This window comes from Saccostrea echinata, unplaced genomic scaffold, assembly GCF_033153115.1.
Source record: "Saccostrea echinata isolate AGI-Se365-2 ecotype Australia unplaced genomic scaffold, CSIRO_AGI_Sech_v1 ptg000030l, whole genome shotgun sequence".
Classification (NCBI taxonomy): domain Eukaryota; kingdom Metazoa; phylum Mollusca; class Bivalvia; order Ostreida; family Ostreidae; genus Saccostrea; species Saccostrea echinata.
This window is the reverse complement of record NW_026889779.1, coordinates 7,877,940-8,163,278: the sequence shown is the minus strand read 5'-3', so window position 1 is coordinate 8,163,278 and position 285,339 is coordinate 7,877,940. Positions and strand designations below refer to the sequence as shown.

Below are 285,339 nucleotides of genomic sequence, written 5' to 3'. Positions count from 1 at the left end.
CTATGCAACGCCTAGTTTGGGTATATGAAAGATTGAAAAAGAGAGAAATCTCGTGTTTGACTGATGAGTGTAAATTTTGAGAGTGATGCAGGTAAGCACCAGGAAGGATAAACAGAATTTATTCTGATAACAGTACTTAGAGCTAAGTTCTCATCAAAGAACAGTTACTTTTGCTGATTTTTTTTTTATTGAAAGACTGATATGGATATATGCGAAACATCCCGAGGAAAATTGGAGTGTCGAGTGAAGTCCTTTAATTGCAAGCCAATTAATTTGGCTTTCAATAAAAATATAATTGTCCTACATGTACAATACATTGCATTGTAATGTTTGATGTACTGTCTAATTAAAACATACTTGGTCAATTTTTATTATTAGGCAAAACAGTGAAAAAAAACTTTCCTGTTTGACTGATGAGTGAGTATTTTGAGACTCAAACAAAGCGCCAATGACTTTGTAGAACAATCAAAGACGCTTTTCAATACTGCTTAGCAGTACTTATTTAATGAGATAAACTCACACTAAGTCCTTTACACGCGACATTACCCGTAACCGTTATTTACTCTGACTTTTAACACATGGTCATTTGTGAATATCTCTCTAACGTTTTATATATAGTATACAAGCTTGTTACTCGTTAGCATTGCTTAAATATTTACATAATATAAAGCAGAATTCAATGATCGTTTTGTCTACGTTGTTCAAAGGGACATAATTTGAGTTATCGAACTTTGAAACAAAACTTACATTATGCAAATTTCCAAATAAACATTCAATCACATGGACAAATTGTATATAAAAGCTGTCTTTGGAGGGTGGATGGTGGGGTATATTTCTAATACATTGACAAGTAAAATAATTGTGCTTGTTTAAATACAAGTAGAATTGCACCATACTGCACTCTGCTGCAATATTTTTAGACAACATCTCTAATGACGATGGCCTACTACAGCAAGCAACAAACATCATCTTAAATAAACCAGCTCTCAAGAACAGCATTATAGACAGACTGGCTAATGAAGTTAGGGATCTCAAAGATCGGGTATCGGAACTAGAGAATAGAGTTGACGATCTTGAGCAATACTCCAGAAAAACATGCTTAAAGTTCACTGGAATTCCCGAAATGTCGGATGAGAACACTAAGAATGTAATACTTAACACCATCAACAAATGTGTTTTGAATGAAGGGCAAATTTCATTAAATGTCAATGCTATTAGTACTTCCCATCGTCTTGGACCTCCTCGTCAAGACAGGCCAAGGGACATTATTGTCAGATTTGTACGATACAGCGACAACGCCCTTGTTTATAACAACAAGAGCAACCTAAAGGGCTGGAATGACAACCCTACTAATGGCTACAAAATCTATATCAACGAGGCACTGACTCAAAGAAGGTCCATGTTGTTCGCCAAGACCAGAGAAGCTGTCCGAAATCACCGGGCTAAAGGTTGTTGGACATACGACGGAAAAATCTATATTAAGAAAAACAATGACAAAAAGGCCGTTATTAAAAACATAACTGATTTGGACCGTCTTATAGTTACAAACACTCAGGCAAGGGAGACGATAGATGAGGCTGAGGACGACACACAGGAGGGGTTATATTCATCAGTGGTTAAGGCCACCTCTGTAGGAGCATCAACCAGCTCTCTTTCCGGAAATCAAGGTACGCCCCATGATGAGAATTTAAACGGCTGACCATTTGATCCAACATGTAAAATAAATTTACCAGATGTAATATCGTCTATTTTCTTCATTCACAAATCATAATCATCTAGCAGAATTGTGAGCATAAGCACTTTCTCTATGGCAATCTGCCTAGTAAGACTCTGTTTGCTTAACTTGTTTATCATTCTAAACTAAACCATAACCGTGTTTCGGTTTCAAACCCTTTATTCTCTTTGTACATATATTACTTGTCTTTAATTTTCACTAAAGTCACTTATTTTTGTATATTTCTAGCATTTGCATTGTTTGCTTCTTTTTTGTTACATCGTTTCTTTTTTAATGTTAAAACAAAAAAGTGTGATTGTCAACCTATTTTCCTACAATCTTTTCCCTTGTATTTCTATTTGACACATATATACTTTCCTATGTGCGACCAAAACATCAATCACTTTTTATTTTGCATAAATACAGTCATGGACAATGGGTAATACGGTTATGCAACATCGTGCCGCAATAGGAAATTTCTACCTTGCATGTAGAGGTATTTATACATCTTCAATGTTTGTTTTCTTTAGTTTTGTACAGTTATCGGAATACGTCCGTAAATTCTTCAAAAAACATTTGTCATGGGATTTAAAGAGTTATTAGAATATCGATGTGTGTAAACTTTTTCTTTCAATTTTTTACTTTTACTTTATTGTTGTCTGGTGATATCGAGATTAACCCTGGTCCCACTCATGAGAGTGTCCTCGACATTTTTCACTTAAATATTAGATGCATAAGAAACAAGATAGATTATTTAAATACAATTATTCATGATTTTGATATCGCCTGTTTCACTGAAACTCATTTAGACAATAGTATACTAAATGATGATCTTCATATCGAAGGATTTAAGGGTTTGGTTTTGTGTGCAGCCAAGTGAGACTCACTAAAAATAAAAACCTTAATATCTCAAAAATTAAGCCTTGTTAACACTTGAAAACTGGTCCATGTCATCTTCATAATGAAAACAATCTCTGGGTATATGCAGCTTAATTAACACTTGCAGCAGTTTGCAGCTATGAAGTGCACAATACACCTGCAGGACTGCGCAGCCACAGGTTTTAGTAGTGCACCAAAAAATCCAAAAAAATATGAAATAGTTAAACCAATTAAGTGGCTACAACTATTTGTGAAGAACCTTTGATTTAAATGTAAACTCACTACAATAGGTACATTTCTTTAAATGCATACTTGTTTGTTAAACAAGAAAATGTTAGCCATGAAAGTAGTCCCAACCACATGGCAATGTGTTAAAAATAGAATTAAAGAGACTCACTGTTGATCTAAAAATAGCACTTTATATGAAAGCCCAGATGTATCTAAAATATTACTCTATGGTGTGTACAAAACACAGTGAAATTAATGTTAGAAAAATAATTTTCTCCTTAAAAAATATGCCAAATAAGATGTTAAAAATCTGCAGGGATAATGAAAGTGGGCAATTTAAATAAGAGGCCTGGCCCACAACATTCACTTGAGTTACCTTGGTGTTCTTCAGATTTCTAAGACATTCTTATCCCCCTTAATTCTCATAAAAACAAATTTGAGCCAATATTGTGGCCCCACCTTGGGTCATAAGGCCATGTCTAATCCAAAACTGATTCCACAACATGAGGATATTTCATTATCAATATGGCTAACATGGCTTATATGTTTCCTAAAGTTTTTTTTCACATGTATACACGCATTTACCAATTTATATATAAAATCTGATCTCAGATTTATTTGAAGAAAAAAAAATGAAAAAAATACAAATAGGGAATATTTTAATATTATTATAATAATAAGTCTGGCAAATGATTTTGACCAACTTGAATCTTCACTACTTGAGGATGCTTGCATACATTATGAGTAAATCATTACCTTGTTGTTCATTAAAGGATGATTTTTTCCTATCTATTCCCATGTCAAACTTTGATACCCCTATTTCAGGGTTTAATTTTTATGGATGACAGATGGACAGACACCAGAGACTCTTTGATCAGAAAAGTTCAATAGAGCCTCTGCTCAGATGAGCTAAAATGTAAATGTCTTTGATTATTGTAAAAAAGTCACCAAGAAGAACAAAAGAAAAGGATGATAAATGAACTTTTTTTATTCTTAATCACTTCCAGGATATTATATTTCTTTTACTATGTTAACCAGTATATGTTTGACTATTTTTTGTGAAACTTTCTTTAAAGATATAAGGTATAATTTTATAAATAAGCTTCAATTCTAACAATATAACTCTAATATAACTCTCTAAGATATTTGAGACCTGTGTTCTTAGCATGGGTTTCACAAGAGTGACTTTAAAACATTTTTTTGCATTTAATGCACTAAACAATATGAATAAATTAGATAAAACACTATTATAATATCCTGTATCAAGATCCCAAAATGTTCTTCATTGTAAACTCGTGGAAAGTTCAAATTAATATGTATTTTTGTTTGGTCATCATATTAACTTTTTTTTAAAATGATGTTTGGAAAGTTCATAGCATTTGTTCATACAACTATGAAATCAAAAATATTAACTTTCTTTAGTCATATCATATGAAACTAAATCACAGTCTTCACATGTTGCTGCTATTTTCTCCAACACTGCTTTCCAAAAGATTAACTGTTGAGACAAACCAACATGGACCAAACCCTCTGTCATTTGAATGATCTCCTTGACTTTGAAATCTGTAAAATATTAAATATAAATAATTTATAACATACCACTAAAAAAACAATACTGTTGATCACTCTCAAAGAGGGAACTTGAATTGAAAGTTAAATCTTTACATCATGACTAAGTAAAAAGTATGCAAAGATAGACATGTAAATTTCAGGGTCAAAGGCTACACATCCCTCAGCAATGATGGTCACATTGTAAATCTTGGTTAACACTGATTGTTGGACTGAATATATCTTATTTTAATTTACAATTAGTGTAGATCAGAGTAGTTTAATCCATATAGAGATAAATGAGTCTAATCTGTATACAAAGAGGTCAAACATAAATAACATCAATTAAGGTAAACCCAAGTGATGGTCATGTCATCTTGCCTTGGGAAGTAGATGAGACAAGCATATAAGATCATAATGAAATAAAGCAAACAAGTACAAAATCTGAAGGTTAAATGACAAGGTAAGGATTTGATGGCAGAATTTTAAAAACCTGATATGATGACATGTGTGTTAGTAAGCTACAAGAAGATGATCAAAAACAGTTCCTTCCAAAAGAGATTGAAGTTTTCAATTATTTAAAAATAACCTCTGATGTGACTTCCTTTTTTCAGTCACTGTTTACCTAACAGTTGTTTTTTTATCATTAAAGTCAACTGCAATATAAACAATTACTTTTATTGGGTTATAACATGACATCACACATATTAGGTTTGATTATTCATGATAACGATACTTAATTCACTCAAGCAGCCTCGGGTAGGAGAGAACTGTAGGCGGACTCCAACCATGGCTTGAGACAATGTGATGGACACATACACAACATTCACTTAAACAAAATCTTTCTTTTCATCCAACCGCATATATATTTCTCATCATAAAAATTGTACATTCTTTCATTCTGTACACATAGAATAACATCTGAATCCAATTATACAAAATGAAAATGACTAGTCAGCTCACTGTGATTATAACACCTACCTTATACCCTTATACACATGTCTATTAAATTTACAGAATCATTTCATTGGGATATAAAACTTACCTTACAGGGGAGGTTTTTGGGAGGGCTCCAACACAGGTATCACATGATTATGAAATGCAGAAATTGACAGTCCAGAGAAAATATCTGTCAACAGTGTTCTTTTTTGTGAAACAAGGCATTCTGTAAACATGGTAAACATAGTTATAATAAATTTTAGGAAAAAAGTTCAAAAACAATTCTTTTAAATCTAGATATTAATATTAATCTTTGTTGAACATGTTGAAGGGTGTCAGTGTTTTAACTGAATGGTATTTATTTCCTGAAACTGTGTCCGATAAAACTTTTTTCTATGAGACATTATAAGAATAGAGTTTTGCTTCCATCTCTCAAAATTATGTGAATTTGAATTTGATTATTGTTTGTTATCTTCATATTTCATTGAAAGTCTCTTCCATTTTTTTCTTTAAGCATTTTAACCTCAATGAGTCAAACTATACCAGATTTCTTGATTTTTTTTATTGGTCCCATCAGGATAGAAATAACAAGGTTTGCCTGTACCATTAAAATGCAGGTCCTCCAAAAAAATATAATAATAATAACCTTTGAGATAAAGTGGTGGCTACATGTACATTCATTTTTTTTCTTCAATTTTATAGAAAAATCTTAGAGGTTTCTACAAGAATATTATGGTATTTATGGATCAATACCAAGGTTTACCCCCCACCCCACCCCCAGCACCTTATCTCTTCCTTACAAGTGCAACCAACAACCTAAGTCTGATTGAGCATATGAAAAACTTTCATAAAATGAACATTCAATTAAAAATAAACATGCATGCTTGGTAGCATTTGATTCAGCATGCTCAATGGTAACTTAAGATCAGGTAAGACCCCCTTATTGTACTCCCTTTTTGATGAAACCAATGCAGCTGCAGAAATTCAAGTTTTCAATCTTAACCATTTCAACTAGAGAATATTAATTATTAATACTTTATGCAATTTTCATCTTTAAAAAAAAGAGCTGTTTTTCAATTTTGCTGCACTCTTCATCAAATTGATGAACATTGAACAATTTACCTATCAAGCAATAAGCAAATTAAGTTGACATCCTTGAAAATTTTTATCGTTTAATTTACTTTTCCCCATGAGAACTACATATACTGCACTAATCTGCAAATCAGAAGGACCAAGTCCAAAATGATGGTTTGTATACAGTTCAAACTTATGTGAAAATTATTTATATAAATAATTAATAATACTTGCATCTCTTTTACAAAAAGTAATAAAATTTGAATATCAAAATTTTGATCTACAAATAACACATCTGATTTACCATATATGTGTACTACGTAGAGCCACTTCACTTAGCCGTCATTGGACATTTAACTTGGTGTGCCTGAGGCTCAATGAAGGATCTTACACAAAAATCGCTCATTAATGAAAACAAAATTTAGTTCTTTACTCTACTCATAATATTTGAAACCATGTTTTTGACTGAACTATATTTTTATACAATAACGAATACTTTTAGTATTTTGAAACATAGTAATATTTATTAGAGGAACCTTAAATATTGCCCGCTACCAAATTGTGGTCTGCAAGAAACACGTGGAAATTCTCAGATCCTTTGTATAACGTTTAACCTTTTTAAAATTGATGTGCATCAGATCGCAGGCGTTGTCATACTCAAAATGTATTACTGATACTAGGAGTTATATCGTATTTCTGAGATAAGGCTCATAAATCACAATAAACACAACAAATCGACTTACCAGCTCCTACTTTCACTTTAGCCGAGTATCGCATGGCAGACCTCAGAAATAAACTACGCTGAGTGATTATAGTTCTTAATTTTCGTGCAATATTTTTCAATATTATATGACATTGTCCTACATTTGTAGGATTAATATGCTTATTTGATAAAAGGTAATTAATAGCCTTACCTGCAAAAGAAATAACAGACGTTAAATTCAGTCGGAACTGCTAAAACTGGGCGCGTATTAATTTATCTGTCCATTGTAAAATCGAAGACGGAGCATTCCCTGATATGACGTAAACATCGATGTTACTTTTATAATAAACAATATTAAACATTTAGATCGAAACATTCTAATAGCTGGAGATGTTTTACGAAATATCTCTCTAATTGCTTTGTGTAATCGGGGTACTAGAGACATCAGATTACAGAAATAGTCAGTTGGTTTCAATACCGGAATGGCAGCCCCCAGATTTCGCATGGCGGACATGCCTAGTTGAAGAAAAACAGACAGTTATGGAAAAAGTACGCACAGAATTGTTAGGAACGAAACAAATAGTTGTACCCATGACGTTCAACTATCTGCACATATACAACAAATGTCATGTTATTGTTTTGTTAGACCTGTAGCTGTGCAGTCCTGCAAGTGTAATATGCACATTATTGCTGCATGACACTGCAAGTGACAATCAAACTGCATACATATCAAGACAACTTTCCCATGGAAGGTGTCATAGGTCAGTTTTCAAGAGTAAGCAAGAAGTATTTATTAAGATATTGAGATTTTTATTTCGTACGAGTTTCACTTGGATGAACACAAAACCAAACCCTTAACTGTATTATTCGCAAAGACAGGAATTCATTTGGGGGCGGTGTGATGATTTATCTATCAAATGCTATTTCTGCCCGTCGTCGGGTAGATTTAGAACCTACAAATATTGAATGTATATGGATTGAAATAGAAAACCCTACCTCTAACTATCTTCTGTGCTGTATATACCGCCCACCACACACTGAAAATGTTTTCTGGAGAAATTTTTCCTGGTCCATAGATAAAGCAGTCGAATTATCCAATCGAATAATAATTGTTGGTGACATAAACACAGATTTTTTAAACATTCCTCCTTCACACCATATATACGACATCATCAACAACAATAACCTCACAAATAGAATCCATGAACCAACGAGAGTCACGAATACCACACGAACACTTATTGACCCCATTTTAACAACACAAAACATTGAAGCAAACGATTCAGGTGTTCTATATATAGACTCCTTTATAAGTGATCACAAAGCAACCTACATATCAATTTCACAAAACTACAATCTTAATCGTGCATATAAACGTAAAATATGGCAGTATAAAAATGCAGACATTGAAAAATTAAATAATTTAATTGAATCTTGTGATTGAGATGAGCTAATCTGTAATGCAGAAAACATAAACTCCGCTACTGAGCTTTTTTCTTCAAAATATTTGTCATATGTTAGTGAATGCATACCCGAACAAACAATTACTATAAGACCTCAAGACAAACCTTGGTTTGATTCCCTATTAAGAAAATTTATTAGAATACGAAATAGATTGCGAAATAAAGCGTTGAAAACTAAAAATGAGTCTGACTGGGCTAACTATCGTAAAATTAGGAATAAAGTTAATAATATGAAAAAGCATGCGCTGTCAAACTACTATGACAATATTGATATACAAATCAACGATGCAAATAAAAATAACAACAAATTATACTGGAAGCTAATGAAAGAAGCTTTCTGCACTAAACTTTCATCAGATATACTGCCCATTCACTATATATCCGAAAGTGGAAATAATGCAACAGCATTTTCTGATCTAGAAAAGGTTGAAATACTAAACAACTATTTCTCGTCTATTTCTAATATAGATGACAATGGCAATGAATTACCGAAAAAATATTCATTATGTAATGATAGGCTAAGTGATATTGTGATTCAAGAACAGGAAATAATTGATATGATATCTATACTTCCGGTAAACAAAGCTATAGGACCAGATTGCATAAGTCATAAAATGTTGAAAGCAACAATCCAGACTATTTCAAAACCATTATGTAAACTATTTAACAGGTCTCTAAAAGAAAAAGTTTTCCCATACCACTGGAAACTAGCTCATGTACTGCCTCTTTTCAAAAAAGACGACCCGTCTTTAACATCAAATTATAGACCAGTATCATTACTGAGCTGCGTAAGTAAAATTATGGAAAGAATAATTTTTAAGCATGTGTATAATTATTTACATACAAATGATTTGTTCTACAAATACCAGGCAGGTTTTCTACCTGGTCACTAAACCGTTTATCAATTGCTAGAAACATACCACAGTATTGCTAAAAATATTGATGAGGGAAAATCATGTTGTATGATATTTTGTGATTTATCAAAGGCTTTCGATAGAGTATGGCACAAGGGTCTTCTTTTTAAACTACAAACGTATGGAATTTCGGGCAATCTTTTTGAATGGTTTCAAAGTTACCTGAACAATCGTACTCAAAAAGTTATGTACAAAGATACTTTGTCTTCTAGCAAGGCTATTAATGCCGGGGTACCCCAAGGCTCAGTCCTTGGTCCCTTGTTATTTCTAATATACATAAATGATGTTTCAGAAAACATGTTATCACTTTGTAGATTATTTGCAAATGACAATTCAATACAAAGTTCTTCGTCAAATGTTGCTAACATAGAATATAATATTAATCACGATCTAGAAGTTTTAGATGAATGGTCTAAAAAATGGTTACTAAAATTTAATCCTTCAAAAACTAAAGCTATATTCTTTACACTTAAAAAAATTTGAGCTTCCAAAACTATATTTTCAACAATGTCAAATACAGTGTGTATCCACGCATAAACATCTTGGTCTACTTTTTTCACAAGACTTAGGTTGGTCTGAATATATTAATAGCATAGTAAATACTGCATATAAAAAAACTTGGTCTTTTGAAAAAACTCAAATTCACTCTTGGACGTAACACACTTTCTAAAATGTACATAGCTTTTGTTAGGCCTCACCTTGAATATGCATCCGTTGTCTGGGATGGATGTACACAATATGATATTGAAAAATTAGAAAAAGTTCAGCTTACTGCCGCACGAATCATTACAGGTCTCCCCATTTTTGTTTCTAGTGAATCGCTCTATTCAGAAACGGGATGGGAACCTCTCGTAGAGAGAAGGAAGAAAGCTAAATTAACTACAATGTTTAAAATACATAATAACACTGTCCCTGATTACTTAAAAGAGATTTTCCCAAATACTCGAGGGAACATTTCATCATACAATACTCGTAATACAGAAAACTACACAATTCCGAAATGTAGACTTGAAATCTTTAAAAAATCCTTTGTCCCAGACGTAATTAATAACTGGAATTCTCTCAATCTGGGAGTAAGGGAATTAAAGTCCATCAATCAATTTAAGAAAAGTATTTGTACACCATCCTCTAAACCTCTCTCTTATTTTTCATATGGAAAACGTTTTTGGAATATAATTCACACTGAATTAAGACACAACTGTATCTTAAATAGCGACTTGTATCGGAGAAATATAATTTCTTCCCCCAAATGTACTTGCGGCCAAACTGAAGACATTTATCATTTTTTCTTTGTATGCAAGAAATATGAACGTCCAAGAAATGACTTAATAAACACTATTCTTCAACTTAACCAGCAAAATATAATAGATACTCATTTTTTTATTGTGCCGAAACGAATCTTTGTCTACCGATGTAAATATTAAAATTTTCTGTAGTGTCCAGAAATTTATTCGAGAATCAGATAGATTCTAATTTAAAACAGTGTCTTTGATTTCAATATGTATATGCAGAATGAAAATTTTAAATGTTTTATCAAATATGAAAGCTTCTTGTTCAATAAACATTGTAATCAGTGTATATGTAACATTAGAGCTCTGGTAGATTACTCTGAGTATGTGTCTTTATAATTTTCATATATATTACATGTACAACATAAAATTTCGTAAATTATCTCAATTTACTTATTATGACAATCATTCACTGTTTGTATAATAAGGAGAGGATTTATTAAGTTGAAAGAACTTGTATCCAATCCTTTTGTATGTATTATTACAAAAAAATATGTTCAAATCAAATCATTTTTAGATAACATTTTAGACATATAGAATATGTCCAATCTACAAGCTACATTTGTAGAATGCCATGTGGTTTTAATTACATTTGGATATAAATATCTGAAACAATCTACAAGTTGAAAATCATTAATAATATTTCTTAAAATTTCACTACCTATAGTGCCATAATTAGGATTTCCTCCGATTTTATCTAATTTAGTATTTAAAACGCAATTAAAGTCTCCGCCTAAAGTTAAATGTTTATTACATAGAAGTAGAGGATACAAATCTTCAAAAAATGTTATTCTATCGTTTTCATTATTTGGAGCGTATACATTAAAGATTCTATATTGAATTTCATTATATGTAATGTCTATAAAAATCAATCTGCCTTCCATGTCTAAATGAAATTTATGAACTGTAATGTCTTGATTTAAAATTATTATACCTACTCCTCTACTTCTATTGGAACCAAAACTGAAATAACATTTATTTGTATTAAACATTGACTTAATTGTTTGTAGATTATTAATATTTGTGAAATGTGTTTCCTGAAGCATTACGATAGAGATTTTTTCTTTTAAACAGTGTGACAAAAGTTCAAATTTAGACGGGGCGTTTAATAGTCCATTGATATTGAGGGTAGCTATCCTAGTAACCATTGTTATATATTGAAAGGAAAATCAAGGACGAACCGAGGTAGTAAAACAGGTGTAGAGAACAATAGTAACAGATCGTATGAATGAACTAAGAATTGTATTCAGGAAAAAATACAAAATATACAATCAATAATTAAGTCGAAGGACTTTCGCAAAGATACGTGTTGCTTTTTTTTTTTTTATCGAATGACTAGTTTGGGTATGCGAAAAAGATCCAAATAAAAAGAACACTGATGAGTGGATTTTTTTTTTGTTTGCAAGAGAATTTCTACTGTTTACCATAATAAGAATTTAACTGCATTTTATTGTACTTCAATACAATGCAATGTCAATCAATAAAATGAAGTCCATTTTTGTTTTACATTACAGTATTGAAAATAAGGTGTAAATTAACATATTTTCTAATATAATTTTATTTTTAAAAAAGTTTTGAAAAACAAACTGGATGGAATATTTTCATTCACATGTTCTCTTTCATATGAATCTAAATTAACAATGCAGTAATAATGTCGAAGGATTTTTCGACAAATTTTTTCATTGTTGTGTATTATTTTATGCAACGCCTAGTTTGGGTATATGAAAGATTGAAAAAGAGAGAAATCTTGTGTTTGACTGATGAGTGTAAATTTTGAGAGTGATGCAGATAAGCACCAGGAAGGATAAACAGAATATATTCTGACAACAGTACTTAGTGCTAAGTTCTCATCAAAGAACAGTTACTTTTGCTGATTTTTTTTTTATTGAAAGACTGATATGGATATATGCGAAACATCCCGAGGAAAATTGGAGTGTCGAGTGAAGTCCTTTAATTGCAAGCCAATTAATTTGGCTTTCAATAAAAATATAATTGTCCTACATGTACAATACATTGCATTGTAATGTTTGATGTACTGTCTAATTAAAACATACTTGGTCAATTTTTATTATTAGGCAAAACAGTGAAAAAAAAACTTTCCTGTTTGACTGATGAGTGAGACTCAAACAAAGCGCCGATGACTTTGAAGAACAATCAAAGACGCTTTTCAATAATGCTTAGCAGTACTTGTTTAGTGAGATAAGCTCACCCTAAGTCCTTTACACGCGACATTACCCGTAACCGTTATTTACTCTGACTTTAACACATGGTCATTTGTGAATGTCTGTCTAACGTCTTATATATAGTATACAAGCTTGTTACTCGTTAGCATTGCTTAAATATTTACATAATATAAAGCAGAATTCAATGATCGTTTTGTCTACGTTGTTCAAAGGGACATAATTTGAGTTATCGAACTTTGAAACAAAACTTACATTATGCAAATTTCCAAATAAACATTCAATCACATGGACAAATTGTATATAAAAGCTGTCTTTGGAGGGTGGATGGTGGGGTATATTTCTAATACATTGACAAGTAAAATAATTGTGCTTGTTTAAATACAAGTAGAATTGCACCATACTGCACTCTGCTGCAATACAATGCGATACATTGTGATGCCTGCCAAATTGTCCAATCAAAATTAACTTTAAGTTAGTCTTTTTTTTTTTTCTTAATTGAATTTAAAAACTGATTGAATACACACTTTTTTTCATTTTATGCTTTGAAAAAAAGGTTTCAAAAACAGACTAGAGAGCATTTCTTTTATTCTCATATTCTTAAATATTTGTTTTCTTTGATATGAATCAAAATTAACAATCAGTAATTAAGTCGAAGACTTTCGCAAAGTTAAGTGTTGCTGGGTTTTTGTTTTTTTTTTTTTATCAAATGACTAGTTTGGGTATGCGCAAAAGATCCAAAGAAAATGAACACTCTTTTTTGACTGATGAGTGGATTTTTTTTGTTTGCAAGAGAATTTATACTGTTTACCATAATAAGAATTTAACTGCATTTTATTGTACTTCACTACAATGCAATGTCAATCAATAAAATGAAGTCCATTTTTGTTTTACATTACAGTATTGAAAATAAGGTGTAAATTAACATATTTTGTAATATATTTTTATTTTTAAAAAAGTTTTGAAAAACAGACTGGATGGAATATTTTCATTCACATTTTCTTATATGATTGTTCTCTTTCATATGAATCTAAATTAACAATGCAGTAATAATATCGAATGATTTTTTGACAGTTTTTTTCATTGCTGTATATTATTCTATGCAACGCCTAGTTTGGGTATATGAAAGATTGAAAAAGAGAGAAATCTCGTGTTTGACTGATGAGTGTAAATTTTGAGAGTGATGCAGATAAGCACCAGGAAGGATAAACAGAATATATTCTGATAACAGTACTTAGTGCTAAGTTCTCATCAAAGAACAGTTACTTTTGCTGATTTTTTTTTTTTATTGAAAGACTGAATTGTTATATGCGAAACATCCCGAGGAAAATTGGAGTGTCGAATGAAGTCTTTAATTGCAAGCCAATTAATTTTGCTTTTAAATAAAAATATAACTGCCCTATGTGTACAATACATTGCATTGTAATGCTTGATGTACTGTCTAATTAAAACATACTTGGTCAATTTTTATTATTAGGCAAAACAGTGAAAAAAAACTTTCCTGTTTGACTGATGAGTGAGAATTTTAAGACTCTAACAAAACGCCGATGACTTTGTAGAACAATCAAAGACGCTTTTCAATAATGCTTAGCAGTACTTGTTTAGTGAGATAAGCTCACCCTAAGTCCTTTACATGCGACATTACCCGTAAAGCTCCAAATTTCGCCGTAAATTATCAAAAAAAGCGAAGATTAATTAAGTAGATAGTGATTTTTTTTAAACCCCACTCATTTCTGTTTAAAATCTTGAAAATCTTTCAGAAAATTCTGGAAACGCATTTTTATAGGACATGTTTTTAAAAGAAACAGATTATAGCAATTTCCTGTTTTAATACTGCCAATTTTATCTATAAAACCGGTTCTTCCCTATAACCTTAGAATGGGTCAATCTACACCACGTGTCTTGCATTTAAATCACAATAACATTAGTAGGGGTGATGGAGATAATATTAAAAGAAGCAACTGCTCGCGCGATAAATAATTGCGATCATAATAAATTACATTCACACATATGCGATGCAAGAAGAAAAACGTGTCAATGAAAGCATGGACCGTCAATACCAAATTTTTATATTTTTTTTTTTTGTTTAACATAAACTAATTATAGATAAAATTAAAATGAATTCCACATGCAAAATAGATGAAGAATGTCTGGTAGCAAAATGAGGGATCCTATCAAAGAAATGAAAAGCCATTGATGACATGTACAGAAATTTTAGATAGAAGGTCTATTTTGTTTATCCCTATATCTGTAACGCAAATGGGCACTGTTGAAGTTGTTGTTTTTGCCTATAAAATTCATCATTTCTAGGTACATGGAGCAATGACTACTAAACGTTCCAGAATGTTTCTATGGGGTCTTGACTACAGTATAGTAAAAAAATTTATAGATCCGAGATCTGATTTAAAATTTTGAGAAATCTTCTACTGTTATGTCGCCGTTGCGCTTAGAAAGGGGGGATTAGATCTACCTCACGCTCAGCAATTTTGCTTTGGATAAGTTTTGGCGTGAACTGAAGTCAATTATTATTACGCTAAAAATTGAATTACCCGTACTAAAGTGTACATACCATCATTTATGCAATAATAGAGTGCATTTCGTATGGTTTCTGCAGTAATATGCTCTGCATGGAAAGTTATGATTTCAATGAGATACATAACGTCACAATATTGATGACGTCACAAAAGTGAGCTGTCATACGTTCTCAGTTGTCAACAAACATTGTAGTGAAGGAAAAGGCAGGAAGATTTTGGTAAGATTTTCTATGATTTTTATAGAAACATAATTATCGTTTTAGTTTGAGCTGAAATTTAGAACGCATATTTAACTCCAAAATTAAAGTAATCGATTTTGTTCAGAGTAATCAAGCTCTAAAATTTTGTTTCACTGAAAATATACCAGAGACTGAGGAGAAGGGGGTATCTATTCAATTTTAGAACATACTTTGTTCATTTCCTTAGCTGTGCGTTGAAACTTTTTTTTTTATATTTTAGAAAACAGAGGATAAGTTGCAAATACTGAAATTCGATAAACAGTGGTATGTTATGGTGGAGGACCATGAGATGTGTCAGGTAATTTCAGACTACGTGTATTATTTATTTATTTTATTTATTTATTTATTTATTTATTTATTTATTTATTTATTTATTTATTTATTTATTATAGTGACTTGTGTAATACATCATGAAATACTTAAATACAAAAAAGACAAGTACTTTACACCCGGCCCTTTGGACCTATAAATCTTACATTTTCCCTCACGGTCTATAATTATGTATGTACAATATTGTGTAAATCGTTAACTTATTTATTTTGCTCCTGAGAATGATATAATATGTCTATCGGAATAACATTTTTCACTACTGTCACAGACCGAAGTCCAAATCAACTGATAGTTTGGTGATACAGCATTTGTCCATCGTAAGACACTTTTGTTCCAGTATCGAACCATATTTGTCCAGCATCGATAATGACTAGAAATGCTCTTGTTGGTCAATCTGCACGGTTTGTCGAGGTATGATTCGAGGTGTATGTCATGTATTCTAATATGAGGACAATGTTTACAAACTTGGAAGGATTTGTGTGGTTAAATGGGGAATGCATGAAATAGATCTGTCATAAATATCCGATCAGCAGTCAGGCATATGTATTAGATTAAGTCAAAAATAAGCGCTCAAATAACTTTGAAGATCTTTTTAATTTTCACTTCATGAAGTGTAATATCAGGCCGTCTTAAGTGTATCGCAAATATCGTACAGAATTCGAAAAGCAGAGACTGTGATCTATCGAACACCTCCTAAATATTCGAAGCGATGCTGCATGTCTCTCACAATTTTATATCCCCCCCCCCCCCTTACCAATATAAAAAAAAAATAAATAATTAAAACAACAATCTTAGCCAGACTTTTAGCCAGTTTCTTAAACTGAAATATCTTAATCTATCTGTTTGAAAAATTTAATCTCGAAAATGCGATTGACGAAACAATTTGGGTAGAAATAGACCTGAAACATCAAAAGTTGAATTCTGGAACAGACTAGAAATTTCTATTGGAAGAGCTTTAGATGAATCTAATAATCTAGTATTAAATGGGGATTGGAATATAGATTTCAGTAAAAAGCTTCCAACCCATGTAAATGATATAGTTATGACATATAACTTTACAAACTACATTACCGAGCCAACAACAGTGACAAATATGGCATCAACTTGTATTGACCCCATACTTATTACAGATACCCTTGATTGCCTTGAATGAGGAACTATCGATATAGATAAATCTATAAGTGATCACAAAGCAACCTATATAATACTCAAACTTGATACAGCGATCCAAAATACGTATGTCCGAAAGATTTTCCTGTACAAAAATGCAAATTTTGACCAATTTAGAAATGAAATGAGTGAAACGAATTGGGGTGAAATTTTAAATGGCGAAGATGTTGACGTCGATGTAGTAAAGTTTAACGAAAAACTTTCAGAATTGGTGAATGAACATATCCCACAAAAAGATGTAGTAGTAAGACCGGACGATAAATCTTGGTTTAATTCTGAAATTCGGAAAGAAATAAACTTGCGCGAAAAATATAGAAAAGCTTACAGAAAATCTAAAAAAGAGAAAGATAAAGAAAAATACCGTTGAATCATTTGAATTGCACAAACTCAAAAACTTATTGGCAGATAGTTCGCAGATTATTGAAAGATTCTAAGCCATCACATTCGGTTCCTCCACTAAAAAATCTAGAAGATAATGCCTATGTATTTACAGACGAAGGAAAATGTGAATTACTGAATGCTTATTTTTGTAAAGTTTCTTCTAATGACAACATAGATAAAGACCTTTCCGAATTCGAATCAAGGACAGAGGCTAAACTTGAAAATGTAACAATAAACGAAAATGAAATTATCGATATTATCGAAATTTTAGATTCTAAAAAAGCCTCCGGTCCCGACAATTTCAGTCATATTTCGATAAAAGAAATAAGAAATGAAATTGCAATCCCGCTAGAAATTATGTTTAATAAATCTCTGAGAACTGGGAAATTTCCATGTGTTTGGAAACATGCTAGTGTAGTTCCTGTCTTTAAAAAGGGTGAGAAATCAAACCCATCCAATTACAGACCAATTTCCTTATTGAGTTGTATTGGGAAAATTTTTGAAAGAGTAATGTTTAAATACATTTATAATCATTTATTATCACATAAACTGTTATATAACCTACAAGCTGGATTTATGCGTAACCATTCAACGGTTACCCAATTAATAGAAATTTATCATAATATCTGTATTGCTTTAGACAATAAAGAAGTCACGTGCTTTGCCTTTTGTGATATTAGTAAGGCATTTGACACAGTTTGGTTGAAAGTTTTAAAATATAAATTGGAAAAATATGGGTTTGTGGGAGAGATTCTTGCGTGGTTAAATAATTATCTTACTTGTCGATCACAACAGGTCAAAATAAAATCACCAAGTTCTTCAGTGGGAAGAACCAAAGCAGGAGTTCCCCAGGGTTCTGTTCTTGGGCCTTTACTTTTTTTAGTTTATATAAATGATCTGCCATGTGGACTCTCGGGTCTCTCTAGACTATTTGCAGATGATACACCTCTAAAAACTTGCAGGACTTAGAAAGATTTACTAACTATGATTTAGAAAAAAATTAATGAATTGTCAAAAAACTGGCTTGTAAAATTTAATCCTGATAAGACCAAAATATTAATATTTGGTTGAAGAGAAGATGAATTATCCAATTTACGTTTTAAGTTTGACAATCAAGAAATAATCCCATCCTGGACTTACGTTTTCAAATTCTGGCAAATGGACAAATCATATCGATAACATTATTTTAAAAAAAGACTTCAAAAGAAATTGCAGTTCTTCGTAAATTAAAATTAACATTGAATCGTGATTTTTTAACTACGATATATATTACATTTATTAGACCCCTATTTGAATATGCATCAGAAGTATGGGATAATATTTCCGCAGTTGACTGTAATAGGCTGGAGAAGTTACAATTAGAAGCTGCACGTATTGTCACTGGCCTTCCTATTTACACTCCTCGCAAGTCTCTATATTTCGAAACAGGATGGGAAACACTTGCCTATAGACGAGAAAAGCGAAAACTATGTTTAATGTTTAAAATAAAACATGGTCTCGCTCCAGAATATTTGTTAAATCTATTACCTCCTGATGTCTCACAAACTACCCATTATGATTTACGTAATTGTAATAATATTGCTATTCCCCAATATAGAACAAACCTACTAAAAAATTCATTCTTTCCATCTACAACAAGCATTCTGAGAGTATTGCATTAGCAATACTAGTCCCCTACCGGCAAGTGTAATCTGGTTCCCGTTAAAAATTGAAAATGCCATAATTCCGTCAAAAATCAATGAAGCGGGACGAAATGCAAACTTGATCTATAACTAATCAAGGTAAAGTCACATACCAAAAATCAGCTCAATATCTGAAAGCGTTTAGAAGAAAATTGCGGAAAACCCTTAAAAATTGAAAAGGCCGTAATTCCGTCAAAAATCAATGAAGCGGAACGAAATGCAAACTTGATCTGTAAATCATCAAGATACACTTACATACCAAAAATCAGCTCAATATCTGCAAGCGTTTAGAGGAAAAGTGCGGAAAACCAAGTGGGACAGACTGACAGACAGACAGAGGGACAGACGGACAGACAGACAGACAGACAGAAGGACGGACAGACTCAGAGGAAACCTATAGTCCCCTCCGGTTTCACCGGTAGGGGACTAATAACAGTATGGAATGCTTGCCTACAGAGATTAGAAACCTCGATACTGTAAATGCTTTCAAAAAAAGACTTTTTAAAGGTGAATCTCCCCCAAATTATTTTTCTTATGGTGATAAAAAAAACAACTCAATTTTAACTAGAATGAGACACAATGTAAGCATCCTTAAGTCAGATTTAAATTAAGGTTAGGCTTTCAGATAACACTCGGTGTTCTTGTGGATATATCAATGAAAACACTGAACACTTCTTCCTGTACTGTAAAAATTATGCTGAAATAAGAACAGAATTATTTCACACCATAAAAAATAACAAAGGAGCAATAAATCTGGACATAATTCTATTTCGGGACCCAAATTTGGGTCAACAAAATAGTATCAACATTGTTAAAGCCGTACATAAGTATATAAAAAAATCCAAAAGATTTTTATGAATAACCAGCGTAACTATTTTGAATCTGTTACAACCCCTTCCTTCTCTCCTTGCACTCCTATTCCATTCCTTTCTAATTTCTCTGCACCTTTTTTTCCTTTCTTTCATTTGTTGGTTGTACATCACGTGTATCTGTTTTTGTCATTTTGTTTGTGTTGGAGAGGACAATCGAAGTTGGAATAACTTGTGCCCAATCCCATTGATTGTGTTTCAATAAAATATGTTTAAATCAAAATCATTTAATTTTTTCCCTGTAATTTCTCTCCTAACTTTTATTCCCTTTTTAGTCCCCTACCGGTGAAACCGGAGGGGACTATAGGTTTCCTCCGAGTCTGTCCGTCCGTCTGTCTGTCTAGCTGTCTATCCGTCCGTCTGTCTGTCTGTCCCTCTGTCTGTCTGTCAGTCTGTCCCATCTTGGTTTTCAGCACTTTTTTTCTAAATACTTGCAGATACTGAGCTGATATTTGGTGTGTAAGTGTATATTAATGAGTAACAGATCAAGTTTGAATTTCGTTCCGCTTCATTGATGTTTGAGGGAATTACGGTCTTTTTTAATTTTTAAGGGTTTTCCGCACTTTTTTTCTAAACGCTTGCAGATATTGAGCTGATTTTTGGTATGTAAGTGTATCTTGATGAGTTACAGATCAAGTTTGCATTATGTCCCGCTTCAATGACTTTTTGACGGAATTACAGCATTTCTAATTTTTAATGGGAACCAGATTACACTTGCCGGTAGGGGACTAGGAATTGCTAATGCAATACTTTCAGAATGCTTGTTATTTTCAGGTGACACATAGAACATTTTTCCAAACTATGAAGAAAAGGCTCAGGAAGTTGTTCTTCAGTTGTTGTATTAAGCGAAGAAAGGACTGTGAAATGTTTTAAATATATGTTCCTGTTTTTTTTGTCCCCTACCGGTGAAACCGGAGGGGACTATAGGTTTCCTCTGAGTCTGTCCGTCCGTCTGTCTGTCCGTCTGTCTAGCTGTCTGTCTGTCTGTCCCTCTGTCTGTCTGTCAGTCTGTCCCATCTTGGTTTTCCGCACTTTTTCTTAAACGCTTGCAGATATTGAGCTGATTTTTGGTGTGTGAGTGTATCTTGATGAGTTACAGATCAAGTTTGCATTTCGTTCCGCTTCATTGATTTTTGACGGAATTACGGCCTTTTCAATTTTTAAGGGTTTTCCGCAATTTTCTTCTAAACGCTTGAAGATATTGAGCTGATTTTTGGTATGTGACTTTACCTTGATTAGTTATAGATCAAGTTTGCATTTCGTCCCACTTCATTAATTTTTGACGGAATTATGGCATTTTCAATTCTTAACGGGAACCAGATTACACTTGCCGGTAGGGGGCTAGTATTGCTAATGCAATACTCTCAGAATGTTTTTTTTTTAATTTGAATTACTCTTTGCATTATTTTTTTTAAATCAATCATCCCTAAAATATAAACATATATACAAAAAATAGTGATGTGTTTTCTTCTTTTTCGCATCTGTTCACTATGTATATTGTGTTATTAAAATGTTGTTATCCATGAAAAAAAAATGGGGGAAAAAACACATGTGAACTTTTTCAAAATCTTACATCTGCATGGAGATTCAAAGTAATGAATCTGGGGGAAGGGGTAGTACATGTTTCAAGCAGTTTCGAAGAATTTCGTCGCAAGATCCCCCGAATTTTCAGATTATCGTAGAAAGATTACACTCACCCAAAAATGTACCTTTCCTACAATAACAAGAGGCCCATGGGCCACATCGCTCACCTGAGCACATTGGCTAGGCAAAAGCACAAATCAGTTCAGTATTGAAAAGATTACCGGGGGGGGGGGGGGGGGCTTGAATTTTAAACTACCTGATGATGCTTCCATGTCAATATAACAACTTTGTTGTACTTGAGAAGATTTTTAAAAAAAAATTCCCATATATTCCTTTGTCAAAATTTGATCCCCAATTGTGGCTCCTCCCTATCCAAGGGGTCATCATTTGAACAAAATTGAATCTACACTACCTGAGGATGCTTCCATATCAATATGACTAAACATAGCTTTTCTGTTCTTGAGAAGAAATATTTTTTCTATATATTCTTATGTAAAACTTTTGATCCCCCATTGGGCCCCACCCTACCCCCCGGGGTCATGATTTGATCAAACTTGAATCTACACTATCTGAGGATGCTTCCATATAAATGACTCATCATGGCTTTGCTGTTCTTGAGAAGAAGATTTTTAAAGATTTTTCCTATATATTTCAATGTAAAACTTTGATCCTCAATTGTGGCCCCGCCCTACCCCCAGGGGTCATGATTTGAACAAATTTGAATCTACACTACCTGAGGATGCTTCCACATGAGTTTCATCTTTCCTGGCCCTGTGGTTCTTGAGAAGAAGATTTTTAAAAGATGCTATTAATTTTTCACTAATTCTTTATTATCTCCCTTTGAAAGAGGGCGTGGCCCTTCATTTGAACAAACTTGAATCCCCTTCACCCAAGGATGCTTTGTGGCAAGTTTGGTTGAAATTGGCCCAGTGGTTCTGGAGAAGAAGTCGAAAATGTGAAAAGTTTACAGACAGACGGACGGACAGACGGACTACAGACAAAATGTGATCAGACAAGCTCACTTGAGCTTTCAGCTCAGGTGAGCTAAAATGAATATTCGATGAGATATTTAAGTTTAAAGAAGATTGGTAGCCATTTATTAGCGATGTTGAGTTTGCAGTGATAACACGGTGGACATCCGACTTTACAATCATCGCAAAAAGTTGTACAGTAACTGTGCATGAACATAATGTCAGCCTCACATATTTAGTCATTTCCCCTTTCTTTATCAAGAATTATTGTAAATGTTCAGATTTTTTTAAATTTAGATTTATATTAATTTAGTTTTTTGTAATAATTATTTTCCTAGGTACCTTACACATCTTCAATCCCCAAATTTTCAAAGCAAAACAGCGACGTAGAGTATTTTTCTAACCTTCAAACCAGACTTCGAATCGACAAAAAAATTCAAAGGTATTGTAGACAAAACTCTAAAGAAACTTTCTGGAAAGTTTGATTGTAATTGCCCCACGTACCAAAAAATTGTAAACTTTATCGGCAAGAAGAACAAGTTCGGTAGCGGACAAAATTTGTGTACAGTTAAACGGAGAAACAAAGTGTACCTTTTATTTGGAATTTCTTCACATACCATCAATGGCATCTGATTCTTGTGATGTCATAAGATATTTTTGTGCTACGTATTCTGTCCTATTTTGTACTGTGAAATTTATTTAAATTTTACTTCAAATATTTAATCTTGGGAAAAATATCGAAATTTGGTATAACATATCATTGCACCAATTCCTTGTCATCTTTCTTTCTTACATATAATGCATTGAATTTAATTTATAAATACATCTAAATTTATTCAAACCGATGTTTTATTCAATTTTACCTATTCTTTCCGGATAGGAATCGCTACATGAACCATCCTTGGTTTTCACGTTTTCAATATCAACTAAACATGCAGCCTGGTCTCTATTTTTTTGTATTATTTCACGTGAGCTTGATTAATAATAATAATCGTATAAGATTTAAAAATAATAATAAACAATTTTACATTTAGCACGATTGAACTCGCGATCCCCTTTTCCCTGTAAGGTAAGAAAGCAAAAAGAAGGTTTAGGGAGACAGGTATTGTTACAAGAGGCCCATGGGCCACATCGCTCACCTGAGTAACTTTGGCTATGCTGTTCTTTACCAGATTTCCCCCCTTGTAATATCTATTGTGGTCCCGCCCTACCCCTGGGGGTCATGATTTGAACAATTTAGAATCTACACTACCCCAGGATGCTTCCACATAAGTTTCAGCTTTTCTGGCCCAGTGGTTCTTGAGAAGAAGATTTTTTAATGACCCCACCCTATTCTTGTCTTTTCTTGATTATCTCCCCTTGTTAGGGGACTTGGCCCTTTATTTTAACAATTTAAACTCCCCTTCACCCAAGGATACTTTGGACCAAGTTTGGTTAAAATTGGCCCAGTGGTTCTTGAGAAGAAGTTGAAAATGTGAAGTTTACAGACGGACGGACGGAGAGACGGACAGACGACGGACACGGAGCTTTCAGCTCAGGTGAGCTAATAAAAAGTTGTGTAGAGATGAAAATAGTTTTAGAAGACAGAATTGGTGTATAATAAAATTTATTAAATAAACATGTTGAATTTTTTTTTTTTACACATCTCTTATTCGAGATGTTAAATATTCTGAATGTTTTGAAAAAAGTAGTTTATTGTAAATAAAATATACAAGAAATGCAGAGGCGAGCCTGCTGAGATATGTAAAACTAAGTCTTGCAAGACCGGGGGTGGATCCTGAGTTGCATATCTGGAAAGAACAGGTAAGATTAAAATAGCATCTGTTTGCCTTGAACTAATTGCAACCATCATAAATACATGCATGCATGTATATACAATATAAGGCCATTTTTAATAACAACAAAAATGTTTGCTTGCCCTCTCCCGACTCAGGATTCAAGGACAAAAACGCTTGCGAATTTAAAGTTAAAATGGTCAATAATGGGACGACAAAACTTCGGAATGAATACAAAAAAAATTATTCCTCGAGGTTAAAAAGGTTTTGAGCCGGCCCATTTTTAGTCAGTCGGTCGGGAGAGGGCAAACAAATAATTTTTCAAAGATGACCCAATAAGAATAACGAAGAACGATAGCATTGAATGCTATTTAATACCGAAAATCGTATTTAATGCCCCAGTAACCGAAAATTCGGGGGCATATAGTTTTACCCTGTCTGTTTGTTTGTCCGCAAAAACTTTTAATCTTGCCCATAACTTTTGATTGGTTGGAGCTATAGCTTTCATATTTCATATGTGTATTACTTGTAACAAGACCTTTCTTTGGGTACCAACATATTTGACCTTGAGGTTTGACCCACTTTTGCAAAATTTTACCAATCTTTTAACCTTAGCCATGACTTTTGAATGATTGGTGCGAAGGCTTTCATACTTCACATGTGTATTTCTCGTGAAAAGACCTTCCCAAGTGCTCTTTTGTCTTTGACCTTGGAGTTTGACCTTCTTTTGAAAAACTTTAAACTTGTCCATAACTTTTGAATGGTTGGTGCTAGGGCTTTCATATTTTATGAGTGTATTTCTTGTGATTAGACCTTCCCTTCGGCACCATTAATTTTGACCATTTGACCTTTACCTTGATGTTGATCTACTTTTGAAAAACTTAAAACTTTGCAGTAGCTTTTCAATGGTTGGTGCTACGGCTTTCATGTTTCACAGGTATATTCTTCGAGACAAGACCTTCCCTTGGGTACCAACATTTTTGATCTCTTGATCTTGGAGTTTGACTTGCATTTGAGAAACTTTAACCTTTGCTATGAGCTGCCATATGGGGGCATCAGTGTTTCAAAAACACATTTTGTTTTGTTTTTAATTTTAAAAATACATCTAAACAAAATAAATTGCACATGCAAAACAGAAGAAGAATGCCTGCCAGCAAGTTGAAGAATTGTATAAAAAGAATTGAAAGTCATTAATGACGCGTGAAGAGATACAGATAAAAGATACATATTGTTTTCCCTTTATCAGTTTAAAAATTTTGGGTGCAGCACTGCCAAAGTTTTTGTTCTTGCCAATAAAGTTCATAATTTCTAGGTACACAGGGCAACGACAATCAAACTTTCCAGATAGTTTCTATGAGGTCTTGTCTACAGTGCCCTAAAATTTTGTCTTGATTTGAGGTCTGGTTTAAAGTCAAGAGAAATAACGGTAGTGTGCGTCGCCATTGTGCTGAGAAAGGGGATGGGATGGGGTGTTAGAGCAGCCTCATGCACAAGAATTTGGAAATTATTTTGCTTTGGTTGCATTAGGGTGTGTATCAACATCAAATTTCATTAAACACTAAAAATACATTGAAATAAAATTGCTTCACTTTCATTAAAAGAAAAATATTTTGCAACAATTGCATCACTTTGCATTACATTACAATGCCCAGCAGTTCTATTTGAAATATTTTTGGAATTTCAAATTTAAATTAATTAAATTCATTTATTTATCCTAATAACATCATACAAAGAAATTTATCAGAGCCACATTTATTACAGATTGCACACACAGCTGTACCATGTTAAAAAGATATCACAGTTCAACAAAGATCACAATGGACAAACAAATGGACGGAATTCACTAAAATTTAGCCCATTGATCATAAGCTGCAGTTCACAACACTTTCATATAATTATCTTCCACATGCTGGATAAAATATATGCATTTAGTCTCATCCAGTTTCAAAAAATTGCACTAGTGTTTGTAAGTCATAATTATCTAGGACCTCCAATAAGGCTGGCACTCTGCCCTTGACATTTTGACCTTTGAACTTGAATTTATCTATATACAAATCTGTGATCATTCCTGAAAAAAATGTAAATAATATGAAATACAGACATCTAATCTAAAGATTTATTATATACAGCTCATTATATACAGCTCATAATGAAAAAGTTCATATATCAGGCAGTGTTCTATAAATAAGTGAATGTTTAATGAAATACATATGTTAATTGCATAATCAAAGGGCTTTAGTTCCACATCTGGTACATTTACTCATACAAATGCATACTTTCATATACAATGTATGAAATACAAAAACTTTTAAAGTGGCTCATAATTTAGAATTATCTATCTCAATTACATAAACCAAACCACACATTCTTGGGGAGGTGGGGGGTGGGGGTGGGGGGTATTATTAGTAATCCAGGTCCAATCAAGGGTGTACCCTGGGTTTTATTCCATACACCCTGAGGCCAAAGGCTGAAGGGTGTATGGAATACAACCCGGGGTAAATCCCTGTTCACCCTTGATTAGACCTGGATAATGAATTTATTCCTATGTACCCAAATAAATTCTTTGTAAACAAGTCCAATCAACTGTGTTTCAAGCTATCGATAAGATTTACTACACCCTACAATGCAGAAAAACTATGCATTGTGACGTCACGTTTTTTACCTCCGGCTCAAGTCAGGTGTACAGAAATTTACACCCAACTTTGTAACCAATCAAAGCTTGTGTTACAAGCTACATAGGAAAAAAAATATAGTCTCCCCAATTTTGTCTAACTGAGCTAATAAAATTCATTATTCATGATTTCATCCTTTCTTTACTCTTGGACTTACATGTATCACAGATCATGAAAGTGATAAACTCGCTGCAAAAATATAATTCTTTTCCATTGTAACAGAATAATTTTCTGTAAGACCCACCATATAGTCTTTCTAGGTGACATGGCTGTTTTTTGAATTCTGCTTGCAGTTCCTCAGCATCTTCCAAAATCTGTCTGTATTCAGGGGAGATAAAGCTGGTATCATTCTCGTGAACCTGCAGTTCCTGTGAAAACACAGCATATGTACCTGGTACGTGTACAACTTGTCATGAACTAGGATAACAGTGGTCTGAAATAGCACTGATAGAAATCTATTCAGAGAATAAATAAATATTTTGAAATATTTGTTAAAAAAAAAATACAGAAGACACAGCATAGAGAATTTTTGCAATATTGAAACTCGAAATATAATATTAGGAGAAGTTATTCTGCCTTACTTTGAGAGCATCAATGAGCTGAACTTTCTTGGCCAGTAGAAGTTGGTATTCCAATTTGGGATGGATCAGATTCAGGGTATATGGAATGGAGTCTTCATTAATTTCTGTGAAGAAAATGTTAGGTGTTACTAAATATTGTTGAAGTTCTAGTTATTTATGGGGCAACCTTTGCAAGTATGGTAACTTATTCCACATACAGTTAAAACTCATTTTCTCAAACTTGATTGGGCCAAGAAAAAACTTCTAGATATTTGAGAATTTGAGATATTGAGGTTAAAATACATCAAGAAAAAAGTGGTTGGGACTTCCAACTCACTTTGACATATCCATGGTATTTACGATATTCATATTTGAGGTACCGAAGTTCAACTGTAGATTGTAGGTTCATGTGGAAGCAGTGAAATATTGATTTCGATTTTGCACACAGTTACACTAAAAACGGGATCTATGGTATTTTGTGTCCTGTAAAATTTCACTTCAGTATAATTCTTCAATCAATATTTCAATTATTAATATTCATTGCCAATATAACCATGCAGATCTAATCTGACAATAATTACTGTTGATTCTTTAATTTATGTGAGGCATTTATTATCACAAAATTTCTTGGAAGCACCACTCACAAAATAACATAACCAGCATTTATTTTTACATTGCTGGAATACATGTACATGTAAAACTTGAGATTAACTTATTCACTTGAGATCACTTGCCAATTCATATTCTCTTGACATCTACAAGTTATTTTGCTACATTAAGTACTTGCTTAAAATAAGGAATCTACAGTATTGGTTGAAATATTATTGATTTAATATCATATATGACACATTAAGGACATTCTCTACACAAGGTGAGTCCAGTAACTTACCATAGGTGATATTGAGGCTGATCTTTTTTTTCGTAGCCTCCTTGGTCAGTACATCCTTAAGGATGGAGATTGTAGAGATGTTGTCAGATCTAAATATAGCTTCACCTTTCTTGGTGACCTTGGCATTGCTACCACTGCCAAAAATATAAAACATTCTTACATACACACAGTGCTAAGAATACTGAAAATATCTAAAACATAAACAACAACAATAATTACCACAAAATACAGGTTTCAATTCACACATACACTGTGTGTAAATTGTGTTCTTCATCAAAAGGCACTGTATACTGCAAATTATTTCATTTGAGAGAACTTTATTTAAGCTCAATTTCACAACATTTTCTCAAAGCAAAAATCAAAGCTCTCTTCTACATGAGGGGAATTAACTCTTCTTCTTATCTTAAAGAGGATACACACAAATTATGACCCCTGTGTAGATACAATGTACAATGCTGTTCTCTTGAGAAAAAGTCAAGTAAAACATTATTAATTTTAAGTACATGTGGGTTTTTTCTTTCCTTTACATGTGTGATATAAATCATGCTGATGTCAGTATGCTAAGTAGATTATTGTTATGCAGTACAAAAATAGCTGCCCATACATCTTTATCCCTGGCAAGCTTTTATTACATGTATATTGTGTATGATAATTGTGTTTCTATGTTCCTGCACATCACCATGCAGGGTTTCCTTACATGCAGTCTCCAGCTGATGATAAACAGGCATTAGTATGTTCATACGAGTGATAAGATACAGGAATTGACAGGGTCATAAGTGATTTTTGTGACAAATAATAGACAAGCATTATCAGTGTTACAGGGCAAAAGTTAGATTTTTAATATATTAATCCATATAGAATATATATAGAAAGTACATGTAGTTGTATGCCTGCATATGAGTTTGCAAAGTAACCAATGATGACAGATGTTTACTTTGTGAAATAAATGAAAATTAAATTTGAAAAATGTTATTTTTGCTTGTACATGTACCAATTCAAGTCAAAGGACATAGCTTTTTCAGGTGAACACACTTGAATTTAAAATTTTAGCATGGAAACTACTTTTAATATACTTAATTTCTTCCATTCAAAACAAGGATCACTGGAATGAAGGCATTTTCTAGCAACTGGTTTATTAGAAATAGAACATAAAAATAAAATTTATCAAGGAATTAAAACAAAGGAATCTGGGTCAAACATGAGTTCAAAAGTGAAACGGTAGTCAAGGTCAAAGGCTCAAGATAACATCTAAAGGAACCAAAACTCCAATGTGCATAAACAGACACACGTGTGCAGGAATAAAATACAAACCCATCAAATCCAGTCCTGACAAAAGTTGACAAAAATTAATCAATACTGAAAAACTTACTGTTTAATTAGGACATTTATAGATTGAAAAATTACAATGATAATTTAAAACTAATGAATATAGATGGACACTACATAAATGAAAATCAATTTTGAAAAGCCTAAAAACCTTTAAAAAAAACATCAAAATATATACATTCAACCTTAGTACATGTATAATGTTTTTGTGTAAGACAGTGTGAACTATCTTACTGAATTAAATTATTTTACAAATGAACAGTACGACACCAGTACACTGACCACAAGGAACGGCCAGAATTCCTCTCTTACATCTGTTAATCTGTCTATACCCAGGTTGATATTTAATTATTATAAATTTGATGACAAACTTTGACTTCATTATACACAGGTATTTGGTTTAAGCATGTTCACTGTAAACATGTTTCACTGTATTTAACAACTTGATTATATATAACATCAATATACGAATTACTTTGCCAAGTACAACTCACCTGTAAACACATTCCAGCTGAGTGTCCAAGAATGTTGACACAAAATGAAACGTGATACAATCACCAGGTGGTGTTCTCTCTGGTAACTCAGGGAGACAGAAGCAGACCCAAGAATGAACCTCTGCCAAACTGAACGGTCCTGATAACTTAATAGTGTTCAAAGGCCTGTAAAACAGTAAATATTTACAAAGTATGATGAAGAATCAAAACTTTAATTATGTGATAAAATAAAATTGCAATTAAAATCCTCTCTAAATGAGATAAAATATCCCCATCCCCTTCCCAAATACAATTGTAAAAACAAAGGTACATTAGCACCTTAGACAGAATATTCAGTTTTCAGATGGATTAACTTAATGATGGTCATTAAAGATTTCAATAAATGATTAAAACAAGTGACCTGGTATCATCAAACACATGGGTTCTCTGATGGAGGGACAAAGGTTTGATTTGGTACTGTTTGACTTGACATGTCTTAGGTTGTACCCTGGGGGTAATGTAGGCCTGTAGTGTCCCATATTGACCCTCAATAGAGCGAATCTTCAGTTCCAGGCGTGTAGTGTTTGCCTGACAGCGATATGTGGCCAACAGAAAATTACCTTCCTATAAAGGCAATAATGATGTTTATAACAGTTTTATAAACATAAGACAAAATATCAAAGGGAAATATCACTGAATATATCAATATAAGATCAAGGCTCTTAGAACATGTACAAAAGAAAGTATCAAAACTTGGCAAACAAATAAGAATTGTTTTCAGGTCCATTTTGAAAACTTAATTACGATAGCTGTACAAACCTCTGGATTACATGCACTATAACTGACAACAGCTGAATTTTTCTCCACATCCAAAAGATCTATTGGAACATCACTCTAAAACAAACACCAGTAAAATATAGTACATATATTATATGATAAAGGAAATACATACACCTAATTGCTAATTTAATAATGATTACAGAAGTTTATTTTGGAAAATCTGAAACTTTCAGGTATGACAGACACAGTACCTGTAGAAGAACATTGTCAATAGGTAACTGTAACTCCAGACTGAGTGTGTAGCTGGCATCTTCACGATTTAACACAAACTTGTCATTGATGTCAAACTGAGGCACAGCTGATATTGCCGTTTTACTGGTTGCAGTTTGCTGGTACTTCTCTCGTTCTGATATCACTTTCTGTGTTAGTTCTTCTAGTTCACCTCTAAATAACAAAAAGTTCAACATATTGATTCCTAACAGCTAGGTAAAATGCTGTAATAATTATTGTCAAGGTAACTGAAATTAGTTAGTCATCAAAATACTCTGTAATTTTCAGTAAATTGAAAAATGACAGCAACTGTCTAAAATCTACATAAGCATTCAAGCAAAATTCAAGTATCAAATTTATTGTCATGGGCAGTTGTTTTTTTAAAAAGAAGTATAACCCATGTATTTCTATCAAATTGAAATAAGCAGTCAGATGAATATACCTATAAGGCTATAAATGAGATGTTAAAAGTACTTGAAATCATGTATATAATCAATTAACTTTCTAAATTTCAATCTGGATTTATCAGCAGTGATAGGTTGGGTACATTAACAGTAGACAATATTTTCTGTAACATTTATAGTTCTTCAAAATCAATTTAAACTGTATTACACATTCAGCTACACCTAACCTGTTACACAAGTACAGTGTATTGTGCTCCAGTGGATTAAAAAAACAACTCCTTTACCATAAAACTTCTCTGCTCTGATGATTTTGAGAGCCTGTTGATTACTTACCTGTAGACTGAAAACTAGGAATGCACAGATTTCTCATATTTTAAGCCATGTACATACTTGAGAGTGTTGATTTTGACTTTTGCTGCAGTTTCTGGAATAACGGAAGTGGAACCAAGTCCTTTGGACATTTGTTCTGAGGTCAACCCTAGCACCCAACCTGTGCACATTAACCAGCGTTATAAAATAGTGTGATGTTTCTCGAAAAATCATTCAGACATGACAGGAACTGTAACTCTTATAAACATCTTAGGAATATTTGAATTTGGATAGGAGCCCAAAATATATGTGTAAATTGCCCAAGCCTATGTATATTCAGTAATAATTTAACATAAATTTGATGAACCAATATATTGATTATTCAGTGAACTCAGTTCCTGTCCTGTACTGACCTTCTGTAGAATTGCCACCATAAACTAAACAGACAAGATTAAGTTCAAAATTCAGTGCATTTTTTAAATGTCTTTCCATACAGTATCAAAACCAATTTCCTTATAGATACTTGAATTTAATACATGTACTTTTGAATGAATTATCCCTGTTGGTCAGTTTGTGGCAACAATTATTTAGGTGAAAAGCAGAGTTAAATGTAGACTTGGTCAATTTAGGTGTAGGAGGCAAACATGTCATCACACACAGGTATTGTAGGGGTGAGTATATATGCATGTAATTGAGAAAAAGATTTCCAGGTTTGACCAATGGAATGCTGTAATTAGTAAATCATGGAGATTAAGAGGAAATTCAACCCGCTCTGCTCTAGACCCATAAAAATTAATTTTTTTTCAATAAGCATAGGTACATGTTATGTAAATAGCTTAAATGCTTTTTGGAAAAAAAAAGATATTTATTCACTTCTATTCTAACCTGTAAAAAATTTAAGGGAAAAAAAGCACAAAAAACATAAAAATTACTGGCAGTCTAGAGCATTGACTTTACAGGAAAGAGAGACACAAGCTCAGTGCAAGAAGCCAGCCAAGCCGTGAGACCCACGTTACCTAAGACCGATTATTTTTTCGCGACCATGCTCTGAGAGATGATAGACATCTGGCCCGGATTCTTTGATATTGGGCTCAGATGTCAGAGTACTGATCCAGCCTAAAATCATCCAGTTACAATTAGTTATATAGTCAATCCATCAGTTACAATCAGTTATATAGTCAATCCATTAGTTACAATTAGTTATACATGTATAGTCAATCCATCAGTTACAATCAGTTAAAAAGTCAAACATCCAGTTACAATCAGTTATAAAGTCATCCAGTTACAATCAGTTATAAAATCATCCAGTTACAATCAGTTATAAAGTCAATGATCCAGTTACAATCAGTTATAAAGTCAATCATCCAGTCACAATCAGTTATAAAGTCATCCTGTTACAATCACTTAAAAAGTCATCCAGTTACAATCAGTTATAAAGTCAATTATCCAGTTACAATCATCCAGTTAATATCAGTTATAAAATTCAAACATCATCCAGTTACAATCAGTTATAAAGTCAATCATCCAGTCACAATCAGTTATAAAGTCATCCAGTTACAATCACTTAAAAAGTCATCCAGTTACAATCAGTTATAAAGTCAAACATCCAGTTACAATCAGTTATAAAGTTAATCATCCAGTTACAATCAGTTATAAAGTCATACATCCAGTCACAATCAGTTATAAACTCATACATCCAGTTACCATTAGTTACAAAGTCATCCAGTTACAATCAGTTATAAAGTCAAACATCCAGTTACAATCAGTAATAAAGTCATCCAGTTACAATCAGTTATAAAATCATCCAGTTACAATCAATTATTAAGTCATCCAGTTGCAATCAGTTATAAAGTCAATCCATCAGTTATAATCAGTTATAAAGTCATCCAGTTACAATTAGTTATAAAGTCAATCATCCAGATACAATCAGTCATTATAAAGTCAATAAACGAAAAATGTTCTGTGTAATAAATTTGACATGTCCGAGTGAGCAAAAGAAGATATTGATCTGCATTACTTATTATCAGCATTTTTATGGATACTTTGATTAGAACTTTATGTTCTTTGGGAAAACAATATTGAGAATACACTGCATACTGCATGAACATAATCCTTTATTAAATTTTATATATCAAATATCCATCAATTCAAGAAATTAAAAAAAATGAATACAGCTTAGGGAGGTTTAAGAAAGAGTGTATGCAAATAATTTTTCCCTGGAATATCAATTTTATTTCTATTAAAAAAAACTGTTGGATTGTACCCATTACTTTCTTACCTGCATAGGTAGAACACACAATCTCATCAAATCCTTGTGTAGCAATCACTCCTCCTTGCACTGAAGTAACACTCTCACTCAATTGCTGAAATAAAAATCTTGTATGAAGAACATTTTGGTCAAAAATGACGCTTTGTAGCTTTTCCTGCAATGTGTTGAAAATTCTCTGAGATGGATACTTTCATTTTCTCTTACTAGTTTCTAACAAGGATGGCTTATTTGTTACATCTAAATATTAATAAATAGCAAAAGAAAATGTTGATGAAATAAATATGATATAAGAATCGATACAGTGACAATTAATTCCTTACATGTTTAAATCTGAATATAGGCTCATCAGATTCATCATAGCTGTAGACTTCCACAAGTCCATCATCTCTCCCCACAACTAGGTCAAGGACACCATCAGCTGTGATGTCATAACTGTCAATAGCTAACACTCCTGTGGATCAATAAGTATAAAAATACTCATTTAATTAATATCCTTTCAAAATAAAAACATAATATTTACATCCACTGAAGATTTCATTTTTCATTTCTTATGAAAACCACTTCTTTCATCACTCAGTAAACACCATAAGAACCTTTTCTCAAGCCATCTGCACAGATTTCTTATGCAGTGTGCTTTTCAATCAATGAAACGTACAATGACGTACATATTTATAATATAATATTTAACATACTTAAACCTAATTAAATTATTATTTATACAGGCATAAATATACACAATAAATGTCTTTCTTTGTTTGTTAGTACGGGAATTAATGGTTGCAGCTATTGCAGAAAAAATTAAATAACCCACATAACAGCTGCAACATTAAATTCCAATACTAACAAAGAAAACATTTTATTGTCTAAAATTAAAAAGCTGACACAAACCTCCACTTCGTTTCTCATTTGGTAATTCCCAGCGATGTGATGGAGCCATTCTGAAAAAAATTATTTTTTACAAGTTAATTTTTGTCTTGCATGGACATTGAGGCAACTAATTAGGAAGGTCAGATAGACCCTAAAAACTGAGGTTTCATGTCACATCAGTTATCACTTGTGGCACGTAAAAAGACCTCACTACTCAAATGCCCTTAGCCCCAAGCACAGGTCCAAATTTTGAAATCCTTCACTGGCAAGTGATGATTTCCCAAATTGATTCATGTCCCAATATGACTAAAATAGTCTCTAAGGGATGTGAAGCAGTCAATTAACTTAACCAAATATAATATCTTATCCCATTTTTACCCCTTTATCCCATGGATATCACTCATTGGATACTTTTTTCATATCCCAATGCTGTGACATCCCAAAGGATTTTGCGTGAAAGTGATGAAATAAAGTGCACTCCTATATAAAAACAGTGTAAAATATCGATAGTGATGTATAAAACATGGGATAAAAAGAATCTCTCATGATTTATAGTTAGATATGATTTTTATTCAACTCGATGTGTGTTTTTTTAATCCCCTCACCAAGGTTTGAGGATAAAATAACACACAACTTGTTGGATAAAAATCATATCCAACTATAAATCATGTAAGATCCTATATTTATCCTGTTATCCTTATGAAACAACATTTATATTCTGCAGTCTACAAACACAAAATGTTTACCTTCCAATCTGAACCAGACCAACTCTTCCATCTGAGGTCCCATATAAAATCTCATCTCCTTCATCTCCTGGTCAAAATAAAACACATGGGTACAGTACATAACAGAAATGTGCATAACAGCAGCACCATTTCACATTTATGAGTTTTCAGAAACAAATTTTGTTTCAAAAATGCAAATGTATACATTTCTCCTATTAATGTGCATATCTGTATGAAAATTTGTGTGGTAACTTGTCCTGATATGATTTTTTTTATTTTGCACGCACACACCAACACAATCTTTCATAAGAATTTAAGCAACAGGTTAATTATGTCTTGCAAGAATGACATAAATGTACATTTTTCTCTGTGATGACTCATTTTTATGACATCTTTTACTCCATTTCCATCAATTTATATGTACATTGAACATACATGTATACAGTAAGTTTCAGTTTTGAGACTTGAATATATCATATCTCAATTTAATAATAATTAATTCACACATCTGTTTCCCCATCAGATAAGGAAATATAGGCTATAGAAAATTAATCCTGATTTTACTTTACCTCCATCGTTGCCATACAGTTGCATCACAGAGGGTGGGCCAGGGACCTCTACTTCATAGAGCAAGTCAGAGTCCTACAACCAAATCAGATCATCAAGTACACAGGTACCAGGTACTTATAAATTTAAAAACAAAATTAATTTTTCTTTCTAATTGCTTACAAAACTAGTACATGTTTCTTAGTTCTATTGTGTAAGCACTGTATAGATACTTCTCACTTTTCAATAGTATAATACTGTATACCGGGTTATTTTCGCCCTTTCACACTTGCAAACAATTTTTCCCCTTTTAAATTTGCCCAGTCACAGCTCTGTTTTCAAAGAAATTATACCTTCTGCTTTGAATTTCTACCGTCTTAAATTTGCTCACTTGTGTCTTAGGCAAAAGGGGCGAAAATAAAACAGAGGCGAAAATTTCCATGTATACAGTATGTTGGACCAATTTTTCAACAAGGAGAAATGCAAATAATATATTTTTGAATATGTCAAAATCTTTTTGATGATACATTCATGACAATGTAGATATACGCAAGTCAATATAGTTAATCTCAGGGTTAAAAAGATAAAAAAGAGTAATTTTAATTCCGTAAGTGAATAAATCAATTATATTCTAATTGTAAAATGAATTCCCATTTTTTTAGTGAAAAATAACTAATAACAAACCTTAAGTCTGCAGAACAATTATGAATTTTCTTTGTCTATAAGAAATATACATGATAACACCTTCACCCTTCATGCAAATCCATACTGGGAGAGGAATTTTGCAGTTCCCTGGGGGTTGGGGGGTGGGGGGGGGGTGTTAAATGACTTACCTGTAAGACCCTCAACACCCTGTCCTGACATGCCAGCACTGGTGTGATCTCTGGGACTTTGTTGGTTGGTAAACAGATCACATCACAGATATTATCAGCAGACAGGAAGTGATTAGCATCCTTGCAGTCATGGTAATGATTATAAACAAAGTTACCACAGGTAAATAGCTCTGCTCCCTCCACATACCTATAAAAGTACTGGTTGCTCAAAAAAAATATATTTACAGCAATACAGCAACATACAATCAATCTGCAATCATAAAAATAAGTTTTGACATTTCTTTGCACAATGAAAAATCAATGACTTTATTAAAATAAATCACTCATTTACATTGTCTGAATTGGTTCTGCCAAACTTGTGTCAAAAGTGAGGAAGTTCTTTCCCTTCTTTGTGAAACCTTTAACCTCTGACCCTGAGGTTGCAAAGATTCTTTCCCGTGTCCCTCCAACAGGTCCACCTAGCTCAACTCTTGTTATTTTCTTTTTGAGGGTGGCATTAAACACAGGCTAAAGTTTAAAAACAAAAATTTTTAAAATAATTTTGATAATATAACTTTTATATTTATTAAAAAGGAAACTGATATTTTTATATTAATTTTGAATACAAATTAAAACAAGTTTTATCTTGAACATATAAATGTTTATTAACAAGGTTGCTGATAATGGTACGTTATCTTACAACTGATTCCCCTTTCTTCATTCCCAGACACTGAAGCTCTCCATTATTGTCACCAATAACAAACTAAAACAAAGAATCAGGTGTCATAAATATCTTTTTCATTATATTTCATACTAAATGGGAAATGTTTTATTATTAAAAATTGATACATTATACGGGTATACTGATTTAATTTGTAGAGGACATCAATGAATTTGGAATGTTAATCAGAATAATCAATTAAAGGTGATGCATGTACATGATTGAACATGTAATGATTAATAGCTAGCACAGTGAGCAGTGCAAAGCGTCCATTGCACTGCAAGTTCTTAGTACAAAACCTAGGCAAATAGAATTTTTTTGCAGTAAACCTCAATATCCACAATGCAATGTAAATAGGCTGTTTTCCCATAAGTGTGCTACTGCTTTTTGGCTCACATTCTCATGATAACCAAAGAAAAGTTCACAAATAAATTCTTAAAATGGAAATTGTAGATAAATAGTACATTAAATGCTTTTTGTTCACTATTTGCTCTTTTTAAAGACTTTGTTTATATGGGAATACAATGAACTTTTGGCTTCATGTGATGTCACAATCTGTCTTGTGTGGTTTGAAGAGGCAGATCTTATTTAAAACTAAATAGGATTCCAGTAATCTATTAATTTAAAATGATACACAGCTGAGCTTGGCCCCATGGTTGCACTGTCGACATATTAGGTTGGTTTTTTTTTTTTACTTAAAAAGTGATACATACATGTACTACATTATAAATAAAGTAAACAAACCCAAGTTACTGCGCAATACATTTAAATAGTTTTATCATATTATACATGTATGCTGAAATTTTGCTTCATATTTCATGATTATGTCATGTAAATTACCCTCTGTGGTTTTCCAGGAACCTGGGGAGGGAGCAGCCGCAGTGATTTACAAGAGGTGACACCAACCTGTGAAAATTATTAAAAAAAATATTTAAAAATCTCATTTTAATTGTTATCTAAAAATGTTTCTCCTGCATATTACAAAAAAAAAAAAAAAAAAATACTGAATCTGTATCTGCTCTTCGACGCTTTTCTACTTGAAACTTAATTATTATCTACTAGAATAAAAAAATTCCTTCTTTAAATCAGTGCACATTTATACAATGACCCAATATCATTACACTAAAATGAATAAATTACAATATACCGCAATAGATTATTTTATGGCAATGCTGATTTCCAGAGACATAAATAATGTCTTTGTGATTTCGGAGTCCGAAAACAAGGCTACTAAGACTCATCTCCCATTCCTTTTTTTCGCTACCTAGCAATAGAAATACCAAGAAAATCATTTCATATCGATATTTGCCAGCCTTCATCTTAACACTGAATTTACCTGTACATAGTCCACCCGTGTGAGATTTAATTCCATCATTTTGAAAGCTTTTCTTTTTGTGATCCAAGTTTTTCTCAAGAATTCATTTCAACCGGAAGTACTGTTTGTATACATATTCAGCAGAGAATCACTTGGCTGTCGGATTTTTAAATAAATTAATTAATCAATAGATATGCTTAAAGAGACACAATGCAAGGCAAATCTTGTTGATAAGAAAAATATCTGTCGAAGAGTTTTATATTTATTTGGTTATTCATTTTTTTTCACTATGGTAAATAGTTCGCGCAAAATATTATTCGTACAGGAGTTTCTTCTGGTTTGGCATTGCTAGATTTTGCAGAGAAGGAATAAAAATTTTAAATCAATTTTTCAATAATTTAGACATTTCCTAAACCAAAATGTTAAATCAAAAATCACGGACATATATACTATACTATACTTAGTATATAGCATTGTACTGTTGTATAGGTCCCTGACTATTTTGTAGTAACGCTTTTGCTGCCTAGAAAATAAGTTCTTGAGACTTCAAAATACTGTATAGCTGAAGAATTATGATAATTTGTAAGGAATTTTAGATTCTACGAAATTCTTGAAAAAATCAGGGACCTATATACTTAGTATATAAGTCCCTGAAAAAATTGAATTTAGCAAAATGAAAAAGAAAATTCGTAATAACAATTAAGATCATCGACTTAGGACATACCGTTATTTGACGGTCACCTGAGTATCACGAATTTCTCAAGATATAATCACTTCTTTCTTGCCATGCGGTCGACAGTTCAGTATTTTTACTTTTAAATGCTCCTGATCGTTTTTGCTTTTTATTCGGGCGGGGGGGGGGGGTTAATTTTTTATGTACCATCTCTTATATAATGCCAACCTTGTTAACGTTGGTTTTACAAGTTTATGATTAAATTTTAGCCAGATATATAAGCTTCATCAAGTCAAACAAATTTCTTTCTCCCCCCCCCCCTTTTTTTAAAGAAGAAAAGCTCCATACAATTATTATGCCTGGAGTAAATCCATTTTTGTTATGTTTGAATTTCATTACCACAACTATCATTTCACCATCAATATCCACATCACTATAACTAAAACAACAGAGATTATTTAACATTCCGTTTAATCACATCGTATTGCATGCATAGTGGATAGAAAAATTACTGAAAAATTGCAGCTAAAATTACCAAAGAACAGGAAAATATAACAATGAAGCAGAAAAAATTACTGATAAAAATACATTTTGTCCATATTCCTTCATGGTTGTCGCGGCAGTACAATGTGCCCAGTCTGATCACGGCCTCGAAAATGGCATAGACCACCTTAATGTACTGTATCAGCGACAGGTGCGAGTTCACTATCATTACTATACAGACAGCTATGGCGATCTGGGGGATATCTTCTAGCCAAGTCGTGGCAGCAGAAAATACATCTGGATTAAAATGACTTTCAGCTTTTGAAATTTCAATGTGCTTCAGGTAAATTTCTAAAATGAAGGTCACCGATCCTATAACACAGAAAACCAGGACGAGGTGGAAATAAGGTTCAAGGTCGCTTCGGGTTGACAGGTCGACCAGAAAAGTCCAATCCAAAGACAAGTCGATTCCTTCGAGGATGGCTAATCTCAGTAATGGCAAGTATGCCATCTTCGTGGTTTTGTTTTACAGTCCAAAAATCTGAAAATGAATTTTTAAGAAAATGAATACATGTAAATACATGTAGTAATGAGAAATTCCTTTTAACAACTTTTTGGATGGCACCAAATATTTAACAAAACTAAGAAAAAGAAGTGTTTCGTGGTGATTTATCATTTTGTTTAACGATTCCTCGTGAATTATCAAGTATGGCATGCGCGGATCTAGAGGGAGGGGTGTCAGCCCCCCCCCCCCCCCCCCCGGAATTTGCAGAATTATTGTATTTTTATATATATATATATATATATATATATATATATATATATATATATATATATATATATATATATATATATATATATATGGGGGGGTGTGGGGGGTGTGTACCCTAGAAAAATGGACTGGACCCCACCACCACGACATAGGCGTTTTTCACGTTTGTGAATGGACTTTACTTATTTTTTATTTTATCTTATTTTATTTTATTTTATTTTATTTTTTTTTTTTTTTGCTTGTCAAGAAATTTTCTTGGTTGGAAATTTTTTTTTGACTGGGGTGGACCCCCCCCCCCCTCCCCATCGAAAGATTTCCTGGGTCCACACCTGTAAGGATTGATTGTCACGTTTTAAGTTAAAATGCACCGAGTTCTGTGATCAATGAAAAATGTCGGTGATAAATTGTTATATAAACGTTCCTTTTGTCCATTGGGATTAAGCCTCTTTTACCGAATAGAATAGAAAAGGGAATGTACTACATTATATCAAAAAGTAAATAATGTACGCACAATATATACCATGTATACACTTATTTGTTTCTTTTAAGCATTGTCATGTAATGTTTCTATTTACTGCTACCTGGAAAAATATAAATAAAAATACATGACAGTATATATGAATTTTTATAACAAAAGTTCAGCCAATGTGTTTTGGGGTCATCACATGGGAGTAGCGTTATGCAGATAAAATTGTGAATTTTAAAATAAAAAAAATCATACCAGTCGCCTGAATGTGAAATATTTTCTACGAAGAACCTGACTTTGTATCTTTTATGTAACATTGTCAGTGCATGTAATCGTGAGTAATTTTTGCGTTAAATTAATGACAGTATTTTTTTTAAAATTTTTTTTGAGTAACAATCATTTAATTATCCTATTCCTGATTGATATGGTTCAATTATCTAAGACCTGTTTTCATTTTAGCTTCAATACTTGACATCTATTATGTAATTTACACCATCTCCCCAGTGGAAATTATCTTTGGATGGATTAAGTGTCAACTTTCCGGCCATTGTTCTCATGTAAATTACCCACTTCTGTACTGTTTCTGATTGTATTTGATTGTATATAATATACTGATAAGCTGTAAAGCTTAAAGTAACAACAAAGAAACAACTTTCCGGCCACGTTGAAACTTAAAAAATATAGAAGGAAAAGCATTTTCTGAAATTATAGCTATAAGGTATTCTGGGAGTGGAAAAATTACATCCGCCCTAACTAATTTGACCAAAAAAGTTATTATTTAGTTAAATCTGGTCGTTAATTTGTGGTTAATTTGTTGACCTCCCAGCCTCTTTAAAAGTGTCACGTATTTGCCTGCATCATCACACATATTTACTACGATAAAATCAGGGTCGTTTCCGGGTTTTTCTCGCCTTTTGTTTTTATATCTTTCTTAATTTTACGAAGAAAACCGGACTATAGAATGACGACGTCTCTTCAAGCATTGTCCGTCTGTATGTGTTAACAAATCTTTTTAAGGAGGCTGGGGGGTCAACAAATTAACCACCAGATTTAACTTAATTTTTTAGATATGATATCTTAAGCTGTCAACTATCATTTGGCAAAAAAAAATTTTAGTTTTAAAATTTGATCATTTTCTATATCTTCATATGGAGCTCTTCTTCTAAAGAAGATCAATATAGTCTAAAAATGGCCACAACCCCCCAGCCTCTTTAATTGTTAAGTTCTGTTCCAGAATACAGCAAGAAATATTACCAAATAGCATCCTTGATTTAGATACAAAAATGTACAATGAGATTCAACCCCTTTTCGCACTATTCCAGCTGGGTTAGGAGAGGAAAACATTTGTTAGCAATGGCCAGATATACATTTAATTAAAATTCCTGACTCTGCACCACAAGAGCTGTAAAGTGGTACAAAGTATGCAATTTATTGATAAGATTTTTATATTAATTTAAACTCTCTTTACGGAGACGAGAGGCATTCATAGAACAAAAAAAAAAAATCTCCATTAAAATCCTAAGATGTGGTCCATCGTCGCAAGTCACGGGTTTTGTATCTATTTTTTTTTTCCACAAACGTTTGTTGAAGAAGAATGGACACAAAACCCGTGGCTCTACTCATATGTGAAGATGGATGTGGTAAAACGAAGGTATTTTTTTTATCCGATTTGCATTTGATAAAATCGAGTTGTGTTGCAACTTTCAGCCAATTCGAAATTCAAAAGGAAAATTGAACAGTCGAATGGAAATCGTAAATGAAAAGTTGCATCGAATAATCGCACCATTTAGAGGATTTGGAACTCTTGCTGTGATAAACAGACTTTTCATTGAGACAGAAATAATTTAGAAAAAAATGTTTAACTGTAAACAGTTTGCTAGGCCAAATTGTGCCACGGTATATATACAAAAACTGAAATTCATTACTCCTGCCTAAGGGTACTGGTAGACAGGACTGTGTCTCATATGACGCACATTTTCATCCTTTCACCCCCCCCCCCCCCATATATATATATATATATATATATATATATATATATATATATATATATATATATATATATATATTTAATTTATAATTTTTGCTAAATCAAAGCCAAAAAATAATTTTTGCAGTACTTAGTTAATATACATTTCATTTTAAAAATTATTATGGCAAGTCAAACGCTGCAATATTCAATCTATTCTATTTGCATTGTAAAATTTTCCATTTTTATTGTATAATTTTTATTTGTATTCTATAATTTTCAATTTGTATTCTATAATTTAATATTAATTTTCCATTTGAATTTTATAATTTTCCATAGTTTCCATTTGTATTGTAAAAAATAATTTTTTATTTATATTATATAATTTCTTATTTGTATTGTTGCTTTTCTTATTTTTATTGTAAACTTTCTTATTTTTATTCGATAATTTTTCATTTGTATTGTATCCGAGGATTGTTCATTATGATTTAGCCTGTATCGTGTTGAAAATGAACGAGATGTTCCTGGTGCTCAAAGCAAACTGGGCCCCTATATGTATTTGCATGCATGTTAGAGGACGGCCATTTAGATGAAAAGGGGGCGCTGGGAGATAGCAAGTAAATAATCTGTCCTTAGAAATGTTGGCTGAGAAATTAAAATTTTTATCTTGACTGGCAGTACCTCAATCCCCACCCCACCCAAAGAAATGGAGTTTTCAGGTTTTGGCAGATTTTTTTTTGTTTCCTTCTTCTTCTCCTTGTCTCTGGTCATCTTGGACATAAATATTCTCTCCAGCAAGAGCATGAAAATAAATAATCTTATTTGATAAAATTTGCCAGCCCCCCCCCCCCCCCCGAGAATTAAATGGCCGTCCCTTAACATCCACGCGAATAGAGGAGCGCAGTTCACCCGAAACATCTCGCTTGTTTGAACACAATACTACAAAAAGACTAAACTTGATCAATGAAATCCTTCGTAACGAAATAAATAAACAATCCTCGAATACAATACAAATGAAAAATTATCGAATACAATAAGAAAATTTACAATACAAATAAGAAATTATACAACGCAAATGGAAAATATAGAATACAAATAAAAATTTTACAAAACAAATTATTTTTTTTTACAATACAAATGGAAAATATAAATAAACAATACAAATAAATATTATACAATCCAAATTGAAAATTATAGAATACAAATGGAAAATTATAGAATACAAATGAAAAATTATACAATACAAATGGAAAACTATAGAATGTAAATAAAAATTATACAATACAAATTGAAAAGATCGAATATTGCAACATTGACATGCCATAATATTGTTATATTTCTAAATGCATGCATCTAGAAGTCAAAGTGAGGGTTTTATAATTTATCACTTATCAGGCGAGTAGCTGCCTATACACTCTATACGCACATTTTTTTTCCAGAAAAAAATAGGGGAGAAAGAGAGAAAGATAAATTTGACGAAAAAACCTCATTACCAACCAACAAATATTTGTGTTTCGGATTTATTAATTTGACCTACAGGTTCGATTTGAATATATCATGATGACTACATAATGAAAGAAGATGGGTGAACATGACAACGGAAAAGCCTATAATACAGTGTGACAAACATGAAGGTGAAAAATTAAATCTCAACTGTATCAAAATTTTCCTTGATATTTCATCTACAAATGTAACATTAAAATTAAACATAATACACACATTACAAAAAGAGTCATTTTTCCATGCATACTATGACACTATTTTTTGATAGGAGTGGGTATTCTCTCCATTTTTTGGAAAGTTAATCCTCAAAGTGTGCAAAAATATATACATTTTTGAGTTACCAAAAACATGGAGCAAAGACCCACTATACCTTAAAAATATACTTTTATGACATAACATTAGCATCTTTTCGAAAAATAATTGAAATCACTGTTTATCAGGTCTTCACAGTGTAGTCTAGTGGTTTAAGCGTGCTAGTCTCGAAAGAAAATGATACATGTACTTAGGTTTTTTATTGCTAGGGTTCGAATCCCACGTATATCACATATTGATATTCTGTGCCCTGTAGATCAAACACAGCTTAATCTGAGCAAGTATCACACTGCAATCATTGCATGATGCAAAATATGTGCCATGTCTTTACTGTCTTTAGTCTATATTTTGCTCGTAATAACAGGAAATAAGCCGAACTTTTTTCCTAATCACTTTACATCTAAGAAATTTTTTTATTAACACCACATGAAGCCCCCTGAAAAAACAAACAAACAAAAACAAATAACATATTCTATATTGTAACATCCATACACTAAGCTTTAATATGATGTTCAGTGCATAATTTACATGCAAAGGAGAAATGTTTTGTATAAATTTTTTGGTATAAATTCACAAATGGTTCCGCTGCCACACAGCAAAAAAAAAAAATTAGAGATATATTAAATCACATCTTTGGTGCAAAAACCAAGTCCATGGCAAATGCAAGGGTTATGACATGAATCAACAATTGATGGTCATTCTTGTAGACCTAAATTGAATATGGGAACAATTTCCTATTTATGGAAACCTCAAGCTTCAAAAGAACCCAGCATATGAGAGATTTAGACAGGACAAATGTTTTTAAGCATTTATATCTCATGTGGTATTTAAAATGTCAAATTTGACATTAATAGTGGGTCAAGTTTGATATCCGTCAAGGAAAGGTTTCTGAAGATGTCTCCCTATCAGTGACGTAGCATCGTTTTTCAAAGTGGGGGGCCAAACCGAGGAAAAAATTTTCAAGACTTACCTGAAAAAAAAAACTTGACAAGCAAAAAAAAAAAAAAAAAAAAAAAAAAAAAAAAAAAAATTGTGCAAACTCGAAAATCTTAGGGGGGGGGGGGGGGTCCAACTTCTTTAAGTACCAATTTTTTTACTTAAACACTGCATTCCCCTTATATTACCCTTATTTGACAATACTGCAACCAAAAGTGTGGGGGGGGGGGGCAACCGGATTTTCAATGAACATTTCCTATAGAAAAACTTATGTCTGGAAAAAAGTGGGGAGCCAGGCCCGCCCCTGCCCCCCCCCCCCCCCCAGCCTGCGAAACTACGTACCTGCCTATGGCCCACGAATTTTGCCATTAACCTTTGAACTTGTGATCTCAAAATCAATAGGAGCTAGTCATTTGCTACTTATATAGGAAGTACCAGTCTACAAAATTTGATGTCCGACAAGAAAATGACCCTTATTTTATTTTGAGCTGGAAAAATCATCCTATATTTAGACTTGTTTGAGCCTAGCTTGACCCTTATCTTGTAACCTCAAAATCAATAAGGGTCACCTACTCTTTAAAAGTACCAATGTATCAAATTTTTGATTTATGTCAATGTTAAGTTTCTCAAGATACTGAACAGACAATATTTTCCTATTTTCATAATAGTTTAACACATGATCTTTGCCACTGTAACCTCAAAACTCAGATAGAGGCCATCTATACTCCATAAGATGTATCAGGTGTATACTAATGTATTACATGTAGGTCTGATGTCTATTTGATGATGACTGACTAATAGGTGCAAAACCAATATCCTTTTTTTTTTCAAAAAAAGGGGGGGGGGGGTTAGAAAATTCAAAGTGCCTTTTAAACAAACAAGTTATCTAAGGAAAAAAGAGACAAACTTAAGACTGCATAAAAATATAATCCCATGTTACCACATCACAAAGTTTACAAACATTATACATTACATAATTGATTATTACATATCCTATAATCAAATGATTATTATTCACAATGCACAGCTGATTTCTTCATTCTACAAAAGATACATTAAAGAGGGATTGTTCTAATATTTAACATATCAAAAATTAATAAAATTTTCATACATTGAAGAACACAATGTCACAAAGTACCGGTATCACTTAGATTAAATCTGACCTCTATTTCAGTATTTTTATATGCTTCATATATTTCAATTTTTTCTTATTTTCACATGATGAAGTAGTCATTTGAAGATACAAAATGATACAAACAAAAAAATATTGACCATTTAGTAAGAGAGAGAATTCACTTTTTACCGATTTTTTGCTCAAATCTGTTCTTATAGATTGTAAGCTTTCAAAAGCTAGCAAGACTGTACTTTGTTCAGAAAATCTTTTTTACTTGATATATTTTAAACCTTCACTACATAGTTATTAATTTCAGCCACTTCAGAAAATTTCTTTTCATCTTTAATTGTTTCAAAATTTTTAATAATTTCATTGTTCTGTACAGTTATTTTAAGAAGCAGAAAAGAGATATTTTCATATGCCACAGTTCAGCCAAAAATATAGTCCCTGCTAGAATTCAAACTCAGATTATCATTTCTATTCAAAGTTGTACAATTACCTTTCAGCAAATATAATTTGAATATTTCACTTTACAGTCATAAACCAGACAAGAATCCCTCCTTAAAAAGAACTCAAGACACTACTGATCATGCACAGAAATTATTTAAATATACATATTTAACATGCATAAATTACATATTCTAAATATCATTAAAAAATACACACACACACTGTACACACAAAAATGCTCGCCCTCTTAAATTCTACATTGTGTAATGCCTTGGAATGAACAATTTAACAATTTAATATTAAATAATACAGTTTCATATCTGCAATAAATCAAAATAAATTTCAAAAACATGCAATATATACTCCAATTCACACACACACACCCTCACACACAATCAATCACTTTTAAATTAAATATGACCATTCCCAAATCCCACCCAGAAATCAAAACTTGGGAATTAAGGCAGCACTACTAAAAAGAATGTATATGTGCTAATCACTACAATACAGAGGTCCCACCCTTGAGCAATAAAGATGCTGTACACATGGATTGTAGTCCAATATCAGTAAGGTGGTATACATGTATGTCTATGTTCACCAACATGAGACACTGCAGATATATACTGTAAATCAACTATTATTTGCGTCACCTTTTATTCACGATTAGTCCATTTAAAATCAATCTGAGACAATTAATTTTTGCGACTGGGGAAACATTCTCTACAAATACAAAGCAAAATAAATGGTTCATGGCGATTTATATTCATGAGTTAAAGTAGGTCGAGAAACTCCCAGATATTTCTCGTACTGGTAAATGAATTTTTCGTGAAGACAAAGTTATTATATGTAATTCACAATTAAAGGCTGATATATGTACTTATATAGGTCTGATCATAAGATCCAAGGGCATCTCACTTGTACGTTTAGTTTTTTTATCCTCAACTGCATGCATTTCCACAGTGGAAAATGGCAATATAGAATCAAAGTGCCTGTTAAATACATTCTAAACATTAGGATACAGCTAGAGCAAATGAAAACTTGCAATAATGTTCTACAAGAAGTTAAACCCTATCAGGGCATAGGTACATGTACTTTCAACACAGATTCAAAATAGTGTGCTTATATACATTAGCATCCACTTATCACATTGGCAAGAAATATGTAAAGTATCAAAATATTCAAATGGGACTTCAGCTACTATCACACCAAGCACACTTTTATTATTAATAGGAATATGAAGTCACACATAGAAATACTGTAATGCTTTCTCTACACAACCCAATCCTCCTTCAATGTAGCGGACCAAATGCATATAACAAAATGCTGAACTTGCAGGGAACCAAAGCCCATACACTCTCCAAAATGATGATGCTGTGCTACATTGTACCCTACATCCCCTCATAACCCTCCCTCCATATTGGGTAGGGTACTCTGGAGAGATTTAAGGGAGTGCAACTAACTACTAAACACTGTAAACCTATCCATTACAAAAATATAGTGTCTGTTAACTTGATACTTCCTGAACAAATTACAATGGTCACTATAAAAGAGGTTTCAAATTTTCCACAAAAATCTGTCCTGGCATACTCTAGCTAATCTAAACATGCAAGACATACAAAGGCAATCCAAGAAATCTGCATAATTTTCTACCCAACAATTGAAAAAAAAAAATTATTCAGCGACTGGAAAGGACGTTTACAGTCCCTGTATTTCTGAAGGTCACAGTGACCTATATTTATGTTTTGACCCACCTTCTTCAACATCAAATGATTTATATATCAATTACCTTAAGAATTAGTATACAGATCACTGCACAGTATGAACAAATTAAACATTATTCATAGGTAAGCATATTCTAAAGTTTAGTAGGTCATTATGTAAGCAATTCAATGAATGCTACAAAAAAAACCTTTTGTCCTTTAATGTATCAACAGTCAAAGATCAGAAAGACCTTGCTATAATAATCAATATGTGACAAAATAAACAGGTCATTGTGACCTAAAAGTAGGTATAATATATGCTTTCTGTAAGTTTATATTTGTACAGACTATCCCCAAAATTCTTCAAGAGACAGGGTCTTGAGCGGAAATGATATTTAATCCAAAATGAGAAACAGCAATCATCAAAGAGCCAATTTTAGAAAGAGGTAAGTCATTGTGACCTACTTTAGGGGTATATTATATCTCCATTTTGATATGATTTAAATAAGGATCAAGTATGAACCCATGTCAGAAAGGCAACATATTCATGCTAACTAAAAATTTTCAAGAACACATGAATTCCATAAAAACAATATAAGTATGCACACACCGTTTTAGCATCCAAGAAAATTTCAGTGCATAAACATGTCATCTCACTGGCCCAGGTTTCTAATCCTTCATAATTTACATAATTTCCATAGTGGAAACTGGCAATTAAGAAATTTGAGGGATACTTGTATGCTCTGTTTAATAAACACCAGAATATACAGCATAAATCAATAGCAAAAGACATGAACTACCTAACAGACCTCAAAAAAATTATGCTTATATAATCATGACTTACATAGTTTTAATGGTAGTATCAATACTTCCACACTTATTCATAGAAATACTGTAATGTAAACCCTTAACTTCCTCATAACAAAACCCCTATCCTTCAATGTAGTGCAACAAATGCACACAACAAATGCTCAACATGCAGTTACTTGACTTTTTCAATGGCATGTAAAGGTGTTGATTGAAGTATAAAGAGTTCCTTCATGTGGCAGGAAGCCTAAGCCCATGCACTATCCAAAAGGATAATAATGTTAAATTGTACCCACATCCTCTCACAACCCCTCCCACCATCCAAATCCCAATACTGGGTAGATCCTCTTGCAACCCCTCCCACCAGCCAAATCCCAATACTGGGTAGATCCTCTCACAAACCCCTCCCACCATCCAAATCCTAATACTGGGTAGCAATAGCAAGTTTTAAAGGATTACATCTAGCCACCATATACTGTCAATACATGTACAGCCTTTACTAAAATGTTACTTTCTTTTAACCTGATACTCGTGGCACAGTAGTTAGAGCATTTGGTCTAGAGTCACGGAATAAGGAGCTGATCCTTAAGTACATGTTCAAATCCAAAAGTGGGATGTGGAGAATGGTCTTTCGAATGAGACCGTTTGAAGAGAGGTCCCATGTTGAAGTAAGTGCTGGCATGAAAAAGATCAGCCATCACTGCTCAGTGGCCCTGATTGCTGAGAGCAGATATAAATTTGCAGCTCTCCACCGGCAAGCGTTGGTGCCTCAATATGAGTGAGAAATTCTTGAAGGGATGTTAAACAGACAAACAAACAAACTGATACTTATTTAAGAAATTACAATGGTCTCTTTTGTAAAGTAAATCAAATATCAGGACTATGCTTCATGGACCTGTATTTCTGATGGTCACAGTGACCTACAAATTGGTTGTGTTACCATGACTGTTCTCAACATCATGTGATTTATAATTTAATTATCCTAAGAATAGATCACTGCACAGGTTATGTGAACAAATTAAACATTATTCATAGGTAAGCATATTCTAAAGTGTGGTAGGTCATTAGGTAACCAATTCAATGAATGCAACAAAAGCAAAAAAAACCTGTCCTCAAATGTATCAACAGTCAAAGATCAATTATGGCCTTGCTATAAAAGTACCTGATAGCATAATAAACAGGTCATTATGACCTGAAATGAGGTAAATATACACACTATCCCCAGGATTATCCTAAAAAATTAGGTCCAATATCCAAGTCTTACAAACTGGAAATAATAAATACCGGGTAATCCAAAATGGGAAACAGCAATGAGTCAATTCTAGAAAGAGGTAAGTCACTGTGACCTACTTTAGGGGCATGTTATATCCTTGGAGTTTTGATATATGGTATGAATAAGATCGAATCTGAACCCATGTCAGAAAGGCAACATATTCATGCTAACTAAAAATTTTCAAGAACACATGAATTCCATAAAAACAATAAGCACACACCATTTCAGCATCCAAGAAAATCTCAGTGCATAAACATGTCATCTCACTGACTCGGGCTTCAACCCTTAATAGTTTGCACAATTTCCACCGTGAAAACTGGCCTCCAAGAAGTGCATGATGCCAAATCAGGGCATATAGTTTCATGGCAGATTCAAAATAGTATGCTTGCACGTATAAGCACCAGCTGGACTTGTTGACACAGATTTGAAATGTGAGATGTTCAAATGAGACTGGTTTATACCCAAACCAGCCATACTATTTTCTTGAATACAATACAGCATAGTTAGTATATATATATATATATCTGTACAAGCACCAGAGGTGCATGCATAGAGTATGATAAGCTTAATATCATATATGTACTGTAATATAAACCCTTTGCCTTTCCCCAAACAGGAATAGAGTTGTGCACAAAGATCAATATCCTATCACCCAAATATTTATAATCAAATACATGTACATGTACTTAAAAATGACCCCTAATCAATGGGACAAATGGGGACATTCAAAAACTCAACAGTTACTGATGACCTTTTTATCTGTACTCCCTACGTAGAGGGCCTCATATTCATCTGCTTTTTTTTAAACTTGCTGTTTTGGTGAGTATAGTTGCTCAGGGAATTATAAGCAATCCCAACATTGGATAGCAATTTGCTGAGAATTCAGGAGCTACCTACAATACATCCAGGACGCCCATACTTTTAAATATAACTTCTATAAACCTTAAGTCCTATATGCTGAATGAAACCTGTTCATACAATGGATCTCAAAGGAATGAAGATATGCTTCAATTTATGTACATGTACATTTTGGAGTCATTATGACTTATAATTAATTATGCCATAACACACTTTGTCCTCAACATTAAGTGACAAGGTCATTTACAGTAAGACTGACAAGTTAATTTACTAGCAATAAGAGCTAAACTTTTAAATGGATGCAAGTCATTGCGACTTAATTTAAGGGTGAATCATGACCCCATGTTTTTTACTTCCATATGAATATAGGGAGTATGAACCCAGGTCAGAAAGACAAAAAATTCATGCTAGCTAAAAATTTTCAAGGACACATTAACTCAAATCCACAAAATAATATGCACACACCGTTTTAGCATCCAAGAAAATTGCAGCGCACAAACTTGTTACCTCACTGGCTCAGGTTTTGCACACAATTAATTTCCTCTGTGGAAATTGACATAAAATTTCAAGAAATATTATGTATATGCTCTTTTAATAAACACAAGAATACAGCACAAAGCCAGAGCAAATGAAAACTACTGCTGTCCTCAGAGAAGTATGCGGAATCAGGGTAGTTTCAACAAAAACAGTGTTCATCAATTGTGCACATCTAAGACCAATATGATTACTAGAGATCGATGTTTGAATGGAGATCGGGTACCAAGAAGAGGTTCATCACTATCAGAATTCGAAATGGTCCCGGTATCTGTACTAATCACAATGGTGCTTTATTTATATGCCTTCACCTAGAAATACATAGAAATACTGTAATTTTATCCCTTAGTTTTCAAAAATAGAAGAAGTGTATGAAGTTGATATGCCTACCACCTACTCACAGAAATAGTACATGTATATTCCTACACTTAGCCCAGATTCACACCTCCTCCCAATATAATATTGACTTAAATACAGCACAACAATTGCACATATCAAACACTTAACAGTTGCTCAATTTTTCAGTTATACATATGTTGAAGCAATATTGAAGGGTGCAGCACAGACCGGGCTATAGTTAAACTCAGTATTAATGGGAAACCTTACAGCCCATATTCTTCTCACAGCCATAGCATAAAAAATTGCAATGACAAAAAACCCCCGAGATTTTGTACTCTGGCATGCCAGCACTGGACCCTAGGGGAGAGCATCATATTTAGTATGGATCATTTTTTTCTGCTCAACTTTAATGCCCTTGAATTATGTGATAGTTATTAACACAAGATAATGAATAGAACCCCTCTTCAAAATAAATCTCAGAATGGGATAAAGTGCTTACTTAAGGTTTCAGACTCAACCGTTTTAGTGTCTGTAGATGTGTTAAGTGACAAGGATTGAATGTTTAAATGAAAAAGGACTGAAAATTCTGACTATTACTAAAATATCCATGATGAAATTCCAATACAACACTCAGATATTTGACTTAAGGTCACAGTAACACAGACATAACCTTTGACACACATTGTTCCTAAGATGCATCAAATGAAAATTTCTCATAATCCTAGGTCTTATTAAATTATGTGACCCAGACAAGGATCAAGCGGTGACTGTGGATGGATCCCAAATGGTGTCAATGGGTCTTTATTATAATAGGGATTATGAGTGCGAAACATGCATCAAAAGATATCCTTTTAAAAAATTTCTGTCTCACATTGACTGATCTGAATTAGTAATAGCTACTACAGGGTAGAAAGGTTAATAAAAGGCCATATTATTTAACAATGCAGCAACAAAATGTGAAACTGTAAGGGCTAACACACCATTACGAGGCTTACCAAAAGCAAAATGTACAATGAACCTTATAAACTCATAAACACACACAAACATAACACTCTCAGACACACACACACATAATTATATGTAAGTTCAAGATGTATAATGTCCAAACATTGATATTTTTCACAAAGTCCACCCCTTAACCATTATGCTTTCTTCAGAGTCCTGTCAGTCTGGTATACCTCTCTTCCTCCTGTAAAAAAACAACCAATCATATTCACTAAAGATTTTATCCCTCCAACAGAAATAGTACCAACAGTGATTCAATTTGGAGAAATAGCAGTAAAATATAAATATTATAGCAAGAATTTATTAATTTCTATCAATTTGCATCCTGAAATTATAACATTAAAATAGAAATAAATTAAATTCCATGCATGACAAGACCTAAAACTAATATATATCATGCCACCCAATTATGCGGGTTATATGTATTTTTTTTCAGCAACAGCTGCAACATTAATTTCCATACTAACGACCAAATAAAGCATTTTATTGTTTAAGTATATCTAAATTTCATGTTTTTCAAGATGTAAGCCATTTGGAATATACTGCAGAATCATTAACATTCAAGGGGGCCAGTTTTCCTGGATTGTTTAAATTGAACAGGTTTATGGGGATGTAATTTCATGTAATTGCTTGTACGGGGTATATTTAAAAAAGAAAAAAAAATTCTGAAACTAAAGGGGTTTTTTTTCCGTTCATGGAGGATGTAAATTTGTGGATGAGAGGCACCCAGAAGTCCACATATATTGAGCCACCATGAAATCTAATGATACCAGAGTATGCTGTTTACAACACGCCTCACCAAAAAACTTAAGTCTACTTCCAGAAATCAAAGTTTTTGAAAACTTGTATGTTTCATACTTAGTGATTTAACAATGTAAATGCAGTATCATTGAGAAGTTTAAAGAGGAATTTCTAGTCTCAAAATTTTATAAAAATCAATGTTTTTTGGCATTATCAGCACCAGTTGTATAAGGAAAAAAACAATGATCATATTCATCTTAAAGCATGACAACTCGTAGTTTTAAATAATTGAGATATCTGTGTATAGACTCAGGTGACCTATTGAAGAAGTTTGCAAATGGACTCAGGTGACCTGCTGAGAAAGTTTGAGTATGGACTCAGGTGACCTACTGAGAAAGTTTGTGTATGGACTCAGGTGGCCTAATGAGAAAGTTTGAATAGGGTCTCAAGTGATCTACTGCGAAAGTTTGAGCATGGACTCAGGTGACCTACTGAGAAAGTTTGAGCATGGATTTAGGTGACCTACTGAGAAAGTTTATGTATGGACTCAGGTGACCAACTGAGAAAGTTTCGTATGGAGTAAAAACTGTATCTTACCTTCTGGTGTTCTGGTCAAGCCAATCTTCTTCTGTCCTACAGGTTCTTCTAAGACTGGTGTAGAAGGCCAGTCCAACTCTTTGTCTGTTAACAAAGAATAAAGGAAGGTTAATAACAAAAGAATGTTCACACTTTATCTAATGGCAAAAAAATTATATTTCAAGCAGAAAAAAAAGAAAAATATGTGTTATATCTTACTTTTATGTTAGGCAAAAGTTCCTCCCAGTTGAAACATGAATGCTCTTGAACTGGAACCAAGCTAGCGTAACTCCCTGTTATCAAAGAATATAAAGAGATTAACAGAATTAAAGTACTTAAAGATATGGAATCTCTCAGAATGAATGGATTAGAGCTTGTATATTACCCTCACTTCTACAGTGGGTTGCAGGCAAAGAGTATTCTTCAAACTTTTCCATCAACAAGAAGAACTGCTTTTAAACATTTGATGAAGATCAGCCTTGTCCCTTGTCTGTTAACACAGAATGTGTACAGATCAGTTAATAAAGGTACAAAGAAATCAACAGGTGAGAAATAGGGATATCAATTTACACAAGTAGTGGATCTAGCTTCTTACCGTCTCCTGCAGGACAAAGTCAATTCTGGCTCTCAGTACTCCTTTGGCTGATGTTCAACTCTTCCTAACCAAGAGAATGGCAGACTGCAATCAAGGCTTCTGTGAACATAGATAGTTTAGAGTCAAATATGTGTTCTAATTAGGCAGAAAATAGAAAACAGAAATCATGATAGTGCAACAAATCCAGCTTGTTTCTTACCACTTTGACTAATAAATGGCTGCTGGCATAATGGATACCCTGTACCCTGGCAATGTACTCCTCCTTACTGTGTGGCTATTTGGTATCCAGCTCTTGGTACAGGTGATGTAATCTTCCAGACTTTTGACAGTGAAAGGGTCTGGTTGTCCTCGTTTCTTTAAGACAGAGATTTTACATAAAAGAGGACCCCATCATAATCATGTGTGAAAGAGCACAAGCAATGGATTATGCACATTTGATTTCTATCTTACCCTTTCTTCCATGGCTGGATGCTGTGGATCTCTCTTCCCCGGACTCCTCCTAAAGAGTGATAGATGTGTTCTCTGCCACAAAATTGAAGCTTGCCTAACCATTATTCTGTAAATAAAGAGAGTCAAGAGGTGTAATGTGTGTCCTAATTGAACTGACTAAAAATAAAACATAGCAATCAAAGAAATGTAGCATATGTGGCTTGTTTCTTACCACTTTTGCCAATGTTGGCCTGTTGGTTTAGTGGATACCCTATATCCTGGCAATGGTCTCCTTACCTCCTCCTTGTTTAGTTCTCCTCTTCCTTGTGTGGTCCTTTTCTACTTTGTGTGGTCCTCTTCATCTGCATGGCCCTCCTCTTCCTTGTGTGGTCCTCTTCATCATTGTGTGATCCTCCTCTTCAGTGTATGATCCTATTCTTCAATGAGTGGTTGTCCTCAATTTGGCATCTGTCCATACCCGCTGTCAACTGAAAAATTGCCGGGAAACAGTTTAATTATTAAGCTCTTAGTACTTTAGTTGTACGATACTGAGATTTTAGATCAATGGAGGCTCATTCTACATCAGTTAAGATGAGCACATAAAATGGACCCCATGTGTGAAAGAGCAGAACCATGGATTTAGTACATTTATGCCCTGTTCACACGGAGAGTTTAATTTGAATTTAACGTGAGTTACTGCGAATTAAATATGATCCCCGTTCACATGGAGAATTTAATGCTAATTAGTTTAATTCGAATTAGTTTACTGCACATTAAATTACTTTGCATTAGCTTCATGTGAACATTAAGCGAAGCCAATTCGAATTAAATTTTGATGCACAGGCAAGGGCAGAATTAAGTCACAGGCAACATGTTGATGGTCAAAGATAGGTATTTGTGCTATTTTTGAGTGGAAAACAAAGGAAAATTATGTTTTAATCACCAAAATGTGTACAGACACTATGGCATTATGTCAAATGTATATCTGCTCTGCACAAAATGACGTGATTTGTAAATGACGTCATAATAGCCTCACTGAATAGCCTTGTTGTAGAAATAAAATTAAAATTTGCATTAGTTTACTTTGCATTAGCTGTCAAGTGAATGCAATTTGATTTGCATTAGTTTAATTCGTATCATTATACTTCGCATTAATTTACTGTGAATTAAACTCTCCATGTGAACAGGGCATTAATTTGTAACTTACCCTTTCTTCTATGACTGGCTTTTGTGGATCTCGGTTCCCTGGACTCCTCGTTGTGAATGATGGAAGTGTCCTCTACCATGAGATCAAAGCTTTTCTAAACATTATTCTGTTAATATATAGAGTCTAGAGGTCAAATGAGTGTCCTAATTGGACTGACTAAGAATAAAATATATCAAACAAAAAAATGTTACATATGCAGCTTGTATCTTACCAATTTGGCCAATGTTGGCCTGTTGGTTTAGTGGATACCCTGTATCCTGGCAATGGTCTCCTATTCCTTGTTTGGTCCTCCTCTTCTTATGGGTCCTCTTCTTCCTTGAGCAATCCTTTCTTCCTCATGTGGTCCTCTTCTTCTTTGTGTAGTCTTCTTTGTATGGTCCTCCTCTTCCTTGTGTGGTCCTCTTCTTCATTGTGTGATCCTCCTCTTCAGTGTGTAATCCTATTCTTCATTGAGTGGTTGTCCTCAGTTTGTCATCTGTCAATAACCACTGTCACCTGAAAAATTGCCGGGAAACAGTTTAATTATTAAGCTCTTAGTACTTTAGTTGTACGATACTGAGATTTTAGATCAATGGAGGCTCATTTTACATCAGTTAAGATGAGCACATAAAATGGACCCCATGTGTGAAAGAGCAGAACCATGGATTCAGTACATTTAATTTGTATCTTACCCTTTCTTCTATGACTGGCTGCTGTGGATCTCGGTTCCCTGGACTCCTCATTGTGAGCGATGGAAGTGTCCTCTATCATGAGATCAAAGCTTTTCTAAACATTATTCTGTTAATATATAGAGTCCAGAGGTCAAATGAGTGTCCTTATTGAACTGACTAAGAATAAAATATATCAAACAAAAAAATGTTACATATGCAGCTTGTTTCTTACCAATATGGCCAATGTTGGCCTGTTGGTTTAGTGGATACCCTGTACCCTGGCAATGGTCTCCTATTCCTTGTGTGGTCTTCCTCTTCCTTTTGTGGTCCTCCTCTTCCTTGAGCGGTCCTCTCCTCCTCATGTGGTCCTCCTCTTCTTTGTGTAGTCCTCTTCTTTGTATCGTCCTCCTCTTCCTTGTGTGGTCCTCTTCTTCATTGTGTGGTCCTCCCTATGCAGCTTGTTTCTTACCACTTTGGTCAATGTTGGCTTGTCAACGTAGTGGATACCCTATATTCTGGTAATGGCCTCCTCATCATTGTGTGGTCATCCACAATTTGGCATGTATGTATGACCTGCTGTTATCTAAAAGTTTAGACACAGTTTATTTTAGCTCTTGGTGCTTTAGTTGGTTAGATTCTGAGATTCAAGATCAAAGAGAACTCAGTTTACAACAGTTGAGATTAGCAGAAGAAATGGAATCAGTGATATTTACTTTACCCTTTATTCAGTGGTTGGCTTCAGTTGATCCCAACTCCCTGGACTCTTCTTCACAAGTGTGTTGTCTTTTTTTTGTATCGGGATTGAGACTAATTATAATTCTGTTAACATACAGAGTCAAGAGTCAAACTAGTACTAGTACCAGTCTTAAATAAAGTGAAAATATAAATTCAAAATCTAAATTGCAACAAACGCTGTCCTTTTCTTACCACTTTGGCCAATGTTGGCCTGTTGGCATAGTGGATACCCTGTATCCTGGTAACGGTCTCCTCTTCCTCAATGTAGTCTCCCCCGCCATCTGTCCATCCCCCCTAGTGCCCTTGATAATGATAGAAACTGACACAGGATTAGAACAGTTCCAAAACAATTGAAGAAGTACCTTTTAATGCATCATTCTTAAACAAAAACAAGTGACAATTACATATTTAGGAAAGACACAAACATTTATAAATGAAAAGAGCAAAAAAGTTTACGTTAGTAATGTAAGTAAGAAAGGGAAGGGGAGAGGATGGGAAACCAAAATACATGCAAAAGAAAAAAATACAGCTCACCTCGTCTTTGGCTTATAAGATCAAAATACAACCTTTCCTTGGGCTCATTGGGTACCACTGGCTCCATTCTGTCTAAATTACATTTGTAATATGTTTAAATAAACAAATAAATCTCATTTCTAAAATAAATTTTTTCATTGTACTTTATATGTTAAACCCACAACAAATGAAATTTATTTTTTTTTCTAACCTAATTAACTATTAACACATATATTAACTTATACATTTTTATATGTAAAGAATTACATCATTATAGGCTTACTTGGCAGTTGAAATTGGAATATTTAGTCTCAAAATTGGGAAAAATTAACTTTTTGGCATTGGAAATGGTACAATTTATCAATACCAGTTCTTGAAAAAACTTAACAAGATAAATATTAATGAAATTTTCAAATGGATTAATGCTAAATCAGAAATATTTATTATCACTATTATTGATGAATGCATGTATTGTTTAATAAACATCATGGGGACTTCAAGGTTTGAATGTAACATGATGTTTAAACCAATAAATTTTCAACAACCTTCTCAGAAAACAAGTAGTTTACTTGTTATTGATTTGAGCTTTATTTCCTTATTCCCTGTATTGTTAAAGAGTTGCAATAATTGAAGGACCTTTGTACCATTTTATGATGCCTGGAAATTTTGAACAAATCATCTGAATAATTTTTTTTAGGAAATATACCAGTTAAAAGTATAATTTTGTTTTCTTTTTATAAAAAACACACCAGGATTTTCATCATCGATATCTGTTCAAAACTCCTGTTAATGTATGCTGATTTTTTTGTCTAAGAACATCTAATGATACTATGATTTTAAATCAAAAATGTCTTGGATAATTATTGGTGGGAAAGGTACATTGAAAGTACATGTACTTTTTGTATAACCTTAAATTCAATACATATGGGTATCTGATTGCTTTTCACATATATATTTTTAAAAAAAAAGTTATTTTTTTACACTTAATTACCAAGTAAAATTAATGTCTCTATGTCCGAGTAACCAAATAGCAGTTTTACTAACTGATACTTATACATCGATGTTTGACACTGGTAACCAGGTGCTCAGTGACAACACTAGTACTAAGACTTAGTCAAATGGCAAAGAAATACAAACTTTCAGAGAGTCAAAAAAGAAGAGTTTGCATCTTACCTTCACTTCTAGGTAAAAGTAAAGTCTGTCCTTTATCTTAGTTCTCTGGTTCAAGCATAACTGACATCTCTAATACCTGGGAACCAGGCAAGCCTAACCTTTTTCCTGTCAACACAAGATATGGAGTGGTCAACAAAACAGAAATTTAAAATTATCAGACTTCATCTAATGAAAGTTATGAAATCTCTCAAAGTGAATGGAGTACATAGAGCATGTACCTTAACCTCCTCTATAAGGAAGCTTGCGGTCAATCAATACTCATAACTCTTCTAGAACATGAGGATCTACTCTTGAATATACATTGCAGGATCTAGGGTTGCCTGTTAACAATGTAGTTAGTAAATGTTATTTTAATCAAGTAATAAGAAAGAGTGATGCAACTGAAATACTTAAAGAAGTGCAGCTTTTGCCTTACCTGTAGGATTAGCACCAGTCAATTTCAGCTCTATGTACTCTTGCTGGCAAGTGATGCACTCTGCTTAATCTTAGGATGTGTCTGAATGCTTCTGCAAAATACAAATTTAAGATCAAGAGAGGTTCATATCTACATCAAGTATGAAAGCGCTTAATAGATGGAGTCTGTTCAAGGAGAAAGAGTAGGTCTTTGTATCTTACCCTTTCTTCTATGGTTAGCTGCAGTTGATCCTTGCTTACTGGACTATTGTGACAGGTAATTGAGTCTTTATTGTAGGATCAAGGCTTGTCAAGTCAATAATCTGCTAACAGAGAAATTCAAGGGGTCAAAAGAGTCCCTTATCTGAATCAACAGAAATCCAAAATGCAATAAATATAGCTGGTTTCTTACCACTGTGGCTAATGTTGGCCTGTTGACATAGTGGATACCCTGTATCCTGGCACTGGTCTCCTCTTCAATGTGTTTCTGGTTGCCATTAGTCCATCTGTACCCTTAGCAATGAAAGAAACTGATAAAAGATTAGTAGAGTTCTAGAGCAATGAAAGAGAAAGGACAAAAAATTATACCTATTTAAGGCTGCTTGACAAAGGTTCCATGTTCTGCTGCTTCAGACGGGCATTCTGTCAAGTAAAATTCAAAAGGTTAAAGTGGGACTCAGTCTAGATAATTTTTAATGAAAACGATGTAAAAATTAGAGGTAAAATGGTACAACCCCTCTTATATGTGTACAATGGCAAATTCCATGTTTTTTTATGGAAATCCCCAATTATTTGCACAACCAAAACATAAAATAGTCTTTAAAATATTCTTTAAAATAAAGATTCGGTGGAAGTCTCAAATTTTATTCAATGGTTATAGGTAGAGTTGTGAATAAGAGATGGGTACTCCAAATGTTAAAGATAGAAAGGCAGTGTCCACAATTACATATGGGAAACCCAATTATGTGTCAAATCAAAAGCACAGTTGCACTTTGAAATATAAAGACTCTCTAAAAGTCTCACTGAATTTTATTCAGTGGTTATTGGAGCAGTAGCAAATAAGAGACAGCTTCCTCAAAATGTAATGGATAGACAAAAGGAAGGACAGACAACCCTTAATTCAGATAACCCTCACTTTTCAAGCTGGTCAGGGGGGTATAATAAAGAATTTGTGTTAGAACAAAAAAGAGAGAACCTTACCAGATTTTTCAGGGTAGGCTTCAGTTTATGGGGTGACTCTTCTTCACTGCAGGGTCTAGGCAATCCAACCTCTCCCCCTGCTAAGGCAGAACAATAAATGCTTATATTTCTTCAACTTTTTCTTATGAACACAGCGTAAAAGAAATTAAGGAAGAGATAAACAAGAAGTACACAATGTATATTACCCTAGCATGGTTGGTTGTCACAGTGGATCCATCTGGTCTGGACTTTTTTTCTGTCTAACTGGACAATGTAAAACTGGTGATGGTGGACAATCTAATACTCTAAAAAAATAAATGAAGGTCAAAAAAAGAAAGGAAAATTTCAGCAAATGAAAAAAAAATATATATAATATCCCATACATAAACAGATTGTTTTTCAAACACAGATGCCCAGTCCATGATAAATTATTTAAATGTTGGTACCCAAAGAAAGACTTTAACAAGGAGTGCACATAAAACAAAAGGCCCATGGGCCACAACGCTCACCTGAGTCAATATGGCCCTGCTGTTCTTCGTTAGCAGATTTCTTCTCCTATATTTCTCCTATATATTCATATATAAAGCTTTGATCGCCTGTTCTAGGCATACCCTACACCAAAGTGCCATGTTTTGAATGAAATTGAATATAAACCTTCTGAGGATGCTTCTATCTTCATATAACTAATCATGATTTTGCTGTTCTTTAAAACAGAATTTTAAATATGTCTAACACCCTACCCTGGGGAGGGGGGGGGGGGGGGTCATGATTTGAACTAAGGTGAATGTACACTACCTGAGGATCCTTCCATATCAATATGACTGATCATGGCTTTGTTGTTCTTGAGATTGAAGAAGATTTTTAAAAATATTTCCTGTATAAGTTCTTCTGTAAAACTCTGATCCCCCATTATGGCCCCACCCTACTACTGGAGTATGCCTTGAACAAGCTTGAATCTACAATATTTGGGGATGATTCCATATCAATATGACTAATTGTGGCTTTGTTGTTCTTGAGAAGAAGATTTTTAAAGAATTTTCCTATATATTCCTATGTAAAACTTTGATCCCCCCTTGTAGCCCCACCCTACCCCCGGGGGTCATGATTTGAACAAATTTGAATCTACACTACTTGAAGATGATTCCGTATCAATATGACTAATTGTGGCTTTGTTGTTCTTGAGAAGAAGATTTTTAAAGATTTTCTCTATATATTCCTATGTAAAACTTTGATCCCCCCTTGTAGCCCCACCCTACCCCCGGGGGTCATGATTTGAACAAACTTGAATCTACACTACCTGAGGATGATTCCATATCAATATGACTCATTGTGGCTTTGTTGTTCTTGAGAAGAAGATTTTTAAAGATTTTCTCTATATATTCCTATGTAAAACTTTGATCCCCCATTGTAGCCCCACCCTACCCCCGGGGGTCATGATTTGAACAAACTTGAATCTACACTACCTGAGGATGATTCCATATCAATATGACTCATTGTGGCTTTGTTGTTCTTGAGAAGAAGATTTTTAAAGATTTTCTCTATATATTCCTATGTTAAACTTTGATCCCCCATTGTGGCCCCACCCTAACCCCGGAGGTCATGATTTGAACAAACTTGAATCTACACTATATAATGAAGGTTTCACATAAGTATAAACTTTTCTGGCTCAATGGTTCTTGAGAAGAAGATTTTTAAAAGATGACACCAAATTTTCACTAATTCTTAATTATCTCCCCTTGGAAGAGGGCGTGGCCCTTCATTTGAACAAACTTGAACCCCCTTCACCCAAGGATGCTTTGTGGCAAGTTTGGTTGAAATTGGCCCAGTGGTTCTGGAGAAGAAGTCGAAAATGTGAAAAGTTTACAGACGGACAGACGGACAGACAGACAGACGGACTACAGACAAAATGTGATCAGAAAAGCTCACTTGAGCTTTCAGCTCAGGTGAGCTAAAAAGAAAGCCCTTGCACCAGCTGTTCAGTTGTTATGGCTAATATTTAAGCTTTTCAAAAGAAAATCAAATTCCAAGGTCATGATGTCTAAAATAATTCAAAGGTCAAAATCATGAGGTAAAAATGTAGGCCATCAGAGAAAGGGATTTTGTCACAAGGAAAACAAATGTGAAATATGGAAACTGTTGAAGGAATCATTCAGGAGTTAAGGAAAAGATTAAAGTTTTTCAAAAGTAAGCCACTTTAGGCCAAGAGGTCAAAAATATTGATACCCTAAGAAAGGGCTTGTCACAAGAAATATGAAATGTGAAAGCCCTAGCACATACTTCTCAAAGTTAGGGTCAAGGTTAAAGTTTCTGCAGACATACAGACAGACAGATGGACAGACAAAAAAGTGATTACAGGGACCTTAACAGAGAAGAATTTGTGTCTTACCATCACTTCTAGGTTAGGCCACTGTTCATCCTTACTCCTGGCACTCTAGTTGAATCATGACAGTCTGCTCTGAAACATGGTTTCCAGTCTAACTCTCTACCTGTTCAAACAGAATGTAAACTCAGACTTCATCAAGTGAAATTCTTGAATCTCTCGGAGTGTATGGAGTAAAGATTGTGACAACCCTTTTTAGATTTCTGTACTCTTGCTTACACTCATCTGAATCTTAGGATTGGCTATCACTTCTGTAGGATTGGGTGCTGCTTACCCTTGCTTCTGTAGGATTGGGTGCTGCTTACCCTTGCTTCTGTAGGATTGGGTGCTGCTTATCCCTGCTTCTGCAGGATTGGGTGCTGCTTGTCCCTGCTTCTGTAGGATTGGGTGCTGCTTGTCCCTGCTTCTGTAGGATTCTGGTACTGCTTGTACCTGCTTCTGTAGGATTATGGTAGTGCTTGTCCCTGCTTCTGTAGGATTGGGTGCTGCTTGTCCCTGCTTCTGTAGGGTTCTGGTACTGCTTGTCCCTGCTACTGTAGGATTATGGTAGTGCTTGTCCCTGCTTCTGTAGGATTGGGTGCTACTTGTCCCTGCTTCTGTAGGATTGGGTGCTGCTCATCCCTGCTTCTGTAGGATTATGGTACTGCTTGTCCCTGCTTCTGTAGGATTATTGTACTGCTTGTCCCTGCATCTGTAAGACTAAATACTGCTTGTCCCTGCTTCTGTAGGATTAAATACTGCTTGTCCCTGCATCTGTAAGATTGAATACTGCTTGTCCCTGCATCTGTAAGATAAAATACTGCTTGTCCCTGCTTCTGTAGGATTAAATACTGCTTTTCCCTGCATCTGTAAGATTAAATACTGCTTGTCCCTGCTTCTGTAAGATTGAATACTGCTTGTCCCTGCATCTGTAAGATTAAATACTGATTATCCCTGCATCTGTAAGATTAAATACTGCTTGTCCCTGCCTCTGTAAGATTGGCTACTGCTTGTCCCTGCATCTGTAAGACTAAATACTGCTTGTCCCTGCATCTGTAAGATTAAATACTGCTTGTCTCTACTTCTGTAAGATTAAATACTGATTGTCCATGCATCTGAAAGATTGGCTACTGCTTGTCCCTGCTTCTGTAGGATTAAATACTGCTTGTCCCTGCATCTGTAGGATTAAATACTGCTTGTCCCTGCATCTGTAAGATTAAATACTGTTTGTCTCTACTTCTGTAAGATTAAATACTGATTGTCCATGCATCTGAAAGATTGACTACTGCTTGTCCCTGCTTCTGTAAGATTATGGTTACCATACTGCTTGTCCCTGCTTCTGTAAGATTAAATACTGCTTGTCCATGCATCTGTAAGATAAAATACTGTTTGTCTCTACTTCTGTAAGATTAAATACTGATTGTCCCTGCATCTGTAAGACTAAATACTGCTTGTCACTGCTTCTGTAAGATTAAATACTGCTTGTCCCTGCATCTGTAAGACTAAATACTGCTTGTCCATGCATCTGTAGGATTAAATACTGCTTGTCCCTGCTTCTGTAAGGTTAAATACTGCTAGTCCCTGCATCTATAAGATTGGCTACTGCTTGTCCCTGCTTCTGTAAGATTGGCTACTGCTTGTCCCTGCTTCTGTAAGATTAAATACTGCTTGTCCTTGCATCTCTAAGACAAAATACTGCTTGTTCCTACTTCTGTAACATTAAATACTGCTTGTCCATGCATCCATAAGATTAAATACATATATATATATATATACATATAAATATATACACAGTCAAACCTCTTAATCTCGAACTCAAAAGGACCATGAAAAATTTCAAAGCATCTTAGGATTCCAAATATCCAGGGTAAAATGCTAAAAAAATAGGGTAAAGACTTCCAAATCAATTAAACATAACCATGATTTTCAAGATATCAATGTTCGAGATACCAAAGTTCAACTGTATATTTAACTTTTTTTTTTTTTTTTTTGTTTTTTTGTTTTTTGTTTTTTTTTTTTTGTTTTTGTTTTTTTTTTGTTTTTTTTTTTGTTTTGTTTTTTTTTTTTGTTTTCTGGCATGCATATATACATATTTGTTAAATATTTTTCCTTATGTATAAGATGAACCCCAACACCATGATGTTGTATATACAACTAAACATCAATGAGTTGGTGCCCATCTCAAAGGGCCTCGCTCTTACTAAAGGATATCAGGATGAAAGGGCATTGCAAAGGACCTTGACATTTGACTTGCACCTTCAACCCAATGGCACTCTGGAAGATGTATGAGATGAAGCTCAAGGAAACACAAAATAATGATCATGACAATAATTTCACACAGATGTCTGCTATGACCTTGAAACCTGACCAAAATCTTGGTTTAAAGCTAAAGTACACCAATAAACAAATTGGAATTCTATAAATCTTTGGTTCAAGGACTCTGCAAAGGTGAGAGAAATGTGCTCACTATGATAAAGATGACAGGACCTCGACTTCTGACCTAGAGGCTGTTCGTTACTGCACATCCTTTACCACTGGGTACTATATATAGGTGAAGTATAAGCCAGAGAGGGCTAAATGAGAGAAAATATGCTCCAGATAAGGATTACACACAGATGTGATTTTTACTTTGACCTTTTACTTAGAAAACTGGTTCAAGGTAACTGCAGTTTAAACCAGATTGAGCCAAGGGGAGAGTATGTATTCTGGGTAAACAATATCAGACAGACAGACAGACAGACAAACTGATCATTATCTTAGCGGGCCCTAAATATTGAAAACAAAACCACTCACTTTACATCTACGTCTGGACAGAGATGCTGAGGCGAGGCTAGGGTTGTGGTGGACGTACAAACAATTGTGGGTGTGCAGATGAGACATTCAAACATTAAATAATATTGAAAACAATAAACACTGGAATTCACACATTGAACAATATACAAATACTTGCAAAATACAAAAAAATCCTTTTGTCAAAAAGGACATATACCAAAATTTGTAGAACACAGTACATATATGCTATAATTCAAATATTGCATAGAAACTTCTTTTTATGAAAAAAAGAAAGCACCTAAATCTTATCTTTCTCCTGATCACATCTAAAATGTAGGTTAAATGCAGCATTCAATGACTATGCAGCAGATGCAACATTGTAAAAGGCAGCATGAGAGCAGTTTTGATTCTACTAAGGAGACTGTGCCAAAAATAGGCAATACAAGTGTAAAATGTAGGTCAGATGCAGCATCCAAAGTAAGCATCAGAGTCAGCATCCAAAGATATATGATAAAGAACAAGATCAGTTTGGAACTAAATCTAAATAATGAAAACAATCCAAGCCAATAAATCAAGAAATGTAGGTCAGCTTCAGCATCAGAGTCAGCATTCATAGAAGCATCAAGTACAAATTTGGTTTAATTACTGCTTGTGAGAAGCTAAGGATAAATCTAAATAAGTTCATTAACCAAAGTAACTAAAGCATAAAAAAAAAGTTCATATGCATTAGCAGAGATATGCCTCAAATGAATGGTTGATATGGTCTCAGACTGAGACAGACAGACAGACAGGCATAGTAATAATATTATACATCAACACATTAATACAGTAAAACTCGGTTTTAGCGAAGTTCTGGGGACCTGCGAATTTACTTCACTATATCCATAATTTGTTATATCCGTATAACGAATTACTTAGAGTATACAAAGCGAGTTCGCAATATAGATTTTTTTCATTCAAGTATGTCTACCAAATGTGTTAACTTCCAGGAGACACAAAATCAGTTCATTATAACCGTAAATTTGCTACATTCGAGTTCGTTATATCTGTACATTTTAAGAAGGAATCGATATGAATTTCGACGTGAATTAAAAAAAAATCCTTTATCCATAAATTCATTATATCGGATATAATGAATTTATCCGTGTTCGTACTAAACGAGTTTAACTGTACTAGTGTTGAACAATATGGAAACTTTCAAAATTTATCATCACTTATAATCAGTAGCTTTAAATTGATCAAGGATACAAATTGTCAGAACTTTCAAAAAAAAATTCATGGCTAGTGGATGCCGTGAGAAAATTGAAGGTAGTCGGTTTGTGTCCAATTTGTTTTGGGAAAACATGAACAAAACAACACATACAGAAATGTTCATTATGCAAAGCACACTACATTTCATTTTCTCAGCAATGGAATTCATCAAATTCCTAATGAAAGATTTGAATCGGTAAGCGTATGTCGAGGGTCAACCAATTATCAGTGACAATCTTTTCTTTACTTATCATAACTTAATACAGTTATTGAATACATCAATCACAAAGTATAATTAAACAAATAATTAGATCTCAGAGAAGGAACCTATAAATTAAAGATAAGTAAATAAAGAGTGAAAAGAAATAGATCCCCACCTTCAATCATAAACGTTAAACTTTAACAGTAATCTTACTCCTAATGGAAAGATTTAATAAGGGAAAATTGATTATGAAATTTATTTCCTGAAATTGATACTGTTGTTTTAGACTTTTATTTACAGAGAGAAGAAAAAAATGTCCTTTTTATTTTTACAAAAATTAACCTCTAAAAAATTAACCTCTGAGCTTACTGACAAATAACAGATAACAGTGATGGGGTGGAAAACTGAAATTACCCACGTATTTAACGATTACAAAATACTAATAATTACTTAAATCTTAGAAAAATAAATAATAAAGTGAAATAATCTCAGTTAAGCAATAAATAATCCAAATTTTAACTGAGCTCACACAATCTTGAGGATAAGAAAGGGAAATTTATAAGCTATGAATTATTTATGAAGTTTAGAATACAGGGAATCCATGAGAAATTCACACAAACGCATTGGTACAATATATCTATATATCCATTACAAATCAATAAAATTTTAACTTTAACATTGATCACAGACACATCAGGGACATCTCAAGGTCATAACTAAAAATTACAGTTAATTGAATTAAAGGTACATTAATGAAAATCACACATATCACAATAGTAAGCCTAAATTTAATAGTTAAATGTCTAATTCATATCCCCAAAAATTATTTTTAAAAATAAAGAAATATTAAATTGAGAAAAAATTAGAAATCAGATTTGAATAATTATTTAATGGTAACAAATTTAAATTACTCTCATGAATGCAGTGGCTAAATAACGGTGTGTGCTTGAGTTGAGATATTTAACCACTAGCCTTCATGAGAAAATCGATCGAGAGAAAGGAGCCTCATTTTATCTTAATAATCAATTAAAGTATTAAATCTAAAAAATTTACAAAGGACTGAAATAAAGAAAGGAAAATTCAGAATGCTCGACTTTAGTTTAATTATAAAACAGAGGAAAGAAAGATAAGTTCTAACAATATGTTCTAATTAACCAAAATATTCAAGGGACAAAGGATTTATAAAGGATCCTTGAGATGCCCCCAAAAATATACAATCTATTTATATTACAACATAACCTTCATCTTCAAAAATATTTCCATGTGTTAAAAAAAATTAGCTTTTACTTCCTAAACAGTAATCCCAATTACAACTATAGCATCCCAATTACAACTATAGCAGGGGGTTCGAATCCCACTGTGGGACGTGGAGACCGGTCCTTCGGATGAGACCGTATAAACCAAGGTCCCATGTCGCAGTAGGTGCTGGCACGAAAAAGATCCCTCACTGCTCAATGGCCCTGAGTGCCGAGTATAGGTCAAAATTTGTAGCTCTCCACCAGCAAGTGGTGGTGTCTCCATATGAGTGAAAAATTCTCGAGAGGGACATTAAACAATAAACAAACAAACAACTACCGGTATAGCAGACCCGTGGAAGGGGGGTAGAAAAGATTATAAGTCCTACTTAATAAAGCAAATAAATACTTAGGTTTACAATCAACAAGGCCTATCATCTTATCTGAGATATACATAAAATGAATGCACAGTACAAAATAACATATAAAATACAAAATGTCAAACAAAATACTGAACCCATCATGCACACACAGGAAGTACATGTAATGAAAATGGAAATTTAAAATGGAAAAGAAACCCTCTTTACAATGAAAGCTCTAGATTTTACTTCTTTTCAGGAATTTAACGATTTTAATTTCTCTTTTCAGAAAATTTGAATAACTTTTAAACCTGAAAAATTGAAATTAATGGATTCTGAAAATAAATTTAACCCTATTTATCAATGAAAACAAGAAAGAGGGAATTAAGACTTAGTCTTAAGAAACGAATATAAGCTTTTATTATAACTTTGATTAATGTCAATGCCTGTATGATGGTGATACTAAGGTAAACTTTAAATGAACACAAAATCCAAAGAAAGATTTTAAAAATTAACCAAACCATTCGGTGTTTAGGAAAATTTAAAACTAATCACTAGTTGCTGTAGTTTCAGTGAAATTCACAGCTAATCACTAAATTATTGTTGTTTAAGGAAAATTTAAACCAAATCGCTGAGTTATTGTAAGTTTGAGAAAAATTCAAACCTAGTAACTTGATCAGTTGACTTATTTTAGTTGTAGAAAAATTTAAACTTAATCACTAGTTATTGTAATTTAGGAAAATTCATAATTTAATTAACCTCTTGTTAAATTTTTCATAAGTTTTTAATTTTACTTTTGTTTTAGATTTGATTAAAATTAAAGAACAGGAGGAAAATGAAGACCTTGGCCCTATTTATCAACTAAAACCTTAACATTTAGTTATTCTCCTGAATAACTACATCTAAATAACGGTGTGTGCTTGCATTGAGATATTTAGATGTAGTATCCAGGAGAAAATAAGGACAACTTTAAACTTATTTAAACTCAGTATGGTCTTACAAAATTAGAGTTATAAAAAAAAAGGGGGGGGGGGTATATTTATGTTATTAACAAAAAGTTAATAATTCCTGAATTATTTATGTCTGAATGACATTGTGTATTGAGATTCCTAGATGGAAATTACAATTGACTTAGGAGAAAATCTAACTAACTCAAATCTAAATCAAGTTTTATCCTTTAGAAATTGAAATGAAAGGAGAAAATTTAATAATATTTATAGTGAAAAAATTTAGGGAATTTAGAAAAAAAATTACTTTTATTTAAATATAAACATTAGTTTTATACCTAACAGACTGAAGGAAAAGGGGGGAGATTATTTAAAAAGATGTGAGAATAGGAAAAAGAATACCAGTTACTAAAGATACATCCACATTCCTAAACAAATGCCGCACCAACTCTCCTCCTAATGCTGCAAAGCCTCGCCTCACAGGTTCCCTCATGGGTGATGGCTGCTCAGGAGGGATCTCTGTCATCGGTGACCCAAGGCTAGAAAGCCGAGGATGACCCTCAACAACCTGGGGAGACGGCAGTTCCATCTCCTCAGTCTGCCCAGCCTCCTCCTCAACTAGAACCTGAGCAGGCTGAGGAGATGGCAGTGCCACCTCTACGGTCTGCTCAAGTTCCAGCCAAGGAAGGGCTATGACAGGCTGTGGGGATGGCAGACTCACTTCCTCAGGCTGAACAAGCTCTAGCTCAGGAGCTGCTATCGCAAACTGAGGAGATGGCTCAGCCACCTCTACAGTTTGCTCAAGCTTCTCCTGAGGTAGAGCCTGTACAGGCTCAGGAAGTGGCAGTGCCACCTCCTCAGGCTGCTGAAGAGCATCATCAACCTTCACCATCGGCTTCACCCTGGACCTTCGCACCTTAAAAGAGAAAAAATACCATATCAAAAAGAAGAATAGAAATGATAAATAAATATATATATATATAACTAATCAGAAGTCTCACCCACAAAAAGTCTGGTCACATGAAATACACATGTTCAATATAGAAGCACCAATTGTTCAAAAGCTATAGCCAATGCTAAAGTTTGGTCAAAGAAACTGGGGATAAGCCGACGAGCCATATGCCTACATAACAACAGATAAAAACATAGGTAATCAGAGATTACAGAGCTCACCTCAATGAATGTTGTCTTTAAGTAAAGCAAAGTCCCACACTAAGCTAATAATCTAGTAGTGTGCATCCCTAGATGCAACATTTCTGCAATTTTGGTCTGATAAGGCTTGCAGTTACTTGGGATATATGGACTTAGGCCAAACAAAAAAATATGTGTGGTTCCGGTTACACTTCCAAAAAAATTAGGGTAGGTAGGTAGGGATTTTTTTTTTTTTTTTTTTTTTTTTTTCAACAAAATGATTTTTCTTAATTTTTTCTAAATAATACCTATCACTGCTTTGCATATGGCATTTAGATGTGGTGTGATAATATACTAGTCAATATTGGTAGGGGACACCTACATGCCAGCTTGCTTTGGATTTAACACTATTAAACACTTGCACTACGTTTTGCAAGGAGGCCGTCATTGCTGAAACTAAAACTTAAACTGGAGCCATTGATGGAAATCGGGGAAAATTCCGGAAAAAATATGAAAATTGCCAAAAAAAAGTTTAGGGTCGGGGGTATAAAATAGGGAAGGTCGGGTAACCGGAACCACACATATTTTTTTATTTGGCCTTATCTAAAAACTTTAAGCTAATCACTCTCCCAGAAAATGCAAGTTAAACCCAGCATCTAAAGCAAGTTTAGAGCTAGTCACTTATCCAGAAAATATAAGTCAAATCCAGCATCTGAAGCAAGTTTGAGAGTGTTCATCCCTTGATGCATCATCCCTGCAAGTTTGATTCAGATAGACCTTATAGTTACTTGAAAATGAGATCTGCTCCAAAAACTTTAACCTGTCACTCATTCAGAAAATATAGGTCAGATCCAGCATCTGAAGCAAGTTTAGTAGTGTGCATCCTTAGATGTATCATCCATGCAAGTTTGGTCAATATAGGGCTTATAGTTACTTGGAAATGAAATCTGCTCCAAAAAATTTAACCTGGTCACTCATCCAGAAATTTTGTAGATCAAATCTAGCATCCGAAACAAATTCAGTAGTGTGCATCCTTAGATGTTTCATCCATGCAAGTTTGGTCAATATAGGGCCTATAGTTACTTGGAGAAGAGACCTGCTCCAAAAAGTTTAACCTGCTCCAAAAAGTTTAACCTGCTCCAAAAACATTAACCTGGTCATTCTTTAGCTGAAATTGCAGCATCTGAAACCTTGACTGGTACAATGAAATAAATCTTAAGCATCCTCCATGCATCTCTGATGAATATAGGGCATAGAAGTACTTGAAAAGAAAACTGCTCCAAAAACTTTAATCTGGGACGCCGAGGGTATTGCATAAAATTCCCCAACTTCGTTAAGGTGAGCTAAGAGATATGTTATGGACTTTGATGTTTTTTTTTGTTTTTTTTTTTTTTCCTTGTCAGGCTTTTTTCAGTGATGAAAAAAAATACAATCTGTTCTTAATCTTATTGGAAATAAATAATCTGTCATTCACCAACATGAAAATAAATAATCTGACTCAGTAAAATTTGCCCCCCCCCCCCCCCCCCCCAATCAAATGGTCGCCACCTAACCATGCAAGCTTCTAGTTTATTCATCAGTGCTAAATATACAGGGGGAGAAAAGAAGATTTTTAAAGAAATCATGAATTTTCACAGATCATTAAAGCCCCTCTGTTAACTTCAGAACCCATGACCCAGGGACCATGAATTTTACAATTTTGGTAGAGGATTCAATGCTTATTACAATAATGGGAACAGTTCAACAGCTTAAATTCCAGGATCAAAGAAGATTTTTAAAGATTACACTAATTTTGATGGTTTTAGCCCCACCCCTAAGGTCCAGCGAGGCAGGAACCATGATTTTCACAAATTTTGTTCCACTTTACTCATAGACGCTTTATGCCAAAATATGTTAAAATTATGGTTCAGTGGTTCTGTAGAAGAAGCTGAAAATGTTCTAAATTAATGTTAATGGCTGACTCATGATGACAGACAAAAACAGATACATTAATTATAGCAAAAAGATCACCAGAGTGACTCAGGAGGAAGAGGGGACATATTTCAGAGTAAATATTTCCATACATGCTCATCATGGAGCCCCACCCTAATTACAAAACCCCTGTCTCAGGGGCCTTGAATTTCCCAATTTTGGAAGAAGAACTCTAAGTGTTTATCATAACCATGCACTTAGTCTGTATTTTAAATACTTAAGAGCATAGAGGATTTTGAATGAATGATTGCATTTTCAACCTATATTAATCAATAGGTAGTTTTCGATAGGCCTGAATTTAGCAAGAGTTCTTTCCCGTTGGCTGCCATATTGTAGGTGCAACTAGTGAATTTTCCTCTTTGAGCAACCAATCTTAAACTTGTATGGCAGAAATATATACAAGGGCCAAAATCTTTAAAATACCAAAATTACAAATTAAAGGAAGCTTGTGTTAACATGCATTTATTCCTAAGAAAAATTGTGTTATCTTCCAACAAATTACCCAGTATGACAAGCTTAAATTGGTTGAATCATGAAGGAGTTTGGGCTTGTATATACGCCCAATATGGTGACCAACAGGAAATAACTTTTGCTAAAATTGTGTCTATCAAAAACTATATCTATAGCCTAAGAGCTAAAATTCTAACACCAAAACCTGACCAAGGGCAAGAGGCCATGAAAATCACCGTTTTCAGAAGAGCAACCTTTGCTCATAATATCTATAGATTAAGTTTGTCTGGTAAATATACAGGGGGCAAAAACAAGACTTTTTAAATGAAATTTAATATGGATTTTTACTAAATGATCTCTATGTATTATTTTTCCTACTAGCTAGTTTAACGTATGATTAAAAATATAATTATTAACAAATCCATGATACACTGTATATTGGAATAAACCTGCTAAAAAAGATTAACCAATCATTAAAGGTCACATAAACATCTGTATTACTTAACACGATTGAATTCATAGTTCAGATCCTTTTATTTAACAGAATTAAATTCTTAAAGTGAAAAAAAAATGTACTGCTTGGGATCTAAATTTTTTAACACTTATCGATAAAATGAGGCAATAAGATCGGAGATCAAATAACAAAAAAAAAATGATATATTGGAATAAACCAGTGCTAAACAAAGATTAACCAATCATTAAAGGTCATATAAACATCTGTATTACTTAATTAAGGAATGTTTTTAAGTTTTGTGTGAGTTATTGGTGTGTAAATCACACAGACTTGTCACGTTGGCATATTTCATGAAGTGCGCTAGTGCTTCATGAAAAATATGCCTACGTGCACGTCTGTGTGATTTACATGCAAATAATTCACACTAAACTTAAAAACATTCCTTATATTTACATTTTACAAGTTTAAAAGCACCAATAATATACTCAATATTTGAATTTCTTGCTGCACTATATCGTTACATTTTTATTTACGTCTCTGTAGCCTCATTGTGACGTCAGTTTAGTGCGAGTTTCTCCATGTATATTTCTACGCGTGAGTATACACAAAAATGAATTTCAAATTAATTTCACAGTTGGCTTAGTAGAAAAAACAGCAAATGTAAATATCACAATTTGAATTCATAGTTCAGATCCTTTTATTTAACAGAATTAAATACTTAAAGTGAAAAAAATGTAATGCCATTGCTGTGTATGAAAAAAATATCACATTGAATGCTTTTATTTATCGATGGTTAGTGATACCATACAACACAAAAATTTATCAACAACAACATTTACTTTATCAAGTGATTCTACTTTCAAGCGCAAGTCTCAGTACATCATGCAAGAACTGTCATGGCTGCTGAGGAGAACAATTGGTAAACAAGCAGATTTATTTTACATGGTTTTCGCTAAAAAAGGGCTATGTTGTTGACAGTGATTAACATTTCCGTCTTATTGGAAGTAAGTTATATATAAAAACAATTTTTGCCTGCAGTCGGCCGTATCTAAAAAATATATTCGCACCATTATGGAGATGCAGTGGAATTGTAGCCCTCTCCTGAAAATATCAGATTTAAAAAAATTGGAGAGGGCTACATTATTGCAGCTAGTATCTATGTTATGTCCCCAAAGGGACCATGAATGGCAAATAAATACCATTCTATTCTATTCAAAGTCCGGTCCAGAGGAATTACAGAGAGAGTGGGATATAACAACAAAATTCTATCTTGCTATAAAAAGTTTAAAGTATAATTAAATTTATTCAGAGAGGGAGATGTAAATCAAATAGCACTCTAATCCCCTCCCTCCTCCCCTTTCCTTCTTAAATAACATTTGTTACAAGTGAATCTTTTATCACTTATCACTTACAGGAAAGTCCACGACGTAGTCACTGAACCACCGGGGGCGCTGTCGAATTCTTGTAGATCGTCTTGGCTCCATTCTATAATAATAAAAACTTTATTACAAAACAAAGTTAATTTTCTTGAATTTCAATATACAGTAAAACACCTAATTAGCAAACACTTATTCCAATCACAACTTGAGAAAAAAAATCCTTACATTTTTGTAACACTGTAGGCCAAGGAATTGTGAAGAGAAACATCAAATATCAGAAACCCTTGGCTAGTGAAGATGTATACATTAGTAATGCAACATGAAAAGGAAATTGTATCTTGCTTCTTTGTTTAAAAGATTAAGATAAAAGAGTAATAGTAAGGTCAAGGTCACAATTATGGAAGGTTACGATCAGAAAATTATGACAGTTTTTAATAGCTCTCACAAATATATGTTAATAAAAGTATATGAAGTTTGATAAAAATATCTTCAATAGTTTCTTTGAAACTGATATTAAATGCAACTAGTAAGGTCAAAGGTCACAAGGAAGGTCAAGGACAGGTAAAAAAAAAATGAACAGTTGACAAGTTCTCACAAATATCTAAATTTAAGAAAAATATAAGGGTCAAAGGAAAGGTCAAGGTCGAAATTTTTTTTTTGTTGAGTCCCTCTCATCAATATGTGTCAGCCTATGAAGTTTGACATACCCCTTTTTAGCTCACCTGAGCTAAAAGCTCAAGTTAGCTTTTCAGATCACATTTTGTCTGTAGTCTGTCTGTCCGTCTAGCTGTCCGTCCGTCTGTAAACTTTTCACATTTTCGACTTCTTCTCCAGAACCACTTGGCCAATTTCAGCCATGCCCTCATTCAAGGGGAGATAATTCAGAAATAGTGAAAATCTGGTGGCATATTTTAAAAATTTTCTCCAGAACCACTGGCCCCAAAAAGTTGAAACTTATAGGAAACCTTTATTTAATAGTGTAGATTCAAGTTTGTTCAAATCATGACCCCTGGGGGTAGGTTGGGGCCACAATGGGGGATCAAAGTTTTCTATAGGAATATATAGGAAAATATCTTTAAAAATCTTCTTCTCAAGAACAGCAAAGCCATGATTTGTCATATTGATATGGAAGCATCCTCAGGTATTGTAGATTCAAGTTTGTTCAAATCATGACTCCCTGGGGTTGGGTGGGGTCACAATGGGGATCAAAGTTTTACATTGAAATATATAGGAAAATATCTTTAAAAAATCTTCTTCTAAAAAAAAAAGCCATGTTTAGTCACATTGATATGGAAGCATTCTCAGGTATTGTAGATTCAAGTTTTTTTTTTTTCAAGTCATGACCTCTTGGGTTAGGGTGGGGCCACAATGGGGGTTCAAAGTTTTACATAGGAATATATAAGAAAAAACTTTAAAAATCTTCTTCTCAAGAACAGCAAAGCCTTGTCTAGTCATATTGATAAGTAAGCATCCTCAGGCAGTATAGATTCAAATTTGTTCAAATCATGACCCCTGGGGGTAGGGTGGGGCCACAAGGGGGAATCAAAGTTTTCTATAGGAATATATAGGAAAAAACTTTAAAAATCTTCTTCTCAAGAACAACAAAGCCATGTTTAGTCACATTGATATGGAAGCATTCTCAGGTATTGTAGATTCAAGTTTGTTCAAATCATGACCCCCAGGGGTAGAGTGGGGTCATAATGGGGGATCAAAGTTTTACGTAGAAATATAGGAAAAAACTTTAAAAATCTTCTTCTCAAGAACAACAAAGCCATGTTAAGTCACACTGATATGGAAGCATCCTTGGGTAGTGTAGATTAAAGTTTATTCAAATGATTACCCCTGGGGGTAGGGAGGAGCCACAATGGGGTGTCAAATTTTTACAAAGGAATATAAATATAAGGAAAAATCTTTAAAAGTCTTCTACTCAAGAACAGCAAAGCCATTTGTTATATTGATATGGTAGCATCCTCAGGTAGTTTAAAATTTTCAGGGTTTTTTTTTTTTCAAGTAAGTTATCATAATTTTTCATTCCCTCCCCCAAAATAGGTTTTTTATGTCTGGTCAATTTTCCTTTCTTAATTTTTTGAAAATTTTTATTTTAAATTATTATTATTATTATTTTTACTAGACTTTGGGTGCACGGGTTGACATTGTTATGAATGCATCCATGTGCATATCGGACATTTACAAAATAGATACATCGACACATTCATATTGTAAGGTACTTTTGAGATAAACAATGAATGTGAATATAATTCTGGTGGGTTTTTGTTTTTTTGCAAAATTGTTGCGTAACGGCGTAGCGCAGAATGGGTTTGACCCCCAGTTAGCTATAAATCAAGTCATGAGTTCGAATCACGCCGGAGCTTACAAAAAAAGCTACATAAATTTCACCTTTCCTAACAAATTTAATAAAAGAAATTATGGATATTTATTGAAAATACGACGACAACAACAAAGAGTTCAGCACTGCTGATACATATCAAGCAAAGTAATGAAAATGAAGAAATGTGTTAAGCTGGTATTTTTACACAAATCAATTATTAAACTAAAGGTGTAACAAATTTTGAAACAATTTTAACACTGCAGGTCTCAACTTGTTCAAAATATGACCTCAACAATAAAAGAGTTACAACTCTTTTTGGATGATACAATATCATTCCATTTTTTAATTGAAATCATTTTTAACACTGCAGTGGGGGGGGGGGGGTTTACAACTCTTTTTGGATGATACAATATCATTCCATTTTTTAATTGAAATCATACAATGTAATCAGAAACATTTTAAAATAAATGTTTCTGATGTAATTATTCAGAGCCTAATTTTTTCCAAAATATTTAGTTTACTGACCTTGACTGATTCTATTTTGGAACAGTCAATGAGAATTTGGGAGCGGGATCTTGAACTGAATATGGGAATTTTTCTTACTTCATATGTAAATAATGCAGCAGAAATTAAAAAAAAAATATCTCATAAACATTTATATATCTGTTTAGTGATAACAAAAGGTAATCTACTGCAGTATTAAACGATCAAAAGTCATTACAACACTTGAGAACTGTCATGGCTGCTGAAGAAGACAACTTGTTTTCACGCTGGTGTATTTTTTTCTTGTGGCGATTTAATAAAACGTTAGTTTGTTTGCTACGATTAAATTAATTCATTTCATCAATGAATAATTTTTTTTTTAATCTTAGTTTTGTCCCACCTCATAGTTTTGAGATTTACTATGCATGGTTTATATTTTACAAACGATTGATATTTTAGCAGCATTGATAGAATGAACAGTACGGATCGCAAGGACTGACTTCACACTACCTATCAAGCATAGTTACCATGACAACCATTACATATTTAGAAGAACAGACCGTCCCTTCTATATAACGTACTGAAGATCAATAACAATAATTTACATATTTCACCCACTTTTTTGAAAGTTACAGAAATTTTTGGAGGTGAATTGAAATATAAACAATAAAATGCTTTCTTTGATGGTTCACATGGGAAATGCACGGCGCAAGCATTGCAAGGGGTGTTCACCGTATTGTTGACAGACCAGGGTCAGAGGTCATTACATGTATTTACATAACAAAGCTATAAACCTACAATAATGCTATTGATTTCACTACACTCCTAAAAAATATAATGTGAATTTTTTGCATGGAATCAAATATTTCTTTGCCCTTAGTTTATGTTTCATATTTACCGCGTTATAAATTTCAGCAGTGAAGGTAATAGTAAACATGGCGAACAAATTCAAGTTGCAATCATTTAGACACATTTCAAATTGAAAATATCGGTTATATTGACGTTTTTTAATTACTTCGATTTATTTCAAAGTTAAGAAATGAAAATAATGTTATTGTAATTTTTGGCGGAAAAAGAATGCCTACTTCACTAAGATGTTATTCTAGCTGGAGTTGTAACACCACTCCCCCCCCCCCTTTCACCTCAAAAAAGCATAAAAGAAAGGAGGGATAAAATAAAATCGGGTAGTTACATTAATATTGCTCCTACGATCATGAGCTTTTTGCCCCCGTTGAGATGGCCAGAGACATAAATAACATATAATAAATGTGTCTCCGAGATGGCGAATGATTACCCACGTTGCCACAATATCACATTTGTAATGGATAAACTCAGAAAGATAATACAAATATGTGTAAATTTTCATTGGAAATTTGCTACATATTCTGTTCATATATATTTATGATTTCTTATTTCTTATTAGAGAAATATAAAATAACAAATATAACTTAGTACTTGATTTAGCGTGAGTGTAACGCACATGCGCAAGATGGTAAAATCCAAAAAATCCAGATGATTTCCGGAATTTTCTGAGGAATTTTCGTTGATTATTAATTAGCGAAGGTTAATTGAGAAAAAATAAAAACAAATTGGTAATCTTCAAGTACCAATTATGTTTAAAATATATAAAACAAAAGACAGTACTCTTCCGATTTATCGGTATTAAAGGCCAAAAATTCGAGTCTATTATTTTAATATAGTAGTATAGATTGCTTTTCACAGTTTCATTAAATAAGCTTTCATATTTCTTCCTAGCTGCCCCCACCCTCCCTGATACTACACGTGTCTGCATCTGAAAATGCAACTCTAGAATAATTATGCACAGCACTACATGGCCAATGATGACTTTTGTTATTATTGGTTATAAAACAAACATGTTTTGGACACCTGAAATTTAATTAGAATGGAAGAAATTTACATCCCCCAAGAGCATGCACAGTCTTTATGCATGAAGACACTTCCCGCTATAATTGCACCTTTATTTAAACGGTATAAAGCACACAAAACTAATAAATAACTAAATGCATGTTTTGTCGATTTCTGTAAAGCTTTTGACACTGTCTTACATGATGGTGTAAAGTTAAAACTGCTACAAATGGGAGTAGGATGTAAATTTTACAATTTAATCAAAAATATGTATTCCAAAAGCAGGTCACATATTCAAATAGGAAATTATTTAACAAAACCTTTCTATACTCAACTGGGTGTAAGACAAGGGGACAATCTGAGCCCAAATTTATTCAAAATATTTATTAATGATCTACAAAGTATGTTGTCTAGTACACTGAACCCTGGTACACTTAATAGTTTAGAAATACATTGATTATTATATGCTGATGATGTTGTTCTGTTATCAACCTCAGACAATGGTCTTCAACAAAAGCTAAACACATTAGATGAATTTTGTCAAAAATGGTGTTTAAGTGTGAATGTTGATAAAACAAGTCTTAGTTTTTAATTAAGAGCCATTCTCTGTAATGACTTGAACTTTTATAAAGGAGCTGTGGCACACATAGTCTCAGAATTTCTCCAAACTCTCTATGATAAAAGTCTTTGATACTGTAAATTCAAATCAGGCAAAAATTGGTTGCTATGTGTTATGGTTACCATAGCAACATGTCCTAAAGTTTGAAAAATGGCATTTTTCAACATGTACAGAGTCCCATAGTTAATGTTTGCAGCAAAGCAAACAAGTGGCAATGACTGTTTCTGAAAGTTGAAGGTCTGGTGTCTTAAATGCATGATTAACATGTTTGGTAAATCAACTATTACATACGTTACTATGGAAACAAAGTATTTAAAAGTAATAATTTTGTTCATTTAATTTTATAAAGTCTTACACTTAAGAATAAAAACAACTAGATATCATTGAGATGGTGGCCATCTCAAAGGGCCCCGCTTTCAGCAACGAACATGAAAATGTAAGGTAGCTGAAAAGGGTTTATTTTGAAGAGGAACATTTGTGTACTATTAAGGGATGTGTTGTTTGAGTCTAAAGGGCTTCTATGTTATCCTTGTTATAATAAAAAAATGGCACGAAAATCACGAGTGCTCCATACCCTTTATCAAAAAAACGGCACAAAAATCACAAATGTTGCATATCCTCTATGAAAATTGTTGCATATCCTCTATCAAAATATGGAGGGAAAATCACAAATGTTCCGTACCCTAAGTCAATTAGTAAAGTTTGAGTCTGACTGGACTTACGGGAAAGAAATTATGCACCGAACAAAGATTTTAAACAGAGAGGCTGCTTTTTAACCTTGACCCTTGACCTAGAAACTTTGTTCAAGGTCACTGCTTATCCATTGACCAGTGACACTCTGTGAGTGAAGTATGAAACACATTGGACCAAGGGGAGAGAAGATATGATCTGGACAAGGATTTTTTTTTATATAATTCTGCTATGACCTTGTCCTTAGACCTAGAAACATGGTTCAAGGTCACTGCACACCCTTTACCCAAAGACACTCTGTGGGTGAAGTATGAGCCAGATTGGGCCAAGGAGAGAGAAAATATGCTCTGGACAAGAATTTAAACAGAGAGGCTATTTTTGACCTTGACCCTTGACCTAGAAACTTCATTCAAGGTCATGCACATCCATTGACCAGTGGCACTCTGTGAGTGAAGTATGAGCCACATTGGACTAAGAGGAGAGAAGATATGATCTGGACAAGGATTTTTCATATAATTCTGCTATGACCTTGACCTTTGACCTAGAAACATGGTTCAAGGTCACTGCACACCCTTAGCCCAAAGACACTCTGTGGGTGAAGTATGAGCCAGATTGGGCCAAGGAGAGAGAAGATATGCTCCGGACAAGAGATCTCGGGTGGACAGACAGACAGAAGGAGGGACGGACAGAAGGACGGACAGACTGATCACTATAGGATGCCCGCAGAGCGGGGCCCTAATTATAGGTTGAAATGCAAGCAAATAATAGACAAGAGATCCTTGTAACATATACCAAGGACGAAATATGATATTTCTTATAGGTTGGCAATGGTTGCCATGGTTTTAATACCACGAAGGGATTTTAAATTTACTCTCTTAGTGTTTAAATCTTATCTTATCTTTTAAAAAAGCATATTTCTCTATAGCTGATGATCAATTTTTAAAGGCGTTGGTGTAACCCTAATTTTCACATTTCAAAAAATTCAAATTCAATTCTTTAAATAGAGTGTTGCTATGGAAATAAGGTGAAAAAAAACATGCATACAAATCTGAAAAATATTCTGTTTCCTTGGATACGTACCCTTGTATGTAGATTCCCAAAACTTCAATGATTGATATATATAAACAACTAACCTGACTTTAAATTTTGACTACCATCCAATCTTTAACTGGATGCAAAAAGCTGGCACATAGGGTTTAATATTGACATAAAATTAACAAAATCGAACATTTTCTCTTCTTGGTAACCATAGCAACAGTGTTGTATTTTCAACAAACTTTATCAATATATGATATTCAACTTTAGTTCTACCAGATAAGTACTATTCAAGGTTTGTCAAATAATATGTTCCTTTGATTAAAAGGTAAGTAAATTCCTAAAGCAGCAAAAATATATATATATATATCACTTCAATCAACTAGAATGTTGTTTCCATGGTTACACTGCAAAGAAACAATTAATTCCAATTTTTCTTATGTTGTCAGTGTTGCAAGGTCCTAAGGATGTATAGTGCCAGTCATGAATTTTATTGTTTTTCCTCAAGATAGTAGCATTAACCCAATCATAGCAACAGATTTTGCATGGTAACACTGCATTACCATAGCAACCATGAAAGTTATTTTTTGAATAATATTGCCAATACCTGATTACTTAAGGTCAAATATTTTTTATTGTTTTTCTTAAGTTGTTGAATGAGTTTGATCATGTAACATCTATCATTTGTGAATGTTGTGTGTTTTTCAGCATTTTTCAGCATCAAAAATGTATTCCAAATGTACCCATGGTTACCACTTACTTAGAGATAAATTCTAAATAGTTTCTTTATAGCTTAAGTGGCAACAAGGTGTCATGTTTTTTGGAGAATGGTTTGTTTGTTTTTCTTAGTCTTTATTAAGGCTTAATAAAGATTCAAAGTAGCTGATAATCTCAATTTTTTCCACTTTTCTGGCTTTTACCATGGCAACCAAGACACATAGCAACGAAACTGTATTTGATATATGTTTCTGGTGTCAAGTTGTAATAATGGGCAAAGTTTCATCAAAATCGGTGACCATGCGTGGCAAAGAAGTTTAAGTGGTTACAGAGAATCGCTATTAATCTGGTAAACTGTTGAAGAATAAATTTTTATTGAATAATAGTATACTCGAAAATGTTACCAATTATAAATATCTTGGTGTTTATTACACTGCATCAGGTACTTTTTCGCAGGCTAAAGATGCATTGTACAAAAAAGGTTTGAAATGTTATTTTAAGTTATGTAAAGATATTTTAGCATTTTATCCTTCTGTTAAAACTAGTCTACATATTTTTGACCATACAATTAAGCCAATACTGTTATATGGCAGCGAAATATGGGGTGTGTTTAATCCTCATTCACCACGATTCAGAAATGGTATCTCGTTTGACAATGTATATAATTTTTCAGAACCTGACAAGCTACACTTGTACAATGCTTTTATTAATTCCAAAACACTTAGTACAAGTCATTGTCGCAAACCACGGCCAAAATGTACGATCCTCTCCCATTCTGGCCGTGGTTGAATCAGAAGAGAATATTTTGCAGCTCATTAAAATATTGACCAATGCGAGTAAAGCATAGTAGGATAATGGACTTTGCTGCGACCTTTCATTACCCAATCGCAGTTTATGGAACATTTTTTGTATACTGTTGATGTCAATTGTTGATTTTGATTGCGATGGAAACAAATATTGTCATTGGCTGAACGTGACGTCACAATATAGAGGCGTAAATATTCAAGATAACAACACTTTTTGTGATCAAGCAGCCATGGGTAGGAGAGAGCTATATGCGGACTCTGGACCGTGGCTTTTGAGACGATGAGTACAAATAGAGACTCCTGGTTCTCTTGTATACTTGAATTTTTGAAAATTTTAGAAATATCAAAAAATGCCTCAAATCCTCAAAAAAGTTTATTTGCTCTTGGTTCAACTCTAAAGAAAAAAATTCTCCTGGAAAATTGGATTCTTATGTAAAGCTGAAAAGTAATTTCCAATGTGAAGAATATTTAACATTACTGAATAACTTTGACTTTAGAAGGGACATAACCAGATTAAGAATATCTTCTCACAGGCTTAAAATTGAAACTGGTAGATATATTGGACTAGAAAGAGATAAAAGAATATGCATATGCGTCGGAAGCAAATTGAAAGTGGGGTATGTGGCTAATTGAAAGGGGGGGGGGCTAAACCAACAACAAAAGCCCCAGTTTTCAATGCCTATATTGTGTCTATCTTTGCAAAAAAATGGGGGGGGGGGCTAAGCCCCCCTAGTACCCCCCCTTCCGACACCTATGATATGTGAAAAATGTCATTTGAACGTAGTGGAAAATGAAATACATTTTACCATAGATTGTCCTTTTTACAAAGAAAAAAGAACCAAACTTCTAAATAAAGCACAGAAACATAATAAAAATTTTAATAGCTTAGATAGTTCTCAAAAATATTTTTGGATCATTACATGACTGTTGAAAATATGAATGTTTTACTTCAACTTGGAAACTACCTCTCTAATCATTTAATATGAAATTGTAAAGCACAACAACTTGCTTTGTATGTACTTTACTTTTACAATTTTTTTTTAAATTTATCTCCCTATTGATAATGTATTGCCTTTGTCTACTAATGTATCTTTCATGCCTCTCTAGGGGCCCTTGATTGGAAATAAATATTGTCTACTATCTACAGTCTAATAAATATGTTTAACTTACAAAATTTGGTAATGATGTAAAGAAATGTTTCATATACCAAAATGAATGTGTGGCTAACATTAGACAGTGACCTGAAATGGCGGCGGGAACAATCGAGTACTCACCGATGATCACGTTTTCAACAAAAACGTATAAAGTAAACAAAAAACTAATGATTACAATAAAAATCAACTTACCTCAGTCTGAAGTAATCTTCTTCTGTGTCTTTGATGATGAAAGAATGCTTTGATAGATTGCTTGGAAGGCTTTTGCAGAAGCAAATGCAAATCACTGCTATTCGAGTTAGACTCTAATATCAGTGTGACGAATTCTCACTCAGGGTCAGCTCACGTGACCAGTGCTGGTCAATAGAGCGTGAAAACTGTGAAAGGTGAGAGAGAGAGAGAGAGAGAGAGAGAGAGAGAGAGAGAGAGAGACTAATTAGTTTTTATAAATAACAAAAGAGCGAGTGCGCTTTTAAATTGTTTGAAATATGATGAGGGAGGGGACATGTGGGAGACAGTGACTTAAGAAAGTCGTAATAACGACTTTGTATCTCGAAATAACGACTTTTTATCTCGTTGTTACTTAGGGAATTCGTAATTACGACTTTTTATTTCGTTATAACGACTTAGGAAAGTCGTAATCACGACTTTTTATCACGTAATAACGACTTCTTATCTCGTTATTACGACTTTTTATCGTACGAAAGCCGGATAGGCTCATTTTTGACAAGATAAAAAAAAAAATAACTCGTTATAACGAGATAGTTATCTCGTTATAACGAGATAACTAACTCGTTATAACGAGATAATTATCTCGTTATAACGAGATACTAACTCGTTAAAACGAGATAACTTACTCGTTATAACGGGATAATTATCTCGTTATAACGAGATAACTTACTCGTTATAACGGGATAATTATCTCGTTATAACGAGATACTAACTCGTTATAACGAGATACTAACTCGTTATAACGAGATACTAACTCGTTATAACGAGATAACTAACTCGTTATAACGAGATAATTATCTCGTTATAACGAGATAACTAACTCGTTATAACGAGATAGTTATCTCGTTATAACGAGATACTAACTCGTTATAACGAGATACTAACTCGTTATTACGAGATAATTATCTCGTTATAACGAGTTAAATATTTTTTTTTGTCTTGTCAAAAATGAGCCTATCCGGCTTTCGTATTTATCGAGTAATTACGACTTTTTATTTTTTTTTTTCATTTTGAATTTTTTCCTTATCTCATCCTTTTAGTAACGTAAGCATAGAAGTACGGAAACGTATAATGGTCTCGAGTTGTTGAGTTGGAACGCGATATTTTTTTTTATTATAATATTGTCCAAAACGGTTGCTTCAAAGTTTGCAGATTTATCTGTGACAACAATCTCTAATGAAAGACACTTTTTTGACGTGTTTTGGACGACTTACAAACTTTAATTTATCAAAGTGGAATTCATCAATGACGAACTTAGATAATTCATATAAATTATACCGCTAAATATTGAATGTCGCAGACATTACTGCTACGCATTGCAGACATTATTTCAACATATTATATATGACACATAGGCGTCGGATGCAAATTTGAAACCGGGAGAGGGGGGCTAAACCAACCAACCAAACAAAAAAAAAACCTTTGGAGGCTAGGCCCCAATGTCTAAATTATGTTTATCTGTGCAAAAAAAGGGGGGGCTAAGCCCCTCCCGTTTTCGAAGTTTATGTGACCACTTCATATAGGCAACTAATCTAAATCAAAGAAAATTAAGTCATCCAAATTTGAACTACTTGTAATACTCATTTAAGCAAAGATGACATAGATTTGTCAATATACTATAAAGTATTGAATCGTTTGATTTGCAGTTCATTTTTTAATTGCCTCACAGTTGATACGAGTGGTATGCATAAAAAGAGAGGTCAATTTCGGCTATGATTATTTTTTTCAATACAGTTAAATTGTTGTTCAAACTTAGGATGACAAACGTACGTTAACAGACAAGAACTGTCAAAAAATCGACGTGAAAGCGTAATAAATGGAACCCTATTATTTATTCTCATTATATAAAACTGGTAGAATATTGCTACACATTTTATTAATTGCAACAACATTGATATTACGCAAAAATATATTATACTTTGGTTGAAGTCAACAGGGCATTTAAATCATCAAACAATTATCGTAATTTTCTGGTCTCATTGTACATCTTGACAAAATCATGACGCTATATATATTTTATTGGAAGATCACACTGATTTTATTTTGTCATTTTGAGGTAAAACACAACGACACGAGACGGTTATACGTTTCCGTAATATGGAAAGGTCAAATTAGGAAAACAAAAAAAAGTCGTAATAACGAGATAAAAAGTCGTTATTACGACTTAAGAAAGTCGTAATAACGAGATAAAAAGTCGTTATTACGACTTAAGAGAGTCGTAATTACGAGATAAAAAGTCGTAATAACGAGAAAAAAGTCGTTATTACGACTTAAGAAAGTTGGTATTACGACATAAGAAAGTCGTAATAACGAGATAAAAAGTCGTTATTACGACTTAAGAGAGTCGTAATTACAAGATAAAAAGTCGTAATAACGAGATAAAAAGTCGTTATTACGACTTTCCTAAGTTGTAATAACGAGATAAAAAGTCGTTATTATACGAGAAAAAAGTCGTTATTACGACTTTCCTAAGTCGTATCAAGTCGTAATAACGAGATAAAAAAAATATTACGACTTAATAAGTCGTAATAACGAGATTAAAAGTCGTAATTACGAGATAAAAAGTCGTTATGACGACTTTTTTTATTTTGTTCATTTTTCTTATTTGACCCTTCTAGGCTTTCGTGGGGTCGTGTCGTTATCATTGCAGACTAATAATATTGCATAGGGCTTTTTAAAACTGCATCAAGTTATCAGTCATCTCGAGATAAATCAATGCTAGGGGGATTTCTACGGAAGTCCATTTGGGACCTATCAAAAATATTTTTGAATGCGATATAACGAATTGTCGAATTTGTTATAACGAATTTAATTCGTTATCACAGTTTCTTTGAATTCTACATAATGAATTTAATCTGTTATAAGAAATTTGTTGAATTCGTCATAACAAATTCAAAAATTTGTTATAACGAAATAAATTCGTTAAAATGAATTCTGAAACTTGTTATAACGATGTAAATTCGTTAAAACGAATAGTCTAATTTGTTATAAAGATTTAAATTTGTTAAAACGAATTCGTCAAATCGTTATATCAAATTCATACATATTTTTCTATAGGCCCTGATTGTTGAATTTGATTTAACGAATTTAATTCGTTATAACAATTTTTTGAATTCGTTATAACGAATTTTAATTTGTTATAACAAATTTTAGAATTCGTTATAACGAATTTAATTTGTTATAACAATTTTTGGAATTCGTTATAACGAAATCAACAAAATTGTTATAACAGATTAAAATCGTTATAAAGAATTCAAAGAAATAGTAATAACGAATTAAATTCGTTATAACAAATTCTACAATTCGTTATATCGAATTCAAAAATATTTTTGATAGGTCCTAAATGGGCTTCCGTAGATTTCTCTTCTGAACTCTACAAGGAAACCACAGGCACCTGGGGTCTCACCCCCCCCCCCCCCTTTTCCACATCAACAAAATTTACCCTAGATGCGGTTGATTTAATCGAAATATTTCCAAATCAGGGGCACATAAAAATTAAATGGAAATATGAAAAGGAAGAAGAATGTGTAACAAATTTATTGATGTATGCATATTCCATGTGTTCTTATGCTTTAGATAAATAATCAGGCGAAGTTTAAGCGAGGTGAGGCAGACGACGAGAAAAGAGTTGCAAGCCTTCTCTCTTTTTATGTATCAGTCGAAAAACGGTATATTTAAAAACAGTATATAGAGACAAAAGAGTTACATTATTGATAACATAGAGTGCATATTAGAATACAAAAATAGGAAAAAGGTGTCTCGACCTCATATTTAAAAAGAAAAAAATGGAAAGGGGGGGGGGGGTCCAGACCCCAAGTGCCTGTGAAGGAAACTTGCGAGTAAGCAAAAAATACTGTAAAAGAAAAATTCTCTTATAATGTACATGCATGTATAAAGCGTTCTTTTAACAATCCACCATGATCGTGTGAAACACTGAATATTGTTTCCACAGCTTGATTTTTATTAACCCCCCCCCACAACTCATCCTCTCTCTCTCTCTCACACATGTGTTTGAGAAACACTGATGACCACGTATGGCAGCTTTTTCAAAAGGGTGGTGAACAAGGTAAAAAAATTTTGGTACACAAAGAAAATTTTAAACACCAGTGAAATATGAAAGCCTTAGCACAAACCGTTCAAAAGTGTTGGAAAAGTTTTAAGTTTTACGAGGGTAGGTCAAAGTTCAATGTCAAGGTAAAAATTTGAAATGGTCGTTCCCAAAGAAATTATATCTTGTCACAAGGAATACAAATGTGTGATATGAGAGCCCTAGCATTAACCATTTAGAAGTTACGGCAAAATTTGTTGTTGTTTTTTTCGAGAGTACGTCAAAATTCGAGGCCAAGGTCATGAAGGCAAAAACGTTGTGAAAGGAAAGGATTGTCACAAGAAATACACATATGAAATATGAAAGCCTTTGCACTAACCGTTTGGAAGTTATGACCAAGGTTATGGTTGTATCAAAGGGAGGTCAAACTCCAAGGTCAAGGTAATGATGTAAAAAATCTATAGTTATCCAACAGAAGGTCTTGTTACAAGAAATAAACATGTGAAAAATGAAAGCACTAGCAATAACCGTTCAGAAATTATGTCCAAATTTAAAGTTTTTTCATAAGTAGGTAACTACGAAGTAAAAAAATGTTGGTACCCAAACAAAGGTTTTGTCATAAGAAATGCACATGTGAAAAGACCTAGTACTAAACATTCAAAAGTTGTAGCCAAGGTTAAAAAGTTTTTTGCGGACAAATGTACTGCTAGACAGACCAAAAACTATATGCCCCTGAATCTTTGATTTAAAGAAATAAACTTTTCGCGGACAAACGTACTGCTAGACAGACCAAAAACTATATGCCCCTGAATCTTTGATTTAAAGAAATACACTGTAATAAAAATAACGAATTCTCTTCACGACACTTTTTTTTAGATTTCTAGGTTAGGCTGATCGTTGCTATTCATAATATGTTTGTTCCCCGCATTTGCGCATTTGTCGATCTGTCCGTCTGTTTGTCAATCCGTCTATACCACAGTCACAAAAAAAAACTTTATCCTTTGCCATCACTTTTGAACAAATAGTTCTGGAAAGTTATTTCACTTGCATCCAACTTCTACTCAGGTGACCATAACATTCAGGCACATAGAATCCGGGGTGATCGAGGGTGGGAGTGAGGGATGCCGGCCTGCCCCTCCCCCACCCTTTTTTTATTGAACGGAAATTTTTACTCTGAATTTAGTATAAAAGGTTCATTGAAAGGCTGGTCCCGCTGTTAATTGGCCTTGACAGTTGATATTCCCATTCCCCCCAAAATAAAAGTTGGAGTTGGGAGAATTATCCTATTTTGGGTAATTAATTTTTTTTCTTTACTTATATTTGAATCATATACTAAAAGAATTATAGCTGGGGAGGGGGGGGGGTTCAATCAAGGTAAACATTGTACTTTCATCGTATTGCCTGGAAAAAAGCAATAATTGTATAACGTTTTCACTATACTAGTATATCATTTTTCTAGTCTCAATTACCCAAGTATTTCAAACAAAATATGTTATAAATATGAATTCCCATGGCTGTTTGTTTTTCCTTTTTTACTGTAATTCTATTCAAGTCCTCATCCACTTGAGCATCGGCGCCGATGCGCCCCGCCCAGGCTGTCAATCAAAATAGCAGCATCACATAATCGAGATTATGGCAACAATAAATGGGATACACCCAGAACACTTTTTTAAAAATATCTTTAAAACAAAATATAGAAATCCACTAATGTAGATCATTCGGGAATGTGCTGTTATGAAGAGCAAGAGATACCATCCCCTGCAAATAATAGCTAAACGATTGTACAAGGTAAGTGATTAGTGCGCGATATATACTAACGAGGCTGTTACATTTCCTCTATACTCATAATGAGTAGATAACGCACTCAGCATCGCACTTTCAACAGGGCTTGGATCTCAAAATCAGGTAATATCTTACACTGTGTATTGGAGGGTTGAAATTTTTTAAGGAAAATCTTTCAAAATTCATGCATTGTGTTCTAGTTTTAACTCTTGGAATACTCTCTTATTTCTCTCTCTCTCTCTCAAATACCTTATTTTTGTAAAGTTTAAAAAAAAAAAACCCACCCAAACATCTGTATTGTAAAATGTTCAAAGTTCAGACCAATCACGCAGGCAATTAGCCATCTGTTTAAGTTTCTTTTTTTTCATTTTAAAGTTGATTTTATTGTAGATAAAAAGAATTATTAAAAAAAAATATATTATTCAAATACAACAGGTAAAAGTACAGGAATGCTAAATATTGTTCCAGATACCAGAATATAATGTATCTGGGAGGGTCTTTTTATTTATCAAAATTATTTTATGTTTTATTTACAAATGTTGTCGCATTACAATAGCCATGTGTTTTAATGGAACTTAACATCCTTTGTCTGTGAAAGGATGGAGCGTTTTTATACGATGGGTGTCACCGAGTTTAACTCGAAATAGTCATCATCAACTCTTCAGACTTTAGTATTTACAAGTGATGACTGCAGCGGTTCATTTGTGAAAACCTGCTATTTTTAGAGTAAAAATTAAAATTTCTTTGTACGTACTTACTATACCTTATCAGTTTTAACATAATATGATTGGTATTTTATTTTAAGATCATGGTAACTTGATCCCCTTCAGTAATGACGTTATCGCAAGTGCTGTCGCGTTATCGCAAGGGACACAGAACAGAATGGCTAAGGGTCTCTGGCGTGGCCACAAAGCGATACACTTTAATTGTTCATTGTACTAATATAAAAACAAGAGGCCCAGGGGCCACATCACTCACCTGAGCACTAGGGCTGTCACGGTTCCAAAATTTTTCGGGTCGGGTCGGTTCTGTAAATTTTCGGTTCGGTTTCGGGTTTTTCGGGTCGGGTATTTACATCTATTTTAAACCTTAATTTCATGAATTTAACTTGAAAAATCTTTTAAATTATTTGTTACATTAAATTTACATTGGAAACAAGTCTTAACCATGCGAACGTCTAGACATCGGTGACTTGGTCTACTATTACCCACAACCTGACCATTCCTGCTCGTTTTGATAATTATCTAATACTTCCGTGACAAGTGTTTTGTCATGGAATGAAGTAGATTTCAGTTGTGATGTTTATTTATCACTGTTATCGTCGTCATTCCTTTGATTTCGACGCCATTTTTTGTATTGAACAGACTCTAATATATAAACCAGACCCGAACCGAAATCCGGAAAAATGGAACCGGAACCGAACCGAACAACTTGGACCGCGGTTCTCGGTTATTTCGGGTACTCGTGACAGCCCTACTGAGCACTGTGGCCAGGAAAAAAGGAAAAATCAGTTTAGTATTGAAAAGCTTAAATACATAAATGGTCCAACCTACCCCTAAAAGGGAGTTGGGGGGGTATGACTTGAACAAAAGTAAATCTACACTGCTTACATAATTTTTTGACTAACTGTGACTTTTTTCTCTACAAGTTTGAACTTTCATTGTGGCCCCACCCTACCCCTGGAGGTCATGATTTGAACAAATTTGAATCTACACTATGTGAGGATGCTTCCATATAAATATTACAACCCGTGGCTTTGCTGTTCTTGAGATTTTTAAAGGTTTTTCCTATATATTCCTATATAAAACTTTGAACGTTCATTGTGGCCCCACCCTACCCCCAGGGGTCATGATTTGAACAAACTTGAATCTACACTACCTGAGGATGCTTTCAAAAAAATATATCCAATCAAAGCTTTGCTGTTCTTGAGAAGAAGATTTTTGAAGATTGTTCCTATGTACACCTATGTTAAACTTTGATCATCCATTGTGGCCCCACCCTTACCCTGGGGGTCATGATTTGAACAAACTTGAATCTACACCACCTGAGGATGCTTCCAATATAAATATGACCAATCATAGCTATGCTGTTCTTGAGAAGAAGATTTTTCCTATATATTCCTATGTAAAACTTTGATCGTCCATTGTGGCCCCACCCTACCACTGGGGGTCATGACTTGAATAAACTTGAATCTATACCACCTCAGGATGCTTCCAAATAAATATGACAAATCATAGTTTTGCTGTTCTTGAGAAGAAGATTTTTGAAGATTTTTCCTATATACTCCATGAAAACTTTGATTGTCCATTGTGGCCCCACCCTACCCCCAGGGGTCATAATTGGAACAAATTTGAATCTACACCACCTGCAGATGCTTCCATATAAATTTGACCAATCATGGCTTTGCTGTTCTTGAGAAGAAGATTTTTGAAGATTTTTCCTATATTCTCCTATGTTAAACTTTAATTGTCGTCCAGTGTGGCCCCACCCTACCCCCCCGATGGTCATGATTTGAACAAACTTGAATCTACACCACCTGAGGATGCTTCCAAATAAATAATACCAATCATTGCTTTGCTACATTTGTATTCTTGAGAAGAAGATTTTTGAAGATTTTTCCTATATATTCCTATGTAAAACTTTGATCGTCCAATGAGGCCCCACCCTACCCCTGGGGGTCAGGATTTGAACAAACTTGAATCTACACCACCTGAGGATGCTTCCATATAAATATGACCAATCATAGCTTTGCTGTTCTTGAGAAGAAGATTTTTGAAGATTTTTCCTATATATTCCTATGTAAAACTTTGATCGTCCATTGTGGCCCCACCCTGCCCCCGGGGGTCATGATTTGAACAAACTTGAATCTACACCACCTGAGGATGCTTCCATATAAATATGACCAATCATAGTTTTGCTGTTCTTGAGAAGAAGATTTTTGAAGATTTTTCCTATATATTCCTATGTAAAACTTTGATCGTCCATTGTGGCCCCACCCTACCCCCGGGGGTCATGATTTGAACAAACTTGAATCTACACCACCCAAGGATGCTTCCATATAAATATGACCAATCATAGCTTTGCTGTTCTTGAGAAGAAGATTTTTGAAGATTTTTCCTATATATTCCTATGTAAAACTTTGGTCGTCCACTGTGGCCCCACCCTACCCCCCGGGGTCATGATTTGAACAAACTTGAATCTACGCTACCTGACAATAATTCCATATGAGTTTCATCTTTCCTGGCCCATTGGTTCTTGAGAAGAAGATTTTTCAATAATGCCATTAATTTTTTGCTATTTCATAATTATCTCCCCTTTGAGGAGGGAGTGGCCCTTCATTTGAACAAACTTGAATCCCCTTTACCCAAGGATACTTTGTGCCAAGTTTGATTGAAATTGGCCCAGTAGTTCTGGAGAAGAAGATGAAAATGTGAAAAGTTTACGACAACAACGACGCCGACGACGACGCCGACGACGACAGACAACGGACAAATTTTGATCAGAAAAGCTCACTTGAGCCTTCGGCTCAGGTGAGCTAAAAAAGAAGATAAAAACATCTTAGGTTAAAAAAAATAATACATGAAAAAGATAAACTTTTCTTTTAAGTTTAACACTAGAATATTAACACATTACGTTTAAATAAATGAATTATGATTACAATGTTGAAATACTTAAAAACTTTCCGAGTTTGGAAGATTGAGTATAAAAAAATCGACTGTCAATCGGGAAAAAGTTGTTCCTATTTAGACAATTTTATAGATGTTGAATTCCTTGTCAACACGATTTACGAAGTCCGCCAAAAGCCGCGCAGTTCTGGGAACTGTGTACCTCGCATTCTGCTGTATTGAGTCCAGATCGATACATACAAAAGTAGATTAATCAACATTTTCTACATTATACGGAGATAAATCGGCTAAAGTCATGTTCTTCAGTTTAATGAGATTTTTTCATCTTTTTTGTACCTACAGGATTGTCTTTACATGGGAATGACACCTAGTAATTCCAGGACTTTTGCAATCATGCAGGAGTGATAATAATTAAGATCTCTTCGTTTTATAGGTGTGCAATACTCCGACAATTGGTTTGGTCATGTGGTGGCGAACAACCATTTATTTCGTTATGTTAGGTAATTATCCACTTCTAAATATAGTGATCTAATTTCTTGACTCTGCATGTCTTTAATAATATCCTGTTTTTGTCGGCGACCTTTACCTTGTTATGTTTTGAATTATTTTGAAGACAATTAAAATCGATGAATCAGTACATGCACTTTGCAATTATCAGGTTGTGTATGTGGAGATGAAACAGTTTCTGCTTCGTTGGAGGAAAACACCACATCATCCGTTCCAAAGTCTTCTATGGAAAACGTGGCATCAACGGTGAATCTGATAGCAACACCCACTACCGAATTTCCCTCCACACAAAATTTCACACTCTCGCCATCAACTGATGTCTTTTTAACACCTTCCTTAACTTCTTCGGAGGAAAGTGTGATCGGAATAAATGGGTCCGTATTTACAAAATCAGTAGACGTATCAAGTCATGAAAGTTTTTCAAATTCCCTGGACACTTTAATGGGTTACGATGCCAGATCTACAAACACATCGCAGCCTGAGGTTTCTGCATCACCCAAACCGTCACAATTCGTCAGTGTTGAGCCTTCACTGCTTTATTCAACCTTTTCTATTCCAATGGAAAGCACGACTGAAAATTTCACATCTAGTGAATCTACTCTTTCACCAAGTTCTCTTACAACACACCCATACATTTCTAGCAATGCCTCCAGTTTCTCAGTTAGCAGTTCGATTTATCTGTCATCTAGTGTAACAGAAAATGTATCTACCACTACACGGTCCTTGTCATCAGCTGATAACTTTACGACGATCATCAGACCTGCGTTATCCTCGGCATTTACCCTCACAGAAACCGTTCCATCTCCATCATCCAGTGAGGTAGTGCCATCACTACAATCTGTGACTACTAGTGTAATATCAACCTCTTATTCTGACATCGAATCGATGACTATTTTGCCAGTCTCGTCGCAAAATGACTTAATTTCCGGAGACATGGAGACGTTAAGAGACCTATCATCTGTTGAATTTTCTTCAGTATTTCCATCAATAAGTTCTAGTGTTTATTTAACGTCATTTCAAAATTTACAAAATGAAACTGACTCGATGGTAAGCTCTTCGCTAACAACTGGCAATACGAGTTCTTTTCTTCAGGTTGCAACAAAGATTTCACCACAAACTACGGGTTCCGATTTGGAAAGTTTTGCAACACAAATCACCGACACTACTTTCTTAATTTCCTCAACTTCGCCTGAACGCGCAGACTCGGCATTTTCGTTTATTTCTACAGACATTTATGCTGGCAAATCTCAAGCTGCGTCTAGTGTTTTCACTCAAGCTGCTTCTAGTATCTTAACATATCCAAAGGAATTAAGTACCAAAACATCCACTGAACCGAATTCTTTTGGAGAAATTACTCTCGAGACTCGACCTCCACCAAGCTATCTAGCTTCTATTTATCCAACATCGATTCCGCTTTCTTCATCAATTCTTAGTCGTGAATCGGCATTCCACGGTTTTACACATTCCATTTCTACCACTGAAGATACATTTGTTCCACAATCAACATCCCTCTATAGCAAAATAGTGACATCAAGTTCTGCGTATATCACAACCACTGAATCTATACCAACAACTCAAAGAACAGATGGAACATCTGTAGACTTGGTCACCGCTGAACCTATATCGACAACTCAAAGAACAGATGGAACGTCCGTATACTTGGTTTTTGTAAACCACACATTTGAGATGATATTCAAAGGAAACTGTGAGCCACTTGTACAAGACAAGATTTTGTTAAAAACTTTCTGGGATCAGTTACAAGAAAAGATTATCCACAGACTGAATTATCCGAAAATTTCAGTCAGCGCTTCAAACATCGCTTGTAATCCTTTAAGAATTTCATTCACACTTTACCAGATACCTGAGAAAAATTGCACATTGGTCTTTAGCTCTTTAAAAGAATTAGTTAGTTTTGTTGATATAAATGTCACCATATTTGGACGAATAGAACATTACAAAGCTATTCAAGTAAATATGAGGCCATCTGTGAAGGACAAGGGTAAAGATAAACTTGCAGGATTGGAAGAAATAGACCTCATTGTTCTTATTGCCGCCGGTGCCTTTTGCTTTGTTTTAATATCTGCAGGTCTTGTCATATGTATACGAGAATCTTACAGACGCAAAAGAACGCGAACATTTGAACTGGCGAACAAATATCAAGCAGAGGATTTTACCCTCACCAAAATTCCGCGACCTGCAGTTAATTATACGGAAAAAGGTGAGGACATCCACTCTAACGGTCATAATAATGGTGACCCAACTGATGTAGAAAGAGAAACACTTATGGACAGTTTACATCTCCGTGTCAATTCTAATGAAAATGGACTGATGGTAGGGATAACTGGGACACTGGAAAGACAGAAGGCCGAGCCCGACTCTTCTCCGACACCGTCAGTCACGGACAGTGAGCACCTGAAAGTTCCACTAGTTTCCAGGAAAGAGGAAACCCTTCAGAGTCAGGATAACCCTATCTACTACATTGATGATGAACATAATGAATAAAGAGACACATATCTTGCTTATTATACTGATTATGAATATGATGAATAGCAATCCATCTCTATGTCAAAGAGGAACAGAAAGTTCTCATAAAACTGTGGAAATCGACTTGATAATAAGCCTATTCTAAACCATTTCAGGATATTTACTTAGAAAATGAAAGTTTTTGAATGAAGAAGATGTAATTTGCATTAGACAGATATACATAAAACTGTTACCCCCTATTCTAGCTGAGATAAATTGAATTGTCAGTTTTGGCATTTTAATTCAATAAATTCATCATTTGAAACGAAAAAATTAAAATAATCATTATTTATTTATTATTAGATATAAGGCCTTGAAAATTTGGACTTTCCATAGACTTGAATAAAAGATATTAGTCCCAGAAAACTTGTGATCTAGAATTAAACTTTTCCTCCTATTTTTTCAGAATATTGTCAAAACTACCTAGAAAATATGAATAGAAAGAAGGGGGAGTGGCTTAAAAAAATTATGCTTACTTTGATGGATAAAACAAGAGATGTTTGGTAAAAATGGCTGACAGCTGAGCAGAAATGTCCTTAATTTAACCTTCATTTGCAATGCATCATATAACATTCCTGTAAATCATGATTATGTAGCTCCAAGAAGAAATACTCATCCAAAATTAAAATGGTGTCTAATTTACATAGAAATGAAGAGCATGAATGTACGCGTTTTATGGGAATATTATACAATATTGCAATATTTTTTTCATAACCCATATCTCCTTTAAGTGTTTATTGAATATTGATAAACCCGTTATCTATAAATATGTATATATTAATATTTCAATGCAATTCTAATATGTGCAGGCACATTTGTTACTTAACATAAAACACATATTTTGAAATGTTCTCTTTCATAAAATAAACCACTACATGTACAAATGTTTTATCTTATTTTTTGCAATTCTTTCTCTACTAAAAAAAGGGAAGCTAATCATTATCAATGTTATAGTTTATTAGCTATGATTCTATTTATAACAACAAATCGCAGTCCCCTTACAAATCCAGCATAATGCACTAAATATACAAGCAGACAAATGGTTAGAGAGTACACAACCAAACACGCTATGAGGGATGATAATGATATGTTTACAGAATTCCTTATCACTCATTTAATGTTTGACTTCTGTTAATCATATAAAAATTGTACCTCTACAAGAAAAAAAAAAATTTCATATTCATTTTGTTCAGTAACGAAACAACATGTATTTCACAGTGTGTAAAGTTGCTATGATTTGGACTTCAGTGGTCATAATAACAATGAAAAGTTCTAGAATATGAAAAAGAATACATTAGCACTTGAATGTTAATGTTTTGCTTATGTTTAGGTGCATGCAAAAAAAAAAAATATAAAAATTTCACAGAATACATATCTTTTGGTAATAAATTTCAGTTTAGAACTGAATAAAATCCATACGTCTAATATTCTCCTACAATCAGAGAAGCATATCACACCAGTCTATCATTGGAATGTTTCTATAACATATACTTTGTAAGCATATTTCTATAATAAATTATAAACAGTTTTTCACTGCACTTGTGAAAAAATAGAAAATTGTTCATTTTTGAAATAAATATTCTTCTACTAAACCTATCACAGTTTCCCTCCCATTAAACTAAACATCTATATCAATATACAATAGTATAGTAAAAACCATTTTTAAGTCCCTACAAAATTTATAATTCACAAAGTTAGCATTGCACAGAAGAAATCCACACTTGAGATATTGCATTGCAACCGTTCCTATGGAGAGAGACTTCTCTAGCTACTGTGTGTTATGGCAGCCTGCTGATATCACACTTTGGAATGTTGGACGACTAGACTGAGGAATGTTAGTACTTCTCTTGGTATTCGTGGTGCCACTTGTTGAAGTCTATGTTGAACACCAGTAAACATCCAGTACCAAGTCCTGCCAGTAAAAACCTACAACACAAAGCAAACACCTTAGGACTAAGTACAAAATACTGGAATTTTCTAATGAATCTCAAGGATGAATTATTGAAATTGGGATGTTATAAAAAAGACTCTGTGTAACTCTCCTGATACTAAATCCACTTTAAAGCCCTATTACAAAGCAAAAGGGCAAACCATAAGCTATTATTGAATTAATTCTGAAGATAAATTATGCCAAGTGGGACAAGGGACATAATCTTCATTAACAATGTCGTATTAAATGCTTAGAAAAAAGTTTTGTGTCTTGAGACTTAAAGTACAATAAATAATTACAGAAAAATTTAATAGAATTAACAAAACTTAAATAATTTGAAATAAAAAAATGTTTTATGGTGTTTTTTTTTATAATAATCTTTGATTTTTCAAAGTCATTTAGCATTTTCCTTGCAATTTGCAAAGCAAATATTGTTTAAAGTACTAAAGTCTCCATTAAGTGACTTAAGGCACACAAGCTGTTTTAATTTCTAAAAAGTTCAAGAGGGGGAAATATATTTCCAAAATGGCATATTACAATGAAACTTAGCCTGGGAATAAGGCCTCTGTTGCTTTAATTCAGATTTCAATTTGCAAATAAGCACTGGAAAGATTTGGGAAACAGGTCTCATAAATAAAATGTTCATAAACCTTACCCCATTTATATCAAATACTGCCATAGCAGAAAATTTACTTTTGTCACAGTTACTGACTTACTTGTGGTCATGGGTCAATGCCAGTGACCTTATGCTGCTATCACATGGGGGATATGTATATAGAAGGGTCAAGTCATGTGACCTCCAGACTTCTACGATGCCAGAATTACCACCCAGCATCATGTACTGCCCATCTCGACTAAGAATCATTGTCTACAAATAAACAAGATGAAAAATTGTGGTCTTGTTGTGTTATTCATGCTTAATTCTTAAAAAGATACATGAGTACACTATCTCTAGAGAGTTTTCAAACTGAGGATATACAAATCAATAATATACTTAAGAGTCTACTGAGCCCTTTAATTGATTTTTTTAAAAAATTATAAAAAACAAGAAGTCTGTGAGCCAATGCTCACTAATAATACCCCCGCTCTGATGTGAATACACAAGTTCGGTTATGGACACACACAGTGATAATCAGGAAATTGACATCGGATTTGTAAAAACTGAATCTCAACATATGGCATGCCTAAACAAAGATTGTGCTAAAATTTCAAGCATCTGCGATGAGTAGTTGCTGAGAAAACTACAACTAAAATTTGCTACGTATGGTACGGACAGACGAACGGATAAACAGGAAGTTGACATCGGATTTGTTCCAAAAATAAATCCCACCATATGGCATGCCTAAACAAAGAGTGTGCTAAAATTTCAAGCACCTGTGATGAGTAGTTGCTGAGAAAACTATGACCAAAGTTTGTTATGTGTGGTACGGACAGACGCACGGATAAACAGGAAGTTGACATCGGATTCGTACAAAAATGAATCCCACCATATGGCATGCCTAAACAAAGAGTGTGTTAAAATTTCAAGCAACTGTGATGAGTAGTTGCTGAGAAAACTGCGACCAAAGTTTGTTATGTGTGGTATGGACAGACACACGGATAAACAGGAAGTTGACATCGGATTCGTACAAAAATGAATCCCACCATATGGCATGCCTAAACAAAGAGTGTGTTAAAATTTCAAGCATCTGCAATGAGTAGTTGCTGAGAAAACTGCGACCAAAGTTTGTTATGTGTGGTACGGACAGACGCACGGATAAACAGGAAGTTGACATCGGATTCGTACAAAAATGAATCCCACCATATGGCATGCCTAAACAAAGATTGTGCTAAAATTTCAAGCATCTGCAATGAGTAGTTCCTGAGAAAACTGCGACCAAAATTTGTTACGGACGGACGGACAGACAGACAGACAGACACACAAGGGTAAAACAGTATACCCCCCTCTCCTTCGGAGCGGGGGTATAATAACATGGTATATGCAATAAGATCAACTCTGTCTTCCAGAAGAAAAGAACTTTAAATGAAGGCTCTATATCATGTACTCTGTTACAACTGTTGGAGGAAAAATTAATATATTTTTTAATTTGGGAAACTATCTTTCTAGAAGTACACTGCATAGATTTAAAGTCAAGTCTTACATGGATGGTATCCTTGTGGTTGACATTCTGTAGAAGACGTCCATTGATACTGAAGTTGCATATATGACCCTGGTCAAATTTGACCAGTACAAATCCTTCCCTGGACACAATGATTAGCTCAGGGGACAGGCAACCTTTAGGTGGGTCCAAGGATCGCAGGAGGTCCCCATTCAAAGAGTGGACCAAACAGGCTCCCTCTGCAAAAAAATTTATCAACACACAATTATTAATTTGTAACAAGTCATCTACATATTGTAAAAGATACAAGTCTGTCTACACTCTAAAATTATACAAGAAGTACACTGATTTAAAACAGATCTACAGGCCTTGTAAAATTGAAATACAGTTGAACTTAAGTATCTTGAACATCGATATCTCATCTACCATGGATATATCAAAGTGAGTTGGATGTCCAAACATTTTTTTCTTTATTTATTTTAACTTTTGCTATCTTGAATCCTCAGACACTTCAATTTTGAAGATTTTTCTTGGCCCCATTGCATATGAGATACGAAGGTTTGACTGTGTTATGATTTAAAAAAAAAAATCCTTTTCCAATTCATGTAAAATTTAAAGCTTTTGTGATCTCTACCAAGAGCAAGATAGTGTAAGAATTAGAGTTATTGCCCTTGGAATCTTTTATGGCAGATAGTATGTAAATGTTTTACCTCTAGATCCACTCAGTACCAGCCCCAGTTCAGCCAGAACAGCACAACAAATCACCTCCGAATCATGGCCTGTCAGGGTGGCCTTTGGAGTGGGGTGTTCTAAGCCTGTAAAACATCACAGATCTTATGCTACATGGCAAAAGGTTAAAAATTCATCTACAACAAATAACTTGTGGTGTTTTGTGATACATTTATTATTCTAATTTATTGCATTAATTCCTATAGAACTGTATCATTTCAGTCATGTAATCATACTGTAAGTTATTATAGTGTTTACAGTTTACCCCTGATATTCCAGTGTTTACAGTTTACTTACTTCCATTGTCTCCTATGATAGCCTGGTTACGGGATGTAAACATCCACACCATGGCTGTGCAGTCCTTTGATCCTGTGACAACGTAACAGTCCTGATTTAGATTACACTCTGATCTTGTAATGCAGGTCACCACATCAAAGTGCCCGTACACAACCTGGAGGATCTTTCCTGCAGTGAAAGTTTCAAAATATGTAATTATTCAACAATTTAGCTAAAGTGAATTCCAAAGTGGAACCTGTAATTGGTAAAAAGTTTACCAAACAAAAATAATTGGTAATAAATTTACACAAACAATTCCTCTTGTATTTTATTATACAGATTGTATAACATTGATCTTTCTGAGAGTATGCAAACTACCTAACTTGAGGTTTTCTCAAAATTTGTACCAACCTGAATCAGAGCTAAAAATTCTGAAGCTTTTGTCCCAGAATCCACAAGCAAATATGAATCGGTTGTCAGCTGATGTGACAAAACTCTGATGAGTGGGTTTTAATCTCTCGTCAAAGTTGTCTCCCATTGATCGTCGCTGTAGGCCAGTGTTTGTTACTGGTAAAAGTAATGAAATTAAATTTAAATTACATCATCTAAAATCATCTACAAATAATTATGTCAAAGTCCTTTAGGGGTATATCCAAGCACCAGTGGTAACCATTCAAGTAAGGCAAAGTACAATTTTTTAGACAGATCTTATTCACACAATTGCTGTTTTTTTTTCCATTCAGAAATTTTAAGAGTTGGAACTAAGTGTTCAAGTGATAAGAAAACCATTTCTGGAGGACAGGTCTTTTATTTATATAGTAAATAAGCCTATCATTTTTAATTATCAAATTTTTCTATGTTTTAATATCTAAATCAAGCAATGTGACATCATATCTGAAGATCTTAATACTATGGATAGCCGAAATGCTTCCATCAAAATATTTCTGTGCAAGACATTATTTAGAAATCCTCCATTATACTGAACAAAATAAACCAAGAAGAAAATGCAAAGTCTGGGTGAAAAAAATAATAATCAGAAATATCATTTTGTAACTACTATATAAAATATATGTACAAGAGAGGAATTCTTCTGGGTGTTAGAAAATTTTGACAAGGTTAAAATGCTCTCTCAAACCAAAATGTATATTTACACATATTTAAAGAGCTAGGTTCACTTTATGCATAAAATGGCCCTGTCCTTTTATCAATTAATTGACTATCACCCTCTGTCCTATTTCATATATCAAAATTAAGTAGAAACTTAGTGTTCTCATTTCCTATGAAAAAAATTTTCTTTTTGAGAATACAGGTAATGGAAAACAGGCTTTATGAAAATGTTATGTTCTTGAATTTTGCAGAAAACAGGCGTATTTGACTACCTTCAGCAAAGAAAATATAAGCACAGACCTCGATCCAAAAATCAAAACATGTTTTATTATCTTCAGAAACAGATCTTTCATTATGTAATTGGATATTTTGGATCAGAGGTTGTGCTCTATATGAAATATTGAAAAAATACTTCAACTTTTGGCTATTTTTAAAGAAATTTACAGGATATGGTAAAAATGACGCATTTCATGACGTCATAATGCATTGACTAGAGAGAAAATTATCTCATGTTCTATAGATACATAATCACCAAGGGTCCAAGTGATAAATACAGCATTTTCAACCAAAACTGAGCAGTTTCAATTTTTAAGAAATTCACAGGGCCAAAAAAGGCCCTAGGTGGCCCTTGCTCTTTCTGAGTATATCTACAACAGATTCACTGGAAATGAGTTAAAAGCAACGGGACCGACCAAAAACAGAAATGGAAAAAAGATGATGAAAATGAGTCAAGGACAACAATTATGTTCCCCACCACACACATAAAGGGGACAAAAGGATAACCAGCACTCCCAATATTTTCTTCTGATTTATCATTTATTCTAAATTATTGCAGAGGTGTTTACCCTCTTCTACAGCATACAGTAATTTAAATCCCTATCACTGCTTAAGTATTAATTGACGCAACATAAAAAGAACAATTTGGAGCATATCCTTGAAGCATAGTTTGTGGACGCTGATCCGTAATCTTTATTTTGAAACAAAAATCCAAGATAAATATGGAATTTCCATAATACTGGAAGTAAACAGCTCTGTTATTGTATTTTACACACTTGGAATTTAATGACCAATCCTCTTGTCATAGCAATATTCTGATGATGCAGAGAGAAAGGTCATAAAAAATATATACAGATAATTTTCAACACATACTGATTTTGTGTCAATTAAAATTATACATGTTCTGAAGTCTTCGTGTTATCACAAGTAGAAGAATTTATGAAAATACTTTTACATGCCAAAGACACATCCAACATTAACAGAAATTTCTCTTGAGAAATATTTAGATTATCATTCATGTTAGAGAGACATACATAAAAAAATTCTGTGAGTACGAATTCAAAAGATGAACAATACCATGCACAATCATAATACAGATAGACATTATATCTTTGGAAGATTTAACTACGAAATGTCACAGTAGACTTTTGGGTGTACACATAAATAAAACGATTACATCAATATTCCCTTATAGTGAGGTTACAATTAACATTGAAATTTACCAACTGATTAAAATGATAAATATTTACAAAAACACCAAAGGAAGACTTGTATGACATGATGCCTCCCTCACATTGACATTGTTTTGCCTATACCGGTAGATTACATTGTTCCTTACCTAACAGTTGGTCCATAGCCAGGGGCAGATTTAACTGTGGGTCAGGCTTATCTGAGGAGAAACTTGTGGGAGGGCCTTGTTCTGTAAGATTGCAATTTTCATATACCTCATTCAAAAATGGAAAGAAGACTTTAAAGGCAATAATAAGAGGTCAAATGCACAGCAGCCAAAATCATGCAATAGAGAAAATACCTCCAAAATGATGATACATGCTCTTTTTATTTAGGAAAACAGATAATTTATCATTACTTACGTTGAAAGGCAGTGTTCCATTTGTTGACGGCAAAGTTGTGGTTGCAGGTGATGGTTGTGACGGCGGGGACAGGGACAGCGGGGTGAGTGTTGGCCGCGATGTGAATGACAGGAGAATTGGACAGGAACTTCATGATCATACACACATCATCTTGGACCGTGGAAAACATCATTGGAGTCTGAAGTGTACAGGGAAAAAATGAAGTGAACAACAACTTAGTTTTCTGTATATATTTTTTTAGAGTAATTTACTAGAAGCTCTTACTGCCTTAGATTCTCTAAAGCTGAAAGGTAATTACTAGTCACATATGATAAATTTACAGAATTTAGATACTTTATATCTACATGTATTTGCTGATTCAGTTCTATAATTATCATTGTTTCAACATAAATATGGTATCAGTTACATGCCATATTAAGTTAGAGTACAAAAATGTTTTGCAATAACAATACAAATATTAAACATAAAAGAAGTACAATTTCTTTCCAAAAATTTATCCAACTCCACATAATTGAACAAAATAGACAAAGTAACTGAGAGAGTCAAATCATCTAATTCCTTACAATGAATTAGTTGTTACTTCATAAAATAGTTAGTTATAAAATATCCCATCACCTTTGTTATAAAATCATTCAATCTAGAAATTTCTAAACATTCCTCTCAAAGTCACTAATGAGAAAAAAAAACAATCTGGCATAATTAAAATTAAACGTAATAATGTCCTGTACAACTACCACCAAAAATGATTGATATTAAAGTGAACCTTTCTCCCTCTGAGTTTGTTCTCTTGATATCGCTCAGACATCTGAAAATTCAGCACATTAGTAGTTAGTCCTGACTTTCAGGGACTTTTCAATTAATTCATGAACATAAAGTCATTGTCCATCATACAATGACATGAATTTCTCATTTCCCCAAACAGCAACAGATTTCAATGAACAGAAATATTTTAAAGCCTGTGCCATATTACATGAACTGGTTAGAAACAGTATTATGGATGAAGCTGTGAGTAACAATCCACAAAAAGCACAACAATGATATGTTACTTGTTTACTGTGTCATGACCAATGTTGGGTATCAGCGAGGGTCAAACTTACCAGGTGCATCAGAGAACTGCGGGGTGGGTGTGGCTCTGTAAGGAGCTGGGTGGGGGTTTGTCCAAAACTGCGGATCTGGTTCTCTATTGCCTGTTAGTAATACATTTTAATTTACTCAAAACTTCAGTGTAGTGTCCTACTTCTGGAGCACATTGTCTTTGCAAAAAAAATGTGATTGTTCTTCTTTTTTTTATGAAAGATTTGAAATATATTATCTGCAATCAGTATTATTACACATGAGATGAATATGTTCAATATTACGTTCAAAACATAAAACCTCTTTCATGACAGGGTCTGTCATGTTTTCTAGGTTGACACTGCCTTCGTATGTAAGATAGTAAAAAACATTTGTAGATCGCACTGCTTCTGGACCTAGAACAAAGCATATCCATATACTGATACACTGTATTTGTAATTTTCTTTTAATAAACCTCTTAATTTTTAACATCATACTTAACTGTAAAGGTACAAAAAGTGATTGCAAATACATGTAGGAACCCATTTCTAATATAAAATACTAAGATACCTTCAATTAACTGCATTTGAAACTGAATGTAATTTACAATGTTTTACAATTTACATATTAAATTTCTAATTTCATGCATTATGATAGTAAGATGAATACCTACCTCTTTGTTTATATCCAAATATCAAATCAATCCAATGGTGAAGTTGACAAGACACAAATTCTGATTCTAAGGCCTGAAATAATTCAAGATTTCATAACACTTTCATATTTATTTTTGGGAAAGGGGGGGGGGAAGTTTGCCAACTTGATGCATGAACATATACCCAGAATAAAACAAATTTCATGGATGAAAAAGGAACTCTAAAATTGAAAAGGTTTAATACAGTTAGTCTTCTTGAACTTAACCATCACTGAACTGATAAGCTCTATTTACAGGGACTGACCATTCTGTTAATTCGGACGAAATCATCAGGGTTCTTTGCCCATGGTGGCATTTCTACATCGCTAACCTCCCCACCATCTTCCTGTCTACCAAATTTGAATCTGTTTTGATTGATGAACATTTCTGGGAGGAAGAAAAATTCAGGGATCAGCTCCTGTAGAAAGGATAAACAACAGTTTTTTTTTACAAGTAACAAATTGCAACCTATGGCAGTTAATGAAGTCAAATGAATTGCATTCTGCTTATTTGAAAATACAATTCATTCATAATAACTTTTTATTTAACAAGAGGCCCAGTCACCTGAATATCACAAGGTAAGTTTTTTTTTTTTTTTTACTATATTATTTTGTAAAATATGGACCCCTGTTGTAGCCCCTATCATTGCCCTTTGGGAACATACCAGTAGATTAAATCTCTCTACAAGATGAGTATGCTTGAAATAAATTTGAAATTTTGAATCCTGTAGTTCTTGAGATGATACCATTTATATTTCAATGTAAAATTTCAAATCTTTTTATGCCTCCACTATGACCCAATGGGGCTTGCATTAACAAAATTGAATCTTCATTATATAGGCAGCCTGCATATAAAGTTTTAATTCCTGGCTCGGTGATTCTTTAAAATAATTTTTTTCACAAGACTTCACTCTATTTTATCAATTTCTTAATTACATGTATATCCCTTTGACAAGACACAAAACCGTTCATTTAAGCAAATTCAATAGCAATTCTGAATGACGTTTTCGGCAATTTTGTGTTTTCAATAATTTTGTTTTTGTTTGTTTTTTTAACTTGACCCAGTGGCTCTACAGGACAAGTTTAAAATGTTCAAAGTTTACATACAAATGCCAGATACACTATGATCAGGAAAGCTTACTTGAACCAATGGTTCAGGTGAACTAAAATTAACACTATTGAGCAAACTGCTCTAATTGCATACCTTGACATCTGATGTATCCCTCTGGCAGTTCTTCCAAGATTGTGTTACAGAACTAAATGTTCTGTTGGCATGATCAAACTTGCCTCCTTGAAGGTTCAAAAACATAGTAGAAAATGGCTCCTACAAAAAAAATAAATACATGTAAATAAACAAAAACAAGAAGTCTGTGAGCCAATGCTCACTAATAATACCCCCGCTCTGATGTGAATACACAAGTTCAGTTATGGACAAACACAGTGATAATCAGGAAATTGACATCGGATTTGTAAAAACTGAATCCCAACATATGGCATGCCTAAACAAAGAAAAAATTTCAAGCATCTGCGATGAGTAGTTGCTGAGAAAACTATGACCAAAATTTGTTATGTATGGTACGGACAGACGAACGGATAAACAGGAAGTTGACATCGGATTTGTTCCAAAAATGAATCCTATTATATGGCATGCCTAAACAAAGATTGTGCTAAAATTTCAAGCATCTGCAATGAGTAGTTGCTGAGAAAACTACGACCAAAATTTGTTATGTATGGTACGGACAGACGCACGGATAAACAGGAAGTTGACATCGGATTCGTACAAAAATGAATCCCACCATATGGCATTCCTAAACAAAGAGTGTGTTAAAATTGCAAGCACCTATGATGAGTAGTTGCTGAGAAAACTGCGACCAAAGTTTGTTACGTGTGGTACGGACAGACGCACGGATAAACAGGAAGTTGACATCGGATTCATACAAAAATGAGTCCCACCATATGGCATGCCTAAACAAAGAGTGTGTTAAAATTTCAAGCACCTGTGATGAGTAGTTGCTGAGAAAACTGCGACCAAAGTTTGTTATGTGTGATACGGACAGACGCACGGATAAACAGGAAGTTGACATCGGATTTGTACAAAAATGAATCCCACCATATGGCATGCCTAAACAAAGATTGTGCTAAAATTTCAAGCATCTGCGATGAGTAGTTGCTGAGAAAACTACGACCAAATTTTTTTATGTATGGTACGGACAAATGCACGGATAAACAGGAAGTTGACATCGAATTCGTACAAAAATGAATCCCACCATATGGCATGCCTAAACAAAGAGTGTGTTAAAATTTCAAGCACCTCTGATGAGTAGTTGCTGAGAAAACTGCGACCAAAGTTTGTTACGGACAGACAGACGGACAGACAGACAGACAGACACACAAGGGTAAAACAGTATACCCCCCTCTCCTTCGGAGCGGGGGTATAAAAAGCAACACAGAATTTAAATATAAGATGCAGGGTTGTCGTTAAGATTTGAAATAGCAGGGGACATTAAAAAAGTAGAAAGGGGTCTGGAGTTCCTCCCCTAAGAGGGGCTGAGGGAGAATATCAGAATAACTGGAGGATTACATCATTATAGGTGGGGAAATTCCCCGGCCCCCGGGTCCTAAGGACAACCCTGAGGATGTGCAACTATGATGTGAAATACTGTAACTGTATTATATTTAGCGGAAATTGGTTTTTCATCAAGTTAGCCTACATTTAAATTAGCAACTTCTGTATATTCTACATATAAATATATATATACAACACAATTAACGATTGACTTGATTTAGCAGTAGCTGCTTTCTGCGAAAGGAACTAAATAGAATACACATCCAAATGCAAAACATTTACAAGATAAAGAATTATTTTATGAGAGTTCAAAAGTCTACTATACCAAAACCTTATTTTTCATCAAGAGGTGAGTTTTTTGGAATATTTTTTGGTATGTTGCATATTTATTTTGTGGCAATGACCATATTTAATCTTCAAAACCCAATTTTTGTGTTTTTCCTTTAATGAAATAAGGAGTTATCTCTATGTTCAGAAGGCATCTTATATAACATATACATGTATCCCTGTGATATTTTGTTATTATTTTTGGGGAACTCAAAAATTGACATTTAATTTTTCATGTAAAAATTCATGCCTTCCCTCCAAAGTTAGGGTGCCATTTTAAAATTAGATGTTTGAGTTTCAATCCCGATTTAAATTTAGATTTGTAAATGGTGTACTTGTATTGTCATTAATTTTTATGTTATACTTTGTGATATATGTTAAATTCAAGTTAAACATGCACTTTTTTTTTTTTAATTTACTTGTAACTAAACCTAAGCTTATATTTATTCAAGTGGTCTGTGTTATTGCCAGTTTTCAGTTCGTATCATGGCACTTTGGTAAACACACTTTAGCACATCTACCATGAAAGGTGTTCATTGCACTGAAGTGACTCAGGTAATATTGAGAGGCCAGATTAGAGGAAATGATTACCATTAATTATGAGCAATTGGGACCTATATGGCTGTTCAGAAAACAAAATAGACAGTATTTGAACTTCACAGAATTTTTCATAATACACTTGGGACTAAAATTTAAAGCTGAAATGGACGAAATCCCAGAGTACTCAGAATCCAGATTAGACAAATTATACTGTACTAGGAGGATCCACTTTTTACTTACTACTCGGATGAGCCAGTTGAGAGTAAAAGCTGCCGTAGAGTAATGAGTACCGTAGTGAAATGGGGGAATTTGATCGTGTTCCCAAGAATTGTAGCGCTCCTCAAAAAACTCCCTTCTGGTGGGGTTCAGAGCACCAATTGGCTGAATAAAGAGAAACAAAATTTAACTCTCACAATTTAGTAATGCACACAGAATTCCTTTAAAAACTAAATACTGTGGTTTCATCATTATTCGTAGAACACCAATTTTCGTGGATTTCGTCGTTGAATCGATCCACGAAATCAAATGTTCATCGAAATCTGGTGCCTCCATTTTGATTTATGATAAACCTTTAACACTGTTTAAAAAGCCCTTTCTCTTTCGTTAATATATGCTAATCCTCCCCCCCCCCCTCTTTCCCAACAGATTGACTTTATAAACGCGTATTTTATCATTTTAAGAATATTTAAAAAAGAGGAAGGTAAGAAATACTCTTACATAATTATCTGGACTTTTGAATAAAAATGTTTTAATATTCTGCAGGGATATAAACAAACAACACGTAGATCCGTCAACGCAGTGCATATACCAATCAGTGGTATTACCCCAAAGGATGATGTGTTAAATTTGTTATTCTCAAATAATGTAAGGGTCCAAACCCCATTATCTCCTGCACAATGAAAACAACAAATTATCGTTGACAATTTAATGCTAATTTGACTTTTATCTGTTTGTTTAGAGACATATTTTTTGCTAAACATGAGATAACTGGTATGTATGTTGCGAAAGTTATGCAATTCGAAGCCCATCTTAATTATTTGTCATCCATTTTGCATGTTTAAGCGTGAGGTCATATCCAGCGAGCGTGTATGTGTTTGTTCGGAGATTTACAAACAAGGGGGTCTGGATGTCTCTGTCAAGTCCAAAAACACACGCCGTGCATGTGAAAATAAATATCTAACACCATTTTGTAAATTAAAATACTTAATTGTTTTTAATATATCCTGTTGCCACACTTTATTATCGTCCGTATAAACATGTGTGCCTAAAAGATAAAATCCAAACTGTCTTGATATTTTGAGATACTTGCAAATCTTTTCCCCGAAGCGTTGATTAAATAAAAGTCTATTTTTTAATTAATTGCTTTTAATATTCTGTTTCAATATCCGATATTTAATTGGCCAATCGAGCTCATAGTGTTACACCAAAGGTATTTGGAATGCCTAACCCTTTATTGTTACACCACACTGCGTTGTAAACGCTTAAAGGTTCTGATTTCCAAAAATACAGATTAGTAAAATATAAATACAGTAAAACTTGTCTAATCCGGCGACCATTGGTTCCAAAATTTTTGGCCGGATTAGACAACATCCGGATTGGAGAAAATTGAATCGTTATAGCAAGTTAAAAATTACATAGAGATAAACAAAGATGGTAAATAAATACTTAATCAAATGTGTCATTTTTTACGTTTCACTTGAACACATCGTCTATTTCGTTTGTTTTGAACTCTGTTTGTTCTTCAGAATTTTCATTTCTGTTTAAGTTTTTTATTCAGTAACGAAATATATTATCTGTTGGTCATTCATTAAATTTGAAAATCGTTAAATGTTATAAACACACTCCAAAACCTCATCGTAGCTGTAAATATTATTTTTTTTGGGACAAATTCTTAAATTAACTTCTTTCTAAACTAGCGACACAAAGGGAAGTAATTCGAATTGCACGTCGTGCACGCAAAAAGAAAGTAGAAAGGAGGTCATGAATAAGTCTCCAAGTTTTTCTTTGGACATGCTACACGCAACCATCACTATCACTCGATCTTTTGCGAGTTTCAACGCCTTACTTGAGCCATTAATGATTTTTTTTTATCACGTTTGTTAAAATCTGAACTGTCGATACAGGATAGATCATTAACGGGACAATAATTACCCCACGCGAGACTTCTCTAATGACCAGCGGCCACAGGTAAAAATAAGTGGCCGGATTAGAGAAGATAATTTGTACTAATTATGAGCAGTTAGTTCTTTAAATAGCGGCCGGTTTACAGAATAGGCAAGATCCGGATTGAACAACATTTATTAAACATAAACTATAAAGAAAATTCAAGGGACTAAAATATTACGCCGGACTGAACAACATGCCGGAATGCACAACATCCGGATTCAACAAGTTTTACTGTAATAAATTAAAGTTTTTAGCTGTTAGTAATGTTTCTTAAAAATATTTACGTACTCTAAACATTGTAAATGACAGGACGGTTCCTTGCTAAAGCGTACAGAGAGAGAAAATATGAAAAGATGACCGACAAATTTTTTTTGTTAGGAACATTATCCACGAATTTACGTATCCTCGAAACTGTGATTTTTACTAAATCCACGAAAATTGATGCCCACGAATATTAATGAAACCACAGTATATGGTATGCAATATCCAGAAACATACAAATGTGCTTACTTTTGACAGATCTCTAAAATTACTTGGTTGTTTCAAATCTAATTCATCCGAGTCGTAGTTCACAATTACCCAAGGATACACAGGATACTGGTTTAAGTCATTGTATGTACGACCTGCAATAACAAATAACACTTAATGTGAACTGATGTTTGCAGCTTAGTATTCTGTGGTATTGTGAGAGAAAAAAAAAGCCTAGCAATCTGGGGTAAAGGAGATGGGAGTCTTGATTTCTCTGGATTTGTAAGGGAAAGAGCCTGACATTCTGTGGTATTATTGTAGAAAGAGCCTGGCATTCTGTGGTATTATGGAAGAAAGAGCCTAGCATTCTGTGGTATTATGGGAGAAAGGGCCTGGCACTCTGTGGTATTATGGAAGAAAGAGCCTAGCATTCTGTGGTATTATGGAAGAAAGAGCCTAGCATTCTGTGGTATTATGGAAGAAAGAGCCTAGCATTCTGTGGTATTATGGAAGAAAGGGCCTAGCATTCTGTGGTATTATGGGAGAAAGAGCCTAGCATTCTGTGGTATTATGGGAGAAAGGACCTGGCACTCTGTGGTATTATGGAAGAAAGAGCCTAGCATTCTGTAGTACTGTGGGAGGTAAAAACCTAGCATTCTGTGGTATTGTGGGAGATAAAGCCCGATAAACTGTGGTACTGTGGGAGAAAAGCCGGATACTGTAGATCACCAAATTTTCGGGACTCCTTATTTTTGTGAGATATGTACGTGGTATTTATTAGCAAGACAAGTTTTCACGAATTCTGGGTACTGCTGTATAAAAAATATATGCTTGAATTTTTGCGAGCAGACTATCTCCCATAATTACGTGAAAATAAAGTTCTTGTGAATAAAAAGTGTTTTACAGTAATCTGAGGTATGAGGTATTACAGGAGAAATAGCCACGGATTCTGTGGTATTGTAGGATATAGAGCCTGACATTCTGTGGTACTGTAGGAGATAGAGCCTGATATTCTGTGGTTTGTGGGAGATAGAGTATAGCATTCCTTGGTATTGTTTGATATAGAGCCTAGCATTATCTGATTTCTTTGGGGATAGAGCCTAGCATTCTGTGGTATTGTTGGAGATGGAACCTAACATTCTGTGGTATTGTTCGAGATGGAACTAACATTCTGTGGAATTGAGGGAGATAAAACCTGACATTCTGTTGTACTGTGGGGGATTTAGCCTGGTATTCTGTGGTAATTAGGGAGAAAGAGCCTAGTATTCTGTGGCATGGTGGGACATAAAGCATTCTGTGGAAGTGTGGGATAAACAGAGTCCAGTACTTGGTGGTATAAGGAGAGATAAAACCAAGCATTAGCAACCTGTGGAATTGTGGGATAAAGAGCCTAGAATTCAGTGGTATTGTGGGAGATAAAGCCTAATATTTTGTGGTGTTGTGGGAGATAGAGCTTAGGATTCTGTAGTATTGTTGGTGATAAAACCTAGCATTCTGTGGTACATGTGTATTATGGGAGATAGTGCCTAGCATTCTATGTTATTTTGGGAGATAAAACCTAGCATTCAATGGGAGATAAAACTAAACATTCTGTGGTATTGTGGAAGATAGAGCCTAACATTCTGTGATACAAGAGATAAGCCTAGCATTCTGTGATATCGTTGGATAAAGAGTCTAGCATCTTATGGTATTGTGGAAAATAACACCTAGCATTCTGTGGTTTTATTGGAGATAAAGCATAACATTCTGTGGTACTGTGGGAGATGGAGCTTAACATTCACTGATATTGTGGGAGCTAAAACCTGGCAATATGTGATATTGTGGGATTTAAAGAATTCTGTTGTATTATGGGAAATAAATTCTAGCATTCTATGGTATTGTGGGAGATAGCATCTAGATTTCTGTGGAATTGAGAGACATAAAGCCAAGCATTCTGTGGTACTGTGGGAGATAGAGCTTAACAATATCTGATATTGAGAGAGATAAACCCTGGCATTTTTTGGTATTGTGGACATAAAGCGTAGCATTCTGTGGTATTGTGGGACATAAAGCCTAGCATTCTGTGGTATTGTGGAATATTCAGCCTAGCATTCTGTGATATAAGAGGAGATAGAGCCTAGCATTCTGTAGAATGGTGGGAGATAGATCCTAGCACTCTAGTATTGTGGGAAATAAAGCCTAGCTTTCTGTGATATAAGGGGAGACAGATCTTGGCATTCTGTGGTATTAGGTGAGAATTAGCCTAGATTCTGTGATATTGATGGACATAAAACCTATTATTCTGTGCTACGTGGGATATAGAGTCCAGCATTCTGTGGTATAAGGGGCGATAAAACCTAGCATTCTTTGGTATATGAGCCTAGTATTCTGTGGTATTGTGGGAGATAAAACTTGAATTCTGTGGTACTGTATTTTTGTAGATAAAGCCTAGCATTCTGTGGTATTTTTGTAGATAAAGCCTAGCATTCTGTGGTATTTTTGTAGATAAAACCTAGTATTTTGTGGTACTGTAGGAAATAAAACCTAGCATTCTGTGAAACTGTGGGAGACAGAGCCTGGCATTCTATGGGTTTAAGAGATAGAATCTAGCATTCTGTGGTATTATGGGAGATAAAGACAGCATACAGCATTCTGTGTTCTAAATGGAAATAAAGCCTACCATCCTGTGGTATTTTGGGAGATAAATTGTAGCACTCAGTAGTATCAAGGGAGCTAGAGTTTAACATTATGGTATTGTGGAAGATAAAGTCTAACATTCAGTGGTACTGTGGTGGTATTGTGGGAGATAGATCCTAGCATTCTGTGGTATTATGGGAGGCAGAGCCTAACATTCTATGGCATTGTGATTTAAATTAGAGATTAATTTGGTAATATGCTGAATAAAATACATACTATGGTTTCATTTGAGATAGACAGAACAATTTTCTTTGGTAACATATTGATAAGTCTGACAATTGACAATCTATGGTATCACAGGGGATACAAACACTAATTTTGATTGATGATGTGATGGATATGTTTGATATTCCTTATTACCGCCATTACAAGATGGCATTCCATTCTATTGTAAGGTATAGTTTAGGAATTTTTGGGGTATCATGAGAGATGGAGGCTGACATTTTTTAATATTTTGGTATGTGTTTAAAGTCTGAAGTATGCAATTCTAGTTAGCCAAAAAGCCTGATACTTAACACTTACCTACTTTCAGCAGGACTGAGAAGTAGTTAGTCAATACAGTGTTAATTCTACAAACTTGGCCTTCAGTATTTGCAAGTTTTACAAAGAGTTCTGACACCCTGACATAGTGTTCCATCACAAAAGATATAAATTGACAATCTAGTCTGACAATCTATGGCATTGTGGGTAATCAAACACTGACAATATATGGGTAATGTGGTATATAACGGCAGGTATTGTGGGTTTTTGAGACCAACTTTCAGAGGTATTGTTGTAGTGTACCAATTTGGATATTCAAAGTTTTTTGGAAGACATTCTTTTGAATAAAAGATTTGAGTTCAACATTTTGTGTAACTTTGGTAATACGTACCCTGTGTTGATAAATCAAGTAGAGTATTCTATGGTATTTCAGGGAATGAGACGACATTCTATTGTATTAAATTTGTGGACATTCCAAGTGTATGTGGCAGTTATTGGGTTTGTTTTTTGTTGGGATTTTTTTTCTCCTTTTTTGTGATTTATATTTGCAACTTGAGCAATGAAACTAAATGAATGCATGACAATATACTACAAGCAAAATATGTAGCAATCAAAATACAGTATAATTTGTCCACACCAGATACCACCAGTTCCATAAAAATTGGCCGGATTAGACAGAGTCTGGAGTGCAGAAAAATATTAGAAATTTATTTCCATTGTTTTATCGACAAGCACAATAAATATGTTAGCAAAATATAATTAAGTGGTTAAATTTTTCGATATTTTTGGAGTCCAGATATTACTCTAGAGTATATGCATGACTTGCCGTCAATTTTTCTTTTTCCTTCAAAAAGTTCAAGACCTCAAACGTGAAATGTATACAAAGTCAAACACAGGTTTTGCAGTTCAAAAAAGCACATTCAACATAACCACAAACACAATTATTATTTTTGTGATTTGATAGTTATGGAATTGACATTTAAACTTTTTAAGTTAACTTGTACATTTTCCCTCCATAGAAAGCCATTTTGAAATTTGACAATTGAGTTTCGATCCCGATTTATATTTTGATTTGTAAATAAAGTACCTGTATTGTCATTGACTTTGTTATACTGTGTGATATGGATTAAAAGCAAGTTAATAGTGTAAGTAGTTTATTAATTTACTCGTAACTAAACCTTATACTTATTCAAGAGGGCCGTCTCCGCCAGGTTTCAGTTCGTATCATGTCACATGTAACACAAATTAGCACGTATATCACAAAGGTGTTAATTACATTGAAATGACTGAGGTAATATGTGTGGCCGTATTAGAGGAAATAATTACCGTTAATTATGAGCAGTTGGGACCAATATGGCTGTTTAGAATACAGAATAGACAGATTCCAGACTACACATAATTTTTTATGATACATTTGTTAAAGAAGTGCATGGAACTAAAACTTAAAGCCAAAATGGACAAAATTCTGGAGTATTCAGAATCCCGATTAGACAAATTATACTGTACATATTTTAGTCTTCATGGTATATTTCAGAGCCCCACCTGCTATGGTATTGAGATACATAAGATAGTCAAAGTTAGAGATCTCCCTCCTTTGCCACTTCTGGGTCATACTGGATAGTTTATACAATTGTTTTCCTGATGCCAAGGACAATCTCCTGCAAAACAAAAACACTGAGTGCAAAATGGAAATTTTAATTTTTGTAGCATTGATATGATTTGATATCCTGAAAAACTTTCGAGATTTCTTTTCCTAGATTTTCTCTCACACTGATGTGAAAAGTAACAGATTCTTAGAGTCAATTTCTTTCCTTACTATTTCAAAAAAAAAAACAACAACAAAACAAAACCATTTCTTGTTATTTGTTGGGTTTGCTTGGTTCTAATTAAACCCACTTCTTGCTGATTTCCTTTTTGATAAATGAACACATTTTTGCTGAATTTAATACCTGGCTTGTGGCAATCCATATTTGACTCCCACTCCAACACGAGGCAAGGCATTGACAACTCTTTTGACTGTTGCATGGTCCGGGAAGGCAAACATGACAGCAGCTGAAAAATATTAAAAATGATCACTGAAACTTCTAATTGTCATTGAAAATGGAGTATACTGATGGAAACAGTCTTCTACTGTCTCAGAGGAGAAACAACAGAGACATTGTGTTATAAATAACACTTTGTTTTATTTTTTACTATATCCTCTTTTTGTATATTCCTTCCCTTATTATACTAGGGTTTCATTCATTTTGTGAAGATCCTGTATAAAAACCTTTATCCAATTATTAAAACATAATAATCTATTAATTCTCTCTAATATACTTCTGCGTCAATATGAAAACAATTCTGTTTGATTTTTTTTTACGAGTGCCGTTGTGGTCTCGCATCTTTGTATTATAAAACTAAGTATCTAGCAAAATATACTGAGGGGTTTTTCATACGTCCTTGAAACAAAGCATTTTTCAACAAAATTACATGGCATTTTATAAGCACTGTTATTTTTTGCATCTTCGGTTGAAAACTTTGCATAAATAGATAAATCTATGTCACGTTGAACTCAGAAACTGTCTGAGGGCTAAATGAAAAGTGCAGCAAACAGGTCTTTACCTCACATTTTTCTTAAAACAAGTCATTTTTAATATTTATTATATTCTGAATAATTTCCTATTCTGGTGACAATTCGCTTAGAGGCTAATAACTGTGCAATTTATGCAGCATATTTGAATTTCAATGGCATCACAACTGCCATAGCTACACTAATTTAAGCTTCATGTCTCCATATCCCATTGCGAACATTGACTTTTTGCAAATTCGGTTACTGGTATCATATATACTTTAATAAACAAAATCAAGTCTAATTTCACTTATTAAAAAAAATTCAAATGTCAGCGACATTATCAAGATCAAAGAACAGGTGGTACCTGTAGTCTAGATGTGGTTGGGAATACGTTAATATTTGATCGACAGAAGTATTATAAATTGTTGACATGTCGCCATCTCCTGAGAAGTACCGCCACCGCCTAATGTTTAACAAGTCAACAAACAATTCCAAACTTTCCTTTGAAGAACTATGATTACATGATCTGTATACTGGATAATAAATATCATATTCCTATATGCTGTGAGCGAAACCACTTACAAAGATTATATTTGTAGAGTGTTGATGATGGTGAAATGTAATATGAAGACTGATTCTTCTTTTATTTTTTGCTTTGCAATCCATACTGTTCAGTATTTTCTACGTTTTCACCTTTTGGAACTTATTATATTAAAAGACTCACTCCTATTTGCCATGAAGATTTCGATCGCCACGTTCTGCAGCAGAAACAGGCGGGAGAAGATTGCCCGTATTTCGTTGAAGTGCCATTTCCCATGTGCATGTTCAACATAGGCCAACACCTAGATAAAAAATATTGCTTCATTAAGTCTAGGCAGCAGCGTCACGCATAATTACTATGCTGAGAGTGAAGGATTTTGTAATTTTATTAACATAATTCAGCACATAAATTATTCAAATCGTGACTTAAAAGTGACTTTTATCATATCTTTAACATTTTAAGATAGAATTTATGGCTAAGCACATATATGCATGCATATAAATGGATATCATAAAACTTATGCTAAAGTACAAAGAATACAGTCATTATCAATACTGCATTTCTACCATATAATGTAAAATGACAAAATATCTCATATCACATATCGTAAGCCACTGTGTGAGTTATCTCTAATGAGGTTTATTCTCTCACTGAAGATCAATCAAACAGGGTTACAAAGGTGTTTGTACAAGACATCAAATTCTTTTAAAACATAATCAACATTGACTTAAAACATCAAAATCAACAACATAATTAAATCTGAAAAAGAGACATTTTCATTGGATGCACAGCTATGATGCTAAATAATCAATTACAAAGATTTTCAAGCTTTATTCAAAATCACTATTAATGATTATTTAGAAAGTTAGTGACTTTTAAAAGACAAGTATATCTTTGTATTCAAATCTAAATCATCAATCTCCATACATTACATTGTCAGGGGTTGGAGGCCAAGCCATTCTGAAATAGAATAGAATAAAGACTATTGGAACACACATATCAAGAAAATGCAGATACATTAATTCATTGAGTTAAGATAATATCTTCCATACAATACATTTATGACTTTAATACGTACTTTCTTAATCATGTCAATATTTAAAAATACATTAACCTTCAAATACAATAACTTGATTGACAAAATAAGGAACAGAGACCTAACAGTCTCTAAATTTAGTCATCTTTCTGCTTTCTGTAACACTTCTTCAACAAAAGTGCATAAAATGGAACAAAGTGAAGTTAGCATCCATCACTTTGTAGTTTAAAAATCAAATTACAAGCACTGAAGCACACCATCTGAGCCTCAGTCTCATAATGAGATAAGTTACACATGAGTAAGATTCACTTAGGAATAACAGAGCATTGATTAGGTCCTGGCCCCTAATTGTCCTCAAATGGCATCAGTGATCAAGTCAAGAGAGACCAGCATTGCTTTACTTAATCAAATAATACCTGAATAATGTAATAGCTGCATGATTTGGTTATGGACATCTCTCTGTGAATTAATGGATCTGGTACAGGGCTTAATGGCTCCCCTAATCAGGGCTGAAGTGGCTGCATGCTTTAATCAAATATTTATTTTGATGGTGGGTTGAAGACACTGACAGACTAAAGCTCTTTTTTTTAACCATAGCTGTACTTCCCATCTCTAGCCTTGGCATACTAAAATGGATTAACAAATATCAAATAATATAATGTGTAGAGTTAACAAAAATATAAATTTTGTTTCCCCTTCTGATCCCAATAATCTTTCAATGTCTTAAATTTGTAACAATACAATTTATCACAGAATTCAATTACCAGTTCAACTGTAATTACCATATCAATCACTGCCCTTGTACACTTTGTTAAAAATAAAACATTTTCATGAGAACACCTTTTATATTGGAAGTTATCTGAAATGTCACTTGCACCTGCAATTACCAATAGGCATTTAGTTCACAAGATGAATTTTCACATATTCAAAGGAAGAATGCTTAGTTGTTGTCATTCTAGCATTTCACTTAGTCAAACTTTTCTTCAAAGCCTCACCAAGCAAGTCTTCCCTTGTCAGTTCAAATTCTGATAATATAACACAAAGGCTTGCCTTCATTACATGCACAGAGCAGATAAACAATGGAATGGAATCCCAGAGCTGTGGAAGTTCCAAGAAAATTGCCATGAAAAAGGCACCAAATTTGCACCTTTACAACGAGCAAGAGGAAAATAAATTCTGTAGCTACTGAATTTGCAGACATAAAAATCAATAGCCGGGACTCCAGAGAATCATAATTCTGGGGGAAAATCTAATTATCTCGCTCCAAAAAGCTAACAGCAAATATAAAGTCCCAGAGTCTTAACAAGATTTGACACCTCACTTTGAAAGGCACGAAACACCTCTTTTCTACAGTCACAGAGAAAATGCATCCTGAATATTATCCAAATTTACCAGAGCATTGTTTAAGTGCCCAATCTGATGTAATGTAACATAGTAGTTCTCCAAAGCAAATAATAATGAAATTTGTGAATTTTAACATGCTGCATTCTTAACCTATTCTTTACAGAGAAATTTACAGAGAGAAAGATGAAAGAAATCTTTCTGTCAAGGAATCATTTCTGGAATGAGATAACTTTATCCTTGAACAAAACAAAAGATGTCTTTAAAGGCCTCCTAAGAAATAAGTGCATTTTCTTATTAATAAAAATTCAGTTACAAGAATTTGGTTCATTTTGAACATTATCTTTTAAATGAGGTTTAAGCTGGGTCACATGTTGCATTTTCTTTTTGTTTCATTGATGGCTATTGCATTATCTGTAGACATAAAAGTCTATTCAACTTCACAAATTTCAGACATTTTGTTTTCATTGAGAGTTGTTGTTTCATACCATTGTCCCAAGTACATGTAGTATCACAAATCTGGAATTTTAAGATTGCAGTGAAATACTAGAAAAACTGTCCCAATGGGACTATACTTCCCATGGGGCAACTAAAAAAATGGTGTTCTATCAAACAGCTAAAAAAAAAAAATCTGCCATCTTGCTAAAAATTCCCATGTACTGATCTTGTGGAGATTTAATTGGTTGAAACACCTACTGATACAAAAAATATGACCATCCATTCAACAACTGATCAAGCAATCATGTGAGAAGACAACTTTTTACAGAAATGAACGGTTCAGAATAGAATTGAAAACAAGTTTTAAGCAACATAAGAGCTTAGTAATAAGTTATTCAGAAAGATCCACCAATTTACAAACTTGATTGTGTTATGCATGATATCTTACCAGGTAATTTACCAACTAGAAGTACTTAATATTATATAAAAGAGAGAAGTTTTCAGAAAGTCACTTTTCCTAACAAATATATTTTTAACTAAAATCTCAATCAAAAATACGCTACATATATAATTTTCACATCAAGCTTAATCATCACTGTTTTTAAAGAGATGCACCCATGATAGCTAAGAATTCTCATTTAAATACATGCAAGTACAAATCAAGTACTGTCTTCTTCAATTTCTAAATAGAAAGCAAACTAGAAATAAGTCTGCAGGACATGAAATGCCCTTCCCAGGGTACATTTGTATTGCAACATGAAAAGAAATGAACCTTCCTTCTTAAGTCTGAAATCAATAGCTAACACCCAAATAAAGTTTCATTGTTTGAATTTCATTCTATCATATTTAGCAACTTTATATATGATTTCTAATGTATGGTTATAATGCTCAAACAGACATTTATCAATGTATGGATTTTTCTGAAGTAATTCAGTTGAATGAAGAGCAAATGAAGGGATAAAAGTGAAATTCAAGGTCATATGAAAAGCCAAGGTAAAAAAAAAAACCCTCTCACCAATTTGTATCAATATACATTTATATAAAGTTTGATAGAAATATCCTGAACAAAATAAAGGAATAGACAGAATAGTAAGGTCATTAGAAACATCAAAGTAAGAAAATAATGACACAGTTGAATTTCTCTCACCAATATGCATCAAAGTATATGAAGTTTTATTAAAATTTTCAAAAGTGAAGTTCAAAGGTCAAAGTCTGACAATTTCCAGTTTGTTTCAAAAATCAACATTACAAACGATCAGAGAGCCAAATTGAAATTTGAATGAATCCAAAGTTACTTCTGCATTTTCAATTAGTTTCTTTTTTCAAGTTTGTGTGGGTTTTAGGTCTTACAAAACGTGATTTGGTCCTTTGTGTACACAGAGTACAAAGGACTGAATGTCTTGCAGTGTTTCAACTAATTTTGAAAACCAAGGGTCATTATGACCCATTAATTGTAATGTAAATTTCTGGGAGTCAAAGAGAATTTTTGAGGGTCAAAATATACTCTGGTTTAGCTTTCATTTCTTCTATTAGCTGTGCTTCCTTACATCATAATTTTATGTTTAAAAAATGAATGTTAAATATTATTGTGCTTGTTCCTTTATTTCCAAATTTTACCAAATTCTTTGTCATTTGGGTTTCTTGGAATACACGTCAATCAAATCGCAACATCTGAAAGTTGTTTGAAAGTTTTGCATAATTGTGAGATTCGCTGACCTTTCTATTACCAACATCAGCAATTTTGACAAAGTCAAACTGAAATAAACATGCCGATGTCAGATGTGATATTTTTTATTCGGACTTCTGATTTTCTTAAGAATTGGATAGATCGTTCGAAAATTTAAATAGATTGTTGACATTGAAATGTAATTCCAATCACTGCCACTTGAAAATTAAAGCCACAATTTATTCCTAGAAACTTCGAATGTAAGTTAATAAACCGGTTCCATCGACGCAGGCAACAACATTGAACTCTATTTTTGAAAATTTGTTTAAATTTGTACTTTTATTACATCATGATGACCCTTTGGGTGATGTTTTAGGGGGTGAAAAGTATTTTTTATGCATACATTACTAGGGTTGAGACGATATATTAAGATATCAATAATTTCGATTCTGTGTGTGGATGATACGCATACAATCTAACTGAAATTAGATGTTCCAAATCCGCTACCACTTCTCAAACATCTAACAACATCCCATTCGGGGTCACGTCAGAGCAACCTTTCGATTATGAATAAACATGAAAATTTTGGCCAATCAGATTCAAGATTTCGTATATGATTCTAAAATTCGTTCTACAGCTATATCTTAATATTATTGATGCTCAGTAGTCCGTCTTATGTTGAATTAAAGTAATTTTGGTATAAATTGAATGTACAGTCCACCAATCTTGCATTCTTACCTGAATAACACAAACGAAGATGCACAAACTATACAAGATATCCTGCACGTCACATTCCTTTGCCATGCATATTTTGTTTACTACGAAACTCCTTGGGCATATAGGTTTGGCAGTGAAAAAATAAATGCATCTAAACTATAAGCCAAGATTTCGGAGGCGGCGATTTCATTGGCTAATCGAAAGGTCGCTCTGATGTAACCCCGAATGGGATGTTGTTAGATGTTTGAGAAGCGGTAGCAGATTCGGAACATCTGATTTTAATTAGATTGATATGCATATCGATACGTATTAAGAAATATCAAAAAAAAAGTTCTGACATCTTTTTCATTTTATACTGAACATTTTGTGTTTAATATATAAAATAAATATGCCAAATATAAATATAAAATACATAATAATAATAAACACCACTTGTGTAAAAAAATTGTTTTACAACAGATATACAACTTCGAATAAATTATTCTTATTTGTAAAGAAATGTTTTGTTCATTTTAATGCAGAAAAAAGATTTAATAACCATACTTGCCAACCTCCAACATGTAAAAATCTGGTCATGACCAGATTTGGAAAGTAAAAAATCTGGTCATAGTGCGTAACGACATTCACGACACATTTAACACCATGATTAAATTAATATATATGTATATATATGTATTTGTGTATTGAAATTATTTTATTAAAAATAGGCTTTAATTACAATGATAAAAAATTTAATATATATTGATTAAATTTACATATTAAAAGAGCATTGAAGGTTTCATTATTCAGTATTGACCTGAATTAAGTGTGCAATTTTTATAAAGCAAAGTCTTTTCAAAATCTGCATTGCTGATTTGAAGTACATGGAAAGTTTGTGCTAAATTTAAAAAGTATTCTCATTTTGGTTTTTGAAGTTATTTTTCCTCTCCTGAATTAATTTAATGAACAAGTGCTATTAAATGTACAGTTATGCCGACACTATCTTCGAACACTTTATTTCATCTATTGAAAGTTGTTTTCCAAGATTCCTTGATATGTACATAAATATCGTTTCTCATTTTCTTGGTTCAATTTGTTCCTTCTTGACCTGATAACGATCTCTTTCTACCAGAAGCCATTTTAAATTGACTTCAAACTTTGATTTGTCAAAACAATTTATGCCTGCACTGTTTATTTACTGGTACACGGCCTACTGAACATAGCCATCGGCATTGTTTACGTATATCCAGCTTGGGTTGTAACTGGAAGTTAAAAGGGCAACCTAATTTACGAACCAAATCCGGAAATCGGGAGATTTTCTGGTTGTTTGGCAAAAATCGGGTGAAAAGCATGACCCGCTGGGTCATAAAAAATAATCATGTTAAGGGTAGAAAAATCGGGTGTAACCCGACGAAATCTGGTGAGTTGGCAACTATGAATAACCAATTCAACATATTGTGATACATATCATATCGTGGCTCTAATATTGTGATACATAACAATACATACAAAAAGTGGTATTGTCCCAGCCCTACTAATTACACAGAAAGTTACATTAACAGAAACACCTTATTTGACCTATGAACATTTTGCATTGCCCAGGTCCAAGCACAATCTGTTGATTAAGCTACACAGATTTAATAAGGTATTCAAAACAGCTTGATCAAGCTATTTAATTGCAGTTTTTCACTAGAATGTTTTTATATGAAATAGACAAAGTCACAAAAGACATCTCAAATTTGTGACTACTCATATTTGTACTAGTCTAAGAGCAATCCAAATTAAAGATAAGTTTACACATTTCTGCATTTAAACACTTTTAAGCATAAGGTGCATTTCCATTGTTTGAATAACTGTTCACCATTTTATGTGTGTAGCGAGGCATTGACAAGTACGGTCACTTCACCATGCTCGCATTGTGCCAAATTATTATCTTTCAAAATTTATCTTGTTAACTAAAATCGGTCTCCATCCTAATTTCAATTCAAGAAATAACTCTCTGGTTACAAATCAACAACTTTACTTATACAATCTGAAAACTTTTAAAACCTTTGATTGAAATTGCTCTTAAGAATGGTGGCTCAAATATCTTCAACGGCTATATAAAGTTTGTTGATTTGTGACTAGACAATTATGAATGTTCTATCTAATATTGTCCAATCGCAGAAGAAATAAGACGTTGAATTTTAAACATATTCCTATCAGATTTCTTTATATCGAATAGTTTTGCAAAAACAGCAAACATAGAAAATTAGCTGAATGGTGTACGAAGAAATACTTTACTACAACGATGTTATTTATATCATGACAGTATATTGATTTCCGGTTTACCACAGCCTTTGCATTTTGCTCTCTAGTTAAAAAAAAAACTTCGCTTTGTGACTAACGCCGAAATATATACCCCTATTCTTGATATTTTTCAGACTCATTCCCTCGATTACCTTTTTAAACACTTGGTAATTTGACAGAATATCGCTGCATATGCTAATTATTGAAAAATGACACCCTCGACAAACCGGATGTAAAGCAGTGCCATCTACAAGATGTTCAACGCCGATCCCGATCATAAAAGGGGGAGGGGGTGTAACAGAAATAAAACGATCATTCACTGATTCAGTCTGGGTGAATTTGAAAAGGAACAGGACTATTTTAAATACTTATTTCCAAGTTAGTTCGTTTAATCTAGAATGCAATTCTAAAACAAATCATTACTTACAAATCAATACATAATTACTCTATACATTTACATCTATAAATATGGATCTCAAAATGCTATCCATGACCATATCTTTAATAAGTGGATATTATTTCATATCCCAGACTTCTAAAAAATCCAACCTTTATTTATACATCAATATTACGATTGCGTCCATGCAGCGGCACTTCAAGGCCGGTGGTCCTCAGAACTTTTTTATCGCCTCATATAGATACAATTCATTGGACACGAAAAACCAAGTTTATGTTATTTTGTCATTTGAGTGTCGTTGCCGCTTTCTGTTATCTCCCCTGTTCTAATTACAGGTGTGATTTATAGAGCGCCAGGTGTGTTTTAGTATTGACAGGACAGCGACCGTGCATCTTTACTGTCTTCTTCTATTGGTTTGTGTGCAACACTGTCTGCGATCTTTTAAAGTATTAAACATTCAAGAAGAAGTAACTATGATAAACTTATGATAAAAACATCATCATAAATGAAGGGTATGCAGCGTGCCTTTACATATACATTTATCAAAGATTTTCGTGAATATTTTTTTTTGGGGGGGGGGGGGGTTACTTGATAATGTGCTACCTGTTACCCAATATCCCTAACGAACAAAACAATAGATGTATAGATTTGGGAAGATCTGTCATCTGATGCCCGCAACCAATTTTTAATTAATACAACAAAAAGGAAAATTGACACCATCAAGGGATTGAAACATAGAGATGACATTACAACGCCGATTTTTTTTTTGGGGGGGGGGGGTTAATTTAAAAGCAGTCTTTAAGATTACAATCGCCGACATCTGTATAAAAACTGAAATAAAACTTTCTAAATAACAAAGATGCATTTTCAAATTATTTGAATTATTATAGCACATGCATGTGGTTTGCAATCTTATTTCAAATTTGCGTATTTGTCTTCAAATACAATTTAATTTAAATAAGTCTTTGATCCGCTCACCGACGACCGCTACACAAACGATGCACTCGCATCTTTAAAGTTTAAAGTGAGATTGGTGGTGCCAATCCTCCCTTTTCGTGGTATTAATTGAAATTAGTAAGATTGCCTTCTACGTGCCTTATAATACATAAATTTTCTGTACATATATAGATTTTATTTGAAAAAGATATTTTATAGTTTAAGCCTTTCGATTCCACAAAGCACATACCTAGAGTGGGTACTCGGAATGACGCATTAGGAAATTCTACACGACATCATTACAACGCAGGGCTGGTAATACGGCCATTTTTAATATCCATTTAAATGAAATCCAAGAACATCCTATCAGTTTCGCTTGTAGATAAGAGATGCCAGAATGAAAATCCTTTGATTGAAAATTTGAATGGTTCTAAACGTGTATTCTGGTACATAGTTGTTTAAATCTTTTTTCTCTTTCTTTTTTATTTATTCATTTAGTTATCTATCTATTTATTTATTTAATTCTTTATTTATTTATGAAATTATTTTAATGAAAATTTTATTAAAGTTTCTGTTAAAAAAATAGTAATAAAATAAAATAAAAAAATAAATAAAGGCCATCAATATACATGTACATGTATATGCATTTCATACCACTATATTTTAGAATGTAATGCTTTAGGATATTTGAGGAAAAATTCCTGAGCCAGAAATTTTTTTGGAAGCCAAATATCATGAAGTTTTGTGGAACTATGTGCTCAAAATATGTTGAAATAAAAAAAAGGCTATATACTGTACATTTATTACTAAAATCAATTGTTGCCTCTTCTCATTCTAGCTATAGACTTGACTTACATTTCTTGCTTGACCCATTGTATTATATGTATATATGTTTTTGTACCTCATGTACCATTTACGTGGTTTTGAAAGAATAAACTGAACTGATCAAAACTTGTGCTAATTCGCACGACGAACGAATGAGCCTATCATTTAAAATGATTTAAATGTAAAACCCAAATTATAGGCTACATAGATTAACCTGGAAAATGTAAAACTTTCCTGGAACACGCACTTAAAAATTAAAAAAAAATAATGATTTGAGTCTGAAAATCAAGAAACGTTGACAATGTCCATTGTAACAAACGAAGACCAATTAACGACATCAATTTTTGTTCATCTGAACGACATGAAGCAAACAACTTTCAAAACGTATCCCTTTCACGCAGAATGATTGGTAGGTAAGAAGTTACAAAGAAGCACCCAGGGGCTATTAATAATTTGAAAATCCAAAACAAAAACAGACCAGATAGTAATTTTCCGGACTATTTCATTTTTGGAAATTTTGTTAACACATCATAGCTTCTTTCATGTTGCGGGAAAGTTATCAAAGAAGTGATTACAGATTAGAATCAAAGAGCTGCACGACCGTTTCAAAGTACGAAACAAACCAACAGTAACTGGCCAGATTCTGGCTTCTCTCCGATCGGAACTTCTTGTTGGCCTAATTGGTCATTATGATCTCTGAATCATAAAGCTATTGCTTGGGGAATCATATTCTAGGATCAGTTTCAAATAAATTCGCCAATTGATGAAGACAAATTTCTAATTACGACGTTGCCCAATTAAGCATCTGGTAAATCACAAGAGAAAATAAACATGATCATTTCAAGTGTTTACAGTTCGGAACATTGGACTTCTCCAAACAATGTCAATTCTGTTTGTTTTCGTCAAGCAAATTGAAAAAAATCTAAAAACTAGTAAATCCATTGGTTTCTTACCGAAAGAGATTGCGTCCTCGCCCATTTACAAATATAGATTGATGAAGCTTAAGTCATTTTAAGACAATATTCAAGAAATTCAAGACGGGCAGTTATAACAACATACATGTACATGATAAAAAACACCAATACAATTAAATAACAAACAGATAAATTGATTAATAATTGAATCTAATAGGACGGTAACAACGTTTACAAAGTAATTTCAGAATGAACGTCAGGAAAGATTTTGGTGAAGGACAAATTTTGGATAAGTTTGAGGACATTAATGTGGGTCTTGGTGCCAGGCACCGCCGGACCGATAAATCACCGTGTCACTTCCTTCTCTTCTATCCAATGTTACAAAACCTAGTTACATTAATGGCTTAAAAATTAAAAACTAACCATTTATGGAAATGAAGCATAATTTTAAGCAGGTACTCCATTTATAAAATGTTATTTTCATATTTTTATGGGACGAACCATGTCTTTTGGTACTCATAGAAAATAACACAGAATTGTGTCAAGTGCATTCCAAGGGAAAAGGTTAAAATCGAGAATTTTTAAAACTTTTACAAATAAAGGGAAACAACATTAATTAAACTTTTTTTCTATTGACATATGAAATCTGAAAATAGAATCTTCATTTCTTTTTCATTTTACAAATAAATACGTATCTATACAAACATATTTGATAATGCTATAGATGGAGAATAGGGGGGAAAACATTAATTTTCTTGTATTTTGAAAATATTGGAACCCTCTTCAAATAAGATCCTTTTTATGGAGGCTGGATTGAAAACAAATCACCCAATAGATCCACCTAAAAATGTAAAATAACGTTTTTCTTACCTTAAACTATTATTTTGTCGAAAAATACAACATTCAAGCGATGGTATTAAAGCAATTTCCTATATTTTTATACAGAAATCTTCTATTCCAAGAGGTTTAAATATTTTGAAAATGGCCATGACCATGGAGTCCTCATTTGTTCACATAAAACGAGAATACAGTGTATCATAAACATTCATTCTAATACTTAGAGTTTCCGAAACCCCGATTTCGACGTGGTATATACGATATTTAATAATAACCAACCTCTAGTACTTCAATTTTTATCTTTAAAAAAAAAAGAGAAGGAGAAATGTTCAGAAACTTTCCACACACATACACACAAATAATAATCTTACAATTTTTGTGTATAGATTTAAAGTCATTAAAAATATCTGCAAAGAGTACAATGAAACAATACATAAGTATACAGCATAAAACACATAAATATTTAACAATGATTTGTCATAACAAGAACTGACAACTGTTGGTTATATTTTATTTCATGTATCCTAGAACTCTTTCTTGAAGACCAAGAAAACACGTCAGAGAAGTGAAGCATATAACACATTTCCAATTCCATTAGTGTCAATCTTTAAAACCCGTGAAGCTGTCCTTCAAATTTATTGCCAAAATGTACACTTTTAAAGATTTTCTCAGACAAGATGCCACAGAAACAAGAAGATTAGAAATGATGAGAGTGTTATCTCTCCTGCCACCCGCTTCAACAAAATCGAGCCCGACATTATTTCTGGACGCATGGTCATACTAATAGACGTTATCTGGAAACATGTCTTAATTCAAATTCTCTAAATGCAGATTTATATGCTGTATATTTAAAGGAATCCAGTATATTAAAGTGGAATTGTCACACGTTTTATTCATTATAATTCAGATAAACGTTGAAACGTTCAACCCAGATCCCACAGGAAAATTGATCAATTGATATTATATTAAGACGATTGGGCTGTTTTGATACTATACAATAATGATAATATTTGAAGACACATAATCACCTCCAGGGGGTGATTAACCCTTACAAAGAGGAACCTGATACAATCTGTACCCCGCCGGGAAACCCCTCTCCTACAACAGACAAATATCTATATCCCCATACATCACAGAGAAAACACGCCTCCGTCATCACTGTACACCGGAGTAATTAGAAAGGTTATGCTAACATATAAATGAACCTGTTTCCGTCCGACTGGTCAATAGATGGGCTCAGCTTCCGCATTTTACCAACATCTTATGAGCATTACATGTTTCTTTACCAAATCAGTACATGTATGTATGCAGTACATTTAGATGTTAACACAATTGTGAAAACGATGCAAAATAGCTTTATCTAAAATCATTGAGAATTAGTAAAATATCATAGATTTTATCATTGACATTTATGCAAAACGATATTGTATTCATAAACCCATGAAGCAATTAATGCAAAAAATAATCAACATTGAAACGCATTATATCGCAAAAAGAAGTATTTTATTTAGATAAAATATGAAGTCAACTCGTATTAAAAGAATACATCACGAACAAGCAAAATACTGAATCTTTCTGGAAAATGAAACGAAAGAAGCGAATATATACTTAAACAATACATATCTTTTGGAGCGGGTCGGGAAAGGCCTTTCAGAAATTTGGTCGAATCCAGACATTTTTTTTAATCTAAAAAATGATTTTAAAAAATAATGCTAAATCACAAAAGTTTTAATTTTTCTATTAAATTATTTTTGGTGCGAAACAAAATAATCAAAATTATCATGTCTCCTATTTTCAACATATTTGAATCAATGCACATATTCGAAGCCAATCAAGTCCTATTTAGATTTTAGGAGCCCCCCCCCCCTCCCCTCCCCCAAGATAAATGTTACTAGGTGTTAATTAACAATGCACACTTGGATGCCAATTACCTTTTTTTTTTATCTTTCCTAAAATATGAATTGATACAAAAAATGTTCTATCCAGTAAGTTTGACTGTTTTAATATGTTACTTTATTTTTTTATTATTTTTTTTTTTTATAAAAATACAAATAAAATAAAAAATCATTGAAAGACAAGTAGTAAAATACAATGATTTTCGCCATTTAATTAAGAGTTTGTTCTCTACTTAACTTTTAAGAAAATTATTTATACATTTTGTATTTTTTCTCATTAATAATTTCCCTTGTAGATGATATTGAAAAGCAACAGTCGGCGTATTTTTTTGGGACAGATCTCATATAACAGCACATGACAGACAGTGCAATATATTGGACAGTGTATTTACTGACTATAAGAATGTGACATTGATTAAAACCTGCAGTGTGATAATTGCTACAAGATATAGCCCCCTGCCCTATCCATCTTAGTCCCCAAAATGTTTATTTGTGCGATACTTGTCCCCTTATCGTCGTACTGACACAGATGAGCTACGATCGGTCAGTCTTGGACATGACAGTTAGCTAAGTACGACAGTCATGTGACTGGACATCGCCCCGTGATATTAATGACCGATAAGTTTCTGAGTGACATCCACAGAGTGTAAGGCAACAGGTGGAGCTCGAAAAGAAAACCGCCAAAATTCCCGCACAATATTTCTGGATAGGTTTCCGATATATTTGTAAAGATTTTCTCCATACAATTTCTCATGAAACAACCTCGTTCAAAGAGATAGGTCAATCATGCTTCGGTTTGTTAACTTTAAAAAATACTTTAAATATTTTATCTTAAATATTAGAAAAAGTATGTTAAAAACACTTTCACCCCCCCCCCCAAATACGTTTATCACCCTTTTAGGGGGGGGGGGGGTGATAATTCAACAAAAACCTAGATAATGTACTTGTTCTGAAATATTTTTATGCTTTATGTACAAAGAAAGGAAAAAAAAATAATTTTCAAAAACACTAATTGACGAAAATGGCGATGCTGATTTTTTCCCCTCGACAAATTAAGCGTGAATTATGTTAAATAAGTTATATAAATTGTTAATATAAACCAGTACTTATTGATCATTAAAACTCCTGTCATTATTTGCATAGAAACACAAAACCTGTATATAAGAAATTTTCTGTAAAATTAGTCAAATTGGCAAAAATAGGCATAATTTCAAATATTTTTGCAAACATTAATGTTGCCAGGACAAATGTTCTGATACTGTGAGGAATTAAGGTTTCTCCACCCTTTTCACAAAACATAGACAATAAAAGTTTACTGACCTTTCATTTTCATTTTCTTTAAATGTCAAAAAATTTCCTTTTTTTATAAATTTGGTGAATTGTTGGTTATCAAATAAATTATCCATTATCCTTGACAAGAAGGAGTGGTTTCTATCGATTCTGTATGAGTGATTATCTCTACTTAAATGTTACAAAGAATTTGACAATATTTTATTTTGATTTAAAAAAAACAGGTGACATTTTTTCTCTCTCTCCCCCAGAATCGGAGACAGAAATTCATTTGCGCGTCTTTCTAAAGCATCCCGATATCTCACATAGAGAGCATTCCAGCAAACTGACGGCGCTACTTTGGTTGCATACTTCTGTTTATTAAGTGAGGATGTTAAAACAAAATGTTATTCCTACAAATGGAACCAATTTCTGTTTGGGCTATCTTTGCTAGATTGAGTTTAGAGAAGCGATTAACACGCTGATACTCTGTGATTCGAACGTTCACATAAATCACATTCTTCAAAATATCCACGACACTGTAGCATTTTATGACGATTTATTACTATCCCCGAATCCTCAACACAAAGAGCAATTTCTTTTAATTAATAAATTTAAAAAAAAAAATAACCGTAACATAACCGCATCTATAAATTTAGTGGACAATTTTCAGATTTAATTTTTGTATATTTTGAAAAAAATATTGTTTATTTGATATCAGTTAAAATATATAGTCGCCCTTCGGAATAAACATGCCCATATGCATGATTAATGAGGAAAGTTTTATAATAATTATATGTATATGAATTCATTATGAAAAGTGTGAAGTATGCATATTTAAACATATAAACCACAACCCCAAAATATTCGAGAGAAATATACACTAATATATACATAATTTTGCAACCAAAAATATATTTAAAAAAATAATGATAATAAAATAATTAAATAAAAATAAATAAATTGAAGAAAAAAAGTTTTTCTCTACTCCTTACCTTAAATATATAGAAATTTCGCAGTTAAAACTTTACATTATTTCTGACAGATTGGAATTAAATCGTGTATTTGCATAAGCGACTATCTAAATATGAAAATATTTTAACAATATATTTTCAAGAAATACTGGCAAAGTAATAAATACGTTAATTAATAAGTGCAACATTCTGCATTTTTCTTTCTAAAAATCGAGAGGAAATGCTTATTAATAAAAAAAAAAAAATAAAGCAAATTGAATTTTGTGCTGAAATTACGCCATGGATAATGAATAAAAATTAAAAGATGTAACAATCTTTGAATAAATCAACATTATTTTTTTCCCTTGAAGAGAATTTTTTTGATGGGGAAGAAAAGATGACTACTGTTTGAAAGAATTGCACAAGATAGAAGTTAGGAAAAATATAAAATGTTTACTGTAATAACACAAGGACTCGACACAGAGAGGGAGACCTCCTGCGTGGAACTGTATGAGGAGAACAGATATGGAGTAAATAATCTGCAAATAAACCTGTCGGCATTAAACCGAGTCAGTATTCCCTTGATAATTACCATCCCTCCCAGAACCCTTAACTGCATGTTAAACATGGAATAACTACTAGGGAGGGGGAACAACACAGCGACAGTCAGAAGGGATTTAGACCCAGTCCTATCTTTGTGTGGGGCTGGACTTTGTCAGAATTATACAGTGGTATCTTTATTGTAGGCTGAATTATGTAATACAACCAAGAATCTAGTCTCAACGCACTACACATTCTAATTTAGCGAGCTTTATATTTGTGGCATTGCATTTTGAAGATAAATTTTACGGAAGAGATTATTGAACTACAGATATTTATCTGTATTTATCTCAAGTTGCAACTTTTAAGAGGAATAAATCTTGTCCAGGATAAATTTTTAAATTTCTTTTAAATAAAATTCTTAAATATCGGATTGTTTCTTCTACAATAATTTGTTGTATACATAAAATAAACATGTTGAAGGACAATGGATTTTTTCTCATTTTTTTTCATATTACACTGTACTAAAATCATAAATACACATCGTTAGTTTTGGACAAGATTTTACCAATTAATGTTTGCAAATATATGTTTCCGTGATGTTTTCTCTTGGCACAATTTGTCAAAAATCATAAATCTTACCCTTTAAGTAGAGAAGCGATTAGTCAGCCCCTAAAAAACCGAAGATGTCCCGGGGCCGTGTGTTTGTACATATCCGAAGGTATCCGATTTTACATCCTAACTTCATTTGACCTGTTCAGATCATTAAAAATTCAATGAGCCGACAAACGATAATAGTTTTTTAAAAACCATTTATCTGATGTAACTTAAAAATGTATCGCAGATTGCATCAGTACAAGGGACTAACATGTACATCGTAAATGTGCCACATTAGACCCACGGGCGCGTGTAAAAGATTGACACATCTGGTTAATCCCGATTAGGCGAATTTATTCCACGTTGTTTATTTCAATATATTCTTAATTTGTTTATTTATGATGTAAAAGAGGTTAATCTGACATTTCCTTACTTCTGGATACAAAAGGTACAAAGCGCTAATTGATTTATTACAATAACGTATGCTTAGGCATCAATTTTGACAACAAATGAGAAAATAACAAACCTAATGGTGAAAATATTTATATACTTATAGAAAATAAATTGTTGAAGCATCCACAAAGATTAGAGTATTTATTATATGCATGGTCGTTTCGCTCGAAAGCATGTGATTTCATGTGAACTTAATTGTAAACTTAAACCACCTGCTCGGCCCATTATTCAAGCTACATTTCCACGTTTTGTCGCAAAAAATATACATGCAACAATGAATTCAAATTAAAAGACAACAATTTAGAAAATAAACATATCATTAAAAAGATTTCCAGCAAAAAGGCGAAAAGATAAGATCAATGATGTCGCCACAGCATAAACAACTTCTGTGTTCTCTTCTCAAATAAAATACCGAGATCTAGCCAAAAACGTCCCCTTGTGAACAGCTTATCTTTAAGTGAAACTCGTTATAGGCTTATGGCAAATATTATCTTTATTTTAGCTAAAAAAAATTTAGGAAAATACTTAAAATATTTTCTTTACTCAGTCAACAATAAAGAAAGAAAACCCTTTTTACAACTAGTTCTAAATGAAGTAGCATTTTCTTCATTCTTTAAAAATTCCAAGCCAAAAAAGGGCTTAAACTTTACACTATATACAACTTATCTAATAATAATCAGTGTTTTGAAATTAACAAAATGCAAATATTAAATATATTTTTTTTTAACATCGGACATCTGAATACTCTTTGCATACTTAGTAAAGATTTTTCATAAAAATGTTGGAAAAGAATAAAGAAAAGTTTTAAATTGAAAAAAATTTCAACTAAGATTTAAAAAAAAAAATGTTGGAAAAATGATAAAGAGAATGTTTGTAAATTGAAAATTGATAACAAAGTAAAGACGAGGAGGAAAAGGTCCAAAATAAAGCCAACATAAATTCTCATTGAGCTTGAGCTCCTAACTAGTGGGTTGGTGACTTATGGTTGGCTGGTATTAAGAGATGCGCTCTGACATATGATTTTCTCTCAGCTACTCATTAAGAAATCCCGTGTTCCCTTTTGATAGAAGTCATGTCAAAGGTATTCAGACTTTGTATACATCATTTCTCATCGCAAAAATGTTCCCGCCAAATGGAACAAAGATCTTGTCGACACAGTATACCCATGTATATCTTGCAAAAAAGGCAAAGATGTCTTGGTTTGTTTACTTTCTAGTTCCCTGACAATCGAACACGACTGTAAAGTTTTCAGTTAATTGTTAGAACTAATCAATCTTGTGGAATATGGAATTGGTGTGTGGTTCCCATAGAGACCCATCAAAAGACCACAAATGTCTACGTTATCCCTCCCTGACCGAGGGAAATGTAACGTTACCCGGGCTCTCCCGGGGTTCTGTAGCACCTGAGAGCCATGTCTGTCAAATCTTATAGTAATCAGATCACATAAACAGCTATTTAACCTCGAACAGTAGTTCAGTGGTAGCGAAATAGCAAGGGTCCAAACATATAAAAACACCAGAAACTTTGTTTCATCAAATGTCTCTAAATTTATTAAAATCAATGTTCTTTAACGCATGAAACAAGGTTGTTTCCATAAACACATTCAGTAAAGCCACACAATACATTACCTGCAGTCAAAGATAAATTTTGTTTAAAGTAAAATGCTCCCAACTTATAACAAAAAAGTATATAACGTCATATTGTACATGTAAATCTGTTTGGCAATCTAGTACCATCAAAGACTAACCCCGGCTATTCCCCTACATTAACAATAGAGGGAAGACTGCCAATTGTACTCACACAGAATAAGTTTCATGGTCAATTAAGCTACACCACCAGAAGGAATGCGAACAGTATTGTTTGTGTTTCTGTTTGTTTCTGATTACGCAGATAAATGTTTCACATGTGATAAAAATTATTCCTCTATGAAAGAGCGGTTCACTCAGATTCCAGCACTAAATCCTATAGTCTTAGTTTACATACAGACAATCAGATTAGTTTATTTAATAATCGATAAATAATGAAGGTTGTTGCACCGCTTTATCGATTATGCAAACCGGCCTCTCTTAATTCACTCATTTTTTCGATTAAAACACAATGAAACACGCTAATAAATGAAAACGTATAAATGATGGAAGACAAATTGGTTACTTTCACTGGCGGTCGGACATGAAAGGGCTTTGTGTTCCATCGGGCTAATGAAACGCAAAAATCTATTTTCCAGTAGTTGAGCACAAAATGAAGTACCCGAAACACGCACTATGCCAAAACTCTTGGGAAGTTATATATATTGCTTGATATGTCCTAAATAAATAAAAAACAATAATTATTACAAGAACAATTAATATGAATATTTATTTTTAATTTTATTAATTACGGTTGCAGCATTTGTACGAAGTAAGGTCCTTTAAAAAATAATCAACATTTTCAGATCCTTCTTGTCGGCAATGAAATATGCCAAAAACTCACCGGAAACAGAAAAGAGCATATTTTCAAAGTCGGTAAGTGCCTATGGCTGTTCATTTACCGGATGAGAGGGGAACAGACGACCCTTAATGAATTAGACGGAGTGGCGGTCAGAGGTGACGTCATTTCTGACAATCTACTGGATGTCGTCTGCTGACCTCGGACCGCCAAAGTAAAAGAAAAAGGGCTTCACAGAAAGTAAAAAAAATATTGCAATGTTAACTCGATTTAACTCTGGTTTAGCTTGTGTAATTTTTATATAGTCATACCCAGACAAGGAAAAATTGAATATGCCAGGTATGAAAATTCCAAAACATATCCAGTGTCGTTGAAAGATGGAATTTTTGACGACAGAAAAAAGTGTATCATTAAAGGAAACCTGATGCAATCGGGTTGTGCGACAGGTGATGGGTTTATATGGGCACTGTGCATTATATTACCTAATGAATGTATCGAATAGACATCACTTGTTCCGACTGCAGAGGTGTTGGTGATGAATGGGTGAAATAAGACAAAGAAACTCGTCTCCAAGAAAAAAATGTGTAAAATATCTACTGCCTGACAAGGAAATTGTGACGTATAGTTGCGAAAAGTTCCACGTGCTAGCAAGCCAGATATCCTGCCTTCTCAAAAGGTTCTGGGAATATTTGTAAGAATAATCAAATTAGGTACCAGAGACTAGGACACACGATATATTTTTCAGTCCCCCGGAGACCGGGCTGATCCGTTCTTGTGATTATTTATAATCATTAAGCTGCTCTTTCATCCATCAGTCCGTCTGAGGCAGAAAAATGCCAATATTCCGGGCTAAGGCACGCGGGTAATGATACCCACAGTGGAGGGATGAGCTTGCCATCAGGGAACGACCGTCCTCCTGTAAATGCACGTCTTTCTGAAGAGCCGGCAGTAGATGTATTTATGTGACCAGCTCTCCTATATCCAACACGAATTTATGAGTCCTTTGAAAGCAAGTTTATTCCGGCCTCACATACAGTCATGTTTTAATCATTTATACAGCACATAATTTCTTACATATAATTTCTTTCACATAAAGTCTTTTGTCTTCTTTATGATTGTCAAAGCACATTTATATATACCAAATCATAGGATTGGTATACATGTGGAACAATTATTGAATCATTTATATATTATTGTGGTTTTTAATGGAATTTTTATTCGTGTTTAAAAAGGCCACGTCTGAAAAAAGTTAATAAATTTTCCTACCTATGTAATTTTATTTTCAGTTTGTTTGAAATGTTTGTTTGACAAAGTCTTGAACATAACTGTATTTTTCTAATGATTTTTTTTTATTAGAAATCTGATGAATTAAGCATGCTACTGAATTCATATTATTATGAATTCAAATAAATATTAATTTATTTTATTATTTTAATAAAGGAAAATTGCAATATAAGTTTTTTTTTGCATAATGAATTTCGTGTACTGTTAAATTTCCATGTGATACATGCTATTATAATGAGATCCATTATTGAAATAAATATAGCTAAAATATCCCAACTTTGAGTTAAACCCAGACTAATAGATAATCAACAATTTTTTTTAATTCTAAGTGAAAATATGAATTGAAATAAAATTGATAAGTCCTTCCTCTTGGAAAAAAATAAAGCATTAGATTTAATGACCAGCCCCAAACAGTCAAAATAAAGTTTTCAAGAACATGAAATGCTAAGTGGGAAATATTAATATTTCTTGCAACATTTCCTCGATCGACTTTGTAGCACTGGCGTCTAAAGGAATACACGGGAAATGCTACTAATTGAGTCAAGATGAGGACAAAATACAACTAGACTAAGTGAAATAACAAAGTCTTCTATTTCATTCAAACAACAACAAAAAGAACTTCCCTAATTTGTTCAATTTATGAAAAGAATTTTTATTAAGTAGAAGAAGCATATATTGTTGTTACACACAAAAAGGCAGAGAAAAGCGATGAGAGAGAAGATGCTAGTTTATCAGAACCCCGCTAGGATTATTTGCCCGTTGAACGATGCATGGCTAATATCCAGTGCTCAACGCTGCGGGTGTCTACGGCTAATCATCCGCTTGATGAACAGATAGAGGGGGCGGGGCTAGGTAGAAAACAACAAATGGCTAACAGCAGGGTTTAATTAGGTGGGCGGCCGTATTCAGGTGAAAATCTGCATAAGGTATTCTCTGTTCTGCGATTGGTGCAGAATTAATGACAAGTTGATTTTTCAATTACCAGCAAATTGATAGTCAGCTACAGAACATTTGTATACGCATGACGTAGTGTAGTATGACTGTATATCAGCTCCATCCAAGCATACACCGTGGCTAATAAATACAAAAAAATATTTTCACAATCATAACACAGACAATAAAGAGAGCGAGTTCATCTTCCGCTGTGTCGCTAAGCATGCAACTGGAAAAGTGAAAGTAACGTGACTCGCACGTTTTGTTGCCCCTCATCTCTCGCACGAAGGACTAACGTAAAGTGCAATAATTATTAATTAAATGAATTGACTCGTGATTCAAGTGAAAACAATTTTGAGGATTTTCTGTGAAATTTATTAAAGACAAAAATACGAGTATGCTTCTGGAAGGGAGTTCTCCGGACATGTTAGCGGCCCAGTCCAAGATTTTATTCCAATTAAATAAGTACTATAACGAACGGGTACAAACCCGTCAAGGAAACACGATAAAGACTATACGTGAAGTATGTAAAGTAGTGCAGGATGTCCTCAAAGAAGTTGAGGTTCAGGAACCTAGGTTTATCAGCTCTCTCAATGAAGTGAATGGACGCTTTGAGGGTTTAGAAATAGTTTCTCCAACAGAATTTGAAGTTGTCTTATACCTGAACCAAATGGGAGTGTTCAACTTCGTGGACGATGGATCAATTCCGGGTTGTGCTGTACTTAAACTTAGTGACGGTCGGAAAAGGTCAATGTCGTTATGGGTGGAATTCATAACTGCATCCGGATACCTCTCCGCCAGGAAAATCAGATCGCGATTCCAGACCCTGGTGGCACAAGCTGTGGACAAATGTAGCTATAGAGACACTGTAAAAATGGTAGCAGACACAACAGAAGTCAAACTTAGAATCAAAGAAAGGTATGTGGTGCAAATTATTCCAGCCTTTCGATGCGCAGGAATTTGGTGCCGTTCTGCCGCTCACTGGCCGGTTCCACATCTCCAATGGCCAAACCCCAACCTCGTGGCTGAGGTGAAAACCGAGGGGTTTGATCTACTGTCCAGGGAAAGTATATACATGAAAGACAAACAGAGTGCTGCGGAGGGAGACGCTTGGGTACTGACGTTCAAGTACGCTGAGGACCGGCTATTGTACGGCGGTTGTCGACGGCGGTGTTTGAGCATTCTTAAAACTTTGAGGGAACGTCATTTAGACCTTCCCGGGAACCCAATCACAAACTATCACTTCAAAACCCTGCTTCTGTATGAATGTGAGAAGCACCCAAGGGAAATGGAGTGGGATGACACTTCTCTAGGAGACCGACTTAACGGAATTCTTCTCCAGACCATTTCCTGCCTACAAAATCGCCGGTGTCCGCATTATTTCTTGCCTAACGTGGACTTGTTTAAGGGCAAAGCCCCATCTTCTATGGACAATGCTGCCAAACAAGTGTGGAGAATTCTCCGCGAACTGTTAACCAACCCCAAGAGTTTGGAAAAACTCTGACAAAGTTATTTCGTGTTTGTTGTGATGTCCAGTTGTTTTTGTGTCGATTAAATATTTAAAAATAGTTAACCACTTTTATTGCTTCTAAATGGAATAGTTTTGCTAATAATTATTATACTTTTGATCAAATATTAGGTAAGATTTTTGGGATGTAAACAAGCTGCAAACCTTTAGTATGTTTCAAACAGATGTTTTGTTTACAAGATCAAGTCACTCTGAAATGACGAATGTTCAGCACTAAGAGGGCTTCTTTGGGTCAGCGATTGTTAATTGTGCAACCATGACAGTTGAAAGGGAATTATAATTTATCCGTGATATTTGGAGGATTATTGCTTGTACTTTGGATAAGCAGTTTCGGCAAGAGGCACGACCACCAGATACCTGAAGTGTGCCTTGGGTAAGTTGGTTTGGAGAATGTAATGCTTGGGGCATCCCGCTAACATTCCCGTATCGTGACTCTGAAGCGGTCAGAGATGACCAACTGAAATTATCTATGTGACGGGTCATCCTACAATGTCACAAAATTAACTGTTCAAGAGTTTAATTGTACTTCCATGTAAAAGATTTTGTTTTTAATTTTACAACTCTGTGTTAATGAGTTAAGATGTCAAGTGCAATAAAAATTTAGACATTTCAGATAAATATTTCTGCATTATAAATAGCAATAATTTGAATATTTGAGTTTCTTCACATAATTACGTTTATGCAAGTGACTAATGTGCTTGTAATTTACATATTACGTGGAAAAATAGGATATTTTTCATTCTGTCACCATGACAATTGATAAAGAAAGTCAAATTTCGGAACACATATACAATTTATCTTACACGGGCACTGTTGAGACAAAATCCCATAAACAAGAAATTCCTCTTCATTTTAAAATGCACAAGAAAATTTACAATCAAGCAGTGGAATAAGAAAATATTTATTTAAGAAATGTGTCTTTTTTTTTAATTCTTTGAGTGCAGGGATCCTGTTTTTTCTCACACGTCAGACCGACAGTCCGCTAAAATGCCACTTGTTTTTAAGCATTTCCTCGTCATAATAAGCCCTTCTCCATCATCACTCGACAAAACATTCAATATTTTGACTTCTGGTAAAATCTGCCACTTATGAAATTCACACATGCCGAGAGAGTTGTCAATCAAAAAAAGAAATGTGGGTTTTCACAATGTAGACGTTTTACCATTGAAATTAAAAAATATATATGATTTAATAGTACAAGAAATCATGTTCTTCAGGAAAAAATATTACTTCAATCTGCAAAAATATTATTCTTACGATATTAAGGGTTTTTAAGGATTTTTTTTAAAACCATCACAAAGAGTAGATATCAAAACAATTACCACGACGAAGCATTCGCATTTTTAATTACGTATGGAATAGTCTAAGTTTCACAAATAAAAAGCATTCTTTTTTTAAGTTCGAATTTTTAAAAAAAAATAAATAAATTTCCACGTTTTTCCATCACATCTCCCTCCTCTTTGGTCAATCTATAATCACCATGTACAACCGTTTGCTAGAAATCAAATAAACCATAATAATTAGTAAAAGGGCTTTACTTTCAAAAATTTTCCAATGTCTGATATGAAAATTTTTTCCTATGTTTATTCTATATTCCAAGTAGATAATGATCTGTCTCTCAAGATTTAAGGTGATAATCGATTGTAACATGAATATACATACATGATCTTTATACAAATTGAGGGATTACGTTCTGAATATTCATGACTTGTTGATCGAGGACGCGATAAATCCTCCAACAATTTTAAAGACTTCCCGTCTGCATTGATACCTTATAAAAACACCAAATAAACTCTGCTTTCATCCACTGTACAAAAAATTCCAATAGAATCCTGGATTTCTTTGACTGAATTTTTTTAATTATAATTTTTGAGCAGAAAATCAAATTTATTTATTTATTTATTTATTTATTGAATCATGTTAAATATTTTTCCACGGAGAAATAAAAACTGCATGTGAGTGGAGAAAAATTTTAAACCTGAAGAAAAATTAAAAAACAAATTATAAATAAAAAATTGAATCGTTGAAATTGAGTCAGAGTTGGAAAGAAGTGATTTTGGTATATGACAAATGTTACACAGAGGATATGAAAAAAAACCTATGATGGAACAAATTTCCTCAATGTTACATATATAAGATGATGAATTTGAGAGGAAAAGAAGTCCGTCTTACAAGATATTGCATCGAGGAATTGCGACAAGTACCAAGATGTACCAAGACTCACTGTCTGAAGTACAGGAAACATGGTCAACAATTATAGCATCTGTCGGGCGCGGGGTCACGGAGGTCAAATCTAAATATACCACTCTAAATGGTGTGTAAAAAATTTTTTTTCATGTATACATCTTTTAAAAAACACAAAATACAGAAATAGGTTAAAATGCCTTAAACTGAATGTAAAATGCCTTTGTGACAACGAACGACAAAACGTCAGAGGTAGCAGCCATGGCGAGCTAGAACACCCTACAGGGTGACAATGGATGTACCCGTACACAGCTGTATAAGTTTTTTGATTTATGGATCCGTAATCTCTCATTTTTATCTTTAAATGCTGAAAACTTGGCAATAAAAAGAATATAAAAGTGAAATAATTAACCGTCACTTTACCATGAAATCATACACTCCAACAATCTTCTGCCTTATCATATAACAACCAAGTTGGCCCCAAAAAACACCACACCGCACTTTCGCTGGGGCATCCTATTAAAAAAGCTCGGGGGCTTTTAATTTTCGAGCTATTGCTTGAAATACAAGTATATAGAAACACTCCACGGATTCGATACAAACAATACAAAGGGAGGGTTCTAAAAATTTTGGATCTTTAATTTGGAGGTAATTTGGGAGACTTAAATGGACAAAAAACATCAACGATCATATTACAACTGTAACTCTAAAATAAATTTCTAAATCGGCCAAAAATTCAAATGAAATGCTTTATTCATGTTTAGTATAATGTGCAAAATATTTACAAACCCAGTCAAATGATCGAGATGAACAAATGTTATAGAGATTGATCAAGATGAAAAATATTATAGAGACAAACTGAATTCTTTCTTCTTTTGAATTATTTACAGCTTCTTAAATAAAAGTACTAATAAACCATAAACAGGTAATTATGTATATATATATTTTTTTATATAACTCTTCATACAGAAGTTATTCTTGAAGACACATATTTAAGATCGGCCATTTTCTGAATTTCGAATATAGAAATTTTATGTATGTACATGCAAAAAAGGATATGATGAATAGGACATAATCTGTCAAAGGGAGATAATAATGACCTCACAACTTTTGTATAAAGAATTCAATTTCTCTTAATTCACACCTTTGCCCTGCTTGAATAACTCGATTCAAAGAATGCATATACTTGGTTATTTTTGTCTACTCACCCTACCCAAGAAGCATCGGTTTTAATTCCAAGACACAGAAAATATATTTAAAAAATTGATTAAAAAAAATCAAATCTTTTTTATGTTTGAAAGCAACAAAACAGAAACATAAAAAATGTTAAAATGAGGCTTTATTTCAAAATGATTTTTCCCCAGTGGTGCCGACAATCGTCATGCAGTGCCAGTCCGTGACAGGATGAATATTTATCATCAAATTAACATAAAAATCTCTACATGGCCTTTTGCTCACCTTGTTTTATTATTTTTCCTGATGCACTCATAAAATTTGTTTTGTATTTTTTTATATAGACAAAACTAAGTTACTTATTCTGCTCAATAAGTTTTATCTTCAAATTTGGAGGGGAAAAAAATCAAAAGTCAAAAGTTTTTTTTTCTCTCTTCACCAAGGATACTGAAACATGATGATGAAAACTGAAGGTGGACAGCTATGAAAATTCCTGTATTTCAAACTTTTGACGGAGAAAAAAACGGGAATAGGTAGAATAAATAGAGAAATCGTAAGACGTATTTTTAGACGCGAAAACCGCAAGACTTACGCCAAAATCGCAAGGGTTGGCAGCTCTGATTGTGTCATACGAATTTAAAAATCTAATACACACACCGAATCCTAGTCCAAAGAAATAAAAAATACAATGCACAATGCGAGTTACATAAATGTTATATAATCAAGATGAGTTTAAGAATAAACCCTTTAATTTTCTTAAGTTACTAACCATTACTAGGCTTCAAAAAATGTATTTATCTGTATATGCATTCGGTCATTTTATGAATACAATACAAATATTTCATTTATCCACGTCTCCCTTAAAATAGAAATAGAAATAAAATTCCTCAAGAAATGGTACGGACTGATTGACAACCAATATAAGTATTCTAACTATGGATTCTTGCAATTTTTAAAATTGCCCATCCATTTTTAAAATTGTCCTGAATTTGTGAACAATGAAAAAGATATAAACGTGAATACATCATACAGTGAATATGCAAATTAATCAGTGTTTATTCATCACTTCGTTGTTCACGCTAAAAACGACATTAAATCAAACGCTATCGTGCAGCTTTATCACACGGTGATAAATTTGACAGAAACAAGTTCTTCTAAGCGGTCTTTGACATGGTTTAATGAATACTAATATAGGGATAAAAATAACATCACAAATACTAGCATTTAAAACATAAACTCAAACAGAATCTTTAATTTGTTCCTTTTGCAAAACCAGCATCTTTCTTCCTCTTCTCTCGATCGAAAACAAACAAATCGAAGTAAAGGAATTTCCGTTTGAAACGCAAGCCAAGACGCACGTGTATTTAATTCAACAATATGAAAGCAATGTATCTAGTTCACTCACAAGGAAAAAAACATCTTCAAAATGTCTTATTTTTATGTCTCCTTTCCTTACATTTTCACCTTGTGTTGAAAAATAGAAGCTTGATAGAGCTCCGTATCGCCGCGCTCGAGACTTGAGCATCTGGAGGGGATGAACGAGATCTTGTCAATCTGGCATAAAATTGTTACCACACCTGGCGGAATGCAAAAAAAACACTGTGGAATCAAGCAGAAGCTCTTTTAATTACGAGTATTATTTCTACATTTTATTATATTTCCTGTGTTTTTGCTTAAAGAAATTGTACTCACCTACTGCAATTCATTACAGTCGAAATGTTAGTTTTGCTTCGTAGATCAATTAAAAAAAAAATCTAAACCAGAGTAGCTGACTCTGGTATCACTAAGCATTTTATTCACTAGATTATTATAAATATCATATAATAATTTATAAAGATAAGTCAGTTAAAAGTTACATTTTTGTTATTCATATTTTCTTTAAAAGAAACAATTCGATATTATTTTGGCAAGATGCTTTAATATTTCAGTATTTTTCCAAGCTTCTAAGCCAATAATTTTATCCATATTAATGAATTTCGATTTGAAAATAAGTTAAATATGTATGGTGGCATTATTAATGTCCGTAAACGATTCTTTTAAAAGGTCTTCTCCATAATAGAAACTTAAAAAATCTATTTAAAAACATTGTAAGATACTTGTATACAATGTTGTCTTACTTGGGTCACTCTAGTCGAATTGATAGAGGTGTGTTTTACTTATAACACCCATGACCAGAACACTTTTTTCAATGACCATGCAATGACCATGCATAAAAGACAAAACAAAAAACAAAAAACAAAAACAAAAAACAAATAAAAAAAAAACAACAAAAAAAACAACAACAAAAAACTTAAGAAATATTTAGCTATACTCAATCTGCAGTGTTCAACATGCTGCTAATTTTTATAAATGAAGTAATAAATATGTCATTATATTTCGTTAAGTGTTAAGGAAGCTTGGCCATGGCAAATAAAATGAAATTTACTTATTTAAAATCTTCCGAAAACATAAAACTTTTTTCTGAAGATACATGTGTAAAAATTTCGTGTTTAAAATAGACACTTCATATACACTGCAAGAGTAGAAATTTGTTAAAGTGTATCATAACATTTAATGATCATTTAATTTATTTAATTGTATTCATCTTTGCTAAATTGACCTTTCGAAATTAACAAGAAACTAGACAAAGGGTCAAATGATGAATTCGGAAACATCTCAACGTGCAAGTATTGCATACAGTCAGTGCAGAGTAATTCCAGAGGAAAACATGCAATTCTTGATCAATCCGACCATTACTTGCATTCATTGATCGACAAAATGAACCTTAAGGCCAAACACGATACAGTTCTGCATAATAAAGGGATTTTGAGAATTCCAAACAATCAACAGATTAAAGAAGATTATGGCATCGCACAAAATATTGGTATATGATTTTGGGATTAACCTGCTGGGAACAAATAAAATAAAACCTATAAAATAATGATGATGTCTGTTCAGTATTTTTTTCAAATATCATGCAAAAGTCTCTTTCGTCATTATTATTTTTAATTTATTTATTCATTTGGGTACCGATTTATGTAAAATAATTAAAAAAAAAAGAAAGATTTTTTTATCATTACTTTTGATACAACAAGCATAGTGTCATAAATTCTGTGAATTAACATGATCATTTCTTTACTAACAATTTATTCTTATGGTAATTTGTTTTCTTTTCTATCAGCAAATTGGCTCTCCAATTGTAAGGAGTTATAACAACACATTTTCCCATTTAAAGAATGAATTGCCCGATGATTAAAATAAACTTGTTTTTTAAGTTTTTCATAAGACAAAAATTCAATGCAAGACAAATGAAAAACCAAAATATTTTGCATGGTATATCATAATTTTTGCATATTTTTTTTTAATGTTTCCAAGAAGCTTTACAAGAATAAATTGAATGTACTTTTCACAGAAAGCCGTCGATTTCATCTTAACATATACATGTAACTTTGAGATTCATGTTAATTAATGACCTTGAAATGAATACTAATTACAATGCATAAGAAAAAAATGCCATTCATCAAAGTTTGTAATGAATAACCCTCTTCAATATTCATGAAAGTAGAGCTTTAAAAGGTTGATGAATATTAAAATCTGTCAAAAAAGTAAAAATTATGTCCCTGAACATCAACTTAACCATGTCGTCATATTTATCATCCTCTCGATAATATACTTCGACATTTTAGCGGTTTTGAGTGACTTTAATGTGCAAGAACAAAGACAAATACTTTCTAAAGACGACAAATACAAAAAAAGATGCATCTGTCGACTTGTTCCGTCCGCCTATTTTGCATGCGTCTAAATTTTTTGGTTTTATAAGATTTCACTTGATGATGGTATTTTTTTTTTTTTTTTTTTTTGCTTAAAAAAGGGGAGACATTGAATACTAATTTCTTTCCATATATTCCCTTGACCAAAGATCTGGTGCTAAGAATCAAGATGCATAAAAGAAACCAAATACATGTAGCGAAAATCAACTGCCGGTAGAGTATTGTGTCTACTGATGCTAGCGCAGCTTTTGTTAATCATAGCTTAAGTAGAATCAACGTATTCTAAGTGAACTAATTAAGACGTAATCCATTTGTGCATATTTCACTAAGTAGCATCACTGCCTTGCTGATACTTTGCTTCAGCACTAGATTAGGTCTAGGACGAACGAGATCGCACTCAATGCATGTCACTTTACGGGATCCTATGGCGCCATGACAATTCTACAGATTCACAAGGTCTTTTTACGTGATAGTAAAAAAGAAAACATTTTCTCCAACAATGCACAATTATCATACAGCCCGTGCAAGAACACTTCATAATGTTATCTGCCACAGTTGTAATGGATAGACACCAGGGATGAACTTTAGGAAGCGAATAAAATCAGAATGACAGACACAGAAAATATCAGGTTTATCATCTGGAATGAGGATTTTTTTTCTTTGGTTGTGATTTTTAACAGGTGTTTTTTGTCCGTCTTCCAATGAGTAAGGGTGCTCTGATGGTTTTAAGAAAGAAATAGAACTTTATGAAATAATGTATTTTATAACAGAGTGGCATCATATTGTTCCCTACTTTGAGGAAGCTGGAAATTATTATTTAATTTATGAGCTATATACAAATACGATAAAAGGACTGGTAAGAGGGCGACTTGTATTATATGCTTTCAAGGTCAAAATTTAATCATAGTGACCTTTGCCAAATTTGTCTTTTATAGATCGTGATAGGTAAGGATATAAAGTCTATTACCATACTAGTACAAGATCTGATTATGTAGAATGAGATCAATATAGCAATTATATTACAAAGATAACATTTAAGGCCAAGGTCACATTATCACCCATCATTCTTTCATACTTAGAAGAGAGAAATGCAGATAATTTGAATACTGGTATGTGAACTACTGGGTTAGTGTTTGTTTCCATGGAAATACTAATATCATAGGTTGGTATACTTACTTAAGAACTGCAGTTTCGAGATCAAAGGTAAACGCTACTAGAATCAAGATGTGTTTAAATTGTGAAACACCGATGCCTTCGTATGACAGCTCAAATCCAAGGTTAAAGTTTCTCAAATGTAAATCGAACTCCAAGATCAAGGTCAAGAGGTCAGACATGTTGGTACCCAAAAAAAGGTCATGTCACAAGGAATATACATGTGAAATATGAAAGCCCTTGACCAACCATTCAAAAAGTAAGATAAAGTTTAAGTTTTAAAAAGGTATGCCAAACAGTCAAACGTCAAGGTCAAGGTCATGAGGTCAAAAATATTGATACCCCAAAAAAGGTCTTGTTACAAGGAAAACACTTGTAAAATATGACAGCCTTTGCTCCAGGATTTCAAAAGTTATGACCTCGAGTGTTTAAGTTTTTCAAAAGTAGGTCAAACTCCAAGGTCAAAGTCAAAAGGTCAAATTGGAACCCAAGAGAAGGTTTTGTCACAAAGAATGTACATGAAATATGAATGCCCTAGCACCAACAATTAAAAAATTATAGCAAGGTTAAAGTTTTTAAAAAAGTATTTCAAAGTCGGTGGTCAACTAACAAGGTCAAGAATTTGGTACCAAGAGGTCTTGTCACAAGAAATTCACATGTGACGTATGAACGTCCTAGCACAAACCATTCAGAAAATAAGGTCCAGGTTTTTTTTTCAAAAGTAGGTCATATTCCAAGGTCAAGGTCAAAAGGTCTAAATGTTGGTACTCAAAGGAAGGTCTTATCACAAGAAATACACGTGTGAAATATGAAAGCCCTAACTACGTTCAAACGTTCAAAAGTTATGGCCTAGGTTGAAATTTTTCAAAAGTAGGTCAAACTCCAGGATCAAAATGTCATATATGTTGGTACCCAAGGGAATGTCTTATCACAAGAAATGCAATGTGAAATATGAAAGCACTAGCACTGACGGTTTAAAAAATATGGCCAATGTTAAAGTTTGGTAAAATTTTGTAAAAGTGGGTCAAAATCCAAGGTCAAGAAGTCAAATTTGTTGGTACTCAAAGAAAGATCTTATCACTAGAAATTTATATGTGAAATTTGAAAGCCCTAACTACGACCAAACGAAAGTGTGCAAGGCTAAAGTTTTTGCGGACAAACAGACAGACAGACCAAAAACTATATGCCCCCGAATCTTCGATACAGGGGCAAAAGAAAATACATGTACATGTATTAGCAATTCCCTCATGTGTAATATCTATCACTAGGTTTGAGAAATCAGTTTATTCAAATGTAGTAAAATATTCTAATATATTATTTATGCAGCTTATCATATTAAAAACAGATGTTAGAAAGGTACATAACTTCAATATTTTGTTGTTACAGCACTTAACTGGAATGATCTTTTGCTATGGATAAAACGAAAAGCCATATTCTATCGATGACTTACTTCCAGAATCAAAAAGCAAAAAACAACGGAGCTTGAAGCATCGTCTGTTGTGAAATATCGTATAATATTTCTACCTCCGCGAGTCTCTGTACTTATTTAGAAGCAATTACTGACAATCTTTGTCTGAACCTTATGCAGACCTCCAAGTGGACTGCTATCTGGGACATCCCACTCCCCGAAGCCATCCACATAAAACTGAACAGGATCAAAACCCGAAGATAACAATCGACAGTGTACACATCGTCACGCCGGCGACGTTATTAATGCTAACGAAATTGATTTCCATTCTACCTCTTTCGAGCAACCTTTTAAATCCAAAATAGATTTTATCTGATAGTCGTATCATATCAAATCGTTATTAATTGTTTATTGACGAAATGAACATCATATCCACCCCCTGTCAATTACGCAAAGAAACAAGAGAAATCCCCTTCTCTGATCTCAACGGGTATTGCACACTCAGTGGTATATTCAAGGGGAGGGTAGACAATCGGTGAGAGGACAGACATGATAAAATGGTACATTTAAACTGTAATATGATATTAAGTGAACCTTGCAGCAATATCTGAACTATATCTTTTGTGTAACACAAATTTAAGTGAGCCTTTATTCTAGAAAATGTATGAAAACTATATGCTTTAAAAATTGTATGATAAACAAAGAAATCAATCCCCATAAACTACGGATATCTTCTCAATGCATAATTTTTAAAATCAGATTTCTGTCCAAATACTATTCAATGGCTCAAAACAACAAAATCCTTTTTGTATATTTTTTTCTGATTTAATGCACCAGATATCGTAAGTTAAGACATCCACTGCCATATGTATTTGTTATGGAAAAATCCACCTAAATAAAGAAGATGGGCGAACAAGGAGAGCAAAATGCCTATAGTGCGACAAACATGAAGGCGACAAATTGAATCTCAATTATAACAAAATTTTCTTTGATATTTCATCTAACATTAAAGTATACTTTATGTAAAATCTTCAAAATTTGCAAAAATCTCACAAAGATTGAAATTATTTGCCTATAAAATAGCATACACACACAAAAGAGGGCAAAATAGACCATTTTTTCACACTATAACACAAATTTTCGATATGATCAGGTCTTCGCTCCATTTTTTAAAAAAAAGTTTATCCTCAAAGTTTGCGTAAAAATATACATTTTTTGTTCACAAAAACTTAGAGGAAAGACCCACTACACCTTAAAAATACACTTTTATGACACAACATTCACATCTTCACAGAAATATTTGAAGTCCATTTAGTCAAGGGTCATATCACAAACTTTTTTAAATACCACTATTCATCAGGAGTTGTGTAGTGGTTAGCGTGTTAGTCTCAAAGGAAAATGATATTCAGGATTTTTATTGCTAGGGTTCGAACCCCACGAACACCACATTGTTTTTAATAGATTTATTTTGGCCGAGAAAATTTTTCCTCAGAAAAGTTTTGTTTATTACAGATTTATAAATTTCAATAATGTGAACTTTTCTCTAAAATCAAAATTTACAAATTGAATATGAGTTTTATATATCTGAAGCTATAGGCATTCTGCACGCCTTGTTCACCCATCTCCTTTGAAATTCAAAAAAAAAAAAAAAAAAAAAAAAAAAAAAAAAAAAAAAAAATTAAAACGTTATGAGGAAGACTCTGGGACCTTTATAACCTAGATTCTTTATATCCGTATAAATGAAAAGTTCACTTAGGGGTTCGTAAGAATTTCCCAATAAACAAGATTTCTTTATAAGCCACTTAATTATAATCGAGTTTTACTGTATTGGTCATTTACTGACAATGACACCTACACTTCACCCATATGAGAATTGATTTTTTTTTTTCGATTTATCATTTTATCATTATCATTTTCAAAAAACCGTTCAAACAGAGCCAAAGGTTAAAACTGAAATACATCATTTCCGACAATAGTAGTCAATACTTAGATTTTTATTAGTCCCCTACCGGTGAAACCGGAGGGGACTATAGGTTTCCTCTGAGTCTGTCCATCCGTCTGTTTGTCTGTCCGTCAGTCTGTCCCACTTGGTTTTCCGCAATTTTTTTTCTAAACGCTTGCAGATATTGAGCTGATTTTTAGTATGTGTCTTTACCTTGATGAGTTATAGATCAAGTTTACATTTCGTTCCGCTTCATTGATTTTTGACGGAATTATGGCATTTTCAATTTCTTAACGGGAACCAGATTACACTTGCCGGTAGGAGACTAGTATTGCTAATGCAATACTCTCAGAATGCTTGTTTATCTGTTGAATATACAGGATATTAGGTTTTACCTGTACATATTGGTGCTGCTTTCGCTTACAATATGTAGGGAATGAATAAAATTTCTATTGAAGACAATTTCGGTAAAGTAAGTTTACTATGAAGACACCTACATATTTTGTCGCCAAGAAGTGCAAGTTACTGATAAACCAACACCAAATAATGATACTGTATTGAAACGCTGCATAAATGATATATCATTATGTCTTTCTAAAAAGGAGGTTGTTTGCCTGTCCCGATACATGTCTGTCTGTATATCACCTAGTTCTGTCACTCGAACCCATAATAGGAATAGACTAAATTTAATGCTTTTCCTCACAACCTCAGGGTGAGCAATAGTCTTGACTCATAATTGAAAAGTCAAGTCACAGGGCAATGAGATATTGCCCCGGCCAATATTTGGAACCACTGATCAGAACAAAGTTAAGTTTTTGCCCAGGACTTGAAGGTGTACATTCATTATGATCTTGGACGCAAGGTCAAACGTTAATATCTTTCTAATGACAAAACAAAGGTAAACAATGAAAGAGAATCTCTCATCAGTGTTTCTTATAAATAACAGGAAAAGTCTCATACCAAGTGAACATTCAGTCAGATGCATTGTTACACATAAAAAGGCCTTTCATCAGAAAATACAATATAAATAGATCATTTGCAGCATCTTCAGCAAGGCAGAATGCATCGCTAGATGCATCGTCAATGCAAGATTTGCTCATCTACGATATAAAGTTACTTGAGAAAGACAAAACAAACTTTAATATTTAGAAAATACAGTTTTACGTATGTAGATCACATGCAACATCCGAAGCAAATCGCCGGTTTGCATGCGTCCCTTGACGCATAAAACCATGCACGTTTGGTCCAAGAAAGGTTAAAAAAAAGTTTGCAATGTAATTTAATCAATCATCCATAAAAAGACCAGGGGCAGTCTCCGAACCATACCAAGTTCGCATCCGAATCATATCAAGTTGTGTCCATAGTTTGAACCAGGTAAGGACTTATAGTTAACTATGAAGTGGGCATTCTCAAAAAAAAAATCTGGTTACTCATCCGGAAAATGTAGGTCAGATGAAGCATATCTGAACAAAAACCTGTTGTGTGCATTCCTAGATGCATCTTCATGCAAATCTCATTGAGATTAGACCTGCTTAAAAAGCTTAAACCTTGTAATGCATCCAAAAATATAGGTCAGTTGCAGCAATCCGAACCAGGTTTCTTAATAAACATCCCTAAATGCATCATCCGTGAGTGAAAGTTCGGTCCATTCAGAACGTAAAAATGCTTGGAAATGGATCTACTCTGAATATACTTAAATCTAACCAATTGATTCAGAAAATATATATGTCAAATTCAGCATCCGAAGCATATCTTGAAGTATGCATCTCTAAATGGATCATTCATGCACGTATATATGGTTTATACTATATAGTTACTTGGGAATGAACCTGCTCTAACATCTTTGACCTGATTAATCGTTAAAAAGTATAGGTCAAACGAATAATCCGAACCAAGTTACGGTAGAGTGCATCCCAAGGTGCATCATTCATGAAAGTTACTTGAGAATTGACTTAGTCCAAAAACTTTAGCCGTAAAATTTATGTAAGTTGCAGCATTCGGACCAAATATTGTGAATTCCTGTATGCATCATCGAAAAAAAAATTGGCCTATTGAGGGCTTACAATTAACTGATACTAGATCTGGAAAACTTTGACCTTGAAATTCATACACGATATATAAGAATATAGCATAAGCTCATTTCGACATTGTCAAGATGAGCTAAAAAGATGCATCACGAATTTGATTCGAAGGTATATCAAGGTCTTTTGGCAATAAATTGCTGAAAATATACAACACGTGATGTCAGTAACATTCATTGTCTACTTAAAGATAATCAATCACATAAATGTTTTCAACCATTGCATTCATTCGATATTTTTAATATTTTCAAATTGATCAAGTGGCATTTCGTAAAGATCCTATAATGATTGGTATAATTTGGGAAGGGGGTCCGACTTTGCCAAGATATTCAACAATAGAATGTATGCTTTCAATAATGCCACCCAGACTTTGCATGTAGCATTAAAAATTGCCGTATTCTTTTTTTTTTTAAACATTTTCTGTTAAAATAAAACTAATTATCAAACTACTTGAAAATAGTTAAAATGCGCAATATGGAAATTCTAATATCTGACAAAACATAATTTGGTCGTAAATAAATATCGGTTTTCCCTTTCTATGTGTTTACAATACGGTGTATTCTGTATTTACAACTATAATACGGTATATTCTGTATTTACAACTATAATACCGGTACGGTATATTCTGTGTTTACAACTATAATACGGTATATTCTGTGTTTACAAGTATAATACGGTATATTCTGTTTTGTGCGTTCTTTCCCTTCAATCAGTTCCCCACAAAACACAATCTTACGAGAAGCATCCTTATGTGGTCACATAAGGCAGTAATATGCCATAATAACTCGTCACTCACCAGTAACGAGTGACTGTGTGGTCTGCGCTATATACTGGATCTTCTGTACAGGTATACTACACGACTAGACACCTTAAACAAGTATTTGCTTTAAAAGTATAAACCTCATCAGATGTATATTTGCTTCTTCTTAACCTTTTTTTTCCTAAGAGGAAATGTGAACGATCTCCTTTCATTTAGGTACAAATAATTTTTTCCTAAAAACACTTATAAACGAGTTAACCTTTTTCTAAATGAAAAATAAGGACTACTCGAAGTAAAAATATTCTTACGCATATGCTTTGTACTCCACGTACCTTATACATGTTTTAAAAGTAAATGTATTGAAACATTCTCTTTAGAACATTAAATATGTTGAATGACATCAAAGATTACAGGGACTTGCAAAGCAAACTGTGGTTTGCTGCTTAATATACACGCAAGTGATTACATTGCAGGATGCCTCGGATCGAATCAACTGAACTGTAATCAACCGCAGCCGGTGACCAAATAAAAAACAAAAACAAAAAACAAAAAAACAAAAAAAAATCAAGTGGTCTACATCTAAAATGTTTCCCTTGCTGACAGGAGTCTGCGTGACCGTGACATGTATATATACATCATTTGGGTGACAGTGATTGCTGGTCATCTCTAAATCGTAAATTCACTTGGTATCTCTAAATCGTAAAATTGCCCTTAATATTGCTAAGAGATAGTGCATTTGACATTTTGGAAATACACACTTTATGAAATCTATTATTACCTTTTTAAAAAAAATAATTATTTAGCACAAGTCATATGTAAGATTACTGAAAATACTATAAATCATCTTTTAATTCTGCAAAGCACTTAAAGTGAGTATATAAAGAATATAAGAGACTATTTCGCTGATATACCACTACCAGACCACACAAACTAGTAAATAACTATGATATAAAAGATGGTTATTTCTACTATCGAAGATAGTTGTGGTCACCCATTAAAGTATACTATAAACACAGACAGCCCCGAAATACAAGGGCCGAGTCATCTAGCAGGCGACACAGAGTCGAGAAATGACCACCACGACGTGTAACTATTGCCAGTGCTTGTCCATTTTCGTTGTGACAAATTGACTCCCATCTGTCATATTATTGAAAAATTATGATGTATAAATGTTACAAATGACCAGGCGGACCTCAGTGGCGGACGAGTATAAGTAATGACACTTATGAAGATGGCAATGATGACCAGACATAGGTGGACAGAAATCGGCCGGGGATCTATTTTTATCAACATAGAGGATATCCTTGAATCACTATCCACGTTTCACATCAAGCTCTCTTAGTACGAGCTATGAAACCTGGGTGTCATTTCAGAAATATTAATGAGCATAAAACTTTCCTCGCGTACTAGTATTGTGACTCAAGTGACACTGAGTACTTATAAAATGGGGTAGGGGATGAGTGAATGATCCATTCTAGAAGGATCCAAATTTCATTGAAAAAAATCATAGAGGCAGAGAATAAGCAGAAGGCATTACCTTAGACCAGCGGAAGAGATGGTCGTAAATTCTGTACTGACCACTGACGCCTACACCTGGGTCAAGTCGACGGACCAGCAAGCAAACCCAAGACCCCAGTCGCCAGTACGTAACATTAACTGTCCCTCATGTCAGTCAACCCCTGCAATATAGATAGAAAAACCTGAAACATGCATAAATAGTGTACTTAAAAGCATTCATATTCTGTCAAGAAATAAATGTAAATCATGCATTGAGGTTTCTACTTCGATGTAACAAGGAGACTAACGTACTAATCTAGTCTACTGGTATCTAAACAGTCTTCATTGCTCCCAACCACTTACTACAAAAAAGAGGACCAAGTGAATTGATTCTGACTGTTGGCACACTTAATCTACAGATTATTATTTTTTACATATTCAGGGGTATCTCTATATAACAAACTTCACATTTATTTCCGTATGACAGCAACACAAAACCCTTGGGATGTCTAAACTGCCACGTCTTAAATTGTACTTGTTCAACCAGAATCATGCTTCAATCTGCTGCCGAAGCAGTACAACAGAGCTAAATATTCCTTTATCTCTATAAATACATGAATATTTTCGTAAATCATGAGAACCTGAAGGGAGTAAAAAGTTCTTAAAGCAAAAGTTGAATCCCAAATAACATTGCAGAGGGTCCCCAACATTCCGCCTCAATTAGATGTTCTCATAAATTTACACAGACACTTTATGCCTATGTAATCTTCCAAACTGATGTATACCACAGAGCAAAAAACGTTAATTTTAATCTCAAATTTGATTCTTTTCAAAGTTTTATCACGGAAATAAATCAGCATATTTTTATTTGAGCTGTAGGTGGCCCGGACATATATAATGAGTATTTTCTTTTGAAATGCAAACCCAGCCTCTCTCTCTCTCTCTCAACAGATTTGAGTCATAAAGTATGAAATGTTTTTGCTCGCAGCCTTAAATGACGATGATAAATTATAGAAAATGCATCATTGATACAAAAACGCTGCTACATAGCTGTTTAATGGATATCGTCGATAGCCTCCCGGCGATATCGGACTCGTGTAACTAGGAAAAAGCCCGAATTATTTAAAGAGAGATTGTCACAGCGAAATACCTGCTGCTGATGCGAGCCTGGGGGGATGAAGCTAATTACCGACAGACAGGTGCTTGTGTCATCCACGTAAAAAACAGGTAAAAACGAATGAAAGCTGTCGCAGGCACGGGAAACACACACAATCCAAAACAGCAAAAATTTAGATAGTTTATAACAAGAGGTGAAATATGGTCATCATTTAAGTGTGGCCTATTGTTCTACTGTTAATACTCTTTGTTCCACTGCTATAAATAACAGAAAAGAAAACATATTGAAGATTCAATTATACATTCTCATCGGACTGGCAGTAAAAAACCAAAAGGAGAGCCATTACTTTTCATTGCGTTAATAAAATTCATTTCTTGCAGGAAATAAAATAAATATTGATTCAAGGGGTTGCGCATTCACTTGATAAAGATCGAAAAAATTACAGCAATGGTTTCTGGAAAATTGCTACTTCTCTCGATCCATTCGCTACTTAAATGCAAATTTGCCGCTATCGAAGCGGTGCTGTCGTATTAAGGGTCATTTAAGCGTAGTTAAATAAATTCTAATTACAGTTTGATACAGTGGGATTGAAGATAATTAAGGCTCTGTATCCATTGTAAAGATAATCAAGATAAACACAGCGCACAAAATCGATTGAAGGATGTCCGCTTAGCGACAAAACGTTATTTTACGAAAAGTTTGCTTGGGGATAAAAAAGCGAAGATAAAATTAACAAGTGGAATTCATTTCAAGCTTTTTACTTTTTAGTTGCACATTCTACATTAAGTATGCAAACTCTCTAGGAAGTAATTTAATAATTTAAACATGCAATGGATGTCTGCCTGTTTTAAATATTATAACACTGTAACATCTTAATAAATATCCGAAATCCCAGATGACTGCAGATTATTAATATTTCATACGAAATTCATTAAAATTCAGAAGATTAATGATGATTGTTAATTGTAAAAATTATTCTTCTTTTTTAATCGTGCACAATTCCCCAAGAGAACGGTTCTTTCTGTGAAACGAATGAAGGATCTTAGGTTCTACACGCGATAATTTGGGAATGACGGGTTTTAGATAATTCGCTCGAGAGATCATAATGATGATGGTTCTCAATGCTAATCAAGGACTGAAGAAAACCTATACGTTATTCCGACAAAACAAGACAGTTAATTCTAGTTTGAAGTTTGGTACATCGCAATGCTATTACCAAGCTCATAAATGCTAAATTTTGGCACGCGATTTTCCGGTAAAGATTTCCTTCGTCAGATCGGGGGGCCGAATGGTTTCCCGCGCTAAGCGGATCTGGCTTGCTTCATGGTGTCAGTGATAATCAACCTAATTATTTTAATTACAAAATAATAATAAATATGCAGCGAAATGATGAATTTCTAGACTATAGCTGGGGTTTTAGACCTATCACAGACGTAGCAAAACATATAGATCATCCGGAGAATTATGCGCTGTTGATGTTCGACTCTCTCTTCTAAGTAGGGGTTCTTCTTTCTTGACGGCACCAAAATTTTGAGAGAAAGCAGACAAGAGTCGCAGGAAACTTCTCATAATCAGAAAGCTACATGATTTCTTTTGTTTTTGGTTGATTATCGCTTCATCTGTACGTTCCACTCCAAGCTCTCTTCATTTTTTTGTTAGTGTGGCTCACGTTGACCTTGTCTACCCATAACTTTGAACTTGATTCTATGACTACCAATCAAAAGCGCCTTCTAACTAGTGATATTATTTCGAACCTGCTTCATCAACTAGGGATTTCAATGAGATTTCCGTAAAAATAATTAATAAGACACATGAATCGCATAAATCTTTCTTCAAAATCTAATTCAGTACGACATCTAAATGTTTCAAGACAGAGGATAAATTTGATTGGCAGAATTTAGTGTATCTTCTTTATCGGACTCTCCATCATAATTATTGGGGGATTTCGTGTCAGTCACGGAAAGGGATCTCTGCTGTTCATTTTCTAAGGGATTTGGAAGATAATTGGCTCCACTTCTCTAAAACACGCTCGTCATTAACTGTATAGATGATATATCCCGGATTTCTAAATGCAAGTCAACCAATGACCGCAAATTCCGAAAATTTTTGACTGTCGCAAACAGCTTGGAAGTGGCCTTTTATCTCTAAGGTCAAGATTTATCACAATTACAACGACTGATGCAGCGATATATCCATGTATAATTCAGGAAATAATAGTATCATTATTTAAAAAAAAAAAATTCCACCCAAACATATAATGAAAATACTTTCTATTTTGTTCAGAACTCTGAAAAGCTTATTTAGTATACTTTCAGATAACTATAATGCCAATATGTAAATACCGTTTTGAAATTCAATCCAAAGTCTGACACAAAAGGCTTGGTGCCCCGTATCTCTTAAAAAGCGCCTCCTAGTCTTATAGCACTGTCTCTCACTTGGCAATGTCGGACCCACTATGTAGATATGATATGTGTGCTTGTCTGTGTTGATAAATAAAGGTTATGTGGTAACCCGTGTAGGTTATTTAAAATATCAGTAACCAGCTTAAAATCGTTCTCAATCTACAAGATTAATGAGCTAAATTCCAGCTCAGAAGTCGAATGTTCCTTAAAAGTTTATCTTAATACGATTCGCCGACATCTCCGACATTAATTTTGATAAAAATTAATTATTCAATAATGAAAAAAAGATTAAATTGAATACCAAAGCCTGCCAAGACGTAGCATTTTTGTAAGAAGAGGTGTCAACTCGCAGAAGTAATTCAGAGCTGATTATAAAACCTTGTAGTTGTTGATGGAAACCTATTCGGAGGGGAGATTTATGGGGGGATGTCTGAAGTTATGAATGAACCTGCACTTGGAGTAATTATCTCCTCTTCTGACAAGAGGGGCCCTTTAGCATCACTTGTCGACGGGAGCCGCTGAGCCTTCTTTTGTACGGAGAGTGATCTTGGCAGGAAGTCTATTGCTTGACTCCACTGTCTATCAAAAATTAAACTTTTCAATGTGTTTTGTCATTTTTTAAGTCGAGTTGCGCATTTTTTAGCTTAAGCGTTTTTGGGGTATATATATTGGTATAGGATTATCACGTCCTTCGGTAGTGAGTTCAGTTAAGTAAAAGGCCGTTTTCCTCTGTTTTATTGTTTTTGAATTCAACAAAAAATGTAATTAAATAATTCAAAATTTTAATTGGCATATTGTTGGCTTTCATTCTTATTTCCAAAAAGCCCTCATCCACACATTCTCTTTCTACAGTCAACAAGGGATCCGAACGTGGATCCTAAAAATTGTACTTAACAAAAGACAAAAGATGTTTTTTAGAAAATAAATGACAAACTTTGTGTCAAAAACTCGCCAACAGTCAATGAAAATAATTGTTAACTCTAAATTCTTTACCACAGAAGCAACGTTTTAAAGTTTGTTTTGAACAAAGACAGAAAGATATAAACGATAATTTCTGCCACAAACTTCAGATTCTGTGTACGTTCATTGCTGTGAATCATTTGCAATTTTTGTGAGATTTCGTATCAGTTACGCCGTAAAAATGGCAAAATTCTGTAAAATTTGGAGCAAACATACGTGAATGTCAGCTGTGTAAGGACAATTAAATAAAAAGGCTGATGATTCGAGGGAGGAAAGAAATCTGTTGTGACTTGCATCTACACAAGTTAAACCGAAATGATAAGTTACCGCAAACGTGCAGACATTCAGCAATTCTACTAAATAAATCGTTAACCTTTCCTATCCCATTTTGTGATTATCAGACTTAAACATCCTATACATTCTGTTTCTTAAAAATAAAATTCAGAAAAATATATCAAGACCGAATATATATATGCAGAAAGCAAAACTGATAGGTTATTTTCAACGTCAAGCATTTAAGAGTAACTCCTAAATAGATGCTGTTCAAGTTTACTGTCTCATATAATACATTCCTCGCATTAGTAAATTTATAGAAAAATCACAACACTAAACCAATTTCTTTTTCTGTTTTTCAAAAAAAAAAAAAAAAAAAAAAAAAAAAAGAAAACAAACAAACAAATAAAAACACCAGATTCAAAATTTCTCCATCTTTTAAAACATATTTTAATGAAAACAATCGATAGGATCGATATCTGAATACGTTCTTTCATCCTGATAATTTTTTTTTAACTATTTGACTTTCGTAAATTTGTGAAAAGGTGACAAAATGCTTTTGTTTAACGCTGGGGATTGACCCAAAGTAAGACATTTATGATGTCTAAATCAAGTCTAAATACTAAAAGATTGTTTTGAGCATTAATCACAGGAACACCAAGGATTGTCAATAGTAATGCATTCACATACATTACAGACTAAGCAGTTAAGCTTTAATTCATATTTTCGCTATATATCGTTTAACAAATAAAAATAAGACGCTTTTGAAGCACTGGTATACTTATAACTATATGGACAGAATTGAAATTTTTTCTCTGTTTCCGTGTCTAATGAATTCCATTTCTTGACAATCTGACCCATTATAGACTTCTAACCTGCCTTTTATAATCGATAGTTGAGCTTTATCAGGTATTATATTTTGATATGTTTTCTTTTTTCTTAGAAACCGTTTCTCGTAAATACTTCGGTACATCACAAATATTAATTCTAACCATTATTAGTCATTCTTGCTAGGTAGCGCCGATTCATCGAAGATAGCCATCCTGGTTTGAAATAAGTGAATCTCTCGATACCAGTATTGGAAGTCAAGTTACTAGTACTACCCTAGCGGCAGTTAATTGTGTTTTTTCGAGTTTGTCTACAAAGATAGAGCAGCCTTTCCAAACAACCGAAGCGTATTCGAGTATGGTTCTAATAAATGTTGCTTACACACTAAATATAATGTTTGGTTAAATTAATCGACATTTTTCATGACAAAAAAATGCATTTTTGTTTTTATGCCATATTTTCAAAAACAAAATATGTCAAAAACAAATTAAAAGGACCTAGAGTCGGACCTTGAGGCACACCTGAACATACCAAAACTTGAGAAAAGATAGTTAACTATACAATATTAAGAAATTTTTCCAAAATTCTCAGTAGGAAATACTTTTTCGTAGGACTTGAAATATATTTCTAATTGAAATTTTGGGGCACTGCGCCGTCCTCTTACACTAAACAATGAAGTATTTTATTTAAAAAGGGTTCATCTGTGTAATTACTCAATGTTTGTCTATGTATGCATTTTTAGTTATTGTTGGTTTAATCTATGTACAATGTTTCATTAATTTATGACACCGCGTTTTATAAAACTATGCTATTCTACGAAACTTTGGGACAACCCTCGAACATATATTGTCTTTGAGGTTGAATAAAAGCAAATCTTTATACAAAACTTTTTGTGATCTATTACTCAACTTACCCATTGTAAAATAACGTAAGATATACCATACGTTTGTAATTTGAAAAGTAGGCCATTATCAAGGAGGTAAGAAAAACGTATGACGAGATTGTACGGTACTTTGATAAGATTCTAGAAGTAGGCTGTGGAATGATCGGGTAAAAAATTGCTTGGTACCTAATAAAATTTTACTAACACAACTTAGCAGCGATACATACTTTTTCATGGAACTTCAAAAAAAAAAAAGTAAAAGTATATAACCAATTTTAATAAGCCATGCTGTGTTACATACTAGTATATGCTCAGGCACGTAGTATCAGGGGAGGATGTGGGGAGGAGGGGACTGGCTCCCCACTTTTTCCGATCATAATGCGTTACTGTTAATTTTATATCAAAATGTTCATTGAAAGACTGCCCCACCCCCACTTTTTGTATAGTATAGCGAAATCCTCCCATGTTAATATATTCTTGTCTAAAAAGTTGGGATCAGAATTCAATCTTAAATTCAGGAAAAATGCCTTTTAGACTACATCTAAACTGCCGTCTTAAACGTTACTGCTCATGCATGCACGTATAACACTTAACACATAAACTGTCCATACATGTTGACAGCTATATATTCCACGTTTCTTAACATTAAATGAAAACATAAACTGAGTATAAAAAAAGAACCTAGTTTATTAATCTTATTTTCTTTTTCTTTTTTCTTTTTTTTCTTTTTTTTTTTTTTTTTTTTAGATAAAACCACAATAAATAAGTAAATGCAATTTAGTATGAACAAATTCAGAAAGTAAGAAAATAAAACGCTATTTTAGAAGAAAAAATAGTTTACACACTTAAGTATAAATTATTATTTATGTCGCATAACATAAACTGTTACTACTAGAATGATAGAGAGAATACCTCGTCTTATAGGGGAACTCGACCATAAATCACTTTCACTCTGTGAAAACATAACGCTTGAATAGGGTGTCAATTCAAAAATATACACCTAGAAAACAATTAAATTTTGTAGGTTTTTACCGGTGAAAGTAGAAGTTAATTACTTCATGTTGTGTTAAATCATGTTGGAGACAATTGCAATTTGTAGTGGAAACCAGAGAAATCTCCACTCGACATGTTAAGAGGATCACATCATTGCTTTATGGATACAAAGATTATGGACAAATTTATGACAAATTCCAGAAAATTTGACCGCAGTCCTTCTTGTGTACCACAGTCGTCGAAGCGGGATGACAAATCAGAAAAAACTACTTCTGCAGCCAGATTTAAGGAGATAAGCGACAAAAAAGTCAAGAACATGTTCATTAACATTTCAGACCTATAGTAAAATAAATACGATAACAATCTATTAAAAATTTCACACAGTTCCTTAAGGGGATCGGGCAGGGAAAAGTCCGTCAGAACGAGCGATCTGTGATGAGCGAACAATGGGCAGACGACATCCGAGCTCCATTTACCCGCTAATTTTGTAAGCAGACGGCAGCAGGGACTACCTTAGATAAACACTCAATAATGTCGTCGAAGAAGGAACAACAAACAGCTTGAGAACACCCGGGGGAAGACAGAAGTTTTTTTTTACCCTTCTCTATCATTGTGCCAGGACTTAACACTAGATAATTAGTACTTGCAGTGTTTCTGCCTTACCATTTGCACTTCAGATTTCATTTACTGGGTTTCGTTTTATATGTTTCGTACTGGGTGGTAAATTTATATGGATCCGAGTTTTGTGTCTTTTTCTTAATTCTTTCAATTGGTTTTCATTAGTATTGTTCTTTTTAACTCATGGCAGCAAACAAAAGAGCACAGTCATTTTATTAAGTTGACCACCTAAGATTTGAATGCTCGGTTGATGCTTTACCACACTGACAGTGACACCAACGGCTATCGTACTTCTGCCAAAGTAGAATGATGGTAAAGAACATTAACTAAAGAGATACACTGAATTAATTCTGTAATTTTGTCAGGTTATAAACTATGACACTCCGTTAAAAATAAATACACACAAGAATACATACAGTATATGTTACATGTGAAATAAGATGTGTTTGTGAAACACTGATGGCTCATGGCGATGGTGAAACACGTAAAACTCCAAGGTTAAGGTCTCGAGATCAAAAATCTTGGTACCCAAAGAAAGGTCTTGTCTCAAGGAATATAACTGTGAGATATGAAAGCCCTAGCACCATCCGTTAAAAAGTTATGACAAAGGTAAAGATTTTCAAAAGAAGGTCAAATTCAAGTCAAGGTCAATTGGTCAAAATTAATGGTGCTCAAGGGAAGGTTTTGTCACAAGAAATACACACATGAAATATGAAAGCCTTTGCACCAACTATTTAAAAGTCATTGCCAAGGTTAAAGTTTTTGAAAAGTAGGTCAAACACCAAGATCAAAGTCAAAATTGTTGGTACCCAAGGAAAGGTCTTGTCTCAAGAAATACATCCGTGAAATATGAAAGCCCTAGCACTCACCGTTCAAAAATAATGGCCAAGATTAAAGATTTTTTTTATAAATGGGCCAAACTCCAAAGTCAAGGTCAAAAAAATTTGTACCCAAGAAAAGTTCTTCTCACAAGGAAAACACATGTGAAGTATTAAAGCCCTAGTACCAATCATTAAAGAAATATGGCCAAGATTAAAGTTCGGTAAAATTTTGCAAACGTGGGTCATACTCCAAGGTCAAGAGGTCAAATATGTTGGTACTCAGACAAAGGTCTTCTCAAGAGGAATACACGTGAAATATGAAAGCCATATCTCCAATCAAAAGTTATAGGCAGGGTTAAAGTTTTTTGCAGACAAACAGACAGACAGACAGACGGAGGGACAGGGCAAAAACTATATGCCCCAAATCTTCGATTATGTGGGCATAATTAATCATCAACATGTTGGATTAGATCTGTCACAGAAGTCATTTGCCATCTGAGTATCATGCTGCAGCTTTTTTGTCCCTTTATCTCACAAGTTTTTAACGTTTCTCTGTTGTAAAATTATGGCTTAGACAAATTTTTATCCTAACCTAATTTTGACCTTGTCAAAAAAAAAAAATCAGATGTATGACTAGACAATGTGGTCAAAGGTATGCTTTATATGCCATTGCACCAAACCAAAATTCTATTTTTAGTAACAAAAGAATGAACATGCCATTCTTCAAAGGTCTATCGCTGTATGATTTTTACAATATTTAAGGGGTTCGCATTTTTAAAATTATACTTAACTTCGGGCGTGAAATAAATGTCCCGAGGGATGTAAATACATGTATCTGCTAGATGTCAGAATAAAAGTAAAATATTTTAATGAAATTCATTTTCAATTACCATTTGATGAATTTAATTATTCCCACCCTGGGGCCTTACTTTGAACACATTGGATACAAAAAACTAAACTTTGGTATGTTCTTTAAAATTTGAAGAAAAAAAGTCTGTTAGGAACAAAGTATGAGAATTTTGAAAATATGTTGCATTTTTAAAATTAAAAGATCCTGGGGAAATAAAAAAATATGTGCATCGATTAAATGTTTCTTATTCATTAACTTCCTTAAATTAAGGATGTGGTTTGCCATTTCAAACTTTTCGACTAACCAAACCAAAAATATTCTTTCCCAGTATAAAGCAAAATGTAATAGACATGCAGTGCCATGCATGATGAACTACCTTGTTTTTCTATCAAAAGGGACATTTGCATATATCATTGTAACATATATTCAACATACATGTAAAATTTGGCATATATTTTTACTTTAGACTATATTTGATTGACTTTCAGATGTTGACTATAAAGTCTTTTGTTCACGTACACCACAAGAAATCAGTTTACAGTAATGATAGAAGACGATTTGTGTTTCGTTCTTGTAATGATAAGTTCAAGAACATTTTGTGAAATTACTTAATGATATGTCCATCAGTACTAGTGCCAAACTTGTGTATTTTTTTTTATTCACAGTGTGCAAAAACCCTTCTCTATTTTGATTAACTGATTGTTCAAGACAAGTTTCCGAGTCTTTTGAACAACATATATTTCACTGGGTCACGGTCTGGGTCAATGAACAAATCCACGGCCGAGCAAGATCACAAACCAAGGGCTGTGCCCCCACCCCGATCAATCACCGTGGGGTAACACAATCTGTTCGTGTCGTGATTTACGACCCTAAACTACACTACTGGAAACGATTATCATACAATGGGTAGCTTTACGGCACCCATGCCCTAAAATTATGACATATTTGAGGGTATTTCTCCTTGTTGAACTGGGAATAGTTTGTTTTTGATGTATGAAAATTGCAGCCGATCTTAACACGTCATGGCAAAAAAGGCACTCACCCACAAAAATTATCTTTTATTGTGAAATTCAAGAACATAATCATCTTCATTACCAATAATGAGGGGAACTAGAGAAGAGGAGAGAGATCATTGGAAATCAGTATTCGGGTAGGTTTTCCTGTATTATCGATGCTGCTGTTGCCGAAATATCCATATTACCAAATCACTGGACAATTTTACAATTATTAACTTAAATTCATTTTTGAAATTCGAAATCGAACAACATTCTATACACTCTTCAAATGATATAAGTTTTATGAGTCTATTTTCTCAATCAATAATCTCAGATCGATAAGTATCGATATCAAAAATATTTTTTACCGTACTGCAAAGACCCTTCGAAGAATATATACCTAAAACAAACTGTCGAATTTGTCTTAAATTTTAAATTGAAGAACCCACAAAGCCAACATGAATTAATGTATGCCACATGCTATACATGTATATTTTCTGTAAAAAGATAGAAATTCAGATTAACTAATAAATAGCATTAAAAAAAGTCTATACAGAAAATTTATGATTGACAACTCCGATGTGATTACTGATATTTTGTAGATTAAAATCGGGACTAAACATAAAAGCTATAATTACCATAACACATGTAAATGGACCGTCAAGGAAGCATTTTTTTTACCTGGTCGTGTCCCTATAGTTCATCAATTTACTCTATTCAATTTTTTTTTTAAAGAAAGAAATTGGAGAGTAACGGTGCAAACTCGACAGACAAAAATCACTGTGAGAGAATTTTCAAAGGCTTGCTACTTGATTTTAGCTAGCAACAAAGCGAGTGGACATCATACTAGTAACCGAGCACTGGAAGTTAATGTAAATACTGTATAAAGTACATGTACATGTATAAAAACACTATTTGTAATACATTTTTCATACATGTATTTACATTAACTTGCAGTGCTTGTTCATCTGACTGGAAAAATGACTCACTAAAGTAACGATACATGTCATATCTTGAGTCCTGCTCATGAATCAGGAAGCTTAAGACGATAAGATGGTTTACGAATTTTTGCTAAACAGATTATCATAAGAAAGGAAAACGTCCATTAAACCACAATAAAAAAGCTATTCCTTTAATTGATTATTGATAATTTAATGATTTTGAGGACACGTGTATATTGATAACACACGCGTGGTATAACATTCAAGTTGCAAACATAACAGTTACTAGTAACTAAAGCGCAATGCTTAAATACTTAAAGCATTTGTTGATCTTCCAATTTCGATATATTTAATGAACAAAATAATTTTCAAAAGAATTATTCATAACTTTATCAAAATTCAATAATATTCAATTTATTTTGATTTGATTTTCTCTATTTACCATCCGATCCAGATCATTATACAGGAAACAAACTTCAGATACATGTATACATTTGCGTGCATTAAGTTGAAATAACTTTAATGATGTCCTTGAAACATTTCTTCATTATACAAAAAAAGTTATTAATGTAAGGATTCCTATTTATTAAGAAATGTCGCTGCAAGTTTTTGTGTCTTAATTTCGCAGACCCACTTAAAAAGTACAATCTCGAGACAGTATGGCAATCCATGCAAAATTATACATTTGAAATCAGATAACATGCTCAAGTCTTTGAAAGATTGTTAAACTAGCTCAAATATGGTCTGCAGTTTGGAGGAAGGAAACAGAATATAAAAGACACCCGTTCATTAGATCCATTTTTGGACAACAGCTATAACGTAACAATTAAGCACAATACAATGGTTGAAAACATTTAAACTCTCGTAAATTTTATAATTTGTCTTTGAAAATGAAGGATATTTTATTTGGTTGTAATTTTCTGATAGAATCTACAAACACACTGCAAAGTAAAATGATTGTTAAACAATCGTTAATGAGTCGGATGGGTCGTAAAACACCCGTATCTGTCGTGCTAGACGATTTATGGTGACATGTCGCAAAAGGCATGTCATTGGACAGATTCTAGCAGAAGATAATTTGCGTTTTTAAAAATCCGCGCTAAATCAAACCCTGCTATTCTGTGGCAGTCATCCATGAATAATGGCATTGTTCTAAAGTGTTGGTAGCTTTCAGACGAAAACAGTCATTCTGCCTCAGAGTCACTGCTATATATTTACAGTGCATAAAAGACTCATCAATTATGACAGTTTGAGTCTCGGCGTATTTTCGCTTAATCAATTAATGGCAGTAAATGCTTAAAGCTTAAACGTAAGAGGCCAGATATCACGCTAATGCCTTGAAATTATTGTTATTATCTCGGAACCATCAGCCAAAGGATCCAAAACAAAACTACAGACCAAAACGGCTCATCAAAAAAGGAAAGAAGTGCTATATATGATTAGCAAGACACATCCCAAATTTTGGTGTGTAACGATATCTTTTTCATCCTATAATATCTATAATTCTTCCGTTTTTCTATGACTCTGCTTTAACACATAAATACATTGTGTGTATACTTCCGACGACGAAATCTCTCAATATCTCAACACAAACGGATCAATAACCTTCCTTATCTCTCACGAAAAAGTAACTCTATAGCTGTTCACAGGTCGTCATCGCCATTGTAATATAGAGGCTGTCCAACCTGGAATTGCAGCATGTTTATCAGGGAAAAAATCGCCCCGTCTGTAAATCAGAATGCACGACTTCAAACAGATCGTTGTGTTCGATTGAGATATCAAGTACCGAGTCTTGTAAAGCACTCTTTCGGGCTCACATAATACCCTGGATTAAGTCTAGAAGGCCAATATATGCTAATACGGCCATAAACCAAAACTGTCTAGGATACAAAACGCACAAGAACCTCAATGCACAACTTCAAAGGAATTAGCTGAAAACCAAACCGAAAATGTACCACAGCATTATGCAGCTCTTACAGGCATTTGTGCAGAAACAAGAGAATCGCTATACTGAGGGTGGCATTTTTGCAATTCATGGTCTCTGATTCAACAAAAAGTATGTTCGTGAATGCCGAATCAGCAACAAGCGTCAATCAAAATGAAGATTTCTGTCAAGTCTCTCTGAGACAACGACAGCCCCTTCTTATCTTTGACAATCTGCACATCTGGAAGTAGTTCCTAATATAACATCAACTTCTTTTTTGTGTGGTCCTGTTCGTAATTAAAAATTGTTAAAATGCTTTTTTGCTGTAAAGTAATTGTCAACTCTTCCAATCTTTACCCCCCGAATAATGCAATTGTGAAACATTTTTAAGTAAAAAAATGTAAGATAATAATTTAATTTTCTTGCTTCCAAACATATTCTTCGTATAAAAAAACATGCAGAAAATCTTTCATGAAGAAAAATTGTTCATCCAGTAAGATCATGATTTCGTATGCCCTTCTGTTTGCTTTTTACTTCATTATTTTTAAAAGATGGAGCCTCATTGTGTGATATTTTTTCTAAACATCTCACGCCAGGTTAAAAATTTCTCGTATTATTGTCGCGTGTTGTCCTGTTTATGATTTATGAAATGAGCTATAAAGTCTCGGGGAATAGATAGTTATAGCAGGCTCGTCGCGGGTGGTTCCAGTGCCCTGGCGCGCCAACAACAGTTAATCAACAAGATTTAATACGATATGCTTTTTTTCTGTCAAAAGCACGAAAAATATACAAATTTTATATTTTTAGTGTATAAGTGAATATAGTTTACCTTATCTTCCCTTTTTCTTTGATTTTTTAGACATCAAGTAAAGTCTATTATTTGTATCTCAAAGAAAAAGTAGTAGAGAAGACTATCATTATACCATCATTATAGATTACTTACCTATAGCTCAACGAAATTATTTTTAAATGTTTTATAGTTCAATAAGTGAATTTCATTGAAAGTTAAGAATTTCAATAGACGGTTAGACAAAACTTGCGTCATTGAAACGGTGACGTATGCTGTACAGTTTGCGCCCGAGTATATTTCACCGATTTACGAACTCTTTCAATCAAGAAATCTTGTTCTTTTTCAGCAGCCTTTAGCAGCCCAAACTTTCGGTGAATGTCATATCCAAGTTGTCTTCAGCCCTTCCCCCTTCCAAAGATCTCTAGCTGTAGAACTGTAGCCCTCCATAAATTGTTGGCAGATCAGTGCCAACATAAAACCAGAAGTCTCTCACGAGACTGTAGCTCTACTGGTGTGTAGTTATGATAAAGAAAGATTACCTTAGTATAGTCAACTTTTGTATTTTAATAGTCTTATTTTTAAAAAAAATGTAGGAGGAGTAATGTTTAAAAAAAACATTACAGAAATTTCTATTTACATGTATAGTTACACATGGCAACGTCAATTGTTGCAATAAAAAAAAACAAAGAAACCCAATTATTTATCTATGTATAATCTACTTGTGAACCAAATCTTATTGAAATCGGATTTTAACTGTAGGAGGAAGAATTACAAAGATATTTCTATTTTTTGTAACCATGCCAACCCCATTTGTCATAATCAAAAACCAATAAAGAGACAAGAATTATGTATCTTAGAGTCGTCTACCTGTATATCAAGTCTAATTGATTAATTGATTGTTGTTTTACGTCTCATTCGAAATTTTCACTCACATAGAGACGTCACCATATTCCGGTGAAGGGCTTCAAATTTACACCTTTACTGGACACTCGGGGCCTCTGAGCAGTGAGGGTTCTTTTTCCTACCGTGGCACGGGACCTCGGTTTTTAAAAAAATTATCCGAAAGACGAATGATTTTCACTTCTTGACGAAGGAAGAGTCATTACCTATGTTTACGTCTTAGGTTGACGAGGCGAACGAGAATGAAATCGAACAAAAACTGGAAAGAGGGGTTACCGTAGCTTTTGAAAGAATTCACAAAAAATGTAAATTTTTGGTAAATATGGCAACACCACTTGAAAATTAAAAACCGACATACAGAGTCATGTATCTTAGTAAAGTATATAGTAAAGTACCAATTCGTATTGAAATTGGACCAAAACTGTAGGAAGAATAGGATTTTGAAAGAATTTCAAAGAAATTTCTATTTTTAGTAACCATGACAACACCCGTTTGTAGAAATCAAAAGCCGATACTTAGAATTATGTATCTTAGTATAGTCTACATGTGTACTACGTCTTATTGAAATCGGACTAAAACTGTAGGATGATTAGCGTTTTGAAAAATTGTTTAACAGACAGATGGACGGACGACAGACACCTTACTAATGCATTACCTCTTCTGGTCTGTGACCAGTAGAGCTAAAAAATTCGCAGACCTGCAATTTTGCAGCTAGAGAATTTCAGTCCAGATCAGTAGCCAACACCCATCTTCAACATTATTAACTTCTTTGTAGTGGTTAATGTTTTAAATGGATGGACACTTGAATTACCCGCGTATTCCGACAGTTTATTAGAAACGATAAGCCAATACACGTATATAGTTTTTTTTATGTTGAAATTAAATACTTCCTGATAAGAATCTATAGTTCTCCCACCAATAAACTTTAAAACGGCATCATTGGGGTCTTTTCCAAACAAGCCCATCTTCTGTAAGCTGTGAGACAACTGTCATTGTGTGCCTCCTCCTATAATGGAGCGGACGCGATCCTGGGAGTATGTGCGCCATATATTTTAAGTGTCACCCGCCGTAAGGCGACCCTGTATTAGTGACTTCGGATCGGGTTCGGTCTATGATAAGATCTTGCGACAACAGTGCCAAGCCGCATTATGAACACTAATCGACATATATATTGCCAAATATTAAAATACGATGGACCCAACACAGTGCTGACACATTATTTACGGTTCACATAATGATGCATTTAATTTGAGATTTAAGGGAAAAAAGCTTATCATGTTTCTTGACAAATATACAATATGAATATAAAATTTCAACATTAATTTCCTCACAAACAGCAACCCTTAATATAATTTGAAGATTCCGATTTACCATGATCCTTAGAATAATTACAACAAATTTCAACACGCATTCATTCGTTTGGCATGGAAAAAATATAACCGAAGACAATATATTTATTGAGAAGACTTAGGCCTGGCGTCTTAGATACTGCAAACAAAACGTTATGATGCTCAAGATCACAATCAATAAAAATCACAATTTTGTTTCATTTTCAGAAAGAACAAAGTATTTGTGACGTACTGACAGTTAAAAATGTATCTCATTTGCTGAACAAATGAATCTTAAAAACTTCCTCAATCAACGGAATCGCGAAGAGAGAACGAAAGCCAATTAAGAGTTGCAGTATGTCTGTGGAAATAGCGAGCGTAGCTGACCATTTTCAGGCATAAGGAGGGGAAGGCGCTGATGGCGGCTGACGTTCAGAAAGGCCTAGTCAGATCCAATTTTCCATCAGAATGGTGACGAGTTCTACATTTCCGCATAGAATATGCTTCAGACAACAACGGATTGATCTTGCTTACGTCAAAACTGTCTGTTTACCGCCAGTTTGAAAAGACTTAAATTGGAACCTTTCTTACAAAGATCCAAGAAAAAGAGAATATTAAAGCTCCAAAAAGTGCATATGCCAGATATATATCTCTTGTTCGCTCTTGCAAATTAAAAAAAACAACAGAAGTCTCTGATAAGACTGTACCTCTAGTGGTTTTTACTTAACAAAAGTATGGAGAAAGGTAACGTTGGAACTTGAAACTATGACAACAAAATAAATAAAATAATGATCCTTGGTTTATTCTCTTTCGGAGCTAAGTTAAAATTTTAATTGCATTAAGACAAAAATTGTAGTAGGAGCAACATAAAGAAAGCCTATAACAGAAATTTCTATTTTTAGTAACAACGACAACACCTTTCAATAAAATTAAAAACCGATATCCAGAATAATGTATCTGTAGTTTACTTGTGTACCAAGTTATATTGTAATCGGGCTAAAACTGTAGGAGGAGTAGCGTTTTGAAAGAATTTCACAGAAATTTCTATTTTCAGTATCCATGGCAACGTCATCTAAATCAAAAACCGATAAACAGAAATGTGTATCTTAGCGTAGTCTCCATTTGTACTATGTTTTACTGAAATCGTATTGAAACTATAGGAAGAGAAGAGTTTTGAAACAATTTCACAGAAATTTCTATTTTAAGTTACCATGGCAATACCGCTCATCGAAAACAGAATTATGTATCATAGTGTAGTCTACTGTTGTACAAAGTTATTGTATATTAAAACCGGACTGAAATTGTAGGAGAAGTTGCGTTTATAAAGAATTTCATAGAAATTCCTATTTTTAGTAACCCTGGGAACTTCGTTCATCGAAATCCAAAAAAAGAAAAAAAAGAATCATGTATCTTAGTGCAGTCTCCTTGTGTACCAAGTTATATTGAAATCGAAATGAAACTGTAGGAGGAGTAGCGTTTTGAAACTTGAAAGAATTTCATAGAAATTTCTATTTTTAGTAACCAACATCGTTCATCAAAATCAAAAACCGATAAACAGAAATTGTGTATCTTAGTGTAGTCTAACTTGTGAACCAATTAATATTGAAATTGGACCAAAACTGTAGGAGGAGTGGCATTTTGAACTGTTTACAGACAGACGGACTGACGACGGACACTTTACTATCGCATAAACTCTTCTTGTCTCTGACCAGTAGAGTTAAAAAAGAGATATTTGGTTGGAAAGAAGGTCATATTCCGTTAACAAATGTCTGAGCATGGTAAACTAAGGAAAAGCTATTGGACAATAAGAATACAATCTTGAAAAAAAGAAAATAAACCAAATGCCACATGTATACATTAAAAAAATACTTCCGTTGTGGAATAAATTTCTACATTTTCCCCACTTTTACACCAATAAAGGCATGCAATTAATAATGTCCGACATGCCAAAAACATAGGTTACTCTCAGCGAAACATCGGATGGACATTATATCATTCAGTGACATTTGTATTTTGCAACGAGTTGTAAATCTTGGGCATCAAACGATGTACAAAGAAGAACCGATTCGTTGCCTTTAATGAGTTACTTTGATTCAAAGGTAACAGCAGGCAATTCAGCAGTACATCAAACCCTTTCCTGTAGGGAATGACCTCTACTGACCCCCCGCAAAATGTTTCTGTCAACCGTTCGTAAAAGCTTTCCTACCACAGAAATACCTATTTATTGCCACCAAGCCAAGGGTTGTTTTTATGATGTAACACAGCGTCAGTATAGCAATCTCATCAATTTATAAAATATATAAAAGACTGCTGGGTTTTTTTTCATTTCCTCGTTGAAATACAAACTTCCCTAAATCCAAGACATACCAAAAAGGAAATCCGCGTAGCTATCAAAGGTTATCCGAAACTATTCATTAACAATTTCATACAATAAAAGATTAGATAATTATTTTTCTTTAAAAAAATGAGAATCGTGATAAAAACGTGGTTTCAGACTAAGATAAAATGGGACGTTACTGTTTCGTCTGTACTGTTTCGACACGAGGGCGATGGTGCCATCACGCGCAATGGCAGACCAGAAGCTTCCGCCATGACTATGTTTAACATCTTTTAAGTGTCTCTCTCCAATGACAGACACACAAAAATCTAATTTCTGTATGAAAAATATTGGAATAACGAAGTTATCTTCGACGCTTGTAGAGTTTATCTTGAAACGTTTATCACGCGGGTTGCCGCAATCAACGTCACAAAGCCACGATAAGCAAAGACACAAGCGAGTAATGTTCCTTCCAAATTCTTGTTTTGTCATATTGTTACATATCTAGATAAGTATCCTTACTATAAATTTCTCAACCTTTTATTTTTTTTAAAATTGGTTAATGGCGTTTTGCAATATGCGGGTCGACCATCTTTTACCGAAATCTGCTGGCGATCTATACTGTCAGGGGTATGACATCATTACAATCAAAGTATATGTACGCAAGTCACATGTCATGTTTTGTGGCCTAAAAATGTGCATGCACTTATTGACCCGACTGTTGAACGGAGTGTCTTTACTTTTAATTTTAGATATATTATACTTTAGATTGGGAATTCAATTTTTATGTATGTAGATCATGCTTGCATAAATAACATTAATTATGTCTCTGTTTGCATTAAGCTTTACTTACCCATAGCAAAAATCATGACGTGTATGTGTGCGCCTTTCACATACAAATTAATTAGCTCTGCAAAAATGAAATTTTCAAAATATTTTATAGATTCACAATTAGAATGTCTCGTCTCCAATACCAATAAAACTAGGAGATAGTCTTTGATATTCAGACAACAGATTACAAAATTTTATCCATAAAATTTTACATGCCTCCCACGGTTGAATTTTAATCACTTTTCCTTAAACGACTGGCGTTGTAGCTAAGGATAATAAAAAAAATTACACACCTAAAAAAGGGCAACATACAGTGGAACATGCAGGAAATCTAGTGTGAATGTACATCATCAAATAAAGCATTGTTTTGTGTTTATTTAAAGTAAACTATGAGTTCTTTTTTTTCACTTAGTCAAAAAATTGAGAAAAAGAATAATGCATTTGCAGTCTACACATATAAAATATCTGCACCTAGAAAGCTTGTATTACTACTACCATCCTCTTTAACCAAAAGCCACAAAATCCTATATATTCTACCAACAAACAGGATGATTAAATGAAAAATTACACAAATTAATAGCCTTTACTTAATGGGCAAGACATGGGAACAGAATATTAATGTGAAGTAGTAAAACTTGGGTCAAATGTTAAAATTTTACACTTTATTTTATGTCATTTATCACACAAGATTACAAATATATGTACTTGAAAAATCCAGGTTTACATTTAGTTCTTGTTGGTTTTCAACTATCAATATATAATACATTTCAATACATGACCAACTTAGCCGCATCCTAAGACCTGGCACAAGGGTAATAAATAATTTTTCATATTTTGGTAGATGGTCAAGTGATCTTCAAAACCATATAATCAATGTCTACACTTTGATGACTTTGGTATTTTTTTTTCCGACTCGAGGGGTTTAAGCATCATGAAATTTATTTATTTATTTTTTTTGGGGGGGGGGGGGGGCTTATGTTCCTTTTGTTCATAAATGCTACACACTCCAACTATTTGAGGCTGGTTCCAACATTCCAAGGAGAGATGAAAATATTCAAAAGTTTACAGATGACAGACAGAAACAAATAGTAATAGGTCACCTGAGTGACTCAAGTGACATCAAATGCCATGATTCAAAACATTCTACGAAATTGCAACAAGAACATGTAGCTTGTAAACCACTTTTTGGAGACATTTTCTCTTTGTTACAGACATGATATTGTGTACCAGTCAACAGAGATTGCAAAATTTTCTAATTTTTCCAATCCTGAACAAGATGTTTTACAAAAACTCATGTTGAACATTTATAACAATTTATATAGTTCTGTGTCCTACAGTTCAATTTTTTAATGAATTCTACAGCTCATTGTGGTAATACATTGTACAGGATGTATATATTTCTTCTTTTTTATGAAAGCCTCTGCCATATTTCACATTAAAAAAAAGTTGCACCTAGCTAGTATTTGTTGAAGAAATTTGGATGAAACTATATCTCAAATTTAAAAATTTAAAGCTTAGTGTAAATTAGCAATAATAAGCAAATTCTAAATGTCATAATTTTTTTTATAATGCTTCTCAAGTTAGTATCAAAGCATTCTACACTGAAAAGAACATTGTCATAATTATTTTTCACTTTTCATCAGAACATGTTGAGAATCTAACCCCAAACATCTTCCTGTCATTCAGCTAATTGTTTGCCGATTTGACAATATTTTTCATCAAAAAAAAGATCACAGAAAACTGATACAAGCCAATCTTCAGAGACACTTAATAAATTAATACAGAACCATGTGCCAACCGGAACCCTGGACTCGGAGATAAAGGAACTATAAACTCAAGGTAAATGTAGTCACTTGGCAGAGGAACACTACAATTGTGCTGATTTTTGTGTTAATTACCTTAATTCCATTTGTGTTAGACTACTTACATGTTCAGCCATTATCTGTCATCAGATTCTTTCAGGCCATCCTTCTTACAGCTTGTGTCAAGCCTGGAATAAATGTCACTGTTTTTGACTTCAAAATGGCACGCGTCTGATGTTGGTTTCAAGGGAACAACTTAACACAAAGTGAGCAACAAGGTTTTTTTTTTCCTTGAACAGAATGGGCGCACAAGGACATTCTGATGATAATTTCACTTAATACATGTATGTATATTTTCATTACATGTATTAAGTATCCAGTCACTTGCCTATTAAATTGATAATTTGCCAGATATCAAAGAAATTTGTATCATTATTGACAGTTTCATTAGTGCCTGACTTTTATTTCTTCTATATTGCACCAAAAATTAAGAAATTCCAAATTAATACGGCTGGTTACATTTTTTTCAACCCCGTTTCTCTCACTGCATTTGGCTAGGACTTCATAAAATGTAAAGATGGCATGGTTTGCTTGAAATAGTGTGTATCATTAAAATATAATAAAACAATTACATGTATTGCTGTTTTACTATGATTTAGCCACCCTCGAGTACAATATTCACCTAGCCCTTCAGACTCGGTGAATATTGTACTCCTCAGGTGGCTAAATTATCATATTGACTTCAAAACAGGAATAATTATATAATATCTGTATGACGAATTTGTTCTAATATATATATATATAAATATATATATAGCAAATTCTCAATGCACATTTTCTTTTAGGTATAACTACCGAATATCTTCAGGAAAGTATTACAAACAAAAATTATCTTGGAAAACAAAAAAAGGCAGGTTAATTTAATTTTAGATGTAAAAACTTCTGAAAAATAATGTCAGTTCAATATTTTTTTTAAAATTTGATGATGTTAAAAATTCATTATAAAAATGTATACCAGGTATTTTGTTATTTTTAACTTCTATGGGACACAAAAACAATTCACTATATGTGTAAATTTGTTAGAATTTTGTAAATCTGAGTTCATTAGAACCGTAAAATATAACAAGGATTTTTTCAAAATTTTGCAATGGATCACAAAAAACTTATTATATCCGTAAATTCACTACAATTCGTGTTCGTACTAAACAAGTTTTACTGTCACTACATCTACATAAACTAATAATCCAGTTATAAATAGAAGCACATTTGTTTCTACTTGGTCACTCAGTACCAATATTTTGACACATGGGTAAGAAGTTAGATTTTATTGGGGGGGGGGGGGGGGGGGGTTTCCAAAATAAAATAATCAAATCAACAGTATATCATGTTGTTTTTCAATCAAAATTGGAATCAATTTTTTTCTTTGTTTTTGTTTTGAGAAACTGCAATTAAATCTTTAGACTTTGGAGACAATTTTTCTGGTGAGTTGCACAGAGGAAACAAAGTTTTCAACAAGACCTTATTCATTTAAAAATTAATTATGTCAAAGACTTCATTGTTGAATTCTGTATAATATTGTAATTGTGCTTGTTCCTGACCTTTCCCTAATCTATGGGGAAGTGGTTTTGTATACACAATCTACTTTTTATTAATGATTGGTTAATTACCAGTACTCTTGTATTTATTCAGTGATTTTTTTTTTAGTTATGGGTATTAAAACTTAACCCACCCCACCCCCTCTTGAAATTGGACTACATTCTTTTCATAAGGCAATCCAGTATTAAAATATTTTCTGAAAAAATAATAATTTAATATTTTCATGCAAAAGGATTAACAAGAGGCCCATGGGCCACATCGCTCACCTGAGTAACTTTGGCCATGCTGTTCTTTACCAGATTTCCCCTTTTAATATACCTATTGTGGCCCTGCCCTACCCCCGGGGGTCATGATTTGAACAATTTAGAATCTACACTACCTCAGGATGCTTCCAAATAAGTTTCAGCTTTATTGGTCCAGTGGTTCTTGAGAAGAAGATATTTTAAGATTTTTCTTATATATTTCAATGTTAAACTTGGATTCCCTATTGTGTCCCGCCCTACCCCCGGAGATCATGATTTGAACAATGGATGCTTCCACTTAAGTTTCAGCTTTTCTGCCCCAGTGGTTCTTGAGAAGAAGATTTTTAAAGATTTTTCTTATATATTTCAATGTAAAATTTGGATTCCCTATTGTGGCCCCGCCCTACCCCCGGGGGTCATGATTTGAACAATTTAGAATCTACACTACCCCAGGAAGCTTCCATATGAGTTTCAGCTTTTCTGGCCCAGTGGTTCTTGAGAAGAAGATTTTTAAAGATTTTTCTTATATATTTCAATGTAAAATTTGGATTCCCTATTGTGGCCCTGCCCTACCCCCGGGGGTTATGATTTGAACAATTTAGAATCTACACTACCCCAGGATGCTTCCATATAAGATTCAGCTTTTCCGGCCCAGTGGTTCTTGAGAAGAAGATTTTTAAAGATTTTTCTTATATATTTTAATGTAAAACTTGGATTCCCTATTGTGGCCCCACCCTACCCCCGGGGGTCATTATTTGAACAATGGATGCTTCCACTTAAGTTTCAGCTTTTCTGCCCCAGTGGTTCTTGAGAAGAAGATTTTTAAAGATTTGTCCTATATATTTCAATGTAAAACTTGGATTCCCTATTGTGGCCCTGTCCTACCCCCAGGGTTCATGATTTGAACAATTTAGAATCTACACTACCCCAGGATGCTTCCATATAAGTTTCAGTTTTTCTGGCCCATTGGTTCTTGAGAAGAAGATTTTTAAAGATTTTTCTTATATATTTCAATGTAAAATTTGGATTCCCTATTATGGCCCCGCCCTACCCCCGGGGGTCATGATTTGAACAATGGATGCTTCCACTTAAGTTTCAGCTTTTCTGGCACAGTGGTTCTTGAGAAGAAGATTTTTAAAGATTTTTCTTATATATTTCAATGTAAAATTTGGATTCCCTATTGTGGCCCCGCCCTACCCCCGGGGGTCATGATTTGAACAATTTAGAATCTACACTACCCCAGGATGCTTCCACTTAAGTTTCAGCTTTTCTGGCACAGTGGTTCTTGAGAAGAAGATTTTTAAAGATTTTTCTTATATATTTCAATGTAAAATTTGGATTCCCTATTGTGGCCCTGCCCTACCCCCGGGGGTCATGATTTGAACAATTTAGAATCTACACTACCCCAGGATGCTTCCATATAAGATTCAGCTTTTCTGGCCCAGTGGTTCTTGAGAAGAAGATTTTTAAAGATTTTTCTTATATATTTCAATGTAAAATTTGGATTCCCTATTGTGGCCCTGCCCTACCCCCGGGGGTCATGATTTGAACAATTTAGAATCTACACTACCCCAGGATGCTTCCATATAAGATTCAGCTTTTCTGGCCCAGTGGTTCTTGAGAAGAAGATTTTTAAAGATTTTTCTTATATATTTCAATGTAAAATTTGGATTCCCTATTGTGGCCCCGCCCTACCCCCAGGGGTTATGATTTGAACAATTTAGATTCTACACTACCCCAGGATGCTTCCATATTAGTTTCAGCTTTTCTGGCCCAGTGGTTCTTGAGAAGAAGATTTTTAAAGATTTTTCTTATATATTTCAATGTAAAACTTGGATTCCCTATTGTGGCCCCGCCCTACCCCCGGGGATCATGATTTTAACAATTTAGAATCTACACTATCCCAGGATGCTTCCACATAAGTTTCAGCTTTTCTGGCCCAGTGGTTCTTAAGAAGAAGATTTTTTAATGACCCCATCCTATTTTTGTCTTTTCTTGATTATCTCCCCTTGTAAGGGGACTTGGCCCTTTATTTTAACAATTTACACTCCCCTTCACCCAGGGATACTTTGTACCAAGTTTAATTAATCTTGAGAAGAAGTTGAAAATGTGAAAAGTTTACAGACGGACGGACGGACAGACGGACGATTCAACCATCTTATTTCAGCAGCTAGGTCAGGTCAAGGTCATTATTTTTTCCCTTGACATTAAGGAAAAGTTATTCTTGTCAATCATGTGATCCTACTGCTATCTTATGTAAAAAAAAGATAGAAAGATGATACTACATAAGTTCTTTAAGATAATACTACCAAATTGAGATAAATAATTTATGTTGAATAGATATTGCGTAACCTGATTCCTCTAATTTTCTTAAAATTTTAAGGAATATTAGCTTTTTTCTTTGCTTCATACATTTAAATTTTTCTTGTTTTGACATAATTTTATGTTGGAGTTATTATATAAAATTAAAATATGATACAAAAGCAAATATATTGATCATTAAATAGAGAGCAAGGACAGTTTTTACTCAAATCTGTTGATAGAATGGAAGCTTACAAATGCTAAAAGGATTGTAGTTTGTCTGGAAATAAATATTTATTTATTTTTAAATTTAATTTTAAAAAAAAATATTCATTTCATTTACTTCAGAAAATTCTTTAAGCTTTTGATTGTTTAAAAATGTGAACTAAATTCAGTATTTTGTAGTTATTTGGAAAAGCAGACCATGTGATATTTTCCTATGCCAATATACCCAGTAATACCTGCTAGATTTTAAACTCAGTTTCTCATTTCCGAGTCAATGTATATTTGCGTGAAGGAAAGAAAAATATGATCTTTTAAATTCGTAACATCTCAGTATAAAAGTCATTCAAGAAATATAATTTAAATATTTAGTCACAAACCAGACAAGAATCCTTCCTTAAAACAAGGGGCCCATGGGCCACATCGCTCACCTGAGCACATTGGCTAGGCAAAAGCACAAATCAGTTCAGTATTGAAAAGATTACCTGGGGGGTGGGGGGCTTGAATTTTAAATTACCTGATGATGCTTCCATGTCAATATAACAAATGGCTTTATTGTACTTGAGAATTCGAAGATTTTAAAAAAAATTTTCCCATATATTCCTTTGTAAAATTTGATCCTCCATTGTGGCTCCTCCCTATCCCAGGGGTCATCATTTGAACTTGAATCTACACTACCTGAGGATGCTTCCATATCAATATGACTAAACATAGCTTTCCTGTTCCTGAGAAGAAATATTTTTTCTATATGTTCTTATGTAAAACTTTCGATCCCCCAATGGGCCCCATCCAACCCCTGGGGGTCATCATTTGAACAAAATTGAATCTACACTACCTGAGGATGCTTCCATATCAAAATGACTAATCATGGTTTGCAGTTCTTCAGAAGAAGAAATTTTCCTATATATTTCTATTTAAGACTTTGATCCTCCATTGTGGCCCCATCCTACCCACGGGGGTCATGATTTGAACAAAATAGAATCTACACTACCTGAGGATGCTTCCATATAAATATGATCAATCAAGGCTTTGCTGTTCCTGAGAAGAAGATTTTTTAAATTTTTCCTATACATTTCTATGTAAAACTTTGATCCTCCATTGTGGCCCCGCCCTACCCCCAGGGGTCATGATTTGAATAAATTTGAATCTACACTACCTGAGGATGCTTCCATATAAATATGAACAATCTGGGCTTTGCTGTTCCTGAGAAGAAGATTTTTCCTATATATTTCTATGTACAACTTTGATAGTCCATTGCGGCCCTGCCCTACCCCCGGGGGTCATGATTTGAACAAACTTGAATCTACACTACCTGAGGATGCTTCCATATAAATATGACTCATCATGGCTTTGCTGTTCTTGAGAAGAAGATTTTTAAAGATTTTTCCTATATATTTCTATGTAAAACTTTGATCCTCCATTGTGGCCCCGCCCTACCCCCGGGGGTCATGATTTTAACAAACTTGAATCAACACTACCTGAAGATGCTTCCATATAAATCTGACTCATCATGACCTTGCTGTTCTTGAGAAGAAGATTTTTAAAGATTTTTCCTATATATTTCTATGTAAAACTTTGATCCTCCATTGTGGCCCCGCCCTACCCCCTGGGGTCATGGTTTGTACAAACTTGAATCTACACTACCTGAGGATGCTTCCATATAAATATGACCATCATGGCTTTGCTGTTCTTGAGAAGAAGATTTTTAAAGATTTTTCCTATATATTTCTATGTAAAACTTTGATCCTCCATTGTGGCCCCGCCCTACCCCCGGGGGTCATGATTTGAACAAACTTAAATGTACACTACCTGAGGATGCTTCCATATGACTTTCATCTTTCCTGGCCCTATGGTTCTTGAGAAGAAGATTTTTGAATGTTGCCATTATTTTTTAACTAATTCCTAATTATCTCCCCTTGAAAGAGGTCGTGGCCCTTCATTTGAACAAACTTGAATCCCCTTTACCCAAGGATACTTTGTGGCAAGTTTGGTTGAAATTGGCCCAGTGGTTCTTGAGAAGAAGTCGAAAATGTGAAAAGTTTACAGACAGACAGACGGACGGACAGACAGACAGACGGACAGACAGACAGACGGACAAAATGTGATCAGAAAAGCTCACTTGAGCTTTCAGCTCAGGTGAGCTAAAAAGCTAATAAGGAAACAAAAACATATTTGCACAGTAGATCCTGTTTCATTGACCTTACATATACTTAAAAAGATAATGAATTATCTTTAGTTCATGACCGTCCATTTTACCTCATCCTGACACAAAATATTATATTCAGTCACTTCAGTGAATCAATTCTGTTAATTCAGTTGGCATTTTTCTTATTTCATAATCTTCTATACTCTGTTTTTATAAAGTAAATCTGAATTTTTTTCTGTCTTGCATAATTTGCTACACAACAAAATGCTCACATACCGCCCATCAAATAGATTTTCGTAACTTGGCCTTCCAGTATTTAAACTTTTTTTTTTAAGTTATGATCAGTGTTTAATAAAAAAAAAGCTCCCATTTTTTTTTAAGAACCAATGATGAATGTAAAAGGTGAAGATGATGAATCAACCTCATGAACAAAAAAATCATGACCAAGGCAAAAATATGGACTCCTGGAAACAAGCGGCGGGATCAGGTCCCTAGGAGGAGTAAGCATCCACTGTCAACCAGTCACAACCACTGTGAGCCCTATGTATTGATCTGTTAGACGGAGTACACTGTAGTCAAATTCAGTAAAACAATGACCAAATGGTATGAAACGTGTCATGTCAGACAAAATATGGCCCAACGATAAGTTGTATTTACAAACAAGGTAATTATAACGACAATAGAATTTGCGAAAAGCCGAAACAGGGTTGTTGAAATCCTTGTAACATCAACTTGTTTGTTAGTAGCTTGCCTTGGTTTAAAAAAATGATTGTATTAAGAGGGAGCTCTTGCGTATCAAATAGTAGACATAAACACCATATGCAGGTGATGTTGGAATATTGTTACAAAAATAAGAGAAGTTGACGATGGAAAAGCTGAAGTCATTCCATTTGTCACATAGTTTAGTTATCAGTTGGTGATTTATGTCCATAGTAAGTAAAACATCCAAATACGAAACAGATACTCAGGTACAAGTTTTTTAAGTCTCTCAAATAATCAGCTACTTCACTCTCCTGAAAAAGTTTCTCCACAGAAGCTATTTCATTTAATGATTGCCTTTTTCATAACATGTTGTCTAGCATATATTAAGGCATGAATTCTGTTATGAATTATAGTATTGACAATTGCCACTGGTTTGAAATTAACCTGAGAGGCAGTGGGTATGTAAATGATTTTACACAGTATTGTCATATATAAAACCTCTCTTAAAATCAGCAATTCCTCAACAGAGTTGATGCAAATTTTGCAAAAGAAGTCTATAAACAATTATACTAACTACATATGATTACATGATCAAACTTTAATGGTAATTTCTCTATTGAAGTTTTCATTTTTTTTGGTGGTGGGGGGGGGGGGGGTGATAGGAATATTTCTTTTTGTATAATCATTGTTGCCAACCTCCAACATGTAAAAACAGGGACATGACCCTCTTTTTAAAGTAAAAAAAAAACTTTTCATAACAGGTAGCAAGATTCACATTTACTATAATTATATTGCATTTCATATATGCATATATACAGTAAGCATTTGTGTATTGAATATTATTTTAATGAATAAAAAGCAGTGTAACTTACAATAGCAAAATTTGAATTTTTCAATGATTACATTCATTGATAAAATTGACATGATAAAGAGGCATTTATGGTTTTATTGTGTAGTTTTGACCTGAATTATGTTTTTTTTTTCTGAAAGCCCTTTCAAAATCTGCATTGCTGTTTGGAAGAAAAAGTGAAGTTTGAGCTAATTTTGAAGGTATGTCAAATCTTGGTTTTTAAAGATCATTTCAATTTCCAGACCCTTTAAACAAGTGCAAGTTACACATAATGTACAACTATCTTCATGCTATCTTTGATCACTTACTTTATTCAATGAAAGTTAATTTATAGGATTTTTTGAAATGTACATCATTTTTTGTTGTTGATGTTGTTTCTGTTGGCCCTGTGAATGATCTTGTGCTAGGCCTATCAGAAGCCATAATAACTTGAAACTTTGATTTGTTAAAACAACTAACTAATAATTATTAACACCTGCACTGATAATTTATTATCTGTACATACTCTACAAATCCATAGCCATTGCTTACATAGATCTAAGTTTGTATTGCAAACTGGAAATTACAAGTATGAACTAAGGTACAAAAACATCTCGGGAAATAGGAAGATTTATGAATTGTTTGAAAAATCTGATAAAAAGCGAAACTTGGCTACAGGTTGAAAAATCAAGTGTAACCTGACATAATTGGGTAGGTTGGCAACTAGCATTAGGAATATGCATTCACAATATTGTTTTTGTATTGTGATTAGAATATTACCATTGAGGAACTGAACTTCAGTTCCATGCTTTGGGATTCCTGGAAGGCAAAGGACTGTCACACCATTGACTTTGTCATTCCAGACTATGGTATCCAGTGTGGAACAATGATAACCTTTGTCCTTAATATGTAACTAGTCACATCTCAGTGCTGAGCTGTAGCCATGTTCAACTTCACTCGGAGACTTCATCAATTAAGATGATCTCTGATCAATCCAAAAAGTTGTCTTCTACACCATCAGCAGCCATACAAACTGAAAGAATACTCAAGAAAACCCTGGAAGGCAAACACTTATACACATATTTGTCCACAACCAGAACTCAATGTTCCAGATGGAGTCATGTACAGCAGAAAAATCTTGTGGTTCTCATGTATATTACAGAAGCCCCTGAAGATTAACTACTGCTGCCACTCTCATGTAATAATGATGTCTTGTACAAAACACCTTGATATCGGTCTTCCATTTTTAGAACAACTGATATCTTGTTACCTATATACCTACTCTGAACACTGCACGCCTGTATCAGCTGATCATACTTACTACTGCTGATACAGGTATGTAACACTGACATAAGTCAATACCTTAGGGTCAAGTTTCTTGTTTTCTTCATTTTCTTCATCCATCTCAAAGTACATCTCTGTTTTAGTGATGGACATGGTTCCATTAATGGCTGCTCCCGGGGCTATAAGCTTACAGGATGTAGACAAAGCAACAGGGCCTGTCCAAATCAAAAAAAAAAAATTATCATTTGGTGAAACACTTATTTTTAAAACAATATACTTGAAATACTTTTATTCTAAAATGTTATCTATATAATGGAATATTTCTACCATTTACTGATGTGAAAACGGGGTGCCTTAAAGATCATAGCAGCTGCATAGGTCTACATAGAGCTATGATCTTGAAGGACTTGAACAACATTAAGCTAGCCACTACATAAAAATAACAAGTTTTAATTTACACACAGGGTTCAATAGACCTAGATATCTGCCTAGCAGATAAGTGCTATGATGTTGAACGCAGCACAGTAAAACCATGGGATAGCACCACCTACCAGCAAACTCTGGTTCCATGTCTCTCTCCTCCATTAGCAATTCCTCGTCAGTGTAATCTGGCTGAATCTGTGACCTCTTCAGCTTAGCCAGGTGAGCATGGAAGGCCTCTCTGGCCTGGTTAATGGCATCTTCATTCTCTCCTACAATAATACTCTCATATCAAGATAGTGTATATTGCCGTAATCATTTTCTTTATTTCTTTATTCCAGTGCTTATAAAGATAATTTTTTTTATTCCAGGTCATACATTACTTTAGACTTAGCTGAACTCCTAGGCTTACTAACCATGTTCTAAGGCTGCCTTCAGTGTGGCCTCTGGATGTGTGGATCCATATGGATTCTTAATCAATCTCCGTCTTCTTCTGGAATCATCCTCCCAGATGTCTAATCGCCAGAAATCTCTGTCGCTGATAAAGTAAGAAAAAAAAATCTCATCTGAATGATTAAACAGACATTCCACATCATAATCCACTATCTTTAAATTGAAAAAATTCTAAGTACATTTTCCCTCAAGTTCCCTCTTACTGAAGTTGTTGAGAATATTGTGTATAAAATAAGTTGATATTACTAGCTAGACAAGACATCACTGTGAAAATCACTTATTTTCCCTATCATGACCTCTCAATCAGAATTTCACTATCCCTCTCCCCCTTCTCCCTCCCTTTTATCAGTGAAATTGAGTTTTTGTTGTTTATCTATAGCAAGCTCAAAGAGGTAATGACTTACTGTTCAGTCTCAGGCTTGCCCCAGGCCCCATGTTTGTTGGTAAGGATGTTGAGTATTTTGTCACGGGTTTTAATGGCTACCGTGTGGTCTCGTCGTTTGGCTGCTTTGATGAGATGGTCACACATTTTTTCCTCTTCTTTCCTGTCCAGCATGGTCTGAGCACAAAGTGACTGAAGAAAAATTTTCCTGCACATTTAAAGCTTCAGGGAGGAAACACAATCAAACATCAACAGAGATTCTAAGAGTCACTATTACACAGTCATTTGCATGTCATATCCTTGGAATACCAAACATATGCTCAAGTTTACCCTAGGTATTTTGATATTGTGCTGGTGAAATACTTGCCAAGAGGATTTTTTAAAGAATTTTCCTGCCTATATAAATTTCTATGACATTGTGTATCTTGCACTTCAGCTAATTAAGCTACATTTGAAAATTTATCATATAGTACATGTAACTTGAAGTCTCACTATGACTGTTTTTTTTTTTTTTTTCATTTCTGGTCATGTGAAAAAAAGACTTTTAAATGACCCCTCCTAATTATTTCCACTAAATATTTCCTTCTGAGAAATGATAAGGCCCTCCAATTTGAACAAACAAGAATTCTGATTTCTCAGGATGCTTTAGAGCAAAGAGCTAGAGCCACGAACCATCAAAATGTGCCTTAACTCAAAAATGAATGAGGATTTCAATATAGATAGTAGAGACTTTTAGCTTTTCATTACTGTTTTTCTTTTTTAGATATCTATTATACTTTTTTAAGAAGCGATTTTACATTATGGTATTGTTTTCATTGAAATTTGCGTGAGGAACATCATTATTTGTAACGTAACGTCATTATGTTACATCGTAACGTCGTAAAAAATCCATGATTGCAATTATATGAACACATTTATAAACTTAAAATTGGAATAGAGAAGTATCTAATCAGCATCATGATCATTTTACCAATATATTTTTTAAAAAAAACCAACAAAGAAAGGTGTTGACTTCATATTGCAGTTTATGCGATAACTTCGCGCGAGTGTAAACCGATTGCATTATATCCTATAGTACATAGAAGAATAATCTGTGTCCCCGAGAAATGGTATGTGCTAGTTCCGGACAGAGAACAAAATTAAAAAATGAGTGGATTTAATAATTCAATTTCAGTGTTTAAATATTGTAGTGAACAAAAAGAATTTGTTTAAGTCTGATTTTCCCTGAAAACATTACGATGTTTATCCTATGTAATTTTAGAAGCAGATTTTTAGCCAATCAAAATTTCTGCCCGGTATTAGCACATACCAAAACAAGTTATTACCGAAACAAGTGCTATTATATTTTACTGTAGGTCAAAAAATTATTACCGAAACAAGTGCCTGTGTTTCTAACATAAAACCCAATTCACATAGTTTTCAACATGACCTCCCTTTCAGAAGTAAATATGATGAATGTTGAATGAAATTTAATTATAACGTACTATTATTTATAAACTGTAAATAAATGGTATGTCTTATAATTGCTGATTCATATAAACAATTACATAAAGTTTCATGTAAAATAATTATCGATGTTAGACAACAAAAAATTCTTGACCCCCTCCCCTAAATACACGTATTTGAATTTAGTTTTTTTTCCTATCAGACATGTATCTTGCCCTAAAAGCAGAATCATGTTTATTTTTTTTATTTATTTTGTACTATCGCTTCCATTTGTGTTTTTTTTTTGTTCGGGGGGCGGGGCTATCGTAGCGGAACAGCGTAACACATGCATTTTAATTTCGAAACGCGTACATGTACTGCATAAGAAACAGTGCGTATGTTTATTCTTTGTTATATTGTTGAACAGTTCAAGTATTTACATCAGTAAATGATTGTTTCTTGTCTCAAATATGTGTTTCATGTGTTTGTAAAAATATCATCATTTAAAATCGCACAAAGAAAAGATGCACATTCAGAAGAGTAGTACCCGGGAAAGGGGCAGGGTCAAATTATGTTAGGAGACCTTCCTCTACTTTTTTTATTAGATTAAATAAACTTTTTCATCGCTGCTCTTCTCCTCCTACTCCTTGATTCCGTCAAAATTACCACCTTGCCACATTTTTTTTTAATAATTGAAGCTAAACCAGCTAAACTACTAGTCTTTAGTGAAGGGCTTTTCTAACAAAACAATTGTCCCAATTTCACGTTTATTGTAGTATTAAAATAGGTAGTATATAATATAGATTGACAAATAAAGTATGTCCTGGACTATTCATATTTCAAAAGCTTTATTCTTTCTGTTTAATTGTCACCCCCTTAGGTAACATTTTTACATCATTTCCGCAGGAATTCCCTTCTAAACTAATAATCCTTTGAATCTAATTTTTTACCCTAATGATCTAATTTGTTAAAGCTGTCCGATCCATGCTATGTCTGATCACCCTATAGATGTGATTTAGAAAGCCGGTACATGTAGGCAAACCATCTAATAGTAAATGAGGGTCCAAAATATGTATTGGACAGGCATTACTATCTTATATATCCTATGTGTTTATTTGGATCACCTCGATATTGTACCTCAAAATGCATTCAGATGTAATAGAATTTCGGACACATTTGACATTGGGTCGGACACTTTTCTTTAGATATAAAATGATGCATATACGTATGCGCGGATCTATAGGGGAGAGGAGGGGGGTGTTCCGGAGTTATTCAATTTCAGAGTTACTAGATCTATATAATAAAATGACCGATAGATGTTCTTGAAAACACTCCTCCACACATGCACACAAGAAACACGGACCCCGGTAAGAAGAGTCTATTTAGCGGTTTGTTCAAGAGAAGTGTCTTACACCCGCACCCCCTTTCAGGGAATTTTTTTTTGTCAAAACATCCCCCCCTTTCCGCGCATTGGAATTTTTTTTTCTTTTTTCCCTTTTTGTGTTCGTCAAAAAATTCTAAGTCGTTTTATTTTTTAAAACGGGTATATGATATGTAAGCTGTTAGCTAAATAAAATTTATTGATAATTGGATCGAGAACACAATTAACCGATGTTAAATGCATAAATACAGTATAATTTCTTCATATAAAATATCAGTGTGTGAACAAGTCGAACTATTTCCGCTTCATGTATATCTAAAACGTGCATAATTTTTGTGTATTGTATGTATTTTAGATAATAACCTTTGAATTAGGCATTTGTATTTTTATTAATATAATAAATCTGAAAAAAAAAAAAAAATTACGTTCAACATGTAGTACTGGCAAAAAATCGGAAACTGGATTTCGACACTTTTCAATTATCTCTTTTGAAATTATTTTGGCAAACTTCTTCAAATTATCTATGAGATGCAGTTGACGTCTAAAACGTCAAATTATGACGTCATCATTGATGTACGTAAGCATGAATGAAAAGAACGTAATTTTAAATTTTATATGAAACAACACATGTTAAATGTGAGTTTAAGATATTCTAAAACAAAATAATTGACAAATTAGGGATTATGCAGTTATCAAGAATAAATCTCATATACTAATAACTAATTTAAGCTATTTACGTATATAATGAACTCATAACTACTGTTAAAATGGAGGGCCTTGCTTCATTTTCTGATAGCTTATCTTTCAAAAAATCTAAAATTCATATTGGCCACACTCGAGTACCTCTAAGATATTTTGCTTAAAAATGCATATATGTAATATTTTTCTCTCTGCAAAGTTTGGAAGCGGTACTTGAGTGTGGCCACATTCAAATTTTGAAATAACTACCGTAAAATCGACGTTTTATAGCAGTTTTTAACTTCATTTGTATATTTGATGCTGCGCATGTGCTAAAGACGGTGGTCTGTGTGGCAAAAAATTGTATGTAGGATAGCATGACATTGTGCACTACAATATAACATATGACAGGCTTAGTGATTTCAAACTTAAATTTTGTCTAAAATTTAAGGCACATTTTGATGGTTCGTGGCTCTAGCTCTTTGGTTGAAAAAGGTAGAGAGGTCTCGAGAATTAAACAACATCCAAGGTTATGTTTTAAGCTCAGCACTGAGAGCATGACAACAGATAAAATATATACCGGTAGTACCTGATGACTCGAATGCCCTAATTAATTAATGCACTACCACTATAATTTTAAGAACTGACCATTAAGATAGTTTATGAAAAAAAATTTATAATTTTCGTTTACACTTTCAAAGAAGCAATTTAGTTTTGCAGAATGATATTTCTCCACCTTTATGAATCATATTAAAAGAATTAATATTTATTTAATTTTTACAAAAGTAAATGAACTATATGCATTAATACAAAGTTCACTGAGGCATTCATTCATTGACCTTGGCAACCCTCGTGCATTTCATCAACATGATTGTAGACATCTGTTCTTTCCCTGACTACCTTGATAATAGCTCTTAATTCACTAATTAATTTTATCTGCATTTAAATCATAAATTTTAATTCAAGTCATACCTCAAACTCTGCATGTTTCTGTACGTCTTCAGCCCGCATTCTGTTCAGAATAAACTCCGCTTCATTTGCCACCCTTACAATGTGGTCTCTGGTAGCATGAGCAAGCAACCTACAATTAATATTCAGATTTTCACTAAACTTTCCACCATTTCAAGAATACCGATAGTTTCCCTGTACTAACTGTCATTGGAATGGAACATATTCATGTAAGCTCATCAGCATCTGCACTGATTTACTGAATCATTACCTTCCTTCATTAACCAGTTCTATGAAGGCCAGCCCAGCATGCTTCTGCAATGAATTCTGCCATTCCTGGGAACAAAGCAACATGACTAGTTCTACCACTGATGTACTTTGTTTCAAAGTCACCAAACCTGAAATATAAATCCAAGGTCATTTAATATTGTAAGTTTAAAGTAAGATCTGTTTATAGCAAACTAGAATATATCAAAATTATGCTTACATGTACATAGCTCTCCATGGTAAATTTGCCACAACCATATTTTACTGTATAAGAATTTACAAAATTCCTGATCTTTTGCACAATACTAGATATCAAATCCCATCTGCATATTCCTTATACAATACAAACATAATTTTAAGCCATAATTTCCATATACCATTGATAAAGATCATCATCAGAGATAAGTTTGTACTTCCAACAAAGAAAACCCACCTCCTATGAGAAGTTCTTGACCATGAGACCCAATCAGTGTCTTGGACAAGAATGGAGCAAAATCCACAAAGATTTCCCTCAGCAGTGGTGAGACTGACCCCAGGGCTTTCTCTAGTCTCTCTGTTAGAGATCCTGTAGGTTCCCCTACTACAGCAGGCAGGTTTGCCAGAGTATCATGAATCTTATTGGGCATTTGCAGCTTCTCAAGTTTAGGTCGGTCATCTTTGTTAGTCACAGATATGGCATGGATAGGTTTGTTGGCTTCAGCTTTTTTGCCCTCATCTTCTTTATGGTCTCCATGGACCTCAGCACCAGCTGATGGTTCTGATGACGGTTCTTCGGGCAGCTTTTCTTCAGAATGATTTTCTTGAATCTCCCCATTTTCCTTTGTTGCTCTTGGTTTTTCTTCATTTACTTCTTCTGAAAGGGTAAATGTAACTTGAACATAGAAATTAACAAAAATTAACTATATGATGTTGCTTTTTATTTGGACCAAAGTCATCATAATGTCATCATCAAAATAATATTAAATTTTGTAATAATTGAAATCAAGAGTTACCAAGTTAAAGCTCAGACACAAGTTGATGTAGTCAAACAGACTGATATATAAACATTAATTATATACACAATATATTTTCTCTCCAACTTGAAAAGATTTTATGTTAGAACAATTTTCTTTTCCCTTTACTTTACCTTGTTCCTTTTGTTGTGTTTCCTCCTGTGTTGTTTCCTCTGATGTGCCTCCAACTTCCTTCTTTTCCTCTACTTTCTCCTTATCATCTTCCTCTTTTTGTTCCACAGCATCCTCCTTTCCTTCATCTACAGCTTCCTCCTTTTCCTCTTTCTCCTCTTTGTCCACCTTTTCCTCTGCTTGCTTGGCTGGTTCTTCTTCAGCATTAGCCTTCTCCTTTGTCTCCTCCTCCTTTGGCTCCTCCTGTTTTGGTTCTTGACTTGGAGTTTCCTTCTCTGCTTCCTCATTTCCTCCCTCTTCCTCCAGCTGTGCTGAATCCCCACTTTTGTCAAGGTCTTCACTACCTGTAGCTGACCTTGTAGCTGAATCCTCATCTAAAATAGCAACAAATGAGAATGAGTAAAAACCAATTCCTCATCTAAAAAGCATATAAATTTTCTGACTCTATTTCACACTTTATACCTGTTGTATCTGTTATGTTGATGTTGGCTTTGATCTTCATTTTTGGAGATTCCTCCATGCTTTGGTCTGCTGATGCCTCCTCTCCATCAATTACCTCCCTTGATACATCTCCATCACTGGTGATGTCCCCACTATCAAACTCCTCATCTATTCAAGTAAAACAAGCTAATTAACATTTGTATAGAATTCTATATTTAAAGGTCCCACTTTGGATCAAGAGACAAAAAGTACTCATTTGCAACTATTATCCTGATAGTTTTCACAGTATGAAATAATCATCTGCCACAACAATAGTAACAGTTCATTCCAGAATATACTAGTACACAAGATTCATCCCAATAGGTTTAACATAAAATTTTACAGTTGTTCAAGAGCTTATCTGTAGTAAGTTTAAGAAAATCAATGATGATCCAGTTTCATACAGCAAACTTTATGTCTCAAAGTAAGTTGTGGTAACAACAAGTAAAGAGAGATAACTTGTACTCCAAAATGATGCACAGTACTATGAAAAATGAAAGATATGAAGCAAATAAGCTTAGATCAAATGAAAACAACAATAACTAAACCTCGAATCAATGTGAGAGAATAAGGTCATTAAAACAATAGATACAGTGTATACAACAAAACAACATCCATGCTATTCATCAATAATTGAGACAGCTATGTGGGGCACACAATAATGAACATCCAGGTAACCTTTCTTCCCCTCATGAGCCTCATTTTCAAAGGACTCAGACTCAGTATTTGTCTGGGTGATTGAGTCTGACTCAGTCTCTGTCGTCTGGGTGTTTGGATCATCCTGAATCTCATCATACGAACTCCGACTGCCACTCAACATCTCGGCCAGCACACTTCCTCCCCCCTCATCCCCTGCTACTATTGCTTCAAATGTGGCCTTGTCTAGAGGTTTATGCTCTGGGGCAACATCTTCACCTGAGTCGTCTTCCTCAGCATTAAACCTAGTTCCATTTTCTTGTTGATCAGACTTGCTGATTTGTAGCCCCAATTTATTTTCACCATTTTGAGTTCCTTCCAAAAGTGGCCTTAGGTTTTGTAAAATGGCTGAAGCTTGTTGAACAAATAAATTTCTCTTGTGTGAATATAAAGCCTTCATTTATCTTACATCTTCAGACAAAAGTAAGATAAATTTCACAATGATTCTAATCTATGTATGACAATTTAATACAATATCTAGCAGGTGAGTGAGCTAATATAATAATCTGCTTACCTGAGGGGGAGTTGATAGACATTCTGTGTGATGTTGGGGTGGCAGCTGGGCTGGGGGGCTCCAGGATGTCCCTATACTTAGACACCATCAGCACTGAGGTGAAGTAAACAATAGCCAGGGCCAAGAACTGGGCTTGTTTTGTCTCCTCCTGAAAAAATACAAGAAGATATTCAGCGCCATATAAAAGCAGTACAGCAATTGTTCAGTATCCACTTCACTAGTTATTGACTAAGCTCAAACTTGTGATACTTAAAATACATAATGCAACCATAAAAATATATTTCTCCTAAACTTTGTTGAAAATGAATAATAGAGAAAAACTTCAGTTTAAGACTCACCACATCTCTATAGACAACAGCTCTCAGTCTATTAATGTCTGTGTCCTGTAGCAGCTTATCAAAGTCCTTAATGGGAGAGGCCTGCTCATTCAGATTTTCAACAATATTCTACAATCACAAAGAATACAAAGAATATCAGGATTTATCTACATGTACATGTAATATCAAAGTCAAAAGGAAAATCTCATTAGGGCATATCTGCATATCTGCATGTAATACCAAATTCAAAGGGAAAATTCAAAAAAAGAAAAAAACCTGACTCCTGTGTGTGACTACCTTTTCTGTTGGATGTGAAGCCATAATAAGAGCTTGTATGGGATCCATCCCATTAAAATTCCTAGATCCTCTCACACTACTAGAAGGGGATGCAGTGGGTGTACTGGGAGGGGATCTAAGGTGTGATCTGTGACGACATTCCAGACAGTTCCTCACTGCTGAGGTACATACTGTAACAATAGCATGATGTTATCGCTTGAAATGAACCCTAAACGAAAACTATTATCTTATTTTTATATGGCAAGTTATCCTTTTTTATGATTAACCAGTTACTTGATTGCAGAAAGAACCAATTACAGTAAAACATGGTTACAGCAAACACACTAAGCTTAAACCTAACTTTTTAAGTCTTGATAAAATACTGCAGAAAGGTAAAATTTACCAGTAAAGATTGGAAAAATAAATTGTAATTTGCACACTGTATACAAATTTAGTACTTTACCAAGTCTTAGACACTGCCTTAAGATTCCACCAGCAGGCATGTTCTTTTCCTGTTCCAACTCAGCAAAGTTAGTGGAGCTGGCAAATATGAGTACATCAGTCAGATTCATGATCCTCTGAAGGATTGAGACAGCCTGCTCAATACTCAGGCCCTGGGTAGGTTCCAAAATCTCCACTTCCCCCTGTATAAAACAAAGCTTTGGCTAGAGCAGAACTACTCAGTATCATATACTAACTTGTATGTTCAATGAAAAATTTATGTACGTGTGACTGGTATTTTATCCATAGATATCAAAAGATATGCATTTTGAAAACGTAACATACACAACATTTTATTTCTGTCAAGTTTAAAATACATGCTTATCTACTGATAACTAAAGCATTACAATCCTGTGATATCATCATATTTTGCTGAACATCAATTTTCATGGTTTTTGTAGTTGAGCCAGATGGTGAGATTAGGTGATCAATAAAGTACAAATTAGTAATGGTATAATAGGACAAATTTATCAACTGAATTTTTTGCCAAACCCACAAAATAACATCTCCCCAAATAACTTAAGAAAACACAGTCATACAATAAATTGAAGACCTGGTTACCAATACTTCAGTTGTAGTACTATACTTACACTTGGTGAGGTGGCAGCAGCCAGCAGGGGAAGTAACCCTCCGCAGGATGTAATCAGGTTGTCAGCCAGCTGGGAAATCATGTGGGTGACATTCACTACATACACATGATTCTCACTGGCATTTACAAAATCTATCACTGTCCTTGAACTGTGGCTGTATAAAGAAGAATTTATATAATACACTCCCCCTACTTCCTGTTGAAACAAATAAAGAATTTTATAGAATAAGAATAGATATCTTGTGTATGCACTTACCTTTTCCAGACTTGTACATCAGTTTCTATTGAGAACAACAGATCAGACAGAAGTTTCTGGTGTAGAGATGACCATCTAAACTCTGGGATTCTAAAGGGAGGGGCACGAGGGCCTGTACTAAACATTTTAGTTCCTCCCTCCCTAAATGACTGTGAGCGAGTGGGATATTTCTTTGTCTCAGCTGGTCTGGGTCTGTCTAAGGATGCCGACCTCCTGACTGTTGGACGACCTTCAGACGACTCTTGCTCTATCACTTCCTGTTGTGGTGGCTCTCTGGCCTCAGCCTGTGGTTTCTTTGCCTCCACCTTCTGGACAACATCATTAATTATATCCTCCAGAAATTGTTTGACCTCACTGCTTGGATCCTCCTCGCTGGGTTCCCCCACTTCACCATTGGTCAGCTTACCAGCATTGTTCAAATTTGAGTCCTCTGTTTCTTCACTTTCCTCTGGAATTTCTGTCACCTTGACAGTACTTTTTGGTATCGGTCTATTAAGGACTCTGTCTGATACACCAGACACAGTACTGACTGGGTGCTGATCTCGTTCTTGGGGGTCAATGTCATCAGCTTTAACCTTGACATAATGGTCATACATCTTGGACATATGAATTTTGAAATCTTCGTAGGCAACCTGTACATGTGTCAGAACAGCCAAAATAAGGTCACAACTTGCACATAGATTTTTGTATCAGAACTAATTTATAGTTCTGATTTTAAACATCTAATTAAGATTATATATTTTCCATTTACCTTTGAGTGCAGAATAGCTAGAGTATCAATCCAAACTCTCCATCCCCCAAACTCAAACTTGACAGCATGATGTAGAAGCATCCTAAACAATGCCATTACCATATCTGTAATCTTCTGTTCCTCCTCATTACGAGGGTAGATGTATGCTAGAGTGAACAGCCAGTCCTGCCACACAGACATCTGCAGCACAGTTCTACAATACACAGGGATCTTGTTAGAGTTTATTACCAGCTACATGTAAGTATAAATGTTCTTCAGTAAAACAGAAATACTAAAGGGAAGATGGAAATAGTAAATTCATGCCAACAACACTCATAATTTCCTCCCAATAGTAGAAAATTGTAAATTATTAAGAGGATTTATTATACTTCTACTGATTTTTCCCTATATAAAATTATATCGAAGATGTGAATTCCCTAGAAATCACTGTGAATGGACTAAATCTCTATTTTGCTGTGTGTTAGTCCAGTGAGCTAATCCCCGCTTTAAAAGCTTTTTTCCCAGTTATCCGTAATCCTCTAGATTTTACCTTAAATTTGTATCAGTATTATAAAACAGCGAAAAAGTATATCATTGAGGGAGTAAGCAAGATTCCAGTTCCCCTCAACCAGGAATATTCCCCTCAGCTTTGCCTCAGGGAAAAGTCCTGACCTCAGGAAACTGAAATCTTGCTAACTCCCTCAATGATAAACTTTAACAGTATAATAATGAATAAGGCTTATAACAAAGCAAATTGCAATGATTAACTGAATGAGAGAAGTCAGTAACATTTAAATGTCACCTTCTGTTATCCCTGTTGTTGTTACACAGTATGGTCAGATCCGACAGGAAGCAGCGTTTGACCTCCATAACAACTGGACTAAGCTTAGACTGGCGGATCATGGTCGCCACCACCTTAAGAATAGCTGTCAAACATAATCAAATCTCAAGTTTAATACCAGCACTGGTAATCGGCGAAGACCAACAAAATTTTTTTTTTAAAATATATTATTTTCAACATCAGTTATATACTTAATATCAATGCATTCCTCTGGTAATTCATTAGAATCTCCTTGTATATTTTTAAAAGCAATTTTACCAGAATTTTCAATTTTGATCGTTGACTCTGGTTCTGTATGTTTTTTTGTACAAGTCTCCAATGTCATTCTTTCTGTTAGAAGCTGAAATATAAAACATATCAATGTATCACTTAACAATGTAACAAACCTCTTATTTTTAACAAAAGCTTGTGTAAATATGACATTGAATAAATTCAACAATTTTTTTTTGGCAAGAACCATACAGAAGAAAAATCTATCATAAGTGATATCCTCACCTCAAACAGGACATTGTATATAGGCATTGTTATGGTGGACACATTCAGCATTAGGCGCTCTCCTATCAAGGAGAACAAGTTGTGTGGCCCGAGGGCATCCGATTTTCTCCTGTGGAAAAAGATTTTAAAATATGTGTATGATCACTGTAACTGCACAATGCTAATACATTCAGCACTTCGTTTACAATGTATGAATTCTTCTTTTCGAATACTTTATTCCATATTTATGATATATATTTTGTTTTACTAAAATTTGGTTCCAAATGCTTCTTTTTTTAATAAATCAAATGTTCTTCATTAATGGAATATCAAAGTTTACTATCACATTTTTTTGCAATCATGCAGTTTTTCTACAATTAATTGATAAGATTTTATCTGATTTACATTTGAAATTCAGATAAGGGTAGTAGAGATATACATACTGAAAAAGTTCAAAAGAACGGTAAATTTCTCATGCCAATGAATTATTTTTAGTACTTCCTTACTTAGAATAAATGTACATGTAATATAAAGTTTTCTTTGAATAGCTTTGATCATTTTCCGATGTTCGCAAGCATTTAATGATCAGAAAAGTTATTATTCCTTGAACAGAAGAAACACATTCAAAAAGCAGCATTGAGACAACAAGAAAATATATTTCAGTACATACACTATATTATACATGTACACTGTTAAAATGTCAGAGAATGCTTCAATGTAAAACCTGAAGTGACTTTTGACTGATGACCGAGTAAAAAGTATTTTTATCATCTGCATAGGTGATCTCCTGTAAAAATACAGCACCTATCACCCCCAACAGGAACAGCAAGATATCAAGTTTAAGGTAGGGGGGATGGAATGTAAAGGGAGATGACTGGAAAATGTTCTTACTTGTGTGTACTTCTCATTAGCCAGAATCCTAGCAGTTTTAGGGACTGGATCCTTAACTCTTCTGAAGGGGATGCCAGCAGCTTAAAAATTGTTCTACAACAAATATGTAAAAAATGCATAACTTAAACAAAGGTTGGTTATTTAAATTTTAGAACAAATGGGTCTTTTTATAAATCACATCTTTATATTTAGAAAAGATTTTTAAATGTCCACAGATTAAATTTAGACATCACCTTATTCCACCTTTCTTATCAAAAGAGGGCACCATAGACATAGGGTGTTCTGCCATTAGCTCAACAGTCAACTTCAAAACATCCATCAAATTATCATCCTGTAAAAACAAGAATGACGGATTGAACTACATAAACTTCTGACAATAAACACTGCAGAAATCAGTGCATAATGGGAATTTTATTTTAACTATATACCTGAATGTTCTCTCCCTTTAAATTTTGAAGAGTTGTTTATCTATTACAAGTAGTACAGATAAAGTCAAGGATGAGTGCAAAAATTAAATGTGGGCAAAAATGGTTTATGCTTTTTCTTTGATTAAATTTTTAATTTTTTTTAAAGAATATTCTACCAAAATTTCTAGAAAATAAACTCCTAATAACGGCTCACCTCATGCAGAGTGGACAGATAATTGAGAATACTCTGGAGTTCTTCTTCCTGTACCCCTGCCCCTTTCAACAAGAGCTGTTTCAAATACATCAGCATAAAGGATCGTAACTTAACAATCTCATCATAGTTTGGTCTAGGGCCATCTAAAAATAAATCACAGAATAAAATATCAAAAGAAATACTAAGCCTATGGGCCCACAATGCTCACATTCATTACATCTTTTGCAAAATTATTATCATAAATGAATCTCTTTATTGTGGACCTACACCTGTCCCCATCAAAACTTTGGGGATATGTCTTGAACAGATTTGGATCTACACTTCAAACAATGCTTCTTGATTAGTTTGAGCCATTGTGGCTCTATTTATTTCTATGTAGACCTCTGTCTTCTACTGTGGACCCACCAATAACTATGAAGTTTTAAACAAACTTGAATCTTAACTACACGAAGATGTTCATGCATCATTTAACATAATGAGTCTTTACTGTACTTAAACATTTTTTTCTTCAAATTATCATCGTTCTTGTCAGATATCAAGGAGAGTATTACTACTGGTATAAAACTGAGAACAGAAGTCAAGCAGTATTGTTAATCACTCCTGGGTAAAAGATGTCACACACACTTCCTACAGTCCAATCCATGGCTTGGATTTTTTAACTCTCCTCAGAAATAATGCTATGCTAAAATGTCTTTATTTGTATGTTAAAACTAAACCTACCAGTCCCTTTAGGTACCACCCCACTCCTGTCAGCGGGGTTGACCACCCAGTAATACAGCTTCAGGGTGTGCATGGTCTGTAGTACAGCGCTGACTCGTCTGATGTTGTTATAAATCTGGGCATTGTTGATAAACTCCGTAGCCAGATAGCAATACAGCTTGGTCTGGACCTGTTTGTAAATATTCAAAACATGATTAATGCATCTTTTTTACTACATATAATACAACTGTATATATCTTTTATATCATTGATGCACAGATGCAAAATAACACATTTCTTATAGGAAAGATGATTCAATTAATTTTTAATCACTAGAAAAACAAATACATGAGTGGTGTAAAATACCTCTACACTTGAGTGGATCCAGAGGGCAGGGTTGAATAAAATATGATCAAACAAGTGTTTTAAGATAACACTTCCTGTGGGTAGGGCAACCAGATAATTGGTCAGTCTCAGGAAAATCTCCAGAACAGCTGGAGTCACGTGTTCCCTGCTGGCCTGTTTAAGGATAAAACTTGAAATTTTAACTATAACTTTAAAACAGAAAACAAAGTCTGGAGTGTTTGTCAAATTTTGTCATTATCTTTGTCTTCCATGAGGACCCAAATAAACCACATTTAAACAAACAGTCCATCATGTTACAATTCAAAGCTCAATCTACCTTCTCCAGCAAGTAACCTATCACCAGGAAGCCACGATTCTGCATCATCTGTTGTTGTATAGTGACAGAGCTCTCCATCAAACTGCTTACAATGTGCATCAACTTGGAACTGAAAAAAAAACAAACCAACATGTACAGTAAAATTCAGTTATGGCAAAGTCCTAGGGACCTGTGAATTTATTTCATTATATCCAAAATTCATAATATCTGTATAAATAATTTGTTAAGGCTCATATATAGCAAATTTACAATATACATGTGAATACCAAATACGTTACGCAAAATAATTCCTGAATCTCCCTCCCTCCCCATTCGGACATTTCTAAACTAGACTGGGACTGAATTTTTTTATGAGATCAAAAACTATACTTAATCTTTCTGTATTTACCAGATTCATTAAATTTAGGGTGTGCTGAATTTTTTTTTATACTGTATTGGGGGTGGGTGGGGGAATTAGGCCCTGCACTTGATTTTCAAGCTACTGCTTGACTTTGACTGGAACAAATCGAGTGTCTTGCTGGATGGCTATGGGTATTTTGGTACTAAAATGTTCATAAAGAATTGCTTTACAAGATCTGTATAGGAAACTTCTTAAAGGTTTGTTTTAAATTAAGACCTCCTATTCAAAGTTGTGCATTTTTTGTAAGAATATGTAGCAAAACTTAATCCCTAGCACAACCTATAACCTTGCAATTTTACATGGAATTGTTCAGAATTTTGCAGGGGATCCCAAAAAATTCATAATATCCATAAATTCCCTTTATCTGTGTTCATATTAAAGTTTCACTGTACATATTGTAAGCTGATCTTTAAATCTCCCTTACACTGTTATCAATCATTCTGTTTTACTACTGATGTCATTTTTAAAAATTTTTTGCTAATGTGCATCTTTTTACCAGATGGAGTAATCCACTTCACTAGAGGAGTTCTCTCCCTTCCTCACTGGCATGTCTAATTGACCAAACAATGGGAACACAACCTATAAAGAGAATAAATTTCATTCCTTGTATTTTGAATTTTTGTACAGAGGTTACAGTAATAAATCTTAGAAAATAAGAAGCTTACAAACATATAAAGAACACATCAGCATTGTGTTCACACTCCACTTTTGGAAAGTTTTTCCTTGAAAAATTGTCATACAACATAAGTAAATCTCAAGAATTTAAAATAAAAACAATATCTTACTCCTTTCTAAATGAAAGTTCTTATTTTAATTTTTTAGTTATAAGATGCATACATGATAAGGTGTTACTTGATTGAAATTGCTAGTCAGTCAACTGAGAGTTCTATTGACAGATCCTTGACTAAAATTCTGAAATTTGTTGAAGCAGACTAGACTATTCATCCCATGGAACAAAATCATATAATCTTCTTTGGTTGATGAAAACTTATAAATTTTCAAAAGTCTAAATTTTGTTTTCAATTAAATTATATGTACATTCTAAATGAGAGATTGGTTTCATGGCCAAAATTCCACAAAATATTGACCTTTTATTAATTTTCATCAGAATTCTTGAGATTTTCTGAAGAACTACTGTTAAGATTATGATAGGCTACATGAAAATGATATTGGGATAAATTTCAGTACGAGGATATGGTGCTTTAGCTCATTTGTCACCAAAAGCGGGTGTCTTTTTTTTGTCATAGTATAGGGTACTTTAGTTTACCCCCACTTTAGAGTCAAAAATTGTTGATATAAAGGGTGCACTGTACAATCACCGTAACATCAGTTTCATAAAATGACGAATTTCAATTCCAAGGTATGATAAGAAAACATAAATTCTACATATATAATTACTAACCTGGATTCCCCCAAGTGAATGAAGCGTACTGTAGATGGAATGTGTTATCACAGCCTTAACATCCTGTTAAATACACAGAAAAATGTTAATTTAAAATTATCAAAAATAAATCAAACTCAATAAATTCTCAAAGACACATGGCTATATTCAAGTATTTTGACAATATAATACCTTACCCCAGACATGAGAGCATGTTGAACATGGACAAAATAGGAGACATTTCCTTTAGGTGCTGATTCCAGACATAGCTGGCCATCACAGGCTATAGGGTTATACATGAACACAATCAAAGATGTCAACTTCCCATCATACAGCAGCTAAAATATAAAGGGTTTTTAAACAATAATGAATGAAGAATGATTAAACATAATTTAATTTCTGTAAAATATTATGAAAACAAACTTACTCTTTTGTTGACCACAACAGTTCCCAAACCGCTTTCATTTTCAAAGCGAAACTGGCTCTAAAAAAGTGTATTTTTAATACAGGTATCATATACACATGAATACAACATTGACACATTTGATCAAATTAGCAATCTATGAAAAACTACAATTGATACCAATGAATCATAAACATTTGACCTTGTTAATGGCTAAAACATTACCTTGTAACTTGGTCCTAGATAAAATATGGCTGATATTTGTTGTGGTGTGAGGGCCTCACTAAATAGATAAACAGTAGACATCTGACCACAGAACATATGATCTGTCTCTCCCTCAGAACTGGCACCCAGAACACATTTGTCAAATGGCTGTATGGAAATGTAAATATAAGTACTGAAAGTACTGAATGTCATCTTAAATGTAAATATAAGTACTGGAAGTACTGAATGTCATCTTAAATGAAATACTACGCTCTTATTGGTCATTAACACTAAATTACATACCGTGGTATTTATTTTAACTCTAAATTCTCAATTTTCTTTTATTTATCTTTCTGTGGAGAGAGAGTACTCAACAGCCAGAATTTTCTTAAATAACTCATACACATCTCTATCAAAATTCCTTTCTTATGCAAGCAGTGTTCCATTATTTACCAGTAACAGATATGGATAAAACATGCAGTCAATAGACATTTAAACCCATTATCATTAGCTACAGAGAAACTGCTTCATGGTTGGTTGATTCTTACATCACTGGTGCTGACGAGCCAGGAGATGTCTGTGCTGGACACGATTTCTCCGTTAACATAACACCGCAGCTCTGATTTACTCCAGCGGTTGTATACATGTACCACTGTCACCATGTACCACTGAAATAGGAAATTCAGCTTGTTACTCCTTAATAAAATAAGGTTATGAATTGGTTTCTAGTGAGTCAAATTTTTCACTGACCAAAAACGTTAATAGGACTGTGTTAGAACATAATGTGACCAACCACTAACTGATTCAATCCTGTAACCTTTTTATTTCTAGTGTAACCATTACACCTATTCGCAAGATAGCCCATATCAGTGTAAGAGTATTTGTACTTTAAAAACATTGCCTGGATCGCATATAAAGCATGAGTGAACAGCATTTTCATATTTAAAAAGAGCAATGAATTTCAATGTATTTTGCCTTCTTTCTGAATACAAATACATCTTATTTTATTTACCTTCCTGGGCTGAAAGTCATATTTGACACAGTGCTGGAAACCTTTGCCTTTGATTTTCATGGTTGTGATGACCAGAGAATTTCCCAGAAAATGTGCAGAATATCCAACCCCTTTGTTGGTTTTAAAACTAGAAAGTGTAAAAAATAATTCTGTATTATTTCAATATTCACACAATGAACTAAATTGTGAATGAACAGAATAGCTTATAATTAGTGCCAATCAATAACCAAATTTTAAAATCTACATACCCATTTCTTAAAATGATATTCTTGCAGCCAAATCAAACAAAATCTTTGAAAAATGCATATTCAGTACAATTTTCTGATCAATATACACAACAATTCTGTAAAGCTGATCTCTACTTACCAGTATAGGTATGGTTTTTCTCTCTCCACCGTGACTCCCGTAACTGGGTCTAGTCGTAACCAGCATGTAAATGTCCATCCATTCTGGTAAGGCCAGGTTTTTATAGGAGGAAGGGCGATAAACTAAAATTAAAATGACTTTCAATTCAACAGCTTCGCCATAATTGAAATTACTGGTAGTGATTGAAGGTGTATTGTTCTTGTTTCATGTTCTTTGCTTTTTTCATGAAAAAATATAAACTTTCTGTAAGCTCACACCTTTGGGAAATTACAACTTCACCACACTTCTTCTACATAAGAACTGACAAAATAAAGTTAGTACATACTGATCCCTTTTTCCCAGGGAAGCTAAAGAACTCGTCAGGACCCTCCCTCTGAGGCATCACTTGTAAAACAGACAGTAACTTCACTGCATGTCTTTGCTATATATAAAATAAATAATGCTTGTAAAAAGCATATTATCCAAAAGATGATAATTGTCACACAAACAAAACATAATTTGCTAATATATTTATAGCATATTTAGAGAATAGATCCTATTACAACAGAAACATCTCACCAAGTTAAAAACATGCTTACCAATGGTGATTCTCAATTTCTCAAAATGAGCCAAGATATCACAAATTAAATATATATATATACAGTTGTACATAAACTATATACACATATAAAACAAAACCAAGTAAGAGCCTCAAACAGCAATTCTTTTAGCCAGCTACTTACCCACTCCCCCTCTGAGGCCTCCAAGATGGAGAACAACATTTTCAGTTCTCGGACAGTGATGCTGTAACTGGCCAGTGTAGACAGCATGTCCACCAGCAGATCTGTGAAGGTCAAACAGACATCTTATATTCTATCGATAAAACAGTAAAATTCTAGGAGGTACTTGGTGGAGAAACATAAACAAGAAATTGAAATTTTGCAACAACTTTCTTTTGCAAAGTATCAGAGAAACTAAATTGCAACATCTTTTGAATGAAAATAAATACTGTGAACATGGTGAATGTTTTTTGATTCCACCTGTTTAAATTTTATGATTTTCTATGTTGCTATATTTCTTGGTGGTTTTAATTTCAGGGTCATTGATTTCTCATAATTAAATTTTGCAAATTTTAAAAACAAAGAAATTCATGAGAAATTATTTATAATAAAGACATCCAGTGACTATAACTAAGACACTGACCTCATATTTCCTAATGATATTCAATGAGGATTGTTACTAAACTTTGTATTTAATTACTATTTTATTCATACAGAATAGGAAAAGAGGGTTTTAAAGTGCATAGCACACACCAGTATTTGATCTTATGAATACATGAATGCTACATTCATTCTTTGTCAACAGTATTCTGAAAGTTTAAGGCTTGCAGAAAATTCTTTGATCATGAACTTTGTGAAATTAAAACCAATGTCATCTATTCACTTTTACAGTATGTTTCATTTCACTTAATGTGTACTAACCACTATGTATGATCAAGAATATATAAAGTGTCAGATAATTTCTGAAGCCTATATTTATCCCATACCTGCTATAACATCATCCACATCCTTCATCAGATTGAGTGCGTGTTCTATCAGCCCCACCTCTGTACATGCCTGTAAGTTCCTCCGACTCTTCTTTAACATTGCAGTAAAAACACTCCATATTTCAGCCTGCAAAATATGTACTTGTCAAAAATATGCATGTATGTAAAGGTTAAAAAAACTATCACATTATCATATTATAGTAAAACATTTGCTCCAGAACTAAAGTATTCAAAACTTTACCTATTGTTTGCAGTTTTACATTCCTTACAAGATTATTTCACTCATATAGAGACATCATCACATGCCAGTGACGAGCTCAAAATTTAAACCTTTACTCAGCACTCAGGGCCATTGAGCAGTGAGGGTGCTATACAGATGCCAGAGGCTGCTATGATACTGGACTCAGTTTTTAAAGTTTCATCCAAATGACCTGTAGCTTTCACTTAAGATACCGACCACTTGGTGAAGGAACAGTTACTACCTATATTATATGGACTTAGGTTTGCCGGCCAGCTCGAATCCACGACCTTCTAATCATAGAATGAGTAATCTACCAAGCTACGATGATGGTTTTCTTTTAAGGGTTTTCTTGGTAATAAGTTGGGTTTATAATAAGTTGGTTTTATATGAAAAGATTTAAATTTCCATGTTTTACTAAGAAGTACATGTGAATACATCTGGTACGTCTACAAATCTGAGTCATTTCCTCCCTGTTTTCTGGATCAGGGACATCTGTGTAATGGTATTATATTTCTGTTGCTACTAGGATAAATAAATAATGATCTTTAAAATAATTCAGATATAAATGCCTGCTGGCTCACAATGCATTTCACTACAATTCCATGTTTAGAAATGTAAATAAATAATCAGTGCCTACAACTGCAGAATATGTAAACAAGTTCCTTAAGCCACTATTCTGATGATATGGTGCCCTCTAGGTTTTCCATACAAAGGTAAAACAAGGAGACGATACTAACTGTACATTATGATATACATGCAATTAACACCACTGTACCTGTAACGTTACAGAACAGCTGGAGAAGACTCGTAACATGTGAAGAATATTCTGAGGCTCCTGGATGATGAAGTTTGTCTCGATGTCAAACTCTCCTCCCACCAGCTGAAAAACAATCACAATGCAGTTTAAGTTTATTCATTCAAATTACTTAAATCTTATTAGTTCAGATAAACACTGCTATTACAACCTTATTACTTCACTAGTTAAAATATTTTAATACACTCAAACCATGGTATCTTGAATGTAGAGGGACTGACAAAAAAAAAAGAGATATCAAAGACAATTCATAATACAACTGGAACCATACTAGATTGAATACTTGAACTCATATTTGTCATTTACAATTCAAGATAAAAGATGAATAAAAATTGAGTGCTTAATATACAAATTAAGAGGATGATAAAAAAAAAAGGTATGTCCATTAATCATCTCTTTTTTATTAAAATAATATAAAAAAAAAAAAGACATTTGATTTTTGTTTTTAGGTCAAGGAGCAATCAACGAATATCTAAGTTGGGGAAAATTTGTATCCATACAACATTTTATTGAATTCATGTAGACATCACCTATAAAACTCATCCATCTGTACACAATTGGTAAAAGATCAATTTTGCAATAATTCAGCAACAATTTTCTTTTACATGTTCTGATGTAGAAACTTCTAAAATAAAATATTCCAAATAAGACATTAACTATATGTATGCAGGAAAGCTGTTATTCTGATCAAGGGGAACTGTCTCATCAAGGACACTTGTCCTAAGACGGAGGAAACTGTTCTAATTTGTTCTCCTCCTCATTTCCTTTAATTTAATAAAATTCAACTTCAAGACCAAGTAATTTTGCTGCAAATCAATGACTGTTACCAAAGACTTGGATAATTCAATATAATTGGTCTAAATTTTGTTCATTATGGAGAGAAGAATTCAGTTTCTTCCAGTTTAATTTCTAAATCAATCAGCCATTAACCACCAACAGGACACTGCTTATTCATGATGAAATTGTCAGCTTATGGTGAAGGATTTCACTCCATTCTTATTGAAGCTGCTCTACACAAGAGCTGTATAAGACTTTGCTCAATGTGGGTTTTATAGAGGGATGAATTCCTGAGGACCCAAGTAAGGCCTGATGCTTTTATATCTGAATGATACTACAGACACCTTCCTACAGACAGCTCATTACAAGTTATTCCCTAACTAGCATTACAAAACTCCCAGGGATGGCTTTTCTTTAACCAAATTATAAACTAATTTTCAAAAGCTGTTTTCTAGGACCCAGTAGAGTAGTAATTTGCAATCTTTTTACATCTTCCGACTGCTCTAAAATGGCAATTCATTCATTAATATTCAGGAAACATAAGCCAGAAATATAGACATTACTATATTCCCATGTTCATTTCCTGGTTATCAATATTCCAGTAATCTACTTTACTTACAATAAATATAGCATACTTAAATAGCATCAAATCTATTATACAATGTATTTAAATTTACTTCCTATTGTATTTATAGTAGTGTGCCTGTAAAAGCAATATGTCAAATGTTCCTATAAAACTGCACAGTTTTGGGTATAAATCTTAGCATCAGTCATCTTTTACTGCATCGTGAATACAATATGATTGTACACATGTAAAGATGAAGCAAGTTTAATGGCCTAAATTTGACAATCCATGCTTATTTCACATTATGAAATAATTACAGGTTTTTCACTGTTGTTGGTCAATGTCTAAAATATGCATGAGAAAACTGTAATTCCACAAACTGAAAGAAAATGTCAATAGTCACTAGAGGTAAAACCGAGCTCGCTCGAGTGAGTTCATTACACAAATAATGGTTATTTGGCTGAGTTCAAATACCTACAGGTATAAATATTGATTTGCAAATCCCTGGACTCTATTACAGAAAATTTATAGACTTCAGACTCATTCAGGAATGTAACAAAGATGATATTGAATGGTGTAAACATAGTTGTCATTCAGAAAGATTTCACAAATACCAAAGCATCAATAATATATTAGGAATATACTACATCAAATGATAGAAAAGTACTATCATGCAATATCCATTGATTTGATAAGCATGGTTTGTATGCAATTTAAATGCATTTCAATTCTTTTAAAAAAAAAAAAGGAGGAATTTTTCTAGAATCCAAGACAGTAGAGTTATTTTCATCATTAGACACATAAAGATAGTCTTCAGGCAGAAAGGTACATTAATGAAAAACCAGTATTGATTTAAAGTCTGTCCATATCACTGTCTAAATGAATGTTATTAATGTTGATCAATCTTGAATCATCACTTGCAGTTTGTTAAACATTTATGGGAGAGGGCTGCAAATATTGACATCCCATTGCCTTAATTGTGCTTGCGTACCCTGAGATTGTAGGTTTCATTGAACAGCTAGTTTTTAGTGGACATTGCATACATCTAAGAAGGACCCTTAATCAATCATTAAACATCTCCAGCCCCCTGATATTCCTAGGCAGATAACAGTCTTCAGAGACTACGGCATCCTGCTGTCAATATAATGTACAACTTTCCTCAATATTACTGCACTGTATAAAAACAGAGATATTTGGCCAAAGAAACAGAAAAAAACATTTCTATATTAGTTCAAGGTGCATTAAATGCAGTGCTTTCTCTGGCCCTAATGACAGGGGTTACTTAAACTAGGTAATTATGGCTCCTCAGACAGCAATAAATCATGCCTTCCTTCCTGCTGCAGGTTGCTGACACTGTTGTGTGTGGGGTTTATTAATCAAGGTGATAAAGTCAATCCCTGATCAATGATCCATCAGAATGCTGAGCCAGATGCATATACCTGTTCATTTAATCTCTATGGAATCTATTACCTGGGAAGGTGTATAATTCTAAATTCGCCTGTACGCGACTGTCTCCTACGTACACTAAATGACTCCTCAGTGTATTTCTGTGTATGCTTTACGTACACTACATGACTCCTCGGTGTATTTCTGTGTATGCTATAAGAGCGTGCATCTTATGATCATATCTTTTGATCTTTGGGGGTTTGAAGGGAAAATGGAAACTTTATTACCATAACTTAAAACAAGTCATTTGAAATACATGTATCTTTACAAAACATGTACACTGTAATAACCATTTTATGACTGATATCTACACTAACTCTCTATATCATGTATTATCAGTATGTCAAAAGTCAGTATTGGTCAGTATGTGTTAATCTAGAAGTTCAAACAACAATCAAAGACTATGTCAACTGTTTTCTCTGAAAAGCTAACAAGAAAAAACAGATTACTTTTTTCACTGGTACTAAAAGATGTAATTGAATATTTTGAATTCCTTGTTTACTCACTATATGTAAGTATTAGTAATGTCCTGTTCAAACAGAGTTTAATTCGAATTAAATGTAAGTTACTGCGAATTAAATTTGAACCGCATTCACACGAAAAATTTAATGCGAATTAGTTTAATTCGAATTAATTTATTGCACATTAAATTACTTCGCATTAGCTCCATGTGAACGCCAAGCGAAGCTAATTCAAATTAAATGTTGATGCATGTGTAAGGGCAGAATTAAGTCGCAGGCCACATGTCGGTGGTCAAATATAGGTACTTGTGCTATTTTTGAGTGGAAAACAACAGAAAATTATGGTAATTACTAAAATGTGTACAGACACTATGACATTATGTCAAATCAGTGGTCAAATGCATCTGCTTGGCACAATGTGACATGATTTGCAAATGACGTCACAGTAGTCTTACTGAATAGCCTTATTGTAGAAATAAAAATTTAATTCGCATTAGTTTACTTTGCATTAGCTGTCGTATGAATGCAATTTATTTCGCATTAGTTCAATTCGCATTATTTTACTTTGCATTAATTTACTGCGAATTAAACTCTCCGTGTGAACAGGGCATAAGAAATAAACTACTTTTAAGGACATAGGATACTAAAAAATCTTATAAAAACAGTTTGTATAGGCTCTGTTATTGCTAAAACACATACTCTATTTTTCATGAGGTTTTCTTATCAAACCATCTTTATTTTCACATTCTCCCAAAATCTGTATACTTTTATATCTATATTGAAATTCGGTGCAAAAACATGAAAAATTGAAATTCCCAAAAAATAAAATTAATTTGAATAGTAAAAACAAAAGAATACAGAAGCTATGATAAAAACCCACTTTCTCCAGATTTGGGGTACCCTGGCATCCTATGACCTTAAATAACATATATTTATAGAGTAAACATAGATATATATCTGTGCATTATCCCATTTAATAAGACAAAGCACTTTCTGTGGGATGCTCTACTATATAATGAAGCATTTCCTGTCCCCATGCATATTTACTCTGATTGAAGACATCCCAGCTATTTTGTTCATTTGCAAAACACTATTAATGGCCTGTTATAGCTTATAGCAGCATCAATAAAATTACTCACTGGCTTATACTGTTTAACTGAGCATGACTTGTAGTTGAAAAAAATACAATAAAAAAATATTATATGAACAGCATGGCATTTTGATGAGATGCAATAAATATAAAACCTTTTTTTTTTTACATTCCCAGTAGCAGCTTGTTTTTTGGCAGCTAAGTCTTCCCCATCACTACAAAATAGACAGTCAATAGACCACCTTGATAAAGCAAGAGGTTTGGATTTTCTTGTTGTTTGAAAAACAAATCAAAACATTGAAATTGTCAGAATATTTCAATGCGAAAATGATTTTATTTCACATACATGTACTTGAATCCCATACCTGTTGCAGACTTTTCTTTATTCTAGTAACAGTACGGTATTTGACTTTGTTAAGCATACAGCTTTAAAAACAAATTTCAAATAAAATCCAGTTTTTGACAGACAATCTTTACAAATAACAAAATAGACTAATGAATTCAAAGTTACACCACTACGATCATACAGTAGTGTCAGAGCCATACTTACTGCAGAAACATGTATGGTGAAAACCTGATGTAAACACATTAAATGAATAGGGTATACCTTAATTATTTAGAAATACAAAGAGGTAATCTGTCTGCCCCAAGAGGTTGACAAGTTTCTACTCTACAAACCATTCCCTTTGACAATGTTATACTCTACTGTCCATTGCCTATGACAGTGTTATACTCTACAAACCATTCCCTATGACAAGGTTAAACTCTACTAAGTGTTCCCTATGACAAGGTTATACTTTACTAACCATTCCCTATGACAGTGTTATACTCTACTAACCATTCCCTATGACAAGGTTATATTCTACTAACCATTCCCTATGACAAGGTTATACTCTATTATTATACCTCCACTGATTTTTTCCCTATATAACATTAGATTGTTAGTTGTGACTAATTCCCTAGAAATCATCATGAATGGATAGTCAAGTGAGCTAATCCCTGCTTTGAAAACTAATTTCTGGTTATCCTTAATCCTCTAGATTTTACATTTACATTGGTATGATATGTGAATGGACTAATCCCTGTGTGTTAGTTCATTGAGCTAATCCCTGCTTTGAAATCATGCTATCTGAATCCTCTAAATTTTATGTTTGTATCGGTATAATAAAACAGTTAAAAGTATATCATTGCGGGAGTTATCGAGATTCCAGTTCCCCTCGCCCAGGACTATTTCCCTCGGCTTCACCTCAGGAAATAGTCCTGGCCTTGGGGAACTGGAATCTTGCTAACTCCCTCAATGATATACTTTAACTGTATACTAACCATTCCCTTTGATAATGCCATTCTCTACTAACCATTCCCTATGACAAGGTTATACGCTACTAACCATTCCCTATGTTCTTTTAAAGATATGAGTGAACCTTGCTAGCAATCTCTTTCTCTTTACAGTTACTTACCTTGAAGATTTATGCCAATGACTTACTTAAGAAATAAGGAATCTTTTTTAACCATTTATTAGGTTATAAATACGAGTTGGTCACATGGTCAAATCCCATAAAGCCAAAAGGGTTTTATTGTAGATTTGATCCTGTACCAACCAGTATTTATATCCTGATAAATATTTAATAATGATACCTTATTACTTAATATATTTAAATCTGTGACTGATTTATAACAAATATTTGATTATTATGGATTTAAACCCATGACATGATTTATTTTTTCAAACCTCAATGGTATAAACTGAATGTGTTAAACATGTCAACCACTTATGATGTCCCTGTGACATTATGTTAAAACTTTACGACTTTAAAAATGAATTTGTGGTAATGTGACAAACCTGCTTGTATACACATTACAATTTTAAATATGCATTGCTCAAACAGTGTTAATTTGCAAATGTAAATATTGAAAATTGGCATCAAATGTTGCATATGTCTGTTTAGTTTAAGCTTATTTTCTTACATCGTTTAATCATAATAGTCATAAAACAACTACGGAACTTTCAAGAATTTTATGTTATTTTGTAAAGCATTTATAAATGTATTTTGGTTTTTAGACTTGAGAGCTTGGATAATTCTTTAAAAGCCTGAATCAAACGTACGATATATTAATGTTACATAAATCTGTCCTGTTACTTCCTCTCCCTACTTTTGTCTCCCATCTCCATTCTAATTGACTGATTTAATTAAAACTTTACCCATGCCTCTTGGAGAAGAAGAAATAGTTCAAAGGTGAAAGATGTGATTTTATTATGAAGGTATATCCCCAGATTAACACTGGCAAATGTAAATTTTAGCACTGTGTAATACACTGGTACATGAAATGGTTTCATAGGAAATTTGATACAACAATCTGGGTCAGCACTTGTTCAAACTTGAGTGCAGCAGTAAACTCTGGAATACCTTACAAAGATCAATATTGTGTGTATTGATCTATATGGCTCTAATTAAATATATCTACCATTCTATTCTATTTTAACCAAGAAACAGGATGCAGTTAATTCCCTTGCAGACATGGGGACATGACCAGCTTTCACGCTATACTCTGTTTCTTATATTGCATGCAAGCATTGATATTTTGTTCATACTTAGAGTAATATCTTACATTGTATACTGAAAGATATTTCATAAGTCTTAGAATTCAAAATTAAATTAATATTTCCATCACAATGATCACAATTGAACAGAATATAGGAATTCAAATATTAAAATATTGTTTTAATATAGAAGTAGCTCTCTGGAAACACAATACAGTAAAATCAAGTACAGAATTTTTTTTTTTGGAATTGGATCCAATGTTTTAATCCTTAGTATAAAAGACAACATTGCTATAGGGTAGCATTTCTCAGCATTTACTTGCACAATAATGCTTCAATTTCAATTTTTGAAATTTTAATTCAATTTGCCATTTATCAGTCAGTAATAACTATATTATACTACTGTGGAATCATTTAATTTGTGGAGGTCAATTTTCGTGGGCAAGCAAGATCTTTCTTGCTCATGGGGACATAATTTCACCGGTTACTCATTTAAATATGGTAGATTCAAGGAATCAATATGTTTCCAAATAAACGTTTATGGGGATGTAAATTCATGGGTTTTAGGGTGACCCATGAAATCCATGAACATTTGTCCCCCATGAACAATGAAGATTCCATAGTATATGATATTTTTAAGCACAGTTCATATTTCAAAAGGCTGATTCTTTGCTTTACCATGTTTACTTTCATTATACTTGTCAAAAAAAGATTATCATGATTATGGTTCATTAGTAACATGTCTTTGCAAAAATTTTTATAGCAGCATCTTAAAATGGTATATTACAGAAACATATTTCAGAAAACATAGTTTTCTACTAAAAAGTTGGTTAAAAATTAATAATATGTTGACGGTGCGACCGTTGGGGCGAGCGCATTGTTCACTTCATTTTAAGATCCGCCTCTTCAAACCGCACGAGACATTTGGAACGTCTAGACTGTGACGTCACATGACGTCGTATGTTAGCTGCATTTCCATAAACAAAGTTTAAAAAGTGCAAATATTTTAACAAAGAACGTTTAATTAATCTACTATCTGCATGCAATAGCCATTAATTAAGGTGAGTTTATTTTTTGTGAAATTTTAGTTGTTGTCACCGCGTGAACGAAGTTAGCAGCGAGAACAAGAAGCGATGCATTGTGGGTCAGAATTACTGCGGAAAAAAATTCTATTGAATGAATGTGCAGTAGTCCGAATTTTCTCTTCGCCCAGGCGTTGTCGTTAGAGCTCGCAGTGACGAGCGGCGCTTCGCGCCGCTCGCTGCGCTCGCTATTAAAGCAATTATAACATTTTAGGCGTGAAACATGTAAATGAAGCCTGTCGACTCTGCAGGTACAATGCCACGCCCACTCTTTCTCCCTCAGAGCCACACTTACCAAATGCAATACTGTGTCCACAACATCTTTATTGGGAACTTGATCCACCTTCAACAAACTGATCAACAGGCCAAATTTAAGCTCGTCATTCCCCGTTGATTTCAGAATGTCATCTGTTGACCCTGTGGACGTGCCATTTTTTTCCTCGGCGGTCGCATTCAGCGACATAACTGCACTTTATCCAATGCAGAAACCTCTCTTTTTGATTTCTTTTCCGTGCTCAACTTAAATTACTTAACTGTCATGTACCACTCCAATGTGAAACCTATGTTGGTGCGTCAGATCCTCCACTTTCGGCAGAGATGCCGGAACAACTTCCTATTGACGGATGCGGACTAAAACAATTCTTCGGATTTTTTTGGATTTTTATTAAACCCATGAATCCTATTTCTTTGAAGATTTTTCAGAAATTTTGCTAAGGAATAATTTGCAAAATATCTGTGTTGCTGTATCATATCATATCATATCATATCATATCATATCATATCATATCATATCATATCATATCATATCATATCATATCATATCATATCATATCATATAAGTTGCAAAATATATGTGCTGTTGTATCATATCATATATTATTATACCTCATTATAATTATTCTACACAACGCGTTATCTGATTGGTTCTAGATTATCACGTGATCGGGCCATAAAACTTCATATTTCACGATCGTCGGCATGCTTTTCATCATATTCCCCCTCTTCGGATGCCTAGTGCATTTTCCCGCAATAGTTATCGTTCGTTGAAAGAAAACTCCCGAGAGTAGTAGACGTCACAATAGCCTGGTTTACGTCACAAAACTGATGATTAGTGATGTGTCAAAAGGTTTCAGTAACTTTACGTTAAAAATGAAAGTGAATTTGAGAGCGGTGCCGAATTTGAAAGTTTATGTTTATTTCAAAGTTTTTGCTTGTTTCGGTATAATAAACAATTCATTGCATGAATGTTTGGGAAATATGAAGATTTATTCAGCCAAGAAATATCATATTCCCCTCGGGCGAAGCCCTCGGGGAATATGATATTTCTTGGCTGAATAAATCTTCATATTTCCCTCACTATCATGCAATAAATGTATAATATTATATTCCTTGAACAATGGCAAACAGTAAATGCCACGTACCGTATATTGAAAATTATATACATAAGCTCAAAATTTTCACGTACATACAATATAATTTTCTCAATTACGAATTTATACATTTTAAAAAAGAAATTCAATTGAATATGGCAAAAATTAAAAACAACACACCATTTTTTTTTTTTTAGCTCAACTGATAATACTTTTTTCACATGTTCATAGTTTTTTTTTTTTTGTTTTTTTTTTTTTTCCTTAATGTTTTTCAATTTTATATTTTTGAAGGTATGACCTGATACTTTCCATCCAGGTATAATTCATTAAGACGCTTTCCTGAATAGTCTATATAGGAGAATATGCCGGCTAGGATGAAAAGTATTTAGGTCATATCCTCGTGATTTTTATACTGTATATTTCAGTAAGGAGCTATATTGTGTTTTAGGAAAATATGCCAGGGTGAAAAGTTTTTGATATACTCATGGTATTTTAAGACTATATTTACATGTCGACAACCATTTATTAAATTCAAAACTGAACAATACACAAATATTGTGAAACTGTCCAAGACTTATTTCTTCATTCTTAGCTCACCTGAGCTGAAAGCTCAAGTCAGCTTTTCTGATCACCTGTTGTCCTCTGTCTGTCCGTCCGTCCGTCTGTAAACTTTTCAAAATTTCAACTTCTTCTCATGAACCACTGCATGGGCCAGAAAAGCTGAAACTTGTTTGGAAGCATCATTTGGTAGTGTAGATTCTAAATTGTTCAAATCATGACCCCCGGGGGTAGGTGGGGCCACAATGGGGAAGTTTTACTATGAAATATAATGGAAAAATCTTTAAAAATCTTCTTCTCAAGAACCACTGGCGCAGAAAACCTGAAACTTGTTTGGAAGTATCCCCCGGTAGTGTAGATTCTATATTTTTCAAAATCGTGACCCCTGCGGGTAGGATGGGGCCACAACAAGGTATCAAAGTTTTAGATTGAAATATAATGAAAAAACCTTCTTCTCAAGAATGACTGGCAAGAAAAGCTGAAACTTATGTGGAAACTTCTTGGGATAGTGTAAATTCTAAATTGTTCAAATCATAACCCCTAGGGGTAGGTTGGGGCCACAATAAGTATTACAAGGGGGGAAATCTGGTGAAGAACAGCAGTTAGGCCAAAGTTACACAGGTGACCGTTGTGGCCCATGGGCCTCTTGTAGTTTTAAGTAGTCCTGTCTCACTGCAATATTTCTCCTAATGGGGTTATTACACTTAAATCTTCAGGTCTGTGGTTTATGAAGATGGGACAAACCTTCTTTCAACAGTTCAAAAGAATTTTAAAGAGGAATAACATCTTATGTAGATACATCAAATGATTTGCTTATCATTGATAAACGCCTTTTACGTTGGGGTAGTGACATTCTCTTATATGATATCATTTTTTACAATTAGTAAATTCAATCAATAGATTCAAATAAGATGTTTGTAACTCAGTTTAAATTTTCTTAAAATGCACAAGATCAAGACTTCCCTTTCGTATGATAACATAGCTTACATTGTTTTCATACTCTCGTGACAGTTGTAACCGTATTAAAGGAGAAAAAGTTGTTGTAAGAACCTGTTTCGATTTTATATTTATTTATCTATCTGTTTCTATTTTATATTTATTTATTTATTTATCTATTTATTTATTTAGTATTATATTTTTTCATGTGTTCAAAATCCTTTTTATTTGCAAAAGTGATAGGGAAAGATAACTCTAAAAAATTCGAGCATTTTCCGTTTTTATCAGAATGTCTTGTGATGTTAGTGTCCAAATAAACAAATTCGCGTAAATATACGTAAGAAATGTTTTTATAGTTTTTTTTATATTTTGATTTTTATAATATCAATGCTTTTATCCTTTTTTAATAAAAAAATAAAATAAAAAATAAGCCCTGTTTAACTTCCGGTTTTTAAAGGGAAGAACGGAATCCGAAGAATCTGTCAAGTTTGCTAAAAAAAATGTCAACTCCTGACGTTCAGAGGGTAGGTACATTGTTGATCATGTTCTTATGGGCATAATCAGTGAGAAAAATTATGTTTTTAAGTTTGTATCTATCGCTTTCATATTGATTTGCAACCTATCGTTTTTAAACACTGGATTCCAAATTTGCACACAAAGGCGGAAACACCCATTTTTGGCTTCTCGCAGTTATCTCTACGTTGATTTTGAGCCTTGAAAGAAAGGTTTATCAGAGTTTTTAGATAATCATACGCTTTAATTAGGGTACTTTTGATTCAAGTCTGAAATATTTGGATTTGAATGTATCAGAGAAATAAATTCAAGGCTTAAATTTAGTAAACAGGTAAAGGGTTGATACACAGGGGCTTGCTATCTGGGTCTCAGGACAGGCCCTCACCACAGTTAGAATATCTCCCATGTACCTAAAATGAAGCAGAATATTGCAGAATTGCTCAGAAGGGATTTTGGAGAAAATAATTGAAGCTGTATTGAGAATAATCAACAAATTAATCATAACAAACCTTTTGAGCTTGGTTGTCATCTACGCTAAAAAATAGTCCAAATATTTTTCAGAAAACAATACATTTTATCAACGTTTTTTTCTCACTTTGAATTTTTACACCATGTTGACATTCGGAACTCTATGGATTGTTCCTAGTGTATACATTATTTGAGTTATCCCCCATTTATTTTACTACATTGAGATAGAACGGAATGCATTCTATTGTAAAACTCCATAGGACATTTATCATTTTAGTGATAGAGCATTTTATCTAGTACAATTGGTATTGACATAAACTTACAACTTCTTCCTGTTTCTATTTATCAAGTCTGAGAGTTTAACAATTTTACACCCATATATTAAGAATCTTGACTAAATTCTTTGTAATATAGTAATTGAATTAATAATTTGTCTATGATAAATGTTCAACTGTCTTTTTAACATTATACTTCAGGAATTCTGTGTAGTTATTTTGGAAATTTTCTTTATTGATATGTTGACAGTTAATTTCTCTCAGTCTGACCCCTTCCTTCCATTTCTAATACAAGTCATTGTGAATAGAGACCAAGGGAGAAAACTTGCTCATCTAGCCACCATTTTACTAAAAGATACATTCCAAATTACCAGTAGATATGAATGTTTGAAATATGCTATGATTTAGAGTTAAAATATTTTCTCTGTTTGAAATTGTCAGACTTTTCTGGTTCCATCTTAGTCATTCTCAATTTTTTTTTTAGTAATTTGTATCCATAAGAACCTGTAAATGTAGTAGCTATATTCATGATATTCATATCTAATGATTTGATAAAAAATTTGACTACTCGTAGGGAATCGAAAGTACAATTTTTGAGGCATACTTGTATCAAACACAATACAATTTAACGGTGTATTCTGTGTTTTCCTGCCACAAGTTTTAGAATAAAATTTACCAGATAATCTTTCCTCTGATTAGAATTCATGAGCTACATCATGAGGTGTACGTGATGTGACGTAAGAATTTTAAACAAAAAAAAAAACATGCTTCATATTCCACCAGTTAAGTGTTCGATTTATTTGAAGAAATACATGTATTACATGTACTGATAGATATGTTATATGTTTCTTGTAAAGATTGAACAATCGTCTGAAGGAGACACATCATTAGATCAGTCAGCTGATCTGTCACAAGAAAATCTTGACCTGTCTATTGACCAGTCGGAAATTATTTTGGAACAGGTATTCCTACATAAAGTCTCGCCATCCTAGCTCTGTCTGTTTCTGTATCCTAAAATAATGCTCCTTTAATTCTGTGCATGTTGCCAGAGTCTTCATTCTTGAAAGGAAATCTCAGGCTTGAATTCAATTAACAATGTCAAATGCAACATGTTGGTTGCTAAATTACTATGTCTGGGGAAGAAAACTAAGGCTTTGGTTCAGTTAATGATGTCACATTTGTTAAAAGGGTTTTGTATTGGACATTAAAACATGCATAAAAGAATAACAAAGATCTAAGTCTCTGTTGAAGAATTTATAGCCAATAACAAGTATATGTAATTAACAATAAACTGCATCAGGACATAAGTATACAATGATATTCTGGCCATTGTTGGGACTCTAACGTCTAATGCGTGCTCATTTAAATATGGTGAGGTGCTTTTTAAATTCATTCTAATAAAATGTCATGATATTTATTACAGAGTAATCAGTATGAAAGAGTTTTGAGATGAAAGTTGAGCCTGTTATGTACAAAATGTAAATGAGATTTTGTTTATACATGTATGTCACAATAGTACATGCTATTTATTCCTTTCATAGTTCCTAAGATGAAAATGAAATACATGCCCTATCTGCATGCTAAAACATTCTTTGTTTCAGTATATGCTACCTTTGATGCTATTTGCCTGTCAAGCTCAGAATCTGTGTTGATTATTATCTTGGTAGCAATGCTACCTGTCATGTACTAGCTGTCAGCTATTTAAGTGTTGACCTAGGTCTATCTGCCTTATAAAAACCTTTCCTGATAAACTGACATATACATGATATACATATAAATACCATTAATTGTAATGGACTTTTGTATCACTCTTATTTACAGGAATCATTCAAAGTATGCAAATGTTTTATGTTAATTTTAAAATGTTGAGTAAGAGCATGTTGACTGTTTTGATGAGTCATGTTCTATATACATGTAATGCACACAAATTGGAGCAGTGAAGTTTATGCTTTTTCAGCAAATAGGCATACTGTAGGTTTGCTTTTGATGAGATATCCATGGTATATAGAATACTGATGTTAAAAGTTTGTAAATATTGATAATGACTAGCTTGGTGTTTAATGCATATTCGTTTGACAAAATAGAAAATGAAATCTGAGAAATGGAGCAAGCTTCCAATTATATCCACAACCAGTCTGTATCCAGACTTCACAGAGGTGAATTCTTTCTAGGTTATCTCAGCACTTGTTCAAGTTCAGTTTCTAGGTTATCCTAGCACTTGTTCAGTTGGGAGATGAGGGCATATACTTTTTTTTTTTTGCACATTTAAATGTACTGAGTTAATAATTGTTCTTGGGTTTTTTTACTAATAGTTTTACACATATGTTCTCTGTTGTCCACATTTTGATTATTATTTTACAGATCAGGTTGTATTTGTTTAGAGATTGTTTGTTAAGCATTACTAACTTTCCCAGCTGGTTCCAGTATATATGAACATTGTAGGCATGTTGTATATAGTTCTACACATGGTATGTAAACCTCTGATGGTTAATAACCAGGTTATTATCATTAAAGCCTTCCTGGGGTTGAGTCATGCAGCAATAAGTCTTTGCAGATTGAGACTTTCTTTATAAACAAACTAAGCCAGGGATTGGAGGTATTGAGGTATGTAGTCAGTGTTATATCGAGTCCCGTAAGACAATATGTCTGTTCAGACTCTAAGGTGTAAGTTTTCATCCACCTGTCACATTGTGTCAAATCTGGCTCCTCTAACCTGCTCAGTGGTATGTGATCATAAAGATGTTAATGTTATGAATGGGAACTTTTGTCCTGGGACAGTGAACTGCTGTGCCAAGTGCAATTATTTTTGAATGTTTTTAATCATCATGTCCATAGGAGCTTGTAACTATTCGATATAACTTAATATATGTTTTGTAGAGTTTTTGTAAGATGGAAATATTTAGTTGTTTCCTAGCTGTGTTAATCATGGATACAATTTTTGTACATCAGAAACATTTGTATATTTTCACAGCCTGCTAAACCACCCCACCAGAATACGGTGAGAAATTTAAATCTAAATGGCCATGTGGGCTTTGACAGTCTACCTGACCAACTGGTCAACAAATCGGTGGCTCAGGGCTTCTGTTTCAACATCCTCTGTCTTGGTGAGTGTCATACAATATAATTCTCAAGTATAATTAATATTATAATTTGGGTAAAAAAAAATGTAGTAGTTTTATCAAATACTTAATAATTTTTATGATAATTTTTTGGGGGGAAAAATATGGTAAATTAACATACTAAATGAATGTTACTTTGGAAAAACAACCTTAGTGGATAGAGTATGTGGAACACATATACCTAGTTGTTGTCATTATTTAGTGCAAATGGAATTTTCATGTATAAGCTTGATGTACCTGACTCCAGGAAAGTTACTACAAAAGAAATCACTATAATATGATTTGTGCCAAAAAAAAGGGGAGGGGGGGGGGGGTTACAATAAACTGAATGAATCAAAGGCATGTATTATAATCGCTATATGTATATATTTATTATATTAAGGTGAGACAGGCATTGGAAAGTCTACTTTAATGGATACTCTCTTTAACACTCACTTTGACTCAACTCCAAGCACTCATGACCTCCCAGGGGTCAAACTAAAGGCCAGCACCTATGGTAAGCCCCATTGTAATCTCAATTTGTCCAGCAGAACAAATTCTTCATTGTGTTGGAAATTCCAACTTGGAATTTGAATTTCAAAGCTTGAATATAATTATAGATTTAATTGGTCTAAGTTGATGTCTTTGAAGTCGTGAATAAGTTACACTTGATTCATGAAAACAAAAATTTGGAATAGTTATTAACATCCTATAATTTCAGAATTACAAGAGAGCAACGTCAGGTTAAAGTTGACAGTTGTTGATAGTGTGGGGTTTGGGGACCAAATTAACAAAGAAGACAGGTCAGTTTATCAAATGGAAACGGGACAGAAATGTTCTCATTTAGTAAAAATCAGTATTCAAAACTTCATAGAACCTTATGTTAAATTTGCAGTTGGAAGCCCATTGTAGACTATATTGATGCCCAGTTTGATAACTTCCTGAGTGAAGAGTTGAAAATAAAGAGATCCCTTCATAACTATCATGACACTAGGATCCATGCCTGTCTGTACTTTGTGGCTCCCACTGGACACTCGTAAGTGAGAGGTTCAAACCCTTCTTGTATTTTGTACACATTTTTTTTGTCGCCTGATTTTTAATAATTAAATCTTATAATTTTGTATAAAGTTGTCTTATATGATTGACTAATGACAGTTTGGTGAAAATTTAATGATTGTTTTGTTGCAGAATTCATTTTGTAAGTTCAGAACTGTCATTTCAGTGATATACATGTAGAGTAAATTATTTAACAACTTGGACAGATATATTTTTTAAATTAAGCAGTGTTTTAATTGTTATGACAGATTGAAGGCCTTGGATCTTGTCACCATGAAGAAACTTGACAACAAAGTTAACATTATCCCAACCATAGCTAAGGCTGATACTATCACAAAGGCTGAGTTGCAGAAATTTAAGGCAAAGGCAAGTTTTCTGATAATAAATATGAAAAACATTTTAGGTCACAGGAAACTCGTGATAATTGCATAGAATTGTAAAGATCTGTGTGATTTATGAAGAATAAGAAGGAAATAAACAGTATTTGTTCTGTTCCAATTTAATTTTTTTAACTGCTTTGTTTCCAATATACTGGGCATTTCATGGTTATTTAATGTACACAAAAAAAAAAAAAGAATTAAAGAAACATGGAAGTATCTAGATACTAAATGAAACTCCAAACAAAGAAGTGGACCTTGAAATGCACACATTAAAGAAAAAAAATCTTTGGCTTAGGTTTATGCAGATACAGTAATTAAAAATGAATTGAATTAATAAATTCTGTCATTAATTGATAAAGAATATTGTAGAAATCAGTTGTTTTTTATAAAAAAAAAAAAATACTTGTGTATACATACATGCATACACATGGAAATCATACTTTTTCTTATGAAATGCATATACATTGTTGAGTAATTAAGATAATTTTTGTGCAGATCATGAATGAGCTGAGTTCTAATGGTGTCCAGATATATAGCTTCCCTGTAGATGATGAAACAGTGGCAGAGGCAAACAAAGTCATGAATGTAAGGAGATGAAAGATGTCTTTATTCCATAACTTACTTTGTTAAATATTTACACTCTGAAATAGAAGAGCACAGAAAGTATAAAATTATTTGTTTTTTTAGGGTCATGTTCCATTTGCTGTGGTCGGAAGCAGTGATGAGGTCAAAATAGGTAATAAGATGGTCAAAGCCAGGCAGTATCCATGGGGAACAGTTCAAGGTAATTTCTCATTTAACTAGTGGAAAACAAAATCCAGGGTATTCAAATACCTGGTTCAAGCAGATATTCTATATGTGTTTTCATTTTCAGGGTTTTATGTAATAATTCTTCTTTTGCTTAATCAGAGTTATTCAACTTTATCATGTTTTTTCACAAATTTGTGTTAGAGACTAGTTCCATAAGGTTGACTTTTTCAAGATTGACTTTATATTACTTGATGGTTTAAATTTTCAAAGTATCAATTGAAACTTAAAATACTCACATTTAAGCTACCTGAGCCAAAGGTTAAAATGAGCTTTTCTGATCAAAATTTGACTGTTGTGTTGTTGTGTCTTTGTAAACTTTTCACATTTTCAACAGAACCATCTGACTTTCAACCAAATTTGGCGAGAAACATCCCTGGGTGAAGGGGATTCAAGTTTGTTCAAATGAAGGATGTCCTTTTAAAAGTTAATATAATTTTAAGAAATTGTGAAAAACTGAGTGTTATCATTTAAAAATCTTCTCAAGAACTACTGGGCTAAAAAAGATGAAACTTATTTGGTAGAAAAAGATGAAACTTACTTGGTAGCTTCCTTGACGTGGTGTAGATTCAAATTTGTTCAAATCATGGACGCCAGGGGTAGGATGGGGTCACAATTGAGGATCAAAGTTTTACATATGAATATATATAGGAAGAACATTTTCATATTTCTTGCTCTTAAGAACAGCAAAGCCATATTAATATGGAAGCATCCTCAGTTAGAGAATATTCAAGTTTGGCCAAAAAATCTTTAATTAAATGCTTCTCAAGAACAGCAGGATTAAGATCGGTAATATTAAAGTGCATTTATCCTTAGGTAGTTCAGATACAAGTTTGTTCAAATAATGCCCCCCCCCCCCTCCCCCACCAGGGTTTAGAGTTGAGCCACAATAGGGGATCAAAATTTTACCAGGGACCTCTTGTCTGGGTTGTATCAATCTGCAAAATCTTTCAGTTTGTCTCATTGGATATTATTTCATTTGGATATTTCTAAAATTGTTTATGGGGAATATGAAGGCAATTTGTATAATTAGATGTTCATCTGTCAAAGTGAATGAACCGATTTAATTTTCAGTTGAGAATGAAAACCACTGTGACTTTGTGAAGCTGAGGGAGATGTTGATTAGAACTAACATGGAGGACATGAGAGAAACCACACACAGCAAACACTACGAACTCTTCCGCAAGAACAAACTGCAGGAAATGGGATTCTCAGAAAACGAATCCAAAAGGTTTTAGTATATGAAAATTTTGTATTAAAGTATAGAGAGATAAATTGGTTCTTTATAAAGCCACAGGAGTTCGCATACCTATCAATTTTACCGAAATTTTCAGTAAATATAAAAAATACGTAATACCTATAATAATAACATTATAGAAAATCAAACTTATTATGCTATACTTTACTGTTTTGGGGGATATTTGTACACATCTACCATGTAAAGGAGTTTATTTTCAATGAGTAATGTACTTTTTTAGTTTATCGGAGACATATGAGTTGAAGAGACAGCAGCACTTGGCAGATTTACAGAGAAAGGAGGATGAAATGAGACAAACATTTGTCATACGAGTCAAAGAGAAGGAAGCTCAACTTAAAGAAACAGAGAAAGAGGTCTGTATAACAGTTTTGTATATTAAACAAAAGAAAGTGAAAGGAGAAAACTCAAACCACAGCAAAACTGTTGCTATTTTATAAATTCTTTCAAACAAAATCAGAAATTAATTTTTAGAGCTAGGAATGTAACATAGAATTATTAATTTTGAGGGGATTTAATTATATTAATTTTATATTTTGCAGTTACATGACAGATTTGATGCTCTGAAGAAGAAACATGCTGATGAGAAAAAGAAAATTGAGGACAACAAGGCACGGTATGAGAATGAAATGGCAGCATTTCAGCAGCGTAAAGCTCAGCATCAGGCTCAGATGTCAACACTTGGAAAGAAGGGAAAGAAGTGAAACTCATACTACATGCCTTAATCATCCACAGTGCTGTGCAGTTTAACATGGATTAAAATTTTCTCCACCTAGAAGCAATTTTTTTTTTCGTTTATTCTTGAATCTCCTTCTTAATGTCTTTATCCCTCATTTTCCCTTCAGAAGGGACCAATTATGTTTAAGGTTATTGCACCAGTATTAATATGTAAAAATTGCCCAATTACATTTCAAAAGGGGCTTCCATTTTCTATTTCCACACATTTGTAATATGTTTTTCATAGACTTATTTTACATGGATTGTAAAACACTGAACAGTATGTCATATTTCTTGATCAAATCAAGAGATTAAAAAAAATTGAAACAATTGTCATAATTCGTAAGAGCTGTAGATCATACAGAAATACCTGATTTAATTTAGCTAGAAATGGACCAGAGATGGACTGATATGTAGCTTTTATGTTTCGTGTTGTTGGTTGTACTTAGTAAATGTATTTACTAGTGTTTATGTAACCAATAGTGTTCTGTAAAAACTGCATGTTTCATTTCGACCACTGCCAAATCAATACCAAATATCAAACTTCCTTATTTCATTATAAGAATACCATATATATTTATGAATATGTAATGACAGTTTTTGTTATTTGTATACTTTTATATGCTTGCCTTAATGCCTTTAATGGAGTAACTGACTACTTAATTTTCATCATTGTTTTCTGATTAAGTGCTGTTCTTTTATGATTTTTTTAATGATTAATTTTCTAGTATTGAGTTACCACTTTGTTTCTTGCACAAAAATTTGAATTGAATCAAAGAGAAATCCTTCAAAAATTATCTAGTCAGCATTATTGGGAATAAATGATGAAATAGAAACTACTTCTTGTGTCTGTTTTATATTTTGCACAATGAAAATTTTTACCCCCCCCCCCCCCCTTCAGCGAAATGGTTTTTAGGAAGAATGACTGTCTCCCCACTGAAATGGACCTTTTCTGTAAAATGAATTTTTTTTTTGTTTTATCATTCAAATTCCACTGCAGACTTTAGATACCAGTCCTGAATAAAAGGAGGTCCCATGTGAAAGTCATTGCAGGCACGAAAAAGATCTGTCGGTGGTTATAACTGCTGGGTAAAACAAAACGAAGAAACTAGAACAATTTTTAGACGGTGGCTATTTAAAGCCACAGGCTATTGCTGCAGGTCTGGGCGATGAATAAACAACTGTGTAAAATGACGGGGACCCTAGCGGCGATTTTTGCAGAGACAAAATAATGAAAGGGGGGTCGTTTAGATGTTCGAAAATAAAATGTACATGGTTCTCAAGTTATTTCAATGACATTTTGTTGATGGGCGCAAAGTTTAATTCCTGATATTTGTCGTTATAATATTTCTCGCCTCTTGAATATTCATTAAATTACGCCGACTTAATGTTAATTCGTACAAAAACTGATTCGTATATAAGGAATCAATTCGTATGCAAACCACAGAAGTCAATTCGTACATAAAGTTTGCTGAACATGAAACAAATGCAAAAAGTCAGTTCGTACACACGGCCTTTTTTTTTTACGTTGTGGAAATGTAAAAATTCAATAAAATTTATTAAAAGTAAAAAATAATCTGGGGGAAAATATTTATGGATAATGGTTTCACATTACACCTTACCATCTAAGGAAATAAAATAATTATTGTTAAATCAACACACTCTCGGCGGTTTCTTCGCTGTTGGATGTGTGACAAACGCTTATTACGAGATGTTCCCAATTTGGTATTCCCTAATTACGAGATACTCCATGCTTGCAAAGCGTCGATCCCCAAATTTCTCCATTTCCGAAAATTCAGTTAAAGGCAGAGATTTTAAGCACCGCCTTCAAAAATACCTGGTCTGTGTACCCCTGTCAATCAAGTGCATTAAGATACATCACTGGGTGCTAGAACTTGATTGACATTTACTTACTAGTCCCTGTGTATACCCTGTACACCTTGTTTGGCACTCGTGGTGACTTTCAAATTAACTTTTGATCCTTTGATGTTTACTACACATGGTATAAACAATAGAGACGATGTATTGCCACGATTACTATGGAATTTTAGCTTGATGATATATATACACACGCTTTTAGTATTTGAAATAATTATGATATTCTTTAATATGATAATATATATCAAAATTTGGTATAATTTTTTGTCAGAGCTCAACAGTCAAATACTTTGAATAATTATTTTTCATGGGTGGGTATGCTTTGACACACATTCAATTAAAATTAATAAAAATTATTGAGATTAAACTTTATTTACAATTTAATTTTTTATTTCTAATTCAAAATCATCTCAAAATCCCAACACAGGTAAAGATTGACTTCTTGGGTACTGTACTGTGTATTAAATCACTTCCTATGTATAGGAATTAGGAGACAAACGACCACCGGTCGACTGCTAGTCCTCGAGGCATTCACACCTGTACAAAATACGCCCCTCCCTCGCCTGGAATTTACCACCGGGTAAAAAATCTCTGCCTTTAACATGATTCGAGGACTGCGTATTCCTTGTTGCAGAACTGCATGAAGTTTATTAACGCAAAAATTAAACTAAAATTGTCTCCTTTATTCAAACATATTTTAAAAAAAGAATTGAACTAAAGGAATCAGTCTACATAAAAAATTTAGCATGTTTTATTTCATAAATTTGACGATCAACATTTCGATTGACCAACACGCGAAGTTAAACTATGTCTTAGGAAAACATTTACAGGTAATATACAGGTAACATCCTGTGTATATAGGTAAGTATACACAAGCCAGCTTGGTTCCCTCGGGGCTTCACAGCCGTTTCAATTAAGCTCCACCCCACACCAAACTTACCTGAGGAAAACCTCGGCCTTTCAATGTTTTATTTGAGACGTATTGTGGAATTTTTATACAATAATACTTATACAGTTTATTGAAATTTTGCGTGTCTTTTCATCATTTGAATTTCTAGTATCTGTTGACGATACTATATTAGAAAAAGATATATTTTCGGAATGGAAAAAAAAAATCACGTCCTCTTAAAGTTTACATAAAAGAGAGTTGTTGAAGGCAGATACGATGCCATTTTGCAAAGTTTATTATGGTTCTATATATCTGAAAACAAAAATCATTGCCTAATTATCTCGGACACAAAAATTAATGAAAGGATGCTAATTTATCAAAGCTATAATTATAGGACTGTGACGAACAAAAGTTACCCATATATTTCATTTGTATTTGAAAATTCTATCGTGCCTGAATAAAATTTACCCTTTAAAAAGTGTAAGAAAAAAGCTACACAAATACATGTACATGAAATATTAGGATTTTCTTGCGAATTCAGTTGACTTAATATAGTATCATAACCGGGTCAACCTCATTCCGGACTCCAGCCTAATGGTTCTTATTTTCTGTACCTCAACCACTGAAGTTTGAGGAGGCAGAGTCCCGAATGACATTGGGCCGATCATGCATTTGTTTGTATAACCCGGGATCTTTGGCTATGCAAGTGAGAGGACGCACCAAGTGGAATAACTCTTATAATCTTTGAGCTTGGTCGGAGTGACCCAAGTCACTTTTTATTTTTGCTAAAGGACGCTTGGCTAGTCAAATTCCACCTTCCATAAATGAGGACCTTTCCTGACCAGAGCGGCTCACAGGTGTTGGGGAGTGGAGATGTTACCCAACCTGTATAAAATGCAACCAAGACAGTCACAATTCAGCTTTCCACTCTTTATTAAATTAAACAATCCATTTTAATATCTATAAATTACAGTAAGTAATTTCACACAATCTACTAAACATTCTAATAAATATTACTACTTATAATATTAAATATTTTAACCTGTAAATAAAAAGAGCCATCTGAAAATATAATAATTTTACAAAAAAAAAACAAAAAAACGCGCAAGTCTACAAAACTATCTCACCTGTATAAAATGCAACCAAGACAGTCACAATTCAGCTTTACACTGAAATTGTGTCTATCCCGGCCGCCTGTTTTATGCCTGAAGTCGTACCTCCCCATATTTGTAAATCCTTCAAAATTTGCAATAACTACTTTTGAATTTTAATTTTAATTACTATTATTCTGTCCTCCAACACTCTTTAATTTCCTAATGCACTTTAAAAATCCTTTCCTATCTTTTGCATAATCTTTAAATATTATTTGTTGTAGCTAATTTATACCAACAACTGACCTCTGGTCATTTCAATACTATTAGTTGCTCCTTCCTCCTAACCAAATACATCTTTTGATAAACAAGTAAACAACCACCTGCTAATGAATCATTTTCTTGGAACCGTCCAGGTGAAAAGGTAAAACCCTAGTGGCCAGCATCTATGTTTATTTTTATCTTCAGAGCTTCGCATCTGTTATCTCTCTCAGCCGAATAGTGCAAATACACCAAAATATGTTACATTCTTATTTTATTGCAATTTTTGTTATGATAATAGGGCAGTCTTCTCCTGCATGTGTTTTCAAAACTTCGTATTACGCAATGACTAGCGGGGTCAGGGCATATTAAGATACTAAGAGAAATAGAGGGTGAAAGATATTTTGTTATTCTGTTCTTTTTTTTGTTCGAACAGTATATATATATCAAACAAAAAGGTAAAACTACTGTACAATTCTCGAAGTCTTTCAACCTTATAGAAATAAGTAAATTACTGGAAATTTGGCAAAAATAGGGATCCAAAGATAAAGTATATTTCATTATCTTTCAGCATATGATTTATGTCGCACAATCTACAGTACAACGCCAAAAGTGATTCATCATTTCCCTTTTTACCATATAATTTAAGAAAGGTTAGTTTTTGTTTAAAAAAAATATTGTGAGTTCAATTTTATTCCAGATTAGCAAAATTTGATAATTAACCACAGAGTATAAGATTTTAAATTATAAAATCACAATTTCTAACTTCAAAACACCACGGTTTCATGACACTTTTTGTTGTAAAATTTAACTTTTTCATTTGATACTTGATATCGCTGAAATGCATGCTGATAAGATTATTTTCAAATTATGCGAAGAAAGTACAATGAATTCGGAATTTACTGAATGCTCATATCTGCAACTCACAATAGGTTTATTAACTGTTCCTCAAATATCTCAAACACATTTCTGCTAAAAAAAAAAAATGCACATCTAACTTGGAAGAGCGCCTAAATGGAACCACACATGCATGTATAGAAAGCTATCTTAAAATAAATATGTTCGGTCACCACATGAATATATTAGAACCTTTGATTCCCTTAATTTAACATTTAGGGTAAAATGAATTGTTTTAAGGATTAATTAATGAAAAAAAATTGAAATGATCCAGCTTTCGTTTTTCTGGCATTTCAGCGCATTTTTTTTCTTCAAACATTATTTTATAATAAAACTAAATAAATGTAGAAAATTTCATGCAATAAATTGTTTAACAACTTCAGTTAATACACGTCCTCATCATACTGACGCAAATATAAAATAACTCATCAAATACATGTATTGTGAAAAATTGCAACAAACTTTCATAATTTCCATATCATTTTACAGATTCTCATATCATTTTATTTAATTTAATTCATTCATGCCAGTGGCCAGTAATTAGAGCGTTTGCTCTAGAGTCAAGGAGTAAGGAGTCGATCCTTAGGTCGCCGGTTCGAATCCCACTGCGGGACGTGGAGACCGGTCCTTCGGATGAGACCGTTAAACTGAGGTCCCGTGTCGCAGTAAGTGCTTGCCAGAAAAAAAAATCCCTCACTGCACAATGGCCCTGAGTGCTGAGTATAGATATAAAATTTGCAGCCCACCAATGGCAATGGTGGCGTCTCATTATGAGTGAAAAATTCCCGAGAGGGACGTTTTAATTAAAACAAACAACAATCAAACAAAATCATTCATGCCACCGTCTATCAGTACTCACAGTACTTTGATTTTTTAAAAAGTTAAAATATATACCATGTAATTGGGAAAAATTGAGAAGAATCCTTTTTTTTCACGAAACTGTGATGCATCAATTATAGAGTTGAATATCTCTCCTTAGAACACATTTCTCCTTAATTATGCCTAACCCAACTGTTTTATCTTCTGCAATACCAATGGGTCAGTTTCAACCATTTTAGCGACCAAAATGTTAATGTGGACCATTGTTTTTTTTTTTTAGGGAAAAAAAAACAGTTATTGTCCTGCCTCTAATAAATATCTTGAAATTTCATTGGTGGAGAAGAATACTGTATTACACCATATTATGCTGCCTACCACATATTGTTAGCATCTGCTTCCAAGAACGGGTAAATTTTTGTTATCCTGGTCCATCTGTTAGTATCTGTTCTGTATACTAGTATATGCAAGAAGGTTTCGATGTTCTCATTTTCACCCTAATGGCTAAATGGGTGTGGAAAAACAACAGTTTTCTACGAAAGTCTGGTTTCAAGAACTCTAGCATATTACGCAGTAGCCATGTAAATCATCTTTTGGAATACGACTGGTAGTGTCCTGTAAATGTGCAGTCAGGTTTCAGAATTTTCAGTTTCACCTTAGGGTTCAATTGGGAGGGGGGGGGGGGTCGAAAAGCTGTTTTATACGATACCTGGTTCCCACCAAAGCATAAATTCTGTTAAATAGAAGTTTTACATTCGTTTTTCTTTTCACAAGGGAGGCTAATTGGGGGGGGGGGGGCAAAAACACCGTCTTTTCTTTCCAAAACAAAATTGTTCCAGTAACTCCTCTTATATTTAACACAGCAGTCTAATCTTTTAGAATATGAAAGGTCGTGTCCGGTAGAAGTTTTGGAATTTTCATATTTATCTAGAAGGCCACCTGGGACCGATATTTAAAACGCCCTTTTTCAACACACCTTCTTTTCAAAACTCCTTTTTTAAAACAGAATTTATGCTTAAGTTTTTTTTTTAATTACAGAATGGTAATGAATGTATTATATGAAATTCTAACATAAGATGCTTGTGTTTATAAATTGATCATACTCAGAACATGTTCTTTCGTGTCGAATCAATAATGACAATTAGGAGAGATAAACGCCATATGCAGGTTATTGTGGAATATTACTTCTTAAATAGAGGCATCGTTGGATACCCACGAGTGATCTCGTCTTTTACTAATCGCCGGGTGATATGTACAAGACGATATCACCCGTGGGTATCCGACGATGAAATGGGGAAAGTTGACGATGGAAAAGCTGAAGCATCCCGTTTGTTTTAGTTTAGTTGTAAATGGGCATCTATTGTCAGAAATATAAAAACAAATGTGGCAGACTCTGTGGTATCTAGTTTACTGTGGTGTATCGAGTCGACCTATGAGTAAAAATAACCATGTTAACTGATCACAACAGAGTTTATATATATAAATTTTACTTCTTAAGAATATGAAGACAGGACGGCAATCGGAATTCCAACAGATTGTTTGAAGACCTAGTCTCAAGACCAGATAGGATTTCTGTTCTTTTTAATTTCAACTTCAGAGTACTTGTGTGTGTAATCAGAATGATTGTTAACGTAATTTTGTATACGATCAATCACAAGATAATTTAAAAGTTGCATTTTTATTGAAGAAGCAGTTGTCTATGATGTCAAAAAGCCGGGTATTTAATTTATCGCAAGGAATGGTTATAAATATAAAGCATTGAAAAGTCATACGTTTTAATTTCACTAATTGTGAATTTTTCAAAAGTTTTTGGTGTTTTTTGAGAATCTGCACTTGACTTACATCACTTCTTGTATATGCTCTAGCACAGTACGCCTGAAGTTCCTCCTCGCAGCAGTTATATTTTGTGAGGAATAAAGATAGGGGCTTGGTTGTGCATTTACTGAACCCTGCAATGTATCCTTGTATGTACAGATTTTTATGAAGTTTTGGAATCCAGTATAGGTACGGTATATCAACCTCCGTTTACGGGAAGTAATTAAAACTGAAACGTCATTATAGTGAAGAATTGTATTCCTTGAAAGGGAACTGTCATTTTAAGATGGATTACCAGACTGTGGAATTAAAATCTTCTAAAATGCAGTTGTAATAATGAACCTTACAAACAAAAACTATATTGTTACAAGCTTTGTCAGCTGGAACTATAACATTTTATTCATGTACATGTAGTCTTTCTTATTCTCTTATCACTTTCGGTGTAACGTGGAATTTTGACCCGAGTTGAAAAGTGACCCGTGGGATCTGTTTTTAATGTTGAATATTGAGACCATCAGCGTTAAATTTATGGTCCGCATTTTGTCCTTTAATTGTCTAATGTGATTCTTTAATTAAACGTCTTAATTAAATTACATGTAACTCTTTATCCACTCCGAGATAGTGTCGAGGTCTTCCCCTTCATACTTTGCTGCCCATCATCTGCCCCTCGTTTAGCCCATCAAGTTTCAAATGCAACCACTCATATATCCCCTCCCTCGTTCCATGTTGGACTCTTAATAATGGTCTTAATGAAATCAAGAGGCCAATGGGCCTTAACAGTCAACTGAGTATCATGATATTCTCAGGCTATGACAACTCTTGCCCCATCAGAAATGTTTGGCCAAGGATCATGAGGCAGTTTTAGACTCAAGTCGATATTTGTATATAGATATTGCTTTGAAGTTTTATGATAGAAAACACATAGCATTTGAAAAGTTTTTTTTAAATATTGCCATTTTGTGCTTTAGTTTCAATTTTCAAGTGTCAGTTTACGGCGAGTTCTAGTATTTATTTTATGAATGACTGAAAGTTTGACTTGACTCTAAAACTGCCTTATGATCCTAGGGATCAGAAAATTTAATTTGGTGAGAACTCCATAACCACAATCAATAATCATATTCATGCAGCTCGTCTCCCTGAAGCTTAAGAGTAAAAAAAAAATGTATACTGTATAATAAATTTGACTACACCTCAAATAACATTTTCAACAGTACATGTAAAACGTTATGTTTGAAAAAAGGGACAGGCATCCCCTCCCTGGCCCCCTGCTACAACGTGCCTGTAGGAACTATAGAAATTTCGGATATATTGTATCCCGGTCCGTCTGTCTGTCACTCAAACTCCTCTTACATTTTTAAAAACAGTAGCTAATTTACCTATTGGAATATGATTGATGATGTTCGATAGACGTGCTATAAGCTAGGTACAAAAACGTTTGTTTTCCCCACGAAACCTGGTCAGGATGTATAACGATATTATTCTATAAAAACTACGGTTTCAGAACCTTTATATAGATTTTCTTTTTTCTCCTGAACACCTATTTGACGAGCTTACGTTTTACCACAAAACTCCTCTTATATTTCACCCAGTAACCAAATAATTTCTTGGAGTGTGATTGATGGTGTCCTGTAGATTTGGATAAGGTTTTGGAATGTCAGTTTAATCCTGAATTTCAAATAGGGGCCGAAAAAAGTCATTTCACTAAAAGAGCCCCATGGGCCAGAACGGTTACCCGAGTGCAATGCAACCCTGCTCAATTTGATACATCTATATATATATATATATATATATATATATATATATATATATATATATATATATATATATATATATATATATATATATATATATATATATATATAAATTATAGGATAACTATAATTCGCTAGTCATCCTAGGTACAAAGGAAATACAATTAGAAACAAATACTTAAAAGAGGGTATTTCTGTCATATTCCACTTTCGTCCTCCCTGATCGCAGGGCCCATGGATTTCACAATTTTAGTAAATGGCTCATTGCTTACCAAAATCCTGCCAAAATGCAGTTTGCCTGGAGTTCAGATGTTTGAAGTTTTATTGATTTTTATGGTTTTGGTCACATCCCTCACGAAATTTTTCTATATGGACATTCGTAACTTTTTTGCATTTCTGTAGGAATGGATGCATTTCGAGTGTATCAACGTCTCCGCAAAATTTCAACCAGTCTCTCGTGTTCAAAACAGTGCACAACTTATAAACGTAATAAAATCAAATGGAAAAACATAACACACTGCTGGATGTATTATTAGATATATTTAACGTACAAAATTTTTGCTTTCATCCCCAAACTTTTTACTCTTTTCGCATGATTTAAAAAAATGTTCATAAATGTGATGTCTGCCGTCTTGCTCTAGAAAAAGTAAATACTGTAAAAAAAAATCTTATTTTTTCATTGAATTGATTGTTTATTGTGGATATTATATATGTTTGAAACTTGTCACTATCTAGGGTATATCGCTTTGCATTCATAATGAAGCAGAAGTATTTTTTTTTTTTTGTACAGAGCAACTCGGATGAATTAACAACGTGAACCTATTATTCGGTTGTTTTAGAAAACAGGTAATGCATGAAATGGGTATAGTACCAAAGACACGTGCATTTTTTTTTCAATAAATGGTTAAAAAGGAAGATCAATTCCAAAATTGTCTTTGAAATGTTCTAGATAATAAAACCAAAGCAATGCTGCATAACATCCAAGGGCAATACATGTATAAATTCAACTGCGCTATCCAGAGTGAATGTGAGTTTCCAAAAGGCAATCGACGCAAGTTTACTATGAAAAAAAAGAAGTGACAAGTGAAAGAACACAGATATCCCTTTAATTTAACAAAATTCAAACTGAACACACCCATCAAATGTATAATAAAGACATTTTTTATGGACCAAAAAAAAACAACAACACATTCTTCTACATTATAGATTCTTTAAATCAATACATGCCTTAAAAAGAAAAATCGTTTACATAAAAACAATAAGTCTGGAAATTTATACATGTATATAAACATATATCAAATCTACTTCCATTCTTCGTTCTTGTCCTGAGGAACAACCAGAAGGATTTTCTGAATGAAACATGTTGTTCGATCTAAAAAAAAAAAAAGCAACAAAACAATGCACATATGAGTACCAATGCTTTGAGACTGATCCTAAGAGATATTAATTTTCAATTCCTGAGTTTTGTTTTCATATCTTTATACCCAGTTGCTGCACTTCGCCAAATAACAGCGTCAACATTATGTCGTTAACGATAGTGCTTTTTTGTACTCACGTATCACTTCTGAAATCTCGCGAGGTTTTGTTCTCCACAATACACCTATAATGTAAAGAGGAATTCCGGCAACGATAAGGATGACTGCTAATAAGCTTTCTGCAGGCTTCTGTAGACATGTTAGCACTAATATCAGAAGACTCGAGGCTAGCAGAAAAATTGGCAAGACGAGAGGAAGCTGGAAAACAAACCACAATCAGCTATGATTTACAATAAAATAACAAGATGTGTTTGTGAAACACTGATGCCCCCGTATGACAACTCACTGCCAAGGTTAAAGTTTGTCAAATTCTAGGTTCAAGGTCAAGATATCAAAAATGTTGGTACCCAAAGAAAATTCTTGCCACAAAGAATATACAGGTATAATACGAAACCCTAACACCAATAGTTTAAAAGTTATGACAAGGTTAAAGTTTTTAGAAAGTAGTCAAACTCTAAAGTCAAGGTCAATAAAATGTTGGTACCCGAGGGAAGGTTTTGACACAAAGAATACACAAGTGAAATATGAAAGCCATAGCAAAAATGTTCTCAAAATATGGCTATGGCTAAACTTGTTCAAAAGTACATCAAACTCCTAGGTCAAGGTCTTGAGATAAAAAATGCTGGTACGCAAAGAAAGGTCTTGTCACAAGGAATAAACATGTGAAATTTGAAAGCCCTAGCACTAACCATTCAAAGGTATGACAAAGGTTAATGTTTTTTTCAAAAGTAGGTCAAACTTCGAGGTCACAAATATTGGTACTCAAAAATAGGTGTTGTCACAAGAGTTACACATATGAAATATGAAAGTCCTAGAACCAACCATTCAAAAGTTGGGGCCGTGGTTAAAGTTTTTCAAAAGTAGGTAAAACTCCAATGTCAAGGTCAAAACATCAAAAATGAATCTTAAAGTTCATCTGTTTATTTGCCTGTACTTTCCCCCATTTGTCACTATCCCCATACGGACTAGACAAACCAGTGATTCTAGAGCATTATTTCATTCTCCCTCACATTGACCTCTCTTAATCTTTGAGATTATTTAACGTACAAAGATACAGTATTTTTGTCCCATTTTACATTTATCTATTATTTAAAAGTCTACCTGACCATTAAAAGCTATGAAAGTACTTTTTTTATTAAATATTGTAAAAATTTTGTGTAATTCTGTTATTCAATTGACCTTTTAAGTTTCATCATTTTCAGTGATTATCTATCATACGTGAAAAGCAAAAGGGAAAAACTTCTTTCAGTAGAAATTAATAAATTGACCAAAGGGTACAGAATTTCCAAACCTGGTAAAACGCCTTTCTTATTACAACTTTATATATTCTGCTTGCCTCCTGGATGCACAGGAGCAAAGAAGCTTTTCAAAGAAATAATCCATTATAGATTCAATGTAGCCATACCCTAATACCAGGAGCCAAGATATTCACAACTTTGGAAGAGGCACCTTTGCTCATAATAAACGAGCACTTAGTATGTTTCCTTAATAACAATGGGCAGAGAAGATTTTAAAGGAAATTATGCCTTTCTACTATATATTAAGAAGAGCCTCACCCTAACACCAAATAAACCCCTGACCCAGGATTATGAATTTCAAACTTTTAAAAAATATTCATAATTTTGGAAGAGACACCCTTGCTCATAATAACTATAAACTTGGTTTATCTACTAAATACCCAGGAGCAGAGAGGAAGATTTTCAAAGAAATAATGCGTCTTTACTAAATAATCAATAGACCCCCCCCCGCAGAAGAACTCACCCTGAGGCCACAAATTTCACAATTTTGGAAGAAATCATTTTAACCATACACAGTAAAACTCGTTTAGTAAGAACACGGATATAGCGAAGTTTTTTTTAAAATCCCCGGCGAAATTCCTAACAAATCCTAGGAAAATATTACGGTTATAACGAACTCTGATATAGCGAATTTACGGATATAGCGAACTGATTTTCTGTCCCGTAGTGGTTAAAAATAACGAAAATTAAATCTTTTATAACGAATTTTCAATATCTTAACATTCAAAATATTTAACTGACATTGTTTTTATAAGTATTTAGATTTGAAATTCCTTTCATCAGAAATATTAAGTACGCCAAGTAAAATTTTGTATCTAATACCTCCAAGAACATATTTGGTAGAGATACTTGAATGAAAAGATGCATATCGCGAATTCGTTATATATACTTTAACGAATTCGTTATACGGATATAACGAATTACGGATATAGCGAAGTGAATTCACAGGTCCCCAGGACTTCGCTATAACCGAGTTTTACTGCACCTAGTTTATCTGCTTTATATACAGAGGAAAAGAAGATTTTAACAGAATTTATGCATTTTTACTATACAGGGGCGTTGGCAAGTATTTGACATTGGGGAGGCGAACTTGATCCAAAAAGGGGGGGGGGGGTCCTAAGCAACTTTTTGTGACATAAACTAAATATTTGAAATTTACGCCAAAATCTTGACATTTTCCCTATTAAGTCAATAGTCTAGATGTATTTTCTGATTAAAAAAGAACAATTAAACATGCAACAACAAAAACACATTGTAAGTATAAATAAAACAAAACCTGAATATTTTTAAATGGTTAAGAGCTTTTTTCCCGAAACGGCATAGAAGAACTTTGAAGGATTTACATGTATGACAAGGTAAGGATTAATTAAATACATATAGTTTTCTATTATAGTATAATATTTAATTGTTACTTGCAGAGAGAATGCATAATTATAAAATTTAAAATAAACAAGGTGGTTAATATCCCTCATAATCCCTCCATTTTTGAAATGCAGAAATATGTATGACATTATAAACAAATCAACTGAAGTTGTTTTAAATAGTAACATTTCCCAGTATTTTTATTAGTATTTTGCTTTAAAATAGCTTACAACTTCGATTCATCAAGGATTTCAAAACATCAATCGACCAATTAATTAGACAATGAACAGGTCTGTTTAATATACGCGGGGGAAGATGTCAGGAGGGGGGGGGGCGCCTCCAGTTCTCTCTCAATTTCTCCACTTTTTTTCTGAGAATAGTCTTTTTGCTTAAGTTTTGATAAATAAAAAGTTATTCATTTAGACGCTACTTGCTCCCCCTTTTTTTCATACACACTTTTGTTAATTGCTGTTAGGTCAAACTCGGGCAAATTCCAGCATTTGAAAAGAAAAAAAATCCGGAAACTGTGTAATCAAAAGCTTTCACACTTTGCCACTCCATTGACCACAGATTACCGTTATTCTTGCCGCTCAATTGACCACAGATATTGCCATTACAAATTTTGTAATTCTGTATTTTTCATTTAAAATTCATTTTTCTTTCTGTCTTTTTTTTGTAAAATTATTGGGGCGGCGACCGCCGCCCCTTTGCCGACGCCCATGCTATATGATCATTAGAGCCCCACCCTAACTCCAGAACCTCTGACCTCGGGGCCATGAATTTCACAATTTAGAGGGCTCACTGCTTATTACAATCATGCCAACAGTTTGAATGCTTGATGTCCAGGAGTAAAAAGATATTTAATAATTTACTCTCATTTTGATGGTTTTGACCCCCCCCCCCTCTAAGGCCCCTGTTATTTATGTTTTTGTGTCTGCACTCTGAGAGTTAAAAAGGAAATACATGAGGGGGAAAACAAAGCTGAAAATGTTCAAATATTAACGACGACGGACGAAAATGGTTAGCAACAGGTCAACTGAGTGTTATACTAAATATGGTCATGACATCCTGAAATCATCTTGGTAAATTATAACTATTGTAGTTGCATTATTTTCGTTACGGTTACCTTAATAGGTCTAGGAAGTTCTGGTTCCTTGATTCTTAGGTAAATCTGACCAGCAAACACACAAGAAAGAACAATAGCAAAACCAAAACCCATCATCTCAATCAGAAAAAATATCTCCTCAAAACTCTGCATAACCAGTGTCAAAATTAGCTGAAAATCACAGACAATATCAATCAAAAAAGGGGGAACATAAATACACCGTATTAGCAAATACACGTATGCCGAAAACTTTGAATATTTGCATTTATATACGTACAATGATTAAAAGAGATGGCGCAGGGGTTAGAAATTTGAAATTTATCATGGAAATTATCTTCGGAAGATGGTTGTTCCTAGCGCCAACGAAAAACAACCTGTAAGGGAAAGAAAATGGGTTTAAGTCATCAAATATTTAAGAAAGTCAACGCAGACCTGTATTCGTCATATCAATACCTTGTATTGATATATCATATCAAGACCTTGTCAGCAAAAACAATACAAATCTGTGAAAGGGGCATAAAACACGGACCGCTGGAAATTCCAGAGGTGGGATCAGGTGCCTAGGAGAATTAAGCATTCCCTGTTGACCAGTCACACCCGCCGTGAACCCTATATATTGATAAGGTAAACGGAACATTCCGTAGTCAAATTCAACACAAGACAAAGGCCTAGCAATTGGTAAGAAACAAGTCAGCCAAATACGACCCAATGATGTATGTTATATTTGCTAACAAGGTCATTGTAACGACCTAGAATTTATGAAATGCTGACTTTAAACGAGGTTGTTGAAATCCCTTTAAGATCAACTTATCTGTCAGTAGCATGTCTCGATTTAAAAATTGATCGTATTCGGAGCATGCTCTTGAGTATAGCAACAAAAAAAGTTGGGAGATGTAAACATCATATGCAGGTGATAGGAGTTATTACTTCATAAATAAGGAAAGTTGACGATAGAAAAGCCTCATCTCGTTTGTCATACAATTTTGTTGTTAGTTCGCTCTTATCGTCTATAGTCAGTAAAACATCCAAATATGAAACAAATGTTGCAAACTCTGTGGAGTCTTTTATTTCAAGTTCACTGGGATATATCGAATCGACACATGAATGAAAGTAACTATTGTTAATTGATAATACATCGTCGATATATCTAAATGTCCAGTTGAAGGCCACTGCAAACGTTTTGAAGTTTTTGAATGAATTCTGCTTCATAGGAATATAAAAACAGGTCGGCTTATAAAGGAACACAATTAGTACCCATCGGAAAAGCCAACAGTTTGTTGGAAGACCTGGACTCCGAAGATTACATACATGTTGTCAATGAGGAACCCCAGCATTCTTTTAATATCAACTTCAGAGTACTTGTGTGTAGAATCAGAGTGATTTTTAACGAAGTAATTTTTTTGATGACCACTCACAAGATAGGACAATTTTCGACTTCCATTTTTATTGAAGAAGCTGTTGTTTATCATATCAAAAAGTATAGTTTTTTAATAGTGAGGAAGGACTGTATTAAGTGTAGAAAAGTTGTATGTTTTGATGTTATTGACTCTTGAAAAATTTAGCGAAGTTAAATTTTCTAAACACTGAATTGTCTAAGGATTTTTTCTGTTTGTCTGATCATGACAATGAGTACACGGCGGGTGTGTGTGACCGGTAGACAGGGGGTGCTTACTCCTCCATGGCACCCGATCCCACCTGGTCTGTGTTTGCTCTGCTCCCGATTTACATTGCTTTACATTGTTTCAATGGACATTTATGCTTGATTACTGTACATTATCTCCATATTTCATGACACAGACAAAATGACGTGGGAACCACTTCGATCAGAATGCATCATATCAGTTTTTGGTACAGGCAAGCAAAATGTGCTATGTCTATCGGGTTAAAACAAGCACTTTGATATTTCATTTGCATGTTACAAACCTTGACATAGATAAGCAAGTTCCATTCATAGACCCCATTACTGAAATAGCGATCAGGATCGGCATAATCCAAGCAATGACTCCTACTGTCTGCTCAGCAAAAGTCTGCAGAATAAATTAGATCAAGTCAGGACTAAACAGTCTGGGGGAAGGGGGGATAGAGAGAGAGGAATGACTGTTATGAGTATATGTACTAAGTGCACAGACTAAAGATGTTAATCCTGACTTACAACAGCCACGGCAGACGATCTTAGCATTTCTGTTGGCGTCAGGACCGAGAAGTAGGCGATGTTTGCAATAAGATATACAAGAGTCACGATGGTCATCGAAATTATAATGGCTAATGGTAAATTCCTAAACATAAAACCAAAAAAAATCATAGATTAAAAAGTTCATCTTAAACAATTTATTATACAAGGAGGGGTTCAGTCGTGTATCAAATGGAAATTAAAATACTATAGTAGGGTGTAATGGTTACATGTATTTTCAACGAAACAGCCTGATTATATGAAAATATCAAGTAAAACAGCTTTCAAAAGCAAGACTGATGTTACTATGGAAAGAATGTGCACCAAACACTCTAGAAAGTATAGGTCAGATGCAGCATCCTATGCATGACTGGTAGATGGTCTTGCAGATAGAACGTTCTATCGTTAAAATTTACTGTCCTACGGACCCGGTTTTATATTATACTTTCATGTAAATTAGTTGAATCTGATTCGTCGAGAAACATTTGTTAAAAAACAATATTATACTTTCTTGTAAATTAGTTGAATCTGATTCGTCGAGAAACATTTGTTAAAAACACTATTACCCGTTGAATGATGAAGCCACGCCCTCCAGCGTAGCAACAGTCAACATTGCTTGACGACGGGTGATATTCCAAAAAAACAGTGACTGTGCAGAATTTATGCGCGCAAGGTTCACCGTTATATGTATTTGTATAAAACATTCAGTATAATATAATAAATATTGCATGTAGTTGAGTGTAATATTGAAAATTTTCACCCCTCGAAAACCATTGTCAACCTCGGCTGCGCCGCGGTTGACAATGGTTTTCTTGGGGTGAAAATTTTCAATGTTACATTCTACTACATGCAATATTTATATAATATCATTGGCGAGGGCTTGTCCCCATCGTCGGAAAGTCATGGCCAATCTAGTCATGGCCAATCACGCTTATAAGCCTATGCGAGATTGGCCGTGGGTTTCCGACGATGGTTTGTCCCTAGACACAGATTATTCTAACTAATGGTATAAGTAAGACGTAAAATGACTAAAGAATAGGATCTATTTAAAAATATTATACTGAATGTTTTATACAAATACATATAACAGTGAACCGCGCGCGCGCATAAATTCTGCGCAGTCACTATTTTTTTTAATATCCCGTCGTCAAGCAATGTTGACTGTTGCTACGCTGGAGGGCGTGGCTTCATCATTCAGCGGGTAATAATATATAAATATTGCATGCAGTTGAGTGTAACATTGAAAATTTTCACCCCAAGGAAACCATTGTCAACTGAGGCGCAGCCGAGGTTGACAATGGTTTTCGAGGGATGAAAATTTTCAATGTTACACTCAACGACATGCAATATTTATTATATTATGCTGAATGTTTTATACAAATACATATTACATTGAACCTTGCTTGCATAATTTCTGCGCAGTCAATATTTTTTTTGAATATCTCCCGTCGTCAAGCAATGTTGACTGTTGCTACGCTGGAGGACGTAGCTTCATTATTCAGCGGGTAATAGTGTTTTTTAACAAATGTTTCTCGATAAATCCGATTCAACTAATTTACATGAAAGTATAATATAATATAATAAATACTGCATGCAGTTGAGTGTAACATTGAAAATTTCACCCCTCGAAAACAAATTGTCAACCTCGGCTGCGCCTTGGTTGACAATGGTTTTCTTGGGTGAAAATTTTCAATGTTACACTCAACTACATGCGATATTTATATAATCTTTATTCGAAAATGTAGGTCCGAGTCAACAACAAGAGCATGACTATCCTTAGCATATTCCTAGATGCATCATTCCTCCAAATTTGCATTTTTTAAAAATTTGATCCCTGATCCATTGTTTACTGAAAAGTGAAAGAATCTTGAACAAAATTTATCATAAAAAAGTATATGATAGAGACATTATTTTTTATTCCGATAACATTTACTTTTCAAAAAGTCAATGATGAAAAAATAATGCCTAAGACTTTGGTGATGAACAGTTTGACGAAAAATATGGAGATTGAAGACCTGCAACCTTAAAAAAGTAGGTCATGAGTAAAAAAAAAAATAGGAAACAAAAGAAACAAAAGCAAAACAAACAAAAAACAAAAAAAACAAACAAACAAACAAACAAAAAAAGCCTGCTTCCTTATTTTAATGTTTAGGCATTCCGTGGTACAAATAGGGAAATGTACATGTACATCTCTTGACCTATCATCTCCCTTTAAACTCAAACACTAGAATCAATATTTTAACACTTCTTGACAATTTTTTTTTTCTATATTGATTTATGATAATTGCAACATGAGCAGGTGGGTTTTCCTTTGAGGTCTACCGTACAACACTAGGACATGCAACACGAATAGCATGGCCAATTTTGGAGCACAGTACATAAAAAGGGAAATTAAAATTTTTTTTAATATGGATAATTTTTTAACAGGGTGCAGAGTGTTATGTTACACAGGAGATTTATCAATATTACTTAAATTTGAGGTGACTTATATTGGCGGGTCCTGGAATTTCATAACGGGGGGGGGGGGGGGGGGTAGAAGGCAGGGGGTCTGGGGGCTGCATTGAAGCCCAAGTATGTCCAGAACAAAACCCTAGTGGGGGTCCGGAGGCAAAGCCCCCGGAAGCTGACGAATTAATTTTATCAATTTATGTACTAAACTGAAGGTAAATCCTTGTTATACAAACAAAATTTCAAAACAAAACAAAATTCAAACGGGGGAATGCGCACCCGGCGCTGGATCCGCCTTTGGCTTAAAATTTACATGTATTTATTATTTTATATATACACATCCATTCACTGTAGAATCTTATTAAATGTCAGTGTATGGCAGGGATTAACACTTTGTCTATGATCATTTGTACACCAATGATACTGTACAATCTGATACTACAATTACCTATGTGGATTGATTACTTCATCTGTCAAGAAATTCAGATAGCTCCTGAAATTCAGAATATATTTATTAAATGTGACGTTCTGCTTAAGTAAAAAGGAATAAAAACGGTAACTTTCAGTTGAACTTGATCTTAGGAAAACTTACCATCCCCCAAACGCCCAAAACCCTGAGTAAAATGAAATGGCAATGGCACCAGCACTAAAGTCGCTGCCGTCAAAAGCTTTGTTGAAATTTTCAACTTTTCCTTAAAAAAATTCAGATTATGTTATAAAGCAAATGAATTTAATTAAAGATATTTTGACCCATTATAAATATGAGAGGACGACTGTGCTATCAACAATAGCCATTTACCAAGGATTCAAAATAGGCTCTGTTGAACTTGCGTTATTTTTAAACAACAAATATGGAGTGTTTCCGTCGGAATCCCATCTATGACCGTGTCAAGTGGACTAGATATTCAGGATGACTACGATTGTTTAGAACCCTGGCACTTAAAAATTTCTAACAGCTAGCCCCTTCAAAAACATTTCTGTCAATTTCCTCTAATACTTCTACTACGACGATTCCTCTTCAAATTCTTACAAACGGAAATGTCCACTATTGTCAAACTTGAATGAGATCTAATTGCAGGGGAACCATCAAATAGAAACGTGTGAGTGCGATCTGAGCCCCGGATTCTCACTTTTGTGTATTAAAATTGATTCAAGGACCAGGGCGCATGAGAATAAAATATAAATTATCAAGAAAAATGTCAAGTTTTAGGCCGATGCTAGACATCAATTTTTAAAGGTCACAAAAGCAGTTTTAAAATATTGACTACGTATGTTTATCCTAACTATCCTTTCTATAATATTCATTTAATGATAACAGCGGATGCTCGTCTAACTTATCAATCAACAATTTATCTAGACAAAACGTATTCATTGCATTACCGATTTTTGTCCACTTATAAGTTTATACGTGGTAAGTATGATTAGTGTTCTATAGACAACATACATTTTAAACATGTAACACTAACCAACATACAAACGAACAAGCAACAGGTCCAAAGTGATCTTATCAAATATTCCTCATCAGAAAACAAGTCATCTCTTTGGAAATTCTGTTAAAAAAGGCGATTTCTGACTCTTTTTTCGCAGTTGATTATATATTGATGAATTAAAGCCTTTTATCAAAAGCAGTTCTAAAGCTAAATTGTTCACGCTAGTCTGTAGCTCGCCGATTTGAAAAAAAAATACATCATTTTTCCCCCTGACATGAGAGGAATCTCTTGTGAAACTTTGCATTTCAAATATGTGCGAGCCCCATTCGATATGGTTATTGAAATTTTACTTTTTAGTAAAGTTTAATGTCACTGTCATAGATAGGGCTCGGACGATACAACTTTTTCCTATATTGATACGTATCACGATATTTGAGCCACGATACGATATGTATCACGATATGTTGAATTGGTTATAAAATCTTTTTGGGTTGAAATGAACAAAACATTTCTTACCAAATAAGAATAATTATTCAAAGAAGTTGTATATCTGTTGTAAAACAAAATTATTCTACACAAGTGGTGTTAATTATTCTGTATTTCATATTTATATTTATAATATTCATTTTATATATTAAACCCAAAATGTTAAGCAAAGAAAGAAAAATATGTCAGATTTTTTTGGGTGATATTTCGATATTTCTTCATACGTATCGATATGCGTATCTTCATCAATCAGAATCGATATCTCGATATATCGTCCAGCCCTAGTCTTAGAGAAGGGGCATTCCAACTTGATTTGTTTGCATCAGGTTGGTGCAGACATGAGCGATCAGATGCAGATATACAGTAGAACCTGTTTAAGCCGACATCCAATAAAAACTGGAATGGTGTCGAATATGATAATCGATTTGAATCGACTTATGGTATATATATCTAATTATATTATACTATTATACTGAAATATCTATTGGGATATTGTTTGGTTGAATATTTAATGATTGCTTCAATTTATAAAATTGACGGAAACTATTTGATGGTGCACTTGTATGACCCCTCAAGTGTTTGTTGATGAAAGCTAAGTTATACAAATCTGCAAGAATGTAATCGTAGATTTCGTAAGTTTTCGTATCTTTCTATTCAAATGTTTAATTTTTTAAATCCTTGTTTATGTCTTTTCTTCCTTATAGATGTCGATGATTTATTGTGAAAATTTAATTAACTATTAACATAGATGCTCTCTTATGAAAGGAGTGTGTTTCTCCCCTTGGAGGGCCCTTGAATGTAATTTGAAAGCACTCCTTTTCTGACTTTCTGGTTGATAATAAAATGCTAGAATTTAATAGCAAGTTACAGTTTATATTTAAAAAAATATTTAGATACATCATTATGTATAGGTCTTATAGGTCAAATCTTCGTCATAAACTGAAATTGTAATAATTATTTAAATACACCCAAAATAAAATTGTCATTATTCAACAAACAAGAAATGATTTACAAATAATATTTTGAATTCAAGGTGTTCGTGAAATGTTGCTTAATGAAACAAAAAAAAATCTATTTAGGATGACCCAATTAGTTACATATCCAAGTCCTGGGTAATGGATAATATACCATCCAAACAACATGCATTTTAACAGCTGTACCACCCTGTAAACATCTTACAGTGTATTGTTCATTGTATATGTTCTGTATATTGTAAAATTCAATGAAAGAGAAATAAAATCATCATCATTGAAAGGAAGTGTGTGATTCTGTGTCAACATCACACTACGATCCACTTATATATAATTATACAAAAGAGCAAATTCGGTCATCTGAGGAAATTCTCCGGGATTGATATAACGTACTCAAATATTTATGACACGTGTCAATCTAGAAAGTAAAGTCCTCGGGACAGTTGCATGATCGGTTTCATTTCCAAGATAAACATCCCATAAAATAAAGGACAAACGAGTGCTTGTAGGACAAATGTCTCAAGTCTGCGTTTGAGGAGTCTGGTTGCTTCCTGGCCGGCCTTTGGTTCCACGTGTTCTTCGGTGCATGCAGGTTGTCCTTGCTATTTTTTTTTTAATTTTATCTGTCGGTATCACGCTAGAAAACCCTTGCATAAACTGGGTTTGACCCTCAAGGTAAATCAGGGGGGTCAACGACAAGATTCGTGTTGATATTTATGACTTATCAGTAGTACAAACATAGCACTCTTAAAGTGTCCCATAGACTCTTAGTGTCATCGCGCAACAAAGATAGGACTTTAAGCAATGCATTATATAACGGACCACTTATCAGATTACATGTGCGTACACTTGAACTTGCAATATGCTGTGCATGCATTTTGTGCAAGTTGTCACATTATTATATAAAAATGCTCACCTTGACCCATGGAAACGAAGCCGATGATTATGATGAGAAAGAGAGCAAGTAGCTTGCTGGCTGTGATAACAACCTGAATCTTCGTGGCCCATTTCACATTGACACAATTTATCAAAATTAAAAATACTGAAATCAAGAAACAAATTTCATCTATAATAGATAGTGAAACAGGTAAAAAGAAAATGCAATTTAAAAGTTGTGAAAGAAAACAAACAGAACGCTCTCATAAGATTTCAAAAGTCTGTTTTTTCTGCAAAAATATAACACTAAAGAAATGTCCTTGCTGTATGATCACAGAAGCAAGTTTTAAAAGCTAGTTTGCAACAAAATGTTATAAATGGTTGTAGAATTGATTTATATTATTTTTACGACATTTTCATACCTATTACAAGGGCCGCGATCAACCTTATGCTAAGAATTGGAGGATCGCAGTCCAAGAAAAATGGACGAAGAATATAAGTCGCAAAAATAAGACATGATGCTGCCACACAAACTGGACAGATGATGATAAAATTTATCCACATGGACAAAAAGGCGGGAAAGTCGCCGAAGGCTCGTTTAATGTACGTGTACTCTCCGCCGGATTCTGGAATAGTGACTCCTAGCTCGGCATAACAGAGTGCACACAGTGCCGAGAATACTCCACAAACACTCCACATAACACAGGACATTCCTACCGATTTCACATTCTGTAAAATGCCGACAGGAGAAACAAAAATACCAGATCCTATTATAATGCCCACTATTATGCAAACAGCATGAAACAAATTGATTTGTTTTTTTAATTGCACTATTGTCACTTTGTTTGATGACGCAGTCGTCAGCGAAGTTGATGACGTTTTCACCATTCTGTTCTTGGAAGAGTCGCCGTTTTGGAGCAACATGTTTGTTTTTAGGTCTCTTGTCTTGGAAGATGTGTCGCAGAATAAACATAAAATTCCTTTATATGAATGCGCATCTAATGGTTAATTTTTAGGTGGATATCGATTAACAGTAACTGATCCTTTCATATCTCGTTAGAAAAAAGAATCTGCATTCACGCCTGGAAAACACAATCAAATTTAATATGGGTCCGGCGAGATAAAATGTACGTTAACCCCAGAGAGTTTAAACTTGTAACACTGACCGTTCCACTGAGATGGCAACTTTTATGTGTCCATAGCTTTTGTAAAGTATACACCATTCAATGATTGCATCACCTCAGTCGTATCGAATCGACCCCGGATCATGCACGGCGTACCTGATAAGCACTCCTGAACCCAGGAGTTGGGACATGCCTTAACTGTGTGATTTTATTTGTAAATCTGTTGAATATAGTAGACTTTTCAAAGATGTATTTAAAAACAGCGATTCTTTTCACTTCGTTAATCCATCTGTATAAATTTATTCATTTTTTTATTATCAAAGTTTTTTAATGATCACGAATTTTAACTTCTTATCGAATTAATATCTGCATTGTATTGGATTTCATTTGAGGAAATTAACGAGCACACATTTTAATATTTTTGTTTTGATTTGCTTTTTTTTATTTTTAAATTATCATTATTTTTGTCGACTAAATTTAGGATCTACAAAGCCAGATACGAGATGGTAAAACAAATTAACGAATTAGTATCCCGTTTATAGCGAGTTATTTGTTTCCTTATAATGAGTCAGTATCGTTTTCGTGAGTTAGTTATCTCGTTATTACGAGATAATAATTGAATTTATAACTCTTTGTAATTTCATATAGTAAAAATCGGAGTCGAGTCGATAATAAAATCTGTTCGTCTCCTCGAATTGTGCATAATATGTCGTACAAACGACTTAATAAGTTGTAATCACGAGTTTTAAAATGAGTCGTACAAACGGCATACAATGAGTCATACGTACGGCATAACAAGTCGAAATAACAAGACACTATGTCGTAATACGAAATACTGTAAGTTGTACGTGCGAGATAATAGGTTGTAATTACGAGATAATAAGTCGTTATAACGAGATAATTAGATAATAATTCGTAATAACGATATAATCAGTCGCACGAACGACATATAAAGTTGTTATAACGAGAAACTAGCTCGTAAGTCGTAATTACGAGATAATAAGTCGTTCAAACCACATACACTTAGTTATATGACAGTACCCTTACACACACAACACACACATGCAGGCACTCACGAAATAGATTTTTCACGTTTGGAATCTTTCATTTACACATACTTGGTATTCTCTCTCTGGTTAATGATGTACATTTAACACCCCTCCCCCCCCCCCCTCCCCCGGAGAATTACCTAAATTGCTTGTTAACAGAATATGTAAAATATTGAAAGAAAATTGTACTAATTGTTATTTTTTGGAACCAAAAACAAATTCAAACTATAATTTAATAATTTAAACATATTTTATTGAATAAATCAATAAGGATCGGGAAACAGGCAAAGTCTATACATACCCTCTCCTTTTTTTTTATTTATACATAATTTTATTCACATGAAGTGAATGGGATTAGGCAGCAGGCATAGCCTATTTTAGCCCTCTCCCTACAGCAAGGTCAAGGTAAATACACTGCATAACATCAATTAAACAAACATTTAAAAAATGCGAGGAAAAAAACGGGAAAAAAAATACAATGAAGTACCGGTTTGGAAAAATTGACAACAGTTATATATACATTTACATGACAGTGTTCAAGTAAAACGTTTTGTTGCTGCTAAATATGCATGTACTGCTTCAAAAATTTGTATATTAATATTGAGTCCATGATCAGGACTACCATATAATAATAATTTAAGTTCAGAAACCTGATTAGAGTCAATAATATTTTGAATTCTTTGAAAAAGTATATCTCTATAAGATGTATATTTTGAACAAGCGAAAAAGTAATGATAAGCATCTTCAACAGAATCAATACAGTGTTCACACATTGGTGTTTCTGATAAACATTGGCTATATAAGTCTGCCTTCATATTACTTGCATTGTTCCTTAACTGACAATGTATTATATTGTATTTTCTTATTCCAATATGAAATAGTTCATTACTTTTTTTACAAAAATAAGAATTCAAAAGACTTTTGAATGATGATATTCCAGAAGCATTTCTAATAAGATCTGGCAAGTTATTCCATAGTTTAACTGTTGGTGGAAGGAAACTTTCCATGTATGATGTAGTTCTAATATGAGGAATTTTAAATTGTGCATCACTGGTTCTAAGATTATAGGAATGATTTGATGGGCGATAAGGCTCAATCAAATCATGCAAATATTGAGGTGAATAGCCATTTATAATTTTATAAAACAATATCAATTTATGAACCTTCCTTCTTGTTTGTAAAAGATCCCACCCTAATTCATCATGCAGTTTTGAACGAGGGGAGTTACATCTTAACCCAGTGATAATTCTACCTGCTTCAACTTGAATATCTTCTAAAAGTTCTGAGTCTTTTTCAGAGCAATTGTCCCAAACAACATCGGAATTTTCTAAAACAGGTCTAATAAATGCAAAATATATCTTAACAAGTGTTTTCCACCTAACCTTATACTTAAGCATTCTGAGGATATTTAGTCTTTTTGTAGCTTTTTCATGAATTGATTGTATATGCAATGTCCACGTAGCATCTGTTTGAAAGTGTAGACCTAAATGGGTATGAGATATATTCTGAATTATGTTTGGACCACGTTCCCCTTTGATAGGGGGATATACCATGTTTTTACGACTAAAGTCCACGTTAACAGTTTTGTTTGGATTAAAATCAACTAGCCATTTATACCCTCTCCTTGTATAATAGGTCAAGACAAAGACAGTAAATAATAATATTTGTACATGATAATAATACTAATAGTCAAAAATTAAGATTCACAATCATGTATCATTCCTCAATATCGTATTAAAAAAAAAGATAATGACCCCCTGATAATGTAAAAATTATTTACTTATTGTTTCAGCTTTTATATAAGTATCCTGAAACTGTACATTTAATATTATAGTATTTGATATTAAAATATTAAAATATTATTAATGTTAAAATATACTTAGTTTATTCTCTTAGTAGATTTAATAAATTCGTGTACATATGAAAAAATTTCACAGTTCAAATTCAAACTATGAATATAACTCAGACTTCTATGTAAGCAAATGAATCTTGTATCTGCTTATCTTAATGGCAACAGCAAATTCTCCATGGCAACAATACAAGAAAGATATTATTCAACAGTTGTAAAAGAATTATTAAAATTGCGATTATGCAAAATAAACCATGTCATATTATTGTTTGAAATAAGCCCGTGGCAACAACTTTCGACAAACAACTAATATATCTTACTTAGAATCTACGTGTTGATCATCCCAATTGGTATAATTGCAAGCCAAAGAAACCGCAACGGAGTCCTACAAACACTTGAACTTTTCAGGCACGTAGCATCATTTATAAATTGAGAGGAGGCATAAGAATCCTTTTTTCCACGGGGTCAAAATTCCGCGGAATCTCAATTTCTCTTCAATCCAATGGTAGAAAATTGTTAGATTGTCAGTAGATGCCTTAAATGCACTAAGTACGCTGGGAAAAATTTGTGTGCGATAATTATTATTACACGGAAAAAAGTACTTTTAGAGTAATTGACGATTTATTTGAAGTCTTTGGGAAAGTTTTCTCACCCAACACGAAAGTCCTATTCTGTGGGGATAAGGGGGGACGGCAGTTCTATCTCCGAAGGAAAAAAAACTTGAAAATACATTACCAATAGAATTTGACTATATGCTGGACTAAAATTGGGGAGGAGGGGATGGGTGCAACTAACCTATTAAAAATAACGTTTGAAAAAGGGGAAACACCCATAACTACCCCCAAAAAACTACGTGCCCGTTTTGGGGTACTTGCCTGCGTTCTAGTCAAAATCATGGTTATAAAATCCCTGAATAGGTTGAAATATCACTGCTTCTTTCTTATTGGAAGGCACGAAAAAAATCCTTGAAATCACCACTCGCATGAATCATTCTCAGATTCCACTGCGCATTACCACCCCTGTTAACGCGCGATCGGCAACTCGGATGCGATCGGGAAAGAGGATTGAAGAAGATTAGGTAAGTAAAAACTTATTTTTTCTTATTTCATGTTGATTTTTCTACAATATTTGTGCCCTTGTAGCTGGTACTACATATGATAAACACCACTAACGTCCTTTAAATACATTAAGAAACATTATTTCAATTGTTAGATCTAATGAAAAGGTTGAAGAAAACGTAGTGCTTCACAGAAATTTCTATTTTTAGTAACCATGGCAACACCATTCATTAGAATCGAAAACCGAAAGAGAGAATTATGTATCTTAGTGTAGTCTACTTGTGTGCCAAGTTATAGTAAAATCAAACTAAAACTGTAGGAGGAGTAGCGTTTTGAAAGTATTTCACGGAAATTTCTATTTTTAGTAACCACAACAACACCATTCATTGGAATCGAAAACCGATAAATAGAATTATGTATCTTAGTGTAGTCAACTTGTTTGCCAAGTTATGTTGAAATCAGATCAAAACTGTACTAGAAATAGCATTTTGAAAAAATTGTTTACAGACAGACGGACGGACAGCTAGACAGACGGACGGACGAAGGACACCTCACTATCGCATTAGCTCTTCTTGTTTCTGACCAGTAGAGCTAAAAATTAAAAATTAAATTTGTTGCACAAAGTGCGTTTTATGAAAGCCAATTAGTATCCAAAAAAACCAAACAAACAAACAAACGCATGCACTATCTCGTAATTGCAAGAAATTAATTCGTAATTGTGAGTAAAGATCCCGTAAAAAGGAGGAAAAATCTCGTAATCAAGAGTAAAGATCTCATAATTAAGAGAAAATTATCTCGTAATTACGAGATAATTATCTCGTAATTACGAGAAAAGATCTCGTAAAAACGAAAAAAAAACTTTAATTACGAGAAAATTATCTCGTAATTGCGAGAAAAGATCTCGTATTTACGAGATAATACACATGTATATACGTATTGGTAACGTGATATTTCTCTATTTAAAAGTTCCTTTCCCGTTCTTTTTTAAGGTAGGTACCTAGTCGGCATATTTTTTGTTAACAGTAAGGTTATACTATTTTAATCATTAGATTAATATACTGTATTATGTAATTAAAAAGCCCATTACATACCGTACACATCTTGACAGGTTACTAGGAGACGTAAACGCCTTTAATTACTTCATCACACTATCTCAATCGGAAAAAAAAATATTTGGCTAATCTAAAAACAAAATTAAAGCAAAGTAACTTTTAAACTCTATCAATTTATCTGCTTTCATGTTAAGTATTCATATTTAATATGTCACTTTCATTAATATATTAATAAAGATGAAAAATTGGGAAAGAGTAACAAATGGAAAATTTTAAATTATCTCAAAATTTAGCATTTATGTATATATTTTTTGAATTCCATGGTAAACACCTTCTTTTCCTCTTTAAAATATAAACTTTTCATTTGTTTTGTTTCAAAAGCTAGACATATATGTTGTATACTTCACAAGCTCTTGTTCTTCCTACAGCTTCTAGAACATGTATACTGCCTTCAAATCAATCAGCATAAGGTTAAAAACTATCAACTGATCAATGAAACATATTTCTTCAAAAAATAGCTAAATGAATTCATTTGTTTGTTTTGATACACAATAAGCATTTCTATTTAAAGAAAAAAAAAACCCTGCATTATTTAATATTTTTATGAAATTAGTAATCATTGTAAATACTGTATGAACAGCAGATGTAAGTTGTACAGTGTGCACGTGTATGTTCATCAATAACAACATTTTGTTAAGTTGAAGATCAAAACTTTTTTAAAAATGGAATCAAATTCAAACTGCACTGCTACTAATGCAATATCATTAGAAAAGGTTTATTGATAATTATATACATGTATTTTCAATAAAGTACCACTATTGATGACGTCACTCGAATAGGGACCTACCTTGAATTCACCGGGTGGCAGTAAGTACAAAATTTAGTTGTATGTGGTAAATTTTTATTTACTGCCACCCGGTAAATTCAAAATTTACATGAGAAAACAATTTTTTCCTAATACCCATAGGAAAGACCATGTACTATTTGTTGAAAATTTGAAAATAAACAAAGTAAATGTTTATCGCTTCTATGTAAAATACAAACAAAAAAAAAACAAAAAAAAAAAAAACAAACAAACAAACAAACAAACAACAACAAAAAACAAAACAAAACAAAAAATAATAATAATAATTGAATAATTAATTAAAAAAAACCCAAAAGACTTTTTAAAATGTAAATATCATATAAGAGTCGATATTTTGAATACTTAATTCACACTATATATACCAAAATTATAGCGCTAGAAGTAGGTGCTTTGCGGAACGCTCTGAAAATATGACGACATTAATTTATACATTTCTAAGTTTTAAACAGAAAAATTCTCAAAACGACTCATTTAAGATGTTATTTTCCTTAAAAAATTATGTCCATAACCGTCGCCCACTTCAATTTACGTAAAAATCTTTTAAGAAATCACATAGTTTAAAAACCTTAAAATCTTTGTGGGGGATGCATGTGGTCTAAACTGAAAGAATATTCCACTGGAAAATTGGTGTCTTCTGCGACTTTTTAGGAAAATGCACGAGTTCATAGCGTCATAATCGGCATTTAAAAATTCAATTAGGATATACGATTTGTATGATCTTACTGTGTGGACTTTGAACAATTCAGAAAACATGATTTTAATTTCTCACAACAATTTCATGAAATACGTTTAAAAGATCAAAGAAACTTTGAGGGACTGGACTCACTGAGTCTGAAGGCGGTCTAAGATATCCTCAAGTATCCAAACTACGTCACCATAAACGGAAAACACCTCGTGACTTCTCCACGACACTGTAGAGTTACACAAAGCTATACCCCGGGGTATAAAATGTGCTATACATCCCTCAGAAATTATGATATACATCAGTGTAATAAAACGCTTACAATCCACTGGCTGTGATCGAGTGGGATAGCCTTAACAGGAACTATTTCCCTCGGGCAAGCCCTCGGGGAATATAGTTCCTGTCGCGGGTTTGATAAAAGAGCTATCCCACTCACAACCAGTGGATAAGTGTATATTATATTTACAATTAATATAGCACAAAACAGCTTAAGTTGTATGGTATATCTATTACTTCAACCATACTCTGTTTTCTGGATTCAATTTCTACATTTTCATTATTCAAGATTTATCTGTAAATTTGTTATATTTCAAATATTCAAATTGTACATACATGTAAAACTTCATACTCTATTTTCTACATAAATTATACATTAACAACACATTCATTTTTTGTATGAAAGCGTCTACCACTACATTATACGAAATAAATAATAAAGAGACCGATTAGTATGTTGATTAGATATTTTGTTTCCGAATCCTATTTTATATTCTTTTCATTATTTATGTTTATATTCCTTTCTAGAAATTTAGAAATATGATATGCTTTGAATTAAAGAAGCAGAAGGGTATACAAAGATAAATGGTAGGTAGACTAAGAACAACGACCAAAATAAAATGCATTCAATTCCATAATTATATATAGTCATCATCAATTCATGGCTAGAAGAAGCTGAAAGGGGGAGAGGAAGGGATCCATTATATATTATACAATATATTAATTTTAGATCAGTGCTTATTTATAGTATCTGACCCCTCCTCCCTTTCCCAGGGACGAAGGATTATGATTTTAATAAGGGGAATATCGGTATTGAAAGTTTAAGCTAGGGCAATCCCGATCTCAATAGAACTAGATTGGGGGGGGGGGGAGAGAATATAGGATTTATTTATTGTGCCGGATATTTTTTATCGTCAGGATATTTTCCTTACCTCTTCCAAGTGACATAACTGTGCCCACTCAATAGAGACCCCTCTCCCTCGACATCTTAAGCTTCCCTTGTTCTTGAAATTGTCTAACTGTACTTGAGATGGGGTAATAGAAAAAAAGTTATAGTAACTGAGTGTAAATAATTACATTTTTTTCAAAGTAATTGTAAGCAATGACTAAATGATCATTTTTTCTGAACCGGTAAAATACGTGTTTCTAAGCTCTGTCACGTTGACATTGTTTTGTACTCTGGAAATACTTGTCGGACTGCCCCCCTTTTTTCTCTCTTAAATTCTTGATTTATTTTTCAAGTTATTCTTAGTTCGTCAATTTTAAATATTTATACACAGTATTGTACTATGCGGAGGGAATAAAAACAGTCTTCTTTTTACATGAAAAAAGGAGAATTCTTGATTGGGTATCCTATTACCTGTACATGTACAAACATATAATTAATTTAAAAGCGAATATTCAGATGGACCGAAATTATTTATGACGGAAATGTTTTTGCATATTCGTTTGATAAAAGGGAAGTACTGAAGATTTTTTACTTTAAAAAAATAGTCATGGTAGCATAACGTAGACCTACATGCAATAAAACAATGGAACTATGAATATATTTATCGTTTTCCAAGTCAACCCCCAATCAAGCAGGTACTTGCGGTCACCGCGCATGCGTCACCCACTGACCCTATTTAGCTCCTTCAATATTTTTTGGGCCTGAATTTGATGAAATACGTTCATACTTTTGTTCTGGACAGAGTATTGACATTCCTTGCATTTGTACTTTGCACTTTTAACATCACAGATAGTATAAATCAAAAATACTTTTTTGTTATTTAGGCAAAAACGGCTTGCACTAATAACATTAAATGCTGAACTTAGAGGGAGAAAAATATAGTTTACGATTTTTGTCAAATATAAAATGTGTATTAAACCAAGAGTGAAACTTTTCTTTAAAAATAAAATTTTAAATGCAAAATATATTATAACCCATTTTAAAAGGATATTATTTAGCTTTATAGAGGAAATATGTAGAAAACAATATATCTGATCGACTATCGCTAATATAACCCAATGTATATTTTCCCTTTATCATATAAAAGTGTATGCACACAAAATATTTTTTTATCCAGAAAGTGTCATTATTATGCTTGGATCCAATCTTTAGACAAAAAGAACAAAATACAAATAATGTTATACTAAACATGTCCGTGCATCTTTAAAAAGTATATTTTTCTCCAAAGTTTATGACTAAGGTAAGGTAGTGTTTAGAAATGCTTATTTTGGAGAAAATGCGTGCAATTTATTTTTAAATGTCATAACATTTTTAAAATACAATCTGCCAAAAAAAAAATATTAATTTGAGAAACGTTTTCCTTTTCTCGCTTTTTAGCGGAATCAACAAGGGAAGTAACATATTCGCTTCCTGTTCGATGACCTAACAATGTTTAAGCTTGAAACATAATGGAACGGTAAATGTATGGAAAAAAGACAAACAGGGCTGACAAAAACAGTAGGTCACAATGTGAATTGATGATTTGGATTGTTGTTTAAATCAACTAGGAAGCAAAATGGACAGTTTAATACTGCTATTTTGTGTTGAAATATAAACAACATGGCCGCCGCGATGGCGACATTTCTTTGAAATTAATATTTTCATGGTAACGATTCATGATTTATTTGTGAATGGATAAGAGCACAAAACAAATGTATCTTCAAATTGCATTATTTATAACTGCATCGTTGGAATTGTTTGTATTTGTAAAATCGTTCAACAATGGAAGCGGTCGAGAAAGTTACCGAATCTCAGCCTGTTCAGGAACCAACAAGTAAAAATGGGTCAACGGAGAAAAGCGAGAAAGAGCCTAATTTGGAGATAAAGACGCTCCAAGAAAGTAAATCACAGGAAAATGGTGCACATTTGATTAATGCAAAATCACCAAGATGTGATATTATTAATGAAGTTAAAATGGAGGTTACTGGTTCCTCGGCAGATTCATCTGCTGTGGAAACTGTGGACAAACCAAGAGCACACCAGAACGGTCCCACAGAGAAAGCGAAACACAGGGACTTAACTCCCCACACTGAAAACCCACCAAAAACTGAAATACAGGTAACACAGTCAGAAAAATGTGTCTCTAAAACTAAAAGTGAAGTTCAGCCAGTGAAAAGTGAAAGCTCAAATTTAGTGTCTTCTAACAATGGAAATGTGGCAACATGTGGACCTTTTATGAGTAGCATTGATGCTGTTATAAACTCTGTTGCTCATAATATACCACCTGATGAACCTAGTGAACTTGATACAAATGAAAGTGCTAAAACTACTGTAAGTGATTCCCATACTGTGCAAAATTATGATCATCAAACTCACTACATGCATCAGACAAATCCGAAACAAACACATGTTCCACAAACAAACTATGGTGCACGGACAGTGAATCAACCATACAACCCACAAATGTTCCCACATTTAAAGGGTCAAACAATACCAACCAGTGCAAACTATGGGGTATCTAACAACCCCCTTCTTGCTAGTGCTTCTGAACAGCTAAGTAGTTTAGTAAAATCTCATGTTATGGATTCTGGTGAACATGCACCAAATGATCAACAGTTGTCAGGGCATCATCCAGGAATCAGACCTGAGATACATCCAAATGCTCCACCTCCTACATCAATGTATAATCACCAACCAATGTACAGACCAATGTATGACCCCAACAGTGGCATGCCAATGCATCCACCAGGCCCAGGGAGCATGCATCAGCAGGGGGCACCTGCTGCTCATGTAAGGCCACACAATGAAATCCCAAGTAGCCAAGACACCAAACAGCCAAGAATTCCACAGAAAGGAGGAGCAAGGAGGCAACAGAGGCCAAGTCAGGCTCAGCAAGAATTACCCCAGGTAATGAGGCCGAGGATGCCTGATCAGTTCAACAGGGGTATGCGTCCCATGCAAATGTTTGATCCTAGATTGATGTCAACTTATTTTAGCCCTGAGAACATCAGGATGCTGCAAATGCGTTACCCTGATCCTCGCATGATGCCTCCACAATTACTACAACAAATGCAAGTATTTGCTAGAATGCATCAAGCACAGCAGGCACAACAGCAGCAACAACAGCAGGCAGTCAGAGGTGCACATCCTCCATCCCAACCAACAAGTGTGTCTGTGACACCTGGGTTACCACAACATCCTCAAGGCATACCTCCCCAGTCTCAAGCCAGTACAATACCTAGTCAACAGATGAGTGTTGAAGGCTCTCAACCAGCTAATTCAAATGCAGTGAAAAACCCTCATCATTCAGTTCCTCCTCATCCAGGACAACCCTACCCACATGGTCCATTGTCTCAGCATCCACTTGATTCTGGTAAACAGGGGCTAAATTCTCAAGCTCAAGAAGCCCCTGTTTCACGCAGCCATTTAGTGGACATAAATTCAACTGTTACAAATGGTACAGAGATTCAGAACCAGTCAGGCGTACAAACTGCACTAGCATCAACCTCTGCCCCTCACTTACCAAGTGATGCCCTGAATCGCCCTTCCTCTGCTGGAAGACCCCCATCAGGTGGAAGACCCCCATCTGCTGGGAGGCCACCCTCAGTAGGAAGACCATCATCAGCCAATCGACCTCCTTCAGTGGGACGGCCTACATCAACAGAGCCACCCTTAAATCAGCCCCCATCTGTTGGTCGTCCTTCATCAAGTAATAGTCGTCCACCATCTGCTGACCTATCAAGTAGACCTCCATCAGTGGGTCAAAGTCCATCCACTCCACAATCAGAGGCTTCACTAGGAACCACTGTATCCTCAGCTAGCTTTGTTCAAGAACCAGCATTTTCTACTTCAGGTATATATATTATAAAAGTATGACAAAATATTTTTTAAAATGAATGTAAAAAAAATGCAGCATAGAAAAAGATCACAGTTAGAAAATTTTACACATAAAAATATACTAGCTTGTAATCTTATCTGATGATTTATTCATTGCAGATAAAATCTCACTTCCTTCAACCAGTACAACACAACCCTTCCAATCGGAATCCTCAGTCAGTATGCAGTCACTAACAACCTCATCTAGTCAACCATCACTTGCAGGGTCAAGTGCAGTCACACAAACACCTTATACTGAGGAAACCTCTCGAGAGGGAGCCTCAGAGGGGGAGCAGCAGAAAACTACACAGAAGCGATTAGCTGCACCTCCCCACTCTTCCACCACATCATCTGCTGCTCCTAGCATGCCTCCTCCTTTTGGACCTCCCACGTCTATGGCAACTTTACCACAGGGTTATGTGCAGACCCCATTTGGCATGCTTCCTCACCACTCTCCCGGAATGACCCAAGGAGGTGTGCCTTTCTCAGGGATGGGTGGACATAGAATGATGCCTCCACATATGCGGATGCCTGGATTTCCAGGTCAAGGGTTCCCAATGCCACCCCACATGCAGAGACTGCCCCCTCCCCATGGAGGACCACTGTCTCCAAACTCTATGCAAGCCATGGCTTCTTTAGCTCAAAGAATGCAGGGTCCACCTGTCAGTGGTCAGAACGTCAGACCAGGGATGCCCCCTGGCCAGCCTGGGATGGGACCACGTGGCATAAATCCAGCAGTGCCTCCAGCTTCCATGGATGGAGCTCAGGCATACGAGTTTTACAGAATGCCATTTGCTATGGGTCCCCAACAGAGACCCCCAAGTGGCCCAACCGCTGAACATCCCCCCAGAGGACCCAGACCTAAAGGGCCACGTCCACCTCGTCCTCCACCACATCAGATGCATCTTAATATGCCACATAACTCAGAGCATAGTATGGTCTCCCCAGGCCAAGGAATGATGCCAGGTCAACACAGCAGTCTGCCTCCTGATCCTAGCATGCCAAGTGTACATTCCCAGGTCCGTCCTCCAAGTATAGGTATCGGACCACAGCCATCCCATCATGACAGCTCTACACCTAGTCCCAAAGTATCAGCAACACCTCCAGCCAATGTAGATCCAGCCCTTTTGGATGAAATGATTCAAAATACTCAAGTTAAACAAGAACCGACAGATTCTTGTATGAAAACAGGTATGAAATTATTGCAGGAAAAAAAAATATTATAAGCTTTTATTTTATCGCCTGTATTTTTTGGATATCATAAATATGTTTTGTGTTCTAGAAATGACCCAAGAGGAGAAAAATGCATTACTGAAACAACTTCTTGGAAAGAAAGGACAAGGAGGTTTACCTGAGGTTTGTAGAATGAGAATCTTGACCAGTTTATTTAGATCATTTTGTACCTCCTAAGAACAAGACATAAAAGCAAGCTCAGTAACCAATGTCAATATTGGATAATATTGTAGGAATCAGAGGATGGAGTTGCCTTAACCCCAGAACAGAGGAAACAGTTGGAGCTTATAGAAAACATGCCACTAGTGATGGAGCAAGAGGCCAAGACACCTGAGGAAAAGGAACGATTGTTAGGTCAGTAGGTTAACCCAAAAGGGCATATGGATGTTAATATATTTGTGACATGATTTTTATATATGTAATCAAATTATGGAAGGAGGTGAACCAAATGTTTTTAAATAAGTTGCCCTCACAGTAAAATATTAAATTCAAGGAACTATTTAAAGAAATATTCACTAATTGTCAATTCTCACAGAACTGAAAAAGCAAGCTTATGAACAGAGGAGAAAAGAATATGAACTTCTACGAAAGCAGAAACGCAAGCAGCAAAATGCAGAAAACAAGAAGAGGAAGAGAAAAGAGAAGGAAGCTGAGGAAGCAGCTATGAGGATGGATCCTAATCAACCAGTGCCCCCGGCAAAGAAGCGACCCCGTAAAAAGAAGGGAGAGTCCTTGGAGGAAGATCTGGATGCCAAAGCAAACCATTTCCTGCAAATGCTTGGGACACTTCCACCTGTAGCACTGCAGGAACCAAAAGTGGGGAATTTCTTCTCTGTCTTACAAGTTCCTGGAAGTCCAAATGTTCTCACAGGTAAATGCTAGCCACTTACTTTGCCACTTTATATGAATATGCTGCAAGTAATGATATTACACTGATTAATGAATATGCTGGTAAAATGCATGGATAATAGTACAGTTGTAACTTTTTTTTTGCAGGGGATAACTGTTTGAAAGGGAATTTTGGAAATAGTTATCTTGAGGGTGTGGCTGACTTTTATGGAAATACCCTGTTGCATGGATTACCTCCCCTTGGATCCTTTGTCAGGATGCCCAAACCTCGGGATATAGAGTCCAGAAGACAATTCATTAGAGCTGGTCAGGACGAGAGTGGCCAAGGTATCTGTGAATGCAAATTAAGTATTAATCTTATAATCATTGACAAAATAATGATGGGGCTAATATCTACTCAGATAAAAAAGAAAATGATTTTAAAAGATAGAATGTACTGTAAATACAATTATATAGGTAATGCTGTCGCATACATTAAAGCAAGTACATTTTCGACAGAGAGACTGTTGGAATGTTACGTTCTTTTCAAGTTTTCTTCAAGGGCATAATGACTGCAACTTTCAATGATACAAAATTAAAAAAAATGTTTTACACAGAAGAATTATGTTTAGAGTTTTGGCACAACTTTGCCTTGTAAATGCTTTAACCAGCATATATGGCTAACACTGAAGTGCTCTATTTCAGGATCCAATGCTGATCAACAGCGATACCAGCTGACTCCTGACAGATTCCCTGTATCGGGTCCCCCATTAGGACTGCCTGGTCTGCCACCTTTCTTCGGCAGGGGAGAGAAGCCTCCTGTGCCATCTCTACCCTCTTCACCACGAATAGAACCAAGATTGGAGTATTTAAAGTAAGATATTGCCTTCACTGTGGCTAGAAATTGGGTGTAATCTAACTTATTTTAAAACACAGGATTTTGGAATATATTTCAATTTTCCCCAACATAAAAATGGTCAAATTCATAATACTTTTTGGATCATCTAATAGGCCTGAGCTGAAAGTTCAGTCACTGTGTGTTGTGTAGGCCCATGAAAGATTGTCAGAGTTTCATGAAGGAATACATAAATTTAGTCAAGAAGAACAAAACTTTTATTTGCTAAATTAATTTACAAGCATCAATATTTCATTAATGATTAAAACTATTGAATAAGGAATTTTTGGCATAGTTTTGGGGACTGCAGTTATGAGATTTCATTTATTGGTATAATGGGAAAAGTAATTGAGGTGAGCATTAAAGCATGTAGGATTCTTGTACGTTTGTGTAGCTTAAAAATACATCATTGCTCCATATGTGGAGAGTTAACTAACAAATATTTATATTTATTTTCAGGGGAGGTGACAGCCCCTGTACAGTGATATCTTCCTCCTCTCCGGAGCACGAATTTGGTGAACTAGATGAAGAATTCCCCATGTTGAAACCCATAGAGCCCCCCTCAGCTGCTGATGACAGGTCTTCCCCATTGGTCCCTATCTTACAACCAGTCGCAATTAAATCTGTGCCATCAAAGCCCAAAGAAGAGCCATCAACAGAGCCCAAGTCTGAACCTATAGATAAACCCAAAGCTGTCACTGATTCTGATATAGCAGAGAGGAAACTGACCCTAACTGAAAAGCATGAGAATGGCAAACTGCCACCTAACCTATCAGCTTTAACTAGACCTTTCCAGAATGCAAATCTGAATCAAGACATTTCTGTAACTCTGACTCTGTCAGCCAATGCTGCTGATGACATTGGGGGAGTTTTGTCTCAGATTGCAGAGCTGTTGAAAATTGCAGTTCCACCTTCTTATGAAGTGGGCAGTCGAAGTCCCTCCCCAGAGCAGGGAAAAATCAATTCAAAACGTAAGTTGTCTGAACTCTACATACTAATTTGTTTAATTACAATTATACATGTACAGATTACATCTCATTGTTAATTGTTTTTTGGGGGTGTCTTATTTATTTAATGGTTTTGCAGACTTGGAAGACAAAGTTAATGTTCAGCATCTCATCAAAACCAAGGCCAAGTTTTGTAGACTATGTGACTCCTATGTTTACGACTCAGGATTTAGAAAGCGAAAGTGTGATATACCATTCCTGGCAAAAGAAGACTACTTCAGTATCAAGGTAAAGGAATAAGATTTCATTTGTTTACAATAAAGTAAATTATGTACATCTTTTATATAAGATTTATAGATTTATAGTAGCACAGATAAAATTTATTTTGTCAAACAATAAAGTAAATTATGTACATCTTTTATATAAGATTTATAGATTTATAGTAGCACAGATAAAATTTAATTTTGTCAATTTTTTATTATATAGAAATCTCATGTTAAAATGAAACTGATTTTAAATATTGATGCTGTTTTTCAGGACTTTGATGATGAAGAAGTGACATTTTGTACAGAGAAATGCTACACTAAGTTTGCCACTGTTTATCAGGAGATAAACAAGCCTCCTCCAGAGGATCCATTAAGAAGCTTCACTCTCTCAAAGCATCACTCCTCAGACTTCAGTCCCAGAAGCATGGGTAGTCACACTCCCACCACCCCCACAAAGAGTGACTCCACCCTCACCCTCACCCCCACCACACCTAACTCTGCAGGAGCATTGACCCCAGTCCAGCCAAGTCCCCCCATTAGGTCACGACTAGAGGATAAGTTCGGCAAAAAGCATCGTCGGACTGCCAGCATGGATGCTCAGCCTCCAAAGGTTTACACAATGTTTCACCATTATTTGTGTTTCTTGGTTATATACAAATCTAGCTATGCAGCACATTTTTAATATCTAGCAGTATCATTTTATAATGTATCAAGGAGTCACATCTTGAATTAAGAATTATTGAAGACTGATCTAATTATTATATATATGTATGCTTTTTAGCCTTTGGTGAAGAAGCACAAGAATGTGAGGTACAGACGCTGGGATCCTTCATTTACAGATTCACTTCCCCATGAACCAGGGGTCCCAGATAAAGAAATACAAAATGTGAGTTGCAGTGTTTAAAGTTGCTAAAATGCTCTGTATTGCAGCTGGCCAGTTTTGACTCCAGTGAATAATTCTGAAGAAAAAAATCATGGATTTCATACTGATTATACATTTAAATGTTATTTGTTTCAGCTATGGAAAGCCCTGGGAACAATCATTGTGCCAAAATCTTTGCCTGAAGACACCAGGAAGTGTGTTTTCTGTCAGCAGCAAGGAGATGGAGAGACTGATGGGCCTGGCAGGTTAGTTATCATGATGTATACTGCATAATGCCTCTGATTATAATCAGTTTACCAACTGAAGATAGAATCGAGGAGATAATTATACATTATGCATCCAGTAGACCTATGGTTCACCAAGAAATGTTTCTCAGTCTTTTACATGTATGCATTTTGTAGATTGCTGAATATGGACATTGATAACTATGCCCATCTAAACTGTGCTCTGTGGTCCTCAGAGGTGTATGAGACTTTGAATGGCGCCTTAATGAATGTTGATATGGCTTACAAGCGTGGGCTAAAAATAGAATGTACTGCCTGTGGCATCAAAGGGGCCACTGTGGGTTGCTTTAACAATCGTTGTCCAAAGTATTATCATCTTGGTTGTGCTAAAAAAGTGGGATGCATGTTTTTTCAAGATAAGGTATGTATCTAAGAATAACTGTATACTAATAGTTTATTTATTCAAGATATTGTCACATTTTTTTTCATTTCAACACAATGGAATGTTTAAAGATGGAGAGAAAATTGTTTTTTATTGCAATAATTCTGGAATGTTTAAAGATGGACAGAAAATTATTTTCTATTTCAAAAATTCTGAAAAGCTTTAGGCTATGAAATCAAAATAATCAGTATTGCAGTTTTCTCTGAATATTCATATATGGTAAGATTCTGATCTCTGAGAAAAAGGTGCTAAGTTCGTGAATTGAGCATTGGACTTTTGTATTTGTAGACAATCCTGTGTCCTTCCCATGCAGCTAAACAAGGAGCTGAAAATGTCCTGGAGTCTTTGTCAGTCTTTAGAAGAGTCTACATCAATAGGAGCGAGGATAAACAAGTGGCAAAGTAAGAGGTCTTAAAATGAAAATCTTAAAGTGAGATACATGTGTTTGTTTTAGAGACTGTATGTAGGTACTCGTTTGAGTTCTGGAGTAAATGAATACTAACTTGTTTGATACAGCTTTCTGAGATTACTTAACTGAATGCGTAATATTGCATTTATATTGTAGTATGGTGCATGGACAAGAGGAGGGACAGTATATCCTTAGGATTGGATCCCTGACATTACACAGTGTGGGTCAACTCCTACCTCATCAATTGCAGACAGGAAAATTCCACACCAGGGACTGCATTTATCCTGTAAGTCATTCAACTGTACAGGTAGTTATAACAGTTATGCAGGAAAATAAAAAAAGTTTCAAGAGGAATCTTTAAAATGTCAGTACCTCAAAGCACTTGATGTCTGATTTATCTGTAGAACAATTTGAGACTTTTGCTTTTCTGAATGTTATGTGAATGTATCAGTGTAAAACTTTATTGTAACAAATTTACTCCTCTTGCAGGTGGGGTTTAAATCTAGTCGATATTATTGGAGCATGAAGCGATTATACAAGAGATGTAGGTATGTGTGCAGCATTGTGGAGAGTGATGGTCACCCTGGATTTGTGATCAGAATTGTTGAACCTGGGCAGGAAGATGTGATCCTCCAAGATGTGTCACCTAAAGCTGTATGGAACAAAATTCTGGAGCCATTAGATAAACTCAGGCGGAATGCAGATCTGGTGAAAATTTTCCCATCGTTTACTAGTGGGGAGGAATTGTTTGGTCTGACAGAGCAGGCTATTGTCAGAGTGGTTGAATCGGTAGGCTATTTATACTCTAAGATGTGGACCTTTTCTTTCCCTTGTGTTAATTAGTTTACATGTATCATTCAGTGTACATATATTTTTCAAAATGTGATTATTTCTTTTACAGCTTCCTGGAACAGATCTGCTCACAAATTATAATTTTAAGTTTCCACGCTCCCTGAGAATTGAAATGCCTCTGACTATCAACCCCACTGGTTGTGCTCGCACAGAGCCAAAACTGAGGACTCATTTCAGAAAGTGAGTGCTATTAGTATTAATGAAAAGTGCCAAATGTTTCCAAGAGAAAAAAAAACATACGTAACTTACTCTGCTAATGTTCTTGAACACGATATCCATTGGAAGCTGCTCTTGTTTGAATATAGTTGATAGCCTTAAGATTTTGATGTTTTAATGTAAATGTTGAATATGCTTTAGGCCCCACACCCTTCAGTCGGCCAACACCTCACGGTCCCTCCCTCAGACTGTGACTGGGGTCTCCGGAGACATTAACTCCCCGTACATGAAGCAGTTTGTTCACTCCAAGTCTGCACAATACAGGAAATTAAAGACGGAGTGGAGGACAAATGTTTATCTTGGCCGATCCAGAATTCAGGTACATTAAACTGATGGGAATTCACAATATACGTGTATTAATTGAAATTATTATTGAAAGTGATCATCATCACTTGAGATAGTTATTATCTTCAGACCCTGCATTTTTGTAAGTATTTGTGGTGAAAATTGAGATGATGGTGTGGTATTTCAGGGTCTGGGTTTATTTGCTGCTCATGACTTGGAGAAGCACACGATGGTGATAGAATATATAGGGTATCTCATCAGGAACGAGGTGGCCAACAGGAAAGAGATATCATACGAGGAGCAGGTAAGAAGTTTTTGTAAAAAAGAGTACAGAGTGTCTACATTTATTTTCTTGAAATTTTAAAGAAAATTGAATTTCTTTTTCCATTTTTAAGTTCTGTGTTTAAGTTTTGATCTATAAAATGTTGGAGTTTTGCACATTTCTAATAATGAAATTTATTTTGACAGAATCGTGGTGTGTACATGTTCCGTATTGACAATGACACAGTTGTGGATGCTACAATGGCGGGAGGTCCCGCTCGCTACATCAATCACTCCTGTAACCCAAACTGTGTGGCAGAGGTTGTACCATTTGATAAAGAGAGCAAAATTATCATCATCACCAACAGACGAATCCCAACAGGGGAAGAGGTAAAACTGGCTGGGACTTTGTGTAAAGTTTATCATGATAAGATGTTATAATGAATGATTATTATCAAAGAAAGTTGTTTTAAACAATTTTACTACTTATGTAATTTTCTTCTTTGATTATGAACTGGATTTTATATCTCTAACTGGGAAGAGAGATACATGAATAGTTTTGGCACAGTTGTGCATCTGTGCATGTGACTGTTTAAAGGAATGAGTGAGATGATCTTAATTTAGAACATTTTATTAAGGACATTGTGTCAGAACCAAGAGTATGATTGGAGAATGTAGAGATATCTGTTTTAGTTTAATCAATAATGAAAAAGTTCCTAGAAGTTTGATTTTATGAGATGTTTTTTTTTTTTAGCTGACTTACGATTACAAGTTTGACTTTGAGGATGAGCAGCACAAGATCCCATGTTGTTGTGGAGCTCCTAACTGTAGGAAGTGGATGAATTGAAGCTTCCATGGGTGTATTAAGTGCTGTGATTCCAAATACTCTGTCAACTTAAAAACCCTAGGTCAGGTAGAATCTGTCACTCTCTGAAGTGAGACAGGGTCCTGTGACAGAGAAGTGAGTGGTTGTCTGTGTATAGGATAGATATTACTATTGGCGCAAGAACTATAGGCTAGGATTGCCATGTACAACAAATAAGGAGACCCAGTGTGATATGAATAATCTTACTGATGTTCTGTGATGAATTTGTAGTCAGTCCCCCTGAATGGGACTCTAGTGATTTTGCAGAGATTGGTTGGACTCCACGGGAGACCTGCAGAACTATTTGTGGATTTTGATAAGTGTGTTGTGTGGAATGTGTATATTATTTATACATATTGCTGGAAAATTGAGGTGTTCCTCAAGTGTGTGTGATATTTTTTTTCACTGGAATGTTGAAGAGTGCAATTGATTTTATATAAATATATATATAATATTATTCATCAAATTAAATCAGATTTGTTTTGTAAGATGCTAATAGTATTATAAATTTGTACAAATGAATATTCCAATATCCCTTATGCAAGTTGTGTAAACAAAACTGATTGATTACCAAACAGCTTTTTTAATCCTTTGATGTGGTTTCACTTTGATTCATGTTAGTGATATGTTGTTTAGATTTGTGAAATATCTCTCTCATGTTACAAGACTCAGTTTTTTTTAATGCTTAGTATTAACCAAGCATAATAAAGAATGGGTCAGTGTGAATCAAAAATCAGTCAACAGAAATGAATGTTTCAGTCTGTCAGATAACGCACATGATATGTAGAACAATAATGGAAATCACTGTACAAATTTGAAGCACGGTTAGGCATTGGAATTTGGATTGTACTGTACTTTGTAATTTTTTAGCACATTTAGGTATGGAGACTGATTTTGGATCGTACTGTAATTATGGACTACCTCAGGAAGTTGACATTTTGTATAATACATCATAATGGAAATCCCAAACTTCAGAAAGTGCTGTTTTGCCTGTGTTTATCTTCATCTGTATAAATTCATCCAATTTCTTTGTGAGTTATGGCTGCTGGAGTCATATGCTGACAAGAATTTAATAACAGGAGAGTGTTCTAATCACAGCTCTGCATTCCACGAGGAGTGATACATCGGTCAGGCTACTCTTACTGGATATTCTTCTGTGGTCAGTGTCGAAACGTTGTGTGTTAGTGACGACGTATGTGGCCTTCTAACGATCTCACCAGCACTAGGCAGCATGGCTGTTATATGTAAATTGTATGTAAATTTAGTGTATCAACATGTGAATTAATAATTGTAAGGATATAAATTAAATCATGCATATATTATTTCAAAACCAATATTCAGTACTATTTTGTGTTGATTATTGATCAGTTACTCAATTCATTTCCCAATTATATACATATACAAGTATATATACAGCCATCATATTTGCATATTTAATAGAATAAAAAGTAGTTGACAATTATATATTAGCTTTTCCTTGTGTACATTTGTGATCTTTGATAGACTTTTCACCTATGGTCTTGTTGAGTAATTTAACTGTGGCTCTTTTTTTTATTACTTATACATCATGTTTTCTTCATATACCAATGTTTTCTTCCCTAGTTGGTTTTGTTTTAGCCTTTGTTGATTTGTGTAGAAGTTCTGTAGAATTTGTAGTGGACAGCTTGACCGCTGATCTTTATTTTTTTTTTTTTGTCCAGCTGCAGCATAGCCCTTCACTTCTGACTTAATCTCTATATCATTGTATTCATCCTCAACAACAAACCAAGAGAGGTCGACCACACAGATCTGAATGGTAGTTTATTTATGGTTAAAGGGATTTCCCAAGATATTTTTAGTCACTGTTTGGCAAATTCATTGAAAAATCATCTTATTTGAAGGCTTTTTTAACTTTATTGATAATGAGACAATTTACAGTTGAACTTTGGTATCTCGAACACAGATATCTCAAATACCATGGATATGCTGAAATGACTGGGAAGTCTTTACCACATATTTCTAAATATTTTACTCTTGATATCTGGAACCCTCGGATATCTCAAAAGTTTTTTTTCCTGGTCCCATCGAGTTCGAGATAACGAGGTTTGACTGTAATTCCATGGATTCTTATTTAAATGATATTTGCAAATAAATTTATCTGTATTAATAAAAGAAACGGTGATTGTACATTTTTGGCTTGATGTGTTTGTCTGTCTGTGTTTGTTGTTACTGGTCAGAGATTATATTGTACAGATTTTTTTTTTTGTCGTAGTGTACTGTCTTATCTATACAGAGTAGTCTATCTTGTTATATTTGTTATACATAGATTATATAGATGTGTTAATTAACAGATTGGCTAACATCTACAAATTCCCACATCAAATTGATCGGTACTATCTAAATAAAAGAAAATCAGTCCTAGATATGTGATGAATTACCTTTACAATTATTTTAACTTCTGTCATGTACAGTATGCATTTTGCAGAAAATAAGGTATAACTAGAGCAAATAGATTTTCAATTTATGATTTTACATATTTATTACTCTTTCTGAAGGAGAAAATTTTAGGACATTCAGTCTTGTATGTGTCATTTTCTTCATGTTTTCAGGCTACACTGTTTTACCTTAGATGTTTATTAATGCTAAGTTTGTTAGATGAAGGCTGCTGTATTGTTTTATTTATATATTACCATTCATTTCTCACATTCTGTATGTACATTTATTCATCACTCTCCATGTAGACCTGGGAAGAGGAAGGGGAGACAACTTATGTCGTTTCGTCTGATTTAATCTATACAGCAATAATACAAGTTTTATACGGGAAGAATGACACATGTTTTGTGCAAATATAGAATTGTCATGAAGGCTTCATTTTGTTGGTTTTTTTCATTCTAGAGGAATAAAAGGACTTTGAAAAGTCCAACAGAATACATGTATGTGATTGAAAGCAGAGTAAAGCTACTGCAATAAGAATGAACATCAAACCAGTCTCTGATTATAATATTGATGAACTTTGGTACAATGTATCTTTAAAAACCTTGAATACCAGAGATGTGTCAACTCAAAGAGAGGCAGATATTGCATTTTATACACGTTTGACCAACATCGCCTTATCCTGAGGTCTGAACACTTAGACCCAAAAGGACAAATTTTATGATACATGTAGTTTAAAATTATGTACTAGTAAACAGTTTCTTTGCAAACCGAAAGAAGATTAGATGGGGACTATGAAATTTGCTATTTTTGTCCAAAATTAATGATGGATGCTATGTACCAACATTGGTACATGTACAGTGTTTCAAAGAAGCTGAAAATGTTCAATTGTTTACAGACAATACATAACAACCAACAGTCACTGGGGAGTCACTTTAATTCATGGAGACCAATTTTGTGAATTGTTAAAGTCTAAGGGCTCACTTTAATATAATTTCATGGGTGAACTATGAAAGATATAGCCCATCAATGTGAGGTAAGAGGGGTACCTGCAAAATTTAACCTTTACCAAATATAAATCTAGTTGGAATTTGCAGGAAGGCTTTGTTTCACCAGAAGGGAAATCAAGTGTGAAAATTAAGAAATTACGAAATAATATTCTTGTTCGGGAGGCCAAAAAATTTTGAAAATTGTAAGAATTTTTACTTGTTAACAAATATTTGACAAAATTATAAAATTACCTAGGCAAGTAACTATCCTATAATGACTTTTCAGAGTGGAAGATTATGTCATTGTTTATACCAGATTTCTGCCTGTCGAAGCATTTATTTTTCCCAAGATAAAATCATAGAAGTACAGTGTACAGTCAAAGAACGTAAAACCCCTTTGTCATGAAAATACCTATTACAAATGCCTGCATATAATGGACATAAATGAGTCACCAAGAACAAGAGAGTAATGAATTAGTAGCTGGATAAATATGAAGTCATATGCAATATCTTGTTCCATATGATCATCTTTTTACTGTAAGGTGAATTTGCTGAATGTTGTTGCCCATAACTTATAGTGCCCCTGACCTTGACCTATATGGTAAAAGGGTACATGAAAAAGAAAATGTGTTAAAACCATGTTAATTTAGGCAACGTAAGATAAGTACTTCTTACAAATTCTGTTGGTAGTGCATCCTTTTTCTCAAACAACGATTCTTTTAGCACCAATATGTAAGAAGAAGACATTTACAAAAACCAGTTACATGTAATAAGTTTTACATGAAAGAAGACAACATATTTTTTATAACCTTTTTTTATTTCATAACAACCCGTTATTAATGTACATGTAGAATAAAAGCACTCAACACATTTTATGTCAATATTTTAAACAAATTCAATCTACAGTTCCAATAAAACAATATTGCACTTGATTCTGTTTCACATACTATTCATATAATTCTACCAGCAGACAAAAAAAAAAAAAAAAGAAAAAAAAAGAGTGTGAATAAAAACATTGGGTATGAAATGCAAAAACAATTTCAATCTTTTCAATCTGTTTTTAAATTGAAAAGTTTAAAAAAAAATTTAAAATCTCTAAAATGATTAATTCATGAAAATATGATTTTAGTTATCACTTTGAAATGCTAAATACAGATCTTATAATCTGATAAAATATAAAAGTATTTAGCAGCTTCAGAATAGATATACATATATTCTTATCAACATGCTTTGCACTGTTGGCCATTCTGAAGATATTATATGAAACTATATTTAAAGGTGCTTAGACACAGATTTGAACTTGATATTTTCTCAATCAATATCACGACTTATATATTGCAATAACATTTCACATGAAAATATAATTAAAAACTTATTTTATATGGAAATTATTGGAACTACGAATTCCGGGACGCGTTTGATAAACACATCTTTGCACTTATACAAATTTTAACTTCATCCTTAATATTTAAGAAAAGAAGCGATTTTGTTATGTATTAATGAAAAATATTACATCTATAATCCAGAAAATTCATAGTAGAAATGTTCGAAAGCAAAACCAACTCACCAGTTTTGTCAGTCCGTGCTCTGTGATGTGTACAGAGTTTAACAAATTGAACACACCCGTGAAACGTAAACTGTTTTTGTAAACAGGGCACGAGCTCTGTTATTGTTAATGTTTATGATTCACTGGGTGTGTTCGATTGTTAAACTCTGCACACACCACTGAGCACGGACTTACAATACTGTGAGTGGGTTTTGCTTTTGAACATTTCTACTCTGAATTTTCTGGATTATAGTTTTAATATTTTTCATCGATACACAACAAAATTGCCACTTTTCTTAAGTATTAAGAATGAAATTAAAATATGTGAGAGCGCAAGGATGTGTCAATCCAACGCGTCCAGAAATTCGAAGTTTTAATAACTTCGAGATGAAATAAGATTTTTTTTATATTTTAGTATAAAATGCTATAGCAACATATAAGTCATGAAATTATACAGAAACTTTTAGAAAATATTAACTTCAAATCTGTGTCCAAGCACCTTTAATAGAATTAGAATCATATATTGTTGCTGATTACACAGTACCGTTATGTAAATAGTACATGTGCAATCAAACATACATGTAAACTTTAGATAAATTCAGTCCACTATCAGGTACAGTATATACATGTATATTTAAATGGTTCAAGTTTTGTGCTAACTATTGACACATTAATTATGAAATTCCAAAGTGCAAGTCTCTGACAATATTTAATATGAATATTTCATTTGATAAAAATCATACAATATACTAACATTTATAAAAATACAAGTAAACTTTTGGTATTTTGACATTGGCAGGACTATACCAGAAAGTTGACATATCTGGGGTGTCAAAGTATCAGATCTGAGACTCGAAATTCAATATTTCATTGCATAGCTAAACAATGACTAGGCTTAGTTTATTACACACACAAAGTCAATAGTCAGTAATTTGTCTTATTTTCAGCAATTCCTCTTTTTCTTTATTACAAAATCTAAGAAGTAATTAAACAAGAGGCCCATGGGCCATATCGCTCACCTGAGCACATTGGCTAGGCAAAAGTACAAATCAGTATTGAAAAGATTACTTGGGGGGGGGGGGGGGCTTGAATTCTAAATAACCTGATGATGCTTCCATGTCAATGTAACAAATGGCTTTGTTGTACTTGAGAAGATTTTTAAAAAATTTTCCCATACATGTATATTCCTTTGTAAAAATTTGATCCCCCATTGTGGCTCCTCCCTATCCCAGGGGTCATCATTTGAACAAATTTGAATCTACGCTACCTGAGGATGCTTCCATATCAATATGACTAAACATAGCTTTTCTGTTCTTGAGAAGAAATATTTTTTCTATATGTTCTTCTGTAAAAATTTTTGATCCCCCATTGGGCCCCACCTTACCCCCGGGGGTCATCATTTGAACAAAATAGAATCTACACTACCTGAGGATGCTTCCATATCAAAATGACTAATCATGGTTTGCAGTTCTTCAGAAGAAGAAATTTTCCTATATATTTCTATTTAAGACTTTGATCCTCCATTGTGGCCCCACCCTACCGGGGTCATGATTTGAACAAAATAGAATCTACACTACCTGAGGATGCTTCCAAATAAATATGATCAATCAGGGCTTTGCTGTTCCTGAGAAGATTTTTAAAATTTTTCCTATACATTTCTATGTAAAACTTTGATCCTCCATTGTGGTCCAGCCCTACCCCCGGGGGTCATGATTTGAATAAATTTGAATCTACACTACCTGAGGATGCTTCCATATAAATATGACCAATCTGGGCTTTGCTGTTCTTGAGAAGAAGATTTTTCCTATATATTTCTATGTAAAACTTTGATAGTCCATTGCGGCCCCGCCCTACCCCCAGGGGTCATGATTTGAACAAACTTGATTCTACACTACCTGAGGATGCTTCCATATAAATATGACTCATCATGGCTTTGCTCTTCTTGAGAAGAAGATTTTTAGAGATTTTTCCTATATATTTCTATGTAAAACTTTGATCATCCATTGTGGCCCCCCCCCCCCCCCCCTACCGCCAGGGGTCATGGTTTGAACAAACTTGAATCTACACTACCTGAGGATGCTTCCATATAAATATGATCAATCATGGCTTTGCTGTTCCTGAGAAGAAGATTTTTAGAGATTTTTCCTATATATTTCTATGTAAAACTTTGATAGTTCATTGCGGCCCCCCCCCCCCCCCCTACCGCCAGGGGTCATGGTTTGAACAAACTTGAATCTACACTACCTGAGGATGCTTCCATATAAATATGATCAATCATGGCTTTGCTGTTCCTGAGAAGAAGATTTTTAGAGATTTTTCCTATATATTTCTATGTAAAACTTTGATAGTTCATTGCGGCCCCGCCCTACCCCCAGGGGTCATGATTTGAACAAACTTGAATCTACACTACCTGAGGATGCTTCCATATAAATATGACTCATCATGGTTTTGCTCTTCTTGAGAAGAAGATTTTTAGAGATTTTTCCTATATATTTCTATGTAAAAATTTGATCCTCCATTGTGGCCCCGCCCTACCCCCGGGAGTCATGATTTGAACAAACTTGAATGTACACTACCTGAGGATGCTTCCATATGAGTTTCATCTTTCCTGGCCCTGTGGTTCTTGAGAAGAAGATTTTTAAATGATGCCATTATTTTTTCTTTAATTCCTAATTATCCCCCCTTGAAAG

The 285,339-nt window shown here is 33.8% G+C and overlaps 8 protein-coding genes and 2 long non-coding RNA genes across 18 annotated transcripts; 5 read left to right on the top strand and 5 right to left on the bottom strand.

Moving 5' to 3' along the window:
• The first annotated feature begins 15,933 nt into the window (after positions 1-15,933).
• On the top strand, positions 15,934-20,998 carry LOC133196285 (uncharacterized). The gene is made up of 3 exons (XR_009722311.1): positions 15,934-16,002; positions 16,303-16,445; positions 20,911-20,998. It is a non-coding gene; the product is annotated as an uncharacterized LOC133196285 (long non-coding RNA).
• A 5,153-nt stretch (positions 20,999-26,151) lies between these two features.
• Positions 26,152-39,538, bottom strand: LOC133197206 (Bardet-Biedl syndrome 7 protein homolog). Of its 3 annotated transcripts, none has more exons than XM_061333119.1 (20): positions 39,426-39,538; positions 38,930-38,995; positions 38,069-38,131; positions 37,721-37,896; positions 37,390-37,576; positions 36,580-36,652; positions 36,032-36,098; positions 35,307-35,356; positions 34,739-34,869; positions 34,428-34,512; positions 33,166-33,265; positions 31,418-31,610; positions 31,206-31,280; positions 30,808-31,010; positions 30,408-30,572; positions 29,899-29,913; positions 28,588-28,721; positions 27,720-27,823; positions 27,383-27,506; positions 26,152-26,534 (listed from the first exon to the last, which is right to left on the bottom strand). In XM_061333119.1, exons 1-20 carry the CDS (start codon positions 39,462-39,464, stop codon positions 26,401-26,403), a joined length of 2,184 nt encoding a protein of 727 aa, XP_061189103.1. In that variant the 5' UTR covers positions 39,465-39,538; the 3' UTR covers positions 26,152-26,400. The 3 variants fall into 3 exon arrangements, with proteins under 3 accessions (XP_061189103.1, XP_061189102.1, XP_061189104.1); XM_061333118.1 differs by lacking the exon at positions 33,166-33,265 and adding an exon at positions 32,231-32,330; XM_061333120.1 differs by lacking the exons at positions 29,899-29,913; positions 33,166-33,265 and adding an exon at positions 32,231-32,330.
• Positions 39,539-72,733: 33,195 nt separating this feature from the next.
• On the bottom strand, positions 72,734-87,291 carry LOC133196284 (uncharacterized). Its single transcript, XR_009722310.1, has 3 exons — positions 87,188-87,291; positions 77,330-77,402; positions 72,734-72,827 (listed from the first exon to the last, which is right to left on the bottom strand). It is a non-coding gene; the product is annotated as an uncharacterized LOC133196284 (long non-coding RNA).
• A 5,603-nt stretch (positions 87,292-92,894) lies between these two features.
• Positions 92,895-100,585, top strand: LOC133197204 (uncharacterized). Of its 2 annotated transcripts, none has more exons than XM_061333115.1 (3): positions 92,895-93,062; positions 97,116-97,182; positions 97,341-100,585. In XM_061333115.1, exons 1-3 carry the CDS (start codon positions 93,009-93,011, stop codon positions 99,689-99,691), a joined length of 2,472 nt encoding a protein of 823 aa, XP_061189099.1. In that variant the 5' UTR covers positions 92,895-93,008; the 3' UTR covers positions 99,692-100,585. The 2 variants fall into 2 exon arrangements, with proteins under 2 accessions (XP_061189099.1, XP_061189100.1); XM_061333116.1 differs by having other exon boundaries at positions 92,928-93,179; positions 97,341-100,584.
• Positions 100,586-100,651: 66 nt separating this feature from the next.
• On the bottom strand, positions 100,652-222,433 carry LOC133197203 (neurobeachin-like). 4 transcript variants are annotated; one of them, XM_061333111.1, is made up of 57 exons: positions 222,121-222,433; positions 213,827-213,931; positions 212,811-212,937; positions 212,008-212,108; positions 211,611-211,706; positions 211,286-211,407; positions 210,920-211,046; positions 210,456-210,575; positions 209,929-210,075; positions 209,728-209,784; positions 209,498-209,638; positions 209,322-209,384; positions 208,416-208,498; positions 207,520-207,628; positions 207,204-207,356; positions 206,859-207,027; positions 206,139-206,281; positions 205,751-205,848; positions 205,518-205,610; positions 205,351-205,413; positions 204,648-204,756; positions 204,411-204,492; positions 204,114-204,237; positions 203,333-203,525; positions 202,582-203,213; positions 202,327-202,480; positions 201,699-201,879; positions 201,257-201,426; positions 200,981-201,088; positions 200,643-200,790; positions 199,415-199,561; positions 198,955-199,326; positions 198,262-198,681; positions 197,833-197,959; positions 197,586-197,694; positions 193,152-193,321; positions 192,711-192,832; positions 192,426-192,566; positions 191,953-192,089; positions 121,966-122,083; positions 120,637-120,739; positions 120,230-120,345; positions 115,574-115,686; positions 113,138-113,278; positions 110,669-110,788; positions 109,731-109,883; positions 109,448-109,520; positions 109,096-109,190; positions 108,819-108,908; positions 107,722-107,899; positions 107,469-107,549; positions 105,158-105,313; positions 104,768-104,935; positions 104,452-104,556; positions 103,784-103,980; positions 102,359-102,510; positions 100,652-101,638 (listed from the first exon to the last, which is right to left on the bottom strand). In XM_061333111.1, exons 1-57 carry the CDS (start codon positions 222,286-222,288, stop codon positions 101,548-101,550), a joined length of 8,181 nt encoding a protein of 2,726 aa, XP_061189095.1. In that variant the 5' UTR covers positions 222,289-222,433; the 3' UTR covers positions 100,652-101,547. The 4 variants fall into 4 exon arrangements, with proteins under 4 accessions (XP_061189095.1, XP_061189097.1, XP_061189096.1 ...); XM_061333113.1 differs by lacking the exon at positions 107,469-107,549; XM_061333112.1 differs by lacking the exon at positions 205,351-205,413.
• On the top strand, positions 143,595-145,078 carry LOC133197202 (protein mab-21-like 2). The gene has a single exon (XM_061333109.1). The coding sequence runs from the start codon at positions 143,903-143,905 to the stop codon at positions 145,007-145,009; it is 1,107 nt and encodes a 368-aa protein (XP_061189093.1). The 5' UTR covers positions 143,595-143,902; the 3' UTR covers positions 145,010-145,078.
• On the bottom strand, positions 199,925-200,616 carry LOC133197205 (uncharacterized). The gene has a single exon (XM_061333117.1). It carries the CDS (start codon positions 200,526-200,528, stop codon positions 200,052-200,054), a length of 477 nt encoding a protein of 158 aa, XP_061189101.1. The 5' UTR covers positions 200,529-200,616; the 3' UTR covers positions 199,925-200,051.
• A 2,694-nt stretch (positions 222,434-225,127) lies between the features above and the next one.
• Positions 225,128-234,094, top strand: LOC133197201 (septin-11-like). 3 transcript variants are annotated; one of them, XM_061333106.1, is made up of 12 exons: positions 225,146-225,213; positions 226,803-226,907; positions 228,917-229,049; positions 229,447-229,560; positions 229,765-229,846; positions 229,939-230,079; positions 230,348-230,465; positions 230,975-231,064; positions 231,167-231,263; positions 232,361-232,517; positions 232,765-232,897; positions 233,084-234,094. In XM_061333106.1, the coding sequence occupies exons 1-12, from the start codon at positions 225,190-225,192 to the stop codon at positions 233,243-233,245; spliced, it is 1,356 nt and encodes a 451-aa protein (XP_061189090.1). In that variant the 5' UTR covers positions 225,146-225,189; the 3' UTR covers positions 233,246-234,094. The 3 variants fall into 3 exon arrangements, with proteins under 3 accessions (XP_061189092.1, XP_061189090.1, XP_061189091.1); XM_061333107.1 differs by lacking the exon at positions 226,803-226,907 and adding an exon at positions 228,030-228,101 and having other exon boundaries at positions 225,150-225,213; XM_061333108.1 differs by lacking the exon at positions 226,803-226,907 and having other exon boundaries at positions 225,128-225,213.
• Positions 234,095-243,745: 9,651 nt separating this feature from the next.
• Positions 243,746-257,264, bottom strand: LOC133196283 (large neutral amino acids transporter small subunit 1-like). Its single transcript, XM_061332200.1, has 10 exons — positions 256,760-257,264; positions 256,378-256,503; positions 253,167-253,266; positions 253,023-253,067; positions 250,109-250,232; positions 249,880-249,983; positions 248,234-248,330; positions 247,978-248,127; positions 244,212-244,389; positions 243,746-244,028 (listed from the first exon to the last, which is right to left on the bottom strand). Exons 1-10 carry the CDS (start codon positions 257,259-257,261, stop codon positions 243,958-243,960), a joined length of 1,497 nt encoding a protein of 498 aa, XP_061188184.1. The 5' UTR covers positions 257,262-257,264; the 3' UTR covers positions 243,746-243,957.
• A 9,367-nt stretch (positions 257,265-266,631) lies between these two features.
• LOC133197199 (histone-lysine N-methyltransferase 2C-like) lies at positions 266,632-280,550 on the top strand. The gene is made up of 21 exons (XM_061333105.1): positions 266,632-269,073; positions 269,217-270,287; positions 270,379-270,452; positions 270,563-270,683; positions 270,865-271,200; positions 271,326-271,505; positions 271,863-272,031; positions 272,512-273,023; positions 273,139-273,287; positions 273,537-273,875; positions 274,047-274,151; positions 274,284-274,393; positions 274,550-274,793; positions 275,103-275,215; positions 275,380-275,509; positions 275,713-276,012; positions 276,125-276,255; positions 276,433-276,610; positions 276,764-276,880; positions 277,045-277,227; positions 277,592-280,550. The coding sequence occupies exons 1-21, from the start codon at positions 267,003-267,005 to the stop codon at positions 277,682-277,684; spliced, it is 6,726 nt and encodes a 2,241-aa protein (XP_061189089.1). The 5' UTR covers positions 266,632-267,002; the 3' UTR covers positions 277,685-280,550.
• The last annotated feature ends 4,789 nt before the right edge of the window (positions 280,551-285,339 follow it).

Excerpts from the sequence above, each read along its gene's own strand:
- LOC133197206 (XM_061333119.1), bottom strand. The coding sequence starts at position 39,464 with ATGATGGAATTAAATCTCACACGGGTGGACTATGTACAG. Across the intron at positions 38,996-39,425 it reads CACGGGTGGACTATGTACAG|GTTGGTGTCACCTCTTGTAA; the intron begins GTAAATTCAGTG and ends TAATTTTCACAG. Across the intron at positions 33,266-34,427 it reads TGTGTGTTCTACCTATGCAG|GCTGGATCAGTACTCTGACA; the intron begins GTAAGAAAGTAA and ends GGATGATTTTAG.
- LOC133197204 (XM_061333115.1), top strand. The coding sequence starts at position 93,009 with ATGAAGAGCAAGAGATACCATCCCCTGCAAATAATAGCTAAACGATTG. Across the intron at positions 93,063-97,115 it reads TAGCTAAACGATTGTACAAG|GTGTGCAATACTCCGACAAT; the intron begins GTAAGTGATTAG and ends TTCGTTTTATAG. Across the intron at positions 97,183-97,340 it reads CATTTATTTCGTTATGTTAG|GTTGTGTATGTGGAGATGAA; the intron begins GTAATTATCCAC and ends TGCAATTATCAG.
- LOC133197202 (XM_061333109.1), top strand. The coding sequence starts at position 143,903 with ATGCTTCTGGAAGGGAGTTCTCCGGACATGTTAGCGGCCCAGTCCAAG.
- LOC133197205 (XM_061333117.1), bottom strand. The coding sequence starts at position 200,528 with ATGAAGGCTTTATATTCACACAAGAGAAATTTATTTGTTCAACAAGCT.
- LOC133197203 (XM_061333111.1), bottom strand. The coding sequence starts at position 222,288 with ATGTCGCTGAATGCGACCGCCGAGGAAAAAAATGGCACGTCCACAGGG. Across the intron at positions 210,076-210,455 it reads GGCTCGTCAGCACCAGTGAT|CCATTTGACAAATGTGTTCT; the intron begins GTAAGAATCAAC and ends ATTTCCATACAG. Across the intron at positions 193,322-197,585 it reads AGAAACATGCAGAGTTTGAG|TCACTTTGTGCTCAGACCAT; the intron begins GTATGACTTGAA and ends ATTTTTCTTCAG.
- LOC133197201 (XM_061333106.1), top strand. The coding sequence starts at position 225,190 with ATGTCAACTCCTGACGTTCAGAGG. Across the intron at positions 225,214-226,802 it reads CAACTCCTGACGTTCAGAGG|ATTGAACAATCGTCTGAAGG; the intron begins GTAGGTACATTG and ends TTTCTTGTAAAG. Across the intron at positions 226,908-228,916 it reads CGGAAATTATTTTGGAACAG|CCTGCTAAACCACCCCACCA; the intron begins GTATTCCTACAT and ends ATATTTTCACAG.
- LOC133196283 (XM_061332200.1), bottom strand. The coding sequence starts at position 257,261 with ATGTTGCTCCAAAACGGCGACTCTTCCAAGAACAGAATGGTGAAAACG. Across the intron at positions 253,068-253,166 it reads TTTTGGGCGTTTGGGGGATG|GAGCTATCTGAATTTCTTGA; the intron begins GTAAGTTTTCCT and ends TCTGAATTTCAG. Across the intron at positions 248,331-249,879 it reads ACTTGCTTATCTATGTCAAG|GTTGTTTTTCGTTGGCGCTA; the intron begins GTTTGTAACATG and ends TTTCCCTTACAG.
- LOC133197199 (XM_061333105.1), top strand. The coding sequence starts at position 267,003 with ATGGAAGCGGTCGAGAAAGTTACCGAATCTCAGCCTGTTCAGGAACCA. Across the intron at positions 274,152-274,283 it reads CAGATAAAGAAATACAAAAT|CTATGGAAAGCCCTGGGAAC; the intron begins GTGAGTTGCAGT and ends TATTTGTTTCAG. Across the intron at positions 277,228-277,591 it reads GAATCCCAACAGGGGAAGAG|CTGACTTACGATTACAAGTT; the intron begins GTAAAACTGGCT and ends TTTTTTTTTTAG.